Source organism: Magallana gigas, chromosome 2 (assembly GCF_963853765.1).
Source record: "Magallana gigas chromosome 2, xbMagGiga1.1, whole genome shotgun sequence".
NCBI lineage: Eukaryota > Metazoa > Mollusca > Bivalvia > Ostreida > Ostreidae > Magallana > Magallana gigas.
Window position 1 is genome coordinate 35806782 of NC_088854.1, and position 288358 is coordinate 36095139.

The window sequence follows — 288358 nt, forward strand, 5'->3', positions numbered from 1 at the left end:
ATATTTTCCCCTACAAAATAAGTCTTGTTTTTTTCTGTATATTTTATAAGCTTCTCGAAGATATATAGTAACACAAATGTTTCAATGTTAACGGTTATGAATGGACTATACACGTTTTATGAAGAGACGTAAGTCTGACCAATTAAAAACTGATGGCTTATTAATCAGAAATAGTTTTTTTTTATTAAGTGCTTGTACATGATATATACATATATAAGGATAAAATGGTAGTATTCTTCAATTTCATATAGATACATAAAAAATACAAATATAAGAGTCAGAAACCATGATATGGCGACCTTGCTCTATCAGTTGGAATAATTAAAGTGGACTGCAAGGTTTTAATAATACTTTTGGGTTAATAATTAGGTGCAAGTTCAAAGGCTATACATAGTATCTTAAGACATACTTAGGTAGATCGACTCGTTCATAACTATTTTTCTCAGTCACCTAAAACACACGAGAGAGAGAGAGAGAGAGAGAGAGAGAGAGAGAGAGAGAGAGAGAGAGAGAGAGAGAGAGAGAGAGAGGTGGCTTGTGTACAAGGTGTGTGCTTCACGGTCGTCTTCCAATATACAGGTAGGTAAGGTCTATTGTTTCTTAAGAGACAAAAAACCATTCAATTCACACAGAATACACAAGAAACTAACACGTGTATGTATACACGTGTATCAGTAGAGCAACGATCACTAGTTATCTTTGGACATGTAGCCCCAACCCCGATTCGCCCAAAATATTATAGCAAAGAACATAATGAGTAAATTATTTTGTTATTAGTACATGATTTGTAATAAAATGAGATAAAAATACATTAATCTGTATGTGCATGTTCAGATTGTGGTCCCGTTTTTTTTATTAACAAAACTGTGAGTGAAACTGTTTGAGGGATAGTGAAGTGAATGATATTGTAAGCCGTATCGTATGATTATATACATTGAAGAATCAATAATAACGAATGCATGCATTATTCTTTTTTTTTATCAAAACCTCCACGACCTACGATTAATTATAGTCAGTATGGTTGATTAATATAAAAATTGTCGGGAAGATAGTTTACGTTCATTAAGTTCAAAGACAACCGATCTGCATAGAATATTGCGTTCATTTTTGACTCAGAAATTTTTACTCATGAAATAAATTAAAACCGAAAAAACCACCACGTTCAGATGTCGAACATTTGGATTGTGAAAGTCTTATGCTTACCGACTCGCTGCAGTTTTCTCCATATTTTATTGAATTTTTTTTTATTGAAAAATACATGTACTAGAACAGTTGAACGCAGGTGCAACTACATTTATTAGTATTTTTTTCTCATAATATTTGAATTGTTTCCGTTTATGAAGAGAGAAAGAAATAGGGCAGTGGATGGAAAAGACGGAGAGAGGAGAGAGAGAGAGGAAGTGAAAGAAGGAGAGGAGACAAAGATAGAGGGAGAGTGATAGAGATGCAAGAAAACAGCTTAATTTCTTGCTTTAACACGCAAACAACTATATATACACGTATGAACACGCCACGTTTCTAAAGCACTCTCTTTTCTCATAAAGGTTTCCGTATATAGCAGTGGCGTCGGAAGCAAATTGAAAGTGGGGGGGGGGGGGGGGGGGCTAAACTAATCCTCTGAAATCTTGACAAGGAAAAAAAACCAAAAACCTAATCCTAATTCCCTAAATCATGAAATCCTAATCCATAGGGTGGAGGGGGGGGGGGAGACTATAGTTAAAAAAAAATATTCTTACCTACCAAAATCCCCCCTCCACAAATCTCGAAATTCCTAATCTGTGGGGGGGGGGGGGGGAGGGGCTATTATACCTGTGACTTCAACATCTCAATATTTCAATGTTTCCATCTTTTCATTGTAAATTTCGCAAAAATTATCTTTCTTGCGAGAAAAAGTGGGGGGGGGGGGGCTGAACCCTCTATGATGCTATGTGCCCATTGGTTAGGTCTAACTTAGCAAAAAAAGTAGGGGGGGGGGCTCACCCCCCCCCCCCCCCCCGGTTCCGACGCCCATGTAACCACTGGTATCACCATTTCTGTTGGTTTACAATTTTATAACACGATTTTTTATCCAGTATTTAGAAAAACTTTAAAACAGGATTGGTCTATAGACCATAAGATCGTGGAACACTATTATAGATCGACCCTCGTGATCAGTAAGCTGTTGTAGATTGGGATATTTCAATATCAATGTTCTTGCTAACAATGTTAGTATAACTCATTGGCGGATCCAGGGGGGGGGGGGGGTCCGAACCCCCCTCCCCCTTCTCTGGGACATATGATTTTTTTTTAACTTGTAATTCCTATTTAAAGGCAATTTTTCCCATCTATAATATAATTACTGTAATTATCTCAAAGAAATGCTTTTAAAATTGCTTCTTTAAAGAATGTCTTACAACATTTATTTCTTATATGAAAAAAAACCTCTAATGATTTTTTTTATCGACAAAAAGTACTCCCCTTCATCATCCAGTGTTCACTTCCATAAGTAAACATGTGGAAAATAAAAAAAAATTACATAAACGTAAGCAGTATCGCTAAAAACACAGATTAAAATAACATCTACAATGTATTTTCTGCTCTATTTCTTTAAAAAAAAAATCGATCATAGTTCATACAGTTTTGAACTGACAAGCCATCAAGTAAAACGACGTTCAAGTACGAGTACATGCATTCGTTTTACTTTTAAAAGCTGCATTCAAATGTATTTTTTAGTTTATTAACTGAAGTAATTATAATAGAAAAGTTTTACTTCGTTTCATACGAAAAATATCTAAGACTTTTTCTTTGGCCTTGTAAATGATTTTCACTCATTCTTTTCATGAGTTGATCTACTCGGGGGGAGGTGGGTAGAGTTACCCCCCCCCCCCCTCGGTAAAACTCAAATTTCTTACGGAAGTGGGTGTGATGGAGTCCCCACCTCCCTTGGAAAATAATTTTTTTTACATACTAGTAAAATCACCAAAAATTTGCCTCGACAACCCCCCCCCCTCGGGACAAACCTAAATACTAACCCCCCCCCCCCCCCCCTGAAAAAAATATACTTGATGCACACGTTTCGTGTTACGTTTTAATATCACTGAAATCTAATTGTTGTGTCTTTATTCGTTTACTTGGTAAAGTTAAATGAAATATGAAATATTGTTTGAAAATACCAGATTATCAGTTTTTGCGTTAGGCGAAAAGTTGTGATATTGATTAATAGTATCCCTCTTTACAACACAGACAGTTTTATTTAATTCTTATTCTATGATCATGTACACAGTTGACTGAACAAAAAAAAATAATGAAAAAATCATATCAGGCAATAATATAGGTATTCGACAAGCGTAAAAGCGTACACATGTATATTCCTTGGGCGTTTCGTATCTATAGACGTGTTGATAAATCTTACCCTGTATTTCTATCATAAAACGCTTCAGTGACAGGCGTAATAATCAAAATATTAAATTCTGATAGAAAACAAAACTTTGTCAAAGTTAAAAGGGGTGACATACATATTATATCATACTCGTATCACCCGACTTCATATAATATGATGAATCAATAGCAGCAATAAGTAAAGTTATGAACATAATTATAAGGCAAAATGTTAAGTCTATATAATTATATTCATAAATTATTTTATACAAATAAAAATGACATAAATAAAATGGCAAGCGTGCGTATTTAATCGACAGTCGTAAGATTTCTACATAAGAGTTCTCCCTTTATTTTTAAGCCATTTGCAATTTTTTTTCCTTTTTATCTATGCTTGCTATTTAGTACAGTAAAATAAAATACTAACGTAAGAAAAATATCAAATCATCTTCAGGTAAACGGTAGGCGTATGGATTCCGCCTATATTTACCAATGGTTTTTTCTCATGTTGTGTTAATTAAAAAATGTGGTAAATTTTTAATTAATCTGATCATTTATCAAGTTAGAAAAACATAAAATATAAATAAAAAAATTAAAATCATCCACCGGGTAAGCGGCAGGCGTGTTCTCATCTCGGCGGGCGTATGCATTCTGCGTAAGAGTTATCTACTTTCCCGATTTTCACTAATTTTGTGTTAATTGATGAATTTAAAGTCAAGTTTTTATTTCCATTATCGTTTATTAAGCTAAGTAAACTAAAATATCAAAGAAATAATTAAAATAATCCATCACATAAACGGCAGGCGTATACATTTTCTTGGCAGGCGTATGATTTCTTCGTAAGAGCTACCAGCTTACCCGATTTTTACTTATTTTGTGTTAATTAATTAATATAAAATCAACTTTTGATTTCTATTATCACCTATTTAGTAAAAAGAAATAAAATATCAAAGAAAAAAGTAAAATAATCCATCATATAAACGGCAGGCGTCTAGATTTCCTCGGCAGGCGTATGAATTCTACGTAAGAGTTATCTATCTTTACCAACATTAAACATTTTTGCTAATTTTGTGCTAAATAATCAAGATAAAGTCAACTTTTTGTTATTATGATACTTAATTTAGTTAAGTTAAATAAAATATCAAAGAAAATATTAAAATAATCCATCAGGTAAACGGCAGGCGTGTGGTTTTCTCTCGGCAGGCGTGTTTTCCCCGGCAGGCGTCGGCAGGCGTGTTTTAGTATGACCCTATTAATCTGTTAGTCGAAGAATAATTATTTTCCGTTCAATAAATGACTATTTCTTATTAGTATTTCATATGTTTTACCGGAATTAAACGTGAAATGTTCAGTTTTGTCTTAAATAAGTCCACAAAACCGTAAAATGTCGACCCGGGTTTGCCTACCCATTTTACCAGCTTGAAAATTAACAATCGTCGATAAATTTCTTAATATACAATGTTGTGCAGAAATATTTACAGCGAATACAGTTATATCAATTGGTAACATATCCTGAAAATTTCAACTGTACACACGTGCATCCAGCAAGGCGTGAGACTTTGTTTACCTCAAAGTTACACATGTGCTTGAAAATCAAGCCCGGGCCTTTTCACCCTCTCCGGAAATAACACGCATCAAAAATTCAAATGACCTCGCATTATTTCAAAACTGGGATAGTTAGACCTCTTACACATTGTTTTTCATCTCATTAAAACAAATCAGCTCCTGTCTCGAGCGGAAACGCCCCAAATTCAAAGGAAAAATTCGGGAATTATTTTGCCTCAGCCTATTCTCTTTTGAGAAGTGGACAGGCATAGCCTACATCCACTTCTTTTCGCAAGCACATGGGCTTGGTTGTTGGATCGTGAATTTCCTAATTATTTGTTCCCGAAGAATAAAATGATTAAAATTGGTAATCTTATGTGTATTTCTGTGTATTCAATGTACATTAAAAAAAGTAAAGGGACGACACTCGCCATCTTGGATTTATAGGGGGTCCTCGTTTCAAGCTATGTTTTAAACAAGTTCTTCCGTTTCTCCAACGATTTCTGACGAGATCTAGGTTGAAAATGTTAAAATTACTTATTCCTATCGTCTGACTACATCTGTACACTGCATAATAAACACATCGTTCCAAAATGTACTAGATACTCGCCAAACTTATCGAAAGCAACGGAAGTTGATGAAAACCCTGAGGAGATCCGAAAGCATTGGATAAACCAAGAGGAATATCTTTTCGCGGAATTTTTGCTCTCTCCAGATTTATCATACAATTTCGGAGCATCTCAGTGATTATATGGAGAATTTACGTCACTCAAAAGTAAACTTCCGTTGCTTATGATAAGCTTGGCGAGTATCTAGTACATTTCATTAAAGAATTTTGAGAGTTATTGCAATGTTTGTACTATCGCATAGCCCTCTAACTCCGTCACTACCCTAACTCCGTCACTTTCGGGAAACTCGCCGTTTGAAAATACACTCGCCGTTTGAAATCAAGTGCGATTATGACGTCATTTTTTGCAAATCAAAAATCTTCAATCAAATGTCAACAATTTACAACGGTAAATTTAAGAATGTCTTCAAACATAACAAAATTACACCTTGTTTATTTAATGCAACAAAAATTGCGTGAAATCAGCTAACATACCACAAAGAAGCAAACGAGTTGGTTGTTATACAGTACTAGTATATTAAACCATTTTGATTTTTTGTTGCACTGTATTGAATAAAACTTAATGCATCAGTTTATATGATTTCAAGGGACCACATAATAATATAAAACTGGATTATTTTAAAGGTACATGCACATGTAAGATCGTGCTCATCCGTTAGAAACTGCACAATTTAAAGTAAAATAAATGAACCGGATAATTTTCTTCCCATATGGAATAACAAATCTTATCTACACTTCCGTTTATGAAGGTAATCATGGTTATTTAATTGCATGAGGTTTTCAAAAGAATTAAAAATAAATCAGGTCAGCTCAAATTTCAGGTCATTTCAAAATTTTCGATCTTTCATATTTTTTATGGACTTTACCGACCCAACATATTTCTGTAAACAGTCAGTAACAAACCTAATAAGTAATAATATAACAGTATCATATTATACAATTTCATGTGATATAATTCTATATTACAGAAACTAATATCATATTATACAATATCGTATGATACAATAATATATAATATACAATATTGTATCATAGGATACAATATTATTTTTTGCATTATTTTATGTAATAATATCATGTGATTAAATTATAAATTAATAATACAATATAATATTACACAATATTGTATCATAATATACAATACTATACATAATGATATCATGATACAATATCATGACATAAAATATCAAAAAAATTGATATATATAATATCATATCGTATCATATTACTTTTTATAATATTACATATGATATTATATTGTATCATATTAAACAATATTGTTTCATACCATACAATGCTATATCTTTGGAATCATGTTATATCATTTATCAACAAACACATCTATCTATCGAGCAGGTTTGAGTGAGGTAGGAGATTTCTTTAGCATCCTTGATAATGGAGATCAGGCTCTGCATCTGAAGCAACCTCTGCATTTCATTTATAATAAAGTTAAATCAACTATGCAAGCTATCATCTATAAAACATGTGAGCTGTTCCAAACAAGAGGCCCATGGGCCACATCACTCACCTGAGAAACAATAGGTATGATAAAATCAGCTTAATGGAGTCAAAATACAAACTATCTGGACAATGTACAATAAAACATAATACATACTTTGTATCTACACTACCTGAGGATGTGGCCCTACCCTACCCCAGGGGTTATTATTTTCACAACTTTGAATTTACACTACCTGAGGATGCTTCCATACAAGTTTCAGCTATGCCGGCTGATTAGTTTCCGAGAAGAAGATTTTTAAAGATTTACTCTATATATTCCTATGTTAAACTTTGACACTACTTGAGGATGCTTCAACACAAGTGTCAGCTTTCCTGGCTGATTAGTTTCTGAGAAGAAGATTTTTTAAGATTTACTCTATAGATTCCTATGTAAAACTTCGACCCCCCAATGTGGCCCAACCCTACACCTGGGGGTCATGATCTCCACAGCTTTGAATCTACACTACCTGAGGATGCTTCCACACAAGTTTCAGATTTCCTGGCTGATTAGTTTCTAAGGAGAAGATTTTTAAAGATTTCCTCAATATATTCCTATGTTAAACTTCGACCCCCCATTGTGGCCCCACCCTACCCCCGGGGGTCATGATTTTCACAACTTTGAATCTACACTACCTGAGGATGCTTCCACAAAAGTTTCAGCTTTCCTGGTCATATGGTTCTTGAAAAGAAGATTTTTTAAGATTTACTCTGTATATTCCTATGTAAAATTTCGACCCCCCATTGTTGCCCCACCCTTTCCCCAGGGGTCATGATTTTCACAACTTTGTATCTACACTACCTGAGGATGCTTCCACACAAGTTTCAGCTTTCCTGGCTGATTAGTTTCTGAGAAGAAGATTTTTAAAGATTTACTCTATATATTCATATGTTAAACTTTGACACCCCATTGTGGCCCTACCCTACCCTAAGGGGTCATGATTTTCACAACTTTGAATCTTCACTACCTAAGGATGCTTCCACAAAAGTTTCAGCTTTGCCGGCTGATTAGTTTCTGAGAAGAAGATTTTTAAATATTTACTCTATGTATTCCTATGTTTAACTTCGACCCCCCATTGTGGCCCCACCCTACCCCCAGGGACCTTGATGTTCACAACTTAAATCTACACTACCTGAGGATGGTTCCACACAAGTTTCAGCTTTCCTGGCTGATTAGTGTCTGAGTAGAAGATTTTTAAATATTTAATCTATATATTCCTATGTAAAATTTCGACCCCCCATTGTGGCCCCACCCTACCCCCGGGGGTCATGATTTTCTCAACATTGAATCTACATTACCTGAGGATGCTTTTACACAAGTGTCAGCTTTCCTGGCTGATTAGTTTCTGAGAAGAAGATTTTTAAAGATTTACTCTATATATTCATATGTTAAACTTTGACCCCCCATTGTGGCCCTACCCTACCCCCAGGGGTCATGATTTTCACAACTTTAAATTTGCACTACCTGAGGATGCTTCCATACAAGTCTCAGCTTTGCCGGCTGATTAGTTTCTGAGAAGATTTTTAAAGGTTTCCTCTATATATTCATATGTTAAACTTTGACCCCCCATTGTGGCCCCACCCTTCCCCCAGGGCCATGATTTTCAAAACTTTGAATCTACACTACCTCATGATGCTTTCATACAAGTTTCAGCTTTCCTGGCTGATTAGTTTCTGAGAAGAAGATTGACTATAAACATTATATTCCTATGTAAAACTTCGACCCCCCATTGTGGCCCCACCCTACCCCCGGGGATCATGATTTTCACATCTTTGTATCTACACTACCTGAGGATGCTTCCATACAAGTTTCAGCTTTCCTGGCTCATTAGTGTCTGAGAAGAAGAATTTTAAAGATTTACTCTATATATTCCTATGTTTAACTTCGACCCCCATTGTGGCCCCACCCTACCCCCGGGGGTCATGATGTTCACAACTTGAATCTACACTACCTGAGGATGCTTCCACACAAGTTTCAGCTTTCCTGGCCGTTTAGTTTCTGAGTAGAAGATTTTTAAATATTTATTCTATAGATTCCTATGTAAAATTTCGACCCCCCATTGTGGCCCCACCCTACCCCCGGGGGTCATGATTTTCTCAACTTTGTATCTACATTACCTGAGGATGCTTTTACACAAGTTTCAGCTTTACTGGCTGATTAGTTTCTGAGAAGAAGATTTTTAAAGATTTACTCTATATATTCATATGTTAAACTTCGACCCCCCATTGTGGCCCTACCCTACCCCCAGGGGTCATGATTTTCACAACTCTAAATTTACACTACCTGAGGATGCTTCCATACAAGTCTCAGCTTTGCCAGCTGATTAGTTTCTGAGAAAAATATTTTTAAATATTTATTCTATAGATTCCTCTGTAAAATTTCGACCCCCCATTGTGGCCCCACCCTACCCCCGGGGTCATGATTTTCAAAACTTTGAATCTACACTACCTCTTGATGCTTTCATACAAGTTTCAGTATTACTGGCTGAATAATTTCTGAGAAGAAGATTTACTTTAAACATTATATTCCTATGTAAAACTTCGACCCCCCATTGTGGCCCCACCCTACCCCCGGGGGTCATGATTTTCTCAACTTTGTATCTACATTACCTGAGGATGCTTTTACACAAGTGTCAGCTTTCCTGGCTAATTAGTTTCTGAGAAGAAGATTTTTAAAGATTTAATCTATACATGTATATTCATATGTTAAACTTCGACCCCCCCATTGTGGCCCCACCTTACCCCCGGGGTCATGATTTTCACAACATTGAATCTACATTACTTGAGGATGCTTCCACACAAGTGTCAGCTTTGCTGCCCAATTAGTTTCTGAGAAGAAGATATTTAAAGATATACTCTATATATTCATGTTAAACTTCGACACCCCATTGTGGCCCCACCCTACCCCCGGGGGTCATGATTTTCACAATTTTGTATCTACACTACCTGAGGATGCTTCCACCCAAGTTTCAGCTTTCCTGGTCTTATGGTTCATGAGAAGAAGATTTTTGAAAATTTCTCGAAAATTTTCATAAATTCCTAATTATCTCTCTTTGCAAAAGGGCGTGGTCCTTAATTTTCACAACTTTGAATCCCCTTAGGCTAAGGATGCCTTGTGCCAGGTTTGGTTGAAATTGGCCCAGTGGTTCTTGAGAAGATGTTGAAAATGTGAAAAGTATACAGACAGACGGACAGACGGACGACGGACAACGGGTGATCAGAAAAGCTCACTTGAGCTTTCAGCTCAGGTGAGCTAAAAACCTTAACCTTCTTCAGCATCTGTAACCTATACCTCAGATTCAGCACCCAAGCCTGCCTGGTGCATCAGTATCATAAGACACACCATCAATGCAAGTTCGGTGAATTACGGACCAGCAGTAACTTAGATATTGCTATCACAGGGCACCTGTAACAAAAACTTTAACCTGCTCCAAAAACCTTAACCTCCTCCAGCATCCGTAACCTATAGCTCAGATTCGGCACTCAAGCCTGTCTGGTGCATCAGTTTCATAAGACACACCATCCATGAAAGTTTGGTGAAGTACGGACCTGCAGTAACTTAGATATTGCTATCAAAGGGCACCTGCAACAAAAACTTTAACCTGGTGTAAAAACCTTAACCTCCTCCAGCATCTGAAATTTAGGACTCAGATTCAGCATCCAAGTCTTTCAAGTACATTAGTAGGTCCAGATGCATCATCCATGCAAGTTTGGTGAAGATAGGACAAGTAATAGCTTAGATACAGGACCTGCAACAAAAACTTTAACCAGGTCCGGACGCCGACGCCGACGCCGAGGGTATAGCATAAGCTCCCCCTGACTTCGTCTCGGTGAGCTAAAAACTATATACAGCTATTTCTGTACAAGTTCGGTGTTTATAACATCAAAATCAACTGAACAGAGTGAAAATTGCAGTAATTTCAAAGTCAGATACCTTGTCGGGATACTGGGTAACCAATTTCTATTCTTGTTTACATCGGGGGTCATTTTTTACGGGGGTCATTTTTCTTCACGTTTAACATGAAGAAAAATGACCTTGGGTCTTTTTTCTTCAGAATAATCCAATTATTCTACAGCAAGGGGGGGGGGGCATTATTCTACGCCGAAAAATTACCACCGGTCATTATTCTACGGGGGTCATTATTCTTCATTACACCGGCGTAGCCTGTCCAGGCCCCGGCGAACGAAGTTGGGCATTGGCCATCCGAACACGTGTACACACTTGGCGAGCTGAATTGAAAGTCATCGATTGTATCTATCGTACGGTTAGGGTTTACCTGGGGCATGTGCATCGGGGTTTCATAACTGAGTGATTTTAACTATTTATAGGTAGTCACACTTTAAAGAGCTGTATTTTTATTGTTGAATTGAAGGTCAAGGCATTATTATATCTCATGGAAATATTTGAAATATAATTCATTATTGGCATGGAGCAATAGACCCTCGTTTACGTATAATCTTGTAATTAAGTAACAATTAAGTACGTTTACGTATAATCATAACATGTCGAGCTACATGTAATATGTTACAGTTATGAACACTATGTTTCATATAAAAATGCAGCATTTTTATACAAAATATTTCGATTAACACCTTTTTCACGATAATTTGTGGTATCTTTTTATCAATTTTTTTAGGCTTCGTTTTCTGTATGCAATATTTCAGAAATTATTTTCTATCAATTTGCATTGATATGCAATTTGATCCAACACAAATGATTTAAATATAATTCATAAAAAGTGTAACTGTTGAGTTACTTGAAATACCACAGTTAATATATGTAATAATCGTTATAAAGTGATACATCGCTTAATTTTCGTAGACGACGCTTCATCGTGTGCAGCTATAATTTTATTGATGACTTAACAGTTTTCCATCCAATCGGCAGAGCTCGTATGTATTGCAGGTGTCACTACAGTATTCAAGTTCATGCGCGGTTTCGGAAAAAATCAAGGGGGGGGGGGGGGTCCGCTGGTTATTTGAGTTTGTCGGGGGGGAGGGGTTCCGAGGCATATGTTTGGTAATTTTTTAATGTAATTTAAAGAAATTTGAATTTTTCGGAAGGGGGGGGGGGGTCCAGACCCCCTAAACCCCTCTAGATCCGCGCATGAAGTTTACTATATATCCCTACTATTACTGCGCAAATCTAGATACCAAGTTATAAATTCAAAACAAACTTCTTGGAAAATCCGCCTGATATCTTTTTAAACAAAACCTTTTTTACAATTTAGTAGCAAAACCACATGTGCATCCATCAAGGCGTGAGAGTTTGTAACGTCGAAGTTACACGTGTGCTTGAAAAGCACAAGACCACAAGTCAAGAACTTTTCATTCATTCTCCACTTCAAAAAACAACACGCTTATAATTAAAATTCAAATGGTCTTGCATTATTACAAAACTTGGATAGTCAGACACCTTACACATGTTTTTTCATTACATAAAAGGTTAGCCCTTGCCGCAGGCGGAAACGGTCCAAATCCGAAGGAAAATTCGGAAATTATTTTTCCTCAGCCCTGTTTTGACGTGAACCTACAGTGAAATACTGTTGTGACATCTGAATCGGCGTCCATGACAACACCCTTTAAATTAAACTTGTCAAAACACGCTACCTTTTACCTATGATTAGACTTTATGAAATTAAATGATATACCCTAAAATATACCACAGAAGAGACTGTCTAGTTGATACTTAAATTGATTAGAAGCGACTCCATTTTGTATAATATCAAATATTCTAACATCTGGTAATGTTAACACATTAATGGTCTTTGCATGGGGTATTGTAGCAGAAGGCTGGAAATACTGTTCAAATACCAAAGCTAAAATTTTGAAGAATAAGTGGCATTTCCTGCAAGGCAGATCTCTAATGCGATCAGTATTATCTCTAGTTACTTTAGTCAAAACTTTATTGCTTTTTATTTTTGCAGTTGATATCGTAGTTTGCCACTCTATTTTTTAGTGTTCGTCATGATTTTGGTTTGCAAATTGTCAGACGTAAGAAGAAAGAGATGATGAAAATTAGCAAATAAACATAAAGAAAATATCAGTCATAGTCTAATTTTTGTTATTTGCGATAATCTTATTTTACTTTATTTTCTTCACAAGAAACATGTGCTGTTCAGCTCTGCTAAACATTAGCAAATTTTTTATAGGCATTAGCATTCTGTTTTCATTGTAAGACGACGGCATGCATTAAGCATTGAAAAGATTAATGTATTCTATAACTAAGGCATATCCAAATTCTATATTATTTCAGAATTCTTGAGTACGTGAAATTTACAATAACGAACCAATCCCGATTCAAATATGATTCTTTACATGTATTTTCAAAACATTTGGTATATTTTAACACTTTCTTCCCGGCTTAGCGCTTTCCAATTCTTTCAGTACTTTGATTTTACTATGGGAGGCACTGCTACTCCCAGGTCCACCATCCGAATATTTTTCAGACCTGCAGCTGTTCTTCATTATGGTTCTAAAACTTCTCATCTATTTACAAGTTTATATAATATTAGACTAATTAGAAAATTACAGGAATAGAAATAACCCTATAGCATTTAACCAACATTGCAAGTGTCCCTTACAGTACATGTGCCAAATTCTACTTTACTTTTTTACAAAAATTGTGCAACTTAAATATAGGTGTGTTAATTCAGAACGAACTTTTGGAAAATTACTCTTTACGTCTTTTGTAACAAGATTTCATATACATTTTAGCTGCAAAATACAAGGACATCCATTAAGGCAAGATAGCTCTTCTTTTTTTTTTTTTTTACATCGAAGCTGCACATGTGACTGAACATCAAGTCCAGGCTTTTTAGTTCCCTTCAGAAAAAAAATTCAATACACGTAATTTGAATAGTCTCGAATTCGAATAACTCGAATAATTTGGGAAAGTCTAACATGTTCTTTTTTGTTTTATAATAAATACCCACCCTAACACAGCCGAAAACACTCTAAATGCAAATGGTAATTTATGGTGTTTTTTTGCCTCGGCCATGTTTTCACGTAAACATTCAGAGAAATAATGTACTGACATCTCTATCAAAATGTATTTAAGTTACATCCCAGCTTCTAAATGTAGGACAAATAGTTTATTTGCTTATTTAGTATACCCAGTATTTTAGAACATTGATTTCATTACATGTATAATTCATAAGTCAATTTACTTATGCATTTGGTTGGAATATCAGGGGAGGTTGTCCTGAACTTTTAGATTATTCCACACTTATGTCTTGATAAATTGATAAGCCATGCCAACAAACATTTTTTCAATAAGATTCAAATACATTTTCACTAAATATTGCTGGTAGTTTTACATTTGTTTTCCTTTTTTAGAATCATGATTTTGTGTTGTTGACTTGTGATTAATTGACAGACTTGTAATCAAACTTGTCAATCATATCAATAGTAATTATAATGATGAACACTTTTTATTTAGGACAAAATATTGTTAAACTTGATATTTATTGATGCAATGACACATGAAAATATCAATAACCATTCTTCTCAGGAGCTTGCTTGTGTGCAATATAAAGAAATCCGATGCTTGACAAAGCACTCACAAGAAATATGACATCAAACCATCGATGGTAGAAATTAAATTGCAGGTCTCCAAGTACTTCTGTGATAATTGACCTACAAAAAATCAAGCACATAATATTTTTCAAGACCCTGAAAGCCAAAGGTTATTCATCCATGCATGTATTCCTTGCAGAACAAACCGTTATATTATTTGGCAAAGAAATAAGTTATTAAATGCATACCTATATTCCTGCGGCATATTCATTCTAATAAGAAGTACAGAGCTCACAAAATACATACCCTATAACAAAACAATAATATAAAATTACTATAATAAAGTAATCAAATTGCATCAAGAAGAAGATCAATTAGTTTAATTATTAACACAATTTTTGTTTTAAAATTAGTGTTTCAAAGGTATAATGTTAAACATAATACTATCAAAACATTTAATAATACCTATATCAAAACCAAAACACATGATTATATGACTTGAACCGTTAAAGCATAAAATACAACCAGAGGCCCGTGGGCCGCATCGCTCACCTGAGCAACAACAATAAATTCAGATTAATGGAGTCATAATACAAAATATCTGCACAATGTAGTATGATACATGCAATTCCTTTATTAATAAAAATCCATCTCCCCCTTGGATATTCTTATGATTACAATCAAGTTATTTTTCTAACTGGATGATTTTATAGTCATATTACATGTTGCACATTGCAGTTTTCAAAGATTCATAACGATTGTTTATATAAAAGATATAAACCTATAACAAACTCTGAAATCCTTGTGAGGCCCAATACATGTAATAGACCTGTGTCCAAAGTATAAACAATTCACAATTTCTCAAAATGCTTGTATGTAAGTGAAACGATATATCATAACATATTAGTTTTTGTGAATATTAAAATGATGATCTTTGTAAAATTGAATCCTCAATGTGGCCACACCCTACCCCCTTGTTTTTTTATTTTAACGAATTTATTGAATTTACACTTCTTAAGGTTACTTTCACAAAAGTTACAGTTTCTCTAGGTAAATGGTTTTTGAGAAGAATTTAAAAGATTTTTTCTATGTATTCCTACGTAAAAATCCCCCCCCCCCCCCCCCCCCGTTGTGACCCCATCCTGCTCCCGGAGATCATGATTTGAATGAAATTGAATCTACCCAGCCGCTATTTCAGGATGATTTCACACAAGTTTAAGCTTTTCTGGCCAATCGGTTTTTGAGAAGAAGATTTTTAAAGATTTTTCTCTATATATTTCCGTGTAAAAATTCAACCCACTATTGCGGCCCAACCCTTCCCCCCAGGTTTCAGGAGCAAAACAAACTCGAATATACATTAGTTGAAGATGTTCCATACAAGTTTCAGCTTTTCTGGCTATTCCGTTTTGAGAAGACGTTTAAAGATTTACTCTATATATTCCCAGGTAAAAATTAAACAACCCCCACCCTACCCCCAGTGGTCATGAGTTTCACAACTTTGAAACTACACTTCCTGAGAATACTTCCACATAAATTTCAGCTTTCCTGGCTGATCAGTTTCTGAAAAGAAGATCTGAAAAAAATTACTCTATATATTTCTATTTAAAAATCCTCCCCCTGGTTGTCATGATTTTCTCAACTTTTAATCTATTCAGCATGAGGATGCTTCCACACAATTTTCAGTTTTCCTAGCTAATCAGTTTCTGAGAATATTTCTATGAACCCCCCTCATTTTGGCCCCGCCTTACCCCCTGGGGTCATGATTTTCACAACTTTGATTCTACACTACCTGAAAATATTTTCATATCAGTTGCAGTTTTCCTGGCTGATTAATTTCTGAGAAGATTTTTAAAGATTTACTCTAAATATTCTTATGTAAAAATTCGACCCCCATTGTGGGGCCACCCTATCCCCTAGGGTCATGATTTTCACAACATTGCATCTATACTGCCTGAAAATACTTTCATATAAGTTTTTAATTTGCTGAGCTGATTAGTTTCTGAGAAGTTTTTTTAAGGTAAGGTTTGCATTTTTTAAGGAATTGTACCAAAATTATACATCATTTTGTTTACTATACTGCAGGTTTTTTTGCATAAAATCAGTAAAAATAGGTAATTGGAGATTACAAGGCATCTCCTTTTTAGACCACCTTTAGCATGAAAATGAAAGTTTATGAACTTTATAATAATGGTGTATATTGTAGTTTGAAACAATATCGTATAATTTCATTAAGGGTGTTGTTTACTCAGGGTTTGAGTTCTCAAATAAGGATTGTTATAAAGTTCAATGTCATGAGTAAAATTTGTTCTATACACAAAGAGTAATTAAAAAGCAGATTTTGTTTTCCGCTAAAACATTTTGGCAGTACTCTAATATTAAAAGTTAAGATTATACATTTTAGTCTATATAATTTTGCATATTTTCTGTTGGTTTTAACTCACTTATTCATTAGAATAATCGTATTGCTTGAGTTGCACAAATATTGAAAATGCTTAAAAACGATAATAAAAAGACACCATATCTCAAAAGTTTCATCATTGACCTCATATAAATTTTATGCCAAAAGAATATTGTCTACATAAATAGACGAAATACTATAAATGGGTTTATATTTTCTAAATTAAGTACTAAATAAAATTGGATAAAAAATAGGTAGGGATTTAAAGACTGATAACGGGAATTCGGACTAGAATATTTTTAAAAAATTATTGCTGAAATTTTAATGCTTTGTATCTATTTTGTGCCACTACCATTCATTAACTGTATTTCATTTTTTAAAGTGTTTATTATATAAATAGTGCCTGTTTGGGAGGGTAACAGTTGAAATTGACACCCCGAGAAAACCATTGTCAACCGACGCGAAGCTAGTATGAATATAACCTTTCACTTTAGCTTAATCTTTTTTTGTACTGTAACTTACAGTTATTCAAGTTAGAATATTTAGAAGAAATTATTCATGTCATTAGTGGGGGTTTTTTAAGTTCGTTTATTATTCCAGACTATTTTCATTGCATCTATTTCATAAAGATTAGATATACACTCTGAAAATTGTTTTTTTAACTGAATGTTATAAATAAAGAAAATGTTTACAATGACAACAAAATGTGGTGCATAGTGTATGAGATTTAAGCGCAAAAGCAAATGCAAGTTAACTTTACGATTGTCATTTAATTGTTACAAATATGAATTTATACAATATATGCACCACCTTATTTTTGCCCCCGCTTTGTTTCTCTTGTGGTCTGTCAGTAATATATTTAGGCAAAATAGCAGTATTATTTAATAGATGCTTATAAAGTGCCGATCAGATCATTCAGAATAAAAAGTGAAATAAAATAATTTTTTCAACTCTTCATTAGTTTTAGTGCTACAAAATTGTAAAGAACAGATAAACATATAATCGGCTACTTTCTCTGTGTTATCAAAATGTGTTCAAAACAGCGTACATGTTTATTGTAATAATTAATGAAAACATATTTTAAAAACGTTTAAAAGCCAAATTCACTTGATTCTGAAATTAAGTTTACAAAACCTATTAGTGGTCTTATATTTTAATTACGTAAGCAGGCTAGCGATGTACATGTACTGATTTAGATTACTTAAAGCTAGCATTGATTACAAGTTCGTGCAAAAAATTTAACAATAAGTATTTTTAATTGATTAGATTATATATTTTTTCCAAATTTAAATTAGTTGTCCAAAAGTTTATGGAGCTTGATTTTTTATATAAATATACATTTTTAGGGGAGGGGTATTGACCAACTTCTTTGGAACAAATTCCTAAATGACAAAGGGTAAATACATGTAAATTGTGCGTACAACATCTACCATAAATGTAAATAGCAATAAGAATATAACCCGCTCAGTTTGTTTTATAATACATGTAGATGCATTCCGGCAGATAAGATGCTAGAAATTTTAGACAACGCTCAAAAACATGAGAGAAGTTTTTTTTCAATAAAAAAAAGTTGGTGTGCTGATTATTCAAAATTTCCGTGGCATTTGAGCTACATATACAAGCACTAAATTATTCATGTGTCGACATGTTAACATTCATATTTTGACTTAATAAATATTATTTTTTTTTAACTTCAATTTTCATTTAAACACATTTACGAATTTATTGAAATGAACATGTATCTGTATCGCACATTATCATGTTTACTTTCAAGATGTAGTCCCCATTTAGTTTTGTAGGTGTCTATGCTAATTTTCAGACTCTCGAGATCCATGCCAAGCTTGCGAAAAGGATCATTATTTTATGTTAGAGCTTGGTGAACTCATTGTATCTTTTATTGATACGCGTAGGAGCAAAATAATTAGCTCGAATTGTCTCTCTAAGAGCGAAACATCCCGGAATCTTAATAAGCCTGCTGGGTATTTTCATAAACCTGAACGGGGGGGGGGGGGGGGGGGGCAATTGCAGCAAACACAATACCGCTTAGCTTAAAAATGCGACTTTTCATTTAAACGATTTCATTGCAGAATTTACGTTTTTAATTAAAACACAATTAGGTATAATAATGAACTAAGGAACAAGATCAGTAAATATGAAAGAAAGTAATTTAAATAATTACAGACTAAAATATATTAAAGCAACATAGAATTAAGCAAGCCATGACGAATCAAAGTAAAATACGATTACCGTTAATATGAAATCACTAAAGTGACAATCATGTGTAAATGTACAGAAGAATAAAGAAGTTAAAGCAAACTGAGAAAAAGAAAGATCGACATTTGGCGAAATTTCTTTTTTTTCATAAAGCATGCACAGGAATCAAATGCGTATATATTGGCACCATACATTTTTTTAAATGCCACGTTCATTGTACTTAGTTATTGATAATGAATAATTTTAAAAACATTCTTTGAATTGCACATGTAGTTTATAAAATCAGTTATTTACTAGACTAAGATATGATTTATTCAGAAAAAATGAAAGTGCGTTAAAAAGACTTCATAGTTTTCGTGACATTTACATTTTCAATGTGCACATGCAAGGAGCCGCCCCGGATTATATAAAAAAAATTATGTATTGATATTTATATATGCATTATTATTAAAAGTTATTAAAAAGTTATCTAATAATAATTTAAAAGTGATATCTTCAAAAGCAAAGATTATAAAAAATAAAACATTGGGGCTATATACCTAACATAAAAATGACGTTGATAAAATCATAACGTAACGTCGCAAGGTGAACAACGTCATAGGTAAAAAAAAATCCTTAACTTTAAATGCTAAATAAAGATATTTATAGTAATTGGATCTTTATGAAACTTCATAACTTTAATCTTCTGACATATATATGTATAAATCCATAAAAATCTGAAATTGTGAAAAAAATGCCATAAGGGCCCTTTTCTCACGAGCGCAATCATATCTGATCAGATAATATCATAATAAAAATCATACGATACATACCATAATACAATATCATATCAAGCAATATCATATAATGATACATCATATGATATGACATTATATCACAAAATAACATCTTATAGTATCCTTTTATATTATAAAATATTTCACAATACCTTATCATATTCTACATTTTGTATCATTTAATACAATACTGTATCATATTATATCGTACAATATCAATGAATATAATATGATTGAATATAATATCATATAATTTAATGTCATAGGCATCATCTATCATCTATCCAAATTGCAAACCGGTAATAACTTAGATTTGGCTCGCAAAGGTCACCTGCTTCAAAAACTAAAACCAACTTTTAAAACATTAACCTTCTCCAACATCCGAGACCTTTGGCTCAGATTCAGCAATCAAGCTTATCAAGTGCATAAGTATTAGAAGATGCACCATCCATCCACCTTGGTAAAGATAGGACCAGTAGTAACTTAGATATGACTATCAAAGAGCACTTGCTCCAAAAACTAAAACCTGCTTAAAAAACTTTAAATATGAAATTCATGACTGAGATTTAGCATCCAAGTCTTTTGAGTTCATAAGTAGGTCCAGATGACCATATATGCAAGTTTAAATAAGATAGGGAAAGTAATAACTTAGTTACAGAACTTGCTTGAAAAACCCCAACCAGGTCCGGACCGTGACACCGGGGTAAAACATCTGCCCCCTGACTTTGTCTCCGTGAGCTTAAAAGGAGAAAAAGGTCACTGTGACCTGATATTAGGATATGAAGACATAAGGATGCTTACATACTTAGTCTTATACAAGTATCACTAAGTGTAGTATTGTACATGTACCTCTTTAAAAAAGTTAACAATTTATTTTAAAACCTTTTCTGGAGTCCAAGTTTTAGTTGGGGGTCACGATTTGAAATATTTACAATGTACACTTTCCTAGGATGCTTACACTGTATTATTATAAATTGTAGTTTTTATGATTTTAAACATTTTCCATAAATATTTCTATTTGTTTAACTTTGACCCTCTTCCCCTTGGGGCCAATACTATTTGAGGATTGAGCACTATATAGTTCTTGAGAAAAAGATTTTTGAAGACACAAAAAACTAATGATTCACAAAATATTGAATTCCACATATTTTATGTATCATATGAATAAACGGCCTTTGAACAATTAAGGTGTTTAAAAGTAAATAAATCCAATACTATATAGAAAATTAGAATTATCCGTTGGATCAACACATAAATATTGAGTTTCCCTTCCATTTCATAGCCACAAAAGCGCAGGGGAACATAAATAATGAAGAGTTGTATACATCATAAGCAAACACCCTCTCAGTGAAACTTGATGTCTTCAAGAACTAATATAATTTGTATTTTTGTTAAGATGTACCTTGTGATGCATATTATTTACTACAAGTACGAATAACTTCAAATTTCAATTCTTTTCTTAGTGCATCGATCCCAATTTAACTAATTTTAGACTGCAATCACAATCACAAGACACTTGTGAACTGTAAACTGATAGGTGATGATTAATAACACGTGAAACCTCCAATATGATAATAAAGAGATCAGTCTTTTAAATTATATAAACGAGGCAACACAGAGTGAACAACAATTATCTGATAATATACTTGTGTGAGCCAATATTTATATTTTAAGAGAAAGTGGAAAATCAAAATAAATGAATAAAACACTTCTAATCTGATAATTATTTTATAAAGGAAACTGGTCTGGTAGAGTATCGGTATTTTTTTCCACTCAATATGTGCATCACAAAATATTTATGAGAAAAGTAATTGAAAGTAATCAAGAAAGTAATTATAATTACATTGAAATTCAAAAAAAATTAATTACGATTACAAGTAATCGAAAATCTCTTTGATTACAAATTACTGTACATTACTTGAAAAAGAGTAATAATTACAATCGATTACAATTACTTGATTATGATTACCCCATGCCTGTATCTCACAGCTATATAAGTCTGAACAAAATATAAAATTTCATACATTTTTACCGTGTGGCTATATTGATCCTACACAATTGCTTGGGTCCTGGCCCAAGGGTGATGAATTGCACAAATAAGTTAAAGGGTTTAAAAAAGATCATAACCATGCATTCAGTTTAATTTTCCCTTCTGTGGATGTAGAGAAGAAGATTTTCTAAGATTAATACATTTTCACTATATGGCCATATTTGCCAAACTAATTAAATACTAATTACTTTGCAAATGTAATTAATTTAATAACACATTGCATTTGAGAATAAGATGTTTGTGAAACACTTATGCCCCCCACAGGATGAATGACCATCTTTAAGTTCTCCTTAAAGATAGCTTAAAGATGCTTAAAGGTAGCTTAAAGATGATCTTTAAGCCACCTTTAAGCTACCTTTAAGCTATATGTGTTGCTTAAAGATGGCTTAAAGAAAGCGTAAAGATGGCTTAAAGGCAGCTTAAAGACTATCTTTAAGCCACCTTTAAGCCACCTTTAAGGACAACTTATAGGTCCTTAATGTCCAAACTTCTTTAAGCCACCTTTAAGCCACCTTTAAGCTACCTTTAAGCCACCTTTAAGCCATTAAAAAAAATTTATTTCAATATTGTGCTTAATTTCCAACAAAATGTATTAACTTTATGAAAGAAAAGGTATTAAAACGGTTTTTGTTCTAGAAAGAAAAATGAAAAAAAAAACACAAAAAAAAAAACCGGCCACGGCGAGAATTGAACCCGGGACCCTTAGAGTACTAGCATCACCACACTTCCTCTGCGCCACGGCAACTTATTTATACATGAGCGTTTTTATATCCTATATATCAGTGGATATTGAATCACTGTATTGAATGTGTTTACTTGAAAAGATTTTGACAAACCATTCAGTTTGTAACAATCAATTATATCTAATTTATAAATAATACTTTGAAAATGAATTACAAATGTAAATTAACTTTTATTCACTTGACTTATCGTATACTCGTACATACTAAGATTCAACGCCTTTAGAAACCCTGACGTGCACCTGGGCACACGACACACCTGTTGTGTATATCTTGTATATTCTGTGTTAGTTCCAGGGGTTTTCTTAAGTTGGACAAACAATAGACTTTAATTAGATATACACAAACATGCACCTGGGCACGCGACACAACTGTTGTGTATATCTTGTATATTCTGTGTTAGTTCCAGGGGTTTTCTTAAGTTGGACAAACAATAGACTCTAATTAGATATACACAAACGAACAAAACTATGTCTAGACAAACAAAGCAGTAATATCCTGCCCGATATAACAAAGGCAGTTGAAAGTCTTTTCATCTTTTAACATGTATCTAGAGGATCTAGAATTAGAAATAATGAAAATTGAAAAAAAAAATACAAACCTTAAACCGATTATCAAATTAAATCATGCATTTTTGGTTCATTATCTTTATTTTGTTTAATAACCGGAGGAACAGAGAGAGAGAGAGAAAAAGAGAGAGAGAGAGAGAGAGAGAGAGAGAGAGAGATTTTTTTCACCGATTAATTTATAATAGGAAATAAACATACTTTAATTAGTTTTTTGCACATATTAAGATACAGAGACTGCGCTCATCCCTACAATAATTTTGAAACCCCCAAAAAATTATAAAGAATTTTATAACGGCAATCTGTGTCCAGCAGAGCGGTGCTGATGATAGCGATCTGTGTTTAATGGAGCGACGATTAAAACCGCCTGGAACACCCCCCCCCTTCCTTGGAAATTATATTATCACTCGGATGACCCCCTCCCATCTCTATAAAAGAGCTTTTGCATTTAATATATGTTTTTATTGTTCAGCTTGATCAATATTGACTTAAAGGCCACTTAAAGACAGTGTAAAGGCAGTGTAAAGAGAGCGTAAATGCCACTTAAAGATGCTTAAAGATGGCTTAAAGGTGGCTTAAAGGTGGCTTAAAGAAGTTTGGACATTAAGGACCTATAAGCACTTGCTTAAAGGTGACTTAAAGGCGGCTTAAAGGTTGTATAGCCTTTAAGCTCCTTTAAGTCACCTTTAAGCCACCTTTAAGGACTTGCTTAAAGATGGTTTTTCGCCCTGTGCCCTCCCTTGGAAACATCCACAAAGAAAATGAACGTAAACTGCAAATGATTGGAATTTTTCTAAGTCCAAGGGGCATAATTCTGTCGAAAATGGCTCGATCTTACCTTATATTATACTTGACTTAGATATTATCATGATAAACCTGTATACCATATTTTATTTCAATATGTTCATCCTCTGCAAAGAAAATGATTGGAAACTGCTAATAACTGGAATTTTTCTACGTCCAAGTGTCAAAAATGGCTCGATCATACCTTATATTAAACTTGACTTAGATATTGCCATGATTAACCTGTATACAAAATTTCATATCAATATGTTCATCCTCTGTGAAGAAAATGAGTGGAAAATGCAAAAAACTGGAATATTTCTATGCAGTAGAAACAGACTCTAACCAATCAGATTCCGAATTACTATTCTCTGCGATACTATCATGTCAGTGCCTACGGTTCAATTGGAGTCTATCATGTTTTGACGCAGATTATGCACATTAGAATACAACAAAAGTAAGCATGCTATACATGGTTGTTTAGATAATTTATTGTAGAAGAAAATGGTACTAAACACCTTTGCATTGCATTTCGTATAAAAGCGAAAACGAATGCAACACACGGGAGGGGGTGGTTTAACTCATTCGGAGTTAGATACCTTGTGTTATTATTATACAATAGGGTAAAAAAAATTTCTCAGAAACAAGTGCCTGTGGTATAAACACTGATTAAAAGAAACAAAGTATTATACTACATGTTTATAAGCACATATAGATCTTAACACGTTGTCTATAGCTTGATTCGCCGCATTTTATTCACAGAGTTGGACTGTGGTTATGCCCGGTATGAAGGTAAAAAGACATTTACACGCATTTTTATTGAACGCAAGCGCCGATGAATCTTTTTGTATATATGCAGAGATCCTGGAAATTTTACAGGGGGGTTTGAAGAATAATTTTCTCTTTCGAGGAGGGGGAGCATGCGCGGATTAGAAAATTTTTCCGGGGTGGGGGTTGAGGGTCTGACCGTTATTTGAGTTTGCCAAGGGATGTCCGAGGCATATTTTGTTGGTAAGTTTATAATGTACACGTAATTGAAAGAAATTTTGCGGTTGGGGGGGGGGGGGGGGGGGTCTGGAACCCTTTCCCATCCCTTCTAGATCCGCGCATGGAGAAGACCGATGCCGGTAATTTTACTGCAATTTTAACCTTTTTTATTTAATTATTCATTTTCAAAATTATCGGAATGCCAATATTACCTTTCAAAGCAGTTAAAACTTAAGATACGAACAATTTAGTCTCGGTGAGTATTGCGTCCGCGTACGAAAGAAATGGCAATATTCAAGAAATTCGGATGGACGATCTGGATCCTAGGTCGTCCATCCGATTCTTTTTCAGACTAAGAGTTACAGACCTTCAGTTAGAGATTGTCAAATTCTTATTGATTATGTCAATTTGTTTTGTCTCAAAGAATCATTTTTTTTAATCAATTAAGTTTTACCTTAAAAAAAGAAAGAAATCGAGCTGAATTTTCAATGTTAGCATTTTACAATTTCATAGTCTAATAAAATTTCAAGAAACAACTCGTCATTGCTTTATCCGAAATATTGTATGGGAAAAAAGATTTAGATTGCATTTTTTTTAAATAACAAAAGGATATACAAAATGAACTTAGATTAACCGCTAACAAACAGGCATAAAGAGAGACTGAGAACTAATTTCTTCTCTTTTTTACATCAAAAGAAAGTCAAGAATAAATCAAAATATATTTTTTCTTTATATGCGTTAATGGAAACGTAGATCAGCAAGGGGTTCTTTGTCGTGCAAGCACCTACTTAACATATTGTTACACGGGTCTAAAACGATGACAAATATCGAAAAGGCAATATTGTGGGTGAAGGATAAATATGTACATGTAGTTTGTTTTTTAGGTTTAATTTTGATGCATGTAATTATATTTATCTGCATCAGTTTTGTTTGTTGTTTTGTTTTGTTTATTAAAAAGGGGAATAAAGAAAATGAGTAATTTCCAGGCCCGTAGCATCGCTTTTGAAAGTGTGTGTGTGTGTGGGTGGGTGGGGGGGGGGGGCAAACTCATCCAACAGATCTTGACAAGCAAAAAAAAAGGAATTTTTAATTTTCCAAAATCTTCACAATCTAATGGGGGTGGGGATGGGGGGGGGGGGTGCTTAGTATATCTAAAACTTCAATTTCAATCCTTATTTCATGATTTTAATTTCATACCATTTTTTTTTTACATACGCCCAAAATAGTTTGGGGGGGGGGGCAACTCCATGATAATTCAATTTTTTATATGTAAATTTTAAAAATTAGTTGCTGCAAGAAAAAGTGGGCATGCTCTCCCCCCCCCCCCCCACGAATTTTCCCATATGAAGTCAAGCATATATTTCCTTATTATCATAGCATGTTGAAAAAAAGAAATATTGTATCAAGCAGTTATTATGCGCAGATCATGCATGCATTCCTCTATGGTTTTCACAATTACATGAACTTACTAAGGAAAGATATATTTCCAGATAATATCGGTAACTTATAGTTCATTTAACAGTTAAGTTCCAGCTTGTCTTCTGCCACATGCAAGCACGTGTGTAATCCTGATTTAGAAATAGGTATCATGACCGATGTAAGGGGGGGGGGGGTTGTCATCGTCGCAACAAGATTGTGTACTAGCGTACTAGAGTGTACATTCATTTTTAATTTATTATTGATGTTGAATTATTATTAACAAACAAAATCATTAATTAATTATAACATGCAGTCTGGAAAGTTAACTGGAAGAACTAAAATGCCAGGGGGTTTTGATTTCTCTATCTGCTGGACGATTTCATTTGCCTTAAATGTATAGGGTGTAAGGATGCCCGCCTACTAAATGCACAACCATGCCCACACGTCAACCGATTACAAATGGCTGTATTATGGATTTATAAATCGTTCTAAAAGATTGAATCTGATATATCATTGTTAACAATTCAAAACTTTGAATTATTAAATTGGTTTTTATACTTACCCCGACCCTTACGAAAGAATCAATCCTGACCAATGGAAATTTTATTTACATGACTCCGCGCCAGAATGTCTCATTAATTTTTCGCAGTTAAAATAGACGAGTCCAAAAAAGGAACTTTTGAGACACATCATACAATGTGACCATATACCGTGAATACAGTTTACTTTGCGTCTATTTTCTTATTTTGAGAGTCCTTCGAATCATTGCTTGAAAATGAGAGAAAACCTTGAATGCTGTTAATCTTTATATCATATAACATTTGAAACTGTTTTCATTCCACCCACAAGCTTGAAATTATGAAATAATTTTAATGAAAACAATATAAATAGTCGTCATAAATCCCCTATCAAACGACATATTACCACTTGGATCTGCGCGTCTTTTTAAAGGGGGGGGGGGGGGTCTGGAACCCAAATGTTCAAATATTTTTTTTTCCATTTTCAATGTTTATATTGATAAATATAGAAGTTTATTACCTATACTTAAAGGGATTTGGACACGATTTGACTTTAAGGTGGTATGGGACACTTCAATGTTGTGACGTATTGTTTATCGAAATAAACAATAAAATAAAGTGTAATTATATATTTCCAAAAGTGGTCGCCTAACTCCGTAGCGCAGTGGGTTAGAGAATTTATTACAAACCTGTAAGTCATTAGTTCGAATTCCGCTGGGGGTTTTACAATTTCTACCTTTTCAAATATTTTTAAAAGCTATATTTTGGTTAGATATTGTAAAATTTGAAAATTCTAAACCGGTGAAAGTTTTCCAATTATATAGTACTTTAATCCACATTGATATCGACAGATGTCCCATACCACCTTAAATTTTCAAATTTTATTTTTCCATTTTCAATGTTTATACTGAGAAATATTATAAATTAGAAGTCCATAATGCTCTGTAAAAATTTGAACTCAAATATTAAGTTATTATCAAGATACAGAGTTTATAATTCTTTGTTGTAAACCAAGCTCGAATATTGTCATTTTTAATGTATTTGTTGTATTGGTGTAAATTTCAAATGTAGCTTACTTTTGTTGATAATAGTAATAAGATATTGAGTTTGTTTAAATTATTTTTTACATGTCATTTTGTCTTAGAAATGGTAATACTCTTCATTACATTTTTTGCAAACAACTATAAGACTCGAGCTTTGTTTACATAGCTATCAATTCTTCCTCTGTATCTCGCTTGTAACTAGACTTTAACATTTAATATTTTGGTCAATCATTTAAAATACACCAATAAACCATTTTATACATAAAAATAAAAATAAAATTTTGATCTCAAATCGTGTCCAAGTCCCTTTAAAGAACCCAACTCTGATCACAGGATTCCACTTTACTACAGATGCATTCGCCTTTTCTTAGTCATATCCAAGGTATAAAGTTACAGTGCTAAACAACAGGTTAACAATTTACTTAGAGGATAACAAACTTTTAGTCAATGAACAAAATGGATTTAGAAAAGACCGAAGTTGTGAAGATCATGTTTTTACTCTGAACAGTATAATACAAAATAGAGATTCCACATTCGTTACATTTATACATAAATCCCATACATATATTTCATTGTATTGATGAATCATTTGCATGTTATTTGCATACTGTAATATGAACCTGGACATTCTAGGCTATTATTTCATTCATTCTTTGTTATAATCATGATATATTTTTTTTTAATGTACAAAGGTGGATCCAAAAGAAATGTCAAACTATGCATCGCGTTTCACTCTGGCGCTGTATTGTATAGAATGATAGATCAAAATTTTCCTTATCAAAATTCTAATTTGAAGTAAAATTTATAGCATGACATATATGTGACATCGCCGCTTCATGAATTTATGTCTTTTGTAAGGTTTGCATTTCTGAAAAAAATACATGCTTCAAAATTTGAAAAAGACCCAAACAACACAATATTTTGAAAAAGAATAAATCATAGTCTTTTTCTAACTGTTTTAAAAAAAATACGAAACGTTACCGTCCATTTTGAATATCTACGCAATGCCTTTTGTCTCTAGATCAAGGAATAAAAGGACTGGACATTTTTTGCTTCGATGGATAAAAATCACTAGAAAATATACTGGAATTGATATATCAAACTAAAACTTAGAGCGAGTGAACAGGTACCCTAAATGTGGTTCCAATATCTAATAAAAGAATGCACATGTCATGGTAATACGTAAATTAAATAGACAGAAGATATACCCTCTGAAGGAAAGTTAAAACTAGGTTCTAACGTCATGAACTCTATTATTCAGTTCATGACTTCTTGAACAGACCTCGACAAAATGATCACACATTACAAAAAGAGAAATTAGTTTCTTTATGGGAAAAATTAAAAAAAAAAAATGTAAAATAGAGCATCGTGGCCAAATTTTATAGAGTACTAAATTACGAAAATCTACCAGAACGCCAAAGATCAAGAAATAACGTCACTAGCGTGCGGTGATTATCCTTGCTTCACGCTCTACAAAATACATTGTATATTATCTTCAGAAATATTTATAATAATGCATTAAAATTTTCAGATCTGAATTGAATAAGGTAGATATCTCAAATCACAAGTTCTTGTCACTTTATGAGGATTTTTCATGATTTAATCGCATCTGTGACATTACTTTTGGATCAACCCTCGTATAGGCCCCCTTAGGGCCCTTGATTGGTGAATGAATAAATAAACACATATAACAGTAATACATTTACAAATTTATGTATCTGATGTTTTGTTTTTCATTTAATTGTTTTAAAGAAAAACCAACAAAGTGACGATAACCCCTCCCTTTGCAGTAAATAGAAATACCGCTAGCCAAGCAATGCTCTTCTGTTGAAAATACTTTGAATATCTTTCTAATAAAAGTCTTCATAGATGCAATTAGTGCTCCTAAGGTACAATGCAAATTGATATCAGAAATTGATCCCACAGGACTATGATTTTCTTTAATGAGCTTGTTAAATTTAATAAACTCCAAAAAAAATTACCATAATGACTATACTATGTAAATTATGTAAAAAAGAAAATTTAATATTACAAACAATTTCAAAACTGCCAAAACACTACAATCATATCAGTAATCTCGAATTTCATTTAAATTAATGCCCTACAGTGTCACTTCATCAATTCATTTGACTAATTAATTTAAACAACTTCTAAAAATAGTTAACTTCTTTATTAATAATGATATTATTTATTTCCTTATAATGATAGAAACGTTTGGTTTACATAAAACAGTTTTAAAATAGCTCCAGAACCACAATCAATTTTACAGATTACCAATTTTCCCTGAAACCATGGTTCAGATTATGGTCCTCTTCGAACAAATGAATTCAGCCACACTTGTCTTTGATGTTCTTATCAGCTCCTAAGAATTTATCATTGACAAAGAACATTTTTGCATTGTCAGTTGATAGAATACTTACAAAAAATAAATTTAGTTAGGAGACAGACAAAAAAAACTTCCTCTGGATGTTTATGTATAAATATATTTAGAGTGTTTTAATACTATTAATTAAGTAATAAAATATGTAAGGATTACCTTCCTTACCTTTCAACATTAGTGTACAAAATATAGAATAAGGAAAATTAAAACTGTCATAAAATTATTAAATCTTGTCTGATCTTAAAAAAATTGCAGGTGCACATCTTCAGATGGTGTTCAACATATGTACAGATTTTCAGACTGTTCTATTCAGTAATAAAAAAGTCTATAGGGGGACAATGTTGCGTCTACAGACACACGGACAGACAGACGGACAGGGAACATTTCAACACTGAAAACTATGTGCTGATGGACATTCCAAAAAATATGAGATCCACAATGGCGCAACTTAGATGTTGGAAACTGGACGGTTTCGTGGTGAACCTCTCGACGATAGAATTTGCATCTTTTGTGACTTTAACGAAATTGAAACTGAATTACACTTTCTTTTAAAATTGTTGAATATTTCATTGAATTTGAAGAATAAATGCTGCCTATCCTACATAGACTTTTTAATTGTATACTACCAACAGGACTCTTTCCTGAATCATGGTCTTCTTCTATTATTGTGCCTATTTTTTAAAAAGGGAGATAAATCTAATCCTAATAACTATAGAGGAATCAGCCTTGTTAGCAACATGTGGAAACTTTTTACTTCTGTATTGAACAACAGACTTATAACATGGTCAGATGAAAATAATGTCATTACTGATGCACCATTCGGGTTTAAATCTAAATGTGGTACAAGTGATGCAATTTTTGCTCTACATACTTTGATTACTTCATCGTTGGCAAATAATAAGACTTTACTGTGCCTTTGTTGATTTCAAAAAAGCATTTGACTCTGTTGATAGGTCTAAACTTTGGATGAAATTGTAAAAAATTGGTATCCAAGGAAAACTTTTACGTTTTATAAAAGGGTTGTATAAAAATGTTAAAGCATGTGTGACTTCTGATGGATTTTTGAGTGATTTTTTTTAACAGCAATCTTGGTTTAATGCAAGGTGAAGTTCTTTCACCCATTTTATTTATTTTGTATGTTAATGATTTTGAAATCAATTTTTTAAATTCTGAATGTGTACCATTTGAAATTTCGTCACTGAATCTTTTCCTTCTTACGTATGCTGATGACATGGTGATTTTTTCAGAGACAATTGCTGGTCTTCAATCTCTTTTGTATGAATTAACATATTATTGTAGCACATGGAAATTACACATTAATGTTGATAAGTCAAAGATTGTTGTTTTTAGAAAAGGTAAAAGAAAGTGGAAAATGGTATATTTATGGTAAATCACTTGAAATCGTAGATTAGTTTGCTTATCTAGGCATTATTTTTTACTACAATAATAATTTTTTTAAAGCCGAGAAACAACTTGCTGAGCAAAGTAAGAAGGCATTATTTTTATTGAAATTTTTTTTATTAGAAACATGTTTTTTAATCATAATACTTTGCTATCATTGTTTAATTGATTGCTTTGTTGACAGTGTCATTAACTATGCCTCATATGTATGGGATTCACTCAAAGCACCTAATATTGAGAAACTTCATCTTGATTTTTGTAAACATATCTTTGGAGTTAGAAGGTTAACTTGTAATGTAGCAGTTTATTCTGAATTAGGACACTGTCTTCTGCTGTACCAAAGATTGTTCAACATAGTTATGCTTTGGAAAAAATACTGTACTATAATAGTTGTATTATTCAACATTGCTATTATACACTATATGACTCTGTTGAAAAACATAATGCAAAAAACTTCTTGAATAATGTTAAAGAATTTTTATGCAATCTGGGTATGTTTGAAAAGTGGGGAAAAAAACCCAGCTGCAGATCTCATTGTTGTTAAACAACGTATTTTTGACCAAGCTTCATAGTATATTTTTTCTCAACTAGATATTTCTAGTAAATGCTCTTTTTTCAAATACTTAATTGCAACCCATTCTTTTAAATTTTTATTTAAGGAAACCTATTCCAAACAAATATCAAAAGTGTATTTCAAGATTCAGGTCGTCTTCCCATCAATTGTCAACAGAAACAGGTCGATTTTATAATATTGAAAGACACAATAGAAAATGTTTTTTATGTTCAAATTCTATTGAAGATGAATTTCATTTTATTAGTCCCCAACCGGTTTTTACCGGAGGGGACTATAGCTTTCTTCTGCATCCGTCAGTCCGTCCGTCTGTCCGACCGTCCGTCCATCCATCCGTCCGTCTGTCTGTGCCACTTCAGTTTTCCACTGTTTTTTTATGCGTTTGACGAATGATATGATATAAGCAGCTTCAAAATATCAAACTACAGATCAAGTTAACACTTTTGTAGCGTCTGGTTGACATATTTTAGAGAAAATTTATTTTTTATATTCCAATTTTTTAATGTTCGGGTTCGTTATCGGGCTCGGTGTGTATCAAATAACGAGGAAAGTATGTTTTCAGTAATAATATCGTGCATTTCTTGGACCATTCCTTTTATTGTTTCTAACAAACAAAAAAGTTCTGTAAAATAGTGTCAAGCATTGTATTGTAAATTTAATCGACAGGTTTTTTGTATTATTACAATCGGGTTTGTTATCGGGTTGGTCTGTTGAGACGGTAAGAAATGGTATTCTGCATAACAGTGTATTGTTTTCACAAATTTCTACAAACCGGTAGGGGACGTGTATTGCTTATGCAATACTCTCAGAATGCTTGTTTAATAAGTAAAAGACTGTAAATAAACTAGGTTTGGAGACTTTCCCTGCTACGTGTAAACAACTGAATGAAGAAATTTTAATGCATGTAAAACCAGCTTGGCGCAGCTAGGTGAAAGATCAACACAATTTTAGAATATTTTATATAAAATTGGTAGAGAAAGAGAATATAAGTACCAGTGTGAATCGTGCTTGGGAAACCTACGGATTTACCCCAATTTTTTGTAAATCGCCTTTGATTAGTAAAAATGTGCATTATTTTGATGATTTTGTGGAATCTTTCAACAGTATCTTCCATAAACGAAATATGTATTTCTTTCCCAAGCAATAACTTCAAAGTATATGACTTAAAAAGGATTTTTCTTAAAAATATCTATGATTTAATGTCATTAATCCCCTGCGACGATGCGATTTAAATAGATTATTTGAAATGTTAGGATTCGCCCGTCACGTGATTACAAAGTACATATGACGACACAAAAATGCCTCAAATATAATGTTTAACATCGGTGTCAATAAATGTAACATAGATTTTAAGAAATACTCCCAGTCAAAGTATTTTTGCGATGATTCAAATGATATCGTTTTCTAGCCGTATTTTAGCATCGTGACGCCTTTACATTGCTGCGTATGTACACTTTTGCCACATTCTCCTGTTAACCTACCTGTACGTGTATATTGTTTACATTTATTGTACTGATAAGCTGTATAGCTTAAAGTTAATAAAGAACTAAACTGAACTGAAAAGTGTAAGCTGTAATTTTTCGTGCTTGCATGGGCTATCACTGATTCATATTTCTAAAAGTGGCATTTGCTTTGATAGTTCATGTTAATTGATCAATTATTGTTTGTTGACTTTTTGGCTTAATAAAACACATTGCTGTACTATCAGAAATCATAGAAATTTGCCCTTGCATGGACAGTATTCCAATTTCTCTGTCTGTAATTAAAGGGACTTGGACACGATTTGACTTAAAATTTTCAAATTTTATTTTCCCATTTTCAATGTTTATACTGATAAATATAGAAGTTTACAATGCTATGTCAAAATTTGAAAGTCAAATATCAAGTTATAAGCAAGATACAGAGTTTATAATTCTTTGTTTTGTAAACAAAGCTCGAAAATGTCATTTTTTTTTTTTACAAATGTGTTGTATTGGTGTAAGTTTCAATCAAATGTATTTTTCTTTGTTGAAAATAGTATTTATAAAGAAACTGAATTAGTTTAAATTGTTTTTTGCAGGTCATTTTGTCTACGAAATGGTAATTCTCTACATTACATTTTTGTAAACAACTACATGTATAAGACTCGAGCTTTGTTTACATAACAATCAATTCTTACCTCTGTATCTCGCTTGTAACTTGACTTTAACATTCAATATTTTGGTCAATCATTTAAAATGCACCAATAAACCAATTTATACATAAAAAATGAAAATAAAATTTTTGATCTCAAATCGTGTCCAAGTCCCTTTAAGGTAAAAGCATGACTATTTGAATTTTAATCAAACATGTGACCCTCTATCTCATAAACAAGAGATTTGCAACTTGACCATTGTAAAAAGCGTTGCGTATTTACTGAATTAATTTCTTTTGTCTTTGCGACAAAATTAATACTCATTTACCAACCATGTGAGCCAAAAAAAGTGTAAAATATGAATACAATTCACAAACTTGATAACATACCTTTAACTAGAACTGTCCTAATGGGACTATCACCCCTGCAAGGCTGATTTCAAATGGGACAAATAATTGAATTGAATAATAAAGGTTTGGAACACATACAAAAAAAAATTCTAGAATTGTAAAAAAAAAAAAATCAGTTAACAAAGAAAAATTAAAATCAAAATTGTCAGAATTTCACTGGAAATACATATCTATAACAGTAATACATTTACAAAAGTATGTATCTGATGATATATATTTTGTTAATTTAATTGATTTAAAGAAAAACCAACAAAATGACAATAACCCCTCCCTTTGTAATAAATGGAAATACTGGTAGCCAAGCAATGTTCTTCTGTTGATAAAACTTTCAATATCTTGCTAATAAGAGTCTTGACACATGCAATTAGTTGTTTCAAATTTTCCTCACTCTCTCCTATGGCACAATGGAACTCCATATCAGAAAATTGATCCCATACTAGGACTATGATTTTCTTTGATGAGCTTGTTAAATCTAATAAACTCCCAAAACATTACCATAATTACCATACTATGTAAACAAATGTAAAAAAGAAAATTTAAAATTACAAACAATTTTAAAATTGCCAAAACACTACAATCATATCAGTAATTTTGAATTTCATTTACATTAATGCCCAATAGAGTCACTTCATCAATTTACTTGACTAATAAATTTAAACAACTTCTAAAAATAGTTTAACTTCTTTATTAATAATGATATTATTTATTTCCTTATAATGATAAAAAATTTTGGTTTACATAAAACAGTTTTAAAATATCCCCAAAACCATCACCCATTTTACAAATTATCAATTTCCCCTAAACACATGCTCCATCTGAACCATGGCTCAGATAATGGTCCCCTTGGGACAAATGAATTCAGCCTTGTCTTTGATGTTCTTATTAGCTCCTAAGAATTTATCATTGACAAACAAAAACTTTGCATTGTCAGTTAATAGAATACTTAAAAAAAAAAATTCTTTATTAATTAAGACATAAAGACAAAAAACCTCTATCTGGATGTATTTATATCAATATATTTTAGAGTGTTTTAATACTATTAATTAATCAATAAAATCTGTAAGGATTACCTCCCTTACTTTTCAACATTAGTGTACAATATATAGAATAAGGAAAATGAAAACTGTCATAAAATCATTGTCTGATCTTAAAAAAAATTGCAGGTGCACATCTTCAGATGGTGTTCAACATGTGTACAAATTTTCAAACTGTTCCATGCAGTATTAAAATATTCAATAGGGGGGACAAAGTTGCGTCTACAGACAGGCGGACAGACGGACAGGGTGACACCAATATACCCCCCTAAACTTCGTTTGCGGGGGTATAATTAATGTACTGTATTTGATATGCACATGAAATTCAAACCTCAAGTGATAATTAATAAAATTTGTTTATTTGACTATATTATTTTAACTTACCATAAGTTGGGCCAAACAAAGGACTATCACATTTGAAGACTTGCTACTAGCTATTGCATAAAAGAACTGGAGAAAAAATGCAACATTTTAACAAATCAATGATACAAAAAAATGAGAAATGTTCAAGTGTTAACAGTCTATGGTAGAAAGATAAACTTACCCTTGTCAATGTTATTAGTAATCCTCTAATAGAAGTCACAATGATGATTCCAATTAAAAGGAAGGAGATTTGCTGTGACCAGAATTTTACCTAATTAAAGTAAATTGAAACACTATAATGCCATGAGGAACATCACCTACCTGAACAAGGATAATCACATAAAACATTGTTATACCCATGTAAAACAGTTACTTTATAACTCTTTACGTAAAACAAGAGGCCCATGGGCCACATCGCTCACCTAAACAGTTCCTTGTAACATTCTATTTCTAAGCGTATGCTATTTTTATTTTTAACTTTGAACCCTTTCTGAGGCCCCAGTAATGGTCCAAGGTTTATGGTTGGCTTTAACAATTTGGAATTTACACTATTTGAGGATCCTCGCACAGTTATCACACATACTGTAGCATTATAGTTCTCGAAAACACTTTTCAAAAACATTTTCCATATATATTTCTGTTAAACTTTGAACCCCTTTTGGGGCCCCAGTATTAGTCCAGTGGTCACAGCTTTATTAATTTAAAATCTACATTATTTAAGGATGCTTGCATAGTAATCTCACAAGTTGAAGCATTGTAGTTCTCTAGAAAAAAAATTTAAAACATTTACCCTCTGTATTTCTATGATAAACTTTGAACCCCTCTTGGAGCCCCAATATCAGAACGAGGGTCATGGCTTTTATAATTTCGAATCTACATTATTCGAAATGCTAACGTAGTTACCTGACAAACTGAAGCATTGTAGTTCTCGAGAAAAAGAGTTTAAAACATTTTCCATATATACTTCTACATTAAACTTTTAACACATCTCGTGTCCCCAGTATTAGTCCAGGGGTCACTATTTTAAAACTATCGAATCTACATTATCCAAGGTTGTATGCATAGTAATCTCACAAATTGTAGCATTGTAGCTCTCGAGATTAGATTTTTAACATGTTACCTATATATTTCTTTAATAAACTTTGACCTCTCTTTGGACCCCAGTATTAGTCCGAGGGTCACGATTTTACCAATTAAGAATCTAAATAAGCCACGGATGCATGCATAGTAATTCCGCAAACTGTAACACTGTAGTTCTCGAGAAAAGATTTTTTAACATGTTACCCATATATTTTTTTAAATATTAAGCGATTTTGAACCCCTCTTTGTGCCCCATGATTAGTCCGGGAGTCGCGATTTTTACAAATTAGAATCTACATTATTTAAGGATGTATGCATAGTAATATCCCAAACTGTTATATTATAGTTCTTGAGAAAAATATTTTTAAACGTTTTCCTATATATGTTTAACTTTGAACCCCGCTTGGGGGTCCGAAGGTCACAATTTTTACAATTTAGAATGTTCACTATATATACCAGCTTTTGTGTAAATATTGGCGTTTCTGGTGCAGGGGTTCTTGAGAAGAAGATTTTTAAACTTTTTATGTTAAACATTCTGCCCTGCCTTAGGGGCCCCAGTTTTGATATTTAGAATCTTTCCTATACATATCAATGGCCGGAACGGCCACAAATTAAGGCGTCGAGCTGACATTTTCTTTAATATAAATTTTTACAATTTTAACATCACCATGTGATTGTATACTCAGTATATTACCTACGTAGTGATGCATTTGTAATACAATGCATCATAACTCATCATGGTTTCAAAAATTGAAGAAATTTCAAAGTTCAAAAATAAATTATCTTTTTTCTGCTTTAAACAGTCTTTGAACAAATTCCACGGGTTCATCATTTGTAGACGAGGGTAACACATTCACAGTGTTTCCCTAATTATAATAAAACATACTTTTATTTAGTTCAATTCCTGTGTGAAACAAGATTACACCTATGGTATGGTTGTTTACAAATAAATCCACACCACGTGCGTTGATCTGCCGTATATATAATGCTCAACCTACCAACTAGCTGCAATATTGCAACAAAATCACAAGATACATTTATCGCTTACATTCATTTTGGAGACTGTGCCCGAAAAGAAATAAATTTACATATTAATTTTTATTTTTTATAGGGCACGGTCTCCAATTGCAAACTGTAAGCGATAAACTTAAATAATATTTATTGAATTTTTACACCTTATCATATTCATCCGTCATTTCTTGATTAAACAAACTAACATACATATGCAATGAGTCGTCAATAATTAGGGAGACACAGTTGGGTTTCTTGGTGCACAATTAATTGAATAAATGGAACAAAGATCTTGTAAACAATGTTCTATATATTTCTGTATTAAACTTTGAACCTTGCCGGGGCCCCAGTTTTGGTCCGAGGGTCAAGACTTTTACAATTTAGAATCTTCACAATATATACAAGTTTTTGTGTAAATATTGGCATTTCTGATGGGGTGGTTCTTGAGAAGAGGATTTTTAAACACTTTTCCTATGTACTTCTATGTTTGAACCATGCCTTGGGCCCCCGTTTGGGTCCGAGGGTCACAATTTTTACAATTTAGAATCTTCACTATATATACAAGCTTTTGTGCAAATATTGGCATTTTTGGGGAGTGGTTCTTGAAAAAAAGATTTTTAAACATTTTTCCTATGTATTTCTATGTTAAACTTTGAACCCTGCCTTTGGCCCCTGTTTTGGTCCGAGTGTAACAATTTTTACAATTTAAGATCTTTACTATATACACAAGCTTTTCTGTAAATATTGGCAATTTTGGTGCAGTGGTTCTTGAGAAGATTTTTTTTAAAGTCACACACCCTATACTCACTGTTTCACAATTATCTCCCTTTTAAAAAGGGTTGTACCCTTTATTTAACAATTTAAAACCCTCTTTTCATAAGGATGATTTGTATTAAATTTGATAAAATTTGGTCAATCTGTTTTAGAGAAGAAGTAAAAAATGTGAAAAGTTTACAGATGGACGGACGGACAGACGACGGACAATGGGTGATAATAACACCTTCGGTTCAGGTGTGCTAAAAACACAATCATTTCAGGTCTAAAACTGGAATTTTCACTTCAACATTCAAAATATAAACAAAAGCTTTGTTTACATAGCAAATACTTCCAAGCTCTCTAACTCGCTTATAACTCAACAAATGATACTCAAATTTTAGTTGCCTATTAAAAATGCTTTACTGAAGCACTGTAAACATTAAAATCAGACAAATAATTTTTGACCAAATTGTGACCATGCCCCTTTAAACTAGAGATACTGTGAGCAAGCTCACAATTGATACCCCCCGCTAAGAAAAATTTAATATTTAAACATTTTGAATTATTGGTATACTGAGCCGGATTTTTCCCGAATTTTTTTTCCACACATTTTATTTTCCTAAAAAAATTCATCGGGGCAGGCCATTTTTAGAGAGACGGGTATGAGAAAAAAATGTCTAAAAATAGTTTTATGTGGCCTGAGACAGGCAAGCTTTGTGTCAAAGGGGTCATGATTTCACAATTTTGGTAGAGGGCTTCATGGACATCATAATCATGCATTTAGTTTTTAACAAATATAAATGGGAGTAGAGAAGAACATTTTCAAAGATTTAATACATTTTACTATATGGCCATATTTTTTTTTTTTTTTTTTTTTTGAAGGAAGTTTTATTAAACAATGTACATTTAAATTCGAGATAATACCTCCGCAGAGGCTCTCAAGATATACTTCACCTGGGGTGCCTGGGGCCCCCTGGATCAGTAGTGCTATTCAGCAGTATAGATAAATCAAATAATTATGTATATAAATGTACAAAATATATATATTTTCTTTAGTATTTATGATTGTATTTTTTAAAACATATATAAATAGACGTAAATATTGTCTAACATATTGTCTATATGCATACAAAAGTCATGTATATATCATAATAGTAATGTAAAATAGAAACGGGGATAACATTCAGTCATTGATACATGTAGAGTGTTCGTATCAATATTATACAAATATATAAATCAAAATATATTTTGAAATTTTTTATATATGCATACACAAATATATATGGAAAAGGAAAAAAATAGTAATACAATCACAATTGGTCTGCTAGTGTTTTCAAAATTTTGTAACTGGATTTGACACTTTTTGCACTCACTGTGGTAAAGTAATAATAATAAAGAGATGTTTTAAGAGCATTTGAAAGCGCATTCTCATTTGGAATTTCGTTTTGTAGTCTACACTTCATTTTATATTTATATATCTTATACCCTACACAAGATATGACATTATTGAGAGTTTTCGTTGTGTCTGTAAACTCATAGAAAAAGCCTACAGCAATTGTTTTCCATGTTATATTCAACTTTAATATTTCTGATACTTTTTCCCATATTCTTTTTGTATCAGGACATCCATATATTAAATGTTCTATATTTTCAATTTGTTCACAACTTACACAATTTTTTCCAACATCTTTATTCCATTTATTTACATTATAATTGCAGTTCAGCTGATTGTGTAGAAGTTTATAGTTAAATTCTGCTATTTGCTTATCAAATGCGTTTATTATCTTAGCCGTGTATATATTTTTCCACTGATCATTTGATATATTAAATTCTTTTGACCATTTTGCTTCCATTATTGGTTTTTGTGTCTTTTTTGATAATAAAATTTTATAATAGAATCCCGATTTCTCATGTTCCGGTTGTTTTATTTTTCCGCAGAAATGAAAGTATGGATTTTGAATGTTAGTATTGTTTACATTTGAATAATCTACATTCAACTTTCTGATAGCGTTTTTTATGATAAGATATTCACATAAATAGTTTCTTTTTGATTTAAGATTTTCTGTAATATCATTTAAATCTTTTATACCATCTATTGTAAACATATCTTAAACATATAGGATACCACTTTTTATCCACGATTCTAGGAAAAGTGGTTTTTCCTTACATTTGATAAAATTATTTAACCACAAGTTTTCGGTGAGCTGTTTTCGTGATACATGTGAGGATTTACATTCATTAAAACTGCATATAATTTCTTTGTAAAATTTTGGGAATTTTTGTAGAACATTTAGAACATTTGGTTTAACAATATTGCTTCTCAACAAATATTCAAAATTTATTCCGTTAATTTTCAATATGTCTTCTATATATTTTCTAAGAGAACTTTCCTTATTATAGAGTCTTTTGATCCATCCCGCTTTTACACTTTTTAATTTGCACTCCACATCTTAAGGCCAAGACCACCTTCGTTTATTGATCTTACAAGTGACTTACGTTTTATCCTCTCTCTCTTACCCCATAAAAAGTTATAAATAATTTTATTTAGTTTTTTAATGAATTCAATATTTGGATTTTCCAGAACTGTAAACAGATACAATAGTTTGGATACTATTAGAGAATTAATAACTGTGCATTTTCCAAATAGCGTCAACTTTCTAATTCGCCAGGAGTCTAGGATTTTCTCGAATTCTTTAAGTTTATTCAACCAATTTTTCTCATCGTTAGCTTCTTTGTCATGTCCTAAGAAAATTCCAAGTGATTTAACTGGATTATTTGTCATTTTAATACCATCTACATATTGTAGCGAGTTTTTCAGTGGTCCCAAAAGGATACCTTCTGTTTTTTCTATATTCAATTTAGTACCGGACATTCTCCCAAACTTTTCTATAATTCTTATGGCATCTTTTAATGATTCTACATTTTTTAATGGAAACGTACAGTCATCTGCATGCTGTACGCATTTTATTTTATTTGTTTGTCCTAAATTAAATCCATGTATACTTTCAGACGCATTGATCTTTAATACCAAAATTTCTATAACAAAGATAAATAGTAAAGCAGAGACAGGACATCCTTGTCTTATGCCTCGTGACATTTTCAGACGTGTACAGCTTTTCATAATAAGAACTTAATGCGTTTAGAATGTCATATGTTTCATTTAAGCTGTTTCCTCCCATTGATAATTTATTTATTACATTGTGTGATTGATGTTTATTTTCTAATCTTAGAAAGTATGCGGTATTCTTTTCGCCCTCATCTATCCAATGAGCTCTAGCTCTTACCTTTGCCCCTTTAGATTTATATGCATACAGAGTATCTATTTCTTTTACAAGATTCTGTTTATATTTAACCTTTTTATTTTCTAAATCGGAAAGTTCAATATCCTCAATTTCTTTTTCAATTTTTTTTTATACGGGTTTGTATGCTTTTATTTTTCTTGATCGAGTACTCGATACATAGTTTTTTTAACTGATATTTAATGATTTCCCATCGTACTTGTGGGTCGTTTTCCTTACTTATGCTCTCAGGTATCTGGTCAAAAAAATTGTTAATAATGTAACAAAAATTTATGTCATGTAAAATCGACGTATTCATTTTCCAATAGCCACTACCCCTCCTATTTGTTGATACTGTACAATAAAAAATGAAGGCCATGTGATCACTCATTCTAGAAGTTGAAACATCTGGGGGTTTTCTAAGAAAGATTTTTTCAATAGGATAACATAAATCTTCAGTAGAAAAAATATAATCTATTCTACTTTTCGGGTTATTGTTTGAATCACACCAAGTATTTCCCTCTTTTTCGGGATTAATTTTGTCCCATATATCAGTTAGACTAAATTTATATTTCATATTATCTATACTTTTCGAACTTCTGTTTTTGGCAATATAGGATGAATTAAAATCTCCAACAATGATAATATTTTCTTCATTTAAACAATACTGAGGTACCCATGATGTAAGTTTTTTAAAAAATTTACATCGTTCACTTTCTGAATTAGGTGCATATATATTAACAAGTGTAATTATATTTTGTTCATATTCAATATTGATTAACAATATTCTTCCATCATCTGATTTATGTACATTATGTATAATAAGAGATAAATTTTTTTGAAATAAAATAGAAACACCTCTACTATGCGCCGATGTAGAAAAACAATGATAGCTTGAACCATGCCATCGTGCATTGTAAATATTTTCTTTTCCATTTATATAATGGGTTTCTTGTAGGAATACAATTTGGCACTTAATATCTCTAAGCCAGTCATATAAAGTTTGCCTTTTACAGTAATCATTAAGTCCGCGTGCGTTCAGCGACAATAACTTTAAAGTTGACATTCAAAAATGGTCGATGAGTTCATTTAACAAACAAACATGTATTTGAAGAAGTTACCGTTTTTCTGATGACTTTTTCTTTTTAATGCTCTTTCGTAAATTTTCCGCTGCGTGGGCAATGATGTCCCCCATGATGTTCTTTCCTGGCCAGGCCCTCGGTGAGGTTTTGACGGTTTCCTCGTATGATAGAGCAGTGCCCCAGTACATGTCGTATACTGGGTGACCAAAGATCACCGATGGTTTGCAGGAACTAAGAGTGTCCCTCATTTCCTCGCATTGATTTATTTTAGCAGAGATAATTTGTTCCATCACATCCCTTTCCGTGTCTTTCCATTGAGAAGATTTTTGGACTAGATTGCCGATGCGTTTAGCTTCAAGCGCCGTTTTGGAGTTCCTTATGCGCTCCGCTGCAACGACATCGCCTGATCTAAGCGCCTTCGTGGTCTGGAAAGCCTGCTCCGCCGACTTAAAGGTCTCCCCAAAGATTTTCATCTCACAAGGATAAAAATTTGAAAGAACATCTTTTTCTCCCTGAAAGGTTTTGAGGTTTTTTGGTTTTTCTGGAATGTAGAATTCACATTTGTCGCACCCAGGTTTATGCCCCGACTTTTTGCACACTGCGCAGCATGGTTCATTTTCGCAATTAAATCTATTGTGCCCATTTTGCCAACATTTGGTACACGTTATTATTGGTTTGTCGACATGCTGGTCCTGATGAAAGAGTTTACATTTCAGCCCCGCACAATATACGTTTCTAGGTAGATATGTGTTTGATGGAATTGGCTCAATGTACAAAAAGCGGTTGCCGTTTAGTACACTTGTCATTTTTTTGGTTTCAGGATTTCTAATTTTTTCATAATACATTTCTGTTTTGGGAGAAACCTTCAATTTCGATAACATTTCGAAAACGGCGCTATCATCCACTGAAAGAGGAACACCGCAGATTGTGATTTTTAAAGATTTGTCATCGGGCGCTTCCAGTCCTGTAGAATACGGATTGGAATCATAGACACTGATATGCTGATCATCTACGTCTATGCCTTGCAGCAATAGTTTGTCCCTGCCCTCTTTGGTGGTCAAATAGATTCTCCATAAATCTCTATCTAACTGTATACATTTAACGGTATCTCCGACCACTTTGGTAACACACTGTACTAATAGATAATTAGTAATTTTACCCACCGCTGGAGCGAGGATTTCGCTGTTCTTTAAATAGACCGGTTTCGAGATTTGCGACATTCTGAGAACTAATCACCGAGTCTCGGGTATACACAAATAATGGTATTATATATACAAAAAACACATAAACTATATGGCCATATTGGCCCCACCCTAGAGCCTGAACCCCTGAACCAGAGGCCATGAATTTCACAATTTTAGTAGAAGGCTTCATGGACATCATAACCATGCATTCATTTTTTTCCTCACATGTGTGGGAGTAGAGAAGAAAATTTTTGAAAATTCGGCTTTTTTGCATATTTGGCCCCGCCCGTGGCACCCCAGGGGTGGTAGAGCCATGCATTTCACAATTTAAATTCTTCTTACCATAGAGACATAAAAATGGTAACGATTGGCCTGGTAGTTTTTAAGAAGAAGTAAAAAATGTAAAATTGTTAACGCACGACGACGGACGAAGACCAATTGCAATAGGTCACATGAGTGACTCAGGTGACCTAAAAAGCCTTTAATTTCACTTCTTTAATTTTCGAGCTTATTAGAAAGTGTGCAAATAGCGGTAATAGAATTTTTGGAGCATGAATTTGTCCCGTGTAAAATTATGAAATAACTTTAGGGATGGCAATCGATTGCAGAATTCCGAAACTGTTAATCCAAGTTTGTTACAAATGGATTAATCAGTTGTAACTACCGTAATACAGGTGCATATGATTTTTTTTTTTTTGTATTTTTTATATATATAAAATTTCAATCATAAGTATAACTGAAAACACAATAGAAATACTATTATAAGATGTATATGTTAGACATTATTTTAAATGAAATTTATTTAATTAGAGTAATTTATTTTCAAGAAGAAAAATAAAAACAACTAGAGCAAAGCTCGTTGTAAAGCAACGAGTGGGTCTTCCGTTAATGTCGGAGGTAAAGCTTGAAGTTTCTGTAAGAGGCAGAGCTCTTATACCATATAACAAGAGTAACTAAAATAAAAAGATGAAAAAAAATCGAATTATTCCTGGTACGACTTAACAAAATCCGAATGATTTTTAGTACGAATTGACAAAAACATTTTTGATTTCAAGAACCACTTATCAAAAAAATCCGAATGTGTTCAAGTACGACTTAACAATTAATTTTGGTACGCCTTAATTTTACTTTGAACATTACGCTGTTTTTAAAACCAAGGACGCAGAAACAAAATTTCCGGAAAAATCAATTTTTAAACCCCGATATCTTTGTAACGCATCGTCCGATTTTTAAACGGATTTCAGTTTCGTACTCAGCATTAAGATGACTGTAAGATACGTACGTTTAATTTTTTAAATCGAAAATCATGAAAATTGAAAAAAATTGGTTTTACTTCCGGTTTCGACCGGAAGTGTCCGAATTGAGTTACCAGCCTTATGTCACAAGTAAAATAGTAGTTATACCGCGAAAAACGTCAATATCTGACGAATTTGATGACGTCATCGAATAATTTTTTCAAATCATAGAGATCTTTCAAAAACACATAAAACCTAAAAATTTCAAAGCAATCGATGCAAGCGATTTTGAAATATTTGAGTTGGAAAAAAAATAAAAAGAATAATAAGAATAAGAATAAGAAATAAAAGAAACCGTAGAAAAACAAAAGGGTCTTCTGTTGGAAACGGAAGACCCTAATAAAAAGAAACAATAGAATAACAAGACTAATAGATAATAATAATAAACTAGTAGACTAATTGTTCATGGAACAATTAGGAGGTCTTTACACCATTCATTTGCCCTCTTGGTTTGTTTAAATCTTTTGCGGGAAATCTGTAAATTTGAAAAAAAAAATGGTTCTGCACAGTGGTACCGATCCGAGTACCCTTAGATTATTAGGCGAGAGGGCTGCCGCTACGCTATGTCGCTTGTTACTTGACTGAAAGTGAAAATTGTTGAGTTGTGTAGTCAATTTGGATGATGATAGAAAGAAGAGATGGAGCGTTCTTCCTTCCATCTGAAGTTGATACCCCAACATTGAGAAACCTTTAGAATAGATAGGAGCCTAGGTTGCTGATAGAAATGTAAACACGGATTTTCAGTGAAAGTTGAGCATGAATTTATTAGATACAAATATCAAAGCGTTGAAATTTTGTTTCTCGGGATGATGTTTCAATGCCGCTGAGGTGGATAACTTTCTTCAATAGGGTTCATTTCGTTTGAAATTTGGCAGGCAATTAGATTCAGGTGTGAGGAACAGTCCCATGAATTTTCGCCAAGTTCTACAGAGTTTTACTGGAGCTGGAATTTTTATTTGGAGGCGTAGCTAAAACGCGGTCTGGAGTCAAATGGCAGGCAGTGTTTCATCCTTTCAAAAAATTCTGACAAACGGTTGTAATTAACACTTTTTTAGGTTTTATTTTAAAAAGGATTATTAAATTTCAAGTGCAAATATTGAGGGTCAAGTTCATATAAGAATTCAATCCTTGTATAAAAGAAGGTGGGGGGGGGGCTAATTGTACATAAAACTAAATCTGTTACATATGTTGCATATGCTTATAACTCATTAGTTCTAAAAGGTCAAGGTCAAAGGTCAAAGTCAGGTCAAAGTCAAACCTAAAAATAAGGAGGGGGGGGGGGGGGGGTTAAAGAGCTAATTGCACATATAAATGAATCTGATATGTATATGTTAAATATACTTGTAACACATCAGTACTTAAAGGTCAAGGTCAAGGTCAAAGGTCACACAAAAAAGGGGGTGGGGTGGGTGGTATTTTTTTAAATTTCGTATGTGTTTGTAAAATCAATGAAATTGAAAGGGGAATTACTGCCAGAAGGGGAAATTTGACCCTTTTGGGGTCAATAGATTGAAGAAACTTCTAAGTGTACTGAAGACATTGGTAAAAGTTTCAAGTCTCTACCTGTTATGGTTTCAAATCCTTGCCTGCAATTTCACAGTCACTTACCAAGACTTAAACATAAGAGAAGATTAGCAAAGGTCGATTAAAATTCGCCATGACAAGTTATAGATCTCACATTTAAAACTAGATGCTGTCATTAGACAGTAATACCCTCACCAAGTGTTTGCCCCTAAATAACACTGTTTTGTCAAAGTACAAGTTTTAGTAAAAACAAAGGCTACATGCAATTTCCAGTAATTTTTAAAAATTATAATTTTCATAGAGGATGAGATCCCATCCCATAAAACTCATGAGAAGCCTTTTATGTACGATTTGGGGTTGAACTATTTGCATTTGTACTAATTTTTAAAGTTAATCAATAACGTTTAACATTTCATGTCATAGAAAGTATGGTCTATATAATTATTACAAACAAAATTATGCCCCTCCCCTCTGCGGTTGCCGGCTTCAGATTTGCTTCTGTGTGCCAACATCTTTGTGTGCATGGACTTTGAGAAGGGGTGGGAGTGAGTGGTCTAGACCCTCCTCCTCCCTTGAAAATTCCTTTATATCACTGTAATAGTAAAATTACCAAACCCCAATCCGCCCCGCCCCCCGCAAACACAATTACATGTATTACTCTGATCCCCCCACTTTCCTCATGGATAAATAAATATACATCAGAATTTTTTTTATAACAACGAAAGCCTGTATATGTAGTTGCAACAAAGAAGATTGTAAACAGTGCAAAATAAATGACATACATGTGATTATATTGCGCAATGACTTACAATGCTGAACTGCCAGGACAGAAGATAAAATTACTGATTTAAGGTAGCTCCAGACTCGTAAAATTCTCTGAGGAAAGTTGAAAAACCGAACCGATTTCGACTTAATAGACTTAAATTTCATCAATTGTTAGAAAAAATATACATGTCATCACACTTTTTGAGATGCCAGATAAACATAAACTAAAGCATATTTTAGCATTAGAAAAATGTATTTTTTTTCTGTTAAAAGTAAAATCTTGAAGGCAGAAATTTGTTTTTCTTGTTTAATTTTAATGTCAACTTTATCAGAAAGCTAAAATTACAAAAAATTTTTAAAATTAATCGTTGGAATAAGAAAAACTATAGCATTTAGACATACAACTGAGAGAAAAGTCAGAAAAAGAGTTATTTCCCCTTTGCATAGATAAAATATATAAAAATTTGGAAATTTAGTATAAAATTAAGTGCGTAAATATCTTTAACCTACCAATAATTCTAATTACATCCATGTGATTATATTCACATAAAATAAATAAAACTATCTTGCACAATTTTTAAAGAATTCAAAGTTTTACAAAAAAGTGTGACGTCACAGAACACTGGATCTACTTTAAGCTGGTATAAAACACATGTCAATATTTATGTGGATAAAAGTGTGTTATAATCAAAATTCTTTCATGATAATGTTTAAGAATTTTAAAATTTTACAATACATATATTTGTCCCCCCCTCCCCCTCCAAAAAAACTAAGTTTTTAATTTTTTAGAAACTTAAAAGCCCCAGCAGGATTTGAACTCTTTACTTACGGACAAGTAGTTAACACTCTAACCCACTGCACTTCACTGTTAGGTAACATTATTTTGGGGGAAAATATTACATTTATACTTTAATGTTTATTTCAATAGGGAGTGCATCACAATATGCAGGTGTCCTGTACCACATACCTTAACTTAAGACTGAAATGTGTGCTTTACATATTCATTCACCTAATAAAATAGTGCAACAGGTTTCGATGAATATTTCAAGTCATAAAAATACATGCATGTTACAAATAACTGATCTTTGTCTCAAGTTACTTACACAACACAGGTCTGCAGGCCGCATTAGCAGGTACTAGTTTTACCCAGCTCTTTGGTTAGATGTGTAATTTCTCGTGGTGTACATACCGGTATGTGTTTTCCATATACAGAAAAGGTTTATAAACACGCATAAACGTTTCTTCTGTGATGATCAGCTAAAGGGATTCCTATATTGTGCTTAATTGGATTATCATTATGATGTTGACCAATATAGGTAAGCATAATACATGTAGTAGCATGTACAGTATTATGAGACACCGCCATAGGTATAAGTATTACTTTCACTTTCTAAATAAGTGATCTCCCTTTGCCAGCATACTGTATCATCATCTTTTAATATTTGAATAAGCTTATCATCATTACCTATCCTTTCGCATTTGTACAGTTTCTGTCATTTTAATTGCAAAGGTTATTTTTTCATTTGTCAGACTTACACTATTGAGTTGACCCCATATTGACCCTGTGACTTTTTGTATTAAATTTGTGTATTACATTTAAGTAAGTTTAGAGACCTATTATCATGTTTATATGAGTTATAATAGGAAGGAAGGGGTCCTTTTTTCTTAATGTATTATGATGAATCAAATTTAATGTAGGCCATGGCCCTATGGGATTGTTCAGACCCCAAGAAACAGGAAAATACCAAATATCTTGAAAACTGTTGAGATCCTTCCCACTAAATCATATATCATAATTCTTGTGTCTAATGTCATTATGATGCATTAAAAGGTGTTAAGTATGACCCCCAGGTAATGTTTTTAAGGTGGAAGGCTACATCGTCACAATATGTCTGACATCCGTTTGAAACGCCATTTTGTTCCGGATTGATAGCATTATGTCGTGGTACAAAATAGCTATACACCGTTCAATTGAACTCTTTTAACGAGGGAGATCAGATAAGAATGTAATCACCTGATTATATATAAACGCTTAAAAAATTTGTCAATTCCCTTCGTGATTAAGGGTGCAAAACACAGTTTTATATGTAACGTTATAAGGATGTTTTCAGATGAGGGGGAAGCAAAACTGACCCCTATACAAATAAATTGTAAAAACATGTTACATATATATCTATATATCAATAGAAAGATAAAATTGTGAATTTTTTAAATATTTAAGAATAATGCACATGTAACTTAATGCTAGAATTTATTTGGCATTCAAAACATGCGGAAAAAAGACAAAAGGATGCCTCTAAATGCAGTACACCCATGCATTTTAGGCTCCCCCTAAAAGCAGAATGCAACCAAATCAGCAATTTTAATTTCTGTACATTTTCAAGAACAAGTCCTTAGGAATCGTTTGATAGAATTTTCAGGGTACATTCGCCAGCTTTTCAAAGAGCTATGTCACCCGCTAAAACATGTATGAAATTCTACATGAAATTCCAGATGTTTTTGGAGTTACCTCTCTTTATTTTAGAGTCTCACAAAATTAATTTTTAAAATTTTTCTACATACTCTTTTCATGTATTCGACAGATAATCCACTATATTATGCAATTGAGAATTTAAAAAATTAATTTTCATGTATACCGCATAAAAATAGCAGGAAAATCCCTACCCATCATGCTTTTCCCCAGAGAAAACCCCCTGGATTTTATACGAAACTGTGTTTAGCTACCTAAAGCTTTCAACTAACATTGATAATCAACTGTTATGTACAGAAAACGTGAAATCGAAATATGCTGTTGGCAATACATATTTGTCATGTCATCTGCAACAGACGATAATAAATATGTGACGGATTATCGATAAAGGTGACCAGATTTAATATTTTCACTTGAACCATATATGCATGATTAATATAAAACTAAAGTTCAGTTAAGTACCATCTCTTGTATTATTTGAAACATTTGCAGTATAAGACTTGCATTGAAAGTTTGACACTTAACTAATGTATTTTAATTGAAAAAGATATAGCTAGGTAGCAAGAGCAATGGAAGCCCGGATTTGCAAGCCAAATGAGGGAACGACAGAATCTTGAAAAAGAACATGTTTTTAATTACAACACGTACATGTGTATCACTATGGACATCTAATGTATGTATCAATATGCATGTGGTTGTTTATAATCTGTATTGTATATAAAAAAAAGTAAAAGGCAATGAAACTACTTACATTTTGTTTTAAAGAGTTAAATATAAATATGATGCATTCATCAAAAATATATTGTTTTCAGATTCAAACATTATCATAAGCACTACTAACCTTATTCCTACATTTTAGCATATACTTGTACCTTTTTAAAAAAAATTCTTCGTAATTTTTTTTTAATTTGAAAATTGGTCCCAAGATATTAGAGACCAAGTAAAATCAAGAAAGACAACTCTTAAACAGGATCTTTCAAACCAAGATTTTTGCAATAATTAAGTATTTCTTTTAATTTTTCAATTTCATTCAATTTCTTTTTTTCATCTCATTAACCAACGATTATTGTTTCTTTTTCAGATTTTTGTGGGATTTCATCCAGCAGTTTGCCTTAAAAGAATTTCTTAATATTTTAGTTTGATATTTATGTGGATTCAAATAAAAATCATACAAACTTCATTCATGATTATTTTGTTTTTCATTTTCAAACTTTATAACATTTCACTTTCATAAGAGTTTTAAAACAGAAATAATTAAAAATTTGACTTATAAGGGGTTATCTGGAAGCAGATTGATATATTAAAAATTCTCTAAAAAATAGAGTATTGTACTTTGAGGTCTATTATTGTTGAATACTGTGCATATTATTAGTTACAAATGCATGCAACAAAAATCTCCTACTCTTATTTGGTGTAGACACCCCCCTTAAACACACACCCTCTCTCTGAAATAAGAAATGATGATATATTTTGATAACTTTTGAGATCCCCATCACTAAACCATATCTATTCTTGTTCTTTGTGTCATTGCGCATCAAATGGTATATAGGTTATGCCCCTTTGGAGACACCCTGACTTTCTCGAACTAGAAATAATAAAGTATTTTATCTTCTTCACATGTAGTGTAGTGTTTGACCCATGTGGGTAATTCTTATCTTAATGATGAAACTGCTTTGTTAAGGCGACTTAACTGTTGCCCAAAATATATACAATATTTTCTTTATCTAAAAAATTACAAGAGGTCCATGGGGCCACATCACTCACCTGAGCAACTATGGGCGTTCAAAAGATATTGTGCCATATGGCCCTCGGTAGAATAACAAAAAAATAAATATTGTAAAGTATTCGAATTTTACACTTATTTTTGCATACACGTAATCTTTGACATTGTACCTTCATGAAATACTGTTTTTACACAGAATAAGAAAATCCTACGCAAGATATAGAACTAAATATTTGGTAGGGGTACACTGTTATATAACTTCTAATTCCCTGTATTTTCGTTCTGCCCCCCCCTCCCCCACTTAATAAAGCGATCAAAATATATGAGAGCATATAGGTACATTTTCTTCCTCAACTACTTACTAGTTTTTGTATTTTTTTTTAGATATAATAGTTATTGTATTTTATCAAATAAATCCAACATGTATATATGTGAAGAAGAAAATTGCACCTCAATGCGCTCAATTTCTCAAATTAAAAATATTTAGCAATTTAATTTGTTTTCTCCATTATAATTAAATGACTGTTGTTTACCTCGCGTAAACTCGTGACTTTTATAACTTTACTCACACTTGATTGATGAATACACTGGACTGAAAAATGTTGTCACGTGACATGTTAACGAGCTATAAAAATCAGTGTTACCGTATTGACAGGCACATCACTCTAATTTACTACGGCCCACTCATTATTTTCATTTTTATTCAAAAATAACAAATGGCTACAAACCAGGATAATTTTCCGATGTAATATTTTCTTAGGAATAGCGATAATTCTTTTATCCCCGCAACAGAAATGTGTCAGAACTATGGAAACTGTTTTAACGATGTCGTTTTTATTTACTCACATTTCACATTATTCATTGTATAAAGAGAAGGCCCCAGAGAGTAGTTATATTCAGCATATCATTCTTTAATTTTTTTGTGTACAAGTATTTAACATACTCTAATTCATATAGAATTACTAATGATCAACCAAAATTTCAGCGTCAATCATAGAAATATAAGCAAGATGAGCTCAAAATTTTGCTAGGTTTGAGTCATATTTTGTTCACATGAGTTTATTACATTCAGCTTAAGATTTTTAACTTGGTATTTCCTATTCGGCATTTCAAATAGAAAAAATGAATGGCCTCAGATCTGTGTACAAACATAGAATTGTGAGCAAATCTCTGTATCTTGCTTATAATTCGAAGCTTCACACTCAAATATGGTAAGTAAATAGAAATTGTAAACAATTAAACACAAGAAACATGCACTATAACAAATAAAGAACGCAATTTATTTTTCAAAATGAATCATATACATGTATATACCTACATATTTCCGTCAGCGATATTAAACTCTATTTAAACTGAATAAACTCGAGAAAATGCCGAGCATCTCAACAAAACATATTGCATTATTCTACCATTACGCAAAAGATGATATCGAATTACCGATAGCCTTAATGAATTGCATTTTAGTTCTTTCTTAATACATCAGATGTTGCTTAATTTGCGCAGGTAAACAGTAAACTGTTTGATTTACCGAAGTCTCTGATACGTAAAAATCAGGAAATACAAGCGACAGTTCCCAGGTTAACGCAAAGCATAAATGAAAACGAAACGAAAATCACAACAAGCTAACACCACCGTCATATGTGAAAACTGTCAACGCATTGAAATATCTAGCCTCAATTTACTTCAAAAAATCGGCACCAATGTATTCTGCATGTTTCAAAGATTCCCTTCGTACACGGACTGTTGCACAACAAACAAATTCATCATTGTCAGATCGACCCGTTTATCATATAGTGTCCTGGCTGCTTTAAACAAAGAGCCGCGTTTTAGAATTATAGAATACGAGTCTTGGTAAAATGGGTAAGCAAACCCGGGCCAGGGCAAAATAAAAGCCGGGGCAGATTGGCAATCGTCAATTCCAATTATTTTGCAGCAATATTTACAGCGAATACAAATATACTGGTCAGTGAATATCTTGAAATTTTAATGAGATTGGCAGGTTAATAACTGTCAATCTTTTGTTCTGCCCTGGCCCGTTCATGCCTACTCATGGATGCTATAAATTGCTTGAAACACGCCTTTTCTTTCTTATTATTTTCGTTATAACTCAGATTTGAAAAAGAATTAGCCCATAATTTTTGCAATTAATATTTTCCTTCCCATAAGGATTATTGATGCTAAATTACGTTGAATTTGCCTAAGTAGTTCTTGAGAAGATTTTTTAAAAATGCACCCCCTTTTTTTTTTCTTTTTTTTTTTTTTATAGTTTTGAGGTTTTCTCCGCTTTCAGTGAAAATTTCTCTTTCATTTCTGCAATTTATATTTATCTTTCCATAAGAATGCTTTGAGCCAAATTTGGTTGAATTAGGATAAGTGGTTTTAGAGAGGATGTTCAAAATGTGAAAAGTTTACAGACGGACAGACAGACGGACGACGGACAAAATGTGATCAGAATAGCTCACTTGATCTTTCAGGTCAGGTGAGCTAAAAAAGCAATTTCCAAAATCTGAATGTGCATCTAGAGAAAAATACCAAGAAATGATTTATAATTTGCTACTGTACACATGTAAGAAGAATCTGAATCTTTAGAACGTTACCAGGTTTGATTGGGGTGGATGGGGGTGGATGTGGAGGATAAACATTTAATTTTAATAATTTATTGTTATTAATTTTAACTTAAATATTAGTTATTGATCCCCAGGTAGAAAATAAGACATCTGATCATATCTCAATAGATCATTTGTCAATTATGCAAGATGTAATTTGATTTTTTTTTAAAGAAAAATATTTTTTACCAGTTAATAAAACTTGTTGTACCCCAAATTATATTTTGATTTTAATAGATCATTCGACAGTTAAGAAAAGTGTAAATTTAAGGGTTTTTTATTTGAAGCAAAAATAAATGGCCTTGCAAGGTTTTTTTTTTTACAAAAAAAGCGTGATTTTATTTACCCCACCCCACCCCCCATCTCATCTCTAGATCCACACATTGCACATCTATAGGACAGCCCCTATCATATCCCAAGGTATGATGTGTCTATTCATTAAATCTAAGAGGAAGTTCTGGGATATAGGTTTTTTATGGAGTGATAAACGTAAATTTTCTGCTACTATTTGACTCCCTGGATGAAATTTAAATTTTTAAAACCGTATTACACATCTATAGGACAGCCCCTATCTTATCCAAAGATATGATGTGTCTTATTTATCATAATGATTTATGATTTATAATATTATTTATTAATCATAAGAGGAGTTCTGGGATGTAGTTTTTTTAAGTGATAAATTTTTTTTGTCTTGTATAATCCGTTGTTGGTGGCAATGTACAAGGATGTATCGTGCAATTAAAGGATGCTGTAATCCAACAAACACAACAAGGTGATTTGTAAGCATGTTTAATATATCAACCAATGAATTGATTTGAACATATTTTATTGGGTAAATTACACAAAAGGATTGGAAACAAGTTCTTACAACTTACAAGTTCCTCTCCTTATGATAACTAGAGGTACTGTGAGCATGCTCAAATTGATACCCCCCGCCAAGAAAAATTTAATATTTAAACATTTTGAATTATTGGTATACTGAGCCGGATTTTTTCCGAAATTTTTTTTCCACACATTTTTTTTTTCCTAAAAAAATTCATCGGGGCAGGCCATTTTCAGAGAGACAGGGATGAGAGTCTAAAAATAGTTTTATGTGGCCTGAGACAGGCAAGCTTTGTGTCAAATTTTAGCTTCTAATATTTCCATTTATACAAGACATAACACAAAAAGAATTTAGCATTTTTGAAACAATGACCTTGAACTTCCTCAATTGACCTTGGGTCAAGGTCATGACACACCCATAGGTCATAAGCAATCCTTATGTGAAGTAAAAACTTCCAATGTTTCCCCAATAAGAAAGATATGGACCGGACACGAATTTTGCATATTTCTGCCAGTGACCTTAACCTTTCCCAAATGACCTTGGGTCAAGGTCCTGACAAACCCTTAGGTCATAAGCAATCTTTGTGTGAAGTAAGAACGTTTAATGCTTCTCCATAATGAAGATATGGACTGGACACAAATTTTGCACTTTTTCTGCCAGTGACCTTGACCTTACCCAAATGACCTTGGGTCAAGGTCATGACACACCCTTAGGTCAAAAGCAATCATTGTGTGAAGTAAAAACTTCCAATGTTTCCCCAAAAGAAAGATATGGACCGGACACGAATTTTGCATTTTTTTCTGCCAGTGACCTTGACCTTTCCCAAAAGACCTTGGGTCAAGGTCATGACACACTCTTAGGTTATAAGCAATCTTGTGTAAAGTAAGAACTTCCAATGTTTCTCCATAAGAAAGATATGGACCGGACACGATTGCACAGACAGACGGACGGACAGACGGACGGACGGACGGAACAGGGTAACAACAATATACCTGAACTTTCTTTAGAAAGTGCGGGTATAATTACATTCAACTTAAGATTTTTAAACTTGGTATTTCCTATTCAGAATGAACAAAAGCATGGCCTCATTTCTGTGAGCAAAGCTCTGTATCTTGCTTATCATTCGAAACTTTACACAGCTGAATATGGTTAGTAAAGAGAAAATTGTAAACAATTAAAACAGAAGAAACATGCACTATAAAGAAAGAGCACAATTTATTTTTCATAATATATATATACCTATATATTTCTAGCAGCAAAAACAATCTCCGTTTAGATTGAAAATGCAGAGCATCTTAACAAAACACGTTGCATTATAATCAACCATAACGTAGAGATCGTACCAAATTACCAATAGAATGTATAGTATTCATAATATAATATGTTGTACGTGCATCAGATTTTGCTCATTTTGCACAAGTAAACAATTAACTGTCTGATTTACAGAATTCTATATTCGATATGGGGATTCAATGTGTAAAAATTCCAAAATACGGGCGACATTTCCCCTCAACTTCAAGTTAAAAAGCATAAACGAAAATTAAATCACCGTAAAACCACGGTCACAAGTGAAAATGTCAACGCATTGAAAAATTTAACCTCAATTCACTTCACGAAATTGGCAAAAATATATTTAGCATGTTTCAAGTATCCCTTCGCACGTTAACTGTCGCACAACAAGCAAATTCATCTTTGTCAGTTAGACCCGTTTGTCATGCGTCAACATTCAAACATGGCTGCCTTATACAACGAACTTTTGTTTTCGATATGGAATACCGAACCCGAAGTTATAAAGTGATTGACAGCGATTATCTCTTTATTTTTATTTTCGTTAATTACTTAAATTTGAAACATAATTCGCCGATAATTTTAGCAATTTATATTTCCTTTCCATAAGGATTATTTATGCAAAATTACGTTGAATTTGACTTAGTAGTTCTTGAGAATAAGATTTTTTAAAATGCACCCCCTTTCTACAGTTTCGAGGTTTTCTCCGTTTTAAATAATGATCGGTCTTTCATTTCTGCAATTTATAATCACCTTTGTTTAGGGATGCTTTGTGCCAAATTTGGTTGAAATTGGCCAAGTGGTTTTAGAGAAGAAGTTTAAAATGTGAAAAGTTTACAGACGGACAGACGGACGACGGACAAAAGGTGATCAGAAAAGCTTACTTGAGCTTTCAGCTCAGGTGAGCTAAAAACCAAATGCTTAACAAACAGTTTTTCTATTTCAAATACAGCACATTTAAGATTTAAGATTTTAGTCCCCTAAAATCTCTAATAACGTCATCAATGGGTGTGGCAATAAGATTTTTTACAAACTAATATTGTTACCATCAACAACTTTGCTTCTAGAATGCTTTACAAAATGTTGTTCGTTTATAAGGTATGTGTAAGAGACTTACCGAGTCTCTTGGCCCCTAACTGAAGGGGCCAGCCCCTTTTTGAGTTCATTCAAAAGGTCCCACGAATACTAACATTTTTTTTTGCTTACAACCATCTAAAATTATTGTTCATTTTTTAGATACAGATGATTGAATATTGTCATCAACTCTTGACCCACGGGCCATGAATTTCACAATTTAGGTAGAGGAGTTAGTGGACATTATAACCATGTATTCAATTGTTTACCCACATGTGTGGGAGTTGAGAAGAAGTTTAAGATATAAACATTTTTACTATATGGCCATCTTGGCCCCACCCTAGAGCCTGAACCCCTGACAAAGGGGTTATGAATTTTACAATTTTGGTAGAGGGGTTCATGGACTTTATAACCAGGCATTTAGTTTTTAACAAATATATATGGGAGAAGAGAAGACGATTCTCTAAGATTTGATACAGTTTTACTATATGGTCATATTGGCCCCACCCTCGAGCCAGAACCCCTGACCCAGGGGCCATGAATTTCACAATTTTGGTAGAGGGCTTCATAGACATTATAACTATGCAACCAGTTTTTTCCTCACATGTGTGGGAGTAGAGAGGAAGATTTTTGAAAATTTGGCTTTTTTGCATATTTGGCCCCACATGTGGCGCCCTGGGGGTGGTACAGCCATGAATTTCACAATTTAGATTTCTCTTACCATTGAGATGCCTCACACCAAAAATGGTAACAATCAGTCTTGTAGTTTTTAAGAAGAAGTTAAAAATGTAAAATTGTTAACGCACGACGACGGATGAAAACGGATAGCAATAGGTCACCCGAGTTTACTCTAAAACAAGGAGGCTAGTATACTAGCGTTTACTTTGCTTTTAACAAGTCTACTTGTTTATTTAATAAAAATTCAAAACTACTTTTTTTTTCAAATGATAAGTCAGTACTGAAGTACTGACGGGAGTTGATTTTATCGACTATTATTAATCTTAAAATCAACGATATGTTATTTTGCTTGGTAAGTAGTTGATAATCTGTATTTAAATTACGCACATTTTTATAATATAAGTTCTTGGACTTTTCCAAAAAGAATTTCGAGAAAACCTCTTATGAATCATGTTGTGTAATATTTAAAAAATAAAAAAATTGATTCCATCAAACTATGTATCGGCATTCGAAATATTTCAAAAATTGTATGGATCCAACCAATAATGAACTCTAGTCTCGTTCAACAAGATGCTCGGCTGTCTCCATAATCTCCATCAAGTAAGAGATACCAGGTCACGTGATAGCTTGATGATGCGACCTCTTAATATAGACTGACTCTCTGCTTGTAGGAGATGTACAGAGACAGCCGATGGTCGAACGAGACTATATTGAACTCTGGCGTGGAAAAATATATAACTGAATAAAATTTCTAAATTGTTCGTACTATTTAAAATCTGACTATTTTCAAGGTATTTATTAGCTGCAGAACTGTAGCTCTCCGGGAAAAAATATTGACAGACCGCTCTGTCGATATTTTTTTCCTGGAGAGCTACAGTTCTGCAGCTAGGTATTTATAAATAAGTTTCCCTTTTTAAAAAATGCTTCAACGTACATTACATCGAATTTATCGATTATTTTCAAGAACTAAGTCTTGTCAGCCATAATGATTTGTGCTTAGGTCCAAACACTGTTTTAGTTTCGGTTTGCCAGAGTAACTGCATAGGAGAGTTAATTTAAAATCAACTCCCAAAAATACTCTCATAACTCTTTTGATCATACAACTTCTTAACTGCATTCTATTCAATGATTAAATACTGGATATGAACAAGTATAGGAAGATAACTTCATTGCGAAAAAGCATGGGAAGATAACTCCATGAACTGTTATACTCCTCTTCCCTGAACTCTTTTCAAATGCTTTTACAATATCTTATTGATAACTTTGATAGACAGCTTCATTATTTTTCTTTTCTAAACATGTGAATTAACTTATTTCTTTCCTTAAAATTCATGAGCAGAATAAAATAAGAAGACAAATACACCCCCCCCCCCCACCATAACCCTTGCCTTACATGCAGGAAACATAAAATATTATTAAAAATGACAGCTTAATGTTTTTTTCCTAAACATGCAGTTAGTTTATTTTCTGTGTCAGTGGATATTTTAAAAACATTTTATATACAATAACACTAAATCACAATTTTGGCCCACCCTGCATTAAGAACCCATTCCCTGTACACTATTTGAGTGTTTTTCTCCCTCCCTAGACCCAAATCCCTAAATTGGGAGACTTGAGATTCAAAATTCTGACAGATGGCTTTATTTTCTTTCTTTACATTCTGTCAGAAGAAATTTTTTAAACATTATATGCATTAACACTGTATGGCCATATTGCCCCCCCCCCCTTACGACCTGAACCTCTGACCCAGGGGCCATGAATTTTACAATTTAGGTAGAGGAGTTTGTGGACATCATAACCATGCATTCAGTTTTTTCCCCACATGTGTAGGAGTAAAAAAAGAAGATTTCCAAGGATTTAATACATTTTCACTACATGGCTAAATTGGCCCTGTCCTAGAACCTTAACCCCTGTACCTGGGGTCATGAATTTCACAATTTATGTAGAGGAGTCCGTATACTTCATAACCATGCATTCAGTTTTATTCAAATATATATGGGAGTAAAAAAGATTTTATAAGATTTAATACATTCCCACAATATGGCCAAAGTGGCCCCAACATAGAGCCTGAACCCCTGACCCAGGAGCCATAAATTTCACAAATTTGGTAAAGAGCTTCATGGACATCATAACTATGTATTCAGTTTTTCCCTCACATGAGTTGGGGTAGAGAACATTTCTTTTGAAAATCTTTTTTTGCATATTTAGTCCCACATGTGGCCCCCAATGGGTGGTAGAGCCCTGAATTTCTCAATTTAGATCCCTCTTAGCATTGATTAATAGTAATTTTACTATTGCGGTAATATAAAGGAATTTACAAGGGGGGCCTGGACCCCTCAATCCCACCCCTTCTCTAAATCCATGCACACAATGATGTTGGCACACTACAAAATCAAATCTAAAGCCGGCAACCGCAGAGGGGAGGGGGCATAATTTTATTTTGTTTGTTATAATTATATAGACCATACTTTCTATGACAATTGAAATGTTAAGATTATTGATTAACTTTAAAAATTAATTCACATGCAAACAGTTGAACCCCAAATCGTGTGTATTATGGGATAGGATCTCATCCTCTGTGAAAATTATAATTTTTAAAAATTACTGGAAATTGCATGTAGCCTTCGTTTTTACTAAAACTTGTACTTTAACAAAACAGTGTTATTTAGGGGCAAACACTTGGTGCGGGTATTACTGTTCAATGACAGCATCTAGTTTGTAGCTGTAGATAAGTTTACAATCAAATATGTGCTAGAACTTGTGGTTATGATGTTGTTAGGGGATTAATAGGGCTTTTACCTTTCTGACTCAGGGCCTCAAATTTTAGTACAAATGTACTGGAAAATCAGAGAGAGAGAGAGAGAGAGAGAGAGAGAGAGAGAGAGAGAGAGAGAGAGTTTATTTAATCAGAGATCGATTCAGTAAAGAAATTGATTATCTTTTTACGTGTTCCTTTTATATATCGATTATTTTTCTTTTTGTCTTTGGTTTATCTTTGCCGACAAATACTATGTGATAAAATAAATTCTGCTAAGTCAGCAAATAAAATAACTACCCCAGTTTTATTTCTACATGTAAACGATCAGTGTTAAGCAATCACTTAAAAAAATACGAAATTTAATGAATTTTGACCTTATGCTTAATCACTAAACAGGTGTAATAAATCCTGTTTTGGGGGAACATTATATGAATGTAGTACTTTGTGAATATTTATAAACTTAAAGACAGATTTTAAATGATTATACAATCCCCATGCACCGAGCAGTAATGATGTTTTTTTTATTAAACGTGAAAATTTGTACTTTTTGCTTCAACAGTGTATTTCCCCGATCAGTGTTTACACCTGTTTATTCCTAGGATCAAACACACAGACAGGTGGGCAGTTTTCACACCTTGTCGCAGTCACCAAGTCGTATGTATAATTCCGTGTGTATACTTTAGAGGCTTAATCCCAGACAGACAAATGATTTTTATCTGTAGATCAGGCCTGCTGTAGACATACACAAACACATTATATAAGCAACATTTCTAAATAAAGGCATGTATACATGCATGCATGTATCTATATATGTGAATTAAAACTAAACAGTCGTCCTCTTAAAGCCATGTGCATTGGTAAATGTTGTGTCAATACAATCATTGAGATGGCAGAATTTCTTCGATGCCGGTAAATCGACCCAACAAACCCTCATGCGGTCCAACTGCAGTAGTGCTTTGGCGGCATGTCTTAGATGCCTGCAATGCGACGACTGTCTGAATATAGCGAGCTAACAAAAAATGCTCTAAATTTGCACTGAAAAAAACCCCCTATTAATTTCAATATAATTAAAAGACAAAAATAAAACGGACAAGTTTCTGTCCTTTAAAAAAAGACTGCAATACGTGGACCATATGCATGTGATTCTAACAAAAACATGAAAGTCTTAAGATTATCAACGATTCCACCCACTCTAGCCACCTGCTTTAAAACACTAAATCTGTATGTTGTATTACGTATATGTTTAGCTCTGACTTTTTAACTGAGAATTTAAAGGGCTCATACTTTTTCTTTTAAATAATTATGATGTATATTAATTAAGATTGCATGTATATATAGTATCAGGCATTAGGCGAATTCTACTATTTGCGCATACATTACGCTTCTCACTACTTTGTTATCTATGCAGTGACAGCTTTGTGTAAATTAATTTCATATTTTGATGAATTTCTGAGATTTTAACTTATATACAGTTTCATAATTATTCAACCATCTATTATATACAGTCACATAATTATTCAATCATACTTAAATGCTTATAAATTTTAAATACGGAAGTACTCTAGCCTCTCCTACTATAAAAGTAAAGTTAAGCTACATGTGTATTCGGAAAACAACAAAACATTGCAAATTATACTATTTGATGCCTGTTGTAGTTTCGTCATAACATTAACTTATTTCATAATACATCAACTGACAGTTCATATCACATGCCGATCATTTCTTTGTTTCTCTATCATATACCAACAACTTAACAATAACAGCGCCTCTGAACTTATGTGTGCATATGGCATGGAATCCCAATCCCGAATCAGATAAACGTGTGCTAGCCTGGTTCCCTGAGCGACCCATTACGCACAGGAACCAGGCTAACTCATGCGCAGGCTGAATTTTCCCCATAGCATTCGGTTTAACATTGCTTTTTTATTTTCTGAGTGGACCTAAGGGGCCTCGCAAAAAACATTCAAATCCATCATTTTAAAGATAAAATCGTTAAACAAAACACGATTAAGAGAGAAAACACATTCGGCACTTGGGGACTGAACCTGGGTCGCCTGGGCACAAGTCCACTACTCTAACGACTGAGCTACGTGGACTCTCGCTTCAAGACATTGAAGCCCAAAATCTTGAAAGTGCATGGATTGATTTTAAAACAAATTTCAGATTCAGAAGTTTTGAGAACGTGTATATCGAATAAAAACATTTTAAAAAATTCAATTTAAAAAAAAAGAATAATTAAGGTCTTTCATTTCCTTCCAGTGACGACTGGAAGTGACAGCGGACGTTCGAATATAAAAAGGGCACTGTGGCCGTTAAATAAGGCACAAGCAAAAACATAAAATCTTTAATATCTCAGGACCGGAGGTATATCTCCCGCACTTTTCATTAAAGAAAATGAAACTCGACCGTTGACTAGAAATTTCTTCATCAGTAAACATCAACTACTCAACACATTGGCAAACAGAGATGAAAAGTGCAATGGACATTCCCTCAGAATCGGGGCTGCCACATCCGCTGCATCCGGTAATGACAACATGATAAAATGTTGGGAAGATGGAAGTCTGACTGCTATAACCGTTACATCCGTACAGATGACACATTGTGCACCAAGTCATTCATTGTGATAATAAATAAAAAAAATCCATGTCGATTACAAATGGAAAACTGTTTCTGTAATTCCCAAGGATCTGATATTCCATATGCAGTTCAATTGTGTCAAAATCCTCACTCATAATTACAAAGAATGTGATATTCCATATGCAGTTCAATGGTGTCAAAATCTTAACTAATGTGCAATATAGATATTAAAATAACAGTGTTTTCTTTGCAATTACATATTATACATGTCATACTGATATGGAATGATTTATAAGCTCTATATAAATTTTGTTTGTTTCTCTCATTTTATTGTGCATTCAACTTAAAACATGTGTATACTTTACAGTGTTTTTTTTATTGTTCTATAAGCTTTGTATATATGGTTTTTTCTCACTTTAATGCTGTGTTCAAATCATAACTAATGTATAATACAAAGTGTTTCTTTCTAAAACCATACATAGTATTTTCTTGCAATTATTGTACTGATATGGATTGTTTCATAACTTTTATAAGATATGTCCAGTAAAACTCGGTTATAGCGAAGTCCTAGGGACCAATGGATTTACTTCGTTATATCCGTAATTCGCAATACTACCTATAGCAAATTCACTATATACATGTTTTCTTTCACCAGACTACATTTTTTTCTAATTAAGGGTTAGATTAGAAATACACTTTTTTGATATCTTTAATAATCTGATTGTGAATTGAAGAATTTATCTGAAAGTTCAAACTATTATGCTAAGAGGTAGGTAATGAAAACTTTTTAAGCTGTTAAGTAATTCGTTATAAAAGTGTTAAATTTCGTTAATATTCACCATTACTGGACTCAAAATCAGTTTGCAATATCCGTAAATTTGTTATATTGGAAATAACCGTAAAATTTTGCAAATGTTTGTTAAAGGGACATGGTCACGATTTTGGTCAAAAATTATTTTTTCGATTTTGATATTCACAATGCTACCTGTGTCCCCTTAGAGGGCCCCATAATTGCCTTGACCAATTATTATTTTTAATTGAGGAGTAGGCGTTCGGAGAACACACCGATGGGGGTAATTCAATTTCTTTTGGGGACTCTCAGCTACCTCAAACACATCAATTATCTGTTTGTGATACCTTTATTTTAGGTATTTCACACATGAGTAAATAAGCATATGTTGTTTGTGCTACCTTCATTTTGGGCATTCCACACATGAGTAATTATGTCATGTGTTATTCAACCCCAAAGAAATTGCATTTTTAGCATACATGGTACATTTGGTATCAAGGCCATCTGCCACAAATACATGCATAAGGCCATCGGCCTTCTTCATTTCCAAGGCCATTGGCCAATCACACAAGGCCATCTGCTACAAAAAAGTTTCAAGGCCATCGGCCAATGAGATGTTTTAGTGTTTTATCTTATGAAGTGTTAACTGTGTGTGCAATATCTATTCCTAATATTTAGCATTGATGACGTGTATAGCTGAGTAGTTCTCAAAAGGCAAATAAATACCTCAAATTATTGTTTATATAAAAGGTACATTGTCCATGTCAGTTGTATTCTATTACAATATACTGTCAGTGCATTTGATAAATGGAATAACAGTCATGACTTTTTTGGGGTCTTTTCTTCAGGCTTTTTACATTTTGATTTCTTTCATTGTCTCTAACAAAATGTTCATATGTTCATGAACAGTATTCTGTTTTCATGCAGAGGAAATTGATAAAGGAGCAGGCTTATAGAATTGTGCAAATCAGAATCTTTGTTGCAACTTGCAGTTGTAATATGGACCAATTTGAAAGCGTCATTACTGAACACGAATTACTATATTGGTTACAGCATATACTATTAGGTAAGATCATGTTATTAAAGTAGAGAGCTCTTTATCTAAGGTTAAATGTATAAATTGATAGGAAACACTTACATCAAATTGAATTCCAATGTAGTTGACAGCTATTTCTATTCCTCTTGTAACAGGGTCAACTTTACCAACACGATCAAAAATTATGTTTATCGTTGACTGCAAAAAAAAATGACAAGTAAGTTAGTGCTTGTGAAGAACATACAACTGTATTGTCAAGAACTCTTTTTACTATATTGAAAGATAAAACAAAAAGTCTTTTTTGATTGATATCTAGATTGGATGCTGATCAATGGCTCCTAGGAAAAGTATGAAAATGTGAAAAACTCAACTGATCTTTGAGCCTTCTGCCAAGCTGATTTAAAACAAATAGCTGTGTTCTGGTGAATTTTAAATGTAGATTGTTCTAGGTCTAAGATGCATTATTTAGGAAGATTTGATGATTTTAATTTTTTTTTTAAATATGAAAATAGAAGTATTTGGTAACTTCAAATAATGATTTCTGGGGATAGGGTACGGTCACAATATGGGGAGAGAAAACCAAATCTTTAAAAATCTTATTCTAAAAGTAAAATGTATGTATAAATCATGCATGCATGTCATCAGTATATATGTTCATTTAAGATAGACATAATGATGTCAGTTAATCGAAGGTATCAATTGTGAGTGAAGCCCTTCTCAGCACGCGGGGTTATAGGGGTAATTACCTGGTTATATAAAAAAAAAATTTAAATGACTACTACTTATGGACACCTGTTCATATAGAAAAAGTAGATAACCTTCAGCAAAAATTTTATTTACTTTTTTTAAATTGTTGAATAACTTTTAGGAAGAAAAAAATTGCAAATGCAGATCACACGCAAATTTGCTAAAACTTTATCTACGGTAAAAATTTCCAGATTTATGGTAATATTTAAGCGATAATCTTTTTTGTGTTTTAAGTTTTCCGCTCCGCTTTCCTTTCCGCGTTTTAGCAACACCCCATGATAATGGATAGAAACCAATTGCAATTGGTTACCTGAGTCAAGTGAAAAAAAAAGTGAATTTTAAATGACTATACTAATGTTGCGTTTTGGTATAAAAGGCAAAGAAAACAATATTAGCATCCATTATGCTAACAAATTCATTTTCATTTATGACAACAGTACACACATATTAGTTTATATACTTTATATGCAATATTTTGCCAAAAAATCTAATATCTTTTCATTTGTTAAAGAGAAAAAAACACAGCGACAGTAATTCCCTTTGCAGTAAATGAAAATAGCCATGCAAAGTTCTGTGGATAAACACATGATAAAACCTTTAACATGTTTCTTATGTGAGTCTTGACAGATTAGTTTTCCTAACTTTCTTTTATGGTACAATGTAACTCCATACCCCAGAAAATTGATCCCACAAGACTATGATTTTCTATAATGAGCTTGCATTTTTTTACCTTGGATAAACCTCGCAAAACATTTATCATAATCCGCAAACTTTTATTATTTAAATGTAAAAAGGAGAATTTAATATAACAATTTCAAAATTGCCAAAACACTATGTCTACAATCATGAGAATGATTTTAAATCTTAATTGTAATACATAAATGCCCTATAGGGTCACTTTATCAATTTATTGCCTGATGTCAGGCATATCTAAGGTTTAAAAGTTACATTCTCCGAAACAGTGCAGACAATGGGATCAAGCAATATCATGATATTTTACAATAAAGATTAACCGATGCATGTTTAAGGTGTCAGCATTTACATTCACAATTGATGAAAATGTTATATGGGATGTATTAAATCCAGCGAGCAAGAGTTTTCAAGTAAAAGGGATGTTCCCCATGCAGTGCACGTGTATAATCCTGATTTAAAAATAGATCAGCATTCCACCATATTTGAATGGTGAAAAAAGGGGGTAGGGGGAGGGGGTCTTTGCAACAAGTTGTAACATATTGCCTATTACGATACAATGTAAGTAATAATTGGTGGTGGATTATCATTATTACAAGAGAGTCATCAGCTTGGATTAAAACAAATATATATTTATACAGCTGGAATGTTTACTGGAGGATCTAAATTGCCAAAGCGGGTTGCGACCCGATTTTCGTTCAGTTGGGCGATTCATTAATCTTAAAAAGGAGTCAAAACTCGCGGGTCTTACTAAATGCACATTACTACATTTAACAACTACTAATCAAGTGTGTTTGTTAATTCGATATATTTCTTCCAAAGCATCTGATCCAAAGTGTAATATACATGTATGTAGCTGTTACAAAACAAATGTCAAAAAATTTATTTGAACCCCTCCACATGGATCCCTGCCAATGGATGAGTTCATTCACACATCTCAGCCGTTGCGTGAATGGTAAAGCAAAACTTCGCGCCATAATGTCTCATTCATAGTTTTTGCGCGCCGATTAGTGGACGAGTCCGTTGGGATCATGTGAATACCACAGAGCACACCGTGCTCTGTAAACACCACAGGCACGTATGTTACAACGCACTTTGAAAAATTTCGCACTTTGAAATTTTTTTTTCAAAGTGTGTTAATTTTGGGACCAAGTCAACGCACTTGGAAAAAAATATTTTTTTTTCAAAGTGCGTTGATATTGTCGATATTAACGCACTTTGAAAAAAAATGTTCATGGTTTAGTGAAAACAGTTGATAGTTTTATATACAAAAAAAGATTGTTTTAACCTTGTTCAGATTAATGTGAAATATTTAAAAAAGAACTCATTGCATTCTCAGCTAGCTTGATAAGCAGTTTCTAGATGAGAATTTTTTTCTTTTCTCCTAAGCTATTAAGACAATGTCAACAATTAACACCAAAAAACTTTGGGAGGTTTGAATTATCCAATATCACATAAACTTCATTGCATAGCAACTGCATTTCCTTTTTTGAGTATGCAGCAAATTTACCTCTTATCTAGTATACTAGGGCTATGCCCGAACGAATATGATTTATATATATGAATAATGGAGATCAATGTTTTATATATTTCAACTGGCTTATTGCAAATATGATGTGAAAACAAGAGGCCCATGGGCCACATCGCTCACCTGAGGAACAATAGGTATGATAAAATCAGCTTAATGGAGTCATAATACAAACTATTTGGACAATGTACAATACATGTAGATCCTGTATCAATAAAATCCATTTTCCCCTGGATATTCTTATGTTTATAATCATTAGTCCCTTTTCTAACAGGATGATTTTATAGTCATATCATATGTTGAGTATTGCAGTTCTCAAAAAGATCCTAACAATAGTTTATATATGGGATATAAACGTACATCAACCTCTGAACCTTCTCGGGAGGCCAAAGAATTGTCCTGGGGCCAAAGTCTTAACAAGAATCATCTGGCTGATTAGTTTCTGAGAAGATTTTTAAAGATTTACCCTATATATTCCTTTGTTAAGCTTTGACCCCCCACTGTGGCCCCACCCTACCCCTGGGGATCATTATTTTCACAACTTTGAATCTACACTACCTGAGGATGCTTTCACACAAGTTTCAGCTTTCCTGACTGATTAGTTTCTGAGAAGAAGATTTTTAAAGAGTTACTCTGTTTATTCCTATGTAAAACATCGACCTCCCATTGTGGCCCAAACCTACCCCCAGGGTTATGATTTTCACAAATTTGAATCTACACTACCTGAGGATGCTTCCACACAAGTTTCAGCTTTCCTGGCTGATTAGTTTCTGAGAAGAAGATTTTTAAAGATTTACTCTATATAATCATATGTTAAACTTCGACCCCCCATTGTGGCCCCACCCTACCCCCAGGGGTTTTTATTTTCACGACTTTAAAACAACTTTGAATCTACACTACCTGAGGATGCTTCCACACAAGTTTCAGCTTTGCCGGCTAATTAGTTTATGAGAAGAAGATTTTTAAAGATTTACTCTATCCTTCATTAAACTTCGATCCCCATTGTGGCCCCATCCTACCCCCGGGGGTCATGATTTTCACAACTTTGAGTTTACACTACCTGAGGATGCATCCACACAAGTGTCAGCTTTCCTGGCTGATTAGTTTCTGAGAAGAAGATTTTTAAAGATTTACTTTATATATTCATATGTTAAACTTCGACCTACCATTGTGGCCCCACCCTGCCCCCGGGGGTCATGATTTTCACAATTTTGAATCTACACTACCTGAGGATGCTTCCACACAAGTGTCAGCTTTCCTGGCCGATTAGTTTCTGAGAAAAAGATTTTTAAAGATTAACTCTATATATATTCCTTTGTTAAACTTTGATCTCCCATTGTAGCCCCACCCTACCCCCAGGGGTTATTATTTTCACGACTTTAAAACAACTTTCAATCTACATTACCTGATGATGCTTTCACACAAGTTTTAGCTTTCCTGGCTGATTAGTTTCTGAGAAGATTTTTAAAGATTTACTCTATATATTCATTTGTTAAACTTCGACCCCCCCCCCCCCCCATTTTACTTTTTTAATCTTTAGTTTTTAAGATCTGTGTTCAAACATAGAATTGTGAGCAAATCTCTTTATTTTGCTTATAATTCGAAGCTTAACACTTAAATATGGTTAGTAATAGAAATTGTAAACAATTAAACACAAGAAACATGCACTACATGTATAACAAATAAAGAACACAATTTATTTTTTCGAAATGAATCATATATATACATGTATATACCTACATATTTCCGTCAGCGATATCAAACTCTATTTAAACTGAATAAACTCGAGAAAATGCCGAGCATCTCAACAAAACCTATTGCATTAATCTATCATTACGCAAAAGATAATGCCGAATTACCGATAGAATGAATTGTATTTCAGTAGGCACCTACCCCTACATCAGATTTTGCTTAATTTGCACAGGTAAACAGTTAACTGTTTGATTTACCGAAGTCTCTGTTTGATTTAACACGTAAAAATCACGAAATACAGAAGATAGTTTCCAGGTTACAAAGCATAAATAATGAAAACGAAACGAAAATCAGAACAAGCGAACACTAACGTCATGTGTGAAAACTGTCAACGCAATGAAATATAAAAATATTGAAAAACAAAAATCGGCACCAATATATTTTGCATGTTTCAAAATTTCCCTTCATACGCGAACTGTTGCACAACAAGCAAATTCATCATAGTCAGATCGACCCTTTTTCGTATAATGTCATGGCTGCTTTAAACAAAGAACCTCGTTTTAGAAGTATGGAATACGAGTCTGGGTAAAATCGGTATGCAAACCCGGGCCGTGGCAAAATAAAAGGCGGGGCAGATCGGCAATCGTCAATTCCAAATACGCATTATTTTGCAGCAATATTTACAGCAAATACAAATATACAAGTCCATCAAATATCCAGAAATTTTAATGAGATTGGAAGATTAATAACTGCCAATCTTTTGTTTTGCCCTGGCCAAGTCTTGCCTACCCATTTTACCGGATGCCGAGCCCGAAGCTATTAAACTGATTGAAACACGCCTTTCCTTTATTATTATTTTCGTAATAAGTCAGATTTGAAACAGAATTACCCCTTAATTTTTGCAATTTATATTTTCCTTACCATAAGGATAATATATGCTAAACTACGTTGAATTTGCCTCGGTAGTTCTTGAGAAGAAGATTTTAAAAAATGCACCCCCCTTTTTCTACAATTTCAAGGTTTTCTCCGCTTTGAAAACAGATCGGACTTTTATTTCTGCAATTTATATTCGCCCTCCCATAAAGATGCTTTGTGCCAAATTTGGTTGAAATTGGATAAGCAGTTTTAGAGAAGAAGTTCAAAATGTAAAAAGTTTACAGACGGACGGACGGACAGACGGACGGACGGACAGACGGACGGACGGACACACATTAGGCTATTTATTGGGTTCGTCAAGTCCAAGTTCTGTTGGATATTGCTTATTGGATATGAAAAAACCGTACATACGAGAGTGTAGTTTTTGGGTTGTAACTGTTTTAATCTAATTGGGTAAATATATTTAAGTGTCCACATTTATTGAATTTATTTTTCATTTTTGTTTATTCATTCCAAATTAATGCTTGTTTTATTGTTTGTAGGTATATTGTGACAAAACTGCAAATGTTTTATGTGAGGCAAACTATTTTTTTGTGAAGTTGTTTTGCTAAGATAAAAAAATATTATTTCCTTCTACAATTTACCTTAAAGTGCTTCCTACTGAAAAGCATGTTATTCATTACAAGAAAACTAAGCAAGTCTTATGATAAAGTCCCATTCATATTTGATACAAACAAGTAGCCAACAGGTACTGTGGTTTCATTAATATTCAAGGGTATCAATTTTAGTGGATAAAGTGAAAATCATAGTTTCAAGGATTTGTAAATTCATGGCCAATGACCCCATCAATACAAAATGTTAATAGAAATTGCATTTCAATGAACATTTAATTTCGTGGATCAACTTAAAAACGAAATCCTTGAAAATTGGTATTCAACGAATATTGATGAAACCACAGTATTCTACTCCTGTCCAGCTTCTCTTGGTTACCTGTATCCTATCAATGTAAATATAACCCAACAAGAATTAGAAACCTGTCCAAATCTTCTTGATTACTTGTTTTCCTTAAATGGAATGCAACCTAATAAATATTGGACACCTGCCCAAATCCTCCTGGCTATCTTTCTTTCTTAACTGGAATACGACCCAATGAAAATCGGACACCTGTCCAAATCCTCTTGGTTACCTGTCTTCCTTCAATGGAATACAACCCAATAGAAATAAGAAACCTGTACAAATCCTCCTGGCTACCTTTCTTCTCCAATTGGCATACAACCCAACAATAATTGGGCACCTGTACAAATGTTCTTGGCCACCTTTCTTCCTTAACTGGCATACAACTCAAAAAGAATCGGACACATGTCCAAATCCTCCTGGCTATCTTTCTTCCTTTACTGGAATACAACCCAACAAAAGTCGGACACTTGTCCAAATCCTCTTGGTTACTTTTTCTTCCTTTACTGGAATACAACCCAATAAAACTTGGACACATGTCTAAATCTTTTTGGTTACCTTTCTTCCTTTACTAGAATACAACCCACTAAAAGTTGGACACTTGTCCAAATCTTCTTGGTTACCTTTCTTCCTTTACTGGAATATAACCCAACAAAAGTCGGACACTTGTTCAAATCCTCTTGGTTACCTTTCTTCCTTTACTAGAATACAACCCAACAAAAGTTGGACACTTGTCCAAATCTTCTTGGTTACCTTTCTTCCTTTACTGGAATATAACCCAACAAAATTCGGACACTTGTCCAAATCCTCTTGGTTACCTTTCTTCCTTTAATACTAAAATACAACCCAATAAAAGTTGGACACTTGTCCAAATCCTCTTTGTTAACTTTCTTCCTTTACTTGAATATAACCCACTAAAAGTTGGACACCTGTCCAAATCCTCTTGGTTACCTTCCTTCCTTAACTATAATACAACTCAACAAGAATTGGACACGGTCCAAATCCTCTAGGTAACCTATTTTTCTCTAATTGAAATACAACCCAACAAGATCTGGACACCTGGCTCTCCAAATCCTCTTTGTTAACTATCTTCCTTAACTGATATATAACTTAACAGATATTTGGAACATCTGTCGGCATTTTTCTTCAATATCTGTTCTCCTGCATTAGAATACAACCCAATCAGTAGAGGGCATTTATATAGCCCTTGTTTTGTACTGAAGATTCCTAATTAAATACGAGGAATTTATAACCACATTGAATCACAAGAAGCAAATCTCACGGATTTTAACATTTCGTTTTTATTTTCCAAAAAACAATTGGCATTCATAAGCATTATAAGCATTAAATAGTTCAAATATTTTTTGAACACTACATATCTGGTCTAGAAACCTTTACAAATATCAATTTATGATAGGTCAAGGTACATGTACCATCATTTTGCAACTACCTGGCTGTTATGCAAATGACAATTTAGCAATTAACAATTTTTCTAAGCATGGATCTTAAATAATTGCAACATGGCCACAGTTCAAGAAAATTCAAGCAATATAATGAAAATATTTTGTCCACACACCTTCAATTCATCTACCACAAAGTATATGTAATTACCAAACTAAGAGGTGTCAACTTTCTTTTGTTTTTGTCTTCAAAACACAGAAAGATAATAATCTAGGCTTTGATACAAAGATATATTTATGACAAAGGGCAAACGGTGTCTTAAATAAATCAAGTCCTTAGTTACAAAAATTGGCAATCAGTTCCTTTAATAAAAGAAGTTCTCATCAAATGAATAAAATCCATGAAAATACTACAAATAATTTTATACTACCATACTGCTAAATAAATTGCAATCTTGGAATAATTTGACTTGATCAAACAAAATTCTCATCAAATGTCCAATTAAATGAAAATGTACTTTTGAATGATAACATTCTCAAACTGATTACATCCTTTCTAAAAAGATACAATGCATGTCTTTCTCACAATAAAAGAAATTACCATTGATTCAATTTCAGTGAAAAGTATGGTAAACGGTGATGAAAATGAAAACAAATTGTCTCAAAACTAAAAAAATAAAAATTCACTGTAATAAGAGCAAGGAGGAAGATGAAAACAAACATCATTACATAATTAAGTTTTGCTGTAGGTTTTAGATCCAAAAACTGTCAAGGTGGTTTTATTTTTTATTTTTTTTTTGGGGGGGGGGGGGGGCAGACTCCACACTTTCTTCTTTAGAGTTTCCCATAGCTTATTATATTAGCTCTGCTTTCCTCTATCCACATATTGCAAGTTATTCTTCCTGGAGTGGTGATCGAGATCAGACATTCTCTGAAATATTCCTTAACCTCCTCCAGTTCAGCCTCCGTCCATTTCATTCATGCTGCAATGAAACAAATTTGTACGTCACATAAAATATGTTAATTAAATAAAGATAGAAAATAAAATAACTCAAATCATATCTTAACAAGGACTGAAACACACACTTGGCCTCATTTACAATTAATTACTTTGCACACAAAGTTTGACTGATAATATCCTGTTTGGATGGAGTTTGAAATTAGAAAAGTTAATTGAAATAATAGATTAACTCAAATCAGTCATGTGGTATGATATGAAGAAAAAATATATTTACTAGATGAGGAGGTTTTCTTTCCTCGAAAAGATGTATCCTCTTATTCATCTTCCTGTATGTCTTCTTCTTCTATCACTACAAGAAAGTTTTATTCAATTAATTGCAACTAAAAAGTGCTTTTTTCCCAATTTATCAAGTTCCAGAAACCAAATTTTCAAACACCTTTACAACAAATGGTTTACATCTAACTGTTCATCAAAGGAATATAATTATGATGGTGTAAACAAGCAAGCAGTAAAAAAATGTTCATTACAATTTTTTTTCCTTTGTCTGCATTCACACTGAAATATTGAGAAAATTAAATACAGGAATCCATTTCTCAAAACTTTTGAATTAGCAAATTAATGTGCTTTTCACTTGAAGATAACATGCATTAAGATGTTTCTAAGATAAGAAAAAAAGCACAAAAAATATTACATACACTTACTTTTTTTCGTCAAGGAACATGCTCCTGGCCACCAAACACCCCCATCCAGGAGAAGAGCTACAGCATCTCCTGAAATACAAGGAAATCGATTAAAAAAATTTTCATAAGGCTTGATCATTGTGTCATGCTTCTGCTTATATTCAAGCCAAGGTTACATTCACTATTTATTTGATGTACACCTGTCAGTGTTCTAACCATAGAAACCAAACTTCTTGTTTCTTTATGGCCATTTAATCTAGAGTTTAAAATGCAAACACACAAATACACATGAATTTACAAGTGTAAGATACCAACAATCATAGCAGCTTGGTCCTCACAACACGCTACCGCCATGTTCTTTACCTTCAATTTACTACAGAAAGTAAAATATTTAATGTGGCACGTATCATTATATGCTCTTACCTTAAAATTAGCACATCTTTTGTTCTCTTGGTAGTTGATCCACCTGTGCATAATAAAAATGCAAATATATCTCTATATTTATACTTATAATGGACTTACTGATTCACGATATCCAACAAAAAAATTGGACAAGCGATTTATTAATATTATTTTACCCAACAGTGTATTCATCATCAAAAATATACAAGATGTTAGCATAGTATAAAAATTCATAATCCACATTTACGATTTCTCACTTTCATAAATAATATAGTTTTTAATATATAGCCTGGTATAGTGTTAAATCTAGGATTTGAAAAGGGCATGTTAAATAATGGTGAAAAGGGCACTTTTCTCTGCGGTAAATATTATAAAACCTTGAAAGAGGCACCTTTTTTTGCGGTAATATTATAAATCATTAATCCTTGGAAACAAGCGTATTTTAAGGAAAATTTTGCATCGTAATCAAATGTGACCTCAATATCTGTAATGAAACAATATTATTGTACAAAAAATGATTTGCTTTTGCATTCACATATTAAGTGTTATTCAATATTTTATTTTCATTTTTTTTTCTCTCTTACATTGATTTACATTTATTTTCATCCCTTAGAACAGTCTGACTAGTTTTAAAGTATAATGCATTAAAAATTCTTTATTTCATTTAGGCTATATGTAAACTTGAACACATCTGTATTGAGTAATGAATCATAGGACATGTATAATGTAGACAATATTCTCTTTTGAGAAGTAGACAGGCATAGCATGAGTGTAGACTATGCCTGTCCACTTCTCAGTCAAAAGAAAATAAGTAGACAACTGATGGCAAAATTATTAAACCCTTTTTACCACAGAAATTTGGATATTGAAATTGTTATTTTAGACTTTTTAAAAATCAAGTGGCATTAAAATCTGCAAAACAATATTGCAATCTTTTATTATGAATTAAGTTTCTGCATTCTTCAAGAAGTGTAGTTACGTTTTTTGGGAAACAGAGAAAATTCTGGTTAATCTGACGATAGCTTAAAAGCTTAGAAAAGAATAGGAAAACTTCACATCTAGTTTTTTATTAAAATGTTTCTTTAGTCAAATCATGGTTTTAGATGCCTCGGTGTTGAAATTTCAAATTATCTCCATAAAATATATTCTTTTGTGTTAATTCTATTTTTTAGATAACCTTACGATGTCTCAGTGTTAATCTAGCTTGTACAATTGGCCTACTAATTTCAAGGAGATAATACAGTTGTTATTTATCAAATTATTGCACCAGTAATTAGGTGTCAAATCACCCATTTAACAGGACAGCTGTGTATACCCCCTCACCTTGGGCCTCTCTATAGTGTTTAACTGTATTGTCTATTGTCTCAGGTCACTCGTGCGTGAAGTCCAGCAAGTTCGGGTTTAACTTTGCAAAAAACAGAGGCTAGGACAATGGTGGTTTTGAATTGAATTTACTTTCAATAAAAAGGGCATCCGCTATTCAATGTATGTTAAGACGATCAAGACAGAGGAAATTCGAAATACACATAAGTCCTTTTATTACTATAATTATCCGAATGTAGTTCAAAATTGATTAATAAAGTAAAATATCCTTATGTTTGACAAAATGTATCAAAGCAAGACTTATTTTTAAAGTGTGAATAAATCAAGAAACTTACTTTTTGGATCTTGACCTCGTGCTCACTATGCCTTGCAGACGCCATTGTTGTTGTGTGTGATATCAAACGCTTGAAAGAACAAGATTAACGGAGGTTGCTTTTCGGAACTCTCGGGAGTTACTATGACCGCAGCTTAGCTAAATTTAGTGTTCCGAAAGTATGATATAGAAGCGAATACATGGTGCGTCCATAGAAGCAACTTTTTCAGACACTTTATTGGACAAGTCGCAATGTCTAAGTTTTGTTGGGTACTAACTTTCATGTACCCAATTAAGGCATTTTAAGTAGATTAAGCGACACTTCCTCTTGGGTATACCCAATAAGAAAAAAGTACCCAATTAGTACCAATTAAGTATAAAAAGAACCCAATACATGCACTCTCGTAAACACGGACGGACAGACGGACAAACAGACGGACGACAGACAAAATGTGATCAGAAAAGCTCACTTGAGCTTTCAGCTCAGGTGAGCTAAAAATGCTGCTTTTGCATGCATTCGCTATTAAACATAAAAACCACATTTTCCATTCTAGTATGTGATGAAATATGCTCTTCTTGGGAAATCTTTTTTTTTTTTGGAAACCAAAGGCCTGTCTCGCATACGCTTACTTATTGTGCATTATTGAATGTGTTTGTGAAATTTTGACCTTAAGGGCCCTTTCCTTGTGACGGCAGTCATTTATTCCCTTATAATGATCATGATGATAGAAACTTTATTTAAATAAGACAGTTTTAAAACAACCCACAAATCACTGCCCAATTTACAGCTATCAGGTTCCCCTGAACACTTGCTTCTTCTAAATCATGGCTCAGATAATGGCCCTCTTGGGACAAATGAATTCAGCCACATTTGTCTTTGATCTTCACGTAAGTTCCTAAGAATTTATCATTGACAACCAAATTTTTGCATTGTGAGTGGATTGAATACTTTAAAACATATATGACAAAAAACCTGCATCTGGATGTATTTCTATATATTTTTTTTTTGCTTTAGAGTGTTTACTTTTAATTAATTAATAAGATTTGTAAGGATTACCTCCCTTAGTTTTCAACATCAGTGTACAATTATATATAGTGTAAGGAAAATGAAAACTGTCATAAAATCATTAAATCTGGTCTGATCTTAATAAAAATTGCAGGTGCACATCTTCAGATGGTGTTTGGCATATGTAATATGTAATATATGATTTTCAGACTATTTTATGCCATAGTAAAAAATTCTATAGGGGAACAAAGTAGCATCTACAGACAAGACTGACAGATGGACAGATGGACAAGGTAATTCCAATTTACCCCCCTAAACTTTGCTTGAGGGGGTATAACTACTTTTAACAGGTGGCATTTTATTCATGAATTATCAAAAAATTAAAATCCAAGTTATATGCACATATCTGATATATTTTCAATTAATCTGCTAAACAACAACTCCTTATCTTGAATATGAAGGAAGAGTTATCCATACAATAGGGGTACCCCAAGTGTAATATTTTGCCACAAAAATAAGTTCAACAGGTGTTTTTTATTACATCCCTTCTTTGATTTGACATATAATTTCACACCATATAACATGTATAAATATAAGGAATTCACTAATTTCCAAGAGATTCGTAGCACAGTTGAATGCCTGATTGCACAATTATGTATTAAATAGTCTACGATTTGGTGTATTACAATATGATAATAAACGAATAATTTTATAAGTTTTGTTTATAATGTATCATAACACCGACAACTTTAGTTTAAATATTAGCCGATAACTGGTACTTTGTTAATGGACATCAGGTTCTATATCTGGAGCTAGCTCTACAATTCATTTATATAGTTATATCAACCATGCAAGTATGAAATAGTACTATTATCTATCAAATATGTGACCTGTTCCAAATAAACTAAACCTCGTCCAGCATCTAAAACCTATGGCTTTGGTTCAGCATCCACACCTGTGGAGTGCATCAGAATCACAAGATGCATCATCTATAATTCAAATCTGATAAAAATTGAACGAATAAGATTTGTCTATCAAAGGGCATTTTCACTAAAAACTTTAACCAGCGCAAAAACCTTAACTTCATCATGCATTCAAAACCTATGGCTCAGATTCAGCATTCAAGTCTGTCAAGTGAATAGGTATCATCCAAGTGAGTTTGGTGTGAACCAAAAATAACTAACTTAAGAATATATAGGGCACATGCTCTCAAAACTTTAACTAGCTCTAAAAACCTTAACCTCATTCAGCATCCAAATCATATGGCTCAGATTCAACTTCAAAGCCTGTCAGGTGCATCAGTTTAATGAGACGCGCCATTAATGCAAGTTTGGTGAAGTTAAATCCAGTTATAACTAAGATACATGTATAATCATTAGAGGGCACCCGTGCTCCCAAAACTTTAACTAGCTCCAAAAACCATAACCTCATTCAGCATCCAATACCTATGATTCAGATTCAGCTTCCAAGCCCGTCAAGTGCATCAGTATCATAAGACGGATCATCCATGCAGGTTTGGTGAAGTTAATAAAGACCAGCAGTAACTTAGAAATAAACAATTAAGGGCATCTGCTCCAAAAACTTAAACTAGCTCGAAAAACCTCATCCAGCATCTGAAATTCGTGGCCCAGATTCAGAATCCAAGTCTTTAAGTCTATAAGAAGGTCCAGATGCACCATCCATGGAAGTTTGGTGGAGAGTGAACAAGTAATAACTTAGATACAGGACCTGTTCCAAAAACTTTAACCAGGTCCGATGCCTACGCCCAAGGTATTTGACTCGGTGAGCTAAAAACAGAGAGAAAGAGAAAGAAGTGAAAAAGAATACACCTATTTGTAAAAACAAAACAGTATACTTACAATAAGTATTTTCCACACACAATAAATGGAGAAGAAATAACCCAAAAAGTTGAAATATTTCCCTTTGAATGTCTTCGAATAAGCTATTCTTTCCTAAAAAAAAAAAGAGTACATATCATTAATCAATTTCACAGAATTGTGCATATGTAGAGTAACAAATATATTAACTATTACGAAAGCATTTGTATAACATATACCTTGCTACCAAAACTTGTTTACAACTAGTGTGATTCAGTAAAAAGGTTCATTAGCAGACTAAGCATACATGTTTACTCTACCGATTTACGCAAAAGTCTACTACTTTTTAGCTCTGTCTCCCACCAATCGCTTTTACTAGAAAATCTACCGCTTTTCTTCAAAATACAAATGTACATTCCTTGTCTTGATAGATAGCCATTTTGGAAGCTATTGTGGTTCAAAAATCTTGTCAGGTTTGAAATTAGCGCCTGACATTGAATCAGAGGCACACAAACACTTTTAGTTAGGTAAATGATAAGTTTCAAGCATGTGTCTTACATTGAACGATGAAAGAATCCACTTTCAGTGTTTACATTAGTCACAAGACATTTCTATATATTCCTCACAAAGGGAAAAGAAGCTTTGTTCTTCTACACGTGGCTTCAAGGATGACTGAATATATCTTTAACTTGACTTGCAGCTTATTGCAACACTGCATGATTTATAATAAATATGTAAACATCATTTTTCATTGTACATACATGTGAATGCATGAAACATACGTACATGACTGAAGAAGATTGAATATTAAAGATCACCGGTTGCAGAGAGAGAGAGAGAGAGAGAGAGAGAAAAAATCAATTATTTTTATGCATGTGTACATTTATTTTCTGAATTATAAGAATGACGCACGCACGAGGAAGATAATCTTTGCTAGCCAAGGGTTTCAGATACTTTACGTTCCTCATAAACTTTAAAGCTACAGTGAACATGAAAAAAGATCGACTGCATTAAAAAAACCCAGAAAACATAAATATTATGGACACTGCTTGCACAGAGAATGAGAGAGAGAGAGAGAGAGAAGGGGGGAGGGAGAATGCCATAAAAAAGACAATTATTTTTTAAACAAGTACACTGTAATACATGCAGCTTTCCAAAAAGCTTGCCTGACAAATGAAAATTGTTTCATAGGAAAGATGTACAAATTAGGCTATCTTTTCAAAAATATATATCTTTTAATTTTCGCTGCTGTTCATAAATTCATAAATGGAACGTGTATAATCATGAATCAATTTAAATACATTTATTTTTTTCATCTAGTGCACGTACTACAATATATGGAAATATTCGCCCCGTTTTATTTTCGCCCATTTCGCCCCCGTTGTCAGCGGGCGAATTGAAGACTAGGCGAATTCAAATGTCTCAAAATATCTCAGTATCTTTAAGCATAACTTTGGGCGGGCGATTTCAAGACGGGGCGAAACCGTTTGCAACTGAATAAGGGCGAAAATATACAATACAATAATTTTACTTTAAGCTTGTAATGTGGATCTGGGCATTCTTTCCACATATTTCAACCGCTATTTATTATAATCATGATTATATTGTTGTTGAATGTGTATGCCCCTTGATGACCCTTTAATTGGTGAATAAACAAACATAGATTTGTGTGCAATTTTATTATTTCAAATTATTTTAGGATTGTTCATGTATCAAAAAATTGTAGGCTTGACAGCAGAAGAGAAAACAGACAAAATTTAAATTTTATTTGCTAAATAAAGATGCAAAACCAAAGGCCATTTTTGTCATTTCCAACCATAGGAATTTTTTTTGTTTTCAAATAAAGCTACATGTGTACACGTGGTATTCTCACGATCCCAATTTGGACTCCTCCACTAATGTGATATTAATTTATTACGGCGCGAAGTTCCATTAACATGTACTTTCACCCTCTGCCTTTCACCGAAAGGATTAGATCATCGCTGCCTTGAATGAACTCATTAATGAGCCCAACAATGGATCTATGGGGGGAGGGGGTCAAAGAAATAAGATGGGGCAATAAGAGGGCGCAAATGCCCACTTGGTTTAGTATTGAAACAGAATTTTGAATTTTTTCCACCAATTAAGTTTGCAAAATTTCTATCTATAGTCAGTTTTTAATATATTTAACAAAAAAAAAGAAAAAAATATTGTCGAAAATTTTGGTGGTATTGAACCCGTCACATATATAAGGTTAGCTTATGTCAAGTGCTCTAACCCCTGGGCCATTTCAGACACAACAAAGTGGGCCTTTTAATATTATGTCTGACTTTGGCCAGAACTACCGGACTTGTAATTTTTTTTCAAAACGTTCAATTGTTTGGATACAAAATGATATTTTTAATGTAAATGGGTCATCTCTCAACGTTTTTGTTGATTGAAATTGGTTTGTTTTCCAATAGATCTTAATTAGACTATGAGAAAAAAATATGGAGCACAGACCCACTCTTGAAGTTAAAAAAAAATGACATTATTTGCAGGTTTTGATACGTTTGAGTCTACATATTCCAAGTATTGAACATACCTATAGGTTAAAAATCAATGATTTGTTAAATATATATTGTTTTAAATGATTTTTAAAAATCCGCTCAGATTTATTGATACTTTAATTTTTCAGTAGCCTGTCCGACCGTGTATGGGCATTTTACATGCCTTATCCACCCATCTTCTTTGTTGATATATTTTTTTTTAACAACAATATATGTATATTATATTTTTTGATCGAATTGTTTAGGAAGAGTCAATTGTATGAATTAAAATAGTGATGCACACTACTAGTTATTGTTTAATGTACATTTAGTATGACACGTACATGTAAATTAGGTTTTTTTTTAAAATTAATGAAATTGATCAAAAAATCGGGACAAGCCCCGCTTCAGCGAATCAGTTCCTCCAGAAAATATTCCAGCTTTAGGAATATATATTTATTTCAATCCGAACTGATTATTTTTTGTTGATAATGATACAGCAAACTACATTGAAGCGTTTAATAGTAGCTAACTCCACAAAAGTTTCTACGTAATGTTTTGACTGACCTTTGTCCAATCAGATCGTAGCTGGGCGGAGTTGAGACCTTAACTTGAGAGAGAGAGAGAGAGAGAGAGAGAGAGAGAGAGAGAGAGAGAGAGAGAGTTAACTGGTTAATGGAGCAAATTATAGCCTAGATGAGGCAGATGAGCTAACTATCTGTCGACAATAATTATAAAGTGACAAATCAAGGTCTAGTATATCTTTTTTAATTTATGAAACTTTGAAGACAAATATGTCTATATATAGACAAGTTGCTGTCCTTTAAAAAAGGACTGCAATACGTGGACGATTTGCATGTGTTTCCAACGAAAACGTGAAAGCCTTAAAATTATCAAAGATTCCACAGACTCTAGCCCCTGCTTTTAAGCACTAAATTTGTACGTTGTATTACGTATATATGTGTATAGTTGACTTTGAATCCCAGAATTTAAAGGGTTCATACTTCTAAAATAATTATGATCTATATCAATGACGATTGCATGTATATGTATCAGGCATTCGGCGAATTCTACTATTTGCGCACACATTACGCTTCACTATACTTTGTTAACTACGTTATGCAGTGACAGCTATACTAAAAATGTGTCAATCAATTTCATATTTTGATGCATTTTTCTTGAGATTTAAACTTTTATACAGTGTCACAATTATTCAATCATCTATTATATACAGTCACATAATTATTCAATCATATTTAAATGCTTAAATAAGTTTAATCGGGAAGTACTCTAGCCTCGCCTTCTATTAAAGTAGAGTTACTTGTAAGCTACATGTGTATTCGGAAAACAACAAAACATTGCAAAGTATGCCATTTGATGCATGTGGTAGTTTCGGCATAACATTACCTCATTTCATAATACTGACAATTTAAATATCACATGCCGATCATTTCTTTAAAAGGAATACTTTGTTTCTGTATTGTTTACCGACAACTTTACAATTACAGCGCCTTTGAACTTATATGTGCATATGGCATGGAATCCCGATCTCGATTCAGATAAACCTGTGCTAGCCTGGTTCCCTGAGCTACCATTACACACAGGAACCAGGCTAGCTCATGCGCAGGCTGAATTTTCCCCATTGCATCCTGTTTAACCTCGCTTATATATTTTCTGCGTGGACCTCAGGGTCCACGCAATAATGTGAGGAGGTAATGTCAAACATTGAAGACTACGAATATTTAAGAAACTGTTTTTATTACAAGTGTTACCGTTAGTACTCTAATCAAAGTTTGCCGAATCTTCCTGGAATTAAACATAGGTTGTAAGTTTACTTTGTATAAAAACTTTCTTCATGGTTACTCAGTCTGAAACATTCTTTACCTTAGGACGAATTTGTCCGCCATTGTTTTACTTTTCCACTAAGCATCCACCTGCGTTGCCTTTCCTTTACACAACATCTAAATTCATCATGTTCATTCATTCGCATTTCAAAATATTTAATGTCCATATTCTCGGACTCCATGCTAGGAAATTTAGTTGGTTAGCTACATCATTCTTATCCATGTACATGTTAATTGTCGACGGCGCATGGCCAAAGAAATTTTCACAATAGTTCTTTAAAACGCTTTAAAGTTAACCAATATAGGATATATATGTAATTTTTATAAACAGACCTTAGTTAATTTGTTTGCAAGTTACTAATGATTATTCCTTCATCGGCACCACTTATAATTTACTCAATTCACTCTCTCTCTCTCTCTCTCTCTCTCTCTCTCTCTCATTCAAATCACGAGCGGCAATGTCTTAACTCCGCCCAGCTACGTACTAACATTCTACCATAATATACAACATCCCTGCGAATGTTATTGTCATTTAAATTTTAGACCACGTGTTTTTAATTGAACCTTTCATTTTCGCAGTAAAAATCGTGCCTCTTGTTTATAGCCTACAGTAGGGACTTGTTATCAAATATAAAATCTCGAGGTTTATTGATTTTAAACTTTATCTCCATTAATTGGTGGATAAAATATGTTCTAGAAATAAATGTGACAATAAAAAAAAGCAATAGTTTTTTCTGCTGTTGCATGATATCGTTAATTACTAATCAGAAACTCATACTTCATATGAAGCTTATAAAAATCTGGGCTTTGAAATATACACGAAAAAGGTTGCACCCAATGCTTCATTTTTTTCAGGGCTCAAAGTTGACTTTTGCAGAAAGTCGCCAAATGGCAACTTACTTTGAATTTAACTCGCCATTTTCAAATTCCAGTCACCAGTAGTAAAACTTTGTGTAGCATTAAGATATCTGCATATTTTCTCTCATTAAATTTACTGTAAAAAATTATAACGAATCATTATGTATTGTTGAAAACGTTTTTATTTATTGAACGTTTCACGTCTGGCAAAAAAAATTATACCGTAATTTCCATCCAATAAAAAATGACACATCATACTTATTATTGTAATATTTTCATCTTCAGATTTTCTGGCACTAGAAGTTTTCTTTTATATTGATTCTTGGGGGACAAGTCTTCTAAATCTCTAAAATTGATTGTTTTGAGTGGATACGTAGAAGAAATATCGAAGTTCTTTCACATTGGCATAACAAAATAAATTTACCTTCTCGTTATGTTAAAGTGTTGTGTTATGTAAAATGTCACAATCTAATTAAAATTAGACATATATTGATTCTTGAGAGGCAAATCTACTAACTGGATACGATCTCGTTACGAGTAACGAGTATGTCTTCCGGTCGATTTCTGAATTAAATGATACCATGAATAATTGATACAATTTCAGAATAACCCCCCCCTCTTTGCTTTCAGGTTATGTACAAAAATTCTTGTTACTTAATAAATGGAAGTGGCAATGGGTTTTCCAGATAAATATTGTTACGATCAACAACTTTGCTTCTATTATGCATAACAAAATCTTAATCGTTTTTAAGTTATTTGTAACAGAGTTCACGAGTAGCTTGGCCCCTAATTACAGGAGGCCAGCCCCTTTTTCATGATTTCTTTAAAAAGGTTTTAGGAATACTAACATTTTTTGTTCTTACACCCATCTAAAATTGTTGATCAATTTTGAGATACAAATGATTGAACATTTTAGGGCCAAGCCCTATAGATCCTTAATGGGGACAGATATTGGTGCTTTGAGTACCGGTAATGGAATCGATTAGAATCATCAATACAAACATTTTCTCTTCTACAATGCTTAACAAAATATTTCTCCTTCTCTAGATATATTGCGTATGACCATAAGTTGCTAACACTAGTATTCATTTCAGCTTCTAAAATATGTATCCATTAAGGCGAGGAATGAAGAAGTCTTCTTATCCAGGTTGATTTAAGTGCTAACATAAATTCTGTGTAATCGATCATCTTAAGCCCTCCGTGATTGTAGTCTTGAATGATTGTATTTTTCTTAATTTTATGTATATCTGACCCCCAGAGATAACTTTATCAGACTTTTGTATTAATTCATGGTCGGGTTTGGTAAAGTTAAAATCAAATGATTCATTTTGGGTACAATTAAAGTTTTTATATACTATTCTTCCAATCGGAGTTAATTTTCTTGATTTCCATTGTTTAACTGTTTGTTCAATTTCCAAAATTTTACTTTTATAATTAAGTTCTGGCATTTCCTGTAAGTTAACTGAAAATTTAATTCCTAGCAGATCAAAAGTTGTATTATTCCAGGTTAGTTTCCATCTAGAGTGATGAAAAACATCTTTTGAAAATTTGTTACTGCCTATCCAGACCATTTTTGTTTTCGTAAAGTTAATTATTAGACCTGAAATACTCGCAAACATATCTAATTTTATAAGAATCCCATTTAAATATTCAAGTGATCCATTTGTAACAAGCGATGTATCATCTGCGTATTGAGAGATTTTATATTCTTCTCCAGCTATTGTTATTCCTTTAATATCTTTGTTATTTCTTATCAAAATTCCTAATATTTCAGCACATAATAAAAATTGGGTGAAATTGGGTCACCCTGCCCACAGCCTCTTTGGGGTTTAAAATATTTTGAAGAGAATCCATTTCGTAAGGCACATGAATTTATATCATTATAAAATGTTTTAACCCAATCTTTGATAGGTTGACCAAAATTGAATATGTCAAGTGTCTGATAAATAAAATCCCATGATATCGAATCAAAAGCTTTTTCAAAATCTATCAACATTAGCAGACCAGGTATGGAATTTCGTTTTGTATAGGTCATAACATCATATACAATCCTAATGTTTTCACCTATAAATCTCCCTTTTATAAAACCTGTTTGATCTTTACTTATTAATTTGTCTAGAATTTTTTTAATGCGTTCTGCAATACAACCTGAAGCTATTTTATATATGACATTAAGAAGACTAATAGGGCGCCAGTTTTTCAAAAATTGTTTAGGTTTTCCATCTTTTGGTATGCAAGTTATAATCGCTAATTTATTTGGTTCTGAAAATTGCATTAATTCTTTAGAATTATTGATTGCTCTTGCAATAAAAGAGCTTTTATCTGTCCAGAAAAACTTGAAAAATTCACATGTAAATCCATCAGGACCAGGAGTTTTGTCATTTTTCATTTTTTTTTTAAAAACTAAGAATTTCAGACTTGGTTAATGGGCCTTCAATACTTTTAGACTCTGTATCGCTCAACTTTGGAAATTCAATTTTCTTTAATTTTGTAAAAAAAAAACGTTGATACAATAATTTTCCTTTTTTTTGTATAAGTTTTCATAAAATGATTTTGTTTCATCTTAAATTTTAAACTGGTCAGATACAACTTGTCCATTGAAATATTTGCTTGCTAATGTAATTTCTTGATTCTAGTGAAGTGAAATATTTAGAGGGTTTCTCTCCATCTTCTATCCATTTAATCTTTCTCCTAATACACTCACCCTGCATCTTTTTCTTTCTGATAGCTTCAACACACCTCACAGCCTTATTAGCATAATCGGAACCTTTCTGGTTTTTATATTCACGAAAGAATGAAAAAACCCGAGAAAGTCAAAACTTCGTATATCTCGGGATTTTAACGAGACCAGTCTCATACTCATGAAAATCGAGAGAGGAGTTTAAATGGAAAAAGTAAGTAAAAGTTTTTGTTTCTTATATTGGCAAGCTTTCAAATTATTTAAAGTTGCAGAACAATTGTTTATTAATGTGAAGTCGAAGTTTGGGGTGATTAGCCTTATCTCTTTAAATTTTGTTCAGCATGAAACAGTCTGAACAGCAATCCTCGATTTTGTCAATAATCTAAAACGTGCTAAGGAGTAGTCATTCGTCGGTAAGAACATCCTTACTTACCGTATTTTTCGGGGCATAGGCCGGTATTTTTTTCCTCCGATGAGCGAGCCCCGGCCTATCCCCCGGGATCGGCTATTCTTAGACTCAAAGTTAAAAAAATTTAACAGTAAAATATAAAATCCATGTACTGTTGTAGCAATTTATTATGAGGGTTGGTTTTTTTTCATCCGTTTGAACTATTGTTCGATAGTTGTCCCGTTGATAATTTTTGTAATGACATCGTGAGTAATAAATGTACAGTACTGTACAAGGTATTTCTTTACAACCCCAATCAAAAGAATTTTTTCCCACGTTCGTGTATGAACCCTGGAAACTATTATTGCGTAGTAAAAAAGAAAACAAAACCGGGTAGAATGTAATATGACGGAATTTTGGTGAATTCTTCATTTCTGCGTTCGTAGGAATCACTGGTCTTGGGTGTAGAATAAATCAAATGCTATGTGTTTTTACAATTAATTTTCTGTTGGATGAAATAACGGTATTCTGGTGTCGTGTGTATATACAAAGGTGTGAAACCCGTGACTAAAACACAGCCTGGGGGCACGTAGTGTACACCGTTACACTTCATTGCACTAACTGTGTTTTTAACATTACAACTTCTCTGCATAACGGCAAGTCACTATTTGATTAATTAATGGAAAGAACACAAATTAAATATTTTATGTTTGGTATTTCGTTTTCTCATTCATAGCGATTACGGGGGATAACTCTATTTGGATATGAAACCACGTGTTGAGCTAATGGACGCCATACCCCGTATTTACAAGTAGCTTTCAAAGTATAACTTGATTAAATGAGATTTAGCAATAAGGTATTAATAAAATATAACAGGTTTAGTAAAATATTATACTTAGTTCTACCAGAGAGAACCACGGAGGTTGGTGTTGCAATTAAATTTACACTATGTAAAATTACGATACACAACGATACACCGACGAATACGGAAGAGACCAAACAGCCACAAAACACAGATTAATTTTTAAAAATTGCTTGAAATATATATGTTAAGCAAATTTAATAACTTTAATTACTCTTTTGACTTTCTACATCGATATTCTGAGAGTATATACTTAATACGGTGACTTTCTTAATCAGCGGTCATACTTTCACTATAGTAATCATCGATTGAAAATCGGCTTATCCCCCAATTAGGCTAGTCTAAGGATTTTTCTTGAATTTTGTCTAAAAATTAGCAATTCGGCCTATGCCCAACATCGACATATGCCCCGAAAAATACAGTACATTGTTAAACTACTCAAAAACTCTTTTAAAAGCCTACAATGCATTAAGTCTAGTACAAGTGTTACAAAAATGTCGATAATTAATGGTCGTTGTGAAATGTGACTTGAAAGACATGTTTTAGTATGAAATGTGTATGCAGGTGTATTATAGTCAGTTTTTACACATATTGTTACGTAGCATACGTTAAAAAAATATTGTATGTTTCTCCTATAATATTGACTATTGAGTTTGTGTCAATCATGCTTTCAGTCATTTCCATACAGAATTTCCTCGACACGTAGTATGTACACTGTACATGTGGTTTTGATATCTGTATCTCATTCAAACTGTTAACTTTATGTCTTATTTATCTATTAACGATGAGAGTGTTTATGAATCAAGGGTCTGCATTTGTTATGTAAATATAACATTATACGATTGAGAGTATGAGATAGAGATAGACTCAGAGAGAGAGAGAGAGAGAGAGAGAGAGAGAGAGAGAGAGAGAGAGAGAGAGAGAGAGAGAGAGTGTGTGTGTGTGTGTAATTACTGTGTACCGTACATGTAATTGTTATTGATTGCCTAGCTTCCATGAACCATATATTTCAATAATGCCACATTGCACTAGAAATATTGCTGACAAAGATGTTAAGAGAGATCATGGAGAGAGAGAGAGAGAGAGAGAGAGAGAGAGAGAGAGAGAGAGAGTATGAAAAGCCATAACAAATTTTATAGTTATATGTCATTTCCCACTTAATGAGTTGTTATAGCTGTTATCATGGTAATGTTTTGACCATGTCTCAGATACTGCATGTGCCCATAAAAAAGTGTAATCTATGACACACCCTTTTGTTTGATAATGACAGCATTTAGCTTTGTAATGATAGCTAGTGTATCTTTTTTCTTCTAATCTACAGGTTTACCTGCGGCTTCCAGATGATCTGAAGATCAGGAATATAGAAAATATTGTCAATTTGATATTGCTAATGACCCAGTCAAGTCTGCTGAAGCCCAGAAGGTACTTCTTTGTCATGTAATAAACTTACAACTTGTTTTCCATATGTAGATATATTTGGTTTAAGCTGATTGAAAGCCAAGCAAGGTCATCTAAATAGCTACAATGTCTTGTGTAAAAGAAAGGTTTATATGGGCATCTTGTTGCAAATCTGCTTGATTATTAGCTGCAGATCTGTAGCTCTCTGGTTGAAAAAATTCGGATAGACTATCCGAATTTTTTCAACCAGAGAGCTACAGATCTGCAGCTACTTGATTATCTGTATTTTAAGGGGTGGGAACCTCTGAAAGGAATACCAGGAGTTTAAAAATATTATAAACTTTAAGAGATGTGTTTTACACTCTCTGAGAAAATGGGATTTGCAGAAATCCCATGAATTTCTTATGCTGGAAATATGTTTTTCAGATTAGTTTTTGTTATTGACGCAATTATATTTTGGTGTACATAGAATGTTGATAGTTGAAAGTCATACAGACAATCTCTCTGTCCACTGGATATCTAAATATCTTTGAAGTTACACCATAAGTCCATTGAAGTTACACATTCATTACATTTATCATGTGTGTGCAGAATTGATTGAGCCAGGTTTCCTGATGTTTCCTGATGTTGTCATATAAGTGATACATTGTACTGCTTTAAAAAGTATATATCACTTGTGACTTACTGGTATATTAGTACATATTTCATTTGTAAAATCATTTGACAAATTTAAGTGTTTTGTAGTACTGAAATGTTTTTATGGCTTTTAAAATTACTGAAAGTACATGCACATGATGCAACTATCTTTTGACGCTGTATATATAACAAAAAGAAACTGTCAGCTGGGTTTAAAATTAGTGGCAAAATGATGTAATACATGTATGTACAATATTAGAAAAGATTACATTGTTAGTAATTGCACATTCCATAAATAACTTCATTGAATATATACATGTGAGTATTTGATGAGTGCACAATGTTTGCAAAAATTACATGTAATTCTCTTAACACTTTATGTTTACCGGTATTCTATTTTAGTTTCCAGACCATGACATTAATGAATATTCCTTGAATGGAATGCATGAGGATTAGAATGGAACCTTATTCTGCCTTTTTACCAACTCACACCATCTTTTCAAGATTTATGGAGCCAACCACAGAAGAATTTGTTCTATACACATCATTCATAACATTCTTATTTATGTTGCATAACTTTAAATGTTACTGGATGAATTGTGTTCACATAATGAATACCAGCAAACTTTTTATCTAACATATGTTTTTATATTACATATTCATATACATGTTACATATAACATTTTTGGAAACAGCTATTTTTTTTAAATTGGAATTTAGCCTTACTATTTCATACAAGTTTTTTTTAAAGGGACTTGGACACGATTTTAGATCAAAATTTTGTTTTCAATTTCTTTATGGATAAAATGATTTACTTGCACATTTTGAATAATTGACCATAATTTGAATGTTAGAAGTCAAGTGATAAGATAGATACAGGGGTACGAATTTATTGTTATGTAAACAAAGCTCGAGTCTTATGTTTGTTTACAAATAATATAAAGTATGAAATTACCATACTGATTCGATGTGATCATAAATGATATTAATGATATTATTAATAGAAAAAAGCAACATTTAAATGAAACTTACACCAATAAAACACATATGTAAATAATAACAAGACTCGCGCTTTGTTAACAAAACAAAGAACATTTAATTCTTATCTTTCTTTTAACTCAATATTTGACTTTCAAAATTAGTATTATGATTTTTTTAGAATGATATATGCAATTTCATTAATTTATTTTTCATTTTAAGAAAATTCATTTTAAAAAAGATCTCTTACAACCTGTGTATTTTTTTTTCAGTTTACATAACACAGTGTATTAATTGAATGTAGTTGTGTAGATTTATACATGTACCTACAAGCAATATACATTTAATATTCACCAGGTACATGTACCAGCCTACTATATTTGATAAATAAATGTACTTCTTTCATGCCTTTTACTCATTGTTATATGTATTATTTATAATTAAAATATTTTGAAAACTTTTCTCAATTTATTTATTTTAGTAAGATTAAGAAACGGACTATAGTTAATGGATGTTTTCAAGAGTTGTCTCTCTTGGGGACAATAATGAATGGTCCCCAGGGTTCATGACCCTGAATATTGAGTAGGCTGTGAGGTGTGTTCAAGCTCTGTTTGTTTATTTGTTAGCTCTTCTGTGGAATAATTTATTACGTTTTGTTCTATATTTGTTATATATTTTTCAAGAGCTGACTTTTTTTCTTTATTTTCTGTTTTTTAAAGGTTGCATAAGAGATTGTTTTCCCTCTAATTTCTGTAAATAAACAAGATATCTGTGAGCCAATGCTCACTAGTGATACCCCCGCTCTGATGTGAATATGCAAAATAAGCAAAATCTACATTTAACAAAAAGGTGGCATCCGATTGGTACAGAAATATATCCCACAATATGGCATGCCTTAACAAACACTGTGTTAAAATTTCAAGCATCTGTGATAAATAGCTGCTGAGAAATCTTTGACGAAAATTTGTTTCAAAATTTTGGCTAAAAATAAACAAAGTCATTATTTAACAAGAAGTTGACGTCCGATTGATACAAAAATATATCCCACAATATGGCATGCCTAAACAAATAGTGTGTTAAAATTTCAAGCATCTGCGATAAATAGTTGCTGCGAGATCTTTGTCGGAAATTTGTTTGAAAATTTTGGCTAAAAAAAACAAAGTACTCATTTAACAGGAAGTTGACGTCCGATTGGTACAAAAATACATCCCACGATATAGCATGCCTTTACAAATACTGTGTAAAAATTTCAAGCATCTGCGATAAACAGTTGCTGAGAATTCTTTGACAAAAATTTGTTTGAAAATTTTTGCTAAAAATAAACAGTCGTCATTTAACAGGAAGCTGACGTCTGATTGGTACAAAAATATATCCCACGATATGGCATGCCTATACAAATACTGTGTTAAAAATTTCAAGCATCTGCGATAAACAGTTGCTGAGAATTCTTTGACGAAAATTTGTTTGAAAATTTTTGCTAAAAAAAACAAAGTCGTCATTTAACAGGAAGTTGACATCTGATTGGTACAAAAATATATCCCACGATATGACATGCCTTAACAAACACTGTGTAAAAATTTCAAGCATCTGCGATAAATAGTTGCTGAGATAAATGCAACAGAAATTTTTCAGCAAGACAAATTTAGACAGTAAAAACAATAACAATGTAAGCGACATACAGTCAATGTTACCTCTAAAGTTCACCTCAGTACACTTTCAATCAAAAATAATCGTGTGACGTCACAAACGTTTACACATTGATCCGATATATTTTTTCGGAGTCAGTAAATTTTGACCCACAATTCATAGTACCAATGGTTTCCAACCTCACGTTCCAACATCACGTTCTCCCGAGAATCAAAGTAGAACCTTTGAAAAGCTTATAAGATGTGTAATTTTAAGAACATCATGCTTTTAAAGTAAATAAAACAGTATACTTCGCATACTTTTATTTCTCAGGGGAGTTTTAAAGAGTAAGACGACACTTAATTAACCAACGTCAGCTTTGACGTAACAATAAGCACTGATAAGGGGAAATTACTCTAATTGAAGTTATTGTAAATCTGCTGAAATGACCAAAATCCTCTCAAAATCTTGTAAAGGCTAAGATAAAGAACAGCTGACGAATAAGGACATTTCTTCAGATACAGGAAACAGTTGTAAATTGCACTAATTTGGATGAATGCTCACAAATATTTTATTCACTATAATTACGGTAATTTCCTGAAACGTAACGTTATACGTAGCAGCGCCTTTTTTTAAAGGGGGTGGGTGGGTGGATGGCAGCCTCATCCAAAAAATCCTTGCAAGCAAAAAGAAAAATAAATCATGAAAATTCTAATCCTTCAGCTCTTTAGCAGTTCAATGGTTTCTTTATTTTCACTTCCATTTATTACATGCGGGGGGGGGGGGGGGGGGGGACAACACCATGTTCTTTTAACATGATAAGCAAATATTTTTAAGCGTAAATTAAAAATAAAATTAAACATTAATTATTTTTTTTTAAGTGGAGGGGCAAATCCATGGTAAGTCGATTTTCTATGTATAAATTGACAAAAATGAAAACATTTTAGCATGGGGGGAGCTCTATGATGAGTCAAGTTTTATATGTAAGTTTAAGAAAAAATGTCTACGGCAAAAAAAAAGGGGGAAATCAATCAATCAATCATAATCACAATCACTTTAAAAGAGGAGATGCAGTGCAATGAATATTTATATATTAAAATCTTTATTATTTAACAACATTGTATCTGAGATTAAACTATTGTTCTACATATAAATAAATAATTATAACAAATCTTATAAACTATGAATAATGAAAATTTACTGAAAAATAGGTATGTTTTATTTTTTGGCATTCAAATTTCAAGTTGTTAATTTTATTTTATTAATTTATTATAATTCATTGTTTGATCACATGCTGTGCTCGCCCCAACGGTCGCACTGTAAAACATATTATTTATTTTGCAGTAAAGGACTGCTGGGGAATGGTCTGAGCGATAGCTATTTTCAAATTTTACACATGGGGTCATTGCTTGTTAAGATTCTGATATTATTGTTTTATTGGATTTTTTCGTCTCCATGTATTTCTTGTTAATTCTGGATTGTTGCTACGGTAAAAATCCTTGAGGTTGAAATTGTCCATTAAATTTTAAACTTCTTTTCTAGAATTTGGATTATTTAAATGTAGGTAATTCATGGTATCTAGATTTTTGTTGAGTACTAAATTAAAGTCACCACCTAATACTAAATGTTGAGTAGAGTAAATATCTTCAATTTTATTTGAAAGCTTCTTATACAATTCTGGAGAGTCCGTATTGGGACCATATATATTCACTAGTATCAAGTTTAGGTTTTTAACTGTTACATCCAGAATAATATAGTTACCATTGTTATCGTTAAACTGATTGTGAACTTTTATTTCACAGTCATTGTTGAGTAGAATGGCTACTCCTCTTGAATTTGATATATAAGAATTAAAAAAAACTGTATAGCCCCATTGAGTCTGGATTAAGTTTTCGTTTGTATTTACAAAGTGTGTATCTTGTATAAAATATATATTATAATTTTTTGCCTTGAGATGGTTAAGAACATCTTTTCTTTTGTTTGTTTCTCCTAAACCTTGACAGTTTACAGTAAGAATCTTTAGTTGATTTTCTTTATCCATAATCAAAAAATAAGACTGAAAATTGGGTTAAACTGCCTCTGTCTGTGGGTGATTTAAAAAATCCAAGTAGTAGAAGAGTTGAGTGAGAAAAAAATAAACAAGAAAATATGCAGTTGCAAATTGCAGTCATGTTGTGATCCAGAGACTATAATTAATAGAGTGAGTGGGTTCTTTTTTTCCGAAAAAAAACCCCCCGATATTAGTTACGATAATCTACTGGAATGGCAAAAACCCAATTAATATCTCTTCTTTTTAGTGCACATATAGTACAGGTGTAAGAAAAACTTGTTGCCGAGTCTTTATTCTAAGTATTATTTTTATCAATAGTTCAAATGAGCTGTCAAGATACATATACTGAGACTTTCCTTAACACGTGTTTATGTAAATAACAAAATATTTCAGAAGAATATTTTAGATGATTAAAATTTTTTACTATGATTAAGACTTGTGCAAAAGTTTTCTTCGAGATGAATGTGGTGATAGGGGCTTGGGTATGCGATAGCATTGCAAATTTACCCCCCCCCCCCCCCCCCTAAAAGTAGATCATTGAAAAACTGTAGTAATATAAACTTAAAAAAATAATGAAAAGCACGAGCAAATAAGGGCCAATAAGGCACTTACTTCTATACAAATTACATAAAAAGAGGGCTTACCACTAGACTAGGCACTTTGTCGTGAGCCAAACATGTAAACCGGAAGTAGTATCTGCGAACTAATTTCAAAATTGGGTTGACAAGTGCAGAAAAAAATCCGGAAAAAGAGCGCACTTTTTGTGCCAATTCAGTTGTACAAAGTTGGTGATAAAAAGAAAATATAAAGGGGGATAAAACCCCAAAGACAAAATCAAAAGAAAAAGATCAATGTGCATCATTTTGATTAATAGTCCATAATGAATTTAACCACATGGAACCATATTAATATTATGATAGTATACTGTATTGTAAAAGGTATGAGACATATTTTATAAATATTGAGTAAAATAAGAACGACGTCTACAGATTGTATATAGTCATGTACGTAATGTTCCACGGAAGTGATTAAACATCAGTGTTAAAAGAGTTTAATCTTTTAAAGATAATTTTTTTAATGCACTTGCGCCGGTGTCTTTCATATGAGTGAACCCTCTCACGCCTATTTTGGATCCAAACCATCGCGACACCACGACTAAAGCATTTTGTGTCCCATTATCACACATGGTGCGTAGCAGTGCTCTTCAAGCCCCGTGTTCGCCGTCGTCGTCAGATTCCTCGTGTTGTATCCCATCTTTGCTTACAAAGCAATTTGCAATCACGTTATGGCTAGCGCTGGATATAGTAGGGATTCGCATTATTTCTACGAGTGATTCTCTGACTTTCTTGAATGAGTCTACGGTCGTTGCGTGTGAGGCGAACCGGTTCCCATTGTCTTCCATGTGGTTACCTGCGCTGATGGAGAGCTTCACTGTGTCACCTGAGATGACCTCGTTTGCCGTAGGGCGCGTACCATTTTATCCCTGTAGACGTTCCCGCTTTTGGTAAAAATGAGTTTGTCCCCCTTCAGCCGGGTTTCAATATTCTAATCGGCATATGATTTTTGCACTTCCAAAAGCTTTCTCCTTTGCTCAATGAGTTCCTCTGGTTGATGACTCGAGATTCTGATAGGTGACCGTTTATCTTTTAACACCTTGATCCTGCCCATGATCAGGTCTTTGTCGTTCTTACTATTTAACTGTACACACACAGGCCTTGGGTGTTTTCTGTTTGGATAAATCCCTCCCATTCTGAATGCACTTGTGATCTGAAGTTTGGCAACAATTTCGTTTTGGAGATCTAAATCAAGAATAAACAAATTTCTAACAATTTTCGCTAGACCTATTTAGTCAGATTTTTCCGTGCATTTTTCATTTATACCATTGATAATGATATTGTTTTCTAATGATCGAGTCTTCAGATCTAAAATTTGTTTCTCTTGTGTGTTGATTTTGAACTCTAGTTTTGAGATGTAGTCTTTCAAACAACATATTTCTCTAGTCATTTTGTCTTGTGAGTCTTTTAATTCAGTTATTGAATAGATAGTTTCGTTTGCTTGCTCTTGGACTTGTTCTAGACGTTCTTGGACCCCGCTTTTCCCCTGTAGTTCTTTTATTATTTCGTCCATATGCCGCCCTTGACTATCTAAACGGAACATGATGCTTGCTAGTGTACTCTGAATACTTGAAATGCCCTGCATAATTTCTCGCAACTGGAAGCCTTTCACCCCGGAGTTTTTATCTATCTCATTATATTGAGTGTCTTCCATTTCGTTCAGGGGTCTTTTTTTGGGGTTTATATTAACCTTTTGTTTACAAAAAGACAGTGCATTTATCAGGGAGAATGTTAACAACAGTTGAGTATCGCTCACCTTCACCTAGTGTCCGTCCTTTGTTTCCAATATTTTTCGATTTCCAAAGCAAGTTGCACACCACAATTCACAGTTATCATTCCAATTTTGAATATTGAATATTCACATACTAAATATTAGTTTTCAACTGTCTCACATACTTTTTACAAAAGGTTTTTTTGGAAAAATTCATCCCACCGAAAAACTCCCAACTTACATCTCGAGCATGCGCACGGTCTAGAATTATGACCTCTGGCAATCATCTGTGAAAAAATGGTCAAAATCGGCCGATTAGTTTCTGAGAAATCGCGTGCACAAAATTCGTGGAAAATTTTTTTTTTAATAAGAAACAGAACGAACACAATAAGGTCTTCCGTTGGAAACGGGAGACCTTAATAATAATAAGAAACAGTACGAAAACAATAAAGTCTTCCATTGGAAACGGGAGACCTTAAAAATAAGAAACAGTACGAAAACAATAAGATCTTCCGTTGGAAACGGAAGACCTTAATAAACAGTACGAAAACAATGAGGTCTTCCATTGGAAAAGGGAGACCTTTAAAATAAAACAGAACAAAAATAATAGGTCTTTTCGACCGAAAGTCAAAAAGCCCTAATAAGCCTTGTAGTTTTTAAGAAGAAGTGAAAATGTAAAATTGTTAACGCACGACGGAAGACGCACGTCGCACAACAGGTGAAAACGGATAGCAATAGGTCACCTTAGTTTACTCAAGTGACCTAGAAATAACTAGATGCAATCTGATTGCGAACAATGAGAGATCTTCTGTTTGAATGCACCTTAGAGCCATATTTGCCCATCCCTAACATCTGAACCCTAGTTCCATGGGCCATCAATTTAACAATTTTGGTAGAGGGTTTCATGGGCATCATAACCATACATTTAGTTTGTTCCCCATGTGTGGGAGTAAAGCAGATTTCTGAAAATTTGCCCATATTTTGCATATTTGGCCCCGCCTATGAGGCCTAAGTGTGATAAAGCCATAAATTTCAAAATTTAGATTCCTCTTACCATAAAGATGCTTCACACCAAAAATCATGATAACTGGCCTTAGTTCCAGTTATCAAGAAGTTAAAAATGTAATACACAATGCATGATGCACGACGAAGGACAAAGACCAATTGCAATACATCACCTGAATGACTCAGGTGACCTAAAAATCTTATGACAAATATTGTGCACTTTTGAAGACAACTAAGAGAAAAGTAATATTTACCTGTGCATTATGGAGATCTACAGACTCCAAAAACAATTGTTTTGCTAGCTCTTCATAGGCTTCAGTTTCTTGCTTCAACATTGACATATCTTTTTCAGTTGTTAAAAGAATCATACATCACATGTTCAAATGATTTCAGTACTTTTTCTCACAATTAAGACATAAACAACGTGTGGAAAAAATGACTCACTCAGGCATTTAGACAATTTCATTATTAAACGAGAACTTTTTTTTGTCTTCAACAAAAAGTAAGGGCTTTTCGACAGCCCCTTTTTCCTTTTTTATTAAAAAAAAATCAGAAAATCCACAGGATGAATGACCATCTTTAAGTTCTCCTTAGAGATAGCTTAAAGGTAGCTTAAAGACGATCTATAAGCCACCTTTAAGCTATATGTGTTGCTTTAAGACAGCTTAAAGAAAGCGTAAAGATGGCTTAAAGGCAGCTTAAAGAATATCTTTAAGCCACCTTTAAGGACAACTTATAGGTCCTTAATGTCCAAACTTCTTTAAGCCACCTTTAAGCTATCTTTAAGCCACCTTTAAGCCATTAAAATATCTTTTAATTCAATATTGTGCTTAATTTACCAACAAAATATATAAACTATATGATAATGATAGAAAAGGTATTAAAAATGGTTTTTGTTCTAGAAAATAAAATGAAAAAAAATAATAATCAAAACGCCCAAGACGAGAATTGAACCCGGGACCCCTTCATTTACCATCATCACCTCACTTCCTCTGCGCCACGGCAACTTACATATTTTCTGTGGTTTTTATATCCTATATATTAGTGGATATTGAATCAACGTATTCAATGTGTATTTTTTACTTGAAAAGATTTTGACTTCCATTCAAATTGTAACAATCAATTATATCTAATTTATAAATTACATGCATGCATATATTTAGAATGAAATACGGAAAAAATATATTATACCTTAATGGAAACAGTTAGGCTTACTAGTAGGCCTACTTAGTAAATTAATTTAAACGAGTAGATAAACGTTCATCTAATTCATAGCTAAATGAAATGCAAGGAAGAAGATGAAATCATTTCTTTTATTAAATGCATTGAAACTATTAGGGTATTAGTTCTACGCAATTTTCCCGGTTTTCATGATTACGGCGCCGTTCCTGTATGTTTAAATATTTAATTGTACACAAGATTTTTAGACTATCAATTCTATAACAAACAATATTACCAATTACGGGTGACGTATTAACTGCATGTGGCAATTGCAAATGATGTATACATATACTTGTACATACAATTGTATGATGAACCAGGCCGGGTATGCGACATATTTACTATTATACATATATTTAAACAATTTACCCCAATTTATGATCACTGGTACAGTAATTAATTAGCCTCTAGATTTTACTCTTACATACATGTATCTTTAATTTGTAGACATAACATTTTTAAAACCCAGAGTTAAGAAATAATACTTTGAAAATGAATTACAAATGTAAATAAACTCTTATCGTATACACGTACATACTAAGATTTCAACGCCTTTAGAAACCCTAACGTGCACCTGGGCATACGACACACCTGTTGTGTATATCTTGTATATTCTGTGTTAGTTCCAGGGGATTTCTTAAGTTGGACAAACAATAGACTCTAATTAGATAATTATACACAAACATGCATCTGGGCACACGACACAACTGTTGTGCATATCTTGTATATTCTGTGTTAGTTCCAGGGTTTTCTTAAGTTGGACAAACAACAGACTCTAATTAGATATACACAAACGAACAAAACTAGACAAACAAAGCAGTAATATCCTGCCCGATATAACAAGGGCAGTTGAGAGTCTTTTCATCTTTAACATATATCTGGCAGATCTAGAATTAGACCTAGAAGAAATAATTAAAATTGAAAAAAATACATACCTTAAACCGATTATTAAATTAAATCATGCATTTTTGGTTCATTATCTTTATTTTGTTTAATAACTGGATTAGCTGCAGGACTGTAGCCCCCGGTCTGAAAAAATTCGGAAGGACGACCTGGGAGCTACAGTGCCTCCCATATTAAAAAAACTGCAATTTACGGCGCACAAAAAATTGCACTAGTTTTGGACTTATTAACCTTATTTTCACACCAAATCTTTAAAAATAATTAGTACCATTAAATTCTTCAGCATATTTGCTACTGATATCGTCACTTTACTTGCCTCAGAGTTTCTCTTAAACATGATAACCGACCTCAGAAAATGAAGTATGTTAATTTACGTCGAAATCGAGAGTCGCCATTTTTAAATGTAAACAAACTTGCATCACTTTAATTTACAGGGCTGGTGATGGTGTTTAAAAGACTATCAGAAGCAAGTGAAGTGACGATATCTGTTGTAAAATGTCCGAGGAATTTTTTTGGATCAAATATTTGTACAGAATGTGTTCGTAAATGAGATTAATCAGTCCAAAACTAGCGCATTTTTTGTGCGCAGTAAATTGCAGTTTTTTACTATGGGATGCACTGTAGCTCCCAGGTCGTCCATCCAAATTTTTTCAGACCGGAGCTACAGTCCTGCAGCTATAACCGGATGAACTGAGAGAGAGAGAGAGAGGGAGAGAGAGATTTCACCGATTAATTTATAATAGGAAACAGACATAATTAAATATAATTTCATGCCCAAATTTAGTTACAGAGACTGCGCTCACCCCCACAATATTTTTGAATAATTTTGAAACCAAAAGAAAAAAAATTATAAAGAATTTTATAACACCAATCTGTGTCCATCAGAGCACTGTTGATGATAGCGATCTGTGTTAAATGGAGCGACAATTAAAACCGCCTGGAAGACCGCCCTCTTTGGAAATTATATCATCACTCGGATCACCCCTTTCCATCCCTATAAAAGACCTTTTGCATTTAATATATGTTTTTATTGTTCAGTTTGATCAAACTTGACTTAAAGGGAACTTAAAGATGGTTTAAAGACAACTTAAAGGGAGTGTAAATGCCACTTAAAGATGCTTAAAGTTGGCTTAAAAATGGCTTAAAGGTGACTTAAAGAAGTTTAGACATTAAGGACCTATAAGCTCAGCTTCAAGGTGACTTCAAGGTGGCTTAAAGATTGTATATCCTTTAAGCCACCTTTACGCCACCTTTACGCCCCCTTTAAGGACTTGCTTAAAGATTGTTTTTCGCCCTGTGATCACTTCTTATATATTTCCCATTTTTTTCAACGCCTAAGTTTTGCCTATTGCCTTAAAAAACTTTAGAGTAGTGCAATGTCAAAAGAATGATAACTCCAGATTTTTAAAAGTTGCTACACTTTTACAGGTAATTTCTATTGGAATATAAAAGTAAGTATTCATTTCTTGGTCACAAAACTTTGTACGCCGAGAGTATTTATATGCTTTACATTCTTACGGCAAAGTCTTTTTTAAAAGTCTTAATTGATCTTTAGGCCTTTAAAAAAAACCCTATAAGGACTCTAAAAGTGGCCCCTCGGACCATAATTTTGTACTCTTTATTGCAAACAATAGACCAAAAAGATTTTAAAAATCGGAAGAAAAATAAACAAGAGGCCCAATGGGCCACATCGCTCACCTGAACAACACTGGCTTTATATGGACGTTCAAAGGATACTGTGCCATGTGGCCCCTCAGTAGATTAGTCAAAAATGAATATTCGAATTTTAGACTTATTTTTATATATACTTAATCTTTGACATATTTACCTTTATGGAATACCATTTTTATCGGAAATAAGATCATTTGCAATATCTATACTACTATATTAAAATAATAGACTTTAATACCGAGAAATCGGAAGAGAACTGTCTTTTGTTTTCTATATTTAAAACATAATGGGTACTTGAAGATTACCTATTTGTATTCATTTTTTCTAAATCAAGCTTTGCTAATTAATAATCAATGAAAATTCCTTTAAAAATTCCGGAACTTAACTGGATTTTTTGGATTTTACAATCTTGCGCACGCGCATTACATTCACGCTAAATCACGGGAGGCTAAGTTTACTTTTCCACAATATCACATTTGCATGGATAAACTCAGAAACAATAATACAAATACGTGTAAATTTTCATTCAAAATTTGCTATCTATTCTGTTCGAATTCATCAAAGAAAATACAAGAGATAACTCTCAGTGCATTTAATATGAAAAATCGTGAGAGTTCCGAAAGTCAATATGGATTGTAAATTTGAAGCGAGTAAAAAATTGGTGAAAAAGTGTTGAATTCTTCCTTAACATTAATTAAATTTTTAGATGAAAGGTATTTACAGCCTCCAAATGGTTTGTTATGAATAATTTGACTGTCATTTTCAATGCAGCTTCATTAATTTACTCCAAAATCGTTTCGGAGCGATTCTGCAATTTTTTGCTACATTACGGGTATATGAGAGGCATTTTAACTGTGGTGAAGGCCTGTCCCGAGACACAGATTATTCAAACTATGCAGAGTGTAGTGAAATTAATAGCATTATTATAGGCTTAACAGCTGCTTAAAGCTTGATTATGTAAATGTCAACAATACGGTGTGTCGATGTATCAATTTCGTGAATGTCCGATCGCGATATCATATGCAAAATGTCAACTTGTGCACGCACGGGTCAAAGTATAGTAAATAACTAAATTTTCATTTGGTGTTCACTGTTAATTTCCAGTTCCCTTTATTGTAGCGCCCCCCCATCACTTTATAAAACGAGTAAAATACATGAGAGCATAAAGGTACATTTTCTCCCACCACTACTTACTAGTCATTGTATTTATTTTTAAAGAATCCTATATGTGAAAGAAGAAAATTGTACCTCAATGCACCAGAAAGAAAGATTCCTAAAATTAAAAACATTGAAAAATTTAATTGGCCTTCCCCATTATAAACGATTGTCGTTTACCAGGCATGAATTCATTTCGTATGGCGTTTCATATCTAAACTCACTTGACTGATGAATAAACTTAACTGAAAAATGTTGTCACACGTTAAAGAGCTATAATTCAAATTAATGTATTGGCAGGCATGTCGCTCTATTGTACCATTTATTTTCAGCTTTATTGCAAAATGACAAATGTCCACAAACAAAGATGATTTTTCGTTGCAATATTTTTTTAAGAACACCGATAATGTTGTTATCCTCATAAAAATAATGTTTCAGGACTATGGAAACTGTATAAAAGACGTCGTTTTCATTTACTTGTGTTCGAAAAACTATCAAAATTTTTTGTAGATTTCATGCAATTCATTGTTGAAAGAGGGGCATCAGAAAGTAGTTACAGTATGTCATCCTTTTAGCAAAACATTTCTATTGGTCAACCAAAATTTCAGCGTTAATCGTAGAATTATAAGCAAGATACATAGCTTGGTTTGTGTCATGTTTTTGTTCACATGAGTGTATTACATTTAACTTAGGATTTTTAAACTTGGTATTTCCTATTCAGCATATAAACTAAAGCATGACCTCTGCTTTGTGTACAAACATACAGTAGCATTGCACGCAAAGCTCTGTCTCTTGCTGATGCCCCGATGCTTGACTCCCATGTTAGTAAATAGAAATGTAAACAATTAAAACAGAGAAAAATGCACTAAATCAAAGAAAAAACTCAATCTATTTTCAATCATATATATATTTATATGTTTCTAGCAGCGAGAATAATCTTCGTTTAGATTGGAATTGCCGAGCATCTTAATAAAACATGTTGCATTAATCAACCATTACGTACAGATCGTCAGCTGATCGTACCAAATTACATGTACCAACATAATGAATAGAGCTCTCTAGTATTCTGTAATATGTTGTCAGTGCATCAGATTTAGCGAAGGTATATGTAAACAATCAGCTGTCTGATTTACACATGAAAATTTTAAATTCTAAAATAAAGACGATGGTTCCTCTCAAGTTGAAATATAAAGAAACTAAACATGCTATAAACGAAAATCAAAACAAGCTAAACTCACCGTCACAAATGAAAATGTCAACGCATTGAAATATTTAACTACAATTTACTTCACATAAACGGCACAAATATATTTTGGATGTTTCAAACATTCCCTTTGCACATAAACTGTTGCACAACAACTAAATTAACGAGGCCAAGTACAGAACGAGTACGCATGCTTTCGTGCAGCGTTTCATTGGTATTATGATGTCATCTTTTTGCTTTGTTGACGCCATGGCGTGATAGTTTCAATTGCAGATATTCAGCGAAAATTTGTTGAAAAAAGCTCGTTTGATGCGTAAAATTGATTTTATAATATTGTGGAATAAACATAAATGTATCGAAGTTTAAGCTATATTTGGGCTCGGGTCTAAAACGTGAAGAGGGTTCAGCAAGCCTAGCCCTCTCACGTTTTCTTAACCCACCTAAATATAGCTTAATTCATATATTTAAAGACAGTAACCATGTATTTTATATTAATGATCCTTAATATGTGATGTTATATATTTGTTTATTACTTAAATATGTTTGAATGTTTTGATAATACTATAAAGATCACCATTTTCATCTTTGGCAAATAAAAAATAGCCATTATCTAACAAACTTGGAAATTGGGCATACAAAAAACAACTTTGATAAGACCCCTGGAACAAACGTGGAGGTAAAAGGTTTTTTTTATTTGACCATTTGATGCCTTAAAGCAATAACTTCAATGTGTAAAATAGAAAAAGAAATCCATAGGGCAGAAGTTTAAAAAAAAAATATAAATCAAAGGCCGGAACGGCCACAAAGGCGTCGAGCTGACATTTTATAAAATGATATCAATAATTTGAATTTTTGTACTAATAGTCATATATCAAATAATACATATTAGAATAAAAAAAAGTAAATAATTTATGTTTTGCGTTCTTAAAAAAACAAAAATCACTATATTTCCATATATAATAGGTTGTGATGCGTTTATAATACAATAACTCATCATAGTTACAAAAATCAAAGAAATTTCAAAGTTAAAATTTTTTTTTATTTTCTTTCTGCTTTAAACAGTCTTTGAACAATTTTCAAGGTGAATACATTGATTACAGTGTGTCTCTAATTATAATAATAAAACATACTTTTATTTATTTCAATTCCCGTTTGAAACAAGATTACCTATGGTATGGTTGTTTATTTTGCTCGACCAAACCGACTGCATTATCGTGTTTATTTATTGCAACAAAATCACTAGATACGTTTATCGCTTACATTTATTTTGGAGGCCGTGCCCGATAACAAATAAATTTACATATCAAATTTTATTTCTATCGGGCACGGTCTCCAGTTATAATGTAATCGATAAACTAAAATAATATTTAGTAATGTTTACACCTTTTGTATTCATCCGCCATTCTTGAATAGGCAAATTTATACTTATGCAAAGAGTTATCAATAACCAGGGAGGCAAGGTTGGAATTTTTGTACACAATGTAGTTGAATAAATGGAATAAAAATCTTGTAATACGTTTAATATTATAAGGAACTTATTTTTTTGTGCGCATTTAAAAGGCGGTGCAGTGCATGAATTTTTGGACGATTGCCAATCCAGACGATCGCTAGAAGGCTGCCGAGCATTAGCTCGACGCCTTAAAAATGTGCAAAATTGATACATTTCAAGCAAAATCGCATAGAGTCCTATGTTAAAAATTAAACAAGAGCCCCATGGGGCCACATCGCTCACCTGAGCAACAATGGGCGTTCAAAAGATATTGTGCCATATGGCCCTCGGTAGAATAACAAAAAAATAAATATTGTAAAGTATTCGAATTTTATACTTATTTTTGCATACACATAATATTTGACATTGTACCTTCATAAAATACTGTTTTTACACAGAATAAGAAAATCCTACGCAAGATATAAAACTAAATATTTGGTAGGGATACACTGTTATATAACCTCTAATTCCCTGTATTTTCATTCTGCCCCCCTCCCCCACTTAATAAAGTGATCAAATATATGAGAGCATATAAGTACATTTTCTTCCTCAACTACTTACTAGTTATTGTATTTTTTTTTAAATATAATAGTTATTGTATTTTATCAAAAAAATCCTACATGTATATATGTGAAGAAGAAATTGCACCTCAATGCGCTCAATTTCTCAAATTAAAAATATTCAACAATTTAATTTGTCTTCTCCATTATAATTAAATGACTGTTGTTTACCTCGCGTAAACTCGTGACTTTTATAACTTTACTCTAGTGCTGAAACGAATACCATAAATCAGTATTCGAATATTCGTGAGTACTATTCGATTCGTATTCGAATATTCGTAGACGTCATAGACAATGTATTAAGCATATATGATAGTTTGTATTACGATGTGGGTGTATGTGTAGACTGCTTAAACATGTCAGTTCGAAGTCGACACTTAATGCATTAGTATCCATTGAATTGGGTGCGCATTTAATTTTTAAGCAAATAATAATATACTGATTTTTAAAAATTTCCATCAACTACAATCAAAAGATTTATTACTTCTTTAATAATATACTGCAGTCCTGACTCCTGGATGAGACCGATACGTAACTTCGTAAGTCAGTCCAAATATTTCCGCCATGTTTGATATAGTATTAAACAGAAAACTGATAACGCTCATAACTCCGGAAATGTTCTGTTTATTTAAAAAAAAAATTATATCGAGGTATCTTTTAGAAAAAACTTTCGATATACCTTTCGATATTAACTCTCCGTAGCTCACACTCGTTCAAACAGTTAAGCAATTTTTTCCTCAGCGTCTGACATGACATGAATTGAAAAATCCAGAATGTTTGTCTCCGTTCGATGTAAACCCTGGCTTTACTTTCAAGGTAAACAAGCATGGCGAAAGTGTCTATACTGGGTTAAGTAATAGACTCTACCAAGCATGGCAGTCAAAGATGGCTTTATATTTACTTTCGTTCCGAGTAAAATGAAATAACACGATGCTGCATAGTTTACAGTGCTTGATATGGGTGTTTAACATGTGATCGAATATTCGAATGCTATATATACATTCGAATATTAGAAATTTACTATTCATTCGCGAATATTCGAACATTCGTATCAGCACTACTTTACTCACACTTGATTGATGAATACACTGGAATGAAAAATGTTGTCATGTGACATGTTTAAGGTAGTCCTATACTCTGCACTAAATTGGCTCAATCATTAAAAGCTTAGCTTTAAATGATAAATATACATTCTAGCAATACATATACAAAAGAAAATGTATGTATGTTTACATGCTAGTTTGTTTGTTATCACCTCTCAGACGGGTGTACCCCCGTGCAAAAATTGTTGACAATTATGAAATTTGCCACACATCCGTTTTTTCTTAAAATAATTACCAATTTTGGGAAAATTACAACTGAACATACAAAATAGAGTATAAATATTTATTTAAGCCATATCTCATAAATAATTTTGCGCAAACTTTTGTAATAAGTATGTACGCTTTATGGACCTGATGTATCAAAATAGAATACAAACAAGAGGCCCAGGGGCCACATCGCTTCCCTGAGCAACAATTGCCTTAATTCTGATCAAATTAGCATTACAGTTTCAAAATATCTTGACAACTAAGTACAGTAGATCTTGCTTAAAAAAAATTGAAAATCTGCCAATTTTTATCCACCTCTTTCTTTTGGTAAATACCAAGCCCCTTTTGTTGTTGTACCTGTAAGAAGATTTTTCTCTATTCCTATATACCCCCCCCCCCCCCCATTTTGTGGCCCCACATTTCTCTAGGGTATCATGGTTTCATCAAACTTATATTTGCATAACCTGTGCATTCACACTAAGTACTGAGTTTTGGACCGAAAAACTTTCCCAGAATATTTTTAAAGATTTTCTCTATATATTCCTATGTAAAAATTCAAACCGCCATCACGGACCCGCCCTAACACTAGGGACTGTGATTTTAAATTTACAATACCCGAGGATGCCTCTACACAAGTTAAAGCTTTTCTGGCCAAATGGTCTTTAAAAAGAAGATTTTTAAAGATTTTCTCTATATATTCCTACGTAAAAATTCATCCCCCACTGTGGCCTCACCATACCACTGGACTATTATTTCAAAAAACTTGAATCTATACAATTTGGAAATGCTTCCGCTCAGATTTGGGCTTTCCTGGCCTAATAGTTTTGAGAAGAAGATTTTTTAGAGATTTTCTCTATGTATAAAAATGTATCCCCCATTGTGGCCCCGCCCTACCCCCAGGGACCATGATTTGAACAAACTTGAATCTACATTATCTGAGGATGGTTACCTGCCAATTTGAGCTTTCTTGGTCAAATAGTTTTTGAGAAGAAGATTTTTAAAGATTTTCTCTATATATTCCTATGTAAAACTTGATCCCCCAATTGTGGCCCCACCCTACCCCCAGGGACCATGATTTGAACAAGCTTGAATCTACAATACCTGAGGATGCTTCCATTCAAATTTGAGCTTTCCTGGCCTAACAGTTTTTGAGAAGAAGATTTTCTCTATATTATATATTCCCATGTAAAACTTGATCCCCCCATTTTGGCCCCACCCTACCCCTGGGGACCATGATTTGAACAAACTTGAATCTACACTATCTGAGGATGCTTCCCTTATAATTTGAGCTTTCCTGGCCTAATAGTTTTTGAGAAGAAGATTTTTAAAGATTTTCTCTATATATTCCTATTTAAAACTTCATCCCCCTATTGTGGCCCCACCCTACCCCTGGGGACCATGATTTGAACAAACTTGAATCTACACTATCTGAGGATGCTTCCACTCAAATTTGAGCTTTCCTGGCCTAATAATTTTTGAGAAGAAGATTTTTAAAGATTTTCTCTATATATTTCTATGTAAAACTTGATCCCCAAATTGTGGCCCCACCCTACCCCCGGGGACCATGATTTGAACAAATTTGAAACTACACTACCTGTGGATGCTCCCATTTTAATTTGAGCTTTTCTGGCCCAATAGTTTTTGAGAAGATTTTTAAAGATTTTCTCTATATATTCCTATGTAAAACTTGATCCCCTTCTTGTGGCCCCTCCCTACCCCCGGGGACCATGATTTGAACAAATTTGAATCTACACTACCTGAGGATGCCTCCACACAAGTTTTAGCTTTTCAGGCCAACTAGCTTTTGAGAAGAAGATTTTTGAAACATTCCAACAAATTTTCAATAATTCTCAATTATCTCCCCTTTAAAGAGGGCCTGGCCCTTCATTTGAACAAACTTGAATCCCCTTCACCTAGTGGTGCTTTGTGCCAAATTTGGTTGAAATCTGCCCAGTGGTTCTTGAGAAGAAGATGAAAATGTGAAAAGTTAACGACGACAACGACAACGACGACGACAACGACAACGACAGACATCGGACAAATTGTGATCAGAAAAGCTCACTTGAGCCGCCTTTGGCTCAGGTGAGCTAAAAATGCAATGCTAGTATCGCGTTTGGTAATTTTTTTACTATTTTATGGACTCAAACTTAAATTCATGGTGTTAATTCTATAGATTGACATCTTAGAAAAAAGATTTGGTAAAATAAATTATATGTTGATGGATTACTTTTCACGCTATAAGCTCTAAACCAAGTAGACCCTGACGAAAAAATCCGTAAAAATCACATTCTGCTACAGTTTTCTGCCTAGATCTGTCAACAATGTTAGATATCATTTAATCATTAATTAATTGACGATTGATTAAATTCGAAATAGCTTCTGTCTCTAAATTTAAACAGGTTTTAGTAAAAGAAAAAGAAAAATTCGAGGGGGGGGGGGGGGGGTGGGGGTGGCGTCAAAACAAAGGAGATATAAGCATACCTGAGATCCTGGTTCATCAAAAACTTCGTTTTTCATTTTACTTTAACAGAATCGAGTTTCTCAACATTAATCATTTCTATCTCTCATAGAATACATATATTACCGTTCTAATTGCTTATTATTGCCATTGTTTACAACAGCGATGTAGACCAAAATCAATACCGGGTATCAAACACGCTTTGTAAAAGTCGAACCTGTAAAATCCGTATTATGACGTAGTGCGATGCTATAAAAATCAATGTTACCATATTGACAGGCACATCACTCTAATTTACTATGGCCCACCCGTTATTTTCATTTTTATTCAAAAATAACAAATGGCTACAAACCAGGATAATTTTCCGCTATCATATTTTCTTAGGAATAGCGATAATTCTTTTATCCCCGCAACAGAAATGTGTCAGAACTATGGAAACTGTTTTAACGATGTCGTTTTTATTTACTCACATTTCACATTATTCATTGTATAAAGAGTAGTTATATACAGCATATCATTCTTTAATTTTTTTGTGTACAAGTATTTAACATACTCTAATTCATATAGAATTTCTAATGATCACAGGATCTCCGTAATGGTGCAAAATTAAGTTTTTAATGCGGCTGACTTCGGTCTGAAAAGATCGATTTTATATTTGTCCTCCTTGAGATAAAATGATTTTTTAATTCAGGTTGAACAAATTAATCGTATATAAATCAAAACCAGATAAAACACATCAGCATGTTTACCAGTCGCCTTTTTCAGCATACATGACAGTTCTCGCGTGATTTTATGGGATGTACGCTTGGAGTTTTGATGGGCTTGATAACGTAAATGTCAGTGTAAATAATTGATCTTACCTCGTTATATCACTAAAGCATCATTTAAGGAAATGGTATATAATGGAAAATTCATATTTACCACATTAATTATGTTTATAATAGGGGAATTCCTATATTCAGTTCAAGATCCGCTCCTGAATTCTCATTGGCTGTCCCAAAATAAAACCGGTCAAGGTCAGTAGACATGGCGGACAAATTCAACTTTCGTTGTTGACATACAAGAAAAGTAACCGATATATGGACTATACTTGATAATTTTGGATTAATTTATGCCATAGACATCTACAACGTTTGAGTTCAGGTAAGAAATGCAAATGTTATTGTCATTTATAAACGATTTGAGACGAAATCGTTGCGGGAGTGAATCACTCCCGCACTTGCACCATTACGGAGATCCTATGGAGTTGTAGCCCTCTCCCAAAAAAATAAAAAATAAAAATCGGGAGAGGGCTACATTATTGCAGCTAGTCAATTCCAATTACGCATTATTTTGCATCAATATTTACAGCGAATACAAATATACTGGTCAGTAAATATCTTGAAACTTTAATGAGATTGGGAGAATAATAACTGTCAATCTTTTGTTTTGTCCTGGCCCGGTCATGCCTAACCATTTTACCAAGACTCATGGATGCTATAAATTGCTTGAAACACGCCTTTTCTTTCTTATTATTTTCGTAATAACTCAGTTTTGAAACAGAATAAGCCCATAATTTTTGCAATTTATATTTTCCTTCCCATAAGGATTATTCATGCTAAATCACGTTGAATTTGACTCAGTAGTTCTTGAGAAGAAGATTTTTTAAAATGCACCCCCTTTTTTCTTTTTTTACAGTTTTGAGGTTTTCTCCGCTTTCAATGAAAATTTTTCTTTCAATTCTGCAATTTATATTCATCTTTCCATAAGAATGCTTTGAGCCAAATTTGGTTGAATTTGGTTAAGTGGTTTTAGAGAAGAAGTTCAAAATGTGAAAAGTTTACAGACAGACAGACGGACGATGGTCAAAATGTGATCAGAATAGCTCACTTGAGCTTTCATCTCAGGTGAGCTAAAAATTTTGAGATGACCCCTTAAACAAACGGTGTGGTAAATGTCTTATTTTTTTATTTTAAAATAATAATTATATCAGTAGAAATTCATGTAAAAAATTTCATTCAAAAATCTAGGGCAGAAAAAATTAGACCCGGCCTCCTTAAATTCATCTCCAATCAACTTCAAGATGGCTGCTTCTAACCTCTAAACTGGTTTTCGATATATGATATATTGAGCCCGAAGTTAAACTGATTGACCCCTATTCTCTCAGTCTAATTATTATTTTTGTAAATTACTCAAATTTGAAACAGAATTAGCCCTGAATTTTTGCAATTAATATTTTCCTTCCCATAAGGATGATTTATGCTAAATTACGTTGTATTTGACTCAGTAGTTCTTGAGAAGAAGATTTTTTAAAATGCACCCCCTTTTTCTACAGTTTCGAGGATTTCTCTGCTTTGAATTAAGATCGGTCTTTCATTTCTGCAATTTATATTTGCCTTCCCATAAGGATGCTTTGTTCCAAATTTGGTTGAAACTGGCCAAGCGGTTTTTGTTAAAAGTTAAATGTTAAAAGTTTACAGACAGATGGACGGACAGACGGATGGACAGACTGATGACGGACAAAATGTGATCAGAATTGCTCACTTGAGCTTTCAGCTCAGGTGAACTAAAAAGTAACAGCAAAAGGGCTGTTTTGAATGTTGACCCCTGCATATCCCTAGTTTTTTTTAATTATGTACCTGGTCTGTGCATTGTGTGTGTCATTATACTATTGAAATATTGTAATGTTTACTTTTTGAGAAAACGAACGACAATTTAACATTGAAACTCCCATAGACGATTTTCATCAACTCATAAAACCGGAAGTACTCCATATTTTTTGTTGAGAGTTAGAATATATTTAACTACTCCTACGTTTACATTATCAAGGCATCTTCTTAAAATTTCTTAGGTCATTTGAATTTTTTTGTTTTTTTATCCCCCCTTTTCTGAAGTTTGAGGTTTAATATCTCAAAAACAATAAAATATAGAAAAACGTTTACACGGACAAATTTGTACAGCTTGACAAGATACATCTTATTCTATTATTTGAATGCTAGCTGTATCTCAAAAAGTAAGCAATATATTGCGTTTCATTCAATTTTTAGTAATTTCCTTGTAAAAACCGGAAGTAACGGAACTGGAAGTCCAAAACCTTACATACACGTGTCATCAACAATTGCTTTAAGACAGTTGCATAATTGTTTCAATATGTCTTTCGGTTTTTAAAAACTTGCTGACACAAATCCTGTCGAGAATAATATTAAAAAAAAGATGAAAACAATAAGTCTTTTAGACTGAAAGTCAAAAAAGCCCTAATAAAAGAGAACAAAAACAATATGTCTTTTCGACCGAAAGTCTCCAACAAAAAGTGAGGGCTTTTTCGAAAGCTTTTTTATCCCTTCTTTATTTAAATGTAAAAACAAATTCATCTCCAATCTATTTCCAAATCTTTTTAACGCCTTGGTATAAACAGTTGCTTAGATAGGAACTTATGAGCAGTGCAATGTGAAAAGAAAGATAACTCCAGAACTTTACAAGTAGCTACACTTCTAATTTCCAGAAGAATATTTTTAAAAATCATTTTAAAGTAAGTAATCATTCCTCGGACACAAAACTTGGTATGCCTACATAATTAATACTCTTTATTCTTACAGCAAAGCGAGATAACTCTTTCTAAAAAAAATTGAAATTTAATAAGTTGTAATCTTTAGGCCTTTTAAACCCCTATAAGGAGTCTAAAAGTGGCCCCTTGGACCAAAAATTTTAGGTTGTACTCTTTATTCTGAACAGTAAACAGAAAAAAAAAAATCAAAAATTGGAAGAAAAATAAAATAGTTACCTTAAGATCCCTTATTCTTTCGAATTGCCAACCCAAAAACTTATCCAACTGCGCATTCTGTGTATCATTTTACAACTGAAATATTGTAATATTTACTTGAAAAGGTTTTGAGAAAACGTTTGATGCATGATTTTAGTTTAACACTGAAACTCCCTTAGACAATTTTCATTGACTCATAAAACCAGAAGTACTCTATATTTTTTATTGAATATATTCTTGGAATATATACTTCTATCTAAACAATGTTCAGGTGTCTTAAAAAATTCCTAAGGTTTTTTTTATTATTTTTATTTTTCATCCCCCGTGTTCTCAAATTTGAGCCCCAAAATCTCACAAATAGTAAGATATAGAGAAATGCCCACACTTAGACAAGACAAGATACACCAAATTCTTAAATTTGAATGCTCTAACTTAAAAATTGATTAAGATATTGTGTTTCAAAGAATTCATAGTATTTCCCTTGTCAAAAACGGAAGTGGCGGAACCTGAAGTCCAAAACCTTACATACACGTGTCATTTTTAACTGCTATAAGACTATTTCATAAGCGTTTAAATATTCCTTTCTGTTTTCAAAATATTGCTGACAGAAATTCTGTCGAGAATAAGAATAATTATTCTGATGTTTTACATCAGAATAACAATATGTCTTTTCGACCGAAAGTCAAAAAGCCCTAATAAAACAGAACAAAAACAATAGGTCTTTTCGACCAAAAGTCAAAGAGCCCTAATTAAGATGTTTTTTAAAATTAAAATGAAAAAAAAAATAGAATGCACTTTGAAGTTTCTATTTTTTAACAGGAATATAGGTGCATTTGAAAGTACAGTGTACATGTATAAATATTTAGTGATATATAGGATTCTTTGGATGAATGAATCAAGATAATAAACCTTTCCAGTGCCTTTAATGTGTTAAATAATAAGATATGTATTGGTAGATAAACATGTCACCATTCCACAAAATTAAAACATAAAATAAGGTTTGTTTTAAAATAAAAATGAACAAAAACAGACTTCTAACAACTGTTCCCTAATGGTTTACAAATATTAAACAAATACTAATGGTTCAAAGTTAGACACATTAAGGATGCTTACTGGTGGTCATTTTATTCTTTTATTTAAATCAAAACACTGTGAGTTGTGAAATATACAGAAAAATTTTCAGAATCTAGGTTACTGAAGCATTGAAGTGAGGGGATGTTTCAAAAATAGTTCGAACCAGAAGTATTTGATAAAGCAAAAGGTTTATCACACAAATAGTTTACACCCACATATGAGATAATTTCCATTCTAACTTCTGTGTCTATCCAAATTAAGCATGACTCATTCTTCTAGCTTCTTACATACTTATTGAATATCACATGCCTACCATCAACTAATCAATCTATATTGTTAAAAAAGCCTTCACTCTCAAAGGATACTCTCTGATGATCCACTGCCCGAGGTGACTTTAGATATCATTCCCCACAATCCACCTTGACTTTTGTTAATGGTTGCCTGCTTCAGTCGTTCTTGCCTAGCTAGTGCTATTCTAAGAAAAAGATAAAACGATCAAAAGATAAACACAATCAGGAGGTCCATGGGCCTTAGTAGGTATCAGAGTATAATACAGCATTGTGGAAGATTCACAGGGGGTATTTTGATACCGTAAATCTGAAAATTTTTAAGTCTGTAAATTTTTGCGAATCCACGTGTTAAAGCTATAGATTAATTTTTACATTTTAATTTTTTTACTAATTGTCAATGGCACTCAAAATAAATAGCACTCAAACATTAAATGGCACAATGTTAGCTAACCTTAAGACATCGTATATTATCGCCGCCTCTAGGTTTCTCACAAATCGTATATGTCGAGCGAGCAAGAATGAGATGCCCTATCACAAGTATGTTTCAAATGACAATCTTGCATTTAGTATAACAAGTGTATAACTTATATATATTTTTATTCTTGTGCATATCTCAATATTACAGACCCTGAAACGCACTACTACACCAGCTGTATGTTCCATGCACGCTTCTCACACGCTATACCGTTTGTGCGATATGATACATTTCTCGCATGGTGCGGTAGGCTTCTTGAACGATACGATACTTTTTTTTAGATGCTTTCCATACGGTTTGTACGGTTTCTGTAAGATATGAATTTAAGTTCTAACAATCGATGATTATAATTTTTTTATTAAACAACTTATTCACATTAATTGCAAAGTATTAAGAATTATCACAAGTTTAAATTAATAATATATATCGTCAATGACAATCCTAAATATGGTCTCATAGACAAATACCCGCCGGATAATGTAGCTGTTTGCGGGAACGGGCGAATTACACCAAATGTTGTTTACTATTGATTATTATACCAATCGGTTTTATATATCAGGACTTCTTGCATTCTTTTTTAGGATGAATGGATAAACAATTAAGAAACTACTTTTAAAATCTATGTAACTATCACTTTACTCTTGTAGGTTTTCGTCTTACAAGCCCCTCTATATTTTTTTTAGAATTAAAATGCACGCACACATTTCAAGAAAAAGGAGGAATAAAGAGTAATGTGCTATGTAATGTCTGTTTAAAAACGATTTTTGTTAAGTCACCTGAGCCGGGAAATTTTGCTAATGATCAAAAGTTCCTGTTTTTTCTACAATAATTCATATCTTAATTTTCCCCGTTGAAATTACTTTTTTCAATTTTGTGAATGAGAGAGAAAGATTTCAGAGATATGTTTTTAATTTGACACGCATTGATTTGAGAATTCGTACAGAAAGAAACATTACTTTGTATGATATCAAATTAAATTACACTGTACATCACAGCGAGTTTATCCATTGATGAATAAATAATTTCTACTAAGGTTTAACCGTGGCAAGCATTATAACAATTGGAAACTAGTGGGTATTGTTTTTTTTACAAAAAACACATGTCTCCCCTTTTTCCCAAGGATTGTAATATGGGGCAAATTTAACAAGTGAAAAAGAATGATGTCAGCTATATGTTACCCAGACCCAGACAAAATTTTTATACCCGCACTTTCTAAAGAAAGTTCGGGTATATTGTTGTTACCCTGTTCCGTCCGTCCGTCCGTCCGTCCGTCCGTCTTTCACGTTTACTTTCTCAAACTGCTCTCACATCTTATAAACCAGCAAACTGAACTTTTGGAGTTTGATTTAGGGTATTATGTTGTTTTGTAAAAAGGTTTCAAAAATTCTCTGTTAGTCCTTGGGGTCAAATAATTGGTAAAAAAATGCAATTTTTTCACAAAAAACCTTCTTCCTCGAACTCCTCCTACATTTTCAACAGTAGGCAAATCATCTCTTGGAATATGTTTTAGGGTATCCTATAGATGCGCAATAAAGTTTCGGAATTTTAAATTTTGTCCTGGGTGTCATTTAATGGCTGAAAATGACGTGTTTTTTTTTACCAAAAAAACTGGTTTCAAAAACGTCTTTTTTGGGGGGGGGGGGGGGCAGTAGCCAAATGATCTTCTAGAATATGATTGGGGGTGTCATATTGAAGTGTGATCAGGTTTCAGAATTTTTTTTTGTATAAGGAGATCAGTGGGCAACAAAAAATGGCGTTTTTTTGCTCCTCTTACAACTTTTGGAGTAGCTTCGTCATCTCTTTTAAAAATTTAAATTTCATCCAGGGAGTCAAATAGTAGCAGAAAATTGAAGTTTATCACTCAAAAAAACCCCATAGATCCTAGCTATATATATATAGAACTCCTCCTAAGATTTAATGGATAGACACATCATATCTTGGGATATGATAGGGACTGTTATATAGATGTGCAGTAAGGTTTTAAAAACTTAAATTTCATCCAGGGAGTCAAAAAGTAGCAGAAAATTGACATTTATCACCCCAAAAAAATTTTGATCCTAGAACTCCTTTTATGATTTAACGGATAGACACATCATATCTTGGGATATGATAGAAATTGTTCCATAGATGTGCATTACGGTTTTGAAAAATCAAATTTAACCCTGAGACCCATTACCTACATACCTTTTTATTTTTAAACCCTTTAAGGATCAAGAATATATATGGTTAAGGGGTGGGGATCTCAACCGTTTTCGATATATTCGTGCAGACTTCCTGTTCGAGGGGGGTCATGACCACCCCCAGGGCCCATGACCTACATACCATTTGATGCCCCTTAACACAAGGAGCAAGAATATATATGTTTTAAGGGTGGGGATCTCAACTGTTTTGAAGATATTAAGGGACTTGCTGTTCGAGGGGGTCAGGACCACCCACAGGGCCCATGACCTACATAACATTTGATGTCCCTTGACATCAGAAACATGAATATATATGGTTTAGGGGTCATGATTATAACAGTTTCTGAGATATATGGTGCATTGTAATTTCAAATTACTGGGGAATGGGGATGACCCCAGGGGTCAGATCTAATAAACCCTATATATTGCCAGTAACAGTCAATATATGATTATGAAAACCCTATATCATTATCTTTGTCCGTTTTCAAGTTACCATTTACAACAGAGTCTACGATTCTTCCTACAAGGTTTAATGTTAGACCCCACACCCTTTTGACCCCCCCCCCCCCCCCCCCAAAAATCTACCCAAAATGAGAAAAATCAAACCAGGGTGCACAACTAGATGAGAAAAATCAAACCAGGGTGCACAACTAGATATGCAGGCCTATCATATCCTAGAGTTTTGTAATTTTTGTTAAGCCATCTCTGAGAAACAAGTTCAGAGCAGGAAAGAAGAAAAAGAAGAAGACGAAGAATAATAATACATGTATTAAGAACCGTACAAAAACAATAAGTCAAGATAATTTCAGGAAGAGCACTTGGGATCATGACCTACATACCATCTGAAATGCCTTGAACAAAGAAACAATAATATAATATGTACATGATATATGATTCAATTTAAGAACCCAGATATAATCAATCATCTATGTTTTGTAATACTTCCTCTGTATATATATACATGTATTAGTTTGTGTTTTGTTCTATTATAATACTATTCATGTTCATGACTGTAGTATGGTTTAGTCTTATTTTGAATTACATTAAAAAATTGTCAAATACATGACTTGGAACCCCCATCCCCAAACAAACTCAAATATAAACTGTCCCCCCCCCCTTTTATTTGTCGAATGATCTATTAAAATCAAAATATAATTTGGGTGTCTAAAAACTTTTATAAACTGGTAAAAAATGTTATTCTTAATAAAAATTACATTACACCTTGCATAATTGACAAATGATCTATTGAGATATGATCAGAGGTCATATTTCTACCTTGGGATCAATAACTTAAATTCATTGACAAGTTGAAATTATTAACAATTAATGATTCAAATTATAAATGTTTATACTCCACATTCACACCCCCCCCCCCCCCATCTAACCTGGTTTTAAAGATTCAGTCTTCCTAATACATTCTTACATGTGTACAGTAGCAAATTTTAAATCATTTCTTGATTGCTTTTTCTCTCCTGATGCACATAACATTTTGGAAATTGCTTAATTCAATTTTTAAAGATTTATAAACAAAATGTTATATGCATTCGCCTATTTGGGACAATTGTAAAGTCTCTTAAACAAAGCAGTGTCATCATTAGGCTAGGAATTACCCACATGGATCAAACACTACATATGAATAAGATAAAATACTTTATTACCGTAATTACGTAACACATAATAAAATATATGGATATATAGGAGTTGAGATCGACTCAAAATTTGAATTTTTCTTAACATGATTTTGAATGACAACAGTTGTGAATGGAATTGGAGATCATTTTGGAGAATAAACGGGTATTGAAATTAATTCATGCACAGGATCATGCGTTTGGCAAATAAAGTGTCTTACAAATGTTAATCTTAATGTTAAAGCTGCTTGGTCCGATTTTCATTAAAACAAGTGTACGCTTTTAAACAATACTTATGCTAATTATATGTGCAATGTTAATAGATGTTGCAATAGTTTTCCCGGTCAATTAAGCCATATTTCAATGAAAAATAATGTTTATGTTGAAACCCGTTGAATCCGGATGTTGTGTATTCCGCCATGCTGTCAAATCCGGCGACATTATTCAGCCCCTTCAGGCTTGACATTTTCCTAACATTTTTGTTTAAAAATGTTGTGCAATCCGGATTCTGTCTATTCTGTAAACTGCCGTGGTAAAAAAAAAACCTGACTGCTTATTACCGTCTTCCTTGGAAGACGGTATAAAGAGTTGAAATAATTTACAGTCTCCGGGTTGTCCACTTCCTTTCCTTTGTGATTGGTTGAAAATACATGATGTGAAAATTTACATTTACTACATTGGTTGAAATACTGTTCGGCGCAAGGGAGATAATTTTCTGATGATCTTTTCCACGTACGGCTTAACAAATTTCGTAGATTTCAAATCTTAAAAAGTGAGAAAACGAAAAAGCAATACAAATTGCTATGAATGCAGCCTTTGGTTTTCTGGTCCAACTAGTTGAAAGTAACATTCTATCCCATACAAAAAAAAAGCACTAAAAAGTTATACCTATGAGCCCTTAAAAAAGTTACAAAAAAGTCATAACTAAGTTAGCACAATTTGGAACCATCTGATCAATTATGGTTCCAAATTAGCATCAAAAAGTTATACCTATATTGTAACTTTTTGCTTAAGTACAAAAAAGTCATAACTAGAGTGTAACTATTGACAATTTATTTTTTTCATAAAAATAAATAGGTATAAAAAAGTTATCAAAAAGTTATAATAAAGTTATCATTTAGGTACAAAAAAGTTACAAATTAAAGTTACAGAAAAGTTATCATTTAGGTACAAAAAAGTTATACATATAGGTATAGAAAAGTTATCATTTAGGTACAGAAAAGTTATAGATGTAGGTACAGAAAAGTTATACATATAGTTACAGAAAAGTTATCATTTAGGTACAGAAAAGTTATAGACGTAGGTACAGAAAAGTTATACATATAGTTACAGAAAAGTTATCATTTAGGTACAGAAAAGTTATAGATGTAGGTACAGAAAAGTTATACATATAGTTACAGAAAAGTTATCATTTAGGTACAGAAAAGTTATAGATGTAGGTACAGAAAAGTTATACATATAGTTACAGAAAAGTTATCATTTAGGTACAGAAAAGTTATAGATGTAGGTACAGAAAAGTTATACATAAAGTTACAGAAAAGTTATTGTTTAGGTACAGAAAAGTTATAGATGTAGGTACAAAAAAGTTATCATTTAGGTACAGAAAAGTTACACAGAAAAATTACAGATGTAGGCAAAAAATATCTATCTGTATCATAAACTTCAGATAAAAAAAAAAACCCAGGTACATGTACAGGTGTTATACTGATGAAAAAAAAGTCCCTAATGTTGACATGAACTTTTCATCAAATTGTTTTTGCTCTTGAATAGGAATTTAAAATCATATCTGTTCATGTGAGCAGAAGAACACAAGTCAATGTTTATGTTAATCAATATGTTTACTGAATTATATTTACATCTAATGAGTATGCTTTCCTCCATTTCTTATGGAAACTTATAGTTAACGCCTTGTTTAATGATTGGTCGAAACCTATAATGACCTTAGAAAAATCATTGAAATAATCAGGATATCAATGCAGACTCACATTCCCATTGAAGACAACTTGGCTGTTTCTTTTAGCTAACGTACTGATGCACATTAAAAATAATATAGTAAATTTAACTTACTCTTTACAAACAATTTATTAATTTGTTAAAAGAAAGATGTAAATATAAACAATATAATGCTTTCTTTGACGATTCATGCAGGTAATGAAGGGAGCAATGATTGCAGAAAAAATTTACATAACTCGCTAATGCGGGTAATGTATTTTTTCTGCAATGTCGCTACATTCATATCCCGCATATGTCACCAAAAAAGCATTTTATTGTTTACATAATTATCTCAAATCATTACAGACCCTATATGCAAGTTTTTTAAATAAAGCAATAATCTAACATAAAACCATTTGGGATTACATGTGTGTCTAATGTTCTTGCTAAATTTGAATAGAAAGTTTGAAAAACATTATTTTGTAAACCAAAATTTGACCAAAACCTTCATAATAAAATCATGTTTTAGGTTAAATTCCTAACATATACTAGCATGATTTTGTTCCAAACATACTAGTATGATTTTTAAAACAGTCCTGGTTCTAGATGATACCAATGACCTGCAGTAATTTATCAGCAAACAACTGGATCTGTTTCTTGAATCTGTTGAACTTCCTAAAAAATATAAAAAAGAATGTTTCATTATGGCAATTTCTTACTACATGTACTTTCATTGTAACTGTTAAAATCCTTGACAACTACCTTATACTTAAAACAGAAAATTATATAGCATACCAAGTTGAATATATATGTGACCAGCACCTGGCAGGTGAAAACTGGTTTCTGTTTACATGGCTGCTTGTATTTCTATGGGAACGGTTGCTCTTGCATATGATCTCTTTCATAGTATTATCCTCGTCCTCCATTAATCTAAAAGAAGGCAATAATATTTAAAACATGATACTGTTTGACAATTTTCAATATATGTAGCATAAATTATTATTAAATATCAGTAAAACTTTTCAATTCTCTGTTGACCTAGTACCCCCCCCCCCCTCTAAAAAAAAAGAGTCAACATTGATACAGCATGCAGTTGCCATTATATTCTCAGATTTACAATAATTCATTTACTAAAAGATACACATAATATATGGTTAAAAATTTAAAATCTGTATATCTTTACTTGATAAACACACACACTTACTTTTTTCATCTTGTATTAATGATGTATCTTCAATCTGGTGTACAGTCTGCTAGCTGGACTTGGTTGGGATTTTTTCTGCAATACAATGATACTCTTTTTAAAAGAGTCGGCCATAATTTGATTACATATAGAATGTACATCACTAGATATACATGGCTGCATAGACTTTGATATAGATGATAAAATCATGCACTTCTTAGTAGAATTCTAGAAATATTCCAAATGTAATTCATTTCTAAGTGCAAAGCAATAATAAAGAAATTGAGATAAGTAAACACAAATGAATTATTTAAAATGACTTGTTTGTACATCAGACTTACCCTGAATGGAAATGGTCATCCACAACTAAAGCCATATCATCCAGGTCTTAAGCATGTCTATCTTTATGAAACCACTGCTTGCAGTTTCATTACTACATACAACACGCTGTGATTCTGCATATTTCTTGAAAAAATCAGGAAAATCTTCACAACAACTCCTGTCTTCTTTGCCCATTTCAAAATTTGATGGCGGAATGGCAATTGTCCAATCAGAATTCACGAAAGTCAAAGTTTGAAATTTTGGCCAATCACGATACAGCCACGATTAATACCGGGATAAATCTTTAAAATTTATTTTGGTTAAAAACAATATTATTTACTTAATATTATCTTAAGAATTCTGCATTTAATTGAAACAAATTTTAGTAATATTTTCTTTCCTTACAACCTGTTAGTTTATTAACCGATCATCAAAACTGGGCATTTCCGGTCTCAAGAGCCGCCATTTTGAATAATTTGAGGGAATTTTAAAAACTAAATCAATTTAAATACCAATGCATTTTTACAATTGATGAATATGTAAAACCAAAAATTATAACACCTTATTTAAATAAAACATGTTTCCCAAAGTTTATAACACAGTCCTTATAGCTATGTGCTGTTATAAATTACGATGAGAGATAGGCTTGTACTGGGAAAACATACAGATGGAAATAGCAGTACTGTTATTTGTTAACAGCATGTCTATTAATCAAATATGTGAATAAATATGATGAACCCATCTCATAATAACAAACAATGCTACCACCCCTCTCCAGCCCCCCCCCCCCCTTTCTTCGCATGCATTCGATGTCGTGGGAAAATTCTGAATCAATTTCTAGAAATCTACTCTATTCCTTTCTTCATGGGGTAGGCCATGAAAAGTTGGAAAAAATTTCAGTGATAATATAAAGTTGATGCTACCCCTTAGTATTTAACAGTGTTTAAACGAAATCGTAATATGTCTAATGATGTTCAAGAGACCGATAACAAAATAATGCTTGCAGGAGCAAAATAAAAAACGTCTGCTGGTCAAAACACACACATCAACTTTTTATCTTAAACAAACATCAGTGTCATCACAGCACGGACTAAGCATGACCTCTTTAGACACCCTTTACTGTTAACCTGGGATGTGTGTGCGTTCAGGCGGAAAGTGATTTCCTGTTTCTGCCTTATAAAAACAATAAAATTTTGGACAGGTGTTTGTGTTGCAATTGATGGACTGGATTCCCGTTATAATGGTTATGTCATTGTTTTCAAACAACTCTTAGTGATTTTACTACCCAGTGTGTGATCAACCTACATCTACCCCCCCCCCCCCACTTATCGTGATTTTTATAAAAAACAAAGATATAACGATATTTTATATTAGTTTTTAGATTTATTGTGATAAAAGTCTACTTTAGACTTGAACCTCTTGGATAAGATACTCTTAAATTTTTAGTGTAAAAATGACTAAGTCCAAACACATTCACAAATTGACTAAGTTCAATGTAGGTACATTTTAGTTATACTGAAAAGTTTCTAAGTTCAATGTAGGTACATTTCAGTTATACTGAACATTTTCTAAGTTCAATGTAGGTACATTTCAGTTATACTGAAAAGTTTCTAAGTTCAATGTAGGTACATTTTAGTTATACTGAAAAGTTTCTAAGTTCAATGTAGGTACATTTTAGTTATACTAAGAAATTTCTAAGTTCCATGTAGGTACATTTTAGTTATAGGGCAAAAAGTTTAAGTCCAATCTAGGTACAAAAAAGTTATAACTTTTATGTGCCTAAATCTTAGGTACATAAAAGTTACACGTTAGTTACAGAAAAGTTATGACTAAGTGTAACTTTTTTTTGTATGGGATAATATCTATTGAAATTATTTGTTTTTCTTTTAGAATTGTTCATTTAAATATTTATACAAAAATGTAAAAAAAAAAAAAAAAAAAAAAAAAATTGATGCGGTATGCCTAATATCGGTAAAGTTATTTGCACCTTAGATAGATAAATGCAGTGGTATAACTTTGATTTTATCAAAATAATACGATTCTACGACTCTACCTAAGACACCCCTGCGAATGTGTTCGGAATGTTTTCTTTATCGTTGCTAAGTATGTAATAAATCCAGAGGTGCTCGATTGAAATTTCACGAGACTTCACCGAGATTTGTTCAGTTCCTGTGAAATTTCGAGCGGAAGTATAAGTGCTCGGATAACATTCTCATAATACGTAAGTACTGGTCGATTTTCATATCATATCCTACTTTGATTTATGTTAAAACATCAACATCTTTTAAGATGTATGTCTTATTTCATTATCTAGCGTTTTTTAAATTAACGATGATACTCGAAACAGAGTTATCGTTCGTGTTCATCCACGTGTAGAAAGGTTGATAATATAAACATTGGGTTGCTTAATAAATTCATAGCCATGTTTAATGCTTTGCATGAAAACTTAGTATATCGAGCCATTTTCAAGGAACATTCTGCATAAAATAGCACAGTCTGTTTCACTATTAGTGTTATTACTAGGTCAGTTGGGATCGAAAATTAATTCTTAGAGGGGATGTCTACTACGCATGTTAATTGTCGCAACAGCAGAAAAAACTATTTTTGTATTGTCACATTTATTTATAGGACACATTTTACCCACCAATTAATGAAGATAAAGTTTAAATTCAATAAACCTCTAGAATTTATATCTGACTACAAGTACCTAGATTCTCTAAAATAGACTATAAACACGAGGCACGATTGTTACTGCGAAACTAAAAGGGTCAAATAAAACCATGTGATTTAAAATTTAAATGACAATAACATTCGCAGGGGTGTAAGATCTCTTTCACCCTATAGTCGGTCTAAACTAACAAGCTCGGGTACGCAGTTCTCAATTTTAGACACGCAGGCTTAAACGACACATGACACAAAAATGTTTGGATAAATCCACTCGCCATGCTATGTAGAGGAAGGTGACATTTTTATAAAAAAAAGAGTTAAACTGTCTTTGATGACTAACTGCTGTTTAGGGTTTGTTCTAAAGACGGTAAGCTTTTTTAAACAAGAGGCCAATGGGCCACATCGCTCACCTGAGGAACAATAGGTATGATAAAGTCAGCTTAATGGAGTACTAGTCATAATACAAACAATCTGGACAATGTACAATAATACATGTAGATCCTGTATAAATAAAATCCATTTTCCCCTCTTGGAACTCGGATAGCCCTGATTGCTGCCAATATTTACAAGAGCAGACTTTAATCACCGCTCCTGCACTTAACGTTACGCAGGCAGGGATGACCGCACACCTACGCAACTCAACAGGTACCAACGTTAACGCAATCAGGGATGACCGCACACTTGCGCCAACAGCTCAACCTAACGCAAGCAGGGAGTGCAGCACACTTGCACTAGAAAGGCCAGAACACCAACAGGGATGACCATACACTAGTGCCCCGCCGCAACCACCACCAATACAAGCAGGTATGACCGCACTCTTGTATTAATGCTATACAGGGCAGGAATGACCACACACTCTGTATCGTAAGTTAGAAAACACGAAGATTAGATAGAGCAGGGATGTCAATCTATCCGTACCTGTTCAAGTTTAACCCCAGACAGTCGCTCGTCATAGTGTAATAGACACTGTCACTATATATGTGCAGGCCTAAAATAATTCATAGTATCTAAAAATTGGAAATCAAAAATAAACAAACTAATCTGGCCTAAACCAAAACTACTTATGCAGAACAACTTATATACATTGCAATTGAATATTTATTATTGTATAAAAATAATCATCACAATAATTGGTTAACAGTGGATGCATTAATCAAAATAATCAAGAATCAATAAATCAAGGGCAATAACTCAATACAGTAATACAAAAAGATTCCAATGAAAAAATACCTGCCTGCTTTAATTTTATAGTCATATCACATGTTGAGTATTGCAGTTCTCAAAAAGATCCTTTACAATTGTTTATATATGAGATATTTAGCTACATCAAACTCTGAACCTTCTTGTGAGGCCGAAGAATTGTCCTGGAGCAAAAGTCTTAACAATTATAAAGAATCATCTTGCTGATTAGTTTCTGAGAAGAAGATTTTTAAAGATTTACTCTATATAGTCCTATGTAAAACTTCGACCCCCATTGTGCCCCACCCTACCCCCAGGGATCATGATTTTCACAACTTTGAATCTACACTGCTTGGGGATGCTTCCACAAAAGTTTCAGCTTTCCTGGCTGATTAGTTTCTGAGAAGAAGATTTTTAAAAATTTACTCTATATATTTCTATGTAAACTTTTAACCCCCCCCCCATGGGGCCTCACCCTACCCCCAGGGATCATGATTTTCACAACTTTGAATCTACAATACCTTAGGATGCTTCCACACAAGTTTCAGCTTTCCTGGCTGATTAGTTTCTGAGAAGAAGATTTTTAAAGATTTACTCTATATTTTCCTATGTAAAATTTCGACCCCCCCCCCCATTGTGGCCCCACCCTACCCCCAGGGGTCATGATTTTCACAACTTTGATTCTACACTACCTGAGGATGCTTCCACACAAGTTTCAGCTTTCCTGGCTGATTAGTTTCTGACAATAAGATTTTTAAAGATTTACTCTATATATTTCTATGTAAAACTTCGACCCCCAATTGTGGCCCCACCCTACCCCCGGGGGTCATGAATTTCACAACTTTAAATCTACACTACCTGATGATGCTTCCACACAAGTTTCAGCTTTCCTGGCTTTCTGGTTCTTGAGAAGAAGATTTTTGAAAATTTCTCGAAAGTTTTCATTAATTTCTAATTATCTCCCCTTGAAAACGGGTGTGGCCCTTAATTTTCACAACTTTGAATCCCCTTTGCCTAAGGATGATTTGTGCCAAGTTTGGTTGAAATTGGCCTAGTAGTTCTTGAGAAGATGTTGAAAATGAGAAAAGTTTACGGACAGACGGACGGACAGCTTTCAGCTCAGGTGAGCTAAAAAGCTAAACTTGTAATTAGTGAGAGTTATCTCCCGTAGTCCGGCCACTTATCGTTCGATCGGCCTTCTGCAAGATAATTAATGCTCAATTATCGACCAATTTTTCTGTCTTTGCTATTGATTTAAACAAGTAATAGCTTTCCAAAAAAGCTTGCCTGACTAAACAAAATTATTCAATAGAAGCATGCAAGTATCAATTATTAATTAGAAATGAATTTTAATTTTCGCTGCTGATCATAAAGGACTATGTGCGGTATGGTCAAATATCTGCCCCCAATTTTAACCAATTTTTAAATATTGTCCAATTAAATTCAAATCTTCATAAATCATTGTACAGTTGATGACTATAACTAAAATCATGATTTTAGTCACCATTGTCCATTTGCTATTTATCTATGACGTCAACTAAATGACCTAATTCCCGCAAATTTGTAAACAATTGAAAATATTTCCAATTTTGCTTTATAATTTGCATTCGGAAGTATAGAGCGCAGGTCTGCTCAAGTAAGATTTTAACATATGTTTTTCTTCTGATAAATATACACATTATACTAAAAAATGGTACATGAGCAAGCCTGCGCTCGATGTTTCCCAGTCGAAAAACCATCGGAAAACACCCATATTTTGCTACAAAACATCAAAATATCAAAATTATGCAATCTTCATGACGTCATTTCTACATTATGACGTCACTGTGGTGATAATCTTTTGCACCCTTATTTTAAATATGATTCTATCTATATTCCACCTTATTTTTAAAGCTCTTTATAAAACTTTAATTTTGGGGGCAAAAAATGCATAAAACCGCACATAGTCCTTTATTAACGGAACGTGCAAATTTAAGACAAAATGTCAGTCTTTTCCTCGATCTAGAACATGTACATATATATATATATCACTTGAAATTCATTTATTTTATTAATTTTTTTTTTTAGGAATGTGCACATATCATTTAAGTTTATGTAAGCTTGAAAGCTGGAGAGTAAGTAGCCGTTTTTTTTAATTGTACATGTATTAGTTATATTAAGATGCAAAATCAACTGAAAGGCATTTTTAAAAATTTCCAACCATGTGAAATAAGAAAGGGTATACAGACACGTTCTGTTTTTTAATGTTGTGTGTAGGCAGCTTAATCAAAATCATCTTGACAAGCAATTAAAAAGGGGTGAATTCTCAAATTCATGAAAAAACCCTAACTGTAAGTTCAATTTAATTAGAATTCCTTATTTGCAGTTTCATTTATTGCATGCTCCTACAAAAGTGGAGGGGGGACAAATCCATGATATTTCCATTTATTCTATAAAGTTAAGAAAAGTGCCAGCTGCCAAAAAAGTGAGGAGGGGGAAGCAGCCTCCCTCAGCCCAACTCCCGATGCTACGTGCCTGTGATGTAAACACATGGTGTGCTCTGGGATATTCGTATGATTCCAATTAACCATGATTAACGGACTCGTCAACTCGCTCGCAAAAACTATCAATGACACATTATGGCGCGAGATCCTGCTATTACCGTTCACGCAACAAATGAACTCATCCATTGGCAGAGAGCCATGGGGAGGGGGTCAGATGAATTTTTTGACATTTGTTTTGTAACAGCTACATACATTATATTATGTTTTGGAAGAAATCTATCGAATTAAGAAACACATTTGATTAGTAATTGTTAAATGTAGTAATGTACATTTAGTAAGACACGCGAGCTATGATCCCTTTTCAAGATTAATGAAATCACCCAACTGAACGAAAATCGGGTCACACCCCGCTCTGGCGATTTAGTTCCTCCAGTAAACATTCCAGCTGTATAAATATATATTTGTTTTAATCCAAACTGATGACTCTCTTGTAATAATGATAATCCAACACCAATTATTACTTACATTGTACCGTAATAGACAATATGTTACAACTTTTTGCGATGACCCCCTCCCCCTTTTTTCATCATTCAAATATGGTGGAATATGCTGACCATTTTTAAATCAGGATTACACACGTGTACTGCATGGTTTTACTTGAAAACTCTGGCTCGCTGTTGTTATTACATGCCATATAACATTTTCATCAATTGTGAATGTAAATGCTGACATCTTAAACATGCATCGGTTAATCCTTTTTGTGAAATATCATGATATTGCTTGTCCCATTGTCTGCACTGTTTCGGAGATTGCAACTTTTAAACCTTAGATATGCCTGACGTCATGACGTCAGGCAGCAACTGTAAATATAGATGCAAAGAAGCAACTTATTTCAGTTTATACCATTAAGTCTTGTTATAAATAAAAACGCATTTTTGCCATAATTAGATTATAGTTCACCCCATTTTTTCAGGCCGTGATTCAAAAAAATGCGGGAGTAAGACAGCCAATATCACTTTCATCCCCTCATTATGACTCGAAACGTTCTAATTTCAAATCAGGCACCAAACAATGACGAGAAATGGAAATATTCGACGGATCTAAATGTTATAATATTCTTATGATAAAATTTCGTATTTATGGCAAACGTACCGTATATACTCGCCTATAAGTCGGATTTTTGGGAGTAGAAAATTGAGTGAAAAGTGGGGGTCCGACTTATAGGTGAGACATAGTAAAAAAATATTCACAAGAGAGAAGTAAGTTATATTTCTTTTTAAATGATAAACAGATAAATGCATTGAACCTGTGTTCATCAGGAAAATTCAAGCAGTCAGTTTTTCACACCTAAGGTGGTGATAGATATAGGGGTCATGTCACCTAAAACAACACAAGCCAACACCCCAGTTTAAGGGGCTAATTACCAACCTAATCAGTCAGTAAGGAAATAAATCACTATCATCAAATTTTCAAAAGGACTCTGACTATTTGAATACTTGGTAGTTTTGAAGCTATTACCAACTTGTAATTAGTGTTATAAAAAATAATGGCATTTAAAAATCAAAAGTTATTAACATCATAGACCCATGATAGAAATAGTCTAGAAGCAATTATGGGGTGAAACAAGGACAATTCTTTTTAGAACTCAAAACATGTATGATAAAATGTGGTATTATATTGAGAGTATCTGTACATTAATTGTCCTGAAAAAGTGACCCGACTTATAAGGGAGTCAACAGCAAAATCTTCAAATTAAAGCTGGAAAAAGGCAACCGACTTATAGGCGAACCGTACTTATAGGCGAGTATATACGGTAGATTAATTATTTTTTTTCTCCTACAAGATATAAGCGCACTTGTGTTTTGTATCCATAACTTTTAGACTCCTTTTAGCCAAATCTGTCAAATATCATGGTCGTTTCACCCTCTTGTTGCAAACCAAGCTGAAATGTTCAATCGATGCGTTGTTGAACGAAAACCTGACTAGAGAAACTTACTGGATGGGCCGTCTAAAATTATTGATTTTAATGAGAAATTTAGAAACTTTTAGATTTCACAATGTGTAATTTTTGTTACGTTACAGGAAAATTGTCATTTCATGCACATATAATTTGTCAATCCCCATGCAGACTGCAACTTCACAACAACAACCAGCTGACACTCAACAGGTCTCTTCGCAAGCCACTGTAACACCTGACCATTCCCTACTGGCAACAGGTTTAACATTGGGTGTAGATTCCAAAATTAAGGCAAAATTCCACGCAAATGAGTTTATCAAATTTGCTGTCCTGTTGCAAAATGATTTTGATCATGATTAGACAGACAAGTATAAATCGGTTGATAAAAATGGTGAGCTCATTTTTGTTAAGGCTAACGAGAGGGGACCTATCAAATCTATAACTAAATGGGTAGAGGCGTTCCACATATTTGTCGCAATCTATGCAGAAAAGTTTCCCCACGAAATTGGAAACTTAATGACGTACGCACACACTGTGCAAAAATTTGCCGACTCTTGTGGGGACTCTGCTGCTTTAATGTATGATGAAAAGTTTAGGCGATGGCGCGAAAAAGAACCTTCATTATGTGCTTGGGAGAAGAAAAATATTGAGCTATACCATGAAGCTTTAGTTTCTGGACTAGATTTTAAACTCAAGTACAAGAAACAGCCCTTTCGTGCCCAATCCAAGTCACATAACTACTGCTATTCCTTCAACAATGTTGGCTCGTGCACAAAAAATAACTGCCCCTCATCAACATGTTTGCTAGTACTGTGCGGGAAAGCATCCGCGTCGACAGTCTCCCAAACAAACCTTTGCAAAACAAAATGCTAGAAAACCCGCCAGCACCTCTAACCAACAAGGCTCCACTAAGTGATAGGGATATAAGCATCATTACACCAATTCAAGTTGACAAATTGGCCAGTTATCTTGACGGCTATGATCCATCTTTAGCCCAATTTTTAATTAATGGGTTTACCTTTGGTTTTAGAATCCCATATCAGGGGCAACATTTTTTTAGAGTTTCTAGAAATCTCTCTTCTTTGAACAATAATGATGGAATCCTTTAAAGTAAACTCATCAATGAGTTACGAGCCCACCGTATAAACGGACCTTACCCAAATCCACCATTTCCTAATATACAAGTTTCACCTCTTGGATTGGTACCCAAAAAGGCTGTCGGTGAATTTCGTTTGATACATCATTTATCTTATCCCGAGGGTACGTCTATAAAACACAACATATCTTAAGATTTGTGCACAGTACAATATCAATCAGTGGAAACTGCTATTGATATAATTAGACAATTGGGAAGGGGTGCGTTGTTAGCAAAGACAGATCTCGAGAATGCTTATAAACAAATCCCTATCCATCCCGATGATTTCGAACTACTTGGATTCATGGTCGACAATATGTATTACTACGACAAAACATTGCCTTTTTGACACAGCTATTCATGTAATCTTTTTGAAAAATTCAGCTCGTCTCTTCAATGGATCCTTGAAACAAAATTCTCTATTATACATTGCGTGCACATCCTAGACGATCGTCAAAATGTTACAGTGCTCTGCTTGCCTTTTATCAACTACTGTAAATTCCTAATTTTACGCGAGTACTTAATTCCGCGATCCGACTGTTCTGTATCAAATCGCGAGAACTTAAAACCGCGATCCCACATTGCGTTGGACTTATTATTCGCGTCTGGTCTTGTTAACTAACAGTAAAAACCGAAACCGGTGTAATGTTGTATTCCGAAATAAAAAGAGGTATCTTTCTTTGTTATTGATTAAAAGAGTTATCTTTCATTGTTTACTGTTCTTGAGGTTTGGTCAATCACGTGTGAACATGAGTACTTTTTATGCAATTAAATTCACTCCAATACTTCGATAAGATGACTACTCCGTCGATCAAGACGTTTTTTTCTCCGCAAAGAAAAGCTTTATTACCTGTTGCAATCTCGCCATTACAAGAGACTGTTAACAAAAATGTGGAAAGAGAATTAGTTTTATCTTCTGTATCACCTGCTAGTGAATCAAGAAAAAGGAAAAAATATGGGAATTACTCGGGAGAACTAAGAGCCAAAATTGCAAGGTATGCCATCGACCACGGAAACACCGCAGCAGCGCGCCACTTTTCGTCAACACTTGACTGAAAATAAATGAAAGTACTGTCCGTGGCATGAAGTCAGCCTACGAAAAAATGAGAAAGATAAATGAAAAGATGAAAATAGCAACCACTATTACTTCTATTCCAAAATCTCCCAGAGGACGCCCGTTGAAGTTAGGCGACATGGACACTGAAGTGTGTGACTATATAAAAAATCTTAGAGTTGCGGGGGGTATCGTTAATTCGAGAATAGTTATAGCTGCAGCTAAAGGCATCATAACAGCTAGGGATAAAACCCAACTATCCGAATATGGCGGTCCGATTTTCTTAGATAAACCATGGGCAAAATCAATTCTTAAACGGTCAGGTATGGTGAAAAGAAAAGGGACAAAGGGGGTTAAAAGTCTTCCTGGTGATTTTGAGCAAATAAAAAAGGAATTTTTGGATAGAATTCAGACAGCTGTAAAAACCCACAATATACCAGATTCACTTATCATTAACTGGGACCAAACCGGTTCAAATTATGTACCAGTGGATAATTGGACAATGGACTTTGAGGGATCCAAGCAAGTAGCGGTATCTCATATTGACGATAAACGCCAAATGACCGTTCTTCTTGGCATCACGAAGTCCGGCTCGCTTGTTCCACCTCAGCTGATCTACCAGGGAAAATCTGACTCCTGTCACCCTGTGTACCCCTTTCAAAATGACTGGGATATCACGCACACAGAGTCTCACTGGTCCACATCGGATTCAATGGACAGGTAATTAAATGAAACAAAGTTAAATGAACTGGAATTTGCCCCCCCCCCCCCTCCTGCAATCCCCAACCATTTTCTACACTTACACGTTATTCATATTTATTTTATTTACAGGTATATAGACAAAGTTGTCATTCCATACATCGAAAAGATCAAAGATCAGGATGACCTTCCACTGAAACAACACGCTTTATGTATCTTTGATGTTTATGCTGCTCATCGGGGGGAGCAGTTTCTAAACAAATTACAGAAGAATAATATTCATGTTGTGTTTGTCCCTGCCAGTTGCACCGACCAATTACAACCGTTAGACTTGGCGATTAACATACCGTTTAAAAATCACATGAAGGCCCAGTTTGAGAATTACTATTCAAACAAAGTTGCGGATCAAATGAAAAAAGGTGTGAAAGTGGAAGACATTAAAGTTGACCTGCGGCTATCTGTCGTTAAACCTCTACACGCGAAGTGGGTGACGAAATCAGTTGACGAGATATCGAAAAACATTGAACTTATCAAGAAAGCGTGGGCAATAGCCGGAATCGAATACTAGTAGTGACTCAAGAATTGATCAATATAATCGGACGTTTTTATGCATCATTTGTTTTTAACCATGACAGTGTTGTGTCTCATTACAATCAAAACGTTTTAATTTACGCATTGTATATATTGTGCCTGAAATGAGAGTAAGAGTTATCTCTCATGTAATGTCGTCAGACTAACGAGTACATGGAGTCTTTTAAACACACACAATAATATGAAATGTATTGTAGATAATTGATGTTTTATTTAAACGAATGCTTTAAAATGGTATAATAATCATACATAAAGCGTGAGAATTACCTGGTTAGGTAGAAAAATCAGGAATCGCGAATTTCAAATCCTTTGAGTTCACAATTGATAATGATAATAAAAGCGAGATTTTAGAATCCGCGATGGGGGCTTCTCGCGATTTTACGCGGATATAAATTCCTCGCTTTTAATTAGGAATTTACAGTATCTAAAGACATATTGGCTTACCATAAAATTGAAAAAACTGTTTACCCCACCACAACTCTCACATTTTGGGGTCTGGAACTAGATACTTTGAACTTTGAAATTTGATTACCTCAAGATAAATTAACTCAATTGAAATTCGAAATCCAAAAATTCAAAGCAAAGCGTTCTGCAACTTTGAAAGAACTGCAATCTTTAATTGGTATGCTCAATTTTGCTTGTAGAGTAGTTTCTCCTGGTCGTACTTTTTTGAGACGTCTTATAGATCTAACAAATGGCCTCAAAAAAACCATATCACCACTGTCGACTGAATCTACAAGCACAAGCTGATCTGCATGCCTGGGGGGTGTTTTTGAACCAATTCAATGGCAAAGGTTTCTTTCCATCTGGCATAACCCATTCTTCATCTTCATTGCATTTTTTTACTGATGCTAGTAATGCCGGATTTGGATGCACCTTTCGCACAAAATGTTTTTACTCCGAGTTTGCTCCTGAATGGTTAAAGTACCACATTTCAGTTAGAGAATTTTGAACTATTGTCATTGCATTGGAATTATGGGTACCTCTTCTGAAAAACTGTACTGTTGTATTACATTCTGACAATATAGCAGTTGTGCATGTGATAAACAAAACTACATCAAAGGACCCTAATCTTATGCAATTGATGAGGCGTTTAATGATTCTTTCATTGCAACACAACATTCATTTCCATGCCAAACATATTCAAGGAATTTCTAATACAGCCGCTGATTTACTATCTCGCTTGCAGGTGAAAGAATTCAAAGCCCACTTTCCACATATGGACAACGAGCCAACTCCAGTTCCTTCAGCATTAGTGTGGATTTGACTGAAACAGCCAACTTTTTGGTCCGCAACTCTCTGTCTGAATCAACATGATCAGCTTATAAAATCAGCTTATTTAACATACAAGTGTTTTATTGAACAATCCTTTGAACATCATGCATCCCCTCTACCACCCTGTGTTCATCACCTGTCAGCATTTATTGCGCATTGCTACCTGAAAGGATTTGCTGCATCCACAACTTCAACACTGATTTCGTCACTTAGTTTCATTTTCCAACTTGGTTACTACACAGATATTACACAACATTTCACCATTCATAAAATGCTTCAAGTATTCCGGAAATCAAAACCATCATCTGACTCACGGCTACCTATAATCCCAACAATTTTGAAGAAAATAATTCATGCTTCTGAGTTTACTACCATCTCAGCTTTTACTAAATCCCTCTTTCGGGCAATTTTACTTTAACATTTTGTGTTTTTTTACGAGTAGGAGAGATTACATAAACAAATGCTCCAGCCCAGCATTTTCTTCTTTTTGGAAATATCACGTTAGGATCCGATAGTCCATGCAATAGGTATATAGATATAAATATACCTCACTTTAAGCATTCTAAAGCAAACACAACTAATCTACGCCTGCTGCAAAATACGACGGATCCTTTAGTTTGCCCATGACAAGCACTTCTACATTACCTAAATCTTAGGAGACATTCCTCACCATCGGAGCCGTTATTTTCTTTCATGGATGGTTTGCCCATATCGCGTCAATACTTCACACAGCAACTGCGTTCGGCTTTAGCTTTTTGTAATTTGGACTTGCACCTTTACAAACCTCACAGCTTCTGCATTGGGGCTGCTACTACAGCTGCCTCACAAGGGTTTTCGGAATTACAAATTCAGAGCATGGGTAGATGGAACTCTGGTGCTTTTAAAAAGTACATTTGAATCCCTACACTTAAGTTTTGATTGACATTCGTTTGAGATTTGACATTTTTGAGTTAGATGGGCAAGACAGGGGCTTCACAATCCTTTCATCTAGCAACCATTAGACAGGGGCTACTGGTTGTGTTTTGAATGTCTGTGCAATTATTTTACTTTGAGTCAGGGGCTCAAATAGTCAATTTGCTTGTACATGTTTTGTCTTTTGTAATAATAGTCTTTATGTTGAAACCTTTTTTAGTTTATAGTAAATAACAACCATTAGACAGGGGCTACTGGTTGTGTTTTTGACTTGTCTTAATTTGAGTCAGAGACTAAAACACTCAAATTTGCTTGTACATGTATGCTTTTTCTAAAAATAGTCGTTATGTTGAATGGTGTTCCTTTTTCCACCAATTAGTAATTTTGTTATAACCTGGTACAATTTTTCTTAACCATGCACTGACATTTCTGTTCAATTGCAATGTGATTTTTGGATATGGGGCGTTAACAAGATTGTCTATATTTATATATATATATACGGGTATATAAATCTATCGATGAGTGATATAGCCTATCTTGTTAAGGTGGCAGATGAACATCCCATATCATTACTTATATAGCAGGTACTTTATTATCTATTTCTGCCAAGGGTCTAAAACTTTGCTGCATACTAATTTACTAGTCACAATCTCAGGATATTGTGTGATATTTTCAAGGTTTTTTGTATGAATATTGTTCTTTGAGTTAAATGTCATTTATTGGAGGAATGCCTATTTTCTACTTGTCACATCACATAACATATTCGTTTCGTATTATATTATGTTGTGACTTTGACTATGGGATTATGTTTCATGCAACTTTTATGCAATGAATTCTTCAATAAATGACCTGTTTTATTCTTTACGAAAGAGTTGAGTTTTGTATGTAATAGTATAGATGTGAGCAGGCAGGCATAAAACACATTTATGTCCATAAATAGTTTATGCATGTTGATCACTTTATTTGTATGTTTTTGTTTAGCACGTGGTATTGTTTCCACTACTGTGTATTTTAGTTTAGGCATGCGCACTGGCAAGTTATGCATATTAGCTAGTCTGCGCATGCGTAGTCATTGTTCATTTTGTAAACATCCATGATTGTCCACTGTTTGCTACCACCCTCCCCTCCACCTTTTTATTGTACATCATTTGTAAGGCAGATGAACACCCCTTATCTTTACTTATATAGCAGGTACTTTATTATTTATTCCTGCCAAGGGTCTAAAACTTTGCTGCATAATAATTTACTAGTCACAATCTCAGGATACCGTGTGATATTTTCAAGGTTTTTTGTATGAATATTTGTATGTTCTTAGCAAGTATGTTCTTTGTGGTAGGTGTTTGTTTAGTTAGCTATACTAGATGTTTGGGTATAAGACACAATAAATTTTTTCCTTCCTCTTAACTCTTGTTAATTGTTTATAAATGTCTTTGTATTGGTCACAGCAGGACACTTTCATTTCAAATTCTCTTTTCTCGGTTTTATAATAATCTTCCACAGTTAAAACCTATAAAGATTCACTACTGTAATAGTCATTCATGTGAGAAACACTTCTCCTACTTCATTTAAATCAACGTTTAAACATTTAGATTTCATTTATTCACTACTCTACATGTCATTAATGTTTAACAGAGGAAATTATGGTGAAATATCAAAGAGAGTCAGAGTTTTTCACAAGCTCTCTTATCCGTCCCAAAACTTGGGCATTCCGTCAGCAAAATTTGTGTCATATCTTTTAGGCACTATGATCCGTAATCAGTAATTTTGTATTATGTTTAAAGAAAATTTGAAACTGCGTAGCGAAGTACAATTGAAGTTTAGAGTGAAAGTGATCATCTGTAGTCGTGGAGGCGAAAAGAGCACTGAACCTATAATCAGTTTGAGTGCCATCTATAATAAGGGGTGGGTAATATGGAGTTTTATTTGCTATTACATCATGACTATTATCAATATGACAATCCTCACTGCTATGCACAGAGCTTTACTCCAGCTTCTTGATATATACTTTGATACACTCTTCATTAAAATGATATTTGTTCTGTGGAGCAACAGCACTGATATAGTGTAAATGTACATATTATTCTGTGCAAGGCTTTAAATTAAATAAACATGATTTGTGATTTATACATATTTTTAAACATGCATAAAGAGTCTTCATAATCAATAATTACCTTTATGCTTTTTAAACAATTTTTCACAAATCTTGATGAGCATATTTATGCTTGGACAATGGTTTTCATCTTTAATGCTTTATTGAAAACAAGAGGCCCAATGGGCCACATCCCTCACCTGAGCAACACTGGCTATATATGGGCGTTCAAAGGATACTGTGCCATGTGGCCCCTCGGTAGATTAACCAAAAATGAATATCCGAATTTTAAACTTATTTTTGCATATACTTAATCTTTGACATATTTACCTTTATGGAATACCATTTTTACCAAAAATAAGATCATATGAAATATCTATACTACTATATCAAAATAATACACTTGAATTTTTGGGCTTTAATACCAGGAAATCGGAAGAGTACTGTCTTTTGTTTTCTAAATTAAAACACAATGGGTACTTGAAGATTAGCAATTTCTTTTTATTTTTTCTAAATCAAGCTTCGCTAATTAATAATCAATGAAAATTCCTTTAGAAATTCCGGAACTTATCTGGATTTTCTGGATTTTACAATCTTGCGCATGCGCATTACATTCACGCTAAATTACAGGAGGCTAAGTTTGCGTTTCCACAATATCACATTTGCATGTTCACGCTAAATTACAGGAGGCTAAGTTTGCGTTTCCACAATATCACATTTGCATGGATCATATAAACTCAGAAATGATAATACAACATGATTGTGTAAATTTTCATTGAAAATTTGCTATCTATTCTGTTCATCAAAGAAAATACAAGATATAACTTTCAGTGCATTTAATATGAAAAATCCCGAGAATTCCGACATGGTGTGTAAATTTGAAGTCCACTTTGCTCCCCATAAACCCTTGTCGGATTTCATTACGAAAACTCGGTGATGTGGTGGCGCTATCTAGCGAGCAACTTGAGTTGCGCCCCTTGCATATTTACATTTTAGTCGAATTTAACAGCAGGTTATATACACAATACAGCATTAATACAACTTGAAAACATGTTGACTACCGAATATCGGAACATACAAGGTTGTATGCATGATAGTAATCTCACAAATTGAAGCATTGTAGTTCTCGAGAAGAAGACTTTTTAACATGTTACCTTTCTATTTCTATTATAAACTTTGACCCCATCTTTGGGCCCCAGTATTGGTCCGGGGGTCACAATTTTACCAATTAGGAATCTACATAAGCCAAGGATGCATGCATAGAAATTCCACAAACTATAACATTGTAGTTCTTGAGAAGAAATTTTTTAAACGTTTCCTTTATGTTTTTTAAAATGTTAAAATTTTGAACCCTCTTGTTGCCCAATCAATTGCCCGGGAGTTATGATTTTTACAAATTAGCATCTACATTACTTAAGGATGTACATGTATGCATAGTAATATCCCACACAGTTGCATTATAGTTCTTGAGAAGAATATTTTTAAAACATTTTCCTATATATGTTAAAATCTAAACCCCTCCTGGGGCCCCACTTTTGGTTCGGGGGTCACGAGTTTTACAATTTAGAATCTTCACTATATATATACAACCTTTCTTGGTAATATTGGCATTTCTGGTGCAGTGGTTCTTGAGAAGAAGGTTTTTAAAACATTTTCCTATGTATTTCTATGTTAAACTTTGAACCCCGCCTGGGGCTGCAGTTTTGGTCCGAGGGTCACGATTTCTACAATTTAGAATCTTCATTATACCTATCAAAGGCCGGAACGCCCACAAAGGCCTCGAACTTACATTTTCTTTAAAATAGGCATCATTAATTTAAATTTCTGTACCAATAGTCGTATATCAAATAATATCAGACTAAAAATATTTTGTGTAACTATATTCGTACATATTATAGTATTTATTGCCAATCAGACAGCATACAAATACACATAAAACATGGGTTCATCAACAAGATTTCACAATAGTCCTCGCCATGCACTGGGACACATCCGTCCTCGACCAAGGATCCCGCGAGATAGAGGTCCGTGCACGCGCTGTCTGAGTTAGGTCGTACGTACAATAAGTCCATTAATACCACAATATGCAACTATATTTTTATATGCAATTTTAACATCACATGTGATTTTATACTTGGTATATTTCCTTTTAAAATACGTAGTGATGCATTTGTAATACAATGAATCATAACTCATCATGGTTACAAAAATCGAAGAAATTTCAAAGTTCAAATATAAATTATCTTCTTTCTGCTTTAATCACTCTTTAAGCAAATTTTACGGGTTCATCATTTGTATACAAGGGAAACACATTAACAGTGTTTCCCTAATTATAATAAAACATACTTTTTTTAAAATTTAATTCCCGTGTGAAACAAGATTATCTATGGTATGGTTGTTTATAAATAAATCCACACCACTTGCGTTGATCTGCCGTATCTATAATGCTCAACCAAACTAGCTGCAATATTGCAACAAAATCACAAGATAAATTTATCGCTTACATTCATTTTGGAGACCGTGCCCGATAACAAATCAATTTACATATTACTTTTTATTTTTATCGGGCATGGTATCCATATTAAACTAAAATAATATTTAGTCAATTTTTACACCTTATCGTATTCATCCGTCATTTCTTGATTAAACGACTTTATATACTTATGCAATGAGTTGTCAATAATCAGGGAGACCCGGTTGGGTTTTTTTGGTGCACAATTTAGTTGAATAAATGGAACAAAAGTCATGAAAACATTTTTCCTATGTATTTCTATGTTAAACTTTGACCCCCCCCCCCCCCCTGGAGCCCCAGTTTTGGTCCGGGGGACACCATTTTTACAATTTAGAAGCTTCACTATATATACAAGCTTTTGCGTAAAAATTGGCATTTCTGGTGCAGTGGTTCTTGAGTAGAAGATTTTAAAAACATTTTCCTATGTATTTCTATGTTAAACTTTGAACCCCACCTGGGACCCCAGTTTTGGTCCGAGGGTCACGATTTTTACAATTTAGAATTTTTACTATACATACAAGCTTTTGTGTAAAAATTGGCCTTTCTGGTGCAGTGGTTTTTGAGAGGAATATTTTTTAAACATTTTCCTATGTATTTCTATGTTAAACTTTGAACCCCGCATGGGGCCCCAGTTTTGGTCCGAGGGTCACGATTTTTACAATTTTAAATCTTCACTATATATACAAGCTTTTGTGTAAATATTGGCATTTCTGGTGCAGTGGTTCTTGAGAAGAAGATTTTTAAAGACACGCACCCTATACTCACTGTTTCGCATTTATCTCCCTTTTGAAAAGGGCTGTGCCCTTTATTTTAACATTTATAATCCCATTTCCATAAGGATGCTTTTTACCAAATTTGGCCCAGTGGTTTTTGAGAAGAAGTCGAAAATGTGAAAAGTTTACAGACGGACGACAGACTACAGGTGATCAGAAAAGCTCACTTGAACTTTCGGTTCAGGTGAGCTAAAAACCAATGCCTTATTTGTAGCTCCGATGCCTCTTTAAGATTAGAAGAGTAAACTAAATTACTAACCTTTTCTTCTTCATCAGAATCATATCCATAGTTTGCATCAATCTCTTTTCTATATTCTGTACATCTGTTTCAGTTACTGCTCTTTAAATGAAAGTATGAAATTATAAATAAAAGTACATGTAACTGGAATCAAAAATTATTTACATAACTAACACAATTTTTTCTGCATACACAGATTGTTAAAAAGTTTTCAGGCATTTTGGAACCAAGAAAAATAAATAAAGTTAGAAATCTAGCATAATTGCTGAACCTGACATACCGGTATTGTAAAGGAAAGAATGACCCTAAGAGGACTTACTTTCCTACAACTTACCTCATATTAGATATACTAATAAATACACCAAATAAGTTGAAGACCTAATAAAGTTGAAGACCTATATACTGTACACAGGCTTAAAAAATAGGCAATCAAAGAGCTAATTCACTTATATGAGGCATTACTTATTTGAAACCACCATATTCATATCACATGATAATCATAGGTTTTGATCAATGTTATGTTATTATACATGCACACAAAAAATTAATGTTTAATGTTATCTTATACAATATGATACATTTGATATGACTTTTTTCAGTGATATCATGTAAAAATCAAAACATATAAATTATTTTTTCATATAGTAGTTCATCATATCTTCATTCAATAATAATCATATACTATGATACAAAACTGAGCCATAATTGTTTCTTATGATTCCAGGATTGGGGTAATGCTAAAAGTAATGGTAATGTATTGCAATACATTACATGTTTTGAAAGTAATTTTTGTACTGCATGTGTAATGCCATTTTGGCATTACAAGTAATGGTAATGTAATGCATTACTTTGCAATGCAATTTGTCCCAAGCCTTTATGATTCCAATAAAAATTTAAAACAATTATATCATGTGTTATATTCTGGACATGAAAATCATATAAACATTTGCAACTTATGACAAAAATGTAATAGTTATACATAATAATAATAACAGGATTTTTAATATTGAGGGAAACAACAAACTGTAAACACCATTCTGAATCTGAACAACATGCATGAAGTTTGCTCTAACACGGCCATCTAACCCATTTACTAGCATACTCAAAATTTTTAAGGTTATTTGTAAATGAATTTTTTGCTTTTTTAAGGTATCCCACTCCTCAATGTTCTTGTATCAAGAATTTCTTGAAAAGTATATCATTGAAATCTTTAGACAAAACACACTTTAAAAATACACAGATAATGGGAGGTCAGTGTTCATCCATCTGAGTTATGGCATATTTAATTTGACCTTTTTGCACCTAAAATGCGATTTCAGTCTGATTAGGATTTTTTGTCAGTATTATTGATCAAGCAAACTTTTTTCTAAAAATATTGTTTCAAGTTATGCACAATGGTCACAATCAAGAAATCAAGAAAAGAATTACAAAAAAAAATTGTACGAAGCTGCATAAATTTTTGTGTGATCTTTACACAGGAAGAATGACAATCATCAAGTTCTCCTTAAAGACAGCTTAAAGGTGCTTAAAGATAGATTAAAGATGATCTTTAAGCCATCTTTAAGCTTTATGTGTTGCTTAAAGGTGGCTTAAAGAAAGCGTAAAGATGGCTTAAAGGCAGCATAAAGACTATCTTTAAGCCACCTTAAAGGACAACTTATAGGTCCTTAATGTCCAAACTTCTTTAAACCACCTTTAAGCTATCATTAAGCCACCTTTAAGCCATGAAAAAATCTTTTAATTCAATATTGAGCTTAATTTACCAACAAAATGTATTAACCTTATGATAAAAAAGGAATTAAAAATGTTTTTGTTCTAGAAAATAAATACTTTTATCTTATGGGTAGTTTTTATATCCTATAAATTTGTACACATGAGTAGAGAAGAACATTTTTACCATATGGCCATATTGGCCCCACCCTAAAGCCTGAACACCTAACAAAGGGGTCATGAATTTCACAATTTTGGTAGAGGGCATGGACATCATCACCATGCATTTAGTTTTTAACAAATACATATGGGAGTAGAGAAGAAGATTTTCTAAGATTTAATACATTTTTACTATATGGCTATATAGGCCCCACCCTAGAGCCTGAACCCCTGACCAAGGGGTCATGAATTTCACAATTTTGCAGAGGGCTTCATGGACATCATTATCATGCATTTAGTTTTTAACAAATATATATGGTAGTAGAGAAGAAAATTTTCTAAGATTTAATACATTTTTACTATATGGCCATATTGGCCCCACCCTAGAGCCAGAACCCCTGACCCAGGGGCCATAAATTTCACAATTTTGGTAGAGGGCCTAATGGACATCATAACCATGCAACCAGTTTTTTCCTCACATGTGTGGGAGTAGAGAAGAAGATTTTTGAAAATTTGGCTTTTTTTGCATATTTGGCCCTGCCGGTGGCACCCCAGGGGTGGTAGAGCCAAGAACTTCACACCAAAAATGGTATCGATTGGCCTGGTAGTTTTGAAGAAGAAGTTAAACATGTAAAATTGTTAACGTACGATGCAGGACGACAGACGAAGACCAATTGCAATAGGTCACCTGAGTGACTCAGGTGGCCTAAAAAGTGTCAAACGATTAAGATTGCAATTTTTTATTGCTTTACCTTGACCTTTGACCTTTATGTCATTTTGATCTGAAAAGGTAGACGCTTCAATACCAAGTGGTCCGATATTTATATGATTATTGATTCAAAAGTTACTAGTGTTTTTATTGAATGTTCGAAACTTTCAGGGGCAATAACTGCTAGAAAGGGACTTTGGACCCTTTTGGTATGAATGAATTGAAGGAGTGTCTAAGTGTACTGAATACATTAGTAAAAGTTTCAAGTCTCCATCTCTAACAATTAATGAGGAGTACCGATAACAAGTATTTTGTACAATAGGGGCAATAACTCCATAATTGTTACATGGTACATTAAATGGAAAGGATCAAAGGGTTATATTTTGAAAGGTCTTATGATGTTCTACTACATCCATGAAAAGGTTTTCTCTACCACCCTAAACAAAAGAGACCTTTATGTCATTTTGTTTGGCCAAGGTAGATGCTTCCATTCCACGTAAATCTACCTTAGAGGAAGCCCTTTTGACTATCGTGTATTAAGAAATCAAGAACATTTTTAATTCTATTTACGATGCATGCTGAAACTATTTTGTATGTCACATTAAGGAGAGATATTGGACGCCAATTAGTTAAATACTCACTTGGTTTATCCCCTTTTGGCAGCATAGATATAATACCTTGTTTTAGAGTGATTGAAAGTTCGCCAATATCAAATTCCACATTTACTGATCTTAATAAAAAGCATCCAAGATCCTTCCAAAAAAAATTACAAAAATTCTGTAGTAAAACCATCACATCCTGGACTTAATTTTGTTGTTTTTCATGTTTTTTAATGTGAATAATGCTTCCTCATTAGTTATGTAACCCTCTAAATTCTTAGACATGTTTTCATCAAGTACTCTAATATACAGCCTACTCCGGATATATTGAAATTCAGGGGACCATGCAAATTATTTCAATATATCCGTATTTCAATATACATGTATAAGCGAAATTGACTGATGTGAAGCCGCCATTTTTGAAAGTTCAATCCTAATGTTATCATAGAAAACCAAACCCGAACACATTATTTGGTCTTCATGTATCTATTATACAGTGAACAGATTACATGGAATATTAGTCCTTGAAAGTTTAATTCCGTAAGTTTTGTAAGTTTCATTTTGTTCACTATCTTAAACATCATCATAATCTCCGAACGCATTCTTTTACGTTTTAGAGAAAAATCACCAGACTCAAACGATTCAAATCAGTACTGGTAAACGCTGCTTGTATATCATCGTAAGTGTACTCGTGATAATCTCAACACCCATAGCTATTTTGAATTTAGTCTTTGTCCTTTTATCAATAGCCATAACTAGTTCGTATTTAGTGTCCGAAGATAAGGTTTTTCTTCTCCATGGGGTTTCCATACTGCGTCTAGCCTCAATACATCCGTATATGTAAAAACAAAAAAATTCAACGGTGAATAAAGTTTATTTTTAAAAGAAGTATAAAAACACTTATGATGAGAACTTATCAATTCACACCTTTGTATATTAACCGGTCAGTCTGGCATAATTACTGTCACCAACCGTGACGACAGCCGCTAGGGAGTACTTCAATATAACCGTTATAAAAACACTTAATTATCACCTATGGGGACCGATTAGTGGCTTCAATATAAGCGATATTTCAAAATAGCCGATTTCATTATATCCATTATATCGATATCAATGCAAAGAAAATGAGAGGCAAAAACTGGGGATTTATTTTTATTTCAAAATAAGCGGAATTTCAAAATAAGCGATTTCAATATACGTGGAGTAAGCTGTAATTCTTATCGACAGTAGTTTAATTATCAACATCTTGTAATTCTTTATCATAGCAAGAATATAAATTTTTATAAAATGTCTCAATTTCTGCTAAAATATCTTCCTGTAAGATAATAACAGTACCATTGCTGCGCATAAGTTTGCTAAGTTTTATTGACATAATTCCTTTTTTCTAAACTAAGAAAATATTGTTTTGGCTTTTCATCCTGTCCAATCCAGTTAAGTTTTGTTCTAATAAATAAACCTTAAATATAATCTTTTCTGAATTCTTCCAAACTGTTATGTGCATCAGTTAATTTTTGAATAATGTCCTCTGAATCATTACTATTCCTCAATATTTCTAGTTGTTTAATTTCTTCTTCCAGTAGTTTAATTGTTTAATTATACCCGCACTTTCTAAAGAAAGTTCAGGTATATTGTTGTTACCCTATTCCGTCCGTCCGTCCGTCTGTCACGTTTTACTTTCTCAAACTGCTCTTGCATCTTTTAAACCAGCAAACTGAATTCTTGCAAGGAGTTTGATTTGCCGGGTATCATGTTATTTTGTAAAAAGGTTTCCAAATTCTCTGTTAGTCCTGGGGGTCAAATAATTGGTAAAAAATGACGTTTTTTCACAAAAAACCTTCTTCCTCGAACTCCACCTACATTTTCACCAGTAGACAAATCATCTCTTGGAATATGTTTAAAGGTATCTTATAGATGCGCTAAACGTTTCGGAATTTTCAATTTTGTCCTGGGGGTCATTTAATGGCTGAAAAATGATGTGTTTTTTTGTTGTTTTTTTTTACAAAAAAAATGGTTTCAAAAACGTCATTTTTTTGGGCAGTAGCCAAATGATCTTCTAGCATATGATTGGGGGTGTCATATTGAGGTGTGATCAGGTTCCAGAATTTTGTTTTTATTAAGAGGATTAGTGGGCAACAAAAAATGACGTTTTTTTTGCAAAAAAAGTATGGTTCCCAGAACTCCTCTTTTGCAGCAGCTACGTCATCTCTTGGCATATAATTGGGGCTGTCCTATATATTTGCAATAAGGTTTTAAAAATTTAAATTTCATCCAGGGAGTCAAAAGTAGCAGAAAATTGACGTTTATCACCGAAAAAAAACCATAGATCCAAGAGCTCCTCTTATGATTTAATGGATAGACACATCATTTCTTGGGATATGATAAGGACTGTTCTATAGATGTGCAGTAAGGTTTTAAAAATTTAAATTTCATCCAGGGAGTCAAAAAGTAGCAGAAAATTGACGTTAATCACTTCAAAAAAACATAGATCCTAGAACTCCTTTTATGATTCAATGGATAGACACATCATATCTTGGGATATGATAGGAACTGTTCCTATTAGATGTGAATTACGGTTTTGAAAAATTAAATTTAACCCTGAGGCCCATTACCTACATACCTTTTGATGCCCTTTAAGGATCAAGAATTTATAAGGTTAAGGGGTGGGACTCTCAACCGTTTTCGAGATATTCGTGCACTTCTTGTTCAAGGGGGGTCATGACCACCCCCGGGGCCCATGACCTACTTACCGTTTGATGCCCCTTGACACAAGGAACAAGAATATATATGGTTTAAGGGTGGGGATCTCAACTGTTTTGAAGATATTAAGTGACTTGCTGTTCGAGGGGGTCAGGACCACCCACGGGGCCCATGACCTACATAACATTTGATGCCCCTTGACGTTAAAAACATGAATATATATGGTTTAGGGGTCATGATTATAACAGTTTCTGAGATATATGGTAATTTCAAATTCCTGGGGGGTGGGGATGACCCCCAGGGGTCAGATCTAATAAACCCTATATATTGCCAGTAACAGTCAAAATATGATTATGAAAACCCTATATTATTATCTTTGTCCGTTTTCAAGTTACCATTTACAATAGAGTCTACGATTCTTCCTACAAGGTTCAATGTTAGACCCAACACCCTTTTGACACCCCCCTCCTGAAAAGTGGTTGTCTAACCCAAAATGAGAAAGATCCAACCAGGGTGCACAACTAGATATGCAGGCCTATCATATCCTAGAGTTTTGTACAATTCTGTTCAGCCATCCCTGAGAAACAAGTTCAGAGCGGGAAAGAAGAAGACAAAGAATAATAATACATGTATTAAGAACCGTACAAAAACAATAAGTCTCAAAATTTCATTCGGAAGACTTAATAATAAAGATTAAATAGAGAAAGGATCATCAAACATCAATAATTTAAAGATAATTGACAATTTCTGATTCTAAAGGGGTCAAGATGATCCCTTAGGGTCATGACTTACATGCCATAATGATCTGATGCGCCATGACCTAAGGAGGAATAATATCTTTGGATTAAGGTGGGAATCTCAATAGTTTTTATGATATTTGATAATTTCAGGAAGAGCACTTGGGATCATGACCTACATACCATCTGAAATGCCTTGAACAAAGAAACAATAATATAATCTGTACATGATATATGATTCAATTTAAGAACCCATATACATGTATAGATCCATCATCTATGGTTTGTAATACTTCCTATGTATATATACATGTATTAGTTTGTGCTTTGTTCTATACTATTCATGTTCATGACTGTATTATGGCTTAGTCTTATTTTAAATTACATTAAAAAATTGTCAAATATATGACTTGGAACCCCCACCCAAAAACAAACTCAAATATAAACTGCCCCCCCCCCCCCCCCCCCCCCCCCCCGGTAAACTGGTAAAAAATGTTATTCTAAAAAAAAATTAAATTACACCTTGTATAATTGACAGATGATCTATTGATATATGATCAGAGGTCATATTTCTACCTTGGGATCAGTAACTTGTATTCATTAACAAGTTAAAATTAATAAACAATAAATGATTCAAATTATAAATGTTTATACTCCACATTCACCCCCCCCCCCCCCAAATCTAACCTGGTTCTTAAGATTAAGTCTTTTTAATACATTCTTACATGTGTAAAGCAGCAATTTTTAAATCATTTCTTGATTCCTTTTTTTATCTCTTGATGAACATTAACATTTTGGAAATTGCTTAATTCAATTTTTAAGATATATAAACAAAATGTTATATGCATGTGTATTTGCCTATTTGGGGCAATTGTAAAGTCTCCTAAACAAAGCAGTGTCATCATTAGGAATTACCCACATGGATCAAACACTACACATGAATAAGATAAAAATACTTTATTATTTCTAGTTCTAGAATGTCAGAGTGTCTCCAAGGGGGCATAACCTATATACAATTTTACGCACAATGACACAAAGAGCAAGAATAATTTATATAGGGTTTAGGGATGAGGATCTCAGATCTCGGAAGTTAACAAAATATACAGTGTATCATCATTTCCTTTTTCATAAAGGGGGGGGTGGGGGGGGGGGGGGTTAAAGACAACACCTGGGGGGTCATTAATGTACTTTAAACCATTTGATGCATCATAATGACATTAGAAGATATTTTGTATTTTCCCTGTTTCGTGGGGTCAGAACAGTCCCATAAGGTCATAACCTATATTGTATTTGATCATTATAATACATTAAGAAAGAAATACTCCTTCCTTCCTATTATAACTCATATAAAAATGATAAGTGTCTACACTTACTTACATGTAATACACAAATTTGATACATAATTGTTTATACAGGGTCAATATGGGGTCAACTCAATAGTGCAAGTCTGAAAAATTAACTTTTGCAATTAAAATTACAGAAACTTTACAAATGCGATAGGATACACTACAGCCAACGCGGATCCCGTATTTTCCCGCAACACCGTGATGGTGTTTTAATCCTTTCCGCGATATCATTGATTAAACTAAGAAGGAGAAAACAAGCGCTGTTTTAATCATTATTAGAATTTAGATATAAATATTATTACAAGAAAAATTCATTATTTTCTTTGAATTGATTTTAACAAACTTCTATAAAACTATTGCTGCATCTATTTTGTTAATGTTGTTCAAGAGTCCCAAACATAGCAATGTATTATGCAAATCATGCATATACGTGTACTTGAAAATTAGTAATATTTTAAAGTATCATTTTTTGCATATAATGATTTGAAAATATGCCACAAATTTAAAGAAGACAAATATTCCGCGATGTACTGTTATAAGGTCGCTACCGTAGGCATCAACTCAACTTGTGTGTTTTCTCCTCAATCTGAGTTATTTAACTCATTAAATATTTCCGGTCTCTCTCTCTCTCTCTCGTTTTAAATAAATCAGATTATATGTACATAATAGGATGATCGGTGTTAATTAGAGTCTAGGCAATGGTATGTGTCAGCTGAAGAAAATCTTGTAACATGTGTCCACGTCTAATGCCTTGAGCCATTTAAATGACAAAGTAGGTGTTAAAATTAGGTAACGCTTGAATATACAGGCCACTTCGAAATATCGAGAGTAAAAGAACAACATATTATGAATAACAGGACTGCAGTTTGACGGATCAAGGGTTTTGAGGATTTACTTGGTAATATCGGGGGGGGGGGGGGGGGGGGGGGGGGGGGGGGGTGGGGGGGGGGGGGGGGGGGGGGGGGCGGGGCGGGACGTGGAGGATATCGACAGGAGACTCACTTCGAGCGAATTAATGCATAATTCAGTCAGGTACATTGACAATCAGTCATCCCTGTGTTTACGGGTGTGAAACTATTACATAACACTTCCTGACCATGGCAGCACCCGTGCTCTGACCACGTGCCGTGAAGAAATTTTATTAAATGCTGAGACTCTCTCTCCCTCTCTCTCTCATTTCAAATAAGTAATATTTTATGTGAAACTGCTAAAGTAGTACATGTAGCCGTAACGACATTCTGATTGAAATGCACATAATAGCACATGTTTCGTAACGGGCGTTTTCAGAAATATCATACCAGGGACGTATATATTAAAGTCCCTGATCATACTCGCCTTCTGTCTTTACAGCATGAAAATAAAATAATGCCTGCTTCAGACAGGTATATAGAAAATCACAAGTATGGCACAATTTATAGAAAAGTTATCCCTGTGTTTACGGGTGTGTATAACTATTACATAACACTTCCTATCTGTGACCACGTGCCTTGAGAAATCTTATCGAATGTTGAGACAACTCTCTCTCCTCTCTCTCTCCCAACATCAAAATATATAAAATTCTAAGAAAATTGAAAATGAAAACTTTCTTAATTTTAACATGGCTAGAAGAATAAATAATATACCACATATCGCATAAAGAAGTTTTTTTTTACTTATGCACACAAACACACATCTTTGTTCATATGATTCCAATAATGATTCAAAACGTACATTCATTCAAACAATCACATTTTTACCATTTTAAAAAGTACAAATACTAGATGTGTAAATAAAATTTACTTTTTAATTTAGCTGTGTTCTCAATTCCTGATTAACCCTGAGTATAGTCTGTTCATTAATTGTATTTCAATCGAGTATTAAGTATATCATTAAAATTAAAATTAAATAAAATTATGGATGTATTTTGTAAACACTGTGTTATGAATACGCAGAATAATTTCCTTAAATTTAAATTGAAAAACAAATTTTCATTTGTTTGAAATTAAATTATTCTATCGAGAAAAGTTTGCTGTTTGAAAGAACGGACTACATACTTCTATTTAGCGGACCCCAAGTCACACTAATTGCTGCAAGTCACCTACCCTGACGGCAACCACCCAAATTATATATACACATACTGTATACGTAATGTTACGCAATTCAACTTCCTCTGTTGGTCAACTGACACTGCGAAATTTTAACATGTGATGGATACCCCAGAATAAATAATCATTGATATTTCTAAATCCCAGGTTTTGAACGAAAAACAATGATAAGCTTTTTTAAATATTAAAAGATGATGATACAGTATGCTGTCAAAGGGAGATCACATTTAGAAAGTAAAAGTAGAACTTATGTATGCTGGCATCTTATTATATTGTGCTACTGCTACTACATGTATTATGCTTACCTATATTGGTCAACATCATAATGATTATCCAATTAAAACACAATAATGAATTCCTTTAGCTGATTGTAACTTATCCTTTTCTGCATATGGAAAACACATGCATGTATGTATACACGTGAACCCATCTAATCGAAGAGCTGGGTAAAACAAGTACCCGCTAATGAGACCTGCAGACCTGTGTTGTGTACGTAACTTCAGACAAAGATCAGTTATTTGTAACATGCATGTATTTTTATGACCTATTCTTCAAATCCACTTGCACTATTTTATTAGGTTAATAACAGCTTTAAGGTGGTGCAGGACACCTGCATATTGTGACACGTATCCTTCCTATTGAGATAAACAATTAAGTATATTAAATATTTTCTGGAACATTACTGTATTGTAGGACCTCTTATGCCCAGCAAAAGTTGTTCAAAAAAGTTGATCATCAATAACTAAATGTAATTCGTCATTCTTAACTGTATGGATACTTGCAGGATTGTACGGAAATACAGCATATTGTTCTTTAACTTTTTGTATATTACTTTTCACTAGATTAACATAAGTTTGATCCTGGTGGAGTGAATTTTTGAACTTCCAAAAGCCTTTACCCTTTTCGAATTGAGTAAAATAGATTTTTATATAAACCATAGAATGGTTAGATCTTTAACCAGGTAGAATGTCAGATTTATCCAATTAAGCCATTAATTCGTTTGAAATTTTAAAAAAAATTGATTCTCGCCTTTTTAACTGGGTTTGTTTTGAACCAAGTGTATCTTTTTTGTTGTTCATACTTAACTCGCCATGGATTAGTTAAACTGTATACTACTTTCATATTCAAAACCTTTTCCCTTGCTCTTTTATTATTTACATTGGTATAATTAAAAAAAATCTAAATCTATATCCTGAACAACTTAGGTTAAAATCTCCAGCCATAATTATAAATTCACCTTGGAAGTTTGAAATGATGTCCAAAACTGATTGAAAAAAAGTTTGGATCATCATTATTTGGACCATATATATTTACTATTAATAATATGTCATATATCTTATATATGTTAATTTCTAGAACAAGTAAATTACCTTCCGTATCCTTGTATTCATTTAGTACGTGATATTCAAAAATATTGTTAAACAAAATTGCAGTGCCTCGAGAATTAGATTGTCCAGGAGATATATAGATGTCATAGACTCAAAAGGATCTAACTTGTTCATAATCATTAAGAGTGAAATGTGTATCTTGCAAAAATGAAACAGAGAATTGTCCTCTTGTCGAGACCACCTAGACATCTACAATTAAATGTTACTACCTTAAAACTCATAATAAACTAAGTGTATAAAAAACGGTGTGTAAACAAGATGACATGAAGGCGATAAGGTAGATAAACACTTTTCTTACTATAGCAAAGACCCCTACCATTCTCATACAGTACAGACATATTCCCTTTGAAATATATATATATAATTTACCAGCAAAGTTCACACGACTTCCACACATACATACATACGAAGCAAAAAAACCAAAATTAATGTCAAAGGAGCAATTCATGCAAGTTTCTGGAATAAACGGGACATTGATCCCAAGTCCGAGCTTTCGCTGCTACAGATTCGATCCCGATGCGTTTAAGCGACACTACTACCATGGACATCATGCTCTATTTTATTTGTTTATATCATCAAATATATCATAAGTGTAACGACGATCGTTCTTGTTGATTGCAAACACTTTGCTGTTGAAGTACCAGGCGGAATACATAAGTTCATGTTCTTTGAGTTTCTGTATGAACATTGCGTTCTGCTAAGTAATGTGGTCCACCATCAAGAACTCCTCTTTCATCTGTTTGCGGTGTTTCATGATAAGTATTTTACTTTCCGGACTTATCATCCTCAAGATGATCGGACGGGGTCCACCGTTCCTATTTCCGGGGACTCCGTGGATTGCAAGAATGTCGTGAGGGTTTACATCGACTTTCACCTTTTGTTTTAGGACTGCACAGAACTCCTGTTTGAGGTCGATTTTTCTTTCCAACCCAGTATTTTGATGTTGCATTTTTTGGGAATATTGTGGGTTAAAAATTTCCACTGAAATGACTTGGCGGGCATTTTTTGTTGTTATTTTAAGTTCATCACTCATTTTCTGTAGCTCTCTTTTTTCTTTTGCGATTTTTCTCCCTTTTATCAGTGAGGTCCATATTGAGAGCATCAAATTTTTCGCTGTTATCAGTACTGGTTTGCTTCAGTTTCTCGTCGATATTACTGTGTGTATATTTTTTTATCTCACATTTTAGTTATGTTTTCAGTTCAGTCTTCAATTCTTTTTTTTATCCATCTTTGATTGCGGTCTTGATTTCTTTGACGAAATCGCCTTTTAACTCTGATAATATATTTTTGACCACACCGTATATATTAGTCTTTGTTACCATTCCTTGTTTTATTTCCTGAAGGCTTTCGAGAATTGAATGTAGGTCAGTTTCACCTGTTATCTGATCTAACCTGTGGTGAGGCCCCGACAGGGTTTTGATCAGAACTACTTAATCGTGGTTTTTTCCGCTTTTTTGTCTGATACAACAGCGTTTTTAACTGCGGCAGATGCACATTTAATGTTCAACTGTACAAGATTTTTCTTTTTGTTGTCTTTTGTGCCCTTAGTGGATGGTGTGGTCGACAGACCAGGGCTAGCACGATTACTGGCCATGTTTGTGTTAACAGTGTTCAACTTAAAGGTAGAATACATAAACACTTCGAATTACGTTCTTATTCTGAAAAAAATCGCAACTTACTGAGCACTGCGTGACTCCAGAAAGCTCTGCTCGCAAATATTATCCAATTGCACATTGATACACTTGCAGAGAGCTATTTATATTCCACTTTGGTAGAGCTTGAAAAGAATGGGTCCTACGCCATAGTCAGTCACGTGACTCCCCCCATAGATCTTGACGCGTTATACATATTAGCCATACACAGAGTACTGGGATGGAACAGAGGAGGACCGTACCCGTCATTGCGAAGTTCCATGACACAGACACAAAAATCAAAGTGATCAAAAATCGTTCCAAAGAGGAAATTAAGAAGTGCGTGTGATGCACAACCACCTGACTCAGATGAACACGCAACTCATCAAAACTCTAAATCGGGACAAGCGGATAAAAGGCGTGTGGTACAACAACGGCAAAGTATTAGCGAAGGACTATGGCGGGAAGAGACATCGATTCAATATCTTAGACAAAGTGTCAATGAAACGCCAATTACAGACCCTGAAACGTACTACTACACCACACGCTCGCTGCACGCTCGCTACCCGCTCGCTAAACGGTTCACACGAAACGCTGAACGGTTTACATGAAACGCTGCACGCTTTGCCCGAAACGCTAAATGATTTACACGAAACGCTGAACGGTTTACATGAAACGATTCTCGCACGAAACGATTTGCTCGCTTTCCACACGCTTTGGACACGCTTTTATCCTGATCGATTCGGGTCCTCTCGGATTTTTACCCTGACTCTGTTAGTAAGAATTAATTTTAAGAAAAAACGAAATAATAGAAATACTGATATTAAAAACATATATGTATAGAAGTATTGAATTTATTAATTAAATTAATTTGGTACTTATATTTAAAGCAAAAAAAAATTATTCAGAGAATTCGCCAAAAATATTACTTCTATAAATATATTTATTGCTCAAAAGAAATATCCATGATTCTTATTAGTGTCGTAAATAATAAAAATTCCAGAGAAAAAAGTTACCGTAACACAATATGCAATACCAAAAATAAAATCCGTATGATTACAAACTGAAATCGGTTTTTCAGTATTCGGCGGGATTTGTTTTTTCTTCTCACGTGAATATTTTTATTGGTTTCAGAGAATACGATGTAAAAATACTAACTGTAAATAAACCTGTAATTTACATTGATAATTTTGAAAGTTATGTAAAATGAAATTAGTCACATAAGTTAGAAAATGCTATAAAACAACCGATTATTTTTTTTTATGTCGAATCATTCGCGTAAATAAATGTTCCGTACATAATATCACAGAAAAAAATCAATGGATTAAACAATAAAGAAAGTTGTCATTACTATTTCGCATTTCGGAAAGAACAAAAAATAAAAAATGATTTAGATTTTTGTCTCAATGTTCGTATACATAACCGGCGCCCCGCATAAAGGCGTACAATATATCTATCATAATTTATTTGAATTAAGTACCATGCATATAGATTCCCATTATAATTAATTGCATGTGTACATTTTAGGAAAATTTCAGTGTGTTAATTACTTGTAGTTTTCCGTTATCAGTGTTTAAATAATTAGAATAACTACTTGTAGAACTATTTTTAATCGGGATTCAGAAGAATTTACTTCCCGCATTTCATAGAAATGAACAGTATATTTTCTTTCTATGTTTACATTTAATTTTGTTCAAATTAATGTTAAATAATCTATCATTGAAATTGTGTGCATCATCAAATACTGATTCCGACTACCTTGAAGTCATTAAATTTCTATTGGCTATTGACAAAAAAAGAGACGCGTGACCATCCAATGAAAACGAATACACAGAGTTTGATTGACAGGTTCAGCCAGGTGCAGGTCTACCCGATGTCCGAGATTATGTGTACTGGTTGTATACAGCCGAATAGTCTCAGTCTTCTTTTAATACGCGTACTTTTCTTTTGTTTGTTAATTAATTAATTTAATTTTGTAAAAATATAAGTATATCATTTCTTATACATGTAGATTTTTTTCACGAGAATATCTCAAAGGAGTTTTGCCAATCACAAACAGTTTATAGTAATGTTTAACACGAGCGCTTATTTGAAACAATTAAATTGTCAGAGAGTTCCGAATGAAATCTGATGAACGTTTCACACGGTTCTCGCACGCTTTGCCTGAAACGATTTACACGCTTTGCCCGAAACGCTGCACGCTTTGCCCGAAACGCTAAACGGTTTACACGAAACGCTTCACGATTCACACGAAACGCTAAACGGTTTACACGAAACGCTAAACGGTTTACACGAAACGTTTCTCGCACGAAAGTCGCACGCTTTTTTGGTGTAGTAGTACGTTTCAGGGTCTGTAGTATCCTCTTTCCCAAGTTTAAATAAGATATTTTGGTGAAATGTTTATTGATTAAATCAATTGATAACTGATACTTGTCAGCGATGAATGTTAAGATTAAATATGTATCGCTATCGAGTATACAAAATACTATACAAAATTCTGTATTAGCAAAATTACGTGTTCCCCCCCCCCCCCCCCCCCCCCCCCCCACTTGTAAAAATCAATTTCATTTATAAAATAAAGGAATATGAATTAATATTCATCAGTATGATTATGGTCAAATTTTCATGCTACTTGATTTTTATAATATGATATGAAATATGATTAAGGGATTAATCATATTTCCCATATGAAAAGAAATTGGGGGCCGTTAAAAACAAGAACAGTTTTCACCTGAGACTGCCAGGTTTCAAAATACTGCGACGTTGTTGACAAGGTGAGAAGCTATACAGCAAGAATGCACAGTTTTACCTGAGTTACCTCTGCTAAACTGCAATCGATTTCACACAACGAGGACTCGATGTAAATATGCCAACCGCGTTGTAAAAATTTAAACCTTCCCCCATTGTGCCCCCAACCCTACTCCCAAGGCTAATGATTTGAACAATCTTGAATCCACCTACCTGAGGATACTTCATACAAGTTACAGTTTTCTGGCCAATCGTGTTCAGAGTAGAAGATTAAAAAAAAAATTCTATACAATATATTCCTATAAAAAAAATTAGAACCCCCCCCCTAATTGTGATCTCACCTTACCCCTGGGACGATTATTTGATCAAACTTGATTCTACACTTTCTGAGGATGCTTCCACACAAGTGTCATCTATTCTGGCCAAATGGTTTTTGAGAAGATTTTTAAAAATATGAACAAAGAATCTGGGAGAATAAGCCGTTGCAAATGCCCACGACCTTCTCATACCTCTAATAAGAAGTAATAAACGAGTTAACTGGGCATTTAAACGGTGAACAGTATTGTCCAAATGAAAATGTCCAAAAAGGCGTAACTGTGCTTAAATTTTATAGTATTTACATAAACTTTAAACTGGCAAATTTGAAATGACAGTCACGTAATCATTTAAAGAGTTTAAATACAAAAATGTTGATTACTTTCTAAAAATATTTTATTTACTAATTTACCTCAGTCATCATATATAACCCCTAACGCAGGGGAGTCGACAAAGAGTATGGGGGAGGCTCACCTGAGTAACAATTGCCTTAATTCTGATCAAATTAGCATTACAGTTTCAAAATATCTTGACAACTAAGTACTTTGTTGTTGTACCTGTAAGACGATTTTTCTCTATTCCTATATACCCCCCCCCCCCATTTTGTGGCCCCACTTTTCTCTAGGGTATCATGGTTTCATCAAACCTATCTGCATAACCTGTGCTTTCACACTAAGTACTGAGTTTTGGACCGAAAAACTTTCCCAGAATATTTTTAAAGATTTTCTCGATATATTCCTATGTAAAAATTCAAACCGCCATCACGGACCCGCCCTACCACTAGGGACTGTGATTTTAAATTTACAATACCCGAGGATGCCTCTACAAAAGTTAAAGCTTTTCTGGCCAAATGGTCTTTAAAAAGATGATTTTTAAAGATGTTCTCTATATATTCCTATGTAAAAGTTCATCCCCCACTGTGGCCTCACCATACCACTGGACTATTATTTTAAAAAACTTGAATCTATACAATTTGGAAATGCTTCCACTCAGATTTGGGCTTTCCTGGCCTAATAGTTTTGAGAAGAAGATTTTTAAAGATTTCCTCTCTATATAAAAATGTATTCCCCATTGTGGCCCTGCCCTACCCACAGGGACCATGATTTGAACAAACTTGAATCTACATTATCTGAGGATGGTTACCTGCCAATTTCAGCTTTCTTGGTCAAATAGTTTTTGAGAAGAAGATTTGTAAAGGTTTTCTCTATATATTCCTATGTAAAACTTGATCCCCCAATTATGGCCCCACCCTACCCCCAGGGACCATGATTTGAACAAACTTGAATCTACAATACCTGAGGATGCTTCCATTCAAATTTGAGCTTTCCTGGCCTAATAGTTTTTGAGAAGAAGATTTTCTCTATATATTCCTATGTAAAACTTGATCCCCCAATTGTGGCCCCACCCTACCCCTGGGGACCATGATTTGAACAAATTTAAATCTACACTACCTGTGGATGCTCCCATTTTAATTTGAGCTTTCCTGGCCCAATAGTTTTTGAGAAGAAGATTTTTAAAGATTTTCTCTATATATTCCTATGTAAAACTTGATCCCCTTCTTGTGGCCCCACCCTACCCCCGGGGACCATGATTTGAACAAACTTAAATCTACACTACCTGAGGATGCCTCCACACAAGTTTTAGCTTTTCAGGCCGAATAATTTTTGAGAAGAAGATTTTTGAAAAATACCAACAAATTTTCAATAATTCTCAATTATCTCTCCTTTAAAGAGGGCCTAGCCCTTCATTTGAACAAACTTGAATCCCCTTCACCTAGTGGTGCTTTGTGCCAAATTTGGTTGAAATCTGCCAAGTGGTTCTTGAGAAGAAGATAAAAATGTGAAAAGTTAACAACGACGACAAGGACAGACAACGGACAAATTGTGATCAGAAAAGCTCACTTGAGCCTTTGGCTCAGGTGAGCTAACATATCATAGGCGTCGGAACCGGGGGGGGGGGGGGGGGGGGGGGGGGGGGCTAGACTTGTACAAAATATTGACAAGCAAAAAAAGGTCTTTTTTGGTATGTATAAATTTGCAAAAAAAAGGTAAGCGCCCCCCCCCCCCCCCCCCCCCCGGTTCTGACGCCTATGATATATACCACACGGAAGACAGCGGTAGTCAAACCACTTCTTACGTATAACAAGGGGACTTGTTATTCGTCACTGGTCATACTTTGTGTTGGTCTTTGGTCCGAGTGGTCTATGTGTCATCTGGTACAACTACTATGCTTTTTCTTTCACAACAAAACACGCATTTGTAATGTGATTTTCCTGCCGATACAATTGGAAGTGAAATACATGCCTAGTTAATCGTTGAATTTTCATTAGGCGCACACTGTACATTTGACTTAGCTTGTATTCTGCATTTTGAGCACAATTACATAGTTTTGTCCAGTGTATGTCCCTGTTGTGTTAACAAGACTCTCAAGGATTAAGAGATGGAACGTTTTATCTTGCTAACATGTTGTTACTTTGGGTGTTTTCCCGTGTTATTATTATTTTCGGTATAAAAGGGGAAATAATTCGCTTTGAGGGATATTATCCTTCAAGTTGTTGGATTATTTAACAGCTCTACTCGTGGGAGCTTTCCAAATATGGTTCGTCCTCTACGGTGGCTGGAAATCCAAAGAAAGGAGATATAAGTATAATAATTGTTATCAGATGTTTTATTTAGGATGGCGTCAATGGAAGTGACCAAGCTTGGGCGCATTTCCACCGACAAACCCGCTTCTTTGGATTCCAGGATTTTAGCCAATCAGAATTTAGGATTGGTTGATTTACCGAAACAAAAAACACCAAATTTTATTTTTAAATAAACATTTGTGGGAAGACATTGCCATTTAATAGTTTCTTGCATGCACCACAACCATCTGTTTGCAATATGAAATTGTGCAATCTTAAAGAGAATAAAATACATTTCACATCTTATAAAATTAGTAACATTTTAACAATGTATATTATTAAGTATAAAAAGAAAATTACATTTTAACAATGTAAACAAAAAGATAAACAAAAAAAACCAAAACGCGTACGATTCGAACATCCTCTTTTACAGTGACATTTGTTCAAAGAACTCCTCGCTTACCACTACACCATCGATTCGCTTGTTTAGACGGTACAATATAGCTGATTGTATTGTTATCAGTATTACGCAAACAACTGGACTTAGCCATTTAAAGATCAATCTTATAAATTAAAAGAAGAAAACTTACTTTTTACCAAAGAGTGGGTTTTCATACCTTTTTTTGGAAAATCGAAAAAGATAGACGTTATAATATGTGTTATCAATATCCGTTCTTTAAAAAACGGTACGATGACCCACTCTATGAAAAAAATATAATTTCAACATCCGATTCCTATATCATTTTGTTGCCAAATTAGCATATAACTATTTTGTTGTCTTAATAACAATTAAATGTGAAGTTACTTTTTGTGGGTTATGGCAGCACTGAATGTATATGATTACATATGTTTAACTAGAGGTACTGTGAGCAAGCTCACAATTGATACCCCCCGCTAAGAAAAAAATCATAACGCGTGTATTTTTTCTATTATAGAAAATATTGGATGAATCTATTTCACTGTCCAATTTCTATAAACAACAACTGCTTAATTTTTGAAAACTGTTAATTTTTAGCTTCTAATATTTCCATTAATACAAGACATGACACAGACAGAATTTAGCTTTTTTGAAACAATGACCTTGAACTTTCTCAATTGACCTTGGGTCAAGGTCATGACACACCCTTTAATCATAAGCAATCTTTGTGTGAAGTAAGAACTTCCAATGTTTCCCCATAAGAAAGATATGGACCGGACACGAATTTTGCATTTTTTCTGCCAGTGAGCTTGACCTTGCCCAAATGACCTTGGGTCAAGGTCATGACACACCCTTAGGTCATAAGCAATCTTTGTGTGAAGTAAGAACTTCCAATGTTTCCCCATAAGAAAGATATGGACCGGACACAAATTTGGCACTTTTTCTGCCAGTGACCTTGACCTTGCCCGAATGACCTTGGGTCAAGGTCATGACACACTCTTAGGTCATAAGCAATCTTTGTGTGAAGTAAGAACTTCCAATGTTTCTCCATAAGAAAGATATGGACCGGACACAAATTTTGCACCTTTTCTGCCAGTGAGCTTGACCTTGCCCGAATGACCTTGGGTCAAGGTCATGACACACCCTTAGGTCATAAGCAATCTTTGTGTGAAGTAAGAACTTCCAATGTTTCTCCATGAGAAAGATATGGACCGGACACGAATTTTGCACTTTTTCTGCCAGTGACCTTGACCTTGCCCGAATGACCTTGGGTCAAGGTCATGACACACCCTTAGGTCATAAGCAATCTTTGTGTGAAGTAAGAACTTCCAATGTTTCTCCATAAGAAAGATATGGACCGGACACGATTGCACAGACAGACGGACAGACAGACAGACAGACAGACGGACAGACGGACGGACGGACAAGGTGATTCCTATATACCCCCCCAAACTTTGTTTGCGGGGGGTATAATAAATGTAACAAAAGTGAAATTTGTTAGTTTTTTTAATGGACCTATGTGGTTTTTTGCCTCGGCTTATTCCCCCAGATTCTTTCAATAAATCCTAATTATATCCCTTTGAAAAAAAGGCATGGCCCTTCATTTTATCAAACTTAAATCCCATTACCCAATGATGCTTTGCCCTAGTTGAAATTGGCCCAGTGGTTCTGGAGAAGAAGACAAAAATGTATGATGTTGACAGACGGGCAGATGGACAGACGGAGGCTTGACAAAAAGTGATCAGAAAAGCTTACTTGAGCCTTCGGCTCAGGTGAACTAAAAACTACTAGACACCTGATAAAGTAAAACATGGAGGTATACGGGTAGTTTACAGCTCCAAACCCAGAAAGCACAGCCATTAATGTGACCCCAATGACCCCAATCCTTCCAATACATTGCTCAATTGAGAAGATTCCTGTAAAAACATATTAGAAACATTTATGAACAAAAAAAGACTATCAAAGTAATATTTTTTCAATTCAAACACCATGATAATGATCAAATTCTTTATTTTCATATATCATTAATTGTAAAGTATAACAATTAAGGTCAGACGACACATTCCTCGAAAAATGATTATTTTTCAAATTATTAATGGCCTGATAAAATACCATATATATATATATATATATATATATATATATATATATATATATATATATATATATATATATGTGCTGAAACGAAGACCGTAAATTAATATTTGAATATTCATGACTGCTATTGAATTTGTAGACGTCATTAACAAAATATTAGGCATGTTTGATAAATTATATTACTCTGTGATTGTAGACTGCTAAAACATGTCAGTTCGAAGTACGAGAGTATCCATTAAATTAGGTTCAGATTTTTTGTTTCTGCAAATTATATTTTAACTTTTTTTTTTAAATCTCCAACTGTCAGTAAAATCAAAAGGTTTATTACTTCTTTATAAATTATTAATATACTTCAGTCCTGACTCCATGAGATGGATATATATATATATATACATAACTTCGTACGTCATTCCAAATATTTTCACCATGTTTGATTATAGAATAAACAAGAGGCCCATGGGCCACATCGCTCACCTGAGGAACAATAGGTATGATAAAATTAGCTCAATGGAGTCATAATACAAACTATCTGGACAATGTACAATAATACATGTAGATCCTGTATAAATAAAATCCATTTCCCCCTCGATATTCTTATGTTTATAATCATTAGTCCCTTTTCTAACAGGATGATTTTATAGTCATATCATAGGTTGAGTATTGCAGTTCTCAAAAAGATCCCTAACAATAGTTTATATATGGGATATAAACGCACATCAAACTCTGAACCTTCTTGTGAGGCCAAAGAATTGTCCTGGGGCCAAAGTCTTAACAATTATAATGAATAGCTGATTAGTTTCTGAAAAGATTTTTAAAGATTTACCCTATATATTCCTTTGTTAAACTTTGACCCCCCCCCCCTTTATGGCCCCACCCTACCCCTGGGGATCATTATTTTCACAACTTTGAATCTACACTACCTGAGGATGCTTTCACACAAGTTTCAGCTTTCCTGGCTGATTAGTTTCTGAGAAGAAGATTTTTAAAGATTTACTCTTTTTATTTCTGTGTAAAACATCGACCTCCCATGGTGGCCCAAACCTACCCCCAGGGGTCATGTTTTCACAAATTTGAATCTACACTACCTGAGGATGCTTCCACACAAGTTGCAGTTTTCCTGGCTGGTTTCTGAGAAGAAGATTTTAAAAGATTTACTCTATATAATCATATGTTAAACTTCGACCCCCCATTGTGGCCCCAACCTACCCCCAGGGGTTATTATTTTCACAACTTTGAATTTACACTACCTGAGGATGCTTCCACACAAGTTCCAGCTTTGCCGGTGGATTAGTTTCTAAGAAGAAGATTTTTAAAGATTTACTGTATATATTCCTATGTTAAAATTCGATCCCCCATTGTGGCCCCACCCTAACCCCAGGGGTCATGATTTTCACAAGTTTGAATTTACACTACCTGAGGATGCATCCACACAAGTGTCAGCTTTCCTGGCTGATAAGTTTCTGAGAAGAAGATTTTTAAAGATTTACTGTATATATTCCTTTGTAAAACTTTGATCCCCCATTGTGGCCCCATCCTACCCCTGGGGGTCATGATTTTCACAAGTTTGAATCTACACTACCTGAGGATGCTTCCACACAAGTCTCAGCTTTCCTGGCCGATTAGTTTCTGAGAAGAAGATTTTTAAAGATTTACTTTTTATATTCATATGTTAAACTTCAACCCCCATTGTGGCCCCACCCTACCCCTGGGGGTCATGATTTTCACAACTTTGAATCTACAGTACCTGAGGATGCTTCCACACAAGTCTCAGCTTTCCTGGCCGATTAGTTTCTGAGAAGAAGATTTTTAAAGATTTACTCTATATATTCATTTGTTAAACTTCAACCCCCCCATTGTGGCCCCACCCTCAGGTGAGCTAAAAAGGTTAAGTTTACAATTCAATAAGTTGGTTTCTGGAAGAACAGACTTTGAAAATTTTCTTAATAAATATTGACAATTTTTTTACTTTTTTAATCTTTAGCTTTTAAGATCTGTGTACAAACATAGAATTGTGAGCAAACCTCTGTATCTTGCTTATAATTCGAAGCTTAACACTCAAATATGGTTAGAAAATAGAAATTGTAGGGTAACAATTAAACACAAGAAACATGCACTACATGTATAACAAATAAAGAACACAGTTTATTTTTTCGAAATGAATCATATATAGACATGTATATACCTACATATTTCCGTCAGCGATATCAAACTCTATTTAAACTGAATAAACTCGAGAAAATGCCGAGCATCTCAACAAAACCTATTGCATTAATCTACCATTACGCAAAAGATAATGCCGAATTACCGATAGAATGAATTGTATTTCAGTATCCCTACATCAGATTTTGCTTAATTTGCGCAGGTAAACAGTTAATTGTTTGATTTACCGAAGTCTCTGTTTGATTTGATACGTAAAAATCACGAAACACAGACGATAGTTCCCAGGTTACAAAGCATAAATAATGAAAACGAAACGAAAATCAGAACAAGATAACACCAACGTCATGTGTGAAAACTGTCAACGCATTGAAATATTTAGCCTTAATTTACTTCACAAAATCGGCACCAATATATTTTGCATGTTTCAAAAATTTCCCTTCATACGTGAACGGTTGCATAGCAAGCAAATTCATCATAGTCAGATCGACCCTTTTTCGTATGATGCCATGGCTGCTTTAAACAAAGAACCTCGTTTTAGAAGTATGGAATACGAGTCTTGGTAAAATGGGTATGTAAACCCGGGCCGTGGCAAAATAAAAGCCGGGGCAGGTCGGCAATCGTCAATTCCAAATACGCATTATTTTGCAGCAATATTTACAGCGAATACAAATATACTGGTCCATCAAATATCCTGTAATTTTAATGAGATTGGCAGATTAATACCTGCCAATCTTTTGTTTTGCTCAGGCCAAGTCTTGCCTACCCATTTTACCGTATGCCGAACCCGAAGCTATTAAACTGATTAAACACGCCTTTCCGTTATTATTATTTTCGTAATAACTCAGATTTGAAACAGAATTAGCACTTGATTTTTGCAATTTATATTTTCCTTCCCATAAGGATAATTTATGCTAAACTACGTTGAATTGAACTCGGTAGTTCTTGAGAAGAAGATTTTTAAAAATGCACCCCCCTTTTTCTACAGTTTCAAGGTTTTCTCCGCTTTGAATACAGATCGGACTTTTATTTCTGCAATTTATATTCGCCCTCCCATAAGGATGCTTTGTGCCAAATTTGCTTGAAATTGGATAAGCGGTTTTAGAGAAGAAGTTCAAAATGTAAAAAGTTTACAGACGGACAGACAGACGGACCGACAGACGTACGACGGACAAAATATGATCAGAATAGCTCACTTGAGCTTTCAGCTCAGGTGAGCTAAAAACACAATAACGACCTAAATTCCGGAAATGTCCTGTATATTTTAAATTAAAGAACAAATTTGATTCAAATATCTTTTTATTTTAAAACTGTCCATGTACCTTTCCATAATAACACTCCGTAACTCACATTTGTTCAAACATTTTAGCAATTTATTTCTTCATCATCTAATATATGAATAAAAAAATTCAGAACGTTAGTCTCCGTACAATGTAAACCCTGCTTTTACTTTCAATGAAAACAAATATGGCAGTCATAGATCAGAGTTTTCAAATGGCATTGTCTTTACTTTCGTTCAGAGTAAAATGTTCCCAGACCCAGCTTTCCCTTTCCATCGTAACGAAATAACACGATGCTGCATAGTTTACACCACTTTACATGGGTTAGTTAAACATGTGACTGAATATTTGAATGCTATATATACATTGGAATATGAGAAATAAAAATATATATATATATATATATATATATATATATATATATATATAGACAAACACACACACACACATTTCTTTATATCATCAATTAAAGTGTATTTTCAATAAGATTATATAAGAAATTGCATACTCTAGTATCTTGCACAAATGCCTGATAAAGTACCGTAATAATTTGCTAGAAAGCTTATCAAAGTACTGTGGAATCATTAGATTTCGTGGTGGCTCAATTTTCGTGGAATTCGTGGGTACCTCTCATCCACAAATTAACATCCTCCATGAATTAATAAATTAAGGCAATAAAGTCATATTTTCTTTTGTATGTATACCAGAATACACGAAATTACGTCCTCACGAACATGTAAAATTAAAGCAATCCACGAAATTTGGCCCCCACGAATTTTAATGATTCCACAGTAGTTGTAAATCAATAACAAATTCCTGGAAAAAGTTATAAAAATTGAAGAATGTGTCATCTGACCTTAAATAAGATAAAATAACAAGACAAACCATGCTTAGGACTCAAAATTGGAAATGGGTCACCAATCTTCCAGAAAAAGTAAAGAAATGCCAGCCATGCCCCAGTTGTCATTAAAACACGAATGTGTCGTTTTTGAGGAGCTGAAAATTACAAAATAAATCTTTACCATCTGGTATGTACCTGATACTGAAGCTGAAAGCAAACACTAAGAAAGGTGAAAAAAACAGAAGACCAGCTGGAGCAAATATACAGAAAAACTTGTTTAGTACGAACACAAATATAGCGAAATCTCGGATATAGCAAAGTTGTTTTTTAATCTCTGGAAAAATTCTTAACAAACTTTGCAAAATTTAATGGTTATAACGAATTCAAATACAGTCACACCTGCTGTTAGAGCGGCCAGTTTTAATCCCGTCCGTTTATTTTTTCACTATATTTAAACTGATTTAATAGGCCACCTGTCTAACGCGGCCAGCGGCCAGTGTTTTTAGGTCCTGTGGTTTCAACATTCCTGTTTTCAACGGCAATTTTGTCTGTTTTGTCACATAACTTCTGAGTCTGACATGTGACCCCGTTTCGAAAGAAGCCAAACTTTGACAGCTGATAATGAGTTAATGACAAATAATTGAGTGTGTAATTTAAAGTCTGCTGAGATTTGATGAGATAATTGATTATAACACCTGCTTTGTGTTGTTTATAGATCTACAAGTAACTATATGTTACTAAAGGCCAGTCTTGCACTTAACAGCTTAACATGTACAGCCATCTGCCGATAATACGCCACCTTTATTTAAAGAAAATTTCTTTGAGAGAACTAAAAGGGGGCTTATTATACACCCCAGTGTAATTTTGACACTTTTTACGAGGTTAAACATTGGCTATCTTAGTTCAGTACATAGCGTTTGTACGGAAACGCTACTTCTGATTGTTTACCAAATTTAATCAATTAAAATAATTGTTTGGGTGTATTTAGCTGGAAATTTTTTGCTCTTAATCCCTTGATAGATAAATTAAACTAAATCGGACACTTAAAATTAATATAAACTGGTTTTTTCCGCAATCTGAAATATGCATTCCCCATCTGCATGTATGCCGCCATTACAGATGCTATTAATAAATCTGTGCAATAGAGCCAAAATGAATATTCTTGGGTTTTTTTTCATTGATTTGAAACCTGGAATAAGAGGCCATGCACCTGTCTTAAGCAGTCAGTTTGTCATTGTCCCACAAGTGGCGCTGCTTAAAACAGGTGTGACTGTATAACAAAGGACTATATACGATAAGGGCCTAAAATGGCCCCCTAAAATGAACATCATCACTTTACTATCATTCTTTGTTTTCTTAGTACAGATATGTATGCGATGTGTTTACATAATATTCATTTTGGTTCATGTGCCCACAATTTAGAAATACAACATTGTAAAGACAACCTTTTCCGCCATTTTTGCATTTTCAGCGTAAGACTAATAAGTGACAAAAAAATTTTCCTTGTTCAAGCATGCGCTCTATATTTCCCATTCGTAAATAGATAAGAAAGATGTCAATTTTTGGCTGATTTTGATTGAATTATAGAAATGGCGTCACTTCTGACGTCATATACTACCAGTGAGTGCAAATAAATAGATGAAAAATATATTTTATATCAACTCTTCTAAAAAATTAGTTAACATTCTATTGTTCCCGAAACACTTAAAAAATAGCGAATTATGGGGGCCAAATTTAACTCTTATCATATATAGTTCTTATTGGATATAGTGAACTGATTTTGAGTCCGATAATGGTGAATAATAACGAAGTTTAACACTTTTTAAATTAATTCCTCTACAGTTTAAAAAGTTTGCACTAGCATTTAACATCACAGTTTGAAGGAATTTATTTTCACATAAACTCTTCAATTTACAACCCAATTACTAAAGGTATCAAAGGAATGTATTTTCATTTTAAACCTAAATTTAAAAAAATTGTCATCTGGTGAAAGAAACTATGTTTATATAGTGAATTCGCTATAGTAGTTATTACGAATTCGTTATACAGATGGTAATAACCAATTACAGATATAACAAAGTAAATCCATTGGTTCTTTACGATATAAACCAAGTTTTACTGTATATGATTTCATATTCAACTCTAAGACACAGTTATACAATAAGTTTGTGGAAAAAAATTGAAAATAAGAAATTAAGGGGCTTAGCACACCAATATCTTATTTGATGGATCAACAAAATATATATATATATATATATATATATATATATATATATATATATATATATATATATATATATATATATATATATATATATAATTTCACAAAAGAGACTAATGCAAGCTTTTCATTATTTTACAGTGTACCATGCTTAATATAATAGTTATTTTGCCAGGAAAAATTATTATATATCAACCATGTACAAGTATGCCATGTGCCTATTCATGTCTGATTTTCAGGTTTTATTACTATCTATTTCTAAACAATGTTATTTCCACCATAATTGACGATTTCTTCTAAAACATTACTTTAAATGACTAAGTTTGACAGCTGGTATTTTTTTCATTAATTATCAGAAATCAAAATCCTAACAATATGCACACACCTCTGATAATATGTACAATTGATCTGCAAAACAACAGCCTTCTATCTCAAAAACTGTAGGGGGAGTTATCCATACAATAGGGATACTATATATGCAATATTTGGACAAAAATTTACTAAGTTCGACAGCTAGAATTTCGCCCGCAATTTTCACCATTTCAATAACTGGATTTTTCCGTTGGAAAACGGGGTTTAAAATAAAGGGCATTCACTTATTCAAACTGTAATGAACTTCAATACACAGCAATGTCACTTGACAGGTGAAAAGGTAATTTACTCAAGCCATGTGCATTGAGGCGTGACTAATCCCATCTGGCCAGCACTGTCGGTAAATTTCAATGTAATTTGGGAAGTCAGAGTGTTTATACAAGCTACTCATGAGGGGCTAGCACATGAAAAAAGTGTATTGTATTGTATTTGTTTATTTGCTAAAATTCATATGAATTATAAGCAGTTGTTCAAGTTCAAGTTCAAGCTCCTTATTCCAAGAGACAAATGTCTCATAGGTTATACATATGAACATATACATATTAAATAAACAGTAAGAAAAACGAAGTGTGCATAATCAATTTGGATAATTCATATGAAGAGTTTGTTGCTTGTTTGCATAATATAAATAGTAACCTAAATTACACAGTTCTTTAGTATTAGAGGTAGATAATAACTGTATAACTGTTGTAACATGTACATAATAATAAACATATCCAAACACTCTATCTAAGCAAAAGTACACGTCACTACTAGTATTAACGTCATACAATATTCTACAAAAAATATTATTCATAAATGCACATTCATATGAGGAGAGACCCTATAAATCAATAAATCAAAAAGTTATGTAAATGATATTAATAATGGTAATACTTTAATTGGATGTACGAATAGTATGCCATTCCTGTTTTTTACAAGCCTCACGCAGATACATTGCGAGATGGCACAATTGTTTGCATGAATGGCAAGGAGTTGAACTAACTTTAACATTGAAGGACGAGTTGAAAGATGAAAAAGGTGTAAAATTCAATTGATAGGCATGATCTTTCTACTATATTAAGCAGGGTACACTATTTAAGCTATTACTAGACTTTGACCCGTCCGTGCACAGGTAGACATTGCAAATGATATCGGACATTTACAAAATAGATACATAGACACATTGTATTGTTGACATTTACATAACCAAGCTTTAAGCCTACAGTAATGCTATTAATTTCACTACATTCTGCTTAGTTAGAATAATGTGTCTTGGGACAGGCCTTCACCACAGTTAAGATGCCTCCCATATACCCCTAAATTGTAGCAAAAAAATTGCAGAATCACTCCGAAACGATTTTGAAGAAAATTAATGAAGCTGCATTGAAAATAACAGTAAAATTATTTATAACAAACCATTTTGCGGCTGTAAATACCTTTCGTCTAAAAATTCAACACTTTTTCACCAATGTTTTTTACTCGCTTCAAATTTACACATCATGTTGACTTTCGGAACTCTCGGGATTTTTCATATTAAATGCACTGAGTTAGAGTTATTTCCCTATTTTCTAATGAACAGAATATATAGCAAATTTTCAATGAAAATTTACATGTATTTGTTTTATCGTTTCTGAGTTTATCCATGCAAATGTGATATTGAGGAAACATAAACTAAAGAGCCTCCCGTGATTTAGTGTGAATGTAATGCGCAAGATTGTAAAATGTTTTGTTGATTATTAATTAGCGAAGCTTGATTGAGAAAAAATAAAAACAATTTGGCTTTCTTCAAGTACAAATAATGTTTAAAATATAGAAAACAAAAGACATTTCTCTTCCGATTTCTCGGTATTAAAGCCCAAAAATTTGAGTCTATTATTTCAATATAGTAGTAGAGACAATCAACCGATGTAAAATACAATGATTTATTGGGAAATGGTTTTCTGTTTTGAAAAACTATCATATCAACCTAACTATAATATTAAACAGGTATGATATTAACTGGGGCTCTCTGTATATGATTTTTTTTGTATATTAAATAGTCTTGTATTTTTAAATAGAAACTGGAAAACTTGTTTTGACTGTAAACCGGATAATTTTGGAGTTGAAATTTGGTCTAATTTGTTGCACTATTCAATTATCTATTAATACATTCAAAGACTGCCAAAAAAAAATTAGGATATATTTGATTATAGTCTGTCCCAAGTTATTGCTTCCATCAATTTTTAATGATTTTTAATAAAATTACACATACCTGTGAAAGAAATACAATTGAAATCGATGAAAGGGAATATATCCAATATATCTTCATTGAACAATTATCCCTTTTCATTCATACAATTTCACAGGAACGAAAACAATTTTTACGGAGATTTATAATGGGAAATGTTTACATTTTTTCTTCATTCGGAATACACTCGGAATACGTCACACAATTTTTAACGTTATCATCCGGGCTTAATAATGGCTGATGCAATGCAAAATCTCCGTAGACTTTCAATTTTGGGATGTGTATTGAAACCTGAAGCGGTAGAGGGGGCGTTTCAAAACAGATAATCTGGACATTTTTTATATTAGTGGATGAACATAGTTTGAGCACAAAGGTATTTACTATTATTGAAATATCAAGCAAAAAGTGGTGGAAGCAAAAACTTGGGATAGAATAAAAAAAAATATTGATGAAAATGAAAATCAAGAATTCAAAAACTATGGATGAAATCTAGAAACCAACTATCACTCGCATTAAAAAATTGCTGTCACACATATTCAAACAAGAAACTAGAACACGATTGTGAAATTCAAGAAATTTTTAAATCTTCAATTCAAACCGCTCCACATAAATGTTATTTATTAATCCAAAACCAAAACAAATTTAAAATATATCATATATCACAATTTTGCAGGAATTCTAGCTTGTTATGCTGTAAAATATTTTGTTCATTATTGATCTTACAATGCATATCAATTTTTTTGTCAGAGTAAACTGCATTGTTATTATGCACCTTGAAATTATCAAGTTATATTTACATCTACGTAGTATTATTTCGTATATTTCTTATGAAAACTTATAGTTAATTGATAGCTCTATAGAAACAGCCAGCCAGAAATCTACACGCCCCACTAATTGGTCGAAATCTGCTGCGACTGAAACTGACAGGAGTGAAATTGACACGCCCTGTTTATCGATTGGTCGAAACCTACAGTGACCTAAGAAAAATCACAAACTGCACAAAATCATGACAAAAATCACAACATCATGATGATAACAGGAAACGATTTGGCTGTTTCTTTTAACTAACATACTTATGCACATTAACAGTAATTTAGTGAATTTTGCTTACTTTTGAAAATCAATTTATTAATTAGACAAAAGAAAGATGTAAATATAAATAATAAAAAGCTTTCTTTGATGATTCATGCCGGTTATGAAGTTAGCGATCATTGCAGCAAAAATTTACATAACCCCCATTAGTGGGTTATGTATTTTTTCTGCAATGTCACTACCTTCATATACCGAATGAATCACCAAAGAAATCATTTTATAGTTTAAATATTGCACTTATTGAAATGCTTGTTATTTCTAATACTCCGAAATTTATAAGTCATAGAGTCTGCAGTATCATAGAGACTTGGAATTTTTACCAATGTCACAAGTTATCTTAAAGGATCCTTCAATATATTCATAATGAAAGGAATCATCCAAAGCATCTTTCTGGTAGTTATTGCCCCTGTAAGTTTCAGCATTTTGCTGAAAACACAACTTGAAAGTCATTAAAACTTTCAACCTCTTAGGAATTAGGAGTCTACTTTCACAGATGAAAACTAAATAAAATTTTGAACTTCTTAAAATAAGATGGGGGAAACAATTTTTAGAAATGATTGATTTATACAAACCGGTAGGTATATGGTGGAAAGAATTGATTGAAAATCAAGAACTAGCATACTAATTTCTTACTTTTATTTTCATTTTTTATTTGTCCCAGAACTTTCAATTATTTGATATATATGTATCACAAACAACGTTTTCTTTACATAGTTGGCCATTTAAAGGTCTTCCGCAAGGAAATAGCCAATCAAACTTAGTTAATTGTAGTTCCATATATATGTAGAGACAATTTCTTTTCTTTCTTCCCTTTTTGGCATCTTATTTTAGGCCTATAGTATTGATTTTGGACTCATTGGTTAGGATAATTATTACTTCAGTGGAATTGTCACACTAATTTTGATGGAACTATTTTTAAGATGAGCATGATGCAACTTCCTGGATGGTGCTGAGTCTGTTTGTCAACACGTGAAACCCACATGTATTTGGGGGTAGGTATGTTTACTCTCAATTATCTCTCTTAGAATGAAGCCAAATAAGGCGTTATTTTTCTGATCTAAAATTTTTCTTGAAGCATTTAACTATAATATCTCTTTCATGAATCATATGCTGAGAGTATATATAGTTAATTATTTAACTTAATTAAAGGTATATAGTAACATAAATGTGAAATTAATTTCTTGTGCGAGACCTAAATTCAATTCAATTTAATGGTTTAATGACATCACCATGTTGGCATACATTCAAAATGAAATGAAATGACAGACAAAAGAATATTATAACATAAAGGCTATAGCATGCAAGACAGTTTTAAAAGATATGACGGTCACCCCAATTGACCCTTGGCCTAAAAAAGTCCAGAACTTACAAACTTATTTGCCCTTTGCTAAGGATATCACTTCTCCTTTAAAACTTTCAGACATAGAAGTTTGAAACTTTAATCTATGTTTTTTTATCACATGGAGCATGGGGGGTGTCATATAATATAGAGAAATATCTTTTAAATTCTTCTTCTTAAAAAAATTGCCAAGAAAAGCAGTTACCTGGTACTTTAGTGGAGCATCCTCAGCTAGTATACATTCTAGTTTGTCAAAACATGACTTTCAGGATTAGAGAGAGCCACATTGGGGGTCAGAAAAATTATACATAAAACCTCAAATATTATAATAAATGGTATTACATGTACTAACAAGTTTAAGCAAGCATCTTAACATATTGTTGATTCTCAATTGTTTAGACTGTGGCCCCTGGACAATTCTTGGTCACCAAAATGGGTTCAAAATTTAATGTGTGTGCATGCATGTGTGTGTGCGTGCATGCGTTTTTAAACATTTTCCCTATATATTTCTATCTTAAACTTTGAACCCCTTCTGGGGCCCCAGTTTTGGTCCAGGGGTCACAGTTTTTACAATTTTGAATCTACACTTTCTGAGGATGCTTGAAAAGTAATTTTAAAAATTGTAGCTTTGTAGTTTTTGAGAAGAAGATTTACTGGTAAAAATTTTCCTTTCATATTTCTATGTTAAACTTTGAACCACCCTTGGGGCCCCAGAAGGTGCCCAGGGATCATGATGATAACAATTTAGAATCTTCACTATATTTACAAGCTTTTGTGTAAATATTGGCATTTCTAGTGTAGTGGTTCAGAAGAAGAAGAAGATTTTTAAGCCACATACTATTTTCTTGTTTCATAATTTTTTCCCTTTTAAAAAGGGTTGGGCCCTTTATCTTAACTATTTAGAATGCCCTTCCCATAAGGATGCTTTGTGCTAAGTTTGGATTAATTAATGGCCCAGTAGCTCTAGATAAGAAGTCAAAAATGTGAAAAGTTTACAGATAGACAGACAGGTAATCAGAAAAGCTCACTTAAACCTTTGGTTCAGGTGAGCTTAAAGCTAAACATGGCATTGAAGTTCTTTAGATGATTTTTACACAGTTTTTCTATATACCTTTATGCTGAACTTTAAACCCACCTTAGGACCCCATTATTGGTTTACGGGTCACAGTCTTAACTAGAGGTACTGTGAGCAAGCTCACAAATGATACCCCCACGAAGAAAAAAAATCATAACTCAAGTACCAGTATTTTTCTATTACAGAAAATGATGGATGCTATCTATTTAACCTTCCATATTCTATCAATAATACCTCTTCTATTTTTTTTTTAATTGTTAATGCTAATATGAGTACACAAACCAATTTCTATTCTAGAAATTCCATTTTATTTCAACTTAACTGTTTATAATACATTAATACATTTGCATCCTTATGTCATATATTATGTGATTTGTTATCAGATAACAAACATGACTGGAATCAAACGACATGTCTAGCAGCCATTATATGTTTCAAATTTTTGGCACACCAAGCCCAATTTTTTTTCAAACATAGATAATCACAGGTTACAAAGCTCAAAGAGACGGGAATCTACACTACCTGAGTATGCTTCCACATAAGGTTCAGCTTTCCTGGCTGATTGGTTCCTGAGAAGAAGATTGTTAAAGACTTACTCTATATATTCCTATGTAAAAATTCCAACCAACCCCCATCGTATGCCCACCCTACCCCCGGGAGTCACATGATTTTCACAACTTCGAATCTACACTACCTGAGGAAGTCTCCACACGTCTGTCAGACATCAGCATCATAAGACTCACCATCCATGCAAGTTTTGTGAAGTTGGGACCAGAAATAACTAACAGATAATCATCAAAGGGCACTGCTCAAAAAACTTAAACCAGTTCTAACGAGAGGCCAATTGGGCCACATCGCTCACCTGAGCAACAATGGCTTTATATGGGTGTTCAAAGGGTATTGTGCCATATGGCCCCTTGGTAGAAAAACAAAAAAAGAATACATGTACCATAAAGTAAACTGTATCCAAATTTTACACATATTTTCCTACACTTAAAGGACATATCGCATATTTCTAAAGTATGGGACATTTTACATTTTTTGGGCTTCCTTGTGTATCTAATAATTACTTCTAACAGTTTGATAACGGTAAAAAAGCGGTAATTAGCCATAATATCAATTTAAATTAAGCCCCGATCGTTTAAAAACTTGTTAATTAGATAGCGTGTCACGTGGTACAGTGACGTCACATGTGACCTTCTTCGAACAGCTGATTGTAAACAAATTGTAGGCTTAGCATCATCTTCCTTAAATTTGGACATTTATTCACCATGTACGTTGTTTTTTTACATGCAGACTAAATTAAAAGTATCTTATTATTCAGTCGTACATGTTTGAATGACCAGTACGGATAAGAAATGATGATACAGCCGAAGAAGCAATGATGAAGTTGGCAATACCGATCAAATTGATCGACAAGTAAACATTGCAAACACAACTAGTAAGGATTTTAGCTCAAATAAATCGGTTAAAGGTGTATATGATATTAAAATCGACAACAGTCTTGTTTTTTGGCGTTCCTAACGACTCAGAATGTTCATTATTGTAAAACTGTGGTGCACAAGAAGTTTGTTTATTCGGCTGTACCTGGTAGCAACTTTCTAAGGTTGTTTTCATCATATTACAATGTATAAATATATATTATAAAAGCAGACAAGAACGTTTTCCTTAATTATTGTTTTTTTCAACCAATCTCCATATTTTTTTTTTTATCCATTTACGTATATATCTATATCGACAAACTTTGTCTATTTCCCGCGTAAACATTCAATATCGACAACTCGATCCTTGACTTCTCCCACAAAACAATTAAACTCAGAAATCTCACCTACCGTACATAAATAATGAATTCTGCAGAGGTGAGCTATAAATGAAGAAATAATCTATATAAAACCAACGGATACATGAACGTATAGTTTAACAATAACAATAAGAAAACAGCTAATGTAGCGAGGCGGTATCCAAAATGGCGTCCTCTCTTGTTATTTTTCTCCGATGAACTTGTGTTTTCTACACAGGCCCCTGTGCATAAACTTCTATTATTTCTCTTTGAAAAATAAATACGATTTATTTATGAAACTATTTTTACAAAAATATACCATATAATCAATAATAGACGCATTGAATGTTAATTCATAAATACTCTCATCGACAGATGGACCCCTATTTGTCGCAAGATTTCCGCATACTTTCGTAAGGGAAACTTTAAAGCTGCTTAATCCGATTTTATATCAAATTTTATGCACGCTTTTAAACGATGGCAATGCTTAGTATATGAATAATTATAGACATTGCAGTAGTTTTACCCATCAATTATGCCAAATTTCAATGAAGAAAAATACGTACAAAATTTGCTAACAAAACAAACGACAATAAAAGGTACCGTGTTATTTCGCCTCATGTTAAATTTCACCCCTGACGACGAGACGGGTATGGTTGTATTACGACTTTGACATTGCTTTAAATAAAGGTCGAAATGATCAGACAAATTACAAATAAACAGGTGTACGTTTTGTTCGCTAATATTTCCAAATTTTGCTTTCTTTACAATCGATGCATAGCATGCGAGTTGAATAACCCCAATCATTCGGGGGATGAAACCAAGCGGTTTCCTTTTCTAAACATTCCCGTGATGCATTTTGGTTTGTTTTTTTGTTTGCCCAAAGAGAAATTATTTTTATTTACTTTGAATATTTCTAACTTTGAAAGGAGACTGATTCTGCTGGTGTAAATAGGAGAAAGTCCATAACTTTCCAAGATGAATGATTTGTATGGAAAAAATTTTGATACTGTAAGTACAAAAAAATCGGACCAAGCAGCTTTAAAAAACAACAGTCCAAATCCCCATTTTTGACAGTTAGAACACCCGCAGGAGGCACAAACACCATCATGTCCTGTTATCGGCAATTTAATAGGGGATAATTAGTTTAATTGTCGTTTAAATCTAATCCAATTTAAAAGATGGCTAACATCACCTTCTCGCTTCATATCGCATATGACGTCAAACATCATGGCTGGTAGATCGAGAGAGAAAATATGCATATCGCGACATTTGACTTTCATCGCTTTCAAACTCACGAATTAGCCAGATTATTTGATAAAAACGATAATAAACTTCATTTTTAATTAGTATAGAATGATTTTATTTAAAAAATTCAGAAAATTGAAAAACATGCAATATATCCTTAAATCTTTGACATTGTACCCTTATGAAATATCATTTACCATAAACAAGATCCTATGCAAGATATAAAACTAAATTTTTGGTAGGGGTATACTTTTAACTTTCAATTCCCTTTTGTTTAATTCTGCCCCCTCACTTTATAAAATGATCAAACTATAGATCAGATTATAGATCAAGAGATTGCATATAGGTACATATTCATCTTCAATTACATTGTATAAGCTAGTTATTGTATTTTATTAAAAAAAAATTCCTATTTGTGAAAGTAGAAAATTGTGCCTCAATGCGCTCAAGTTAAAAACATTAAAAAATTTAATTGGTCTTCCGCATTATAAATGATTGTTATTTACCGGGTGTGAACTCGTGTGACGTTTTATAACCTTATAAGTGGAGGGGGGGGGGGGTCCCCCCCCCCTTTTTTTTGCAAAGTTAGACATAGCTGTACTCAAAATCTTGTTTTTTTGTGCTTGTCAAGATTTCTGATAAGGTCTAGCCCCCCTCTCAATGAGCCTCGGACTGCAATGTATTGACAGGCATATCACTCTATTTTACTATGACCAACCCTTTATTTTCATCTTTAAATCGAAACGTTAACAAATGGCTACAAATCAAGATGATTTTCTGCAGTAATATTTTCTTAAGAATAGCGATAAATTAATACATTTATCCCTGTAATAGTAATGTTTAAAACTGTTTTAAATAGGTCGTTTTTATTTAATTTTGTCTGAAAAAACATCAAAGTTGGTGTGGATTCATCATATAAGGAGGGGGCCCTAGAAAATAGTTAGGGCATTTCATCATTCTAATTTTTCTTTAAAAGTAATTAACATTTAGCGAGGCATTTCTGGTGATCAATCAAAATTTCAGCGTCAATTGTAGAATTATAAGCAAGATACAGAGCTCACAATTCTGCTTGGTTTGAGTCAATTTTTTGTTCACAAAAGTTTATCATTCAAGAAGAAATATGCAATAAAACAAAGAAAGAGCACAATTTATTTTTTATAATATATATATAAACTTATATATTTCTAGCAGCGAAATCAATCTCTTATTAGACTAAAAATGCAGAGCATCTTAACAAAACATTACATAGAGATCGTTAAGAAGTACCAACAGAATGTATAGTATTTATAATATGATATGTTGTTAGTGCATCAGATTTTGCACTCAAATTTGAAACAGAATTCGATGATAATTTTTGCAATTTATATTTTCCTTTCCATAAGGATTATTCATGCTAATTACCTTGAATTTGCTTCGTAGTTCTTGAGAAGAAGCTTTTTTAAAATGCACCCCTCTTTTTCTACAGTTTCAGACGTCAATGCCATGGGTATAGCATTAGCTCCGCCCGACTTTGTCTTCGTGAGCTAACAACCAATTTTAATATGGGGGGTAATCGTGTTCAAAAACTTATAAATCCGAATAAGCAATCGTGTTGATGTGTGAGCCTGAGTATGAATGAGTGTAATTTTGATCGTATAACCTTTAAACCTCAGGGATAAACACTCTTTAGAGTTGACCCACTGGCCTTCAATCTAATTTCTCCTACAAATGCTTAATTGCAGGTGTAAAATGCTGTTCGTTATTTACATGTACCGGCCGATAACCTGCCACTATAATACAGACTTCAAATCTGTAGTCTCTGCAGTTGTATTTCCGTTTTCGAAATATCACAGCTGACATGATTATAAATCAACAAATGTAAAGTCTACAAGTTTGCTGAATTTTGACATGATCATATAAGGAAATAGTGACCTCACCGATAGAAAAGGGCTGAAGGTAAAGGCATGCCGTAATCGCCGGAATAGAGACGGAATAAATAAGAAAATAAAACAGGTAGGCCTATAATCTTATTATCTCTGGATAACAACATTTCTTAGAAAGTATTATTTTTCGGAAAAATGAATTATAAGATTGGTGTACATTTTATATGTATCAAGAGAATGTAAAAAGATGCGAGTGAAGAATTCGATCGGCTTTCAATATCTTCTTAGAACTGGAAAAATTACATATAATGACTTTGTTTGAATATACATGTATATAGATATACACGCATTTTTATTAGAGTACATGCAACAAATTGTTAAAGTATAGGGCTCAGGTGAATTAAGAAACTATCTCCAAAAGCATCCATACCGCTACCACAAATCGATAAGAAAAACAAACTAAATTTAAGGTCAGATGACACGTCCTGAGCATCTTTTTTGTATCTCATCGTAATAAAGAGTTCCAATAAAAACTATTAATTTTATAATTATTTTTATAATGATTAAAATTTACTTGTATATGGTAATATGTCTGGATGGCCGAGTGGTTATTACCGTGGCCACTCACTGCCAGAAGGCAATAGATTATAGAGGTCATGAGTTAAAAGCTCTGCCCCCGCTGAGATAGAGTTCTAATATAGTGAATTTCGCTGTGCTGTATTTTTATTTATTTTCATATGAGCTAATTCAACTGTATTTCCAGAAGATTATACAGGAAATTGCATACTCTAGTATTTTGCAGAAATGCCAGGTAAGGTACCCTAATTTTTTGCTTGTCAAAGCTTGTCAAAGTAGTAGTAAAGACATTGGTTTTAAGGTTTTGATTAATATTCATAAGAAGCGACACCCCCTTTAAAAATAAATAAAAATTCCAAAGATAAGTTTAACTGTCGTGAAATTAAAGCTAAACACCGCTTGTAAAAAGGATTAAACCCTTCGATATTTTTAAATATTTTATAATTAAAACTCAGTTCATATACGATTGAATTCATCTGACCCACCCTGATCCTTACTTTCAGAAATCCAATTTCCAAAGAAAAAACATAATTACAAATACATAAATATACTAGTATACCCTTACTTTTTCTTCAAAACCTTTTAATTTTTAACAAAACTTGGTGCTTTATTCAATAATTGTAAAATTTCTTTTTATTTACAATAATTATAGTTTTAAATTGTTTTATTATTTATTTTTAACTTGCAAAACAAAATCATTTTGATACTTAAAATCAAAGGCCGAAACGGCCACAAAGGCGTCAAGCTGACATGTTCTTTTATATTGAATGATACCAATAATTTGAATTTCTGTACTATAATAGTCGTATATCAAATAATAATGAGCCACATCGCTCACCTAAGCAACACTGGCTTTATATGGGCGTTCAAAGGAGGCCCCTCAGTTTGTTAACCAAAAATGAATATCCGAATTGTCACTTATTTTTGCATATACTTAATCTTTGACATATTTACCTTTATGAAATACCATTTTTACCAAAAATAAGATCATATGCAATATAAATAACTAAATTTTCAGTTGGTGTTCACGGTTAACTTCCAATTCCCTTTATTTAAGCCCCCCCCCCCCCCCCCCCCCATCACTTTATAAAACGATTTAGATACACGAGAGCATAGAGGTACATTTTCTCCCTCCACTACTTACTAGTTATTGTATTTTAAAAAATCCAATATGTGAAAGAAGAAAAGTGTACCTCAATGCACCAGAATGAATGCGCTGAATTTCTCAAATTAAAAACATTGAAAAATTTAATTGGCCTTCTCCATTATAGACATCATTTACCAGGTATGAATTCATTTCGAATGACATTTCATATCCTAAATCACTTGATTGAAGAATAAACTTAACTGGTCACATACGTTAAAGAGCTATAATTCAAATTAATGTATTGGCATGTGTGTTGCTCTATTGTACCAAGGCCCATCAATTATTTTTATCTTTATTAAAAAACAACAAATGTGTACAAAGATGATTTTCCGTTGAAATATTTTTTTAAGAACACCGATAATGCTTTTATCCTCATAATAATAATGTGTCAGGACTATGGAAACTGCAAGACATTTCTATTGATCAACCAAAATTTCAGCGTTAATCGTAGAATTACAAGCAAGATACATAGCATGTTTTTGTTCACATGAGTTTATTACATTCAACTTATGATTTTTAAATTTGGTATTTCCTATTCAGCACAGCTGCATTTAAAATATACCCATACCAAAAAAAAGCACTAAAAAGTTATACCTATAAGCCCTTAAAAAAGTTACAAAAAAGTCATAACAAAGTTAGCACAATTTGGAACCATCTGATCAATTATGGTTCCAAATTAGCATCAAAAAGTTATACCTATATTGTAACTTTTTGCTTAAGTACAAAAAAGTCATAACTAGAGTGTAACTATTGACAATTTATTTTTTCATAAAAATAAAATAGGTACAAAAAAGTTATCAAAAAGTTATAATTAAGTTATCATTTAGGTACAAAAAAGTTACAAATTAAAGTTACAGAAAAGTTATCATTTAGGTACAAAAAAGTTATACATATAGGTACAGAAAAGTTATCATTTAGGTACAGAAAAGTTATAGATGTAGGTACAGAAAAGTTATACATATAGTTACAGAAAAGTTATCATTTAGGTACAGAAAAGTTATACGTATAGTTACAGAAAAGTTATACGTATAGTTACAGAAAAGTTATCATTTAGGTACAGAAAAGTTATAGATGTAGGTACAGAAAAGTTATACAAATAGTTACAGAAAAGTTATCATTTAGGTACAGAAAAGTTATAGATGTAGGTACAGAAAAGTTATACATATAGTTACAGAAAAGTTATCATTTAGGTACAGAAAAGTTATAGATGTAGGTACAGAAAAGTTATACATAAAGTTACAGAAAAGTTATTGTTTAGGTACAGAAAAGTTATAGATGTAGGTACAAAAAAGTTATCATTTAGGTACAGAAAAGTTACACAGAAAAATTACAGATGTAGGCAAAAAATATTTATTTGTATCATAAACTTCAGATAAAAAAACCCCAGGTACATGTACAGGTGTTATACTGATGAAAAAAAGTCCCTAATGTTGACAAAGAACTTTTCATCAAATTGTTTTTGCTCTTGAATAGGAATTTAAAACAGCTCTGTTCATGTGAGCAAAAGAACACAAGTCAATGTTTTTGTTAATCAATATGTTTACTGAATTATATTTACATCTAATGAGTATGCTTTCCTCCATTTCTTATGGAAACTTATAGTTAACGCCTTGTTTAACGATTGGTCGAAACCTGTATGACCATAGAAAAATCACTGAAATAATCAGGATGATATCAATGCAGACTCACATTCCCATTGAAGACAATTTGGCTGTTTCTTTTAGCTAACGTACTATGTACATTAAGAATAATATAGTAAATTTTACTTACTCTTTACAAACAATTTATTAATTTGTTAAAAGAAAGATGTAAATATAAACATTATAATGCTTTCTTTGACGATTCATGCAGGTAATGAAGGGAGCAAATGCGGGTAATGTATTTTTTCTGCAATGTCGCTACATTCATATCCCGCATATATCACCAAAGAAAGCATTTTATTGTTTACATAATTATCTCAAATCATTACAGACCCTATATGCAAGTTTTTGAAATAAAGCAATAATCTAACATAAAAGCATTTGGGATTACATGTGTGTCTAATGTTCTTGCTAAATTTAAATAGAAAGTTTGAAAAACATTATTTTGTAAACCAAATTTGACCAAAACCTTCATAAAGCATGTTTTAGGTTAAATTCCTAACATATACTAGCATGATTTTGTTCCAAACATACTAGTATGATTTTTAAAACAGTCCTGGTTCTAGATGATACCAATGACCTGCAGTAATCTATCAGCAAACAACTGGATCTGTTTCTTGAATCTGTTCCTAAAATGTATAAAAAAGAATGTTTCATTATCATGGCAATTTCTTACTACATGTACTTTCATTGTAACTGTTAAAATCCTTGACAACTACCTTATACTTAAAACAGAAAATTATATAGCATACCAAGTTGAATATATATTTGACCAGCACCTGGCAGGTGAAAACTGGTTTCTGTTTACACGGCTGCATGTATTTCTATGGGAACGGTTGCTCTTGCATCTGATCTCTTTCATAGTATTATCCTTGTCCTCCATTAATCTAAAAGAAGGCAATAAAATTTAAAACATGATACTGTTTGACAAATTTCAATATATGTAGCATAAATTATTATTAAATATAAGTAACACTTTTCAATTCTCTGTTGACCTGGTACTCCCCCCCCCCCTCCCCTCTAAAACAAAAAGTCAGCATTGATACAGCAGTTGCCATTATATTCTCAGATTTACAATAATTCATTATACTAAAGGATATACATAATATATGGTTAAAATCTGTATATCTTATTTCTACTTGATAAACACACACACTTACTTTTTTCATCTTGTATTAATGATGTATCTTCAATCTGGTGTACATTCTGCTAGCTGGACTTGGTTGGGATTTTTTCTGCAATACAATGATACTTTTTTTAAAAAGAGTCTGCCATAATTTGATTATATATAGAATGTACATCACTAGATATACATGGCTGCATAAACTTTGATATAATTGATAAAATCATGCACTTCTTATTAGAATTCTAGAAATATTCCAAATGGAATTCATTTCTAAGTGCAAAGCAATAATATAGAAATTGAGATAAGCAAACACAAATGAATTATTTAAAATGTCACTTGTTTGTATATCAGACTTACCCTGAATGGAAATGGTCATCCACAACTAAAGCCATATCATCCAGGTCTTAAGCATGTCTATCTTTATGATACCACTGCTTGCAGTTTCATTACTACATACAACACGCTGTGATTCTGCATATTTCTTGAAAAAATCAGGAAAATCTTCACAACAACTCCTGTCTTCTTTGCCCATTTCAAAATTTGATGGCGGAATGGCAATTGTCCAATCAGAATTCACGAAAGTCAAAGTTTGAAATTTTGGCCAATCACGATACAGCCACGATTAATACCGGGATAAATCTTTAAAATTATTTTAGTTAAAAAACAATATTATTTACTTAATATTATCTAAAGAATTCTGCATTTAAATGAAACAAACTTTAGTAATATTTTCTTTCCTTACAACCTGTTAGTTTATTAACCGATCATCAAAACTGGGCATTTCCGGTCTCAAGAGCCGCCATTTTGAATAATTTGAGGGAATTTTAAAAACTAAATGAATTTAAATACCAATGCATTTTTACAATTGATGAATATGTAAAACCAAAAATTATAACATTTTTTAAAAATAAAACATGTTTCCCAAAGTTTAAAACACAGTCCTTATAGCTATGTGTTGTTATAAATTACGATGAGAGATAGGCTAGTACTGGGAAAACGTACAGATGGAAATAGCAGTACTGTTCTTTGTTAACAGCATGTCTATTAATCAAATATGTGAATAAATATGGTGAACCCATCTCATAATAACAAACAATGCTACCACCCCTCCCACCCACCCCCCCCCCCCCCTTTCTTCGCATGCATTCGATGTCGTGGGAAAATTCTGAATCAATTTCTAGAAATCTACTCTATTCCTTTATTCATGGGTAGGCCATGAAAAGTTGGAAAAACTTTCAGTGATAATATAAAGTATTTAACAGTGTTTAAACGAAATCGTAATATGTCTAATGATGTTCAACAGACAGATAACAAAATAATGCTTGCAGGAGCAAAATGAAAATGTCTGCTGGTCAAAACACACACATAAACTTTTTATCTTAAACAAACATCAGTGTCATCACAGCACGGACTAATCATGACCTCTTTCGACACCCTTTACTGTTAACCTGGGATGTGTGTGCGTTCAGGCGGAAAGTGATTTCCTGTTTCTGCCTTATAAAAACAATAAAATTTTGGACAGGTGTTTGTGTTGCAATTGATGGACTGGATTCCCGTTATAATGGTTATGTCATTGTTTTCAAACAAATCTTAGTGATTTTACTAACCTACATCTACCCCCCCCCCCCCCCCCACTTATCATGCTTATGGTGATTTTTATAAAAAACAAAGTTATAACGATATTTTGTATTAGTTTTTAGATTTATTGTGATAAAAGTCTACTTTAGACTTGAACCTCTTGGATAAGATTCACTTAAATTTTTAGTGTAAAAATGACAAAGTCCAAACACATTCACAAATTGACTAAGTTCAGTGTAGGTACATTTTAGTTATACTGAAAAGTTTCTAAGTTCAATGTAGGTACATTTCAGTTATACTGAAATTTTCTAAGTTCAATGTAGGTACATTTCAGTTATACTGAAAAGTTTCTAAGTTCAATGTAGGTACATTTTAGTTATACTGAAAAGTTTCTAAGTTCAATGTAGGTACATTTTAGTTATACTGAAAAGTTTCTAAGTTCAATGTAGGTACATTTTAGTTATACTAAGAAATTTCTAAGTTCCATGTAGGTACATTTTAGTTATAGGGCAAAAAGTTTAAGTCCAATCTAGGTACAAAAAAGTTATAACTTTTATGTGCCTAAATCTTAGGTACATAAAAGTTACACTTTAGTTACAGAAAAGTTATGACTAAGTGTAACTTTTTTTTGTATGGGTAAACAAACTAAAGCATGACCTCAGCTTTGTGTACAAACATATAATAGCATTGAGCGCAAAGTGTATCTTGCTTATAACTCGAAGCTTGACTCTCAGGTTAGTAAAACAATTAAAACAAAAGAAAACTGCACTAAAACAAAGAAAAAACTCAATTTATTTTTCATCATATATATACTTTAGTTATATATTTCTAGCAGCGGGAATAATCTCCATTTAAATTGAAATTGTTGAGCATCTTAATAGAACATGTTGCATTAATCAACCATTACGTAGAGATCATACCGAATTACACGCACCAACATAAAATGACCCCCCATGGTGGCCCCACCCTACCCCCTGAAATCATGGTTTGAACAAACTAGAATGAATCAACACTACCTGAGGATGCTTCCACACAAGTTGCAGCTTTTCTGGCTTATTGGTTTTAAAGAAGAAAATTTTTTTCAAGATTTTTCGCTATGTATACCTATGTAAAATTCAACCCACCCACTATGGCCGCACCCTACCCCCGGGATCATGGTTTGAACAAACTAGAATGAATCTACACTACCTGAGGATGCTTCCAAACAAGTTAAAGCTTTTCTGGCCTACTTGTTTTTGTTGAGAAGATTTTACTCTATGTATTCCTATGTAAAAATTTCGACCCTCCCCCCCCCCCCCCCCCATTGTGGCCCCACCTTACCCCTGGGGATTTGAAAAAAATTGAATCTAAACTACCTGAAGATGAAAAAAATTGAATCTAAACTACCTGAAGATGCTTCTACACAAGTTACAGCTTTTCTGGCTAACTGGTTTTTGAGAAGAAGATTTTTAATGATTTTCTCTATACATTTGTATCTAAAAATTTGATCCCCCATTGGGGCCCCACCGTACCCCTGGGGATCATGGTTTGGACAAGCTTGAATCTACACTACTTGAGGATGCTTCCACACAAGTTACAGCTTTTCTGGCCAATTGATTTTTGAGAAGAATATTTTAAAGATATTTCTCTGTATATTTCACCTCAGATGAGCTAACAATTATTTAAGTCTCTGCTACATGTACACACACTTAGTATTTCCATCAGCAAAATCAATCTCCGTTTAGACTGAATAGACTAGAGAAAAAACAGACAACTAGCCTAAATCACATTGCAGTAATCAACTATTACGCAAAGACCATACCGTATTCCCATTAGAATTTGTATTTTAGTTGTTAAAGTACCGTACCTGTTAATGTATCTTATTTTCGCAAGTAACAGTCTTATTTACCGATGTCTATATTTAATTGATACGTAAAAATTACAAAATACAGGGGATGGTTCCCCTAAGTTACAAACCGTTATTCATGAAAACGAAACGAAAATCAAAACAAGCTAAAACCACCCTCAAAGGTGAAAATGTCAACGCATTGGAATATTTAATCTCAATTTACTTCACAAAATCGGCATTAATGTATCTTGCATGTTTCAAATATTCCTTACGCACGCAAACTGTTCCACAACAACCAAATTCATCTTTGTCAGATTGACCGAATTCTCATACGTTCGTTAGATTGAGATATGGAATACCGAGCCTGAAGTTATAAACTGATCGAAGCCCACCTTTTCCAATTATTTTTTTCGTAATAACTCAAATTTGGAAAAAGATTGGCCCTTAATTTTTGCAATTTATATTTTCCTTTCCATAAGGATTATTTATCTTAAATTGTGTTGAATTTAACTCAGTAGTTCTTTAGAAGAAGATTTTAAAAAATGCACCCACCTTTTTCTACAGTTTCGAGGTTTGCTCCGCTTTGAATAAAGATCGGTCTTTCATTTCTGCAATTTATATTCGCCTTACCATAAGAATGCTTTGTGCCAAATTTGGTTGAAATTGGCCAAGTGGATTTAGAGAAGAAGTTCAAAATGTAAAAAGTTTACAGACGGACGACGGACAAAATGCGATCAGAATAGCTCACATGAGCTTTCAGCTCAGGTGAGCTAAAAAGTAAATGAATTATGTTTTGTGTTGTTTTAAAGACAAAACTCAGTATAATTCCTTATAAAATAGGTAGTGATGCGTTTATAATACAATTACTCATCATGGTTACAAAAATTGAAAAAGAAATTTCAAAGTTAAAAAATAAATTATTTTCTTTCTGCTTTAAACATGCAGTCTTTGAACAATTTTCACAGTTTCATAATTTGAATACATCAACAGTGTCCCTAATTATAATAATAAAACATACTTTTATTTATTTCAATTCCCGTTTGAAACAAGATTACCTATGGTATGGTTGTTTACAAACAAATCCAAAACACGTGCTATCTAAAATGCTTGACCAAACCAACTGCATCATATCGTGTTTATTTATTGCAACAAAATCACTACATATGTTTATCGCTTACATATATGTTGGAGACCGTTCCCGATAACAAATAAATTTACTTATCAAATTTTTATTTCTATCGGGCACCGTCTCCAATCAAATTGTAAGCCATAAACTTATATAATATTTAGTGAGTTTTTACACCTTATTGTATTCATCCGCCATTTCTTGAATAAGCAAATTTATATTTATGCAATGAGTTGTCAATAACCAGGGAGCAAAGTTGGGTTTTTGTACACAATTTAGTTAAATAAACAGAATAAAAATCTTGTAATAGGTTTAATACTTTAAAGAACTTATTTCTTATGTGCATTAAAAAGGCGGTGCAGTGCATGAATTTTTGGACGATTGCCAATCCAGAGGATCGCTATAAGGCCGCCGAGCATTAGCTAGACACCTTAAAAAGTATAAATACATACATTTTTCTGCAATAAATTATAAAATCTTTGCAGGTCGTTTATTCTAACCATGCAATTGAGAAAAATAACAAGAGAAAAGCTGCCAATGTGACAGCAAACTGGTTTTTCTTTTGTGTGAACAGTATCCATAAACCATTTGTTAATCCTGAATAAATAAATACTACCTATCCAAAGAAATGGGATACTCTATGTGCAATGTTTTTGCGAAAATAAATGACTACGTTCAACAGCTGATATTTTTTCAAAAATTATTAGAAATTAAAATCCTACCCATTTGCATACCTATGATATATGTATAATTGATCTGCAAAAGAACAACACTGTTCTATAGGTTGCACAATCAGAATTACACATATTCATTCTCAGGCTAACACACCAACACGGTTGCATATTTGGATTTACAAGTTTACATGTCTGGAATTTTGAACACTATTACCCTCCATATTCTACCTGAGTGATTCAGGTAGCCTTAAAATGCTAATTGCTTTCCCTTGGACTAAAATGTCACATTTTCATTGGTTTAAACATTGCACATGATTGCCTCATATATCTTTGTGAGAATTAATATTAGGCAATATGGCCGTCATTGGTCGACGCTTCGCTTACTCATTTCAACATTTCATAGTATTTAATACATAAACCGCATATTCTTAAAGTATTCGGAGTAGTTGCCCTTTGAAATTCTTAAAAATTAGAGTAGTTGCCCTTAGAATATTGACATCACATTGTTTTGTCTGGAGCCGAACAAAATGGCTGCGTCGAAATTTGCTAAAATCTCTGCAGAGAAAAGGGAGAAAACATTTAAAATTGAATAGCAACAAAATTTTGTAGGTAAACATGGATGAAGCAAAGATTTTGAAAGAGTATTTGAAAGGTGAGATTGAAAGTTTTGAAGAGTTTAAATGAGTTAAATTGGACGAGATGTTAGGCATCTTGTACATGGCTGTGCTATGATCATCGCTATTTGTGAATAAATATGTCGCTTAATAGTCCTCGGGAAAACAAAACACTTAATTATTAGGTTAGTTACTGACTCACTACGGAAATATATTGGGTTGATCAATCTCACAGACGGCTCGGCTTCGCCTCGCCATCTATGAGATTGATCAACCCAATATATTTCCGTAGTGAGTCAGTAACTAACCTAATAAGTAAAAATAGCTATCTAAAATATAATATGTAACCAATATAAAAAATTCTTACCAAATCTCAAGTTTCCAATGATGAAGTAACCAATGTAAAATGGAAGGATTGCAACCAATACAAAAAGAAAGGCATACAATCCCAATTTCCAATGAAAGTATCTTGAGCTGAAAAGAGATAAATGTGAATCTAGAAGTGTCTTTATAGTACATTATAATACCTCATGCATGGCTCATTTCAAATGGGTCAAATATGAATATGCCTTATTTAAGTAATTTAAATAACGAGAGCCCCATGGGCCACATCACTAGCCAGAACAACTGTTCATTGTGTCATTTCATTTTAGTTTTTAAATATTTTTGATTTTAACAATTTATAATCTACATTATTTGAGGGTGTTTGCATAGTAATATCACAAATTGTATCTCATTGTAGTTCTTGAGAAAAAGATTTTTCCAACAAACATTCCCTTAGCTCTGTGTACAGGCATCTTAACAAAACACATTGAATAAATCAACCATTCCACTTGCATGTTTCACGTCAACCGCTGCACAACAATTGGCAAACAAATAGATATTTATCAATCTTTGTCAGATTGACCCTTTGAACATGTGTCTAAAATTGCTCCTTTAAACAAAGGGCCTTGTTTTTGAGATATGGAATAACAAACCTGAACCTATAACACCCCCCCCCCCCCAATCAATTTTGACATAAGGCCACATAAAATTAATATTTAGATTCTCATTCTGAATTGCAAAAATATGGGGCGGGTGGGCGGATTTTATTTATTATTTTAAAACATCTTTTTCTCCGTTCATGTTCTAGAAATAACAACTGCTCTATTTTTATACCCGCACTTTCTAAATAAAGTTCGGGTATATTGTTACCCTGTTCCGTCCGTCTGTCTGTCACGTTTCACTTTCTCAAACTGCTCTTACATCTTATAAACCAGCAAACAGAACTCTTGGAGTTTGATTTCGGGTTGTCATGTTGTTTTGTAAAAAGGTTTCAAAAATTCTCTGGTAGTCCTGGGGGTAAAAAAATTGGTAGAAAATGACATTTTTTCACCGTTTTCTTCCTTGAACTCCTCCTACATTTTCAACCGTAGACAAATCATCTCTTCGAATAGTTTTAGGGTATCCTATAGATGCGCAATAAGGTTTGGGAGTTTTCAATTTTGTCCTGGGGGTCATTTAATGGCTGAAAAATGACGTTTTTTTACAAACAAGAGGCCTATGGGCCACATCCCTCACCAAAAGAACAATAGGTATGATAAAATCAGTTTAATGGAGTCATAATATAAACTATCGGGACAATGTACAATAATACATGTAGATCCTGTATAAATAAAATCCATTTTTCCCCTGGATATTCTTCTGTTTATAATCATTAGTCCCTTTTCTAATAGGATGATTTTATAGTCATATCACAAGTTGAGTATTGGAGTTCTCAAAAAGATCCTTAACAATTGTTTATATATGAGATATAAACCTACATCAAACTCTGAACCTTCTTGTGGGGCCAAAAAATTGTCCTGGGGCCAAAGTCTTAACAATTATAAAGAATCATCTGGCTGATTAGTTTCTGAGAAAAAGATTTTTAAAGATTTACTTTACATATTCCTATGTAAAACCCATTGTGGCCCCACCCTGCTCCCGTGGGTGTCATTACTTTCATACATTATTTTAACTTTGAATCTACACTACCTGAGGATGCTTCCACAAAAGTTTCAGCTTTCCTGGCTGATTAGTTTCTGAGAAGAACATTTTTAAAGATGTACTCTATCTATTCCTATGTAAAACTTTTAGTCCCCCTGCCCCTTATTGTGGCCCCACCCTAATCCCGAGGGTGTCATTACTATCACAACTTTGAATCTACACTACCTGAGGATGCTTCCACACAAGTTTCAGTTTTCCTGGCTGATTGGTTTCTGAGAAGAAGATTTTTAAAGATTTACTCAATATATTCCAATGTTAAACTTCGACACCCCATTGTGGCCCTACCCTACCCCCTGGAGTCATGATTTTCAGAACTTTGAATCTACGCTACCTGAGGATGCTTCCATACAAGTTTCAGTTTTCCTGGCTGATTAGTTTTTGAGAAGAACATTTTTAGAGATTTACTCTATATATTCCTATGCTAAACTTTGACCCCCCCATTGTTGCCCCACCCTACTCCCGGGGATCATGATTTTCACAACTTTGAATCTATACTACCTGAGGATGGTTCCATACAAGTTTCAGTTTTCCTGGCTAATTAGTATTTGAGAAGAAGATTTTTAAAGATTTACCCTATATATTCCTATGTAAAACATCGACCCTCCATTGTGGCCCCATCCTACCGTCGGTGGATATGATTTTCACAACTTTGAATCTACACTACCTGAGGATGCTTCCACACAAGTTTCAGCTTTCCTGGCTGATTGGTTCTTGAGAAGAAGATTCTCAAAAATTTTCATTAATTTCTAATTATCTCCCCTTGAAAAAGGGCCTGGTTCCACCGTCACCAACAATTTAAAATCCCTCAACTTATTCCTCAACTCAAATCCTTTAAAGGAAAGTGCATAAACTTCAGGTCAATACTCATACCTGAGGCCAAGAATTGAGTTGAGGAAACTTGGTGACGGCAGGGCCTGGCCCTTTAGTTTCTAAACTTTGAATCCCCTTTGCCTGAGTATGATTTGTGCTAAGTTTTGGTTGAAATTGGCCCAGCAGTTCTTGAGAAGATGTTGAAAATGTAAAAAGTTTATGGACATGCAGACCGACGGACAGAAGGACAACAGACAAAATGTGATCAGAAAAGCTCACTTGAGCTTACAGCTCAGGTGAGCTATAAAACTGGTTTTAAAAACGTCACTTTTTTGCAGTAGCCAAATGATAGAATATGATTGGGGGTGTCATATCTTGGGATATGATACTGACTGTTCTATAAATGTGCAGTAAGGTTTTAAAAATTTAAATTTCATCCAGGGAGTCAAATAGTAGCAGAAAATTGACGTCTATCACTCCAAAAAAACAGAGATCCTAGAACTCCTCTTATGATTTAATGGATAGACACATCATTTCTTGGGATATGATAAGGACTGTTCTAAAGATGTGCATTATGGTTTTGAAAAATTAAATTTAACTCTGATGACCATTACCTAATATCATTTGATGCCCTTTAAGGATCAAGAATATATATGGTTAAGGGGTGGGGATCCCAACTGTTTTGAGATATTCAAGCACTTCCTCTTCGAGGGGGGTCACAACCACCCCCGGGGCCCATGACCTACATACTGTATGATGCCCCTTGACACAAGGAACAAGAATACATATGGTGTAAATTAAAGGGGGGGGGGGGGGGGTCTCGACTGTTTTGAAGATTTTAAGGGACTTGCTGTTCAAGGGCGGTCAGGACCACCCACAGGGCCCATGACCTACAGAACATTTGATGCCCCTAGACATCAGAAACAAGAATATATATAGGGTTTAGGGGTCATAATTATAACAGTTTTTGAGATACATGTATAAGGTAATTTCCAATTCCTGGGGGATGGGGATGACCCCAGAGGTCAGATCTAATAAACCCAATATATTGCCAGTAACAGTCAATGTATGGTTATGAAAACCCTATCTTATTATCTTTGTCCGTTTTCAAGTTACTATTTACAACAGAGTCTAAGATTTTTCCTACAAGGTTCAATGTTAGACCCCACACCCTTTTGACACACCCCCCCCCCCCCCCCCCCCCCCCCCCGAAAAATGGTTGTCTAACCCAAAATGAGAAAAATCAAACTAGGGTGCACAACTAAATATGCAGGCTTATCGTATCCTAGAGTTTTGTACAATTCTGTTCAGCCATCTCTGAGAAACAAGTTCAGTGCGGGAAAGAAGAAGACAAAGAATAATAATACATGTAATAAGATCCGTACAAAAACAATAAGTCTCCAAATTTCATTCAAGAGACTTAATAATATGATTAAATAGAGATAGGATCATCAAACATCAATAATTTAAAGATAATTGACAATTTCTGATTCTAAGGGGGTCAGGATGACCCCTTTAGGGTCATGACTTACATGCCATAATGATCTAATGCGCCATGACCTAAGGAGGAATAATATTTTTGATTTAAGGTGGGGATCTAAATGGTTTTTATGATATTTGATAATTTCAGGAAGAGCACTTGGGATCATGACTTACATACCATCTGAAATGCCTTGAACAAAGAAACAATAATATATGTACATGATATATGATTCAATTTAAAAACCCAGATATAGATCAATCATCTATGTTTTGTAATACAGAGGGTTCCACTTATTCTGATAGCGGTTAATCGAATAATTCGATTAATCTGATATAATATCAAAACACCGAACTATTTCTTATATATGCCTTTATATTTTTTCCTGATAACCTGATTGGAAAAAATGTAATTTTCGGTTAATCTGATAGGATTGAGACTGTGTAATAATGATTTCCCACCCTCTAACAACTGTATATTCCTTTGTTTAATTGGTTGACTTGTACTTCCTATGTATATATACATGTATTAGTTTGTGTTTTGTTCTATACTATTCATGTTTATGACATTAAAAATTGTCAAATATATGACTTGGAATCCCTACCCCCAATCAAACTCAATTATAAACTGCCCCCCCCCCCCCTTAATTGTCGAATGATCTATTAAAACAAAATATAATTTGGGGTCTAAAAAGTTTAATAAACTGGTAAAAAATGTTATTCTTTAAAAAAAAAATTACATTACACCTTGCATAATTGATTCAAATTATAAATGTTTATACTCCACATCCACCCTCCCCCCCCCCCCACCCCCCCCCCCCATCAAACCTGGTTCTAAATATTCAGTCTTCTTACATTCTTACATGTGTACAGTAGCAGATTTTAAATCATTTCTTGATTGCTTTTTCTCTCCTAATGCACATTAACATTTTGGAAATTGCTTAATTCATTTTTTAAGATTTATAAACAAAACATTATATGCATTTGTACTCGCCTATTTAGGGCAATTGTAAAGTCTCCTAAACTAAACAGTGTCATCATTAGGCTAGGAATTACCCATATGGATCAAACACTACATTTGAATAAGATAAAATACTTCATTATTTCTAGTTCTAGAATGTCAGGGTGTCTCCAAGGGGGCATAACCTATATACAATTTGATGCGCAATGACACAAAGAGCAAGAATAATTTATATGGTATAGGGATGAGGATCTCAGAAGTTAACAAAATATACAGTGTATCATCATTTCCTATTTCATAAAAGGGGGGGGGGGGGGGGGTGGGGGTTAAAGACAACACCTGGGGGTCATGTACATGTACTTTACACCTTTTGATGCATCATAATGACATATTGGAAATTATTTTGTATTTTCCTGTTTCATGGGGTCAGAACAGTCCCATAAGGTCATGGCCTACATTGTATTTGACGCATTATAATACGTGTACATTAAAAGGAAATACTCCTTCCTTCCTATTATAAATCATATAAAAATGATGTCTTTACACTTACTTGCATGTAATACACAAATTTAAGGTGTAATGTCCCTCTGATAAGAAAGATAACTTCTGTAGAAACTAATATCATTTTGTTTCTGTTAACTCACAATCATTAAGGCATGTAACAACAATGGAGGTGGTGCTGGGTCCCAAATTATGTTGGAAGACGACACACTTATTTAAATTAAAATATAGCAACAACAAAAAATTTGAACAGAACCAGCTGAACCCCAGGGTTCTTTTGAAGCAGGGGGCAAAAAAGTAAAGAAAACTTTTACAAAATATTACAAGAAACATATCGTAATGATAAAGTATTTATAAGGCAATATCTACATGACTATTCCTCCCCTCTATCCCTTATAATTGGGGAAAATGTGACCAAGACAATTACAAATTCTAGTTATAATAGTTTTTAACTTATTACATTTCAAATGTTTAAAATTGAATAAGGCTTTTTTATTCTGAGTGAGCAGATATGTGAAAACAAAATTGAAAAAAAAACAATATCTCATTTGATTCAAGACAATATATCCCTATATTGAGGTCATACCAATTACTGGAAGATTATTCACTAGATCTCCTTTTTATGTTATAACAAAATGTCCCCCACATCCAAGCATTCCCCCGGATGTGTTTGATGAGGGGCATTCTTGGAAGACAGCCTGAGGCTGAGGAGTATCAAGTAGCATTATTTCCTGGCTATTATGCTCGGGATCGCCCTTCCAAAAAAGCTAAAAACCTACCTGGAAGTGACGTCACATACCGTATAAATAGTGCTTCCATTGTGATAAACACTCATAATTTTAAAGCAGATTTATTGTCAAATATGTATTTTTATTTGAGGTGGGATAAACAATTCTCAAAACCCATACAGGGAGGGAACCTTGATACTCCTCAGCCTCAGGCTGTCTTCCAAGAATGCCCCTCATCCATCACATCCGGGGGAATGCTTGGATGAGGGGGACATTCTTTTCATCCAGCCTTCGGCATATCGGAGTATCAAGTAGCATTTTCAAAGTATTTGACAATAAATAAAAATCCTTCCAAGTAGAGAAGATTCTCAATCAATGATTTAAATAAACATAGACCGTTTTAATAAATCAACTTTGGTTTCATCATGTGGAAACACAAAATTGCTTTATCATCTTAGCCACAAAACACATCAAATGTACCCTTTATTTTCCCCCACCAATTTCTATAATAATTGTCCATATTGTGGCTGCATGATTAACGTTTTCTCAGAAAATAATGTTTTAAAACCATTCTGCCTCATTTCTCTGTGATATACCGTAATAAAATACATTGTTGTAAAATCCAAACTATCTAATTTTCTGTCTGTAAGATGTTAATAGAAAGAGGAATGAATTGCATTCATTGAAATGTCAGATTTTACTGTCTGATATATAGGGTACATTATAATAAACATATAATACAGCTATAATGTAATTAAATGTATGATCTTCTAGCTTCCAATGTAATGTAGAAAACAAATGTTTTCTTCCTTGAATATAAAGTACCAGTATTATATTCATGCATGATTAAGTTTTGCAACATAACTAAGGTACAATGACCCTCTATTCAGAAAAAAATATACTCTTCATTAATTACGTATATGTCAATCATTCTTTTATAAACTAAAATCATATTTATATATACATGTATGTCCTATTTTGTCTAGCTCATATAGCTATATATTAGGATCAGTTAAGTTTTCTTTGAAACTTAGATATTATCAGTAAAAGCAATAGTATTCACTTGTGTACAGAAGGATGTCAGGTATAATTTGTCTGATGTCTTTGAACATCAACGTTCCTTCCTTTGAAAATTCTTAAATCAATATCTATGACTTTCCTGGTATGTGGTATTTATACAAAAATCAAAATGCTAATCTTTCATAACACATCCATTTTGATATATTAATACACTGTACAACCAAACTCTGCATGAATTAATTAGTTTTAAGAAAACTAATTTCAAAACTTGCAATCTTTTCTAAATTTTATAATTATATCTTCAATATGAAATAGGTTAATATAAATGACCTATGTTAAGATTTTAACCTCTAGCTAGGTACTGTTTTCTCTTAAAGAATATGGAATTCATATTTGATTTTCCATAAATCTAATATATGTATCATTATAAACAATCTATTATTTACATATATACATGTATATTCATGGAGTATATATAACTTTTCCCTATAAAGTGTGAACATTGTATGACATTAATTTTTTGTGTATTAACAATTTATGACAAGACATGAAATCTAATATTAAGTTCTTTGTAATGTCATTTTTTGGTCTTCAATATATCTATATTCATGTACTAATCACAATAAGACCAACAATTGGGAACTGTAAACAGGACTATTTTTGCCCCATGTTATTTTCTTAGATTGTAAACATTTTTGTCCCAATTAAAACTTGCCCAGACAAAGCTTTAATTGTTTATAGAGAGACAATGTAGGGCATCGTAATTCGCCTACCGGTAGTCTTCATTAATACACCCACTGGCAAAGAGACAACAAATAAAACAGGAACAAATGTGTTCCCTGTAATCGTTCTTGGAATTTATGAATGATCAGATATGTTATATCTATGGTAACATTATTTACATATATGCCAGCAGCTAAATATGAGTAAACATTTCTTCAATAGTAAATATTGTACTATATAAATATCTTTGTCCTTTGATCGAGTGATATGATTAAACACAATCACTATCTTGAAATAACTTATTATAATCAAATTTCATATTAAATGAAGTAAGCGAAAGTATCAATCCTGTTAATTCATATATTCAATCAATATGACACAATTAGAAAATACAGAAAAAGAACTTTCTCAATCTTTTGCAAAAGAAATTCAATAATCTTTAATATTTAAAAGTTTTTCCCATCATTTTAATTTTCTGTTGCAGCTACTACATAGCCTTGTGTTCACACAATGTCTTAACACATATATCTGTAAAGTTAATATTTTCTAATCTATTCTGATTCAAATTCTGAATAATATGTACCAGAAACGTTCTAAAATCTGTTTTAAATTTGTAGTATCATATATACTAAACACCATTAGCAAGTAAATACATGCAACATTTGTCTTTTCATGAAGACTTCAGTTCTGATGATAAGTTCTGAAGAGATAATCAATAATTATTCACATATACTGGAAACCATTCCAATGCATCAACTAATACATATATGGTAAGTATATAATAAATGTATGAAAATCAGTTTGTTCTTTGCTTTTTCTCAATATGAACATTGTAAACATGGTGCTAGCTAGTGTATCGTAATTCCAAATTAGAGTTACTCATGTAACCCATCTTGTATAAAGAGAATCTCAAAAAATCAAATTTCAGTGTCTCTAAATATATAATCAAACATATAATCTCATGTTTCATATCGTATATTCAATACTCTATTCAATAACTTATAACTGTATATTGCCAATATACCATTCAATTATATCTCTTCCATTGCAATATTCTATTACAAATGTATTTTTACATTTATAATTAATCCTTATCACTGGATTTTTCCTTAAAGAGGAAGGTTGTAAAACAACTGATCTCCATTGACAATTTGTCTTGGTATAAAATTGCTTGACATATATATGGTTAAAGTTTAATTCACCAAATTCTTAAGATAGAAATAAAAGATGGTCACATATAGTCTCTTTCTTTAATATATACTGTACTCTTTCATTTCAATCTAATTGAGCATGTACCATACTTTGGTAATAAGTTTTAATGTTTATTTTTATAACAAATAGGGTTTTAGTGAACATTGTATTATTTCTGGATTTTCATTCTGACCACATTGATCCTCTTTCACTCTGAACCTTTTCCTTTGGTATTATATCTCAGGATTTCAGCAATGTATCATACAACTTCATTTCTTTATATCATAAGTGTCATAACAATACTTATCAAGCCTTAGTTTCCATGAAGTCTTCATTTAAATTAGCTTAAAGTAGATCCAGTGTTCTGTGACGTCACACTTTTTTGTAAAACTTTGAATTCTTTAAAAATTGTGCAAGATAGTTTTATTTATTTTATGTGAATATAATCACATGGGTGTAATTAGAATTATTGGTAGGTTAAAGATATTTTCGCACTTAATTTTATACGAAATTTCCAAATTTTTATATATTTTATCTATACAAAGGGGAAATAACTCTTTTTCTGACTTTTCTCTCAGTTGTATGTCTAAATGCCATAGTTTTTCTTATTCCAACGATTAGTTTTAAAATATTTTTGTAATTCTAGTTTTCTGATAAAGTTGACTTTAAAATTAAACAAGAAAAACAAATTTCTGCCTACAAGATTTTACTTTTAACAGAAAAAAAATACATTTTCTAATGCTAAAATATGCTTTAGTTTATGTTTATCTGGCATCTCAAAAAGTGTGATGACATGTATATTTTTTCTAACAATTGATGACATTTAAGTCTATTAAGTCGAAATCAGTTCGGTTTTTCAACTTTCCTCAGAGAATTTTACGAGTATGGAGCTACCTTAAAAGAAATTCATGTATGGTGTCTGAAATCAAATCATCTAAGTCAATAAATGTTTGGTTCTTTGTTCCTCAAATCATCCCCATGAATCATATAATGATGTGCAGGTTTATGACTTTTGTAATACTTATGGATGCAAAAAACAATTAAATACATGTAGTAAAACCATATTAATTATTTGACTGAATACATGTACATTAATTACTGGTACATGTACTTATTTTAAAAGTACTTTTCAAGTCAAGTATCCTAATGTTTGTTTGATTTCTCTCTATTACTAACTTAGACATATATATATGGCTTTCATTCAAATTTTTTAATCGATACTGGTACTCCTGTTTTCAACATTCACTGTCACTTCAGTTAAACTTTATAACTCTTAACTCAAACTTTATATCTGAATAAAACTGCACAAACAATTGATACAATTCAAAACACTGCATGGATTGTCTTTTGCACCCATAACAAACAGTGATCAATTTAATTCTCTAATATTTTATGAATCAGTTCGTCTTTCAAAAAATTCATGACTCTCCAAGATTTTAAGCTTCTTTCTTCCAAACTTCACAACATGCACAACTTCGACTGTACAATGTAATATAAATAAATGTAATGTAGACAATCATCTTTTCTGTGACAATAACTTGAAAACACCATATATTATGTGTTATAAAAAACATACGTATACCTAAGCTTCTCATCCCAGAATTAAAACATTTCACAGCCAATGTATTGCTCTGAGAAGCAAAATAAATTCCTGTTCATTAGTGAAATTTCTTGTTTGGTCTTCAATGACACCAAATAATATTACTGATATCATCAGCTGTACTTATTTCAACCATGTGCAAACTGATGCCTTAAATACTTCTTTTTTATCATGATCAATAAACCAACATTAATTTCATGTAATGTATTGTATCAGCCTGTTCCGATGTTCTAAATTGACATCTTTCACCTACATGATTTAGTACAGTTGTATTATTAACCTGAATATTATTTTGTTCAAACTTCAGACCTTTGGTCATTTTACTATGAGCATTACATTTTGTAAATTGTGTGTCGTAAACCAATTATCTCCAGTATCAGTCAGCAGTTAAGAGAAATTCCATCTCTTGTCTCATTTATATCCCTGATATTGAGATCAATAAAACCATAAGAAAAATCTGAACACAGCGTGTTCTAATTGTACTGTACTATTTAATATATACACAGCGTGTATATTATTCAACTTGCGGTGTAAAATCTTTTATATAGGCAAGTTCTGAACACAACGTGTTTTATAAACTTACTATCAACCAATACACAACGTGTACTGTAAAACTTGCGGTAAAATATATTCACGACAAAATTCTGAACACAGCGTGTTCTTATCGTGCATTCAACAAATACACAACGTGTATAGTAGCGAGCGCAGCGAGGCGGCGCGAAGCGCCGCTCGCGTAGCGAGCTCCATAGACAACGTGTACGAACGGAGGAAATTCGAGTTGAAATCTGCACATTGTTCAAAGAAATTTTTATGAGGCCACGTGAAAAAGTTCTACTATCCCAATGATCCTTTGCGGTACATAGGACGCGTTTCTAAGGAAAATTCTTACCTCTAAATCGAATACATCTATTTCATTTAACAATAAAAATCCTTTAAAACCACTAAAGTAAACAACACATAGATGCTTACGAAAAAAATTGTACCTATCAATTTTTGCTGACGTATGACGTCATTTCCTTCCCCGAATTTATCCGACAATTTACGAGTGCAAGTTAAGTATGACGTCACAGTGATCTCGCACAATACATTTAGAGGTGGATCAAGCATCTGTGCTGGGTGTAACTTGTAGTAACTAAGTCTACTCAATGCTAAAGGCAACTCTTCGGCTGATTAGTTTTGTTCTGACTTTTTTTTTTTGCTTACTAAATATACATGCGAATTCCATGCTTAATTTACTGTCATATTGATCTAATGTTACGTTGGGTAGGTGACAAAAATGTATTTAAAAAAGTTTGATTATTATTAAACTACGTGCAGCAGCCACGTCATTTTGTAATAAATAAATAAAACAGAAATAAACAGTTAAAATATCTATATGTATTTGTTAGCTGCATATGTTGCCAAACCTTTAAATAATATAATATTGGATATCACGCACTAAAAAAATGAGAGGGCACATGTCTAAAACACAGATATAGCGTACACAGATTTAAAAAAATTAAAAAACAGAATTGATGTGTCAGAGGAAAATAATTAAAACACAGATAACAACAAAGAACAAAATGAGAAATAACACAGACACACAATTTATTGTTTACTGACTTTAATATGATCATTTTCAAAATTTAAAAGAATGTTAAATCATGATTGTATTTACGTTAAAAAAAACCCTCAAACAGCTTTGTATTTAAAGCCAAAGTTTCCTGGTTGGGCCAAGTCCATGGGTTGCAGTTTAACAATGATGAGAGATGTGTAGTTTTTTCTGCGCTCGCCCCAACGGTCACACCGTAAAACATATTACAACTTGAGTTGTAAAACCACATGAACCATGTGTAAAACGAAATGCACGGATTATCAATCCTTTCAAACCAAGACTTCGTCATTGGTAGATTTAATTCGTTTTCAAAGGCTTTACAAACCTTGCAACTAAGACCACGTCTTAGAAAATTTATTAACACCGCAATAACCATATAACCGACAAGGGCTCATGTCCCGATGTCGCCAGAAAAAATATGAGTGTTTATCACAATGGAAGCACTATTTATACGGTATGTGACGTCACTTCCAGGTAGGTTTTTAGCTTTTTTTTGAAGGGCGATCCCGAGCATAATAGCCAGGAAATAATGCTACTTGATACTCCGATATGCCGAAGGCTGGATGAAAAGAATGCTCTGGTTAACACTTTTAGGATTTCTTAAATATATGGATCCATTTACTATTATCTTATCCAAATTTAAAAACAGAAAACCTTTTCTGAAAATTTAGAAACTGTGGCAATTTACCATACACTGTATGTAAAACATGTATGTAAAGCCTGCAATAGTCTATGATAAAGAAAGCATGATTGAAGCAATTTTTGTTGCAAACCTATACAATAAAGTGCTATTCTGAACTAAAATGCAGCGCTTCAATATGTTTTGTAATATGAATTGAAAATGTATACATGTATAACTATATATTATTTTCATATACATTTTATGTTTTTAATTTTATGCTGCAATGGTAAAATTTAGCTTTTTCTAATCACTATGTTTAGTTTTCTTCATATCATGATTAGACACATTATCAATTTTTGAAAAATCTAGCAGCACTTCATCACTTCAACTTTGTTTCATATGAATCGATTGATATTGACTTTGATGAAAATCAATATGAAATTTTTTAAAATATATATGGCAAAATCAATAGCAGAGGGATATTACACCTTAATACAAAATTGTTTAAACAGGGTCAATATGGGGTCAACTCAATAGTGTAAGTGATTAGTCTGACAAATGAAAAAATAACTTTTGCAATTAAAATGACAGAAACTTTACAAATGCGATAGGATAGGTAACAATGATAAGCTTTTTTAAATATTAAAAGATAATGATACAGTAAGCTGTCAAATGGAGATCGCTTATTTAGAAAGTGAAAGTAAAACTTATGTATGCTGGCGTCTCATTATATTGTGTTATACTACATGTATTATGCTTACCTATATTGGTCAACATCATAATGATAATCCAATTAAAGCACAATAATAAATTCCTTTAGCTGATCATCACAAAAGAAATGTTTATGCATGTTAACTAATCCTTTTCTGCATATGGAAAACACATACATGTACAGACCCTGAAACGTACTACTACACCTTTCGTGCGAGAAACATATTGTGTAAACCGTTTAGCGTTTCGTGTGAATCGTGAAGCGTTTCGTGTAAACCATTTAGCGTTTCGGGCAAAGCGTGCAGCGTTTCGGGCACAGCGTGTAAATCATTTTGGGCAAAGCGTGCGAGAACCGTGTGAAACGTTCATCAGATTTCATTCGGAACTCTCTGACAATTTAATTGTTTCAAATAAGCGCTCGTGTTAAACAGTACTTTAAACTGTTTGTGATTGGCAAAACTACTTTGAGATATTCTCGTGAAAAAATTGAATTAATTTTTAATAAACAAAAGAAAAGTACGCGTATTGAAAGAAGACTGAGACTATTTGGCTGTGTACAACCAGTACACATAACCTCGGACATCGGGTAAGACCTGCACCTGGCTGAACCTGTCAATCAAACTCTGTGTATTCGTTTTCATTGGATGGTCTGGCGTCTCTTTTTTTGTCAATAGCCAATAGAAATTTACTGACTTCAAGGTAGTCGGAATCAGTATTTGATGATGCACACAATTTCAATGATAGATTATTTAACATTAATTTGAACAAAATTAAATGTAAACATAGAAAGAAAATATACTGTTCAATTCTATGAAATGCGGGAAGTAAATTCTTCTGAATCCCGATTAAAAATAGGGATTTCAGTTTGTAATCATACGGATTTTATTTTTGGTATTGAATATTGTGTTACGGTAACTTTTTTCTCTGGAATTTTTATTATTTACGGCACTAATAAGAATCATGGATATTTCTTTTGAGCAATAAATATATTTATAGAAGTAATATTTTTGGCGAATTCTGTGAATAAAAATTTTTTTACTTTAAATATAAGTACCAAATTAATTTAATTAATAAATTCAATACTTCTGTACATATATGTTTCTAATATCAGTATTTCTATTATTTCGTGTTTTCTTAAAATTAATTCTTACTAACAGAGTCAGGGTAAAAATCCGAGAGGACCCGAATCGATCAGGATAAAAGCGTGTCCAAAGCGTGTGAAAAGCGAGCAAATCGTTTCGTGCGAGAATCGTTTCGTGTAAACCGTTCAGCGTTTCGTATAAATCATTTAGCGTTTCGGGCAAAGTGTGCAGCGTTTCGTGTGCAATGAAGTGCAATGGGTTAAAGTGTTTACATGTCTGTAAGAGCATTGGGGTCCAAGGTGTATTTTTGGTAATTTTACCATTGATATAAATGAATTTTCATGGGGGGGGGGGGGTCTGGACCCCTCACTCCCACCCCATCTCTAAATCTGTGCCCACGATGATGTACATGTAGGCACGCAGAAGCAAATCTTAAGCCCGCAACCGCCACAGGGAGGGGGCATAATTTATTATACTTTCTATGACATGAAATGTTAAGATTATTGATTAACTGAAAATTCACTGCAAACAGTTCAACCCCAAATTGCACATAAAGTGCTGCTCATGTGTATTATCATTTGGGAAGGGATCTCATCCTTCAGTTATGAAAATTATAATTTTTAATTGTATTACCAGAGCTTGCATGTGGCCTTCATTTTTAATTAAACTGGTACAAAACAGTGTTATTTAGGGGCAAACACTTGGTGAGGGTATTACTGTCTTAAGACAGCATCTAGTTTTAAATTGTAATTGTAAATGCAAATATGAGTAACGAAACCCAATTTTAATCTTTTAATTTCATTTTATTTCAACTTATCTTTTAATGCACAAAGACATTTGTATCCTTATGACAACAATCATGACTGGAATCACCCAAACGGTAATCCACATGTTTAGACAGCCATTAAAATGTTTTGAATTTTTTGTATACCAAGCCCGATTCTTTTTCCCAAAATTATTTTCAACTTCTTTTTGTCAAAATAAAATAAAATGCATCAGGGCGGGCCATTTTCAGAGGAGCGGGTGGGGATAATAATCTGAAAATTAATTTTATGTGGCCTAATTTGCGCAAATTTGGGACAGAATTAGCCCTTAAATTTTACAATTTATGTTTTCCTTCTATAAGGATGATTTATGCTGAATTATGTTGAATTTCACTCTCTTGTTCTTGAGAAGAAGATTTTTAAAAATGCAACTCTTTTTTACAGTTTCAATTATCTCAAATTTAATCCAGAGCGCTTTCGCCTGATCGGCTCTTCAGTGGATTTCAAATTGTGTGTGTGTATATATATATATATATATATATATATATATATATATATATATATATATATATGTTTGAATATATATATATATATATCGGATGCTGATGCCAAATTATAGCATAAATTCCACTTACTTCGTCTCTGTGAGCTAATAACAATACCAAATAGAACTTTTTTTGTCTTTAACAAAAAGTAAGGGCTTTTTTGACGTCTCTTTTTTCATTTCTTGTCTTAAAATGTCAAGAAAAATCAAATCTATATTTTTTTTCCGAATTCCTCATCCTTTTTGTATATAAGAATTTAAAAGTAATGTAATGTCAAAAGAAAGATAACTCCAGACTTATAAGAAGATATACTGTTACTTTCTTAAAGAATATTTTCAAAATAATCATATAAAATTTATAAAAATCATATAAAATTAAATACCCATTTCTCAGAAACAATATTTGATATGCTTTATGTATTTAATCTCTACATTCGTTGAGGAAAGCTCTTTCTAAATTAAATTTTAAATTTTTAAAAGGTGGTGATGTTTAATCCCTAAACTATTAATAATATAAAAAATATGTACAACAAGACAAGATGTATCTAATTCCATAAGTTGAAAGTTCTAATTCAAAAACTAAACAAAGTATTGCGTTTCATTCAATTTTTACAATTTTCCTTATAATAAACTGGAAGTACCAGAACTGGAAGTTCAAAACCTTACATTCCATAGATTGATATACTTGCTGTAAGACCGTTGCATAATTGTATTTATATACCTTCCAATTTTATAGAAATCGTTGACAAAAAACTGTCGCGAAAAATAATAATAAAAAAAGACAAAAACAATAGGTCTTTTCGATCGAAAGTCGAAAAGGCCTAACAACATACCAAAACATTTTCAGAAAGAGCACATAAAATCAATAATTTTAATTTGAATGTGTTAGGCAGCTCTAAATCATTGCTGTTTATTATTACTAAGGCTGTTCAAAATTAATTCTTTGTTTAACATAACCCGCGCACGTAGGTTTCAGCAGAAATGTTGTTTTGAAAAAACAAACAAATCCGGATTTGTAAAATTTGTTCCGGTTTGAGTTTTCATTTAGCAACTGATTTTTACATCCTGTACGAGAGAAAAACATGCTCAGAAACACTCAAACAGCATCGAGGTATTCATTATTTATAATACGAAGAAAACGAGAGTCTACGCCCCTCTCAAAGAAAAAAATTCAAAATGAACAAAAATGGATCAACACATGATCAAAATTCACAGTAAAAATCTTATTTCAAGATTGAATGATGTCGTTTGTCAAGTTACAGAGTCTGAACCATGCTGTCAGAACCAACTTTTGCCCAAAAACTAGGTTTGTTGTATACATTTTTTAAAGTAGTCTATTAACAACTGAAATTACTACCCATCTTTATAAAAAAAAAAATCAAAATGTGTACGGTGAAGTTACAAATTTTGCATTTTTACAGCTTGGAAAAGCTTCTTACCAACACTGTACTGAAAATATGTTTATTCAAAAGACTTAAAAATTTTACCTTTCCCCATTTACTTCAATTTTAACTTCATGATCTGATGAATTTCTTACTACTTATTTTTTGTTCAATTTCAAAGGTGAATGAACCCTTTAAAATCATACTGAGATTTTGGTGTTCAAACACACAATATTTTATGTTAAATATGATAGTTATGGATGTAATATCTTGAAGTGAAATGCAAAGAAGAAATATGATTGAGTCCCAATGTTATGCATTAAGTCAGCATAATTTACTTATTTTAGTTCTCAAATGACAATGACTGCAAATCCCTTACATTTGAAATGTATCTACATTTTTAAAAAACATTTTTTAATATTTATAAGGAATAATAATAGGAAAGAAGAAGAACTGGAATACACTTATGTTAAGAACCTTGTTTTGAGTTCTTAGACGTATGTACAGTGAATCTTAATTACAACATAGATCTGATATGTTAAGTTTAAAATGTGTCATTATGAAAATGTATGAAATAATGTCATTATTTTGATTGCAGATAATGTGTGAGTCACATGTGTTGAGCAACTTTTTCCATAAAAAGGAAATTTAAAGTTTTCCTTTGGTTTGCTACGTTTGTGGTGATGAAAATCCATTGAATGTACTACTTGATGTGCTTGCAAGTCACTCCACTTCTCGCCCAGTATACATGATGTACTCACAGAAAGGACATAAACCCAAATTACACAAAGTATTTGCTTGGAAAATGCAAGAATTAACATGGACTGAATCCTACCATATGTATTATATAACAGTGTTGATGTATTTGTAACTGAATGGGTGGCTTTCAATAAATACACATTTGTTTGAAATTTTTGTTTGTTTATTTTTTTCCTCCCTCCCTCGTAGGTTTTAAATTTTCCTGTTATGTTAAACGTAGAATTAATTTTAAACAGCCTAAATAGCATAAACAAACAAAACTTACCTAGATTCAAGGAATCCAAGTATTTCAAAGATGATCAGTTCAAACATAGTACATGACAATGCAAATGTAATAGAAAAGACCAGAAGAACAACAGAGTGATGGACCTGTAAGAAAAATCAAGCATGTTATAAATTGTGAAGTTTATTTGATAGCTTTGTCAGATATTTTATCTCCCCAATTACATATATGCATAAATACTTTTGCTTAAATTATCTTATTAAAAGTGTATATTGAGCTTACACCTCACTTCTAAAAGAAAATCAGTTTGTAGATGGGATGAAATAACTTATTCGGATTTTGATACAAGTAACAACTCTCACACAGACTGGGATATAAAAAGAAAATTTAAGAATACTCAATAAATCAAAGTAAAATGATAAATAAATCCTGTAAAATTAGGATTAAGTAAATTGAAAAAAGCTGAGTGAAATAGATGGATCAAACATAAATACAATAGGTACAAACTGAACACGCAATTAGAAAAGGAGCTTAAAGAACTTATCGATATAACAAGAGGCCCATGGGCCACATCGCTCACCTCAGGAACAATAGGTATGATAAAATCAGCTAAATGGAGTCATAATACAAACAATCTGGACAATGTACAATAATACATGTAGATCCTGTATAAATAAAATCCACTTTTCCCATTGGATAATCTTATGTTTATAATCATTAGTCCCTTTTCTAATAGGATGATTTTATAGTCATATCACATGTTGAGTATTGCAGTTCTCAAAAAGATCCTTAACAATTGTTTATATATGGGATATAAAGCTACATCAAACTCTGAACCTTCTTGTGAGGCCGAAGAAATGTCCTGGGGCCAAAGTCTTAACAATTATAAAGAATCATCTGGCTGATTAGTTTTTGAGAAGAAGATTTTTGAAGATTTACTCTATATATTCCTATGTAAAACTTTAACACCCCCCCCCCCCCCCAAAGCTTTCCTGCCTCATGAGTTTCTGAGAAAAAGATTTTTAAAGATTTACTCTACATTTTCCGATGTACAACTTCGACTCCCCATTGTGGCCCCACCCTACCCCCGGGGATCATGATTTTTACAATTTTGAATCTATACTACCTGATGATGCTTCAACACAAGTTTCAGCTTTTCTGGCTGATTAGTTTATGAGAAGAAGACTTTTAAAGACTTACTCTATCATATTCCTTTGTTAAACTTTGACTCCCCATTGTGCCCCCACCCTACCCCTGGGGATCATGATTTTCACAACTTTGAATCTACACTACCTGAGGATGCTTCCACACAAGTTTCAGCTTTCCTAGCTGATTAGTTTCTGAGAAGAAGATTTTTAAAGATTTACTCTACATATTCCAATGTAAAACTTCGACCCTCCCATTGTGGCCCCATCCACCCTGGGGGTCATGATTTTCACAACTTTGAATCTACACTACCTGAGGAAGCTTCCACACAAGTTTCAGCTAACCTGGCTGATTAGTTTCTGAGAAGACGATTTTTAAAGATTTACTCTATTACATTCTTATGTAAAAATTTGACCCCCCCCCCCATAAAGTTATATCACACATGGTCTCTGGCACCTTTCACTCACAGTTAAAACTGCACAATACCACTTGATATCTTTTTTGCTCACGTTTTTTTAAGAATATCTAGTTTTAGTTCTTCATAGTTTTTTGGTTTTTTTTACAGTATTTCTCTTTGATAATTATAGGGAAAAGTCTGTATGTCAGATGTAATCGTTTGACCAAACATAACTGATTTTTTTCTTCTTTAGACATATTTTTGGCATAATTAAGCATTTTCAGGGTTTGTATTGGCTTTTTCCGAGTTAAACCCATAGTGTTTGTACTGGTAGTTTCCTTTGTGCCTTGACGTCCAGCGACATAACGTTAAGTAAATTTTAAATGAGGACTGTCTGTCTTAAGCAACTGATTTCCATTCAACAAAACAACTTATCCCTTGTCATTATTTGGTACATAGAATAGACTATTATGACAATACTTATTAAATTTGAGGTTTCAACATTATTATATTATTTGGTTTTAACTTTAAAGGTATCTTGTTCCTCAATATTGTTGTATCAAGAATTTCTTGAGAAGTATATCAATGAAACCTGTAGAGAAAACATACTTAAAAATTACAAAGCAAAAGGGGATCAGTTTTCATCCCTCCGAGTTATGGCGCATTTAATTTGACCTGTTTGAGTCAACATATTCTAAATATTGAACATACTCAAAGGTTAAAAATCGATGATATGTTAAATATGTATTGTTTTGGATGATGTCTTTTTTTAAAATATCAGAATTATTGATATTTTAATTTTTCAGTATCTTATCAGTCCATGTATAGGCATTTTACATGCCTTACCCATACAAAAAAAAGTTACACTTAGTCATAACTTTTCTGTAACTAAAGTGTAACTTTTATGTACCTAAGATTTAGGCACATAAAAGTTATAACTTTTTTGTACCTAGATTGGACTTAAACTTTTTGCCCTATAACTAAAATGTACCTACATGGAACTTAGAAATTTCTTAGTATAACTAAAATGTACCTACATTGAACTTAGAAACTTTTCAGTATAACTAAAATGTACCTACATTGAACTTAGAAACTTTTCAGTATAACTGAAATGTACCTACATTGAACTTAGAAAATGTTCAGTATAACTGAAATGTACCTACATTGAACTTAGAAACTTTTCAGTATAACTAAAATGTACCTACATTGAACTTAGTCAATTTGTGAATGTGTTTGGACTTTGTCATTTTTACACTAAAAATTTAAGAGTACCTTATCCAAGAGGTTCAAGTCTAAAGTAGACTTTTATCACAATAAATCTAAAAACTAATATAAAATATCGTTATATCTTTGTTTTTTATAAAAATCACGATAAGTGGGAAGGGGGGGGGTAGATGTAGGTTGATCACACACTGGGTAGTAAAATCACTAAGATTTGTTTGAAAACAATGACATAACCATTATAACGGGAATCCAGTCCATCAATTGCAACACAAACACCTGTCCAAAATTTTATTGTTTTTATAAGGCAGAAACAGGAAATCACTTTCCGCCTGAACGCACACACATCCCAGGTTAACAGTAAAGGGTGTCTAAAGAGGTCATGCTTAGTCCTGCTGTGATGACACTGATGTTTGTTTAAGATAAAAAGTTGATGTGTGTGTTTTGACCAGCAGACATTTTTTAATTTGCTCCTGCAAGCATTATTTTGTTATCGGTCTCTTGAACATCATTAGACATATTACGATTTCGTTTAAACACTGTTAAATACTAAGGGGTAGCATCAACTTTATATTATCACTGAAAATTTTTCCAACTTTTCATGGCCTACCCCATGAAGAAAGGAATAGAGTAGATTTCTAGAAATTGATTCAGAATTTTCCCACGACATCGAATGCATGCGAAGAAAGGGGGGGGGGGGGCTGTGGAGGGGTGGTAGCATTGTTTGTTATTATGAGATGGGTTCATCATATTTATTCACATATTTCATTAATAAACATGCTGTTAACAAAGAACAGTACTGCTTTTTCCATCTGTATGTTTTCCCAGTACAAGCCTATCTCTCATCGTAATTTATAACAGCACATAGCTATAAGGACTGTGTTATAAACTTTGGGAAACATGCCCTTAGCCAAAAGAAATGGTCAATTTTCCATTTATTTACCATTTATCATCCATTTTTCTCTGATTTTCCATTTATTGACCATTTATTTTCATTTTTTCTGGAGTCAACTTTCTCAAACCATTTATTGAAACCATTTATTAGCCATTCATACAGAAAAATGTTTTAAAATGGCCATTTCTTTCCATTGATTCATCATTTATTTAAAAAATGGCATTGAAACTGAATTGCCTTTGCTAAGTTCACCATTTTCCTTCCATTTTTTTTCTAGACCATTTTTCCCGTTGAAATGGTTATTTGAAGAAGCTTGATCTACTGTTTAGTATGTGTTGTATACGTACTGACAGCTATACATAGAATTGATACCCAAACCATCAATTCCTTGTTATTACATGTATTTCCTTGATCATGCAATGAAAGAAATTAAAGGAACATACAACAATAAAACAACTTATAAATTCGGAAGAAAAAAAACTTCAGCATGTTTATTGTGCATATATATATTACATACATATATATTAAATACAATTAAAGCAATATTTATCAATTGCCAGTTGAGTATGCATTCAATTAATAACGTCGACATATTTTGTGTGGTGGAGTCGTACATCATGATACTGGCAGTATGCTTCCAGAATCTGAGTGCAAGATGTAAGCCATTCAAAGGTCATTATGACGTAGTGTTGGTCATTTAAGTTTCCTCTCTGGTTCAGTCATCCCGGCAGGGGGTCGCGTTATCTCTGAAACTTTCCACTGAAGCCACGTCTGTTACTTGTGTGGCAGCACTTGTACAGTGACAAAGGAACAATAATGGCCGATTTATTTCAAAGAGGAGATCCAATTTTTCTGGTGTTTTTTGGTGCAGACACAGGCAGACCAAGGCAGAGAATTGTGTTCTTAGTAGAGGATATAATGATTCCGTTTCTTTTCTGACATCCACTCTGATATGACGATGACATGGTGGACATATAAGCCTACAGGATTATCTGGAGCAGGCTAAAGTGTTCCCATCTGGCAGTAAGTTTAAGATATTTATTGTTTCTTTAGAAATATTTCAGTATGTAATTTAAAATGAAACCTTTTATTATTTTCAAGATGACCTCTTCCCCCCTAAATTTTTGAATTTTCTAATGCGCGCGCATCATATATCGTATTTCCTGTTTACCTTAGTTATAACATCGGAATGACAACATATTACCATTATAACGAGATCAATTATTAAAATCACACTTTGAATGATGGAGGATTTATTTATGTAGGTCTAATCTTATGGAAGTAAACAAGTCAAAGCAGTGATCCATCCCGGCTCAGGTCGAAAAGTCCCGATATATAGATCAAATACCTGCGCGGATCGGGGGGGGGGGGGGGGGGTGAACTTTGGCAAAACTGAAATTTATTAAATGCGTATAAAACATTATTATTTTTCTTTTTTTTAATTTGCATTGGGACTACCCTGGCAACATAATAATCAATCAATCCCCCTTCCTCCTTGAAAATTTTTCTTGATACATGGATATTAAAATGATATTTTTTCTATTTTACAAATTGTTACAGACATCTGACATATAGTTATAAGTTGATGAATATTTTTGAGGCACCAAATGAATTAACACCATCATTGAAAATTCATTCTATTAAGGAGCTAGAGTTAAATGCAAACATAGAATATACACTTAAAGAAAATTTGTATTACATCAATATTGTAACATTTTTCATTTCATTCAGAGTACAAGCATGCAGGGACAACGAAAATGAATGTGGAGAACTTGAACTCAAAGTCCCAAACTAAACTCATTCAAAACAAAACTGGAAATAAGTGTTTTCATAGGAGAAAGGGCAACAGCTCTTTTTAGTGAGCAAGGGATTAAATGCACAGACGATTTAATGTATGTATTGAGCATGTTTCTGAACATTTCCTGGGAGGATCCAACTTTTTATAAAGAATCATTTCTATATTGTGTAATTTAATGTTTTAAAATGGATATTAAATGCATTTGTTAAAACACCATTTCTTTTCATTTTTTTCTCTCATGTTTAAATGGCTAGGAAATGGTTAATTTGCATATTAACTGTCCCAGAAAAATGGTGTTTCAATGGGTTTTAAATGGTGTTTCAATGGTTTTAAATGAAAATGGTAAAATAAATGGTTAGAAATGCTATTGATTCTGTACAGCATTGCTGGTGTAAATTCAAGAAATGGGGGGAAAATGGTCAGAAAAAAAATGGTAGAAAAATGGATTTTCAATGGATTTCATTTTGATAAGGGTGTTTTATTTAAATAAGGTGTTATAATTTTTGGTTTTACATATTCATCAATTGTAAAAATGCATTGGTATTTAAATTGATTTAGTTTTTAAAATTCCCTCAAATTATTCAAAATGGCGGCTCTTGAGACCGGAAATGCCCAGTTTTGATGATCGGTTAATAAACTAACAGGTTGTAAGGAAAGAAAATATTACTAAAATTTGTTTCAATTAAATGCAGAATTCTTAAGATAATATTAAGTAAATAATATTGTTTTTTAACCAAAATAAATTTTAAAGATTTATCCCGGTATTAATCGTGGCTGTATCGTGATTGGCCAAAATTTCAAACTTTGACTTTCGTGAATTCTGATTGGACAATTGCCATTCCGCCATCAAATTTTGAAATGGGCAAAGAAGACAGGAGTTGTTGTGAAGATTTTCCTGATTTTTTCAAGAAATATGCAGAATCACAGAGTGTTGTATGTAGTAATGAAACTGCAAGCAGTGGTTTCATAAAGATAGACATGCTTAAGACCTGGATGATATGGCTTTAGTTGTGGATGACCATTTCCATTCAGGGTAAGTCTGATGTACAAACAAGTCATTTTAAATAATTCATTTGTGTTTGCTTATCTCAATTTCTATATTATTGCTTTGCACTTAGAAATGAATTACATTTGGAATATTTCTAGAATTCTAATAAGAAATGCATGATTTTATCATCTATATCAAAGTCTATGCAGTTATGTATATCTAGTGATGTACATTCTATATGTAATCAAATTATGGCCGACTCTTTTAAAAAGAGTATCATTGTATTGCAGAAAAAATCCCAACCAAGTCCAGCTAGCAGACTGTACACCAGATTGAAGATACATCATTAATACAAGATGAAAAAAGTAAGTGTGTGTGTTTATCAAGTAAAGATATACAGATTTTAAATTTTTAACCATATATTATGTATATCTTTTAGTAAATGAATTATTGTAAATCTGAGAATATAATGGCAACTGCATGCTGTATCAATGTTGACTTTTTTTTAGAGGGGGGGGGGATACTAGGTCAACAGAGAATTGAAAAGTTTTACTGATATTTAATAATAATTTATGCTACATATATTGAAAATTGTCAAACAGTATCATGTTTTAAATATTATTGCCTTCTTTTAGATTAATGGAGGACGAGGATAATACTATGAAAGAGATCATATGCAAGAGCAACCGTTCCCATAGAAATACATGCAGCCATGTAAACAGAAACCAGTTTTCACCTGCCAGGTGCTGGTCACATATATATTCAACTTGGTATGCTATATAATTTTCTGTTTTAAGTATAAGGCAGTTGTCAAGGATTTTAACAGTTACAATGAAAGTACATGTAGTAAGAAATTGCCATAATGAAACATTCTTTAATTTTTATACATTTTAGGAAGTTCAACAGATTCAAGAAACAGATCCAGTTGTTTGCTGATAAATTACTGCAGGTCATTTGTATCATCTAGAACCAGGACTGTGTTAAAAATCATACTAGTATGTTTGGAACAAAATCATGCTAGTATATGTTAGGAATTTAACCTAAAACATGCTTTAATTATGAAGGTTTTGGTCAAATTTTGGTTTACAAAATAATGTTTTTCAAACTTTCTATTCAAATTTAGCAAGAACATTAGACACACATGTAATCCCAAATGCTTTTATGTTAGATTATTGCTTTATTTAAAAAACTTGCATATAGGGTCTGTAATGATTTGAGATAATTATGTAAACAATAAAATGCTTTTTTGGTGACATATGCGGGATATGAATGTAGCGACATTGCAGAAAAAATACATTACCCGCATTAGCGAGTTATGTAAATTTTTTCTGCAATCATTGCTCCCTTCATTACCTGCATGAATCGTCAAAGAAAGTTATATTGTTTATATTTACATCTTTCTTTTAACAAATTAATAAATTGTTTGTAAAGAGTAAGTTAAATTTACTATATTATTTTTAATGTGCATCAGTACGTTAGCTAAAAGAAACAGCCAAATTGTCTTCAATGGGAATGTGAGTCTGCATTGATATCCTGATTATTTCAATGATTTTTCTAAGGTCATTATAGGTTTCGACCAATCGTTAAACAAGGCGTTAACTATAAGTTTCCATAAGAAATGGAGGAAAGCATACTCATTAGATGTAAATATAATTCAGTAAACATATTGATTAACATAAACATTGACTTGTGTTCTTCTGCTCACATGAACAGATATGATTTTAAATTCCTATTCAAGAGCAAAAACAATTTGATGAAAAGTTCATGTCAACATTAGGGACTTTTTTTTCATCAGTATAACACCTGTACATGTACCTGGGTTTTTTTTTTATCTGAAGTTTATGATACAGATAGATATTTTTAGCCTACATCTGTAATTTTTCTGTGTAACTTTTCTGTACCTAGTAAATGATAACTTTTTTGTACCTACATCTATAACTTTTCTGTACCTAAACAATAACTTTTCTGTAACTTTATGTATAACTTTTCTGTAACTTTATGTATAACTTTTCTGTACCTACATCTATAACTTTTCTGTACCTAAATGATAACTTTTCTGTAACTATATGTATAACTTTTCTGTACCTACATCTATAACTTTTCTGTACCTAAATGATAACTTTTCTGTACCTACATCTATAACTTTTCTGTACCTACATCTATAACTTTTCTGTAACTATATGTATAACTTTTCTGTAACTATATGTATAACTTTTCTGTACCTACGTCTATAACTTTTCTGTACCTAAATGATAACTTTTCTGTAACTATACGTATAACTTTTCTGTACCTAAATGATAACTTTTCTGTAACTATATGTATAACTTTTCTGTACCTACATCTATAACTTTTCTGTACCTAAATGATAACTTTTCTATACCTATATGTATAACTTTTTTGTACCTAAATGATAACTTTTCTGTAACTTTAATTTGTAACTTTTTTGTACCTAAATGATAACTTTATTATAACTTTTTGATAACTTTTTTATACCTATTTATTTTTATGAAAAAAATAAATTGTCAATAGTTACACTCTAGTTATGACTTTTTTGTACTTAAGCAAAAAGTTACAATATAGGTATAACTTTTTGATGCTAATTTGGAACCATAATTGATCAGATGGTTCCAAATTGTGCTAACTTAGTTATGACTTTTTTGTAACTTTTTTAAGGGCTCATAGGTATAACTTTTTAGTGCTTTTTTTTTGTATGGGTTATTCACCAATCTTCTTTTAGATAGAGGGCTTCAAAAGTAAAATTTTTCAAAAAAGCTCGACACTTGAGCTTTCAGCTCAGCTAAGCTAAAAATTTACTCCCCCCCCCCCCTTTTGTGTTCCACCCTGGCCTATCCCCATGCAGGATTCAAGATCTGAACTTACTTAAACTACCTGAGATTGCTTCCTCACATCTTTAAGCCTTTCTGGCCAACTGGTTAACTTGTTTTTGAGAAGATGATTTTCCACTGTTTTTTCCTATGTTAAAATTCAATTCCCTGTTGCTGCCCTTCCCTATCCTTGGGATCACGATTTAAACTAACTTGAATTCAAACAAAGTTTAAATTTTCCTTTGTTTATTCCTATACATTTGAAATTCAACCACTTATCCTGATCCCCCCAGGGATCAAGATTTTGACAAACTTGAATCTACACTTCCTTAGAATGCTTCCAAACAAGTTTCAGCTTTTCTTGTCAAATGGTTTCTTTTCAAGATTTTCCTTTATTTATACCTACGCAAAAATACAACTCCCCATTATGCCCCTATTTTATAGCTATACCCTATGATAACAATTTGAACAAACTTGAATCTACACTACCTGAGGATGCTTTTCTTGTCAAATGGTTTTTGAAAAGATGATTTTCAAAGATATATTTTTATTTAAACCTATGCAAAATACAACCCCCCATTTTGGCCTCTTCATAGCTTACCCAATGATAACAATATGAACAAACTTGAATCTACACTACCTGATGATGCTTCCACACAAGTTTCATCTTTTCCGGCCTTATGGATTTTGAGAAGATTTTTGAAAATACCAACAAATTTTCAATAATTCTTAATTATCTCGTGTTGAAAGAAGTGTGGTCCTTCATATTAACAAACATGAATCCCAGTGAGGCTTTTGTGCTCAATTTGAATGAAATTGGCCCAGTGGTTCTGGAGAAGAAGTCGAAAATGTAGAAAGTTTAAAGACAGGCCGACCGACTGGCGAACGCTGGACACAAAGTGATCAGAAAAGCTCACTAGAGCTTTCAGCTCAGGTGAGCTAAAACTTTACCAATAGATGGTCAATGCACAACAGGTGAAGAGAAAATCTAATTGGAACCTTTTATTGATTTGCATAAGCTAAAAAGGTTTTGTTGAGGGAGAGGGTCCATGTCCAAAGTGTTTGAGAAGTGATCCAATAAGATTTGGGTTTAATTTTTTGCAATATTCATGAAAGAATGGTCTTTTGAAGACTTCAATCAAAATTTAAGCAAAAAAAAAAAATTAATATTTTACCTCATAGTCTTTAAAAAGTTGTTTCAGAAAAAATACCCATCCACCAGCAAAAAAGAGAACGGTCTTTTGAAGACTTCAATCAAAATTTAAGCAAAAAAAAAAAATTAATATTTTACCTCATAGTCTTTAAAAAGTTGTTTCAGAAAAAATACCCATCCACCAGCAAAAAAGAGAACCTAAAAGAATAAAATGTTTAATTCATCAAAACTGCAGATTATCTACTTTTATGCCCCTGAAGATCAGAAGCATAATTTGTATGTCTTTTTGTTCTTCAGTCTTGTTTATGTGTCAGCAAAAGTATTCATACGTTCAAAACTGTAGAATATAAATATTTCAAAAGTCATATACCCAATTATTTAAGAAGTACTCTATTAAATGTAAAACATAGTTGAAGAGACATAGCAACTTTTTGATTATGAAAGTGGAGCCTCGTTAATCCAAGTCAAATCATTTAGATACCAGGTAGATGATGTGTTCAGATATCTTAAATGTGTCACCACCTCTTTGATTCTTTATAATGGAATATGTATATATTTACATTTTCCAGTGTCTTTGCCTGTGATAACACTACGTATCGATTTTGTACTATAAAACCCATAACTTCAACTGACCCCAAATTGAGGCGCCAACGGGGTTTGCATATATACATGTATATATTTAAATATTTCATCGTACAATGGCACAAAATTATATAAATATAAGTAATAAGGAATCATTCTTTGAATATTATGAGGTGATAATTTCGGTCGGGGCGTGATCAAATCTATCATAAAGTCCTTCGGGCTTTATTGGATTTGATCACACCCGACCGAAATTATCACCTCATAATACTCAAAGAATGATTCCTTATTCCTTATATAATTTTCAATGTCAGCAATGTGTGAAATAACTTTGAAACTGAAAGCTCTCAATATTTGAAATATACAAGTATGTAAATACATGTAGGTATAAATTTTAAGACTGAAAAAAAACAAGAGGCCCATGAGCCACATCATTCACCTTAGCAACAACAGCCATATAATAAAATATGCTTTAAGGAGTCATATTATTCAAAATATCAGGACAACATAGTATAATAAATCTATTCTCTTTTGAGAAGTAAACAGGCATAGTCTACATCAACTTCTCTTCGCAAGCCCTCATATTTTGATTCTGGAAAATGTGTAAATGTTGGAACAAAGGCAATCTACGCTACGACCCATGTTTTGAATATAGTCAGTATATGCCCTGAATTTTCATAACAGACCTATAATTTCCAAATTTTAAACATCAACCCACTAATCCACTGTCAAATTATATTCCCAACTTCTACATCCTGGGTTTGAATTATGACATCGCTCACTATAGGTGGTTTAAAAAGTAGAAAATTTAGAGTTGGAAAAATTGTAAAGAAATTTGTTTTGCGTTTATGATTGTAGACTTTGGATTACATTTTTTCTTGTAATTTAAAGAGCTAAAGAGAATGATTTAACTTTTTTGAAGAAAAATTAGCAAAATACATACATTTAAATAATTGTGTCACAAATACAAAACACTCGATTTTAATCTTTCTTGCATCTTAAGCAAATTTTGGATGGGTCACCAAAAAGAGATGGTTAAAAAGGGGAAAATATCACTACATAATTTTATGACCAACAATTTTTTTTTTGTACATTGCAAGATTAAATTGATTCAGAGACAGTTTCCATAATTTCTTTCAAACATTTCCAATCTTATCCGAAACAAAAACATTTAAGCTGCACTGATAAAAATGTGATACACAAAATTTAAACCTGGGATGTAAAAGTTGAGAAAATGATTTGACAGTGGGTTAGTGTTGATATTTCTGTGATTATGTGTGCATTAATGTTTAACCTGTGGAAATAATAGGTCTGCTACGAAAATTCAGGGAAACTGCAGTCGAAGCATCAGGCTTGGGGTATAATGCTAAATGTAATGGTAATGCATTGCATTCTATGTTTTTAAAGTAATGCTAGTAATGTGTAATGCCACAAAATTAGCATTACAAGTAATGGTAATGAAATTCATTACTTTCCAAAATCTAGTGTAATGCTAGCATTACATGGCATTTCTTTGCATTACTATGCTTATTTATGCATGTTCACTTTAAAAAAATGTGATGAATAAATGAATAGTTGAAATAGAATTTGACTAAATTTATTTTTTAAGAAGAAAGAAATAATTCTTAAGATAAAAATGTTTTAATTGTATTATTAAAAAAGATTTTCAAAAATTCATTTTTGAATTGCTAATATTGCTAAATATAACAGCACAATTTTATAACATTTTTAAGAGTGTTGTTATTAAGAGTTTTTAATCATTTAAACAATTTACTCCAATTAGTTTGCACTTCAATAAGAAATGTGTCAACAACACACTATGCCCCCAGGATAATCTAAGTATCAAAACAATCTATTGATATAAGAAGTGCTAAACACCCCAATCCCCTTCCCTTCGCTATGTCCCAATAGAATAGGAGACAGACATGCACCTTTAAAAGCAAAATGAATGCACTATCCATCCATGATGAAAATCAATATCACTTCCAATATTATAACCCATTTGAAAATAATTTTACTTACTTATTCTCTCTCTCTCTCTCTCTCTCTCTCTCTCTCTTGTATATTAAGTACACTATACATTAGTTTGGACTGATAGAAAATACAAGATTCATGTATTTTTTCTACTATTGCACTTAATATATCCTAAGATAAAGATCGTCAAACAGTACTTTTCAGTCCAAGCTTCGACTGCTCCTGTAAAACATTTATTTAGTATAGCTGGGAAGATTTTCAAACTAACAGGATGCAGATAAAAGATGCACCCTTTGAAACTTCGATCATAAAGTGCAACAGCAATCTTTTGTCTTAAAGTGTCCTCCGTAGAAAAAAAATACGATTCAAATACAGTATCTTAAGAAATATAACTATATTGGAAAAAACCATCTGTTTATGAATTACTACAATTAAGTTCCAAAATTATAAAGATTTGTGTAATCTAGCTGGGGAAATATCTCTATTTAGCTTTTGATAACCACAACATTATTCCATAAATTGTTTCTTGTTATGCATGTAATTCTTTGTTTCTATTTCGTATCCTACATTGATTCTTGCCAAATGTCTATAAATATCATTTTACTTATGTAATATGTTGTTCATAATGCCACAAGATGATTATATATTGAGCAAATAAAGAATGACTCTTGTATAGTCATTGAATTTGAACCTGATACTGAGCATGAACCTGTAGATATGTTAAAGAGTGTTTTATATATTTGAAACATTAAATTTGCAAAATATCTTTATTAGCTTTACTTTTTTAAAACAAAGTAATGGTAATGGTAATACATTACTTTACTCATGTAATGGTAATGTAATGCATGACTTCAAGAAAATCAATTAATGGTAATGGTAATTTAATGCCCAAATTCATGAAGTAATGGTAATGTAATGCGCATTACTTTACAATGTAATTAGCCCCAAGCCTGCGAAGCATATTGCATATTACATGCAGTACAAACCAAAGACAACCGTTCACTATCAGAAAAAGGACCCCAAGGTTCAATTTAAGTGTCCGCTTTGGGTTCACTTCAAGTCTGTTAGGGTGGAACCAGAGTGAACTCCAAGTATAGAACAAGCTGACACAAAGTCAGAACTCAAAGTGAACACAAAAAGTTAGAGATGCAGGGTCAAATTGACTTAAATACCTGTCAATCAGGATTATCAATAAAACACATTGACTCATAAGAACACTGACCAGTCAGTTCTCTAACTGACAACACATTTGTACTAGAATCATCGGCCAATGAAAATCATTGCTTACATTTAGTAATGTACAAATATTTAAGTTCATACATGTATATAAATATATCAATTATATGCCTTTATATTTGTATTAACTTGTCTTTTATTACCATCTTCCTTGGAACACAGTATAAAGAAATCAAAAAATTTACAGTCTCCAGGTTGTCCACTTCCTCTAGCTCCTTTGTGATTGGTAGAAAATACATTTTGTGAAAATTCACATTTATTTCATTGGTTAAAATACTGTTCAGCTCAAGGGAGATAATTTTCTGATGATCTTTTTAACGTATGACTTTACAATTTTCGTGGATTTCAAATCTTAAAAAGTCAGAAAATGAAAAATCAATAAAAATTGCCATGAACGCAAGTTTGGTGAAGTTAGGACCAGTAATAACTAAGATATCATCATCAGAGGGCGACAGCAATTAAAACCTTAACCTCCTCAAGCATCGCAACCTATGGCTCAGATTCGGCATTCCATGCCTGTCAGGTGCATCTGTATCATAAGACACACCATCCATTCAAGTTTGGTGAAGTTAGGACCTGTAATAACTAACATAAATTTTTCAGCATCCTTGATAATGGAGATCAAGCTCTGCATCTGAAGCTACCTCTGCGATTCATTCATATTACAGTTTAATCAACTATATATGCAAGTTTGAAGTAGTACTGTTATCTATTAAACATGGACCTGTTCCAAAAAACTTTACCTTATCCAGCATCAGAAACCTATGGCTCAGACTCAGCATTCAAGCCTGTCAGGTGCACCAGTATCATAAGACACACCATCCATGAAAGTTTGGTGGTTAGGACAAGTACCTGGTAATAACTAAGAGATAATCATCAGAGGGCACCTGCTCAAAAATCTTTAACCAGCTCTAAAAACCTTAACCTCCTCCACCATCCAAAAAACCTATGGCTCATATTCAGCATTCAAGCCTGTCAGGTGCATCAGTATCATAAGATGCACCATCCACGCAAGTTTGATGAAGTTGGGACCAGTAGTAACTAAGATATAATCATCAGAGGGCACCTGCTCAAAAAACTTTAACCAGCTCTAAAAACCTTAACCTCCTCCAGCATCCGAAACCTTTAGCTCATGTTCAGCACTCAAGCCTGTCTGGTGCATCAATATCATAAGATACACCATCCATGCAAGTTTAGTGAAGTTAGGACCAGCAGTAACTTAGATATTGCTATCAAAGAGCACCTGCAACAAAAACTTTAACCTGCTCCAAAAACCTCAACCTCCTCCAGCATCTGACATTTAGGACCCAGATTTAGCATCAAAGTCTTTCAAGTCCATAAGTAGGTCCAGATGCATCATCCATGCAAGTTTGGTGAAGATAGATACCGGACCTGCAACAAAAACTTTAGCCTGGTCCAGAGGCCCACACCATCGCCGAGGGTATAGCATAAGCTCCCCCCGACTTCGTCTTGGTGAGCTAAATAATTTTACAATTCAATACAATTTCAGTATGTGGCCATATTGGCCCTACCCAACGGTCCTGAACTCCTGACCCAAGGGTGTTGAATTTCATAATTAAGGTAGATGGTTTCATGAATATCATAAGCCTACATTCAGTTTAACTTACCCTGCTGTGAATGAAGAGAAGAATATTTTCTAAGATTAAATACATTTTCACTATATGGTCATATCAGCCTGACCCTAGGGCCTTTAACCCAAATACAGGGACCATAAATTTCATGGTTTTGGTTGAGGGCATCATGAACATCATATTCATGCATTCAGTTTATCTCACCCTGCTGTGGATAGAGAGAAGATATTTTAAGATTTAATACATTTTCACTATAATGTCCATATCTGCCCTGCCCTTGGGCTTGAAGCCCGGACCCAGGAACCAGGAATTTCACAATTTTGGTAGAAGACTTCAAGGACATCATAATCACGCATTTAGTTTAAGTATAAGCCCATGAGGCCCCGAGGATGGTAAGGTCATAAATTTCACAATTTTAATTTATTGTATCCTAAAAATGTTCAAACCAAAATTGGTAACAACTGGCTTTGTACTTTTTAAGAAGTTAAAATTTAAAATAGCTAACAGACGATGCACAACGGACGATGGAGTGCGCACAATGATGGACTAAGACCAATAGCAATCGGTCACCTGAGGGACTCAGACTACCTAAAAATATGTAGCATCCTTTCATAATTCTTTGCTTTCATAAATCAACCTCCAAATGATGTATATTTAACCCTTTTTTAAAGTTTGCAAATGATACTTACATTAAATGTAGAGAAAGGAAAATACAACACACCACACTTTCGCATTACTTCCTCATAAATATGTCAATGACACCAATCATTTTTCAGGCGATATTAATTCAGTATCATCATATAAGTATTATGTTTCAATTTGGATAAAAAAAATCTATTGCAGAATTTTTTAACAATTTTCTCTAAAAAGAACACTTTTTCTCGTTATTTTCGATTGAAAAAGAGATAAACTTATAAAAACAACTTTCGAAATTACATGTGTTTTGTCTTTCCTAAAAATATAATTTGTTAATAATGTTGTTTTGATTAATTTATTTATTTACAGCAAGAGCACTCGCCGGCACTGAGCTATAAGAACCAGTGCGCGCAGGAAAAAAAACAAGCTAAACCTACTGATTCATCAAGAACATTTTTTGGTCAAAATCCCGTTATGCTCTCTATAACTATTTTCTCCCATAATGCTATGCCAAAAATGGCTAACATTTAACTCTTAATTTACAGTGCCTTGAGGCTTGAGGACACTTTTTGAGTACCGCAAAAGCATTGATGAGATCCAAGAGATTTTTACATGATTCTATTCCTTCATATTGAGTTGAGATACATACTAAACAAATGATTAGAGATTTACATATGATGTCACAGTGATCTCATGTTTTATTTCCCGCAATAAATTTTAGAGGTGGATCAAACATCTGTTATGCATGTACATGTACTATAACCTATTTCAGTATAAACTAAATTTTGATAAAGAGATATTATATATATATATATATATATATATATATATATATATATATATATATATATATATATATATATATATATATATATATATATATATATATAATAAAAAACTTTTAAAACACTGTTTCAAAATATTTCGACCGTGTTACCGGTCTTCAACAGTCGGTGTTTATTGTCCATAGCAACACAATGTAGAACATATACTATGACGTCACAATATGAATACAGTCTGGCAAGTGACGTCATACAACAATATTGCACTAAAAACATATGAAATATAGGTGAGAGTCTATAGAAAGTACATTGATAGCTGTAATTAGTACATAAACAAGTAACATATGAAAAATGTATAGATAACGTGACATAAAATAAAGGAAATGTCTATACAAACTAGTAATAATGTAATCTAAAGACAATAATGTTCCCTTTTGTTTATACCAAAAGGCATATAAGTATTTAATTTTTTCTTCCACAAATTTTCTCTGAATTTTCTGTAAGTTTCATCTTTGTACAATTTTTCAATATCTATATATATATATATATATATATATATATATATAAATAGAGAGAGAGACACACACACAAGAAGCAAGAGCCATGCATTACAGTAAGTACAAATAGGGAGGAAATTAAAAAAAGGTCATTTTGAATTAAAACATCTATGCAGATATTTCATATAGTCAAACCGTTAAATTGGAAAATCGGAAATTACACACCTTCAAACAGGGACTGGGGGCACTGATACAACGTATGTTTAAATTAAAAATTAGAATGCAAAAATAAACCAATTAAAAAATAATTATGAACCAGGAAAAAAATAAAAGTCAGATAACAAGGTACAAAAAAAAAATAATACTGTATTTATCATTTACACTTTTGACCAAATTAACACAAAATTATATACAGACTAATCAATTCTCTCCAAAAGCAAAGAACAGTTTAAGGGGGAAGCAAGTCTATGTATTTTGTAAAAAAAAATTTAAACTTAGAAATATTATATAACTCTCTCTCTTTCTTTCTCTCTCTATCTCTTTCTCTCTCTCTTTGTTCTCCGTCTCTCTATCTCTCTCAAAAATTCTTTGATGTTTATTGATAACTGTCACAATATCACTATGTTCACAATGAAGCAAGGTATGTGCAATTCTTGCTGCTCTTGCCACAATGGTAGCACTGTAAAACAAACTATATCTTTAGTGACTTTTGCAAAAATGAATTGGACCTGTCCTCAATCCTTAACTAGGGATGTCCCAAGGTTTAGTGAGGCAACAACTTTTAACATCCTTAAGGCTAGCCAAAAATTATTAAGATCAAAGCCGACATGTATTCATAAAATTACTCTGTTGCCATATCTTTTGTGATTCATCCCCAACTACTACTTGGAATATACAAGCTAGTCCATTGATATATCTATAGGAGTGAGGCATTCAGATTGCATAGACTTCTCAATAATAAGTATGTAAAAAGTTATTACCTAAATGCTTCATAATGTATGAGGGTCAATAAAAAACTACAAAGACTTTTGTCATATCTATGTTACTTAATGTCATATCATTACTAAATTTGGTAGACATAATTTAGCAATGGTTTCAAACAATTTGCAAGAGAAAAATTTATAACTTTCTTTTATTTCTAAGAATTATTTAGAATCTAATTCTGTGAAAATGGTCACGGCGCACAGTCAAATTTGTGTTATATTAACAATAAGCCATATAATGTTGAAACGAATATCTCTATAGATTGGGCTTAAAACCAAATAATTTTGAAACCTCAAATTATGTATAGTCATGGTATTTTATGTACCAAATAATTACGGGAAATGTTGTTTTGTTGAACAGATATTAGTCACTATAAAGACAGATAGTCCTCTTTAGAATTGACTAAAATCATTGAAAATGCTCAATAATTGTATTTTGAATATCAAACAGTTTGAAAGAGAGTAGAATATCTGTAAATATTTGGTAAAATAATAAGTAACGCCAACTGACGTTCAGGTTTATCCTTACTTTAAACTAAAGAGATACACGGTTAAAAAATGAAAACTTTGAAGAACTAACTTATGATTCTCAAAAAAATGTGTGTAAACTGTACACGTTTAATCTTGACGTCATGTTTTGAATATTAGGCAAGAGAAATTTAATTTTTAGTTTTATGGATCCGCCGACCCAATTTTTTTCTGATTTTGTGAAAAAAAATTGATCTTCAGAAATTTTTCTGGAATTTTTAAGTTTGACCAATCATGGTTTTAAAATTACTTTATTTTATTTGAAACCTGCAAAAGGTTTGACAATGTATGCATTTAAAATTATAAAGTTTAAGCATCTCTATAACATGGAGTATTTAAGATGGAGGTCAGCCATGCATGGTTTGGCTTAAAAGTTTATATGAATAGCAAAGAAAAAACAAGTTTAATATGTTTTACGGTGCGACCGTTGGGGCGAGCTCAGCATGAGATCAAACAATGAATTATGATACCAATAAAAATAAAATTAACAACGTAAAAAAATTTGATTGCAAAATAAAGCAAAACATACCTATTTTTTTCAGTAAATTTACATTATTCATAGTTTATCTGTTTATAAGTAGAACAATAGTATAATTAAGATTTTAATATATAAATGTTCAATTGCACTCTATCTTCTCTTATAAAGTGGATGTAATGTATGTCAGTTCATCCCCTTTTTTGCAGTAGACATTCTTTCTTAAACTTACGAACAAAAATTGACTTATCATTGATATAAAACTCGATATTATTTTTATATTATGGAATTAGGCTCAAACAGAGTTTGACTTTTAGCAAAACAGAGGAAATTCGGACTAAATTTTTCAGATTTTGTTTTTTTCACTGAAATATTTTTGGTAGTACTAAAATATTAAATGTTAAGATTTTATTTGGTAACATAATTTTGCATATTTTCTGTTGGTTTTATCTCGTTTTTTCACTTTTTCGTTAAAATAATCGTTTGGCACATACTACAAAAATATTGAGGAATTAATGCTTAAAAATGCATGATAAAAGACGTACACCATATCTCAAAATTTTGATCATTGACCTCATATAGATTTTATGCCAGCAGAGAAAAGTCAATATACTTATGCAGTTTAATACTACTATAAATGTTTTAGCATTATCATCATTCAGTTTTTTGTATAATTTTGAATCAAAAATGGGTAGGATTTGAAAACTGATAGAGGAAATTTGGACTTGATTATCTATAAAAAAAAAAAAGTGATTGAAAACTTAATGCTTTGTATCTATTTAATGTCACTGCCATTCATAAACTGTATTTCATTTCTTAAAAAGTTTAGAAATTGGCATTATTTTCACAATTAAAAAAATCTCAATCATAACTAGTGTAAAAATTGTTAGGAATTTTTCTTAAATTGTATTTTTTGATTGACCCTAGTAGATATGAGGTCATGAAGATTGTCTTTTTTAAATTTGATTAATGTTTAGGATCGAAATTTTGGCGATTTCTGATATTTTTTTAACAGGGAAACATCAAGCACACCCTTGCTCAAGTATCATTTTCAGCTATTATGTGTAGTGTATTATATCAAAAAAATATCTTGTATGAAAAATAATTTGGAAAGATCAAACTAAAAAAACTACACTCAATAAAAAAATGAAACTTCCAGTATTTTATTTGGCATTAAATGTAAAAATTAGCTTGCACTGAGAAGGTTGCTTTACTCAGTAATACTCTGCATGCCATTCATACAGAGTGCACAACCATTGCATCATATTGCAAACCCTTACAACTCTCTATCCAACATAATAAATAAGCGAAAATAAATCCAAATAAGTAACAAAGTGTGATCATTTTTATCAGTTTCTTTAAATTTACTAAACACTCCAGTTTTTAAAGTCCATGCTGTCACAGCTTAATTGATCTACTACAGTGTTTGGTTTGTGCATGTGCAACAATATGTATAACAGTACAATACCTGAAAACATCCCATAATAATCAAAGATTGTTGATATTAGTAAGACAGGGCTTCAGTTTACATCAATTAAAGTATACCATTGAGGGAGTCAGCAAGATTCCAGTTCTCCGAGAGCAAGTCTATTTCCCGAGGCGAAGCCGAGGGAAATAGGCTAGCTTGAGGGGAACTGGAATCTTGCTGACTTCCTCAATGGTATACTTTAACTGTTTTATTATACTGATACAAACAATCAATCAGGAAAAGTTCAAATTAATATCATTCTTCGTGTATCCAGTTATAACATCAAAATAAACATAATTTAATTGCATGTGCGATGTAGACTGTGACATAGGCAAGTTATGCTATACGAAAAAGATGAATACCTTTAGCCAATCAAAAAGGACGTTGCAACTAGAATTAAATGATATGATTATGAATATTCATGATTTTATTCGGAATATTTCGGAACTTTTCCTTTGGTTAAAAGAAATTAAAAAAGTGTTCCGAATAGGGTGTATCAGTTCATCGAACTGACGCACATTTCTGCAGGGAATCAGTCTGTTTTGCAGGGAATCAGTCTTTTTAGAGCGATTCTCAGGGAATCAACACAATATATTGAAATTTTCTTATCAGAGACATAAATAACAGAGATTGGCAACTGATCGAAATCTCACAAAATCTTGCAGTCCCTATTGTGAAGTATTCCCATTTTAAATCAGTTTATCTTTCTAATGAACAATTTCATCGAAATATAAACAACTAAAACCTATTACCAAAACATTCAAAATATTATATTTTCAAGAGATTATGTCTTAAAGAAAATATTAAAAGAGGAGTTTTATGAGGCAAATGGCTACCCGTCGTCCGAGATTTTGCTGATGTTTTATAGCCATTAATATATTATATTTTCTATATATTTATGTTATTTTTCAATTTTTCAAAAATGTCTAAAACCTATGCACATTTTTCATAAAAACAATATACTTTAATTTGGTTTAAGATCATTATCTCAGTTTACTTATATGTAGTTCTCAAAGTAAGGTTGGTCCAGTTTCATTTTTCAACAACAAAACATGCTATTAATGGCAGAGTTGCTAATCTCTGTTATTTGTGTCTCTGCTCTTATATAGTGAAAAAAAGTAAAGGTATAATAATCTCTTTTGCTTGGTGCTTCATTGGATATATTCCTACCTGTGTACTGGCTGTTACTTTAACTTTAAACTGTGTTCCTACAAGTTTTTGTGTATGTAATGTGTTATACTCTGTCCCGAGTTTTTGCTTCCGCCACTTTTCGCTTGATATTTTGATAATAAAAAATACCTTTGTGCTCAAACTACATCCATCCACTAATATGAAAAATGTCTAGATTATCTGTTTTGAAACGCCCCCTCTACAGCTTCAGTTTTCAATACACATCAAAAATTAGAAAGTCTATGGGGATTTTGCATTGCATCAGCCATTAATAAGCCCGGAAGATAACGTTGAAAAATTACGCAAGGTGTCCCGAGTACTTCCGAATGGAGAAATCTCTGTAAGAAAGGAGTAAGTGCGGTTTTATGCAATTTTTGCCCCCCAAAATCAAAGTTTTAGAAAGAGCTTTAAAATAAGGTGAAAGATAGTTAAAATCATATTGAAAATAAAGGTGTAAAAGGTTATCACCACAGTGACGTCATAATGTAGAAATGACGTCATGAATATTGCATTATTTTGATAAATTGATGTTTTGTAGCAAAATATGGGTGTTTTCCGATGGTTTTTCGACTGGGAAACATCGAGCGCAGGCTTGCTCAAGTACCATTTCTTAGTATAATATGTATAACTATCTGAAGAAAAACATATGTTAAAATCGCACTTGAGCAGACCTGCGCTCTATACTTCCGAATGCAAAATATAGAGCAAAAATGAGACTTCATTTTTTGCAAATTTGCGGGAATTAGGTCATTTAAGTGACGTCATAGATAAACAGCGAGTGAACAATGATGACTAAAATCAAGATTAAAGTTATAGGCATCCTCTTTACAATGATTTGTGAAGATTTCATTTTCATACGATACTATTTAAAAATTGAAATCAGGGGCAGATATTTGACCATACCGCACATAGTCCTTTGTTTTTGTTCCTGACCTGCAAAGGGTCAATTTGTCAATGGAGATATCTTGGATATATTCCCTTTTATCGATTTCAACTGTATTTTTTCAAAGGTATGTGTATTTTTATTAAATATCATCAAAAAGTTATGGAAGCAATAACTTAATATATAATGGGACAGACTATAGATACTATGATAGCTAGGTGAACGAATGAAATAGCTGAATGCAGTTGAACATGAGTAAGTCTTAAAGCCAAGAAGTGTTCCCAAAATAACAGATGTGTAGTGATCAGCGAAAAGGAAAAAATTAATACAAATCAAAAACTATATGACGCTAGATGGAGTTGAAAGGACATTTTGCATATATATGTCTTTACAAGAAAAATCCAAGACTATAATAGAAAGTAAGAGGTTAATAAAATGACGTTAATTTTATGTGTACAAAATACACAATATATCTCTCTGATCAGCGTGCACGGGGCTTCCTTTTACGTTATACAGTTATAGTTTTGGTTATACACAGCTGTTACGTAACATGTTATATCCATGCACATCCCCCCAAACTAAACCTAAAAATAAATTTTTACAAAAATCCACTATTTACCTGCGAAAAGAACATTAGGCACGAATCTAATAAGAATGACATTTTTAAATACTGAAAAGTGAGTCGTTGCTTCCAAATCAATCCCGGTTGTAAATATATGATCGGAGTCGAGAATCAGAATTTGTAAATAGGTGGAAGACCACAACTCGTCCCACCGTCTATTTGTACCGGGCACCAACTCGATATGATTTCGTTGTGTAAAAAAAATTGAGTTAAAAGAAGTTTGTTTTCTTTATGACATTTTCGATTTTTAATTAATTTGATTGCCTCATTATTATTTCAATATATTTGTAAAGCTTTTAATGAGACATTTAATTTGTGTACTGCAATAATATGTTCTGATGAACAAATAATTATTTTAATTTTTATTTATAATAATATGTTTTACCAGTTTACGGTGCTACCGTTCTTGGCCAGCGCATCAAGAATTACACATACCATGCATACCTTGCATCATTGTCAACCTAGTGTTATTTAGGTATCAACGAACGTCAAAGAATTTTTGAGAGAGTATTTTAATGGTTACGATACACACAGCGCAACCCCCTACCCCCAGAGAGAGAGAGAGAGAGAGAGAGAGAGAGAGAGAGAGATCCCTGTTTGTAGGTGTGTAATTCCCCACTTTTAAATTTAATGGTCTGACTATATGCAATATCTACATAAATTTTTTAACTGTTTATTTTTTCATTTTATTCCTTTTTATTTAGTTCAAAATGTCCTATTGTTTATTTCCTCCCTACTCATATACCGTTACCTGCCTTCTATACATGCATGCACAATTAGCTTAAAAATGGATCGATATGACAGTAAAGTATGGCTCTTCTTAGTATATACATGTATTTATCAGTTTATATAATCTCCATATTAAAAAAAATTAAAACATATCATATGTCAATGAGGCAGGTATCGCAGTCTGAAATAGCTAGTACACTCATTACAGATCTAAATTTATCGCGGGAAATATAGCACGAGAGCTATGTGACGTCATCCATGACTTTGTTTGTCTTTGTTAACGACGTATTTCGACTCAATACGAAGGTATGGAAGCATGTAACAAATCTTTTGAGTCTCGCCAAAGCATATGCGGTACTCAAAACGTGTCTTCAAACTTTAAGACACCGTAAATTACGAGTTAAAAGTCGGCCATTTTTGGCAAAGCACCACGGGTGAAACCATTAGCGAGCATTATGGGACGTAGACAAGAAATTTTGTTCGTTTTGGTTTAACTCGTTCTTTTTCCCGCGCACACTGGTTCTTAGAGCTCACTTCGCTCGCTAATATGTTTTACGGTGCGACCGTTGGGGCGAGCGCAGCATGTGATCAAACAATGAATTAAAATAAAATTAACAACGTAATTCAATATGATTGCAAAACATACATATTTTTCAGTAAATTTACATTATTCATAGTTTATAAAGATTTGTTATTTATTTATTATTTATTTATTTATAAGTAGAACAATAGTTCAATCTCTGATACAATGTTGTTGAATAATAAAGATTTTAATATATATGTTCATTGCACGTACTCTATCTCCTCCTTTAAAGTGATTGTTCATCCCCTTTTTTGAAGTAGACATTTTTTCTTAAACTTACATACAAAAATTGACTTATCATAGACCCCCCCCCCCCCGCTAAAAAAAATACTTTTTACACATAGAAAACCGACTTCATGGAGTTGCCCCCCTCCACTTTTAAAAACAATTTTTTTTTTTAATTTACGCTTTAAAAGATTTGCTTATCATTTTATACAAAAAGAAAATGGAGATTGGTAGCATGTGATACATGGAAGTGAAAATAAAGAAATCATTGGACTGCTAAAGAGCTGAAGGATAAGTATTTTCATGATTTGAGAATTAACCTTTTTTCTTTTTGCTTGTAAAGATTTTTTTGGATGAAGCTGCCATCCACCCAACCACCCCCTTTAAAATATCAAAGTACTGAGAGTACTGAGAGACGGGGTCTTGAAAGTTTGAATTTGTAATTGTACTTGATTTCCTCGAATATGCTTCCAAAAATTCATCTTCGTTAGCCAAGGGTTTTCGGTCCACTTCGCTCCCCATAAACCCTTGGCGGATTTTATTACGAAAACTCGGTGACAAGCTCTGTTTTATGATTGGCTGCAGCTGCGAGTAGTTGATCCAATCGCAGTGCTTGTAAATATAAACTTTAAAAGAAAACACATGTGTAATCTTTGATAAATCTTTAGGTGCTTTTAACAAGTTGAGACACACGTTCTCGAGTACAGTGGTCGATGGTCACTGGGATTGAACATAGTTCTACAAACTTGTCAAGGCTCGCGTGATAGCATGGGAAGTAAACATGGCGAATGTAGAAGTTGCCTATCCCGTTAGTAAATACGTTCCTGCTTATGGTTATTGCTTTTAAAGGTTCAATGAGCTGTGTTTTATTCACGATAACGATACCTGGTTTTATGGCATGAAAGCTTTCATATAAATCGGCGACTTTTTCACTCCCGGTACAGGTCCTTACAAAACACTATGAATAAAACATCCCGTGCTTTCCTTGGGTTATAACTTAATTCGTATTTAATCACTGTTAATAGCATCGTTAATTGTGTTCCGATATTCGGTAGTATACATGTTTTCAAGTTGTATTAATGCCATGATGTGTATATAACCCGTTGTTTATTTCAATTAAAATGTATATATGCAAGGGGCGCAACTCAAGTTGCTCGCTAGAGAGCGCCATCACATCACAGAGTTTTCGTAATGAAACCGCCAAGGGTTTATGGGGAGTAAAGTGGACCGAAAACCCTTGGCTAGCGAAGATGCCAAAAATTATGAGTTTGAATTAGTTACCTCAATTTATGTTATTTCGGCTTTCTTGCAATTGTCTGATACTTTGTACTTTGCCTGATTTTTACTCAATCCCGGCCTTCATAATTGTAGAAAATTGACACAACGGTATTTTATGTAAAATAAGACCCCAAGGAAAAATTTTTAAAAAGTACTACTAACCGGGAAAATCAAAACAACTATATCAAGGAAGATACCGGTAATTAGAATCATTAGATTTATTCAATTTTGTGATCCAAGAGAATATCCACAAGTCGGACGGTATCCGTTATACAAGGTTTATGAAAACCTCGAAAACTCTCAAACTGCTGAATTAACAAACAAAGTTAATATTTGTATACCGATAACAAACACAGGCACCCGACGTTAGAAATATTTCTTTTTAAAATAAGATTCCAGGTACTCTAACAATAAAAAGGTTTGTCACGGTCGCCATTTTGATTTTTTAGACCGACTTATCTGACACGATTTTCTTGCAGCGATTCATGCAAAATTAATAGGTATAAATAAATCCGTACGCCACTTACTACCTTTTTGTGTAAACTCGAACATCACCTACACGAATTACGATACAACCGCTCCGTTCATTAAAAATCATTCTCCGAAAATCAGAGACATAAATAACAGAGATTGGCAACTCCGCAATTAGCGTGTAAATGTTACGGGGCCAAACTTACTTTGAGCACTACAAGTGCAACAGGAATCTTGTATAAGTCATTAAATTTGAACCTGATATTGAACATGAACCTGTCAATATGTTTAAGCATGTTTTATTTATGAAACATCTACAAAAACTCTTCATTTAGCTTTTAAATTACTTTTTTAAAACTTATTGACTTTTCTCAAAGTAATGGTAATGGTAGTGCATTACTTTACTAATGTAATGGTATTGTAATGCATTACTTCAAGAAAATGAAGTAATGGTAATGGTAATTTAATGCCCTAATTCATGAAAAATGGTAATGTAATGCATTACTTTACAATGTCATTCACCCCAAGCCTGATTCCAACTAAACCGGACAACATGAACATTGACATTTTACTTGGTTCTTCAATCGATAAGATTGTATTAAAATTATATTATTTTTTTATATTATTACAGTCCATTGTTCAAAATTTAAATCCAGTTTAATTAATTAAAGAGCCAACGAACGAGAGTCATACCGCAAGTAGACTGGAAGCCAATGAAACACCTATTTAATATGTAAAACATCTTTTGATATGTAAGACATCTTTGTATAATCCGTCCTGATTTTAACTTCGGCTCGCGCATGAAGTTCGGTAGTATTCAGGTTAAAGATTGTCAAAAAAAAATTCACGACTTTTCAAAACTGGCACATTGCGTTTGGGAACTTTAATTTCGATTCAACCTTCAACCTCTTCTATTGATTAATGAGCTTGTACACCAACTGAATCGTCAACGGCGTTTTGCATTCAGTTACGTAACTCATTCCACATTTGAACCCGAGCAAGAATATTTTGATCAATAAAACTATTTGTTTATTTTTCTAAATAAAATTTGGTTTATACACAGGGGACTTAAAAAGATTTAATGCGTGTTTTTATAATATATATTTACTGAAATGCATCAAAACTTTCTGCACTATTTTCTTACGCGCAGACTCAATTCATGTGTTCTACGCGTGCCCTCCGGTTTGATACTTCGGCTGACAGTAAACTAATAGACGGGGTCACGTGACCACGTCTAAAAATGAAAGACGGTTTTTAGCTCATATGACCTGAAACCTCAAATGAGCTATTTTGATCACATTTTGTCTTGCGTCTGTCTGTCAGTAAACTTTTTCTCATCTTCTCCAGAACCACCTGGCTAATTTCAACCAAACTTGGCACAAATCATCCTTAGGCAAAGGGGATTCAAATTTGGGAAAAATAAGGACCATGCCCTTTTCAAGGGGAAATAATAAGGAATTATTGAAAATTTTGAGAACTTTTCAAAAATCTTCTTCTCAAGAACCATTTAGCCAGGAAAGATAAAACAAGTGTGGAAGCATCCTCCAGAAGTGTAAATTCAATCTTGAAGAAACTGAAACTGAAAATCATGACCACAAGAGATAGGGTTGGGCCACAATGGGGGGGGGGGGTCAAATTTTTACATAGAAATATACAGAGTAAATCTTTTTAAATCTTCTTCTCATAAACTATTCAGCCAGGAAAACTAACACCTGTGTGCAAGCATCCTCCAGAAGTGTATATTCAAACTTGTGAAAATCATAGTTCCCGGAGGTAAGTTGGGGCCACAATGGGGGGGGGGGTCAAATTTATACAAAGGAATATATAGAATAAATCTTCTTCTCAGATGGCCATGGCAGATAAGCTGAAACTTGTGTGGAAGTATCCTCAGGTAGTGTAGATTCAAAGTTATGAAAATCACGATCCCTTGGGGAAGCGTGGGGCCAAATGGGCGGGGGGGGGGCGAATTTTTACACAGGAATAAGTAAAGTAAATCTTTAAAAATCTTCTTCTCAGAAACAATTGGCTAGAAAAGCTGCAACTTTTGTCTAAGTATCCACAGGTAGGGTATGGTAGGGTCAGGTAGGGTAGATTCAAGTTTGTTCAAATCATTACCTCTAGGGGTTGGGGGGCATAAATTTATATAGGAGTATATAGGGAAAATTCTTTTTTCTAAAAACCCATTTGCATAGAAAAGCTGTAACTTTAGTGGAAGCAACCTCGGATAATGTAGATTCAAATGTATTCAAATCAAAATCTTGAGGAGTAGGATAGGGCCATATTGGGGATCCAATTTTAAAAGGAAAACATTTTAGATATTCACAAAAGCTGAAATGTTATGATATACATTTTTACTTATATGCAATCATTTTGACACATTCTTGATTCTTTAAAATTGTTTAGACTTTGGCCCCTGGACACTTCTTGGGCCTCACAAGGGGTTCAGAGTTTGATGAAAGTTTATATCTTATATATAAACAATTGTAAAGGATCTTTTTGAGAACTGCAATGCTCAACATGTGATATGACTATAAATCATCCTGTTAGAAAAGAGACTTATGATAATAAACATAAGAATATCTAGAGGTAAAATGGATTTTTATTAATACAGGATCTAAATGTATTATACTACATTGTCCAGATAGTTTGTATTATGACTCCATTAAGCCTATTGTTCCTCAGGTGAGCGATGTGGCCCATGGGCCTCTTATAAATTAATTTTACATTAATTACTTATCAGGTAAAATTCAACTTTAGCTTACGGACATCATAAAATACGTGTTGAAATACCAAATGGTGTAAGCAATTATGTTGGTGCAGGCATTTTCTAGCTTATTGACAAAAAGTCTAGATTATTCAAGCAAAAATGTTCATTTTAATGTTTTACAACTGTTTAGACCTCCAATTTAATGACGATTTTTAGCTCACCTTGGCTGAAAGCTCAAGTGAGCTACTCTGATCACATTTTGTCTGTTGTACGTCCGTCTGTAAACTTTTTACATTTTGAACTTCTTCTCTAAAACCGCATGGCCTTGCAATTTCAACAAAATTTGTCACAAAGCATCCTTATGGGAAGATGAATAAAAATTCCAGAAATGAAAGACCGATCTTCATTCAAAGTGGAGAACACCTTGAAACTGTAGAAAAATATGGAGGGTAATCGTATTCAAAAATCCAGACATGTTAACTTGTAAATCTGAATACGCAATCGTGTTGGTGTGTGAGTATGAGGATAAAAGTGTGTAATTCTGATCGTGTAACCCTCGAAATAAACACATAAAAGATTTGACTCAGTTCCTTCGTATGATGCACATTTTGCAGCTGAATTGTTTTCGTTAGTTAATTAGACCTTCAACTTTGCACACTTTCAACCCGTAGTCTCTGCATTTTTAACCGGGTTTTCCAACGGAAAAATCCGGTTATTAAAATGGTGAAAATGGCGGGCGGGCGGCCGGGCGGGCGGCTGTCAAAAGGGTACCCTCATTGTACGGATAATTCCTCCTACAGTTTTCCAGATAGGAAGTTGTTCTTTTGCAGATCAATTGTACATATATCAGAGGTGTGCATATTGCTAGGATTTTGATTTCTGATTATTTATGAAAAAAATACCAGCTTTTGAACTTAGTCATTTTTTGGCAAAATATTGCATATAGGGTACCCTCATTGTACGGACAACTCCTCCTACAGTTTTCAAGATAGGAAGTTGTTCTTTTGCAGATCAATTGTACATATATCAGAGCTGTGCAAATTGCTAGGATTTAGAATTCCGATAATTTATGAAAAAAATACCAGCTTTTGAACTTAGTCATTTTTGGCAAAAAATTGCATATAGGGTACCCTCATTGTACGGATAACTCCTCCTACAGTTTTCCAGATAGGAAGTTGTTCTTTTGCAGATCAATTGTACATATATCAGAGGTGTGCATATTGCTAGGATTTTGATTTCTGATTATTAATGAAAAAAATACCAGCTTTTGAACTTAGTCATTTTTTGGCAAAATATTGCATATAGGGTACCCTTTCACCTTATCCATTTCACTGGATACGGGTTGACATGGATTATGGATACAGTTCACATAAAAGAAAACCCGGTTTGCTGTCACATTGACAGCTTTTCACTTGTTATCTTCAGGTTTGTCAATAGCACATCTGACATGATACAAATTGACAAATGTAAAGTCTACTACAAGTTTGTCGAATTTTGACATGACCTTATATGGCAACTACTTTGCTGCGGGAAAAGGCATGCCGTTATCGCCGGAATGGACAAAAAATAAACATAATATTCAGCTTAACTGGTGCAATAAGCTTTTAATGAACGACACTCTCTCTATCGAAAATACCGGTATAAGTTTCAGAAAATTATTGAGGTTTGATTGAAAATGGACCAAACAGGAAAAGGTTCATGTATATAAGAACAGTTGGCAATGTGACATTTCTGTAATATAAATTTTATCATGGTATTTTACGATAAAGGGTTAAAAAGAAATGCATAATATTTCACACAGAGACTTTCTCTGTTTGTGAATATGATTAAGTTGGGGAATAGCTTGGTAGGATGCCACTCGGCTTTCTACTGGTTGCTAATGGAAAAGAGAAACAATTCCGTAAAATTAAAACAAGTTCTTTATTCTTTAAACGTCGGATGGAAAGTGTATTAAAACAAAAACATATTTCGAAACACCCTGTAGTAAAACACCGCAATGCGAGAAAGCGAGATCGTTTTTACGCTTATAATCTAAGGATCGATAATTCCGCATAAGTATGAAAATGCATAACGCTTATAAAATGCAAGAAAACTAGAAAACAAAATATAAACTGTTGTCATTAAATAATTAAAGAGGAAATAACTTACAAATATTACTTAGCTGACGAATTTCTACCGATTCTTAAATTCACCTTCTCGCACTGAAGAGTTCACTACAGGTTTACAATAATTACGCGGCGAATTCAAACTTTATAAAAACAGCATTTAACAGCATAGAAATTCAATAATAAAAATCACACATTTAAACGAAATGAAGCAAAATTATGTATCATGGCATAATAAACAATGACACGAAATATCTTTTATAGAAATGAAAACTAAAATTCTGGAATGACAAATTCATAGTTCCGCCGAATAATAAGAAATATATAGTTAATCAATGTTCTTAAGTATTTTAAACAAAACAAACTAAAATTTATCAAAATTAGCAACAGAAAAAAAATATAATAAAATAATATAATGAAAACCTTAAATACTGAAAATAGATAACATTTCATTCAAGCTTACCTAATGGAAAAGAGAAACAATTCCGTAAAATTAAAACAAGTTCTTTATTCTTTAAACGTCGGATGGAAAGTGAATTAAGTAAATTCACCAACCATCCGGCTTAATTTGGAATTGCTCTCATTGACCAATCAGGATACTTGATTTAAATGCTAGCGGGCTAATTTTCACAGAATTTCTTCTACGAGCTGACACTGATTACTAAAGGCCAAAAAGGTGATAAAGTCAATTAGATGAATTTCGATGTACGTATGTTAACAAAGAGAAGATTAAGTAAAGCCGAAACGAGTAAATAAGTTTTCTGACGTAATGAAAATAGAATAATCTTCGCGAGTCGCTAAAGTGTCGCTCTGATAACACAAAGAATTTATCTTCAAAGGTTTGCCTGAACGAGGAATTTGTCAGTTTATTTAACAAATTAACTTATTGTCCGACAATCTTTCGTAACTAAATAATTTCCAGAAAAGTGTCAAATTATTTAGATGCCATGGTTATACAATTAAAAAGTAAAACGCTACCAATAAATTTCCTCGATTAAGAAATAAAGTTTAACTTTTAACCGTGAGAAAAAAATACAAAGCATTTAAAATAAGTAAAATTTAAATGATTTTGAAATGAAAATTGTAACTCTAAAATGCTAAAAATAGAAATATTAACTTGTGCTGAGTTAACACTCAGAAATTATAACCTGTTACTTGTTATAGATAGTTTTAAATTCTCTGAATTTTAAAACTTTAATGTAACAATATTCTATTTCTCTTAAATAATTTCACATGTAATTTAAACTGGAATAGAAGTTAATGCGTACTCTTTTTAGAAATGAGATGGATCAAAAAATTTCCTAAGTGGGTGAATATATTTTGAGCTACATGGGGTGGGTTTGGAGACCGCCGTGAGGTTCCATGTAGCTCAATTGCTTCTGAGTTCTATGAATCTTGAGAGAAAATTTTTAACCGGGTTTTCCGGTAATTGAAATAGTGAAAATGGCGGGCGGGCGGGCGAGTGGCTGCCAAAAGGGTACCCTTTTTGTACTGATAACTCTTGGTACAGTTTTTAAGATCAATTAAACATTTATCAGAGGTATTCAAATTGCTAGGATTTTGATTTCTGATAATTTATGAAAACAAATACCAGCTGTTGAACTGACTTATTATCGCAACCACATGGTTGGGACAAGAACCACCCCCACCCCCCCCCCCCCCCCCCACCGGCCGCGAAAAATTACACAGAGTCGGCCAGCCGGACAATTAAATAACTGAGTTGCAAAGTTATCAAGAAGTAAAATAAACTATTTAAAGACATTGGTTAAGAGATTTTGATTAATATAAGACATAAGAAGTGACACAACCCCACCCCCCCCCCCCCCCACCATGCAGGTGAAAATTGGCATTTTTTTAATTTCAAGCAATTATTACGGGATATGAGTATGACGTCCTGAATGTCGGTTCAATACAGACTCACTTAAAAAGTTGGTTGATAATAATTTTCCGGAGAGCTATTACAACACAGCCTTATGGCCATTTGTAAACATGTACTATTTACCATAAAGCAGCTACTTAATTTTGTAAAATTATCGTCAATACACTTCATATTTTAAAATAATTTATAATTCAAAAATTATTCATATACGATCAAATTCATCTGACCGCCCCCCCCCCCCCTCCTTTATTTCAGAAATCCAGTTTCCGAAGAAAAAACATTTTTACAAAAACATAAATATACTAGTATACCCTTACTATTTCTTCAAAACCTTTAAATTTTTAACAAAACTTTGTGCTTTAATTAGTAATTATAAAACTTCTTTTTAAGCAAAATCCGATGTATTAACAAAGTACTATACATACAATTCATTCTATTGGTAATTCGGTATGATCTTTTGCATAATGGTTGATTAATGCAATGTGTTTTTAACTCACCTGAACCGAAGGTTCAAGTGAGCTTTTCTGATCACCCGTTGTCCGTCGTCCGTCCGTCTGTCAAACCGTCTGTAAACTTTTCACATTTTCGACTTCTTCTCTAAAACCACTGGGCCAAATTTAACCAAATTTGCTACAAAGTGTCCTTTTGGAAATGGAATAATAAATTGTTAAAATAAAGGGCACAGCCCTTTTTAAAAGGGAGATAATTGCGAAACAGTGAGTATAGGGTGTGTGTCTTAAAAAATCTTCTTCTCAAAAACCACTGCACCAGAAATGCCAATATTTACACAAAAACTTGTATATATAGTGAAGATTCTCAATTGTAAAAATCGTGACCCTCGGACCAAAACTGGATCCCCAGGCGGGGTTCAAAGTTCAACAAAGAATTACATAGGAAAATTGTTTTAAAATCTTCCTCTCAAGAACCACTGCACCAAAAATGCCAATATTTACAAAAAAGCTTGTATATATAGTGAAGATTCTAATTTGTAAAAATCGTGACCCTCGGACCAAAACTGGATCCCTAGGCGGGGTTCAAAGTTTAACAAAGAATTACATAGGAAAAATGTTTAAACATCTTCTTCTCAAGAACCAGGCCACTGCACCAAAAATGCTAATATTTACACAAAAGCTTGTATATATAGTGAAGATTCTAAATTGTAAAAATCGTGACCCCCGAACCAAAACTGGGGTCCCAGACGGGGTTCAAAGTTTAACATAGAAATACATAACAAAAATGTTTACACGATTTTGTTTATTTTACTAAATTGTTTACCAAAAACCCAACTGTGTCTCCCTGATTGTTGACAACTCAGCTGTTTGTTTAAATAAATTAAGAAATGACGGATGAATATGATAAGGTGTAAAAATTCACTAAATATTATTTTAGTTTATCGCTTACAGTTTATTTGGAGACTGTGCCCGATAAAAATAACAATATAAGACATAAGAAGTGACACAAATAAAAATTAATATGTAAATTTATTTATTCTCGGGCATGGTCTCCAAAATAAATGTAAGCGATAAATTTATCTTGTGATTTTGTTGCAGTATTGCAGCTAGTTTGGTAGAGCATTATAGGTACGGCTGATCAACGCACGTGGTGTGGATTTATTTGTAAACAACCAAATCATAGGTAATCTTGTTACACATGGGAATTGAATAAATAAAAGTACTGGTTTGTTTATTATAATTAGGGTAACACTGTTAATGGGTTACCCTCGTATATAAATGATGAACCCGTGAAATTTGTTCAAAGACTGTTTAAAGCAGAAAGAAGATTTTTTTTTTTGAAGTTTGAAATTTCTTAGATTTTTGTAACCATGATGACTTATGATTCATTGTATTACAATTGCATTACTACGTATTTTATAAGGAAATATACTGAGTATACAATCACATGATGATGTTAAATTTGCATAAAAAAATATATTTGCATTTTGTGGTATTTATGGACTTATTTTACGTACGACCTAACTAAGGCGTGACGTCAGGTGGCAGGGGACAGGTTTTTTTAATACAATTCATTGTAGCCAAGGGATGCATGTCTTCGGAACTCTGTAACTAGAATTTCCTCTGTTCCCATTCAGCACAAATACCTTTAATTCACTCTTTATAAGGCCATTCACCAATTTCTGAAGAAAGTTACTAGTCAAAACCTGTAAAATACTCTACATATTGGTTTTTATGAGATTTTGATCCTTTCATATTTTGCTAATTTTTCATGATTTTTCAGCTTTTTAGACCTCCCCCAGCTAATTCCCTGCAGAGGGTTGACCTTCCGTACCGCGTGCATGTTGCACTATCACATGTCAGAAACTTACCGGTGTATAGTTTACAATGTCCCATCCACCTACTTTTCGTGTTATTTTACCTCCCGTCTGTAACTTGCAATTTCACTGTGTAAAGTCAACACAACAGTCATAGCCGCAGGTTTCGCATTTTACTTCTGATTCACATGTACCTAACATAAGGGGCCTACATATTGCATATCAACTTCAACAAGAGACACCCCTCTAAATAATGATAATCATTAAAAATCATTTCATGAATTTTAGCAACACTCATAAGCCTTCAAGTACAGCAACTCTCAATTTTTACAAAAATATTGATGGGTACTTTATTCGAAACTGTCCCTTGCTACCTCAGACAGCGCGAATTGTGCACGGATCTCTATCTCGCGGGCTCCCTGGTCGAGGGTGGATATGTCCCGGTGCATGGCGAGGGCTATGGTAACTCTTGTATGTTGTCTGCTTGGCAATAAATACTTCGGTTGACAGTAAACTAATAGACGGGGTCACGGAACCCCGTCTAAAAACCGACACTACGTGTACGTTCATGGAAATTATAGTGAATAAAATAGATGTTAGCATTCATCCAAATGAGTGCAAGTTACAACTTGTTCCTATATCCGAAGAAATGACCTCATTCCTTAGCTTTGCTAGATTTTAAGAGGATTTTCAGCAGATTTACATATCATTTAATATTTATTCGTTTGATGAGATATCGGCGCTTCTGATTGGTCGAAAAGTTTCTTTGATACCTGCATCAATAAAATTTTTGCCGGATCTACTTTTCTAAACTGTTCTGATCTAACACTATTTATAGAACGGGAATTTCCAAAATAAACACTGTCAACAAAATGTAAAGTTATGTCTGTTTTATTGTCAGCAGACAAAATACAATTTTATAAACATAAAAACTTGAAAGTTTAACCTTCAAAAATAAACAAAACACATTATTTGATTCACGAAATAGAAAATTAAGCGTCTTCTCACGATTTCGTCTGCTTGAGATCAATCAACATTACTGCGAGGCTGGCTGTTCCTTTTCCAGAATAATTGTAACGAACATATAGGCCTATACACTTTCACGGTAACACTGCTGTTCAAATTTGGTAACGATGATTTTTAAATTTACACACGTACATGATCGGTCATCAGAATAAGCATCGTAAAGAAAAGCTAAGACTAAGAGTAATGATCAACTCCTCCGGCGCATTCCAAGCGACAGATATACCATTTAAGTACATCACTGGCTAGCTAGTTACCACAACGTTTACAAAAGTCGCTTATACATACTATTCTTTGTCGACATATCAACTATATTCGTCCATGAACGCCTCTCCTTGGATGGTTAACTCCAGTTGCATATTCCAGCGATCACACATGAAAACTAGTTTTATTACGAATGTTTCAGCACAGTGGATTAATATCACAAGCTATCGCAAGTATTTTCCTTTTGTTTTCAATTCAGTCGGTTCAGATTTTAACTCACTATTTTTGTTTAATCCATTAATTCAGCTCAGTAGCTCTGCATCAGCTGAAGGCGCATCCATTTTAAATATTGTTGCTGTTGTTTTGTATTCATACGCGCCGCTTCATTTACATTATTTACATTTTTGTTTAATGGCACTTAACATTTTTTGATTTGAAAATGTTTTATTAAATGATAAGAAATGAAGATAATAATTTTTCTATTGATCGACGTATCAAAGGAAAAATTGACCGGAAAACTCTTTCATCAATGCGCTACTACGCATTGATGAAGTTTTCCGGTCAATTTTTTCTTTGATACGTCGATCAATAGAAAAATTATTATCTTCATTTCTTAAAACTTCAGTTAGAGTAATTTCCCCTTATTGTGACGTCATAGTTCACGGCTTAGTGTCGTCTGACTCTTTGAAACCCCCCTGAGAAATAAAAGTACTCGAAGTATACTGTTTTATTTACTTAAAAAGCATGATGTTCTTAAAATTACACATCTTATATGCTTCTCAAAAGTTTTACTTTGATTCTCGCGAGAACGTGAGGTTGGAAACCATTGGTACTATGAATTGTGGGTCAAAATTTACTGACGCCGAAAAAATCTATCGGATCAATATATCATTTAATATTTATTCATTTGATGAGATATCGGCGCTTCTGATTGGTCGAAAAATTTCTTTGATACCTGCATCAATAAAATTTTTGCCGGATCTACTTTTCTCAACTGTTCTGATCTAACACTATTTATAGAACGGGAATTTCCAAAATAAACACTGTCAAGAAAATGTAAAGTTGTGTCTGTTTTATTGTCAGCAAACAAAATGCAACCTTGTGAATATAAAAAATTGAAAGTTTAACCTTCAAAAATAAACAAAACACATTATTTGATTCACGAAATAGAAAATTAAGCGTCTTCTCACGATTTCGTCTGCTTGAGATCAATCAACATTTACAGCGAGGCTGGCTGTTCCTTTTCCATGAATATTATAACGAACATATAGGCCTATAAACTTTCACGGTAACACTGCTGTTCAAGTTTGGTAACGATAACTTTTAAATTTACACACGTACATGATCGGTCATCAGAATAAGCGTCGTAAAGAAAAGCTATGAGATGCATCAACTCCTTCTGCGCATTCCAAGCGGCTGATCTACCATTTAAGTACATCACTGGCTATCTATTTACCACAACGTTTACAAAAGTCGCTTATACATACTATTCTCTGTCGACATAACAGCTATTTTCATCCACGATCGCCTTTCCTTGGATGGAATTATGTCCAGTTGCATGTTCCAGCGATCTCACATGAAAACTGGTTTATTACGAGTTTTTCTGCACAGTGAATACTATCACAAGCTATCGCATGTATTTTCCTTTCGTTTTCAATTCAGCCGGTTCAGATTTTAACTCACTATTTGTGTTAAATCCTTTAATTCAGCTCAATAGCTCTGCATCAGCTAAAGGCGCATCCATTTTGAATATTGTTGCTGTTGTTGTTTTGTATTCATACGCGCCGCTTCATTTACATTATTTACATTTTTGATCAATGACACTTCACATTTTTTTATTTGAAAATGTTTTATTAAATGATAAGAAATGAAGATAATAATTTTTCTATTGATCGACGTATCAAAGAAAAAATTGACCGGAAAACTTTTTCATCAATGCGCTACGCGCATTGATGACGTTTTCCGGTCAATTTTTTCTTTGATACGTCGATCAATAGAAAAATTATTATCTTCATTTCTTAAGTAAACCTTTGTGACGTCACTCGATTAATTTTTGATTGAGTGTACTGAGGTAAACTTTAGAGGCACCATTGACTGTATCATTGTATGTCCTATACATCGACATTGTTTTTATTGCCTTGCTGGTTCTCGTGAGAGTGTGAAGTGATAAAAATTGTTATGATTACAGGGTACTACTGGGATGATTAAAACAATGCATTACTGGTCCGATTTACTGACGCCAAAAAAAAATCCGTTGAATGAATGTGCAACTAGTCCGAATTTTCTATTCACACACGCCTTGCCGGTAGAGCTCGCTTCGCGCCAGCGCTGCGCTGCGCTCGCTTTTAATATGTTTTACGGTGCGACCGTTGGGGCGAGCGCAGCATGTGATCAAACAATGAATTATGATAAATAAATAAAAATAAAATTAACAACGTAAATAAAATTGATTGCAAAATAAAATAAAACATACCTATTTTTTCAGTTAATTTACATTATTCATAGTTTATAAGATTTGTTATAAGTAGAACAATAGTTCAATCTGAGATACAATGATGTTGAATAATTAAGATTTTAAATTAAATGTAAATGTCCATTCTTTTAAAGTCATTGTAACGTACGTCCGTTCCTTTTTTTTTTACCTTATTTTGCAGTAGACATTTTTACATACAAAAATTGACTTATCATAGAGCCACCCCCCCATGTTAATTTTTTTTTTCAAATTGCACATAGAAAATCGACTTATCATGGAGTTGCCCCCTCATTTTTTTTTTAATTTACGCTTAACAAAAATTTGCTTATCGTATTATAAAAAGAAATGGAATTGCCCCCCCCCCCCCTTGGGATTAAGAGCATGTGCTAAATGGAAGTGAAAATAAAGAAACCATTGAACTGCTGAAGAGCTGAAGTATTATAATTTTCTTTCATGATTTTGAGAATTATCTTTTTTTCTTTTCTTTTCTTTTTAGCTCACCTGAGCCAAAGGCTCAAGTGAGCTTTTCTGATCACAATTTGTCCGTTGTCTGTCGTCGTTGTCGTTGTTGTCGGCGTCGGCGTTGTAAACTTTTCACATTTTCATCTTCTTCTCAAGAACCACTGGGCAGATTTCAACCAAATTTGGCACAAAGCACCACTAGGTGAAGGGGATTCAAGTTTGTTCTAATGAAGGGCCACGCCCTCTTTAAAGGGGAGATAATTGAGAATTTTTGAAAATTTGTTGGTATTTTTCAAAAATCTTCTTCTCAAAAACTATTCGGCCTGAAAAGCTCAAACTTGTGTGGAGGCATCCTCAGGTAGTGTAGATTCAAGTTTGTTCAAATCATGGTCCCCAGGGGTAGGGAGGGGCCACAATGGGGGGATCAAGTTTTACATAGAAATATATAGACAAAATCCTTAAAAATCTTCTTCTAAAAAACTATCAGGCCAGAAAAGCTCAAAAAAAAAATGAGAGCCTCCTCAGATAGTGTAGATTCAAGTTTGTTCAAATCATGGTCCCCGGGGGTAGGGTGGGGCCACAATGGGGGGATCAAGTTTTACATAGGAATATATAGAGAAAATCTTTAAAAATCTTCTTCTACAAAATTATTAGGCCAGAGAAGCTCAAATCAAAGTGGAAGCTTCCTCAGGTAGTGTAGATTCAAGTTTGTTCAAATCATGGTCCCCAGGGGTAGGGTGGGGCCACAATGGGGGGATCAAGTTTTACATAGGAATATATAGAGAAAATCTTTAAAAATCTTCTTCTAAAAAATTATTAGGCCAGAAAAGCTCAAATAAAAGTGGAAGCTTCCTCAGGTAGTGTAGATTCAAGTTTGTTCAAATCATGGTCTGCGGGGCTAGGGTGGGGCCACAAGAGGGGGGTCATGTTTTACATAGGAATATATCGAAATTTTTTTTAAACATCTTCTTCTCAAAAACCATAAGGTCAGAAAAGCTTAAATTTGAGTGGAAGCATCCTCAGGTAGTGTAGATTCAAGTTTGTTCAAATCATGGTCCCCAGGGGTAGGGTGGGGCCACAATTAGGGGATAAAGTTTTACATAGAAATATATAGACAAAATCTTTAAAAATCTTCTTCTAAAAAACTATCAGGCCAGAAAAGCTCAAATTAAAATGGAAGCATCTTCAGGTAATGTAGATTCAAGTTTGTTCAAATTATGGTCCCCGGGGGTAGGGTGGGGCCACAAGAGGGGGGTCATGTTTTACATAGGAATATATCAAATTTTTTTTTTAAAATCTTCTTCTCAAAAACTATAAGGCCAGAAAAGCTTAAATTTGAGTGGAAGCATCCTCAGATAGTGTAGATTCAAGTTTGTTCAAATCATGGTCCCCAGGGGTAGGGTGGGGCCACAATTAGGGGATAAATTTTTATACAGGAATATATAGAGAAAATCTTTAAAAAAATTTCTTTTCAAAACTTTATGGCCAAGAAAGCTCAAATTGTAACCATCCTCAGATAATGTAGATTCAAGTTTGTTCAAATCATGGTCCCTGGGGGTAGGGCAGGGCCACAATGGGGGATAAATTTTTATATATAGAGAAAATCTTTAAAAATCTTCTTCTCAAAACTATAAGGCCAGGAAAGCCAAAATTTAAGTGGAAGCATCCCAAGATCGTAAAGATTCAAGTTTGTTTAAATAATAGTCATGGGGTATGGTGAGGCCACAATGGGGGATGAATTTTTACATAGGAATATATAGAGAAAGTCTTTAATATCTTCTTTTTAAAGACTATTTGGCCAGAAAAGCCTAAACTTGTGTAGAGGCATCCTCGGATAGTGTAAATTCAAGTTTGCAAAATCACAGTCCCTAGTGATAGGGCTGGGCCGTGATGGCGGTTTGAATTTTTACATAGGAATATATAGAGAAAAATCTTTAAAAATATTCTGGGAAATTTTTCGGTCCAAAACTCAGTACTTAGTGTGAAAGCACAGGTTATGCAAATTTAATTTGGGGGGGGGGGGGGGGTAAATTGGAATAGAGAAAAATCTTCTTACAGGTACAACAACAAAAGGGGCTTGGTATTTACCCCAAAAAAGAGGTGGATAAAAATTGGCAGATTTTCTTTTTTTTTTTAGCAAGATCTACTGTACTTAGTTGTCAAGATATTTTGATACTGTAATGCTAATTTGATCAGAATTAAGGCAATTGTTGCTCAGGTGAGCGATGTGGCCCCTGGGCCTCTTGTTTTTGCTTGTAATGAGTTTTTGGATGAGGCTGCCATCCACTGGGCCACCCACCCAACCCCCTTTTAAAAAACGATGAAACTATAAGATATATCATTTTTTGTTCAGCATGCCTAAACTGATAATCCACATCCTATGGGCTGTTGGTATGCACTATTGGGGCCCCCGAGAACTGATGGTGGGTGCAGACCAATTTACAGGAGGATTTAGAAAACTTCTTAGACCCTGACGCTATAGCAATCTTCAATTGTACAAATATGAAAGCTTATTTGAAAAGAGAGAGTGCAGAAATCGATAAATTCTTATCTAATCTAAGACTGACGAATCAGTGGCTCCTGAAACCGAAGGAGGTACCAGTTGTGTGTAGCAGAAGAACTGTGCCTCAATAGAGGTGCTCTAAAGGGTGCATTTATCATAAGAAGGGGAAGCTTCAAATTGCAGAGAGAGAGAGAGAGAGAGAGAGAGAGAGAGAGAGAGAGAGAGAGAGAGAGAGAGAGAGAGAGAGATCGTAAAGCTTTTGTCGAATGACATGTTTAAAAATTGTTGTCTAATATCTAAATACTCTGGAAAAAATTCCACTAAGAATTGAACTTTAGATTGTCATTAATTTTTTTAATACAATTAAGGTATATCGTACAGTGTATTATTAATCGAAAAAAACAAAAAAATCAAGTATAATATTATAAATACATGTAGTAGTTTCTTTCCCTTTGTCATCCAACGTTAACAGCGCAGTGCAGTGGGTTAAAGGGTTCACAACGGATCTAAAATACGAGTTCGAATCTCGCAGGAGACTTAAAAAAAAATGTTTTTCCAAAAATATTCAAAACGTAATTTTAGGTTAAATAATAACCGGTGAAAGCATTTTAATTATATTGTACTTTAATCCGCATTAATATCGACAGTTGCTTATACTATATTTATTATATTGTTCTTTAATCCACATAAATATCGCAGTTGCTTATACCACCTTAAATAAACAAACTAAAAACTAAGTAATTTGATATATATATATATATATATATATATATATATATATATATATATATATATATATATATAAACACAAAAAATAAGTCCAATGCTCAAACAACTTTTATCTATAGCGCTTTCGCCCTACCGGGCTCTTCAGTAGATTTAAAAACAAAGTAAACAAGAACATTAACACGTCAATCTCGTGACGTTAGGTAGGCAACGTTATACATACAAACTGTTGAAGACGTGATTATGACGTCAAAACATAGTGACGTCAAAACATTGTACAAACAAACTGTTGAAGACGTGATTATGACGTCAAAACATAGTAACGTCAAAACATTATACAGTGCATAAAAAGAGTCAACACAATTATAATAATAAAAGTCCACTGTCTCTTGTACATAATTATATACATGTTTATATACATGTATATATATGCAGATGTTAAAAATACATAATATTAAGAATTTAACTTAGGTTTAAACAGTTTAACAAAATGATTTTCTTTTGCTTTACGCAATTGTTCATTGTTTTCTTTCACTTTATAAAAAGGAAAAATATAAAACATTCCCTTTCCGCATATATCGAAATGGCCGCTGCATGGTGTGTTCCTCACAGAGGCCAGTTTCACAAACATCGCATGAAAACGTTTCGCTTCAAACATCTCTAGAAGAAATGGCACACGTGGACCCCAAAATAATTAATATTTCTCAGAGAAATTTCTCTACACATGAGATAGAGATACTTAAACGGGGTCTTAAATTTACTCCAACTCCTAAAAAGAACGACGTGGATGTTATCAAAGATACCGAAGAATTTTGTAGGAAACTCAGACTTAGAGAGTTTTTTCAAAACTCGGAAAACAGCGACGAATCATTGGTGAGAAATAAAAGTAATTTTAAACCCAACTCAAACAGAGACAAACAATTAGAAGATTATATCAATTGCTTAAAAACCGCAGCTCAAATAAACCAGACTGATGTCCGTGTACGAGATAACATCACAATATTAGAAAGAAAAGCATTAGAAAATATTAGAAGTGATAATACCATTATTATAAAGGAAGCTGACAAAGGCAGAGCAATCGTCATCATGGATAAAGACCACTACAAAGAAATGGTACTAGAACAATTAAATAATATACATTTTTACCAAGAACTACCATCAAACCAAGACAGCAAAACCATGTCTAGAATTAAGAAATATGTTACAAAGTTTTCTAAAAATCTAACAGACAAAGAAGAAGATTTTCTACTCAACTTTGAGGTGAAAACCAGTAACTTTTACGGTTTACCAAAAATCCACAAGTCGAAACAAATTCAAACTGGAATACAAAACTTATGTGAACCTTATATTAAACTACCGCGTCCAACAGACTTGAAACTTCGTCCAATCGTGGCTGGTCCTTCCTGTCCAACACAAAGACTTAGCAATTTCCTAGACATTATACTTAAACCGCTCTGTAAAATAATACCGAGCTATATTCGGGATGACATGGACTTTTTAAATCATATACCAAACACCGTCAAGGATAATACACATCTAGTGAGTTTCGATGTAACTAGTTTATATACAAACATACCTCACAACCTGGGCGTTGAGGCCATTGACTACTGGATAAATAAAAATGAAAGCATTCTACAATCAAGATTTTCGAAAGAATTTATTCTTGAGGGAATTTCACTCGTACTGGAAAATAATCATTTTTTCTTTGATGACAAATATTTTCTACAGACAAAAGGAACAGCCATGGGAACAAAGGTTGCCCCCACTTACGCCAATTTGGTTCTTGGTTACCTCGAAGAAAAACTTACTTCAGAGTGCAAAACATCTTTTGGAGAAGAATATGCCCTATACATAAAAAACAACTGGAAACGCTACCTAGACGATTGTTTCATTTTTTGGACAAAATCACTGGACGACTTACAAAATTTCCACAAAATTCTTAATTCTCTACATGACAGACTACAATTTACAATAGAAATTAGTGAAAAAGAATTACCATTTTTGGACATTTTAGTGATAAAAGAGGGAATGAAAATTACTACGGATCTTTTCTACAAGAAGACAGACTCTCACCAATATTTGATTTTTGATTCATGTCATCCTTCTCATACAAAACGAAACATCCCTTTTAATATGGCCCGGCGAATCTGTACCATCGTTGTAGATGAAGAACGGAGGAAAACAAGACTGTCCGAACTTAAAACATTTCTTACTAGACAAAAATATCCTATACAGCTCATCGAATCAGCAATACGTAAGGCGACAGAAACACCAATTGCAGAACTTCGATCAATTAAACAACGTGAGGAAAGCAACAATACCAAAATTCCTTTTGTTCTCACCCACAACCCGAGGAATCACAACATGTTCAAATCAGCCAAACAGTTTTTCCCTATTTTACAACAATCGGAAAACTTACAAGAACTGATCCAGCCTAATGATATACTTCACAGCAGACGGCAACCTCCAAATCTGAAGAACATTCTTACCAAAGCCATATTCACTTCAAACCCCGTAAAACCAACTGTATCTAAATGCGAGGATCCACGATGCGGGACATGTCCTTTTCTTCAAACCGGCCCATCCATAATGTTCAAGAACGGTATGCATTTCAACGTTAATTCCACAATGAACTGCAAATCCAAGAACCTGATTTACTGCATGACATGCCCTACTTGTGGTGACAACTATATAGGACAAACTGGAACCAAACTCGCGGATAGAGTGCGCGTCCACAAGCAGCAAATTAGAGACCCATCTGTGAGGAACACACCATGCAGCGGCCATTTCGATATATGCGGAAAGGGAATGTTTTATATTTTTCCTTTTTATAAAGTGAAAGAAAACAATGAACAATTGCGTAAAGCAAAAGAAAATCATTTTGTTAAACTGTTTAAACCTAAGTTAAATTCTTAACATTATGTATTTTTAACTTCTGCATATATATATACATGTATATAAACATGTATATAATTATGTACAAGAGAGAGTGGACTTTTATTATTATAATTGTGTTGACTCTTTTTATGCACTGTATAATGTTTTGACGTTACTATGTTTTGACGTCATAATCACGTCTTCAACAGTTTGTTTGTACAATGTTTTGACGTCACTATGTTTTGACGTCATAATCACGTCTTCAACAGTTTGTATGTATAACGTTGCCTACCTAACGTCACGAGATTGACGTCATAATGTTCTTGTTTACTTTGTTTTTAAATCTACTGAAGAGCCCGGTAGGGCGAAAGCGCTATAGATAAAAGTTGTTTGAGCATTGGACTTATTTTTTGTGTTTATTCATCCCCGGTACCAAGAAAAAGGATTTATTGAATATATATATATATATATATATATATATATATATATATATATATATATATATATATATATATATATATATATATACATATATATATATATATATATATATATATATATATATATATAAATCCTTTTTCTTGGTACCGGGGATGAATAAACACAAAAAATAAGTCCAATGCTCAAACAACTTTTATCTATAGCGCTTTCGCCCTACCGGGCTCTTCAGTAGATTTAAAAACAAAGTATATATATATATATATATATATATATATATATATATATATATATATATATATATATATTATTACTTATTAGGTTAGTTACTGACTCACTACGGAAATATATTGGGTTGATCAATCTCATAGATGGCGAGGCAAAGCCGAGCCTTCTATGAGATTGATCAACCCAATATATTTCCGTAGTGAGTCAGTAACTAACCTAATAAGTGTTTTGTTTTCTCGAGGACTATCAAGCGACATATTTATTCACAAATAGCGATGATCTACGCAAAGCCATGTACAAGATGCCTTACATCTCGTCCAATTTAACTCATTTAAACTCTTCAAAATTTTCAATCTCACCTTTCAAATACTCTTTCAAAATCTTTGCTTCACCCATGTTTACTTACAATGTTTTGTTGCTATTCAATTTCAAATGTTTTCCCCCTTTCCTCTGCTGAGATTTGAGCAAATTTCGACGCTGCCATTTTGTTCTGCTCCAGACAAAATAATGTGACGTCAATATTCTAAGGGCAACTACTCTAATTTTAAAGAATTTCAAAGGGCAACAACTCCAAATACTTTAAGAACTTACGGCATGCAGTTTATGTATTAAATACTATGTAATGTCGAAATGAGTAAGTAAAGCGTCGACCAATGACAGCCATATTGCCTAATATTATTTCTCACAGAACAAATATAGAGATATATGAGGCAATCACGTGCTATGTTTAAACCAATGAAAATGTGACGCTTCAGTCCAAGGGAAAACAAATATATATATACGCTATAACTGATTACAAAATTTGAGAATGCCTAGGACATATTCTGCCAAGAAAAAGAATGACCCTGAAGACATGAAAAAGGCTGTTGATGCAGTGCAGAAGGGAGAACACTCTATTAGAAAAGCCACGGAGCAAACAAGAGGCTCATGGGCCACATCGCTCACCAGAACAACAGTTCCTTGTATCATTTTACATTAGTTTTTTTTTTTAAACATTTTACCAATATATTTTTATGTTAAACTTTAAAAATCTCTTGGGATCCCAGTATCAGCCCATGGGTCACAATTTTAACAATTTAGAATCTACATCATTTTAGGATGCTTGCATTGAAATTTTTAAGAAGATTTATAAGCGTTTTTATGTTAAACATTAAACCCCTTTTGGGGCCTCAGTAATAGTCAGGCCGTCACAATTTATTTATGTGTTTAATTTTTAATCATTAAACAGAAATATCCTTTATTTTAACAATTTATAATCCCCTTCCCATAAGAATGTTTTGTACCAAAATTTGACCCAGTGGTTCTAGAGAAGAAGGAAAAAATGTGAAAAGTTTACAGATAGACAGACGGACGGAAGACGGACAACAGGCGATCAGAAAAGCCCACTTGAACCTTCGGTTCAGGTGCGTAAAAAGTATAGAAAACCTAGACGGGCCCCTTGGTTTCTATAGAAATTGAAAATAAAATTGCAACCGCATTGACCGAGGCGGATTGGAAGTGTCGCGAAGACAACTCCTGCGTAGAGTGGGTGCTCTCTGTAAGAAGATGAAAGTTTTACTTCCATCCACTGCCGGAACTTTTCCTGGAAAGGATCGGTTTGCGGGGTTTAAAAAACGACACCCAGAGTTATCGATAAGAAAGGCAGTGAAACTCTCGACAACTAGGGCCAGAATGGTGAACCCACAGGTCGTCAAAAATTATTTTGACTACCTCGACAGCATCTTTACTAGTCTAGATCTACGTGACAAACCGCCTCAAATATGGAGCTGTGACGAGACTGGTAAACAATTCGAACATGATCCAGTTCGCGTCATTGTGGAAAGAGATCAAAATCTGTGGTCGGTCGTACCTCTCCTGGACGCACGAATATTACAGTAATGGCGTGTGTCAATGCTGAAAAGATGTCTCCATTTTTGATCGTTAAAGGAAAGACACCTATGTATATGTCTTTGTTTGATTTCAACACCACAGCTGCTCCTCGTGGTAGTAAATGGCACTACTATGCGAATGGATGGATGTCAGATGAAAAAGGAGATAGATGGTTTCAAGATATCTTTTTAAAAGAATGCGGGGACGAAGACAGCAACTGTTAAATTTTGATGGCCACTACTTTCGTGAGAGTCTTGCAATTTTGGAGTCTGCAATCCAAAATGATATCAACATCATTAGTTTGCCTCTAGACACGATCCATGCCTTACAACCTTTAGATAGATCTGTCTTTGGTCCCATGAATACCGCCTACAATAGCGCTTGTTCACATTTCCTTGACCAGAATCATTTGAATTCGGTCAACAAGTGGTCATATCCTGGTCTTCTTGCGGTTACATGGGAAACGGCGGTGAATACAACAAACATCCCGAGCGGATTTCGTGCATGTAGGATATACCCATCCAATCCTGATGCTGTCAGCCCTCTGATGCTGAAACCGTCTGATATCACTCTAATATCCCATGATCATTCGGCCCGAACGAGCAACTTGGCTCTGCTGCAACAACTGACCTCACCACTACTTCTAATGTCATTTCCGAGAGTTCCGGTTTTCAAACACTCCCAACAAATTATGCGCCTTTGACTTCAGCCACTGCCCCTATCACCCCATCAGCATCCGATCCCTCAGCTATTGACGACCCTAACATATTGCTTAATCTCATCACCTCCGCAAATTTCCCCCTGCAAGCAATTAAATTCAGCTCCAACCAAAGTCTGCAACAATCTCGGATTCGGCAATATCAGAGATGGTTTTGCCTCCGATAGCTACATCTTCATCAACCAAGGTAAAAGCACGCCAATTGTCCCATCGCCTTCTGACATCACAGGCATCGTCTATCGAAAACAAACTTTAGAACAGAGGAAAGCCTTAAAAGAAATGAAAGGACGGGGTATAGGGATGAAAACAACCAAAAAAGCTACTTTGAATTATGTTTGAAATCTTAAATAAATTACATTGAATTAAATTTGATTTTTTAATGCTTAGAATTTATTCAACAATGTATAAAAGTTCACAAAGTTAATAAATAAATAAAAAAATACGTGAACTTAATATGCAATACATTTTAAATTGTAATATATCTATTCTTATTAAAGAAGACACTACCAGAGTTACGATTTATATTACACCTTTGGAATTTCAACACGTTAGTCTGTAAACTAAAATTGAATTCTATCTAATCAGTAAATATCGTGAAATTAATTAATTAAAAGCATACTTTCATTTTCGATAAACTATCTCGAAATAGCCAAAATATAAGTAAAGGGGTGTACACGGTTTGGTTTATTTGGTTGATTTATTCAAAGTATGGTTAATGTTTAACGGATAATGCGCAAATTCATTTCTTGAATGCGCAATTCTAGGTTTTGATGGAAAGAACTTTCCAGATGATTCTTAGAGCAAGTAGTCTCTCTCTCTCTCTCTCTCTCTCTCTCTCTCTCTCTCTCTCTCTCTCTCTGGTGAATATATCAGATTAAAGGAAATTGAATATTCGATAATCGATATTATAAAGAAAGCAAACTATGCAAATATAACAGTCAGAAATATTTGCTTTCATTATTAACGCAAGAAAATCCGCGAAATTAACTGTAAAAACTGTTTAAAAACAAAGTACTGAAGTACTGACGGGAGTTGCTTTTATCGATTATCATTTATTTTTAAAATCAACTTATCTTGCATGGCAATTAGAATACATCAGTGAGACTATAAAAATATCTTAGTTGTTCGTATTATATAAAATCTGATTTATTTCAAAGTGTTTATTGATAACTTTCCTTGAAAAACAATGTTTCAGCATACATTACTTTGAATTTTTCTATTATTTTCCAGAAGTAAGTCTTGTCAGCGATGATGATTTGTGCTTGGGTCCAAACACTGTTTCAATTTCGGTTTGCCAGAGTAACTGTATAGGAGAGTTGATTAAAACAAGTTTAGCTTTTTTTAGAAAAGCTTACCGTCTTTAGAACAAACCCTAAACAGCAATTAGTTATCAAAGACAGTTTAATTCTTTTTATATAAATATATTAACATTCCTCTATATAGCATGGCGAGTGGAACTTTTTATGTCATGTGTCGTTTAAGCCTTCGTGTCTAAAATTCAGAACTGCGTACCCGAGCTTGTAAGTTGAGATCGACTATAGGGTAAAAGAGATCTAAGATAGGGTCGTAGACTCGTATTATTTTTATAAAATCAAAGTTATCCCACTGTATTTATCTATCTAAGGTGCAAATATCGTTACCGATATTAGGCATACCGCATCAATTTTGTTTATTTTGTATAAATATTTGAATAAACAATGCTAAAAGAAAAACAAATAATTTCAATAGATATTATATAATGTTACTTTCAACTAGTTGGACCTGAAAACCAAAGGCTGAATTTCATTCATAGCAATTTTGTATTGCTTTTTCGTTTTCTCACTTTTTAAGATTTGAAATCTACGAAATTTGTCAAGTCACATTATCAGAAAATTATCTCCCATTCGGCACACCTCGGCAGATTCGTACCTCATCTATCTGATGTAGGATACCGGAATCGGCCGAGGTGCGCCGAATGAATTATCTCCCTTGCGCCGAACAATATTTCAACCAATGAAATAAATGTAAATTTTCACATCATGTATTTTCTACCAATCACAAATTGGAGACAATCTCTCACCAGAGGGCGTATTACGCTGTGCTTCAACACAGTTAGTGAAGCTTGCGGAACGCGCCCTCTGGTGAGAGATTGAAATTGGAGACTGTAAATTATTTCAACTCCCCAAAACTGTCCGGAATTACCCGCACTGTGTCCGGAAATACCCCCCCCCCTCCCCATTTGAAAGTGTATTATTTTGCTTATAATTCTAAAATTACTTACGAAAAACCATTATAATATCGATATAGTAATGATATAAAAAGTACATGTAGTTATGACATGTTTTCAATTATACGTACGATAATCGGAGACTGTAAATTATTTCAACTCCCCAAAACTGTCCGGAATTACCCGCACTGTGTTCGGAAATACCCCCCCCCCCCATTTGAAAGTGTATTATTTTGCTTATAATTCTAAAATTACTTACGAAAAACCATCATAATATCGATATAGTAATGATTTAAAAAGTACATGTAGTTATGACATGTTTTCAATTATACGTACGATACTTATCAGACAGTTTATTATTGATATTCGTCTGCAAACTGTCCGGAATATTACCCGGATTTCCCCTAGCGAACAATAATCATCAAAAGTAATGTTTATAAATATTCTAATAAGCAATAGATCTATTGGGGACATCAAGTAGTACCGAGAGAAAGAATATATTTAATAGTGAAAAAATATTGTCAAATAATATGTAATTCTTTGATTGAAAAAGAATGACATATATTTTCCTATATCTATTCATGAAAAGGACTAAGGGGGCAGCTAAGCATAAGAAAATACCGTAAATACTTCACATTTACATATCTTGCAGAAATGTGATTTTTAAGAATAATTTTAAGTTAACTTTTTTTCCACGTATAAAATATGCAACGATATTCTAAACATTTATTGTAATGTGGTATCTGCTGGTTATGCTGATCACGAATACGGAACTATTATATTCTTCAGCGTAATTGTGCCATTAAAGAGTACTCGACTAAAGAACAGTCAGTTCAAGCATATTTTTTTTACAACATACACCATAGCATAGCATTGAAATCTTATAGCATAACATTGGAACCTCATACCATAGCATACAATCTCATTCGTCATATCATACCATAGCATAGCATACACCATAATTTTAACTCGGTTTTAAATGTTTTTATTTGGAAGATTAGAATAAATGCTCACATTGCAAATTAGTGGTTAACTTTGGCTTTTTAATATCATTTTACTACCAAATGTGTGGAACTCTTCTGTATATGGAGGCGTTTTTGTTCAAATATCATAGTCCAATCCACTCTCTACCGAACGAACGACAACTCTGCATGAGAGATTGAGTGCAAAAGTTGTTCCCCTGTGCGGGGTCAACCCAAAGGTCAAAAGGGAAAAAAACAACTTTTCCCTTCTTTATGCAACCATGCAAATATTTGGGCGCCCTGTGAAGAAATCTCTCGGAATTTAATTTATTCCTTCGATGTGGCAATCCAAATTCACAACAGAAACGGATTTCTAATGTTAAATGACGAAGTTACAACCCTCTAAACTACAAAGGCTAGGCCTACTGTGAGAAATACTATAACTATATATCAGTTGATCAGTTAGTAAGCACTGATCGAACGCATTAAAAAATCCAACTATTGATCAGATTATTATTAAACAGTTCATCTTATTGCACTTTGAAATGAAAATAATTTTTTTTGGTTGCCGTAACGTCTAAAGTTGGTGCCGAAACGCCTTGGTGTTGAATCAGGTAACGGGTGGTTTCGCTCCGATCACTTGTTCGCGCTGAGTGGTTTCGCGCCGAGTGGTTTCGCCCCTTTTCAATATAAATATATTATATAAATATTATTAACGATCAGGGATTACCTGTATTTATCGATCTAAGCAAACACCAAATAATTGCTAACGTTGTGTTTTATGGAATACATGTAGTTTAAAATTATCGTGATTTCACCTAATCGAGCTGTCTTAATTAATGCCTTTTATAAACATTTGTGTAGTGAAAGCATTTTTAGCCAATTTTCCGTGAGCCATTATATATCCGTGAATTCAGTTAGTTATGTAAAATTTTAACATTACTTACATAGCTTTCTTAATGCCTTTATGAACATTTGTCATGTTGAGAGTGAAATCAATTTTTGCCAATTTTCCGTGATTTCACTAAATTATGTATAATGTTCTGATGATATATTTTATGGTAATCAAAATCAAGGGTGCTCTTGATAATTATGCTCACCAACTTATGGCAGTAGAGGCAGCATTCACGAACCATTTCTTTGATATACTCTTTCAGAATACTGGTTCTAAAAACGCGCTAACGAATTCTTGAGACACTCATCATTTAGTTCTCCAAATAAGATCGCAGTAAAAGCTATTTATTTAACGGTTTCATTGATGGTGGATTAATTGCCGACTAATTAAACTGTTCAGGCAATGTTCGTTCATGTGTATAAAATTATTGTCTGATCAAACTAAATTATTTTCTAAAACATTTAATTGACCACTTTTGTGTAGATAGAAATAATTTAAATTACGTATTAAAAAACAAAAGCAACAAGCGATGTGTATTGTAGTGTTTATTAATACAATCCAGGCGAATCCACTCGGGGCGAACATGTATTCGGAGCGAAACCACTCAGCGCGAACAAGCGATCGGAGCGAAACCACCCGGATTCTTGAATCACCTTTGAAGTCAAATGAGGTGCCGAAACGCCGTAGTGCCGAAACACTCGTATCCAAATGATGAAAATAAGTCAGCCATTGAATCGCGGAGAAGATAGGCCTACAGTAAACAATATTCAGAATATTAATTGCTCTTAAGTCATGAAGTCATCGAACCTACCATATAATACTTTTATTACGCCAAACGCCATTTATATGCGCCAATAAGGTCTTCCTAGTGAGAAGTCTGAAAATATGACTGTTGAACAGCCGACTTTACCACAACACAAAATTCATGCACAGGTTGGAAACCTTGTAGTACAGTTGCAAGCTTTACGGAGAGTGAAGCAAATAGTATTTTCATGCTTATATTTAAGTCTTGTTCATATATACTTGTATGTATTTATAGTATGAAGCGATATTCAAGTACGATTTGTAAACAGTGTGACGATTAGTCTCTATATATACCCTATTTATATGTAGATGGTATATAGCCATTAAGTGTATGGGAAGAGATATATATATATCCTAAATATAGAGATAGGATATAGGCCTATGTATCTCTCTTCCCATCCATTTAAGGGCTTATAGATTGAAATTCAGAGGCCTGTGGTCCCAAGTTATTGTACTGTCACATGTGGACAGTTTTCATTATAGTCTGTCCCAAGATATAGATTTATGCAGCACATTTGGACGATTTTGTATGAGAAATACACATACCTGTGAAAGAAGTGCAATTGAAATAGATGAAAGGGAAAATATCCAAATATTTTCAATGACACACTATTGTTTTTCACTCGAACGAGAACAGATATCTTATGGAGATTTATAACGGAAAATGTTTACATCTTTTCTCCATTTGGGAGTCACTTGGAACTCGGAATACCTGGCACAATTTTTCAAAGTTATCATCAGGGTACTTTCATACCATTTGCTATGCAAAATCCCTGTAGACTTTTTATTTTTAGCAGTGTATTGAAACATGACAAGCTAGAGGGGACGTTTCATAGGGGAAATCTTGGGATTTTTTCATACTATTATTGAATGAACATCATTTAAACCCAGAGGTATTTATAAATATAGAATAATTCAAGAAAATGTGTGGCTAAAATATCTTGGGACAGACTATAAAAATACACATACATGTAAATGAAGTACAATTAAAATTGATGAAAGGGAAAGTATCCAAGATACTGTGGAATCATTAGATTTCGTGGTGGCTCAATTTTCGTGGAATTTGTGGGTACCTCTCGTCCACGAATTAACATCCTCCACGAATTAATAAATTAGGGTAATAAAGTAATGTTTCTTTTATAGGTTTAAGAGAATACACGAAATTACATCCCCACGAAGCTGTAAAATTTAAGCAATCAACGAAAATTCGCCCCCACGAAAATTAATGATTCCACAGTACTTTCATTGTCAAATTATCATTTTTCAGTCAGAAAAGTTTACAGGATTGAAAACATATTTCTTTTGCAGATTTAGAATGGAAAATGTTGACACCTTTTCTCTTTTAATAAGTCACTCGGAATTTCAATGTTATCATCTATCTGGGTTCTTTCAATGTCTGTTTCAAAATACCCTTAGACATAATATTTTTAGCTCACTGAGACAAAGCCGGCAGGAGCTTACTCTTTTCCCTCGACTTCCGCGTCACATCCGGACCTGCATGGTTGAATTTTTCGCAGCAGGTCCTATATCTTAAGTTATTACTTGTCCTTATATATCTACATCAAACTTGCATGGATGGTGCATCTAAGCATATTAAGGGACTTAACAGACTTAAGTCTGGCCCATATGATGCTGGAGCTAGGAGTTTGAAGTTTTTGAAGCAGGTTAAAGGTTTTGGAGCAGGTGCCTTATTTTAGTTATGACTGCATGGTCCTTATTTCATTAAACTTGCATAGATGGTGCGTCTTATGATACCTGACAGGCTAGAATGCTGAATCTTAGCCATAGGTTTCGGATGCTGGAGGAGGTTAAGGATTTTGGAGCAGGTTAAAGTTTTGGAGCAGGTGTCCTTTGATAAACAAGTCTTAATTATTGGTTTAGTCTTTACCATATATTTGGAGATATGATGCATCTTGTGATACTGATGCACTCAACAGACTTGGATGCTTATAATCTTAGCAATAGGTTTCGGATGCTGGGGAAGGTTGAGGTTTCTGGAGCAGGTCTCATGTTTATGTAAATAGAACCGTTTTAACAAGAGCTTGGACTTTGTGCAGTACCGGGTACATGACAAACTCTGATTTGACGAAGGCGGGGTCTACTCATGGTTAACTGTCCAGTCATTGACTAATAGATATGAATATATTGAACGCAATGACACTCGCCTGACTTCACCCAAAGATGTATATTTCACAGAAACAACGTCAATTTCATACAGCAAACAACTTTCCGGCATTGACAGTTAATGAATATTAATTAGCTTCTCTTAGCGAATTAAAAGAAAGCAGGTCAATATTTGACAACTTGTTTTGATGAGGAAACTAGATAGCAACATCCCACAGAAAGTCAAAGCTCTTGTTAAAACGGTTCTAATAGTACATGCTTATTCAAACTTGAACAGTTGATTAACTATGTAAGTGAATCGCAGAGGTAGCTACAGATATGGAGAGTGAACTTGATTATCTAGATGTTTAGGCAGGTTTGAAATTTTAAAACAATTCAAATTCTTTTAAATTCTGTTTATACCTACTCAGACTTAAACAGTTTAACTTAATGGATGTGTAAATAACTATTAATATGTAGAGAGAGGTATAGTTTCAGATATAGAACTTGATCTTGATTATCTTGATGGTGGAGCAAGTGTAAGTTTTTTGAGTAGTTAAATGCAGGTCTGAATGTCGAAAAAAAAAAGCTGTCCTGACCAATCTTCATGGTTCATGTAACTTGAATTTAGATTTGAAACATAATTTTAGCTTGTTTCAGATACAGAGCCTGATCTCCATTATCAAGGATGCTTAGAAAACCTTGTCCTCTACCTCACTCAAACTTGCTTGATAGATGTGATTGTTGATAAGTAATATATCATGATTCCCACTTCTATGATATTGAGTTATATGATTAATATTTTATATTATTATATGGTTTTGTATCATATACCCTAATATGATATAGTATTGTATTTTATTACAGAGGGTTCTGCTTAAACTAATAGTCAATTTGTCAAAGAAAAATTATCAGAATAAAAGATTATTAGATTAACCAATTTTTAGCATTTTTGTGGTCTTTGATTTTATATTGATTTTACACGGACCAGTAATGCAATGTTTTTATCAGACCAGCAGCTCCCTGTAAATATGGTTTCCCATTTCATGCTTTCACGAGAACATGTAAGCAAGATAAAAATAATTAAAGATTATATACATGCATTGTAAATAAACTGCTGACACAACGTACGTAGACGGATATATACATATGCGTTATTGCCCTTTAACCTCAAATACAATCGTGTAACATCACACTGCACATTGATCAGTCAAATTTTTTCGGCGTCAGTGAATTTCAACCCACAATGCAATTCCAAGCATTGCAAATGGTGTTCTCACGAGAACCAAAGAAAAACTTTTTAGAACCAGATAAAATGTGTAATTAGCAAAAACGACATGCTTTTTTGGTAAATAAAACAATATTCTATGCATAGTTTTAATAATAGGGGAGTTTTTAAAGAGTAAGAAGACACAAAACCAACGTGAACTCTGATGTCACAATTATAAAATAAAGGGAAATATCTCTAGCTGAAATTACTGTAAAACACTATAAAATCTATTGATATGCCAAGGTGAACCGACGTTACAATCACTTTTAAAAAGGAAAAACAATTCTGAATTAAACATTTTGTTAAAATCTTTATTATTCAACGCAATTTTATCCAAGATTAAACTAGTTCTACAGTACCCATAGAATCATAAATCAATTAAAACAAAAAGTACTGCAGCGTAAAAATTATGGATAGTAAAAAGAAGATATATTGAATTTTTGAATTCATTTCCTTTTTTTGCATTCATTTTTAAAATCATACATTTATACATACATATTTAATGATAGTATGTGCTCGCCCCAACGGTCGCACCATAAAGCATATTACATTGTTTGTTTTGCAATACAGGTATTTTCATTAATCTTAAATTGTTTATTCTTTTAAATAAACAAGGAGTAGTTCTGCGAAAAAATTGTGAGAAAGCACCGATAAAAAGACTAAAATTGGTTTATTTCAAATAATGGTATTTATCATTTACAAGATATGTTAAAGTACATAACAATTTGATAAACTTTTAACATGAAAGTCAAGTAGCAAATTGATGAAGATCGAGCACAAACTGATGAGCACATTTAAAGAGTTCAAAATTTGCATGCACTGGGTGATATTTAACAGTTCACATATTGTAATATAGAATTACTGAAACATATTTTTCAAATGATTCTATACTACGTGTATAACCTTTTTCATTATTCATGTTCACAATTCATTAACACAGAAAATAATGTTGAGCGAGGATCCATATATATAGATTAGAATATCACACTGTTGTTTTGATCAGGTCCCTGGTATCAGCCCTTCAGGCTTGGGCCGTACCATGTGACACAAAAAGGTATTCAAATGAAAACCTTATATTTTCGAACAAAGAATTCATTTTTATGCCATGACTTAATACATATGTCAAGGATTAACTAAGTGTATGCAAAAATAAGTGTGAAATTCTGATATTTATTTTTTAGCTCACCTGAGAGGAAAGCTCAACTGTGCATTCCTGGTATACATTTCCAAATGTTTTACAGGATAAAGATTTTGAGTTCATTTGAAGGATGATTATCATTTATAATTTTGTAAATTTTGAATTATAAACAGAGACCTAGAGATGCAGAGAGTCTGTTGTTTGCAAAAGTCAAAGAAGTTACTGGGGTTAATGATGACATGGTGATAAGGAGAGCATGTGAAGCCTGCCAAGATAGTAATGGAAAAGTAAAAGTGGAAGATGTGGTTACAGTCTTATTGAATGATGACTCAGTTCACACAAAAACAAAGGTAATACTGTATGTTTCTTTATGTTGATTATGAGTTTCTCCCATTTACCCTACTAATGGAGTCTCTTGGTTTAAACAATATTTATTCAGTAATCAATATCATTCATGTAAATTTTAGAAACAAAACATCAAAAGTTTGAGAAACAAGTGAAAAGGCTAGCATTAATTTCAATCTCGTCATTTTCCAATTGAGAGGTGAATGAAGTTTCCATGTACAACAAGTATTCTGAGAGTATTGCATGAACAATACATGTCTCCTAACAGCAACCCCAATTTTGAAACAATGTCGGTTTACCTGCTAAATAGGTGATTGTGAAGAAAATTCAGTTAAAGATATTTTTAAAAGGACAAGCCTAAGGCCCCATAAAATTAATTTTTAGATTCTCATCCCTCTGAAAACGGGCTGCCCAGATGCATTTTATTTTATTTTGAAAAAAAATTTTGGGGAAAAAAATGAACGGTGAACGTTTTGTGAATGCTTTGTGAGCGCAAGGTGAGCGCTTGGTGAACTGTGAGTGCGAATGGAGCGCAAGTGAACGCACTGAGCACACTGTCAGTTCCTGGTAAATGCATGAAAAAATGGAAAAGTAGAATTTTCAGGGACTGTAGATCAGTTTTAACAAGAGCTTGGAATTTAGGAAGTACGTGAAAAACTCCGATTTGATGAAGGCGGGGGTATACTCATGGTTAACTGCCCAGTCATTGCATGGCTAATGGAAATGAATATATTGAACGCAACGAAACTAGCCAACTTCACACAGAGCACTGAGCACACTGTCAGTTCATGGTAAATGCACGAAAAAATGGAAAAGTAGAATTTTCAGGGACTGTAGATCAGTCTTAACAAGAGCTTGGAATTTAGGCAGTACGTGAAAAACTCCGATTTGATGAAGGCGGGGGTATACTCATGGTTAACTGCCCAGTCATTGCATGGCTAATGGAAATGAATATATTGAACGCAACGAAACTAGCCAACACAGAGATGTATATTTCACTTAAACAGTGTCAGTTTCACACAACAAAGCAGATCTTAGCAAACAACTTTGCGGTTTTGACATATATGAATATTAATGAGCATCTCTGAATTAGGAGAAAGGAGGTGGATAACTGACAGCTTGTTTTGATGAGCAAACTAGATAGTAACATCCCACAGAAAGTCCAAGCTCTTGTTTAAACTATTCTAAAAGATTTATCAATTCAATAATGATGTCACAGTGGTTATAGCATCAATTAGACACTCTGGAATCAATTACTTGGAGCACTTCCTATTTACATTGCCTTACAGGCAACATAATCGGGAAATGCTGTCATCAAAGCTGAACACTGCTTGTAAATAGGCATAGTCACAAACCCTCCAATTTTGTTACACCAGATTGCACAACTGAAACCTGTGACTAATGTGCAGTATTCCTTTCATGGTCTTTGCATTTTATACATTTATTTCTTATGTCTCCCCTTCCAAAGGGGAGACATATTGTTTTTGTCGACTTTCTTCTTCTTATTCTTCTTCATCCAAATTTGTCCAGGCCCTAACTTAAAGCTGACATGAATTCATAAAAGCATTTGGTCGCCATATTAGTTTCGATCGCTCCTCTACTGGGTATATACAGTAAAACACGGTTATAGCGAACACGCTTATAATGACTTGACGCTTACAGCGACGTGATTTTCATTCCCCAAGACTCTATTTATGTTGTAAACTTGACGGATATAACGAATTACGCTTATAACGAAGTTAAATTGCCCGTCCCTGGCACTTCGTTATAAGCGTGTTTTACTGTATACCGGTTGAGAAAGTTACGGTCGGTTGCTTTCCGATCAAGGCATTCAGGTTGCACAGACTTCTAGATGCATGAACTACACATTGTAGTAAAATGTTTGTAGTAAAGAATAAAGAAAACAACAATCAATGAAATACAAAATATATTCATTTTGTGAAAGGATTTCCCAGATATCTTTATTATTTTGCATTTTTTTCAAGGTCAAATTAGAAAAAAACATTCTCGTCTTTATTGAAGATATACTTGGACAGAAGGACTTCAAACTGTAAACAAAGAACTAAAATACCATGAGACATACTGTTGTTATTTTTTTTTATCTTGACCCTTTTCCTAACTCAAGGTCAAATTAAGAAAAAAATTCATTTTTTTTTTCCCAGACCATAACTTCAAAATTCTTTGACAGAGAGACTTTAAACTTGAAACGTAGTTTGATCATCTATCGAAAAAGTGAACCAAACCCAACTTTTTGACCTTTCTTTTTCACTTATTAAATTTGCCCCATATTACGATCTTTGGGGAGAAGGGGAGACCTGTGTTTTTGTTTGGTAAAAAAACCCAATACCCACTAGATTTTGTGCATATTTTGTTTTTAAATTATAGCATTGACCTGTTTATTTGATGTTAGTATTCTCTTGTCTTGAAAAAAAGTGTGTAAAATTTGATAATTAATTTTCACTGAATTTAATTATGTTTTGTTCATTAATAATGAAACTGTAAATATTATAAAAGATTAACCATCAACAGTCTGAAGGTCTATTTTTACCAAAAGTACAATTTTTGGCCGCTGGGGCTAGGGTTTAGATAATGCCTCCCACTTTTGGCCCCTTGAAGACCCCCCCCCCCCCCCCCCCCCCCCCAACTTTTATTAATTATACCCCCCCCCCCGCAAACAAAGTTTGGGGGGGTATATAGGAATCACCTTGTCCATCCGTCCGTCCGTCTGTCTGTGCAATCGTGTCCATATCTTTCTAATGGAGAAAGATTGGAAGTTATTACTTCACACAAAGATTGCTTATGACCTAAGGGTGTGTCATGATCTTGACCCAAGGTCATTGGGGCAAGGTCAAGGTCACTGGCAGAAAAAATGCAAAATTCTTGTCCGGTCCATATCTTCCTTATTGAGAAGCATTAAATGTTCTTACTTCACACAAATATTGCTTATGACCAAAGGGTGTATCATGATCTTGACCCAAGGTCAATTGAAGAAGTTCAAGGTCATTATTTCAAAAATGCTAAATTCTGTCTGTGTCATGTCTTCTGTTAATGGAAATATTAGAAGCTAAAATTTGACAGAAAGCTTGCTTGTCTCAGGCCACATAAAATTATTTTTAGATTCTCATCCCCGTCTCTCTGAAAATGGCCTGCCCCGATGAAATTTTTCTTTTGGTAAAAAAAAATGTGTGGAAAAAAAATTTCAGAAAAAATCGGGCTCAGTATACCAATATTTCAAAATGTTTAAATATTAAATGGCTGCTTGACGTGGATTTCGTTTGATTCGAGTCATGGTTGTTAACGGAAGGATGCAAATGTCCTCATGCATTAACAGTTAACTTAAAATAAAATTGAATTAAAGGATAAAAATTGTTTTGTTTACTCCTATTAGCATTAACAGTTTTAAAAAATAGAGCAGTTGTTATTTATAGAAAATGGACAGTGAAATAAATTCATCCAATATTTTTTATGATAGCAAAAATACACGCGTCATAATTTTTTCTTAGCGGGGGGGATCAATTGTGAGCTTGCTCACAGTACCTCTAGTTGATGTTTGCAAACATCAAGTAATAAAAGGGGGATAGCAATTAGAGCAGTCTCTTTTTAAGGTTAAGATTTAAAAATGAAGCTTAAAATGCTAACATTGGACTCCCTGACTGGTCCATCTAAGAGCTAATATGGTACTCAGGTGACTGTCAAGGCCTGTGGGGCCTCTTGTTTCTCATGTACTACAAACAAATTCATTCTCTTCCTTTTTTTCTACAGTCTAAGATGGTTGCATTTTCTCCGAAAAATGAAATTACTAAATGCTCTGAATCACAACCTCGACAGTCAACAATGAACGATAATGGGAAACCAAACGAGAGTGTTTCTGTTAAACAGGATGTACCATACGGTCCTTTGAACAAGAACCAAGGTAATGAATAGTTGCTAAGTGAAATGTATTACAGTTTTGTTAACTGTTTGCTGAATATATAGCATTTTAAGTTTAAAATCAAATATCAGCATGAAGAATATTGACTGTACATTCCAGGGAGACAAATAAGGTATGCATTTGACCATTTTTAGCTCACCGAGACGAAGTCGGAGGGAGCTTATGTTATACCCCAGGCGTCGGCTACAGTGTCAGCATCCTGACCTGGTTAAAGTTTTTGTTGCAGGTCCTGTATCTAAGTTTTTACAGAGGGCCCGCTTAATATAGTTCGGTTAATATAATAATTTTATTGGAATTGGAAGGGAGAGCATGTTGCTTTGCTGCTGACTGTCGGTTGTTTGGTCCACCAACAGTTTCCGTTTATTTTCTTCGCAGAGGATGAACATATTTAAATGAAATTTGGTATACAGGTTAATCATGATGATATCTAGGTCATTTTCGATATTGGGTACAATCGAGCAATTTTCGACAGAGTTATGGTCCTTGGACGTAGAAAAATTCCAGTTATTTGCAGTCTCCGCTCATTTTCTTCGCAGAGGATGAACTTATTGAGATGGAATTTGGTATACAGGTTAATCTAAATAATATCAAAGTCAAGTTTGATTTTTGGGTATGATCAAGTAATTTTTAGCTTATTGAGATGAAGTCAGGGGTAGCTTATGCTTACCTCGGGCATTGGTGTCATCGTCGGCCTCTGGACCTGGTGAAAGTTTTAAGTTCACCTGAGCTGAAAGCTCAAGTGAGCTATTCAGTTCGTCCGTCCGTCTGTCTGTCCATCTTTAAACTTTTTAGCTCACCGAGACAAAGTCAAGGGGAGCTTATGCTACACCGTCGGCATCTGTGTCAGTGTCGGCGTCTGGACCTGGTTAAAGTTTTTGTTGTAGGTCCTGTATCAAAGGTATTACTTGTCTATCTTCACCAAACTTGCATGGATGATGTGGACCTACTTATTGACTTGAAAGACTTGGATGCTGAATCTTGGTCCTAAATTTCAGATGCTGGAGGAGGTTAAGGTTTTTGGAGCAGGTTTAAGTTTTTGCTGCAGGTGCCCTTTGATAGCAATATCTAAGTACCTGCTGGTCCAATTTTGGCAAAATATTGCATATAGGTTACGCATAACTCCTCCTACAGTTTTCAAGATTGGAAGTTGTTCTTTTGCAGATCAATTGTACATACCGTATTTTTCAAAAATTAGGTCGATACGGCTTATTGGGCGAAGGAGGCCGTTTTTAGCAAAAAAATAAAAAAAAGTATAAAAATGGGTCGACTTCGAAGAATTGGTCGAAAAATTACCGCTGCAGTTTGAATGAATAAATGGTTTAAACCAATAACGTTATCATATAGTAGCCTTTAATCTTATTTCACAGTTTTAAACAAAATAGAAATAAAATGCAATTCTTAAAAACATCGTAAGAAAACTTCTGAAATTGCATCAAAATTTTCAAACCAATTAATTCAGTACGGCCGAGTTAATTTAAGATCGTTTTTTATTACTTCCCTGCCATCTGTACAAACTGGTGTTAACTGGTGGATAGTAACCTTGCCTGGAGGCATGACTATGGTAGCACATGCCACCCTGTGTCTCTGTGTGACTTTTACTGTATACACACGAGTCAACCTCTAATCTTATCGAAGCCTGCGGGCATGAGAAGCACGTGTCGAGAGTTCAACTGTGTATAAACAAAGTAGGCGCTACCCAGACTGATTTCAGAGACACCTGGCTAAGATTTCATCAAGAGTTTTATTTTGAATATACAGAAAAAAACTTGAACATGTATTCTATTATAAAAAGAAATCATTTTTTTTTATTTCTATACCCGGCGATACTTCCCCCCGTAATTAATTACCCTTTGTACGGTTCTCATTTTACTTTTACCATGCGAAATCGATTTCCTGTTTATCATAAGCACACGATCAAAATGCATGACAGCATGTAATAATGATTGAAAGATGATTCAGTCAACAATCTAAGTAAGAAGTGTAAGAAAAAATAAGTTTATTCAGATTTAATTTGTTTAAATAATAAATTACAGTATATTGATTAAAATCCATACGATTTTTACACAGAAATTAAAGCAGTATTATAGTAAACACTCATGATTTTATTGGAGGTTTGTATTAATTTTTGCAAAATTTCATATCAAATTTTCCAACCCCCCCAAAAAAACAACATAAATAGGGCGAGGCGATGAATAGGGCGAGGTCCACGTGTCAGGAAAAAAAAGTATCGACCTAATTTCCGAAAAATACGGTATATCAGAGGTGCATATTGCTAGAATTTTGATTTCTGATAATTCATGAAAAAAATACCAGCTTTTGAACTTATTCATTTTTTGGCAAAATATTGCATATAGGGTACCCTCATTGTACGGATAACTCCTCTGACAGTTTTCAAGATAGGAAGATGTTGTTTTACAGATCAATTGTACATATATCAGAGCTGTGCATATTGCTAGAATTTTGATTTCTGATAATTTATGAAAAAAATTCCAGCTTGTGAACTTAGTCATTTTTGGCAAAATATTGCATATAGGGTACCCTCGGTGTACGCATAACTCCTCCTACAGTTTTCAATCAAGAAAGTTGTTCTTTTGCAGATCAATTGTACATATATAAGAGGTGTGCATATTGCTAGAATTTTGATTTCTGAGAATTTATGAAAAAAAAAACCAGCTTTTGAACTTAGTTATTTTTTGGCAAAATATTGCATATAGGGTTCTTCATTTCACTGGATACGGTAGGTAGTGTTAATCAATTTAAGGTTGACATGGATTATGGATACAGTTTACAGAAAGAAAAAAAACATGGTCTGCTGTCATATTGGCAGCTTTTCACTTGTGTTCTACTTTCAATACAGAGAGTGGCTATGGCAGTCTAAACTGTACAGTAGCATTTTCACAAAGCTATGGATATTTGTTAAGAACTATAATGTAAGTTGATCAAAAGTTTTTGTTCCTTTAGGATGTTTTTTTAGATAAAAGGCATCCTACCAGTATTTACTTAATCTTTTTTTTTTTATTTCATATCAGGTGTTATTGATTTGACTAGTGATAATAGTGACCAGGATGATATTCAGAAAGCCATAGCTGCAAGCTTACAAGAAACACAGGGAATTTTAGCTGGACAATTATCAAGGGAGGAGCAAGATATCAGCAGGTACTAATAAGTTCAACTAAAGATAGAATATTCATACAGAGGGTTCCACTTAATCTGATAGTGTTTAAACTCATATAATTAGATTATTCTGATGTAACAATGAAACACCAAACCATTTCTTAGATAATCCTTTATATTTTTAACCGGGTTTTCCAACGGAAAAATTCTGTTATTGAATTGGTGAAAATGACGGGCTTGCGAGCGGGCGGCTGCTAAAAGGGTACCCTTATTGTATGGATAAATTCTCCCACAGTTTTCTAGATAAGAAGTTTTTCTTTTGCAGATCAATTGTACATATATCAGAGGTGTGCATATTGCTAGGATTTTGATTTCTGATAATTCATGAAAAAATACCAGCTTTTGAACTTAGTCATTTTTTGGCAATTATTGCATATAGAGTACTCCATTTCACTGGATACTGTAGTTAATGTTAATCAATTCAGGGTTGACATGGATATAGTTCACATTAAAGAAAACCCAGTTTGCTGTCACATTGAAAGCTTTTCACTTGTTTCCGTATAATCTGATTGGAAAAAAATGTCATTTTCAGTTAATCTGATAGGATTATGACCGTGTAATAATAATTGCCCATGGGTGTGTTCTCCGAACGCCTACTCCTCAATTAAAAATAATAATTGGTCAAGGCAATTATGGGGCCCTCTAAGGGGACACAGGTAGACTTTACCTGTATATACTTTGGGACACAGGTAGACTTTACCTGTATATGCTTTGGTTCACAGGTAGACTTTACCTGTATATGCTTTAATTCACAGGTAGATGCCATTGTCTTATTTTTAATTTACACCTGTATATTTAATTGGTTGACAACCCTTTTGTGTACACAGTAACTCTGTATAAGAAATTAGTTACACTTAGATGCACACAAGTGGCTCCCTTCTTTGTAAGATGAAAGTTACTGACATTGATAGTTGTTCCAGAAAAAAATTACCGTAACTCAATAACCAATACCAAAAATAAAATCCGTATGATTACAAAGTGAAATCGGTTTTTCAGTATTTGGCGTGATTTGTTGTTTCTTCTTACATTAGTATTTTTATTGGTTTCAGAGAAGACGATGTAAAAATACTTACAGTAAAAACCTGTAATTATCTACATTGATAATTTTGAAAGTTATTATCCCCTCGCGCAACTTGTTGCGAAGGGGATATAGCATCGCTACCGTGCGTGTTTGTGTTCGTATGTGTGTATGTATGTGTGTATGTGTGTGTGTGCACTCCATTTCAATTTTCTAGTAAATTGATAAAAAACCTTCCAATAGAATTTCCTCAACCTTTGCACAAATATGCGTCATTGTAAAAGATTAAAACAAATGCAAGGTCATATTAATTGGTCAAATTTTTATGCAAAAACTTAGATAAAATTGCACCATTGTAAAGGGGGGGGGGCATACATTATGACAAAATTCGTTCAAAACTAAAAAATATTTATCATAGATTGCACACTTCTGTAAAATAACAAATAAAAAATGCATGTGCCTTCCAAACCATTAATACTATTACAAATTATTATTTCATAAAATCAATGTCATAATAAATTTTGTATATGAGTTATAAATCGAAATTTCTGAGTAAGAGTTATCAATCTTCCGCTTCACTTTTTTGAAACCAAAGTGAAAGTAAGCAGTTCAAATCAACAACTTGATATTTTTAGCTCACCTGAACCGAAGGTTCAAGTGAGCTTTTCTGATCACCCGTTGTCCGTCGTCCGTCCGTCCGTCCGTCCGTCCGTCCGTCTGTCTGTCTGTCCGTCCGTCTGTAAACTTTTCACATATTCAACTTCTTCTCAAAAACCACTGGGCCAAATTTAACCAAATTTGGTACAAAGCATCCTTATGGAAAGGGGGTTATAAATTGTAAAAATAAAGGGCACAGCCCTTTTCAAAAGGGAGATAATTGCGAAACAGTAAGTATAGGGTGCATGTCTTTAAAAATCTTCTTCTCAAGAACCACTGCACCAGAAATGCCAATATTTACACAAAAGCTTGTATATATAGTGAAGATTCTAAATTGTAAAAATCGTGACCCTCGGACCAAAACTGGGGCCCCAGGCGGGGTTCAAAGTTTAACATAGAAATACATAGGAAAATGTTTTAAAAATCTTCTTCTCAAGAACCACTGCACCAGAAATGCCAATATTTACACAAAAACTTGTATATATAGTGAAGATTCTAAATTGTAAAAATCGTGACCCTCGGACCAAAACTGGGGCCCCAGGCGGGGTTCAAATTTAACATAGATATACCTTAGGAAAATGTTTAAAAGATCTTCTTCTCAAGAACCACTGCACCAGAAATGCCAATATTTACACAAAAGCTTGTATATATAGTGAAGATTCTAAATTGTAACAATCGTGACCCTCGGACCAAAACTGGGGCCCCAGGCGGGGTTCAAAGTTTAACATAGATATACCTTAGGAAAATGTTTAAAAAATCTTCTTCTCAAGAACCACTGCACCAGAAATGCCAATATTTACACAAAAGCTTGTATGTTTAATGAAGATTCTAAATTGTAGAAATCGTGACCCTCAAATCAAAACTGGGGCCCCAGGCGGGGTTCAAAGTTTAACATAGAACTACATATGAAAAATGTTTAAAAATTTTCTTCTCAAAAACCACTTCACCAAAAATGCCAATACATACACAAACGGTTGTATATATAGTGAAGATTGTAAAAATCGTGACCCCTGAACAAAAAGTGGGGCCCCAGTAGGGGTTTAGATTTTAACATATATAGGAAAAGTTTTAAAATCTTCTTCTCAAGAACTATAGTGCAGCTGTTTGGGATATTACTATGCATACATGTACATCCTTAAATAATGTAGATTCAAAAAATTGTAACTCCTGGACAATTAATGGGCACCAAGAGGGGTTCAAAATTTAAACATTTTAAAAAACATAAAGGAAAAGTTTAAAAATTTTCTTGTCAAGAACTACAATGTTTTAGTTTGTGGAATTTCTATGCCTTCGCTCATGTAGATTCCTAATTGGTAAAATCGTGACCCCCGGACCAATACTGGGGCCCCAAGATGGGGTCAAAGTTTATTATAGAAATATAAAGGTAACGTTAAAATATCTTCTTCTCGAGAACTACAATGCCTCAATTTGTGAGATTACTATCATGCATACAACCTTGGATAATGAAGGTTGGACAGTTTTAAAATAGTGACCCCTGGACTAATACTAGGGACCCAAGATGGGTTTAAAGTTAAATGTAGAAGTACCGGTATATATGGAAAATGTTTAAAAATCTTCTTTTCGAGAACTACAATGCATCAATTTGTCAGATAACTACGTAAGCACCCTCAAATAGTGTAGATTCGAAATTATAAAAGCTGTGACCTCAATCTAATACTGGGGCCCCAAGAGGTGTTCAAAGTTTAGCATAGAAATATAGAGAGAAAATGTTGAAAAATCTTTTTCTAGGGAACTATAATGCTTCAGCTTGTGAGATAACTATGCAAGCATCCTTAAATAATGTAGATTCCAAATAATTAAAACTTTAGCCCTGGACTAATACTGTGGCCCCAAGAGGGGTTCAAAGTTTAACATAGAAAGATATATTGAAAATGTTTTTAAAAAGTTTTTCTCGAGAACTATAATGCTACAGTTTGTGAGATTATTATGCAAGGATCCTCAAATTGTGTAAACTCTAATGTAGTGAAACCAAGAGTTATCTTTCTTGATGTTCTGTACAGTCTGAGAGTTCTTTCTCTTGAAGTGGAACTCTGCTACGTTCAGTTTTTCAGGTTGTGTACGTGCGGTCCTACCGCAGTGCTACACATTTTTATTCCTATGTTACTGTTTATGTTGTTCAAGCCAACCATAAACCTCGGACCATAACTGGGTCCCAAGAAAGGGGTTCAATGTTCAAAATAGAAAAAGCATATGCTACGAAATGTAATGTTACAAGGAACTGCTGTTCAGGTGAGCGATGTGGCCCATGGGCCTCTTGTTTGGATTTAGATCTAGTACAGGTAAAGAAAATGTAGTTTTTGCAGTAATGGAGGGTTAGTAGAATGTGGTCTTCTCATTAACATAACTATATATTGCTAAATAATGCATCCCTACACACAATAACTCATGTCGTGAGGGGATGCTCAGCTTAGCAGTGCCCTTGTTTAAAATTAAATTAGTCACATACGTTAGAAAAAAAATGTTATACGAAAAACCGTTTAATTTTTTTCTTATGCCATATCATTTGCGTAAATAAATATGTTTCGTACATAAAACCACAGAAAAAAAATCAATCGATTTAACAAAAAAGATTTTTATTTCTAAAAGTAATTCAACCTTTTATTGTAAAGAACAAAAAATAAAAATGATTTAAATTTTTGACTCAATATTCTGACTGAGTACTGTGTATCTATCATAATCTATTTGAATTAAGTACCATGCATATAGATTCCCATAATAATTAATTGCATGTGTACATTGTAGGCAAATCCCTGTGTGTTAATTACTTCTATACAGAGACTTGTTTTCCATTAACAGTGTTTTAATAATTAAAATAGTTACTTGTAGAAATATTTTTAATTGGGATTCCAAAGAATTAACTTCTCACATTTCATAAAAATGAACAGCATAATTTATTTTCTTTCTACGTATACATTTAAATTTGATCAAATAATTGTTAAATTTTCTATCATTTAAATTGTGTGCTTCATTAAATACTGATTCCGACTATCTTGAAGTCATTAAATTTCTATTGGCTATTAACAAAAAAAAGAGACTCGCGACCATCCAATGAAAAAAAATACTCAGAGTTTGATTGACAGATTCAGCCAGGTGCAGGTCTTACCCGATGTCCGAGGTTATGTGTGCTGGTTGTACACAGCTGAATAGTCTCAGTAAGAGTTATTGATGTGAATAATAAAAAAATACATGCTTATCAAGACATGGTCGTGTAAGTAAAAATTGATTAAAGTTTGTTCCTATAGAAGTCATATTTTGCTAACTGTGTTTAATATTTTTATGTATGGCAAATTTTAATATTGTACCAGTACTGAAACATTGTATAAAAACGTTATACATGTACTCTGTAACTAGTCTTCTTTTAATACATGTACCTTTCTTTTGTTTGTTAAAAATTAGTTCAATTTTGTAAAAAGATAAGTATATCATTTCTTCTAGATTTATATTTTCACGAGAATACCTACAAAAGAGTTTTGCCAATCACAAACAGTTTAGAGTAATGTAAAACACGGGTGCCATTTTAAAACAATTAAATTCTCAGAGAGTTCCGAATGAAATCTGATGAAAGTTTCACATGTTTCTCACACTCTTTGTTTGAAACAATTTACATGCTTTGCCCAAAACGCTTCACGATTCACACGAAATGCTAAATGGTTTACACGAAACGCTTCACGATTCACACGATGCGCTAAATGGTTTACGTTAGACGGTTTACACGAAACGTTTTTAGCACGAAAGTCGCACACTTTTTTGATGTAGTAGTACGTTTCAGGGTCTGTAGTGTACACCGTTACACTTTGTTGCATTGACTGTTTGTTAGCATTATAACTTCTTTGCATAACGACAAGTCACCATTTAATTAATTAATGGAAAAAAACACAAATTAATTTTTTTCCGTGTGGTATTTCGTTTTCTTATTCATAGCGATTACGGGGGATAACTGAATTAGAATATAAAACCACGTGTTGAGCTAATGGATGCCATACCCCATATTTACAAGTAGCTTTCAAAATATAACTTGATCAAATGAAATTTAGCATAAGGTATTGATAAAATATATATCACGACTAATGATTATAAACATCAGAATTTCAGGGGAAAAATGGATTTTATTTATACAGGATCTACATGTATTATTGTACATTGTCCAGATAGTTTGTATTATGACTCCATTAAGCTGATTTTATTAACCGGGTTTTCCAACGGAAAAATCCGGTTATTAAAATGGTGAAAATGGCGGGCGGGCGGGCGGATGGCGGGCGGGCGGCTGCCAAAAGGGTACCCTCATTGTACGGATAACTCCTCCTACAGTTTTCAAGATAGGAAGTTGTTCTTTTGCAGATCAATTGTACATATATCAGAGGTGTGCATATTGCTAGGATTTTGATTTCCGATAATTTATCGAAAAAATACCAGCTTTTGAACTTAGTCATTTTTTGGCAAAATATTGCATATAGGGTACCCTCATTGTACGGATAACTCCTCCTACAGTTTTCAAGATAGGAAGTTGTTCTTTTGCAGATCAATTGTACATATATCAGAGGTGTGCATATTGCTAGGATTTTGATTTCTGATAATTTATCGAAAAAATACCAGCTTTTGAACTTAGTCATTTTTTGGCAAAATATTGCATATAGGGTACCCTCATTGTACGGATAACTCCTCCTACAGTTTTCAAGATAGGAAGTTGTTCTTTTGCAGATCAAATGTACATATATCAGAGGTGTGCATATTGCTAGGATTTTGATTTCTGATAATTTATCGAAAAAATACCAGCTTTTGAACTTAGTCATTTTTTGGCAAAATATTGCATATAGGGTACCCTCATTGTACGGATAACTCCTCCTACAGTTCTCAAGATAGGAAGTTGTTCTTTTGCTGATCAATTGTACATATATCAGAGGTGTGCATATTGCTAGGATTTTGATTTCCGATAATTTATGAAAAAAATACTAGCTTTTGAACTTAGTCATTTTTTGGCAAAATGTTGCATATACATGTAGGGTACTCCATTTCACTGGATAAGGGTTGACATGGATTATGGATACAGTTTACATAAAAGAAAACCCGGTTTGCTGTCACATTGACAGCTTTTCACTTGTCATACCTATTGTTCCTCAGGTGAGCGATGTGACCCATGGGCCTCTTGTTTCATTTACTCTTTAATATCGTTAAAATCGGGATTCTTTGTGTTTGTAGCTACATAAATAAACCCATGTGTGCATTACAGCAAGGCGCAAATCATGTGTATTAGATAACAGCAGACCGCTCGCTAGTCCAGCCGTGACCCATTTCCTGGTTTATATCTTTTTATATAGAAACATTAGAAGTTCTTATTTCACACAAATTGCTTATGACCTGAAGGTGTGTCATGACCTTGACCCAAAGTCATTTGGGCAAGTTGAAAATCACTGTGTATAAAAATGCTTAATTCCTTTCTGTGTTATGTCTCGTATTAATGGAAATGATTTGAAGGTAAAATTTGACACAAAGCTTATTTGTGTCAGGTTACATAAAATTTGTTATGAGATTATAATCCCTGTCCCTCTGAATATGGCCTGCGCTGATGCATTTATCTTTTTTTTTTTAATTGTGTGGAAAAAAATTTTTGAAAAAAATCGGGCTCGTTATACCAAAATCATCTAATGGCTGCTTGACATGTGGATTATCGTTTGATTCCAGTCATGTTTGTTATCATAAAGATGCAAATGCTTCATGCATTATTAAAGTTGAAATAAAAAGGAATTTAAAGAATAGAAATTGGTTTGTGTACTCATTTTAGCATTAACAGTTTTAAAAAATAGAGCCGTTGTTATTGATAAAACATGGATGGGTAAATAGATAGCATCAATCATATTCTGTTTAAGAAAAATATTTGAGTTATGATTTTTTCTTAGCAGGGGGGAATCATTTGTGAGCTTGCTCACAGTTATTCTAGTTAGTTTTAAGCATATATAAATGGTTCCTTGCATTTATCACATTCATTTTACTAAGGTCTAAAATTGGAATTTTCACTTCGACATTCTAAACGTAAACAAGAACATAAGCTTGTTAACATAATGAAGAATTGTGAGCTCTGAGTTCTCTCTAATAGCTTGACAACTGACACTCAAATTTTTGTTGACTATTAGAAATGCCTTACTGAAGCATTGTAAACATTAAAAACGGAAAAATAATTTTTGACCTAATTATCATATTCATGCTTTTTATAGACCTATTAAATTAGTTTTTTTTAAATTGGTTGTCCTAGCTTTTGAAAAATTTTACTAAGAAGATTGAATAAAATAACTAGATTACTATATATCATTTTTTATCCACAGAGTATTAGAACAAAGTCTGGCTGAAAGCAAAGCAGGATCAAAGAGGAAGCGAGGTGATGTGTGTTTTGTTGATCCACTGAATCCACATGAAAGAAAGAGACAAGAAGGCTGTCCTGTAGGACTAAAAAATGTTGGAAATACATGCTGGTTTAGTGCTGTTATTCAGGTATGCATTTTTTAACTCATCTGAGCAGCTGGAATGCAAATTACACATTTGCCATGTAAGAAAAGTCTAGCATTACATCAATGAAATCTTCAGGTTTTGTAATGGATATACAGTTGAATAACTCGAACTTTGGGGGACCATGATTAAACTTTGAGAGATCTAGAGTTTGAGAGATCAAAACTTTTTAAAAAATATGGAGATTTTTGTTCTGGTCATTTTGGTTTTAAAATTATAGTAGTTTATATTTATAACATGGAAGGATAGTCTAATATGATTTTAATGGAGTTTGTGAATTTTTTTTTTAAGGGTCCTTTTCACATGATGGTAGTCAATTATACTTTTACTCGCATAACATATATATTGACAGTCATACTCCTGCAGTATCCAGAAACGTGCTCTTAAAAAATGGGTTAAACCTTTGTTCTTATGTGTAGTATTCACCCCCCACTTTTGATCAAAGTTAAACTGAAAAAAGTGCGTACAGTCACACCTGCTGTTATGGCCACATTGAAACTGCAGCCTCTCCCCATGAGCAACCTTTTAGTGGCAACCTGTCTAACACTGCCAGCGGCCAGTTTTTTTTAGATGCCATGCTTCCACCATACCTGTTTTCAATGGCCATTTTGTCTGTTTTGTCACATGACTTCTGACTGTAACACTTGACTTTGCATTGAAAAGAAGCCAAACTTAAACAGCTGATAATGGGATTTTGTTTTCCACTGAAATGTTTTTGATAGTACTATAATATTTAAAGTTAAGATTTTATTTGTTAGTCAACATAATTTTGCATATTTTCTGTTGGTTTCATCTTGCTTTTTCGTTAAGATTATCGTATGGCACACACTACAAAAATATTGAAAAATGCTCAAAAATGATAAAAGACACCATATCTCAAAATTTTGATCATTGACCTCATATAAATTTTATGCCAGGAGAGAAAGGTCATTATACTTAGTTTAATACTATAAATGTTTAAGCATTATCATCATTCAGTTTTTTGTATATTGAATCAAAAATTGGTAGTAATTTGAAAACTGATAGAGGAAATTCGGACTAGAATACCCTAAAAAATTGTGAATGAAAACTTAATTCTTTGTATCATTTAATGTCACTACCATTCATAAACTGTATTTCATTTGTCAAAGAATTAAGCAATTTGTATTATTTTCACAATTAAGAAAATCTCAATCATAGAATACATTTTTTAATGATTTTTCTTAAATTTTCAAAAAATATTCAATGGCCATTAACTCATAAAGTAGGTCATTGACCTACTTATTTGAAAGTGAAGAATAACACTACTATGTAAGGTCTACAACACACAGTAGTTGGTTTTTCATTATCATCAGTGGAATTTTTGTTCATTCTGGAGTAAACATCATCCTTTATTCTATACAAAGTTATCAAATGGTAAGTCTTGTGCTTAACATGTTATATCAGCCCTATTATTTCTGATGAATTCTGAGTAAAAATCAAGCATTGTGAATAGATTGATATGAAGTGGAACTTAGGAAAAGGTCTTTGCTTCACTCTATTTATTTTCAATAAAAAATTTCAACACAATAACTAGTTTCCTGACTAGAAATGAAAATTACATTTGATAATTTTAGATGAACATTAGATTTTAAAAACTATATTAATTTATAGAATAATTTCACCACATATAACTGAATGAACATTTTAAAGCCATACGAAGGATTATTAGAAAAAATATTGTTAATTTCCGTTTTTAGAATCACTAAGACGAAGTCAGGGGGAGCTTATGCTAAACCCCCGGTGTCGGCATCTGGACCTAGTTTTAGTTTTTAGCTCACCTGTAAACTTTTCACATTTTGAACTTCTTTTCTAAAACCAAAATTCCAATTTCAACCAAATTTGGCACAAATCATCCCTATTGAAAGGTGATTATAAATTGCAGAAATAAAAGACCGATCTTATTGAAAGCGGAGAAAACCTC

The 288358-nt window shown here is 33.3% G+C and overlaps 2 protein-coding genes and 6 long non-coding RNA genes across 19 annotated transcripts in view; 4 read left to right on the top strand and 4 right to left on the bottom strand.

Moving 5' to 3' along the window:
- Positions 1-14477: 14477 nt before the first annotated feature.
- Positions 14478-235762, bottom strand: LOC105341203 (Golgi pH regulator). 7 transcript variants are annotated; one of them, XM_066076348.1, is made up of 16 exons: positions 235625-235762; positions 222338-222397; positions 211819-211922; positions 193425-193531; positions 169595-169705; positions 164971-165091; positions 144033-144113; positions 116804-116913; positions 99909-99997; positions 80540-80632; positions 66211-66306; positions 36493-36582; positions 36333-36398; positions 34894-34936; positions 14794-14852; positions 14478-14665 (listed from the first exon to the last, which is right to left on the bottom strand). In XM_066076348.1, the coding sequence occupies exons 1-15, from the start codon at positions 235664-235666 to the stop codon at positions 14818-14820; spliced, it is 1248 nt and encodes a 415-aa protein (XP_065932420.1). In that variant the 5' UTR covers positions 235667-235762; the 3' UTR covers positions 14478-14665; positions 14794-14817. The 7 variants fall into 7 exon arrangements, 6 of the variants coding, with proteins under 6 accessions (XP_065932420.1, XP_034303541.1, XP_034303544.1 ...); XR_004596369.2 differs by lacking the exon at positions 34894-34936 and adding an exon at positions 30314-30401 and having other exon boundaries at positions 14606-14665; XM_034447650.2 differs by lacking the exon at positions 34894-34936 and having other exon boundaries at positions 235625-235761.
- On the bottom strand, positions 74801-78120 carry LOC136272966 (uncharacterized). Of its 2 annotated transcripts, none has more exons than XR_010711060.1 (5): positions 77697-78120; positions 76060-76102; positions 75652-75726; positions 75231-75305; positions 74801-74978 (listed from the first exon to the last, which is right to left on the bottom strand). It is a non-coding gene; the product is annotated as an uncharacterized lncRNA (long non-coding RNA). The 2 variants fall into 2 exon arrangements; XR_010711059.1 differs by having other exon boundaries at positions 75658-75726; positions 77697-78119.
- Positions 88399-93109, top strand: LOC117681772 (uncharacterized). Of its 2 annotated transcripts, none has more exons than XR_010711064.1 (3): positions 88399-88600; positions 90958-91058; positions 92073-93109. It is a non-coding gene; the product is annotated as an uncharacterized lncRNA (long non-coding RNA). The 2 variants fall into 2 exon arrangements; XR_004596370.2 differs by lacking the exon at positions 88399-88600 and adding an exon at positions 88672-88799.
- LOC117681430 (uncharacterized) lies at positions 122050-125197 on the bottom strand. The gene is made up of 4 exons (XR_004596091.2): positions 124468-125197; positions 124148-124222; positions 123739-123873; positions 122050-123618 (listed from the first exon to the last, which is right to left on the bottom strand). It is a non-coding gene; the product is annotated as an uncharacterized lncRNA (long non-coding RNA).
- Positions 185482-188471, bottom strand: LOC117683146 (uncharacterized). Of its 2 annotated transcripts, XR_010711062.1 has the most exons (4): positions 187595-188471; positions 187272-187346; positions 186864-186998; positions 185482-186740 (listed from the first exon to the last, which is right to left on the bottom strand). It is a non-coding gene; the product is annotated as an uncharacterized lncRNA (long non-coding RNA). The 2 variants fall into 2 exon arrangements; XR_010711061.1 differs by having other exon boundaries at positions 187272-188468.
- Positions 215439-217447, top strand: LOC117682537 (uncharacterized). Its single transcript, XR_004596873.2, has 2 exons — positions 215439-216458; positions 217167-217447. It is a non-coding gene; the product is annotated as an uncharacterized lncRNA (long non-coding RNA).
- LOC136272967 (uncharacterized) lies at positions 217709-219625 on the top strand. Its single transcript, XR_010711063.1, has 4 exons — positions 217709-218266; positions 218512-218586; positions 218857-218991; positions 219116-219625. It is a non-coding gene; the product is annotated as an uncharacterized lncRNA (long non-coding RNA).
- A 30379-nt stretch (positions 235763-266141) lies between the features above and the next one.
- LOC105319293 (ubiquitin carboxyl-terminal hydrolase 25) overlaps positions 266142-288358 on the top strand; it is a 196348-nt gene continuing 174131 nt past the window's right edge. Inside the window, exons 1-6 of one of the 3 annotated variants that reach the window (XM_034446363.2) lie at positions 266143-266390; positions 270816-270850; positions 270946-271122; positions 274880-275030; positions 278078-278204; positions 286236-286401. In XM_034446363.2, the coding sequence (XP_034302254.2) occupies positions 271012-271122; positions 274880-275030; positions 278078-278204; positions 286236-286401 (555 nt within the window). In that variant the 5' untranslated portion in view covers positions 266143-266390; positions 270816-270850; positions 270946-271011. Of the gene's footprint in view, positions 266391-270815; positions 270851-270945; positions 271123-274879; positions 275031-278077; positions 278205-286235; positions 286402-288358 lie in introns of all 3 variants that reach the window. The other 2 variants (XM_066076350.1, XM_034446362.2) reach the window with 2 other exon arrangements.

What these genes read in the sequence shown, in the direction of transcription:
- LOC105341203 (XM_034447650.2), bottom strand. Translation starts at nt 235,666, where the DNA reads ATGTCATTCTTATTAGATTCGTGCCTAATGTTCTTTTCGCAG. An exon ending in GCCTAATGTTCTTTTCGCAG is followed by an intron (nt 222,398 to 235,624) that starts GTAAATAGTGGA and finishes TTATTCTTTTAG; the next exon opens with GTTCTCTTTTTTGCTGGTGG. An exon ending in AACTTTTTAAAGACTATGAG is followed by an intron (nt 211,923 to 222,337) that starts GTAAAATATTAA and finishes TTTTTCTTACAG; the next exon opens with GTCCATCACTCTGTTGTTCT.